The following is a 286,170-nucleotide window of genomic DNA, read 5'->3' as shown; positions in this document are numbered from 1 at the left end:
AGTTTTATTTATTAATTTGATTGTGTTGAACCACCCTTACATACCTAGAATGAAGCCAACTTGATCATGATGAATGATTTCTTTTATATGACGTTGATTTAGTTAACCAGTAATTTACTGAAAATTTTTATATCCAGGTTCATCAAGGAGGTTGGTGTATAATTTTCTTTCTGTGTGTGTCTTTGACTGGTTTTGATATCAGGGTAATACTGGATCTTGTTGGTGGTGGTGGATTTTTTTGTGGTTTTTCTGGATGGGGTTTCTCTCTGTGTGTGTCTTGGCTGTCCTGGAAACTTGCTTCATAGACAGGCCGGTCTCAAACTCACCAAGATCTGCCTGCCTCTGCCTCCTAAGCACTGGGATTAAAGGTGTGCACCACCACTGCCCAGCTAATGCTGGTTTTGTAAAAATGAGTCTGATACTGTTCTTCACTTTTATTTTTCATTTTGAAAAGCATTGGCATTGGCTCCTTAAAGTTCTGATAGAATTCAGCAGTCAGTCCATCTGGGCCTGGATTTTTATAGCCTGGAGAGTTTTATTATTAATCTTTTTCTGTACTTAACCCATGTTCCTTTGGGATAGCTCTTTAGGCATCTGTCAGAATATCATATCTCCTCTCTCCTACTCATTACCTTTCAAGGAGTCCTCATTCCTTTCTGACCTTCAATTTTTATGCTTTTAAAAAGCTTGGAGTTTCCCCCTGAGATTTTGGCACTAGCTAGAACCTTGCTACTAAATGTTAAAAATAGGAACCAGCAGCACCGACATTTCCTGGAAACTTTACTAGATGACCCAAAGCTACTGAATCAAAATTTGCAAGTCAACAAGCTTCCTGGATAACTTGGGAGTGTCTTCATGACTCTATGTCTTCTTTCTGCCAAGTATATTCTCATCTTTCTCCCAATATCCTGTCCTCTGTTTATGTGCATTGGAGTTTTGCCTGAAAACATGCTTGTGCACTATGTGTGCGTAGTTCCTGGGGGATTCAGAAGAGGGCACTGAATTTCCTGGAACTGGAGTAACAGTGTAAGCTACCAAGTGGGTGCTTAGCCCAGGTCTTCTGCAAGAACAGGAAGTGCTCTTAAACACTGAACCACCTTTTCAGCCCGTCTTTTCCTTTTGACCTCTTAGTTCCTGTCACCCTTCAGATCCTGTCTCAAATGTCACTGTCTCCCCATTCCTCCTGTGACTAAGGGTGCCACATTTGTGAACTCTACAGCACCATGGGATAAGAAATGCTTCACATTATTGAATGTCACTGTGTTCCTGACACCACGCTTTACATGATGTTTTACATGTATTGCTACCTCACAAGGCTGGTGTTAAGAACTGAATTTTATACCTCCCCATTCATATGCTGCTGCCATAACTTCTATCCCTCTAAATGTGATTACATTTGGGTATGACAATCTTTAAGAAGTAATCAATTAAAACATGACTCCTGTCCCCTACATTGATATCAGGAAATTAAATACTCTAAGGTAAACTACATTGGGGTTTCCAGTGTTTTTCCATGCTCTGCTTTGCACTAGAACACTATGTAAAGACAAGAATCAAATGGTCATCTATAAGCTAAAGAGAGATCTCAGAGAAAAATAATTCTGTAGATTCCCAATCTTGGACTTCTGGCCTCTAAAATTGTGATAATAATTAATTTTTGTTGTTTAGGCCATTTCTTTTTTGACAATTCTTCATGGAAGCCCTAGTAGCCACAGGACTATAACTGGCTGTTTTCATCTTTTCAAACAAGGAAACTGGTATTTTTCAAGCTGTCCAAATCCAGACACAAATAATCAAATGAAGATTCAATGATCTGCATGCTCCATTGCCACCCTATGAGTGCTGGGCTCCCTCTATCTACTCTCTGATTTTGCTATCTTACCAAAACTCACGGGAAAAGAACTGCCATGTGTCCATAGCTTCCCACAGGACAGTAAGTTCTCGGAGTGAAAGGACTATTTCTGGATCACAGTATGTGCAGTACCCAGCCTAGTGCCTGTATCAGGCAGTCAAGATGGAATTGTTAAATAGAGTTCCTATTGTTACTTACTATAGTAAGTTGAAAGAAAATGGCCCACAATGGGAGTTGATACTATTAGGGGGTGTAGCTTTGTTGAAGGAGGTACGACCTCTTTGGAAAAAGCTGTCACTGTGGAGGTGGACTTTGAGGTCTCATATAAGTTCAAGCCACTCCCATTGACTCCATTCACTTCCTGTTGCTTTTGGATCAAGATGTAGAATTCTCCAGTACCATGTCTGCCTGCACATTGCCATACTCCCAGACGCCATGCTCTCTGTCATGATGGTAATGGACTAAACCTCTGCAACTGTAAGCCACCATCTCAACTGAGTGTTTTCCTTCAAAAGAGTGACTGCAGCCAAGATGCCTTTTCACAGCAGCAGGAGACCTAACTGAGACACTTATCCTGGCCCACCCTGCTCTCTTCTCCCCCTCTGAGTGACTTTCGATGTCACTGCAGATAATGTTAGCCGTCCTTTGAAGAGGGGCGGGAAAGGTGGGGTTGTTCCACTCCCCATCGCTGGTGAGGAAGCTACAGCAGATGGGTAAGTTAATGACAGTGGCTCTCATAAGCGCCTGCAGTCACTCTTTGGGTTGCAGCTCGCGTATCTTCAAATGTACTCTCACACATAACTCTCGCTGGCATGGAGAAAGAAGGCATTGTTTCCAGCTGGTGAAGCTTGGAGGATGGTGCTGCCCTTCCCAAAGCAAATCCCAGCAATGTGGTACCCAGAGCACTTGAATCCAAACCCAAGCCCTCACCATCCCACTGGTGTCAATTAGATTTCTTTTGCACAGTCCTTGGTTGATACCCTGAGTGAAAATATCAGAAGGAGACAGCCTGGCCTAACTAAGCCTTGAGGGCTCACTGCCCCCAGGAATGGAAGAAAATTCTGGGGACAATGAGAGGATGGATGGGTCTGTGTTTCTTATGTCACATTCTCCTAGCCATATGCCTGTATCTGGTTCCTGTGTCTTAGCTTAGTTTGGGGGACCAAACCCAACAGGATGCTGGAGCCTGAGAGGAAGGTGGTGAAGTGGGAGGAATGGGGTCCCTGGTGCTGCTGGATGACAAATCATCCTGAGGTGAGTGTGGTGGCATACATCTCTAATCTCAGCACTAAGGAGGCCGAGGTGGGGCAGCTGCTGAAGTCGAGGCCAACGTGGCCATCATCGCGAGAGTATGCCTCAAAACTACTGAAAACGTGACTGTCTAAACCACGTTCCGCATCAGTGAGCGAATGGAGTTGGTGGGGTTGGCAGACTGACTCAGTACGTCCATTCCCTTTCTTACCCTCCTTCCTTTCCCCAGTGCTTTTTTCCCTCTCCTATCTTCCCTCTTCCTCTCCTCCTCTTCTTTTCTCCTATCCTCTTTCCTTCCCTCCCCTGCCTCGCCGGTGCTCTCTCCCTGTCATTCTGGTGTTAGCAGCCTCTGGACTGAACTCAGGGAAGATAAAGGCATTAAAAGTGAGCATTTCCTGAGCAAACTGGACAACCCATGCCTTTTATGACATAATTCAGACACCACATAATATCCCCCCCCCATGCTTTATAAAGTTCCAAAAGTCTTCCCGATGTCATGATGACATACATCACCTGTCCAAAGGAGCAGAGACTAAGAACATGTACTGCAGGGCCCCGTTACAAGTGGGAAACATGTCGTAAGCGTGAATAAATGCCACCTCCTCAGACACATTGGTATCTGAATAGGAGAGGGAGGGAAACATCAGGAGGGTTGAAACACCATGTTGGTGAAGTGTTTTTCTGCTTGTGGCCATGATGAAATGAACTAAGAATATGTAATTACATATAATTGGCTATAATTAAAATAAAGAGACGCATCTAAAATATAAGCCTAATTAAAAAGTAAGAAAATTGACTAGGTGGGAATATCAACAACGCTAATTCCACGATTAGTGCTGGGGTCATATATTCCCATTAAACTTGAATCAGGGTCAGGGTTCCGTCCTTAGTGAAGCCACATTGGTCTGTCCTTGACTCTGGCACAAGCCTCTGTACTCCACCTGCCTCCTTCCCCCATACTGTTTAATTAAGGCTCAACATACATGACACCCTTGCAGCCACTCTCCTTTGCCTGCTTTTCTATCCCTTCATCCTTTCCGTTCTCTGCCCTCTTCTTTTTCTCTGATGTGTCTATAAATACCATTCCATGGATGACTAAGATATTCTAAAGGAAAAGGAAACTTCAAATGGGGATATCTGATGATCCTTTCTACAGCCAAGTGATAACAGGATGAGCCTAGAATTTCCGGGCTCTTGATGTGACACACTGGCAAACCCTTTTCAGCCGGGTAGTACTGAACCAGAATCCATGTGTGAGGACTCCTTTGGGTACATCCACGAAGTGGAGTATTCTCCAGCAATCAGCTTAGACTCTCTGAACATTCAATAGCATGGAAAACAAAAGAAAAACAAAGGTCATAAGCCTTTGTTATGATTCACATCTGTAGTGCCAGAACCTGGGAAGCTGAGGCAGGGGTATTTCTTGAGGCTAGTCTGGGCAACATAGAAAGACACCATCTAAAAGTAAGTGAATCAAATACCTATAACTTGATTTGAAATGTTGCAAAAAGATCCAGATGTGGTGGCATATCCTGATTTTTGTTTTATTTATTTTTCTTTTCTGGTCAACCTAACATAGGCTAGAATCATCTGAGAAAAGGGAACTTCAATCGAGAAAAATGCTTTCATAAGATTGGCATGTAGGCAAGCATGTGGGGGCATTTTCATGATTGGTGATTGATGTAGAAGGGACCAGCCCACTGTAGGCAGTACCATCTCTGAATGAGTGGTCCTGGGGTAGATAAGAATGCAAACTGAAGTCATGTGGTAGTGGCACAACACTTTAATCTCAGCACTCAGTAGGCAGAGGCTGGTGGATCTCTGTGAGGCCAGCCTGGTCTACAAGAGCTAGTTCCAGGACAGCCATGGCTGTTAAATAGAGAAACCCTGTCTCAAATCCCCAATTCCTGCCCCCGCAAAAGAAAACAATCTGAGCAAGCAGGGAAGAACAAGCCAGGAAGCAACATTCCTACATGGCTTTTGCCTTCAGATTCAGTTCCTGCCTCCAGATTCCTGCCTTGATTCTCTGCACTGATTTCCTTCAATGATGGACTACGATACAGAAGAATAAGTCCAATGAACCCTTTCCTCCCCAAGGGGTTGCTGGTCATGGTGTTTTTATCATAGCAATAGAAACCATAATGAAGACACGTTACATATCTATAATCCCAGTACTTGAGAGGTGGCAGCAGGAGAAGCGTTTGAGAGGCCAGTGTGGGCTATAAAAGACCTTGTAGATAGATAGATGATGGACAGACAGACAGACAGACAGACAGAGTCATAGAAGAGACATTTTGGGGAAGTATAACCACAGATTGCATACCAACTGGTATTAATCTTGATTAATTAACTGAGTTAATCTTGATTTTCTTAGATTAAATTTAATGTGATTACTCAAAATACTGTCCTTTTTCTCCAGAGGTGCATGCTGGAAAAGTTAAAGATGAGCCATCTCAGGGTCTGTTGTTTGCTTCTAGTTTTTTAAAATGTATTTGCAAATATATATAATGTATGCATGTATGTATAAACAATTACACAGTAAAGGAGAGAGCAAACAAAAATTATTGGCAATTGTTTAGTCTGGGTGAAGGGCTTTAAATGTTTATTGTACTCCTTTTTCAACTCTTATGTGATAAGAAAGTTTTCCAGAATTTGTATTTTAAAAGTTTAAAGGAAACAGATGCATCAAAATTAGCATGCAGCCAGGAATGATAGTACACACTATCCTAGCACCCAGAAAGCTGTGAGTTCAAGGTCAGCCTGTGTTACATAGTGAGACCAGAAGCACCGATGCAAGCTGTGGCATTTGTTGGTTAGTCATTCAATAACAAACGTGGAAAGTTTGACTCCACATCACACGTGATCTGGAGCAGGCTGGTAGATCCATTTTGATGGGGTCTTGACCTAGGAAGGCATAACTGGCCAACCTTTCATAGATGGTTGGACTAGGCAATAGTCACTGTGGGTGTTGCCACCCCTGGGCTGATGGTCCTGAGTTCTATAAGAAAACAGGCTGAGCAAATCATGGGAAGCAAACCAGGAAGCAGCACCCCTCCATAGCTTCTGCTCCAGTTCCTGCGTCCAGGCTCCTGGCCCTGGCCTCCCTTGGCAACGAACTTGTAATCTGTATGGTGAAATAAACCCTTTTTTTTTCCCAAGATACTTTCGGTTATGGTGCTTTGTTACAGCAATAGGAACCTCAACTAAGATACTAGCTAAGTAAATTTAGCACAAATCCCCCATCCACCATGGACATCTGCCTGCTCCTAAGATCTGATTGAGTTCCTCACCCTCCACCATCCTCTGGTCGTATTGGACAGCACCACCCATCCTCAGCAAGAATCTATTGGTTGGTTCAGCTAGAATCCTATCACAGCTGATGTTCCCCTTTCTTTCCCATCCTCTGGTCCCCACCCTTTTCTTTGGCTATAAATTCTTACTTAGACTGTTTTTGAACTTGAACTTTCTTTTTCTTCCCTACCACAAGTGGAACAATTTCTTATCACCATGGTCCCAAGAAATGTTTTCCATACTCCACCTCAAGTGTGTCATTGAATACCTGTTTTCTGTAGCAGTCGATGAGGACTAGAGAAAGAATCAACTTGTCACGAATATCACCTGCTCACCTCACATGCGTGCCCGAAGGACTCACCTCTGCCCCCTGACTCCTACAATGTCTCATTCCAGCTCTCTGCTGGTAAATTAGGCAAGTTAGATGGCAAGACCAAATTCTTAGAAAGACATAAATTACCAAATATGGCCCAAGACAGTCTGGCTAGACGTGCAACAAGAGATTAAATTAATAATTCTTACTTACTACTGGCTTACTTAATCATTTTGGGCCAGGTAGATTCTTCTCAATCATAGCAAACATTTTTAGAAAGGATTAACACCAAATCTTCACAAACTACTTCAAAAAGTAGAAGGGACTGGGCTGATTTTCAGCTCTTTTATGCCAATATTACTATAATGCTAACACACTCAGTTTCTGGAGATCAAACCCAGGTCTCCGTGCAAGTTCAGCAAATAGTGTGCCAAATGATAGCACCCATCTCCTGATCTGGTCTGATGGAAACATTCTCACTGAAGAAACTCAAGACTTATGTATGTTCATGTACACAGAAAGGATGTTTAAGACAACAGGAAATATGGAATCAATGTGTGGCCTACCTAAGCTTGTTTTGTGTGGCCTTTATAGGCACATTTAATACAACCAAAATGATACTTTTTTTTTGATTTTTTGAGACAGGGTTTTTCTGTAGCTTTGGAGCCTGTCCTGGAAGGCTCTTGAATCTGGTTTGTTTGATTGTTTGTTGAACAGAACAAAATAAACATTTAATTTTACAAGTTATATGGATTTGCACAGAAGAAGACAGTTTATAATTTATAATTTATAAAAGTTGAATTGTGAGTTTGAGGCTCTTCGGATGTGGATTTTCCAACTTGATACCCTGAAGTATGCAGTGAGCAGTACCTTGCTTAACGGTCTTTGGGGCAGACTGGGCCTTGTATTTGTAGTATTAATGACAGGCAGCACCCTTCAACACATGGCTATCTGAGTCCTGAGTCAGAGTATTCAAAGCAAGATGTGTGTTTCTGGAAGACCTTGCTTTGCCAAGAGTTGCTGGCAGAGTGTTGCAGTTGACTGCAATCAAACTGTAGACTCTTTTAATGGTGAAAAAAAGGCACTCAATTTACGCTGTGAAAAGGTTCCTCTTCACAGTGAACCTTTTGCCGAGAAGACATTACAGCTTGAGCCCTCCTTGTTACTTGGCCTCTCTGAGCCTGTGGATTGCAGCGTGATTGTCCTTTACTTAACAGCTAATGTCCGCTTACAAATGAGAACATACATTTGTCTTTCTGGGTCTGGGTTACTTCCCTGATCTTTTCTAGTTCCATCAACACACAGTGTCCTCTGATTGCTTTACACTGTATGTGGAACTTCTGCCTCACCTACAACCACCCAGCCCCCACCCCAAGCTGTGAGGATGGAACCCCCACCCCCACCCCACATATAGTTACCAATAGAGACAGAAAGAGATATGGACCCAACCATGCCCTTTCTCAAGTCGCTCTCCTGCAGGTGGCCTCTTGACAAGCTCGTGTTCCCATCTGAAGCCCACCCTTAGTAGAGAACACATTGTGCAATCCATAAACCGCTGGTCATGAGGAGAGTCGAGAGCTATTTTTAAACTAATTAAGAACCCTTCAACTTAAAAAAAAAGTTTGTGTTCATTTGTGAAACCTCTAACCACAAGCCAACCCGTGTAATAGCAGATGTGGAGACTAATTACAGCCCTGGCAGAGCTGAGGCAATGGTCCAGAAAGGCTCAGAGAACAGACAGGCGATCTGGTCTCCCCCAGGGAATTAGCAAACACAGCCGGAGAGTCTTTCAAATTCAGCGCAGCTCCTGATTTGATGGTTTCTCGAAGTTACAATGAACATTAATGAATAAGACAAAGAATTCCAAAGACACCACAAGTACAGAGAAGACTTAAGAGATATGTGCCAAAACAGAATTCTCTAAGTGGTCGGCACCGCCTTACGAAAAGCTCCCCAGCTGGGAGAAATAAAAGGAGAATTTGTCTGAATGAGCCAAATTGCAAATTGTGATAGCATGATATCTGTCTGGGAATTTTAATTTGTGTTGGGATGGTGGGGAGCAAACCCAGAGCCTCGTGCATATTAAGCACGGCCCAGCTATACTCTCCGCCTCTGCACTGATATTTCAAATACTTACGGAACTGAGTCTTCTATACACTAAAATATCGGATCATTTTCTCCTTGGAGAAGGAGAATCTCAAATGAAAAGACTTTTGAAAATCTTACTTAGTATGAAGGTCTATAATATTATATACTTTTGTGTGATATTAACTCTGTGTGTGTGTGTGTGTGTGTGTGTGTGGTGGTGGGGTATTTCTGGTTTTATACAGTAAGCATATAAACCCATGATTTTACATGGTAAGCAAGCATTTTACCATTGGCCTATATCACCAATCTTTGGTTTGTGAGACAAGGTACCACAAACGGGCTTTGAACTATTTGCAGCCTAGGCTGACTTAGGTAGCCAAGAATGGCCCTGAACTCGATCTCCTGTCTCCAGGTCCCACATGCTGGAATCACAAGCCCAGCGTTATGTAGTGCTAGGGATTAAAGCCAGCACTTTGTACAAGCTTGCTTTTGGTTTTGTCATGAAACAGGGTTTGTTATGTGTGGTAGCTCACACCTTTAATTCCAGTACTTCAGAGGCAGAGGCTGGCAGATCTCTGTGATCGGGGCTAGCCTGGTCTACAGAGTGAGTTTCAAGATGGCTAGGACTACACAGTAAGACTCTGACTCAAAACCAAGCAAAACCAAACCAAAAAGAACAGGGTTTCTCTATGTGGCCCAGACTGTTTCCAAATCTGCAATTCTCTGTCTCTGGGTCCTAAGAGCTCAGATTACAAATGTCTGCCACCTGACCCCGCCTGATGAATATTACTGGGTTGCAATTATTTATACATCCTGGATATTAACCCCTTGTATGATATACAGTTTGAAAATATTTTCTCCCTGTGGATTGCTACTGTACTCTGCTGATAAGAATATTATTTTTGCATTTTTACACCATCTAACTTTTTATCTGTCTGCTTATTTGTTGGCTGGTTTTTGTGTGATAATCAATAAATCATTTCTATGCCATGTGCATGTTGTTTTCTTGTAAGAGTTCTATAGTCTTAGATAATATATTCAGGTTCCCGAGTCACTCTGAATTAAATTGGGGGTGTGGATCTGTCCAGTTTCATTCTTCACATGTGGATATCCAATTACCCCACACAATTGGCTGAAGATGAAGTCTTTTTCTTTTTCCTTTTTTTTTTTTTTTCCATTGAGCGGTTTTGGGACATTTGTGAAATCACCAACCAACACAGAGATATTTCTTTCTGGGCACTCCAGCCTCTTCTGTATTCACATTGTTTGGATAACTATCTTTGCAGTGACTGTTGATATCAGGCAAAGTGAAATCTTCAACTTGGTTATACGATTGTTTGTCTTTTTGGGTCCCTGAGATTCTCTATGGATTTGGGGGTGGGTTTTTTAATTTCTGAAACATGCGTTATTAGAGTTTTTTTTTTTTTGTAGAGATCTAAGTTAGTCTTTAGGTTTCTATGAGCAGTGTTGACATCTTACCAATAGGCTTCAGCCCCATAGAAACAGGCATTGCTTCACCCATGCGCATCTTCTGTATTTCTTTTAAGAATATGTCTTAGCAACACTGAGGACCCTAAGAGAGACATACATAGATCTAATCTACATAGGAAGTAGAAAAAGACAAGCTCTCCTGAGTAAATTGGGAGCATGGGGATCTTGGGAGAGGGTTGAAGGGGAGAGGAGAGGTAGGGAGGGGAGCAGAAAAAATGTAGAGCTCAGTAAAAACCAATTTAAAAAAGGGGGAAAAAAGAATACTTTTTAGTTTTCAGGGAGCAAGTTTGTGCCTCATTGGTTAGCTTCTCTCTTACTTTATTCTTTGTGATTCTGTTCTGAATGACACTTGATTTTTATCTCCTTTACAGATCATTCAATGCAATAATCTAAAGTTTGGGGTGTTGATCTTATATCCTGTGTAACTTTAGTGACTTATTGGTTCTAACACACCGCTTTTGTTGTTGCTGCTGTTAGGTTTTTAGGGTTTCCTAAATAGAATATCACAACATTTGTAAGCAGTAAGTTCTCTTCATGATCAGCCATCTCATCAAACCTCCTCATCTTTACCTTCAGCATGTTCTCACAGCTTATTTCTAACCTACTATTTAAATAAAAAAAATTAGAATCAGTTTGCTGAGGGAGCACACCCCAAGTGTAAAGCATTCCTGAACATGGGCTAGAAAGAAAACAGGCAGCCCTGAGTTCATGGAGTTGGATCCTCTCTTCTCAGCAACCAGGAGTTCCTGAAACATTTCCAGAGAGAACACAACTATTAACAGATTAAAAAAGTGCCAAACTGAAGTGTGTAAATCTGCTAAGCGCAAGTCTAAAATGCAGAAATCATTCGGAACTTTCAAGATCAGAAGACTTTTCACGAGCACGAGTTTGCCAGCATTATGTAGAAGAGCTCACACGTGTCAAATGTTATAAGCAGCCTCCATCAGCTGAATACCCAGTTTGGCACATTTGGCTGCCTGTTGTGGAAGGGGCAGAACCTGTAGCTCTGTCCTGTCCTCTCTCTCTGTCCTCTCTCTCTCTCTCTCTCTCTCTCTCTCTCTCCCTCTCCCTCTCCCTCTCCCTCTCCTTCTCCCTCTCCTCCTCCCCTTCCCTCTCCCTCTCCTTCCCCCCCTTCCTCTGCTTCAAAGCAATGGCCAACCCCACAAATGTATGCAGGCTGCACACACACCGGTAAGAATTCTGTTAGTATTTTAAAATTTCTTTTTCATTTGCACACATGTGTGTCTGTGTGTGCTGTTGTCTGTGTGCAGATGCCCATGAAGGGCAGAAGTAGGCATAGGATGCCCTAGAGCTGGGTTTACAGGTGATTGTGTGCCACACACCGCGCCCCCGTGTCTGCCTTTGGCGCGCTTTTACCCAGTTACCGAGCTTCAGGCAAGGGACAGGAGGTTAAAATACACAAACACATACAGACAGAGAGACAGCGACATGGGTCATCCTTGGATTCCCCACGAATGCCCCCTTTATTGTGTTCAGGGGCAGATTATATAGCAATAGCCATGCCCCAGCCAAACCCACCAGAAACCACTCTCGTGCCATCAGGAACTCCTGAAGGTCTCGTGCTCAGAACAGCTGTAGGCACTCAGATCAGGGGATTACAAGAAATTCAGGATCTGGGGTCTCAACAATTGTGAGCTTCTGGGAACAGACCTCTGGTCCTCTGGAAGAACAGTGCGAGCTCTTAAAACACCGAGCCATCTCTCCAATCCCAGGATTACTTTAATTGAAAGCCTTGAAGTTGGCTTGTTTGTTTGTTGTGGAATAGGATAAGGGTGAAGAAGCTGGAAATGGAAATCAGCCAGTTCCTCCATACACAAAGGTGTGCTTTAGGATTTTGACCTTGTGTTTTACAAACTGTGATTTCTAGAAAGCTCACGTTCCAGCCTGGTGTTTGTCGCCTTCTGGTGGGAAGTTTGAACATACGCAGCCTCAGATAACGGTCTAAATTAGTAATGATTTATTACATTATTTACTAAATACCAGGCATGGAACTAAATAAGACCTTTGTGTGGCATTTTCTCTTCTTTATAAACACCTGATGGCTAGATGTCGGATTCTAAAGTTACAGATCACAGAACTAGCACAGAGAGTAAATAAACCATAGCTACCCGACTGTCAAGTGATGAAGACTGAGAGATGTTCTCGTCCCCTCAGGTGCCCCCTTCCACTCACCAGGTCAGACTCTGGGGGCTTGAGGTACTCCTCCGCATCTGGTTTACTGTCTCTAGGAATTAACTGACCCTATGAAGGGCAGTCCTTCCAGAGTCAGTAGGTCCCCAGTTGTCAAAGCTCACACTTATGGAGTGTAGAAGACATAATTAACATACTGTCCAATAATTTACATATTCAAATACAGATTATTTGTTATAAAATACTTTCTCATATTTCCCATTTAAACCATGGGTAAGGCACGAGCACTTGTGGCTCTTCCACAAAGCCCAAGTTCAATTCCAAGCACCCACCTGGTAGCTTAAAACTCTCTGTAACTCCAGTCCTAAGGGATCCAATACTCTCTTCTGGCCTCCAAGGGCACCAGACATACACGCAGATAAAACACCCATACACATTTAAACAGATAAATTGAAATTAAAAAAAAAAAGAACCCATCGTGGTTAGGAATCATGCAGTCAGCAGCAGAAGTAGCAGGACTGGTGGCAGGCACAGGAAACTGAGAGCTCATACAAGCTCTCAGTACATGACAAGCAGGAAACAGGGGACTAATTAGAAATGCATGAGGCTTTTAGTCTCAATGCCTGCACAGTATTGAACTTCCTCTAGGAAGGCTGTACTACCCAAACCTCCCAAACACGACCACCAAATGGGGACCAAGTATTCAAATACCCTAGACTATGGGGGACATTTCTCACTCAGACCACTATAGCAAGCCACTCCCAGCAGGGACATCTTCTTACACTTGCATTTCTTTTGTGTCTAACACGTCCCAGCTAGGACACGGCAATGATCTTCAGGACCAGCCATAGTAGTCCGTTTGAAGAACACTGGTTAGATTCTTCATCAGTATGGCCCAGATGTTCGGAACCAGATTATCCGGGTTAGTGTTTTATTTACAGGGACATCTTGATACTCTTCAGAGGACATGTTGGTAGGATTGGGAGCTGGAGGACACCAGAACAGGTCACACACACAGGGACTGACCCAGGTTCTGAAGGCTGAGGCCAGCTGTGATGGGATTCTGGCCTCAGAGATGCTGCTTCGGTGGCTTCCTGTGCCACAATTAGCAACTGTTTTGACTTAAGGCCTGGATGGCCTGCAAGAACATCCAGCTTGCTTATTTCCTCTACAATCTATATTTCACGTTGGTATCTTACCTCTCCTCAGGTCCAAGGAGTTTCCTCTTTTCCCTGTTATGTAAATCATTGGGTTCTCTTAGTAAACACGAGGTTTTATCCCTTTGCCCAGCTGTTCCTCTGCTTCTTTAGTGCTGGTCTCTGTTTTAGACAGGGGTCTCTAGAGGAACAACAAGCAAACATCAAAACCCCTCAAAATCATCTGAAGTTTATAATTTTACAGCATTAAATGCTACTCTGGGCGAGGTCAGCCTGGCCTATAAGAGCTAGTTCCAGGATAGGCTCCAAATCTATGGAGAAAGCCTGTCTCAAAAAAACAAAAACAAAAACAAAAACAACAACAACAACAAAACTGCTCTGGGGTGAGCATGGCCCACCCACTCATCTCTTTAAAGGTTCCCCATTTTCCTGGCTCTTACTGGGGTTAAATTTTATCATGCAATTTGGAGAAGATAAACCATCCTAAACTGTAACCCCAGCAGGTTCCAAGTCAGTCTCACCACCATAGGGTAGCCTCAGAAAAACACCACGTCCAGCCCTTCCCAACCCACCCTCTCCTCATCTAACCTCCCAAAGCAGAGCCCCAGGATTGGACTTTCTAGAAGCAGGCCACATAACAATAGCAAACTGTCGAGCTGGCAGACTCAGGTCTCCAAAGCAGAGCCATCGTGACGCGTTTCACACTTCAGACGGATTCCGAAGACCATCCCCTCCCACAATTACAGGACCACAGCAGATGGAGACACAATCTAAACTAATCTTAGATCTTAGATGCTAGAATCTCCTTTCTGTGTGCTTTTATATCTCATAAGATGATCACAGGAGGTGCCAGAAACCCAACTTGAGACATTTTACTGAGACACGATTTAAACAACCAGGAATCTCACCTAAGGATTCACAAAATCTGTATCTGCATAATTATGAGTGTCCCATTTTCCCTGGATCTGTCTCTGCGTCTCAAGTCATCGCGGCTCTCAGCCCCAGGTAAGAAGTGACTGGTGCCGTCTCTTAGTCGGGGGTGGTGGCACAGGTCTGTGATCCCAGCACCAGGAAGCTAAGGAAGCAGGTTGGGAGCTCAAGATCAGCCTGGGTGGCTTGGAGAGAACCTGCCTACAGACAAGTAAACAAGAAAGCAGATGAATAGAAAGCTCTCTACCCCAGTTCCACAAATGTGGGGATTCAAAATGGGAGGGAAATCCTGAGCAGGAAGGCCTGTCTGAGCTACAGAAGCATTCATACGATCTCCAAAGAGCTCGGGGGAGAATAGTAGGACTGAGATGGTCACATGTGTGGTTCAACCAATGTCACCAAGAACCCTCTCTGCAGCCCAGATGGAAGGCCTCCAGTAGACCATCAGTGCTACTGAGCCAATCTTGGGAATACATCTCTGATGGGGGACAAGAGTTCCATGAAGCAAATTCTTCTTTCCTATGTTACATACCCCGAGTCCAGAGTGATACTGTGTCTTCGGGCATGCCGTAGGCCATTTTCTGTTGTTATAACCAAACACTGGAGGCTGGGAAGTTCATGAATCAGTCTTTCTTTCCTTCTGTCCTTCTTCCACCCCCCTCCCCCAGTGATGCAGGAGAGCAGAGGAGCCAGGAGGAAAATGTTCACAAGAAGTCACCTTCACACAGCTACTCCTTACGGTACTATGCTAATCCCTCTCAGGGAGTGAAGCGCTATGGTTTAACTGCCTTTTGAAGGTTTTACCACCTCCCAACACTCTGACACAGGGTGTAGCTCTCTGATACATAATTTTGGAAACACACTATATGCAAATGATAGGAATCTGTGTAGAGTGGGGTGCCTTTAGGTTCAACAGAGGTGTTCTCTTTTGTCTCCTGCTGAACTTAACTCAGGAGTTAGGATGTGGGCCACTCAGATGCACTTAAGACCTTCCTTCCGGAGCCAATAGCCTCTGCGTTCTTACCTCACAGATTCAAATGATGAAACTCATGAGCAACAGGAGGGTGTGCTTAGAAAGTTTTCTTGAAGGTTCGTCGATGGGAGAGTAAGAGAAGGAAGCCAGCGTCTTGTATTGCAAGAACAGGTTTCCAGGGATGGGACACCATGAGACATCTCTTCTCGGCTTTTAAAAGTTGTCCAGAAACTGGCTGGGGTGAGGTATGGGGAGAAGGATACAATGGCCAGTCCCACTGACCCAACTGTGGGGTGTCCATGTGCCTCCTCTCTGTTTCCATCATGTTCACCTGGGTAGAAAGAGCAGAAAGGTCCTGGGGGTTGGTAGATGGCTAATCTAGCCAAAATGGTGAGCTTGGGGTTCAGTGAGAGATCTTGCTAAAAAAAAAAAAATTAAGGTATAGAGGTAAATAAGACGAGACAGTGATTTTAGCCTTTGACCTCCAAACCTGCCCGTATGGGTGAGGACACCCACACCCAAACATCCATACACTGCAAGGGGGTGTAGGTGAGGGAACCCACACTAACGTGTCTATACACCACATGGGGAAAGAGAGAGAGAGAGAAAGAGAGAGAGAGAGAGAGAGAGAGAGAGAGAGAGAGAGAGAGAGAGAGAGAGAGAGAGAGAGAGGAAGAGAGAGAGGAGGGGAGGGAGGAAGGGAAGGAGGGAGGGAGAAAGAAAGAGAGAGAAAGAGAGACCCTTGACCCTAGTCTTGCTTGGAGGAGACAGTAGATATTGTCAGCAAGCCCCCAGTGCTGGTGAGCACAAGTCCCCAGGCAATCACCAACACAGGTTTCACACTTGAAGAGAGACGTCAGCAAGGCAAAAGTGCGAAGCCTCCATTGTCTTCCTGGGAATTTTCTCCACCATTCTAACAGAGACCGAGTGCATATGTGCTTTCAGAACACATGCAGGACTTTTGGTGCATCAGACGGACATCTGTTCAATGCTCTTAAGCACCTGCCAGCCAGGCAGCTTCAGAAGCATGCATTAGATAAGCAAGGATTTTTTCCCTCCTCATTGCAAATCACGTTGTTACAACAGTATAGCTCCTTGCTGGAGCTGGGATCTGCTGGCTGAGCTCCCCCGAAGGCTGCTCGCCCAGGCAAACATTCTGTTGGGGCCTTTTAGACAACAGATTCATGTGCTCATTGTTTCACACCCGTGTTTTTAAATTGTTCTCTTCAGTTGGAAATGAATTTTCACCTAAGGGATGGAGGTGTAGACTGGTTTCAGTACCCAAGTAACACTAACATATGTGCCATGTTTGAAGCCCACGCTCCACTCCTGGTCTCTCTTTTTTTTCTTCCTTCTTTTTCTTTTCACTTTCTACATCTTGTTTTTTTTTTTTTTTTTTTTTTTTTTTTTTTTTTTTTTTTTTTTGCTCCAAGGGGGGAAAATTGCAAAAGCAAACTTTATCTGCACAGTGTCCATGTAATGCCCTCCCTTCATCTGGGCTGCTTCAGATCCCTTTGCTAATTTTTTTTTTTTTGACTTTTCGAGACAGGGTTTCTCTGTAGCTTTGGAGCCTGTCCTGGAACTAGCTCTTGTAGACCAGGCTGGCCTCGAACTCACAGAGATCCGCCTGCCTCTGCCTCCCGAGTGCTGGGATTAAAGGCGTGCGCCACCGCCGCCCGGCTTGATAAATTATTCTTGATCTACAAGAGCATCCGGCTCATACCTGTGCCTGCCTGTCCTTCTCACTGCTTGCCTCACTCTGCCCCTCCCCTCTCCTGCCTGGGCCATCACAACAACAACACCTTCTCCAAGCTGCCTAGCAACCTCAGGACCTTTTAGCCCATTGTTCACTCCTCAACCACAAGCATCACTCTTCCTTCTCTGTGTGGCAAACTCCCAGCCTCTCCTTGAGATGCGGCTGAAGCATTGCTTACGTTGGCACCACCCCAGTCCCTCCCTCACTGAAGCTGGTCTCCTTATCCCAGGCTCACTCTCCTCCCTGAGGTGTGCTCCGACTGACTCTCAGACCTGCTGTCCTCCTTGCTTGGCAAGAACGTAATCACAAAGCATGTGTTGGTGCAAGACCAGCCTCTTGTCCTGCAGCATTATGCACATGAAAATTATCCACGTTGTTATGCATGGTTATACCTGCTCATTTTCCTTGCTCCGTAGTACAGCGGTTCTCAGCCTTCATAACGCTGTGACACTTGCTGTGACACTTGGACACAGTTCCTCATGTTGTGGTGACCCCAGCCATAAAATTAGCTCATTGCCACTTCATAGCCATAATTCAGCTACTGTTATGTATCAAAATGTAAATATCTGACAAGCAGGATATCTGATCTGCAACCCGGAAGGAGTCATGACCCACGGGTTGCGAACCACTGCTCTACTGGCTCCTGAAAGTACGTTTCCCTGTGTAGCCTCTTCTGGCTCTTGGGACAGTGCAGCTACAGACATTCTTACAAACAGCTTTTGGTGACTATGTGCATATTTTGAATGTGGGCTATACATGCAGTGTGGAAGTACTAGAGAATAGCACAGTGTCACGGTCACACACATTCTTACACCCGTGTATGAGAATTCTAGGTCTCAGTTCTTAATATTTCCTTTGTAATTTTAGCCACCATGATTGGCATGAGGCTGGACCCCATTTTGGCTTTCACTTGCATTTCCCTGCTGACCAAGGGATTTCACCACCTTCCCACGGGTTTGTTTTCTTTGGAATGTCCCTCTAAAAAGACGACACAGTCTTTTGTTTGTTTCCCTTTTAAACAAATGTCTTTTGAAAGCACAGGCTTGTAGGAATTATTCATGTATTCTTGATGAAAGACTTCTGGGATATTCATTTTCCAAATCACTTCCCTCATTCTACGGGTCATAAAGGATTCTTTCAAAAATTTTAGATTTGCTTATTTTGTGTATATGATTGTCTGCCTGCATGTATGTCTGTGCACCACGTGTGTGCCTGATGCCTGTGGAGGTCAGAAGAGGGTGGTGGATCCCTTGGAACTGGAATCATGGATGGCTGTGAACCACATCATGGATGCTAGGAACTGAACCTGGGTCCTCTACAAGAGCAGCCAGTGCTCCTAACTGCTGAGTCATCTTTCCCACCCCAACTTTTTTTATTCTTTTAATAATGTCACTTGATGGCATTATTAATTTTAGTGTATTATGTCCAACATTGATTATATTGAATGCAATGTATTAAAAAAACGTATCAATTTCTTGTGCATGTTGCACAATTGTTTTGTGGTTGCTGTTGTTTTAGTAATTGGAAAAAATTACTTTTCTCTATTTAAGGTCATAAAACTATACTGGTTTTTTTTTTTCTCTGCCGTCTTTGTTGTATTGCTTTTCATACTAGGAATGCAGTCCATCTGGCGTGACAGCCTTGTTCGCTGCGAGGTGGGGAATCATGGTTTCCTTTTTCCGATGTGATAATGTAGCTCTTCTAGCAACATCTCCACAAAAAAAGGACCCCTCCCCACAGCCTGTATGCTCAAGGCTTTGACTACCATATATCTGTCAATACAATTATGATTTTTAACCCTAATTCCAGAGGTGGTCCACACAAGTCTTTTTAAAGAAAAAAAGAAAAAGAAAGAAAAAGACAGCGATATACTTTGCACCTGTTCGGGACGCTCTTATCATCACTCCCACTTCACAGGAGAAAGATGCCAGGCGACGAGAGATGAAGGCACTTGCCCGGCTCACAGACAGCTCATCGCCGGGTGACTCAGACTGGACACTGGGAAGCCTCGCCTTGCAGCCTCTAAATTCTTCTTGTCCTTACAGTCTGCTGCTTCTCACTAGCACACTTCATGGGAGTGTTCATTTTGGTGATGTTCTGTAGGCTGGTTCGTGACTCTGGTGGGAGAAATACAGACAGGCACTAGTCAGGGAGCACCGGGCGTTGGGCTGTTAAAATAGAGCAACAGTGGTGGGAAGAAGATGTGGATTTGACCAGCATCGCTGAGCTGAGAGAGCAGACTTAGGGATAACACCCCAGGGAGAGTATCACTAAGCAAGCAAGGCATCAGCAGGAAGGGCAAGGAATATGCCACCTGGATAAAGCTCACATCTCACCTTCCCATTCCTTTCTTGCCCAGCCTTACCATCTATTTCTCTTCCTCTACCCTCTACTTTATCCCTTATTCACATTAAGTGGGTTTTTTTTTCCAGTGCACGGCTCCTCCAGTATCTCTCTCTAGCACCAAGAGACTCATGCAAAACAGTTTAGCTCCAAGAGGAATTCTGGTGCCCAGTGTCAGAAGTCTGTTTATCGCCCCCTCAAAGGACTTTAGGTCTTCCCGTGGCATCGAGTCTTATATTCAGCTGCAAAGTGTTCCCCTCCACCATGAAGCCTCCCCCTGATGTCCTCGGCTCTCGTCATGTGTTGACTACATTTTGGTTCATAAACTAAAACATGATGCAGCCCTTCCAACTACTAGCACGGGTCGGCTGCCCCTTGAGGAACCAGTAGCAAGGAGGGGTCCTACAGGTCTCTCTATAAAGATCCTTTAAATTGGCTTTCAGCGAGGCCAAGTCGTCTCCTTGGATGCCTTTCCATACTCAGCCTCTGCTCCAGATGGTTGGAAGAAAGTGGTTCTCCAGCCGTGCTGAGAAGTGATGTTGTCGTGGGTCTGGGGAATGCCACTGTCTGGTTCTCTCCTTCTGGGGCAGGGGCGCATCTCCAATCGATCGAGGCACCAGTTGATATAAGAACTTCACATTGTTGTCCATCCTCTCAGCAGTTCTGTGAGTCCCCATCGTCTCCGTTTTACAGGGAGGACCCTGCAACCCAGCACGATCCGTTTGCCAGTGCTCTGCCATTGACTCACTCCCTCATTTATGTTCCACCGTATGCTTGGCACTATTCTAGGCGCCAGTAGGCGGCAGAGCAAGGATATGAACTCAGAACACTGAGCTCATGCTCTCAGCCACGTGGGCATATGTCTTCCTAAAACCCATGGTGATAGCTTCATAGATGCCAGGGCTGAGTATGGCAGGGGCAGAGGAAATAGGAAGGCAGGAGGATCCCTGGCACTCTATCTCATCCTGTTTCTCTCCTGCATCACCTCCGGCTTTTTAATCTGTTTGCGCTCCCATCCCCAGAACTTTCTCTCTACACCGGACCACCAGAAAAGTTACGGCATTTCTGTTTAGCCCAGCACCGCGGACTTAAGCACTCATCACTCTCAATTTGATTTAGCCTCTTTGTCTTCTTTCCCCTTGACTAAATTCCTAGGGAAAGAGACCATGTTGTTAAACTCAGGGCCCAGAAGACTTGCCTTGCTGTGCTCAGTTTGTGTATCTGCCTGGGCTCTCCCTTTGCTGTTGTACAGCTAGCTCTCCCCAGGTCCCCAGAGCAGGCATTCTTGCCTTCATTTGTTTGTTCATGGTTCTGGGTGTTGATAACGTACACCTGTAAGTCCCCTCCTGAAGAACCTACTCTGGCCGCTTTGGGGATAACGTCACCATGAACCAACCATATCTCAGTGTCTACCTTAGTCTCTGTCCAGACTTGTGTCTGCTGACTCGCCTGCAGGACCCTTCTAGGGATGCAAGAGTAGATGACCAAGATTATGTCCCCTGACTTCTGATGTTCCTAACACACTCCTCGTGCCTCTCCCTCTCCTGTGTATGGTGTATGCGTGTGTACATGTTCCTGTGCATTCAGGTGAACATGCGCATGTGTGCATTTGTATGTGGGGGGCTTTCTAAGTTATTTTCTGAGACAGGGTCTCTCACTGGGCAGGAAGGTCACCAGTTCAGATAGGGTGGCCAGCCTTCCAAACAAGTTCTGTTGTTACCTCCCAAGCTCTGGGATTATAGTTATTTGCCACAGTGCCTGGCATATTCTGTGGGTGCTGGGAAATCTGAATTCAGGTCTTCTTCATGTGTATACAGCAAACTCCTTACTGATTGATTTCTCTAGGTCCTATAATTTATTTTTATTATTTGTAGTGTGTGTGTGTGTGTGTGTGTGTGTGTGTGTGTGTGTGTGTAGGGTGTGATTGCAATTGCAGATACCTGAGGTGTCTGGAGGCACTGGATCCCCCTGAACCTAGAGTTACAGACACCTGTGAGTTACCTAATGTGGGTACTGGGAACCGAACTCAGGTGCTCTGGAAGAGAAGTATCTGTTCTTCACTGCTAAGCCATCCCTCCAGCTCCCATCTCTTATTATTTTGATATAGGGTCTCACTGTGTAGCCAAGACTACCCTGGAATTTGCTGAGTGGCCCAGACTGGCCTCAGATTCCCGATCCTCCTGCCACAGCCTCCTGAGTGCTGGGATTACAGGTGTATGCAGCCGTGCCTGGCATGGAAGTACTATTTCAGAAAGCAAGTGCCTCTGCACCGAGCCATCAACAGCAGTCTGCTTAGCTCTCGGTGCACTAAGAATGGAAATCTTAGCCAAAGGGCGGCGGTAAACTGTATAAGTTGAGAAGGCAAAATTTCCCTTGGTCTTTTCAGCAGCACAATTGCAGCCGGCACTATTTTAAACTCTCTGATAATTTGGTCTTAATTATATGGTGTGCAGAGGCACTAATAAGTTTACCAATCTGCCAGCAACACTAAACACACATGTCTTAGAAAATGCTACCCTTCTTTCTGCTTATTACAGGACTGGGAACTTGGGTAATTGTGAATAATTAGGAGGGAGTGACCAAATGGTGATTCGCAGGAAGTCTCCAGAGATATCAACAGAAGCAGGGAACCTGCAGGGTGGGCAAGGAGCCTCTGAAGGCTGTGGGGGCTGAGACTGTAGGCATTCATCCTTCCGAGCTGAATGGGAAGCAGAAAAAGTACAACAGGATGGCCAAGAGATAGCTTCTTACCCATCAAGAAGTCCAGTGAAAGTTTTGACTGTCTCAGTACTCAAGGTATTGATTGTGATGGTGTGTGACTCTAATCTTAGTCAAGAGACTGAAGCAGGAAGATCTCAGGCAAGGCCAATCTAGGATGGATGGATAGAGAGATAGAGAGATAGAGAGATAGAGAGATAGATAGATAGATAGATAGATAGATAGGTGATAGATAGATCAAACAATAGGAGGCTTTTGTTCCCAGTGCCTATGCCACAGTGGTGTCGAATTACACGAGCCTTGGGATCCCACCTTCTGAACAGCTCACAGCATGGTTCTGCCATCTAACAGCTGAATGCCACCGTCAAGTTACTGTGGGTGTTCCTTAGCTTCTTTACTGCAGAATGTGGCAAATCCCTGCCTGGCAGGAGTCATACTTATATCCACAAGCATATGTGAAGTTCCAGAAGACATCTCCACACACAGTGGGGATGCAATTTCTGGTCTTTCATTGCTTTCCCTGCCTTTTTACTTGAAAAAAAATTTTGAATTTGTGTGTTCTGATCTTATCCGTCCCACCTCTCCCTCCAGCTCCCTTTGGACTCGCCTTCATCATGTCCTTCCAAGTACTTCTTATCACTTCTCCTCCTCCTCTTCCAGTAAGTCTAATGTGCACAGCCACATGTGCATAGATATGGCACCACCCTGAAGCCAGTGGACAATCTACCAGTGGCCATACACACTCAAGGAAAAATGACCCTCTCTCAGTAGCCATCCACTGTCAATGGTCTCTCAGTTGGTGTGGGGCCTTATGAATCCCATCTCCATCTGTGCTGGAGTTTTGACCAGGGAGCCATATCTGATACGAGTTCTCGAGTGCAACAGCCGAGCATGCCCAGAAGACAGACTTCACATCATCCCCTCGTCTTCTAACTCATATATTTTTCTGCCTCTTTTGTAATGTTTCCTGAGTGTGTGTGTGTGTGTGTGTGTGTGTGTGTGTGTGTGTGATATAGATGTCACATTTAGGGATGAGCTCACACACTCACACAATCTCAGTTTTCAGCACTTTGACCAGAAATGAATTTCTACATTAACTATGTCCCCTGCAAAAATAAACTCCTCTTACCAAAGTTGAGAACATCACTACTCTATAGCTAAAAAAAAGATATTTAGAAGGCAGTTTGATATTATGACCCTTCCTCGATAGAGCCTGTGACCTCCCAGTTATGAGTTTTTGACCAGGTTCACATTGCCAGGCACAAATTCCCTCTTGTGAAACAGGTTTCAGATCCAAGTTGAAAGTGGTTGGTTATCCCCAGAACCTTTATGCCACTACTCCACCAGTAGGCAGATCTTGCCTGGCATGTTGGCACTGCAGCATGCTGGGTAAAGCTATTGCTGTCTTTTCTCCCCCAGCAGAAGTTCCTATGAGAACTAGACAGCAGGGAGGGACCTGCCTCTTGTCTTTGTAAGTGGATAAGCTGTGTTTACTGAGGTCATGACTGGTACAGTTTCTGATTCTCAGAAGTGTCTTGATCAATATTTGCCAAAGGAAGGAACATATAAAATATTCTGTTTCCTACTTCATGAACAATTTTGAGAACAGAGAGGCTAAATAACTTGGCTAAAGCACCCAGCAAGTAGGAGGCAAGCTAGGCTTTAATCATGGCAGGGGCGGTGTAATGGCAGCACAGTCAAACTCAACATGACAGATCCAAGCTACAGTGTGGAGCTGGGCTCTGTGCCCTGATCTTTGTCCTGAAGTTTCAGTAATTAGCCAGCACATTTGTTTCAAGCAGGAAAAAAGAACACCCCGGCAGCTGAGGGAGCGCGAATGCCTGACTTCTGCCTAGCTTCTTTGGATAAAATAGAAACTTTGCTTCTCTGATATATGTGTTTAGGCAGATTAAATTCATGTTTGATTACAAACCCCAGGATAAAAGGAAAATAAATATGTTCATGCAGATGAGAGATTTCCAAAGGGAGGAGGGGGAAAACGTCCTCAGATAATCCAGTGGTAACTGCTGTCCATAGGGAAGGATACTGTGGGCTACCCAACCTGCCATGGCAGCCTGTACTGAGACCCTGCGTGAGGGACTCCAGGAAATCCAGGGAATGTCTACGGCTCCAGACATACCACCCACAACCCTTCCATGTTGTTAAAATCCCATAGATTTTTCTGGTCTTTTCCCTTGGCCCTTTATCTTACACATCAGCCTGTGTGCTGTATGTTCCCCTCCCGGAGCCTTTACTGCCTGAGACTCCAGTCTATTCCTTCTCAACCTACTGGGAAATAAAAATCAATTCAGAAGGCCCCGTTGAAACATAAATCTCCCTTTTAGTCTCTTTGTAGCTCCTTGGCAGGAAATGGCCATTTCCCTTGCAACCCCAAAACACTCGCTAGCTCTCTTGTTCTGTTCATCAAAATCCACCTTTTATTAAAATGACATTTATTTATGTGCATCGCTGAGTTCTCCTTAGAACCTGGAACCATATTCTTGGCCTCCCTGCTTCGGGACTCTGAGCACTGCACAAATGCGTGTGGGGAAAAAAAACAGTTGATGAGAAGCCATTTAAATGTCCAACACAGAAAGCCAATGTGAATCAGGTGTGACATGTTCTAAGGTGTGGTTTTGTGACATCATCATTAAAGAGACAGCATTCAGATCTCAAAGACAGAAAGAACTGTTTAGCAGGGTGTGACCGTGTACACTCCTGTAACCCCAACACTCAGGAGGTGGGAATAGGAAGACCATGAGTTTAAAACCCTGTTTGGCCATATAGTAAGTCCTTAGCCATCCTTGGCTGCATGAGATCCCATCTTGAAAAGCCAAAGCAACAAAGCCAAACCAAAAAATGGCTTAGCTTTCAACCTTCACACTTCTACTACCCTGGCAAGGCCACAGCTACCCACTAAAGTGTTCATCTGCTTTCATAAATTTCTCTGTCCTGTAGTGAAAGTGTGTGGGGCTGGTTGAGTCCAGTAGCCAGGAGGATTTTAGCATCAGCGATTCTGCTATGACAGAATCCCGTGAGCCTGCTGGTAACCTAGGGCTTCCTTTCTGTCTTGACGGAGACAGGCAGGGGATCCAAGCAATGCAGCTACGGAAGATCATCTAGAAGCCTTAGTGGCACTGTGGAGAAGAGGCATGACGGAAAGGGGACAACGGAACATCCCTCTCTTGAGCTCCTGGGGCTTTAGTGAGGGAAACACCAAGTGTGGATGTTAGCACCTCCTTTCTAAGTCACAATGCCAATCAAATGAATATCAGTGCTCATGTGTGGTGCTTAGCAGGGCGGGGCACCCAGCAAATAGCAGGCGCTTTACAAATGCTGGTTCCTGTCTTCCTTTCTATTTTCCCAGTGATGAATTTACATTGTCCATCAACAAGTTACACTACAAAGAAGAGCCCCAAAATGATAGAGAATTCAAAGCAGACCAACAAACCGGTGATGATGCTCTAAGGGTGGCTCTAGTGGGCTGTTGTGTCAGTGACTCCGAAAGACCAGCATGGACACAGAGACAGGGGAGCCGGGTTTGCTCCTGCAATGGGTGCTTAGAAGCTGCTTTTGCTAAAAAGAAAGCCAGTAGGTAACAAAAAGTCGGAGAAAATATGGACACCTCTGACTTCATTTTGTATGTGCTACTTTTACTTGGGGGGTATCTGCTTATCTCTGCACACGAGCCTTATCTGTCTAACCCCTCCTCGAGTCTGAAGACACAGGGCTAAGTCATAGGACTCAAGCTGCAGTCCAAGGGGATAGCAGAACCTCTCGGGAAAGATTTGGTCCATCATCCATCGTGGTGAGGCTGCCCCCTGGGGTGACTGTCTCCCGAGAGCCAGATTTATCCCCTCCCATGATGACAGGAAGAAGGATCTATTTAGAACTTCTTGGAGCACCAGAACTGAGACAGGGTCAACTAGAGCCACCACAACTTGGCCAGGACTGCTAATTATGTACACCACAAGCCCGGCCCCAGTTTTCCCTCTGTCTGAACCTAAACCCCATACCGGTGCCCCAAGTCAGACCTGGGGGGGGGGGGTCACTGGACTTCTTTATTCTTCTCTACAGGGTGGCCGCTTCAAGTAGCTCTCCTCTCTGCTATTGCTACCACTTTTCACTGTGATCAGTATTCTGGGCACCAGTGACCAAGCCTAGTAATCCGGGATTCCTGGAGCCTAGGCTTCTGCCATAAAAACCCCAGTTACACTCCTAACTTAGTAACTTGATATAGCGCAAGGGATGGCCCCCAGGGTCTCACTCCCACTAAGCAAGCGCTCATCACTGAGCTACAAGCCAGCCCTGTGGCTTTGGCTTCTGGCCTGTTCAGCCACTCTCTAACAATTATAACAATGGTTATAATCAATCTGTGCCCTTTTAGGGTAGAAGACACAGAGACACAGGGATTTGTGGACATCTGCCATGACACCAGGGCAGAGGTCTGGAGGGTTGTGTGGCAGGGCAAGAAGGTTGTAAAATGGGGTGAGATTTATAAGGCTGCAGAGAAGGGAAAGTGTCCCCTTTAATCCTATTTGTCCTATGGGAGTTTTCCAAGGCCAGACAAAGGAATTCCTGTCTAACCCCTGGTCTCACCCGCAGACTGTCCCAGGCAGTCTTTATGCTCCTTTTCTCTAGCTGCGCGCACTTGACTGCACAGATTTTAAAAAGGACAAAGGTTGCTTTAATGGTGTTAATGGGGGGTGATGAGCAAATCATAATCTTATAACCGAAATGGTTCACTCATTCGTGTGAGCTATTGAGAGCTAAATCTCTTCGGTAGGTGGAGAAGAAAAGGATTTGAAATTGCCTGCCACCCACCTCCTCCACAGGAGTCGGCTTGCATTAATGAGGGAACACACCGTGCGCGCGCTCTGCGCTCTCCGCCAAGAGGCTGCCTGGCTAATCGCAAACATTACTGTGACTCGTTTGGCTGGGCTGGAGAAACCGTGGGGGTGGGAGGCTGGCAGTTGCCTGCGGTGTTTTTCTTCTGGGGCTCCCAGTTGCCTCTGAAGCAAAACGTCTGCTGAGAAAGGACCCAAGAACAAAACAGTATTTCTGGAGTTTTGTTCTTGCAAGCTCTTGGTCAACATGTGGCGCCTTGTCGTGGCTCCGTGTGCCCCACTGCCCACTTCTGAGCTTATCTGAGGGCGAACACTTGAAGAATTTGTAAGTAAGTTAAAGCCTGTTGGGAAAGCAAAAGAAGTGGACGCCATAAGTATAGTAGGGCTTTAGGAATGGCTCAATGGGCTAAAGCCCTTATCCCTAAGGCTCACAACCTGAGTTCAATCCCCAGAACCCACAAGGTGGCAGGGGAGGAATGAGTCCTGCAAGTTATTCTCTGGCTTCCACCATATCCCCTCTAAATAAATAATAAATGTAATAAAATATAATCCAAATTTAAAACAACGCAATAAAGGACAGTATACAAACATAACATGGTCTTTGTATAGGAGCTTAAGAGGAGAAAGAACTGTATACAGAACTACTGCCCTTAATGGGGCAGGAAATGATCTTAGTAGTAAGTAACAAGAGGGTGGGAAATGGCCATCTATAGAATTCTTGCTGTGTAAGAAAGAGGGTGTGTGTGAGTTTGATCCCCAGAACTTATGTAAAAAAAGTTGAGTGTGGTAGCTTCAGCTTATAATATCCAGGTTGGGGAGACAGAGACAGGCAGGTCCCTGGGACCCACAGGCAGGCCAATCTATCCATCCCATTTGGCAAGTCCCAGACTATCTCAAAAAGTCAGGGTTGATGATGACCTGAGGAATGACACTGGAAGTGGACCGCTGACTTGCTCATGCATGTGTCCACACACGAGCAACCATAAGCACGCACGCATGCACGCTCGCACGCACGCTCGCACGCACACGTGTGTCATAGTAGCCTTGACTTTGTAAAGCAGGCTGGACCTCACAAAACACATTCCTCAGTCTCATCTCCTGAGATCCTGCAGGCTGAATGCAGGTGAACCAGTAAGCTGGTGGGTCAGCAAGTGAGCATGATTGCGCTTCACTCAGCTGCCCAGGAACGCAAGGCTCACCACCCTACAGGAATGGAGTGTAAGTGCTAGTTAAACATTATGCTTTCAAATCTACTTTCTTTGGTCCACCCAACAAATAAATAGAAATGTAGTAAAATTAAACAACAACAACAACAACAACAACAACAATACAGCCTGGCAGTGGTAGTTCATTTTCTTTCAAACCACCGCAGATACCAAGCTGGAAAGGTTCGCAGCCAAGGTACAACAGACGTCGTCATCATGTGACCCAGATATGTAGAAGGAGGTACCACTTAGGTTGGTGAGCACTCTGATGTTTGCATGATAAACTCACCCGGTGACACATTTCTCAGACTGTATCTCCTTCATTGAATGACATATGAATGTAATAATAAGTCAGTCTCCAGAGAGTGGCTGTATTCATAACCACAAAGCCCTTAATGACTGCCTCATTTTCACAACATTTTCGTTTCCATTGAATAAAGTGAAACATGGGCGGTCCTAATTTTCTCCCCAAGGATGGGGATGTCTCATCTCCTGTACTAACGATTAGGAAAACAAACACACTCAAAACTAAAATCCAAGGGGTAGAGAGATACTTCAGTCTATAAAATGTTTCCACGAAAGCATTAGCACATAAAGTAATGTCCAGCATCCCCATGAAAAGCCACCTTTGGTGACAGCCACTTGTAATCCCAATGTTGGAGAGATGGAGACAGGAGGATCCTTGGGGCTCTCTGACCAGGGAACCTTGCCTAAAAAAAATGATGATCCCAGGCCAGAGAGAAAAAACTATCTCAAAAACTAAAAAAGGACATGTCCTGAGGAATGGCGTACATATACACTTACACCTTCAGACATGTGTGGACACATGTATATAGCTTGCCTATACAGAGAAATGAATAAATAAATAAAAACAGTAAAACCTGCTAATTTCCAATTCTTTATAAGATTTTCAACAATGTAAACATGTATTTGAAATGCCAGCCTTACTCACTCATTCATTTCTTTACTTATTTTGCAGTGCTGGGACCAAACCAAAGCTTCATATCCTCTCATGCTCACCTACATCCCTAGCCCTGTTTGTTGGCATTGTCTCATAGTTGCCCATACTAGTCTCAAATGCCTGGGCTCAAGCGAGTCTCCCATCTCAGCCTGAGTAGTTGGGACCAAAGGTGTATGCCACCAAGCTCAAGAAGGCCGGCATGCTCAATAGTAGTTTTGGTAAACAATGGTAAATTATTATTATTGTTGTTATTATAATATATTTACTCTGTGCACACGCGCAATGGCGTATGTGGAAGCCAGAGGTCAGCTTTCAGGTGTCAGTTCTCACCAGCCCAGGACTCTTTTCCTTATTTGTACCAAGGCCAAGAGTATATCCAAAAAGAGCCAGCCACACTTTGATAGCTCAAGTCAAATCTTAGTGTGAAGTACTTCAATAACACATGGAGGAAACTGGTAATTCACATTAAAATAATAGAAATATCCATTATGTACAATTGTTTTGAGCTGTTAAGTTGGAAGAAACAATAAAACCTGTTGAAGTGGCTGTGTAAACGTGGGGAATCAGATATTGCCTCCTCTCTGATCTCTGCTAGAGAAGACTGAATGTTTAATAAAACACTAATACATTTTTAAACAAAACACTTCTTTTAAAGGAGTCTTAATAATCACTGTCTCTTAAAAAGTATTAACAGAGCCACAGACTGCTAAATTCCATAAGATTTAAGCTCATAAGGTCTTCAGTATGAACATGCACAATCCTGATGGTGATTTTTGCAATCTTAAAATTTTGAAGTGCCTGAGATTACAAGAAACTGAAAGCAGTATTTTATACCTTTTAAGAATTCTCTACATATCCCGAGAGTGTCTGAGGTGTCTGTGTGTGAATTCGTGCTTAACAGTCACAGAAGTAGAGGTGTGGGGTTAACAGCAAAACTCCTAGTAAAAATCGAATAGACGGGTTTTACTGGTTTCTGTGTTTTTTGCTTTCTTCATCTACACATTGTATGCCTCTTCCTGATAAGTGTGTGACTCCTGTAATGTTTTGTGTGTGTGTGTGTGTGTGTGTGTGTGTGTGTGTTTGAGCATATACACATGTGTGGCGACCAGAGGTTGACACTGGGGTCTTCCTCAGTCATTCTCCACCTCCATCTTGATACAGCATCTCTCACTCAACCTCTAACTCATCCATTCGGTAAGGCTGGTGGGCCAGCAAGCTCCAGGGATCCTCCTGCCTCACCTGCTCAGCTCTGAGATTATAGGCACATATATCTATAACCAAATTTTCCATAGGGGCTGGGGATCAAACTCCAGTCATCACGCTTGTGTGACAAGCACTTTACTGGTAAAGTTATCTTCCCAGCCCCAATTTTCTTAAATCTATCAAGATAGCTAAAGAATAATCCATTAGCTTACTACTTTCTATTTTCGAAGTTGAAGGTTATCCACAGTGGTTCTGGGGATTCCATTCTAGTTCTTACCCCAATCCTGGCAGAAGATCAGAAGTTCAAGACCTGCTTTGGTTATATATTGAATTCTAGACTAGCTTGAGCTAGATAAAACATTGTCTTAAATAAAACAAACAAACAAACAAATAAGTAAGTAAATAAAAAAAATATTGTTTTACCAGTTGGGTTTACCAATTTACCAATTGGATCTCCACCACATTATAAATGATAAATTGGTTTGTTCCAATTTATCCCCAATTATTTACTTGGGGATTCTTGACCTTCTCTTGGGAGCCCAACATTCTTGGTATCTACCATACAATGTTATAATTTCCAATACCCTCACCTATATCTCTCCTATAACTGATTGACCTGTGAGAGAGAAGCAGGTTGGGGCTAGGGTGAATGGCTCTCAGGAGTTTTGACCTCCTGGCCATAGAAACTGATTAGCATTTTTCCAGGGTCACAAACTATAAAGTGTGAAGCTTGAGTAGACAGGAGACATGCTTCCTCCATGAGGATGTTCCTCATGGAGCAAGAAGAGAGGGAGGACGGAGAGAGTCTGAGACGTCCCATGGACAGCACTAACTCCCAAGTCAACTTGTGATTCTGCAGAAGAGATATTTTCTCCCCAGCTAGGGACTGCTTTTCTTTGTTCAAGATAAAGCACTGTGCATGGGGGTGGGGGAGAGGGCTTTCAGAAAAAGAGGACCACTAAGTCGTCTCTATTGGGAAGGCCGCTCTGGAGGTAGCCACATTAATTCAATCTGGTCATCCCAGAATCTTGGCAATCATTTAAATGTCTGCCCACTACAACTTTTCTGTCCATGTCTCTTTCCCTTCAAGTAATTGGCTCATGGCACTGATCATGTAGTGTGTGTGTGTGTATGTGTGTGTGTGTGTGTGTGTGTGTGTGTGTGTTTGTATACATACACATGCTTATGTTTGTATAAGTGTGCTAGGCTATAGCGGCCAGAGGTCAACATTGGGTGTCCTCCTCTTTGCTTTCCACCTTGCTTTTTGAAATAGGGTCTTTTACCGAACTTGGGGATTGCCTTTCCTTCCTTCCTTCCTTCCTTCCTTCCTTCCTTCCTTCCTTCCTTCCTTCCTTCCTTCCTTCCTTCTTTCCTTCCTTTCTTTGTTTTTTTTGTTTGTTTTATTTGCCACACCAGTCAATCAGTAAGGCCTTGGGATCCACCTGTTTCCAGTACTGAGGTTACAGATACATCCTGGCTTGCTGTGCCATCCCACGCTGAGGATCAGACTGGGTCCTTACGCTTGCATGACAAACACTTTACCTACGGAACCATTATCCCCTCACCACCTAATCCTTCTTGCAGGCTTCCCATGTCCCAAAATGGGACATGTATCAACTCATTTAATATTCACCTGAATCTACATTGTGTGCTAGTTTGTTATTCTCATTTTATGCTCAAAGAAAATGTAGCCCAGAGAGGCTAAGGCATTTGTTCAAATTCACACAGCTAGTGTGGGAGTATATTCAGGTAGCTTGGCTCCAGGATTCTTGGTCCATACCCATGGAACAGGGATGTCTAGAGGCAGGATGTGGGTGCTTCACAGCAGTTCTTTCTGAACCTCGGGACCCCTCACCTCTCTACCTACCCAGTGTTCTAAGTTCCCCCATTCTGGAGGAAGAGGTAAGGTGTTTTCAAGCCTCTTGCTGCTACCTGCCCGCATTGGCTCAGGAGCTTAGCAATCTGCCCATCAACATTACCCGGGGCCTGAAGGAATAACCTAAGCCTGCTTCAAGGGGGAATTAACCAACCCCATGGTACAAAATTTTGCAGAATTCTGTCAGAACTTCTTTATACATGTGTTGTGATTTGAATGTGAAATGTTCTTTATAGGCTCATGTGTTTGAGCAATTTGTCCTCAGCTAGGGATATTACTTTGAGACCTTTGGGGCATGAGCCTAGCTGGCACACATAGGGCCATAGGGGAAGGGCTAGAGTGTGTGTCTATGTGTGAGCCTGTGTACGTGTGAATGCAGGTACCCACGGAGTCCAGAAGCGGGCGTCAGTTTTCTAGAGCTGGCGTTGAGGACAGCTGTGAGCTGCCTGACGTGGGTATGGGAAACTGTACGGGTTCTCTTAAAGAGCAGTGCATGTTCTTAGCCATCATTTCAGAGTTGTCTCTTTAGCCATGAATAGCAATCTTAAACCACAATTTTCTATTTTAGAAGGGGAAGGGGGCTGGAGTGGTGGGTCAGTGGTTAAGAGCATTGGTTGCTCTTCTAGAGGACTTGAGTTGAGTTCCCAGCACTCAGCACTCACATGACAGCCCACAGTCTTCTGTACTTCCAGTTCTGGAGGATCCAATGTTCTCTTCTGACCTCTGCAGGCACCAAGTACACACTTCCATGTATGCAGGCGAAACACTCACATGCATAAAGTAAAACAAAGATGTGACTTCCCAGCAGTCTCAATTACTCCTTTTCCCCTGCATTTTATGTCTCAGTTGAAGCAAGTGTTTGTTGCAGATAGGACACCAGAAGAATCTACCTCTAGGCATTTGTTTTGCTAACCTAATCCATTGAGGACTCTAGGGTCTGAGACAATGATTGTCTTCTCAAAACCAAGGTAGCAAATATCCCACTTGGATGACAAGTACTGAGACCTGGGGTGTTGAAAAACCAGATGCCTCTTTATTATGTTGGAGTTCAGGGTGGTGAAGGGAAGTCACACACCGTGTGTGGCAGGCTTAGGATGCAAGAGCATGATCACCAGAGGGCCCCTTGCTTTGTGCTCATGTCCTGATGTGGGCCCAGAGGAGTCTGAGCTCCTCTCACCTGAATAACACACTATCTGTGTGGGCAACTGACTTGACAAGCAGATGGAATTGTTCCAGTCTAGGGTGTTCTGGGCTGAATTAACGTCTCCCAGATTCCTGCATGTCAGTCCTACTCCTCAGCATTTCTGGTGACTCGGACTGGAGATGGGATTATTGAGGAGCTAATTAAGGTTACGTGGGGTCCTTAGGATAGGGGTCCTAATCCAATACAAATGGTGTTCCTGTAAGAAGAGATTATGATAGACTCATACAGAGGGAGGAACGTGGGATGGGTTCTTTAGTGCACAATTTTAATCTCGGCCTTTGGGAGGCAGAGGCAGTTGGATTTCTCGGAGTTCTTAGCAAGCAAGAAATACATAATGAGACCTTATCTCGAAGTACCAAACCAAACCAAGACCACCCCCCCAAAACAAAACAAAAACATAAAAAGACAAAACAGAGGGAAGACCATGTGAGCCCACAAGTTGAAGAAAAAAGCCACATGAGAAAGTAGCTCTGCTACAACCTTGATCTTGAACTTCCAGTTTCCAGAATAGGGGGTAAGGGATTTCTGTTGCTACTCCCCAAGTCTATACTATTTAATTCCTCACCCTGTAGGTTTTGGTGATCAAAGTCTTTTCACTTAGCTTGGTGGCAAATGCCTTTACCAGATGAGACATCTCAATGGCCCATTACCTAGTAGATTTGTAAGGATCTGTTCTAATTAATATTACCCTTTCTTTTTTTTAAAGTGCATCACTTTTAAAACTCATTATTTTATAACTTACTGTGGAGTTGTTTAAAAATCACCGAATGCATTTCTCACTTATTCCTATTATTATTATTACTATTATCAATATCCACATTTTTTTTCAAGAGAGGGTTTCTCTGTAGCTTTGGAGCCTGTCCTGGAATTAGCTCTTGTAGACCAGGCTGGCCTCGAACTCACAGAGATGCCCCTGCCTCTGCCTCCCGAGTGCTGGGATTAAAGGTGTGCACCACCAGCACCCATCTCCATCTCCATTTTTGAGACAGGGTCTTACTATGTTGCTCTGACTGACCTGAAAATCACTATGTAAACTAGGCTGACCTTTATATATTTTGGCGTTTTTGATACATGGTCTAGCTATGTAGCCCTGGCTGGCCTGGAACCGCTTATTCTTTCATGGAAGCTTAACTATATAGACATTGCCTTGCACCTTCAAAGCTCCTTTGTGCAGTTCCATATACATATTCTGTAGGAAACTTTTCCATATAAACTCCACTACAGAGCAAACTGAGAGGAGGAATTAGAAACCAAACCTCCTATTTTGTAACTGATTGAGCAGAGAGGAGGTAGAACAGACCACAAATACACAGCGAAAGCCATGGAAAAGGCTTTTTTGGATGTTTGCGATTTTATCAGCAGATGGCAAGTGTAATTTATTGTAGACAAACTAAGAATTAATTGCAGAGCAAGGAGGCCAGGCCTGTGATGTGTCTGGGCAGCAGATAATCCTCTAGCACACAGATCAAGAAAAAGATTTAGGGATTATTCCTGAAAAAGCATCAAAACTATCAATCTAGACTCAGGCTCTGGAAACAAAGGCAAGCAGTGTTAACAAAGAGGGCCACAGAAAACCGGAGTTAAAGCCTGCTAATTTGTGAGTGTGTTTTGGGGCTACCTGGCAGTGTTGTTAGTGACTCTTCAGCGAAAAGAAATATTGGAGGAATGATCAGAGCAAGAGCCAACTGTATTTGCTTATAGGGTCTTCGAGGGCCATGTGGGGTGATGGTGAACTCTCCTGGTAAAACTTTTGGGTATAGTGTGATCAGGTCTGCAAGTGTGCTCAACGGTTTTCACGTTCACACACACTTGCACGCATGTGCCCGCTATATAGGTCTGACGTTTGCCTGCCAATGCAGAGCTACACTGTCAAATGTTTTGCTTGGTGCCTCTCTTCTGTTTCTTGCCTGGTCAGAGAGTTCCTAGGAGGAAGAGCTGGATCTTACATACTGCTGCACTGCAGCACGTTATCTAGCAGTGACTGCCCTGGCCCTGCTGCTTGAGAATGCTAAAATAAAGAGCTGCTTAGCAATGACCCATGATGGCGATCCCTGACACTCAGTGCCACTACGTCTAACGTTTAAAAGACCTGGTGGGTGAGCCCATAATGTCAGTTCTGTGTGAACTCAGCCTTGCTGTGCCTACCTGTGTATGGGGGTTGTGAATTCTTTTTAAGTTTTATTTTCTGTACTGTGTGTGTATGTGTGTGAGTACAGGGGGTGGTCAGAGGAAACATTCCAGGCATCGGTGCTCTACAGCCACTTCGTGGGATCTGGGGCTCAGACTCGGGTAACCCCAGAGGTATACAAGTGCCTCTACCCTTTGCCAGCCCTAGAGTTTGTGAATTATTCTGTCTCTGTTTTGAATGAGACTGTATTTTCTCTCTGCTCTCTCCAGACACTGAGCCTTTCTTCTCCTCCCTTGTTTAGCTACTTTTCCCCCTGAAACATGGTCTCACATAGCCCAGGCTGGCCTCAAACACCTTATATATGCAAGGATGATTTTGAGTTTTTGACTGTCCTCCCCCCGCCCCCCTCCCCCCGCCGACCGCCCGCACCACTTTCCTCTCCTAAGTGCTTGATTTGCAGGCTTGCACGACCGACTCCTCCAGGCTCATGCAGTGCTAGATTGTTGGAGACTGAACCCATGACTTCATGAATTCTAGGCAATCTCTCTATCAACCGGTCTACACTCCCAGCTTCCTTGTTTAGTATTTAGACAAGAACTTTCTCAGCTGGCTTTGTCTGGCATCTCTCGTCCCAGTTTGCTCTCTGCTCTTGCCTTTTCCTCACTGGAACTGTTCTGCAAAAATAAGTAAATGAATGAACGCATGAATGAATGAATAAAACGAGTGCCCGAGTTTACAGAATTTGCTGTCGCATAGTTTGTGTACAACTGGTGGTCTACTTCAAATGGTAACTTTCTCTGGTAGGTAATAGTCCTAGAATACACAAATACTTAATAAGCACTTAAAAACCAACCAACCAAACAAGGGGTGAAGAGATGGCTCAGAAGTTTAAAAACATACAAAACACACACTGCTCTTGCACATGACCCCAGTTTAGTTCCCAGCACCCTCATCATCATCCAGGGGATCAGATATTCTCATCTGGCTTATGTGGGTATCCCAGCAACGTCACACACCCACACCCACACCCACATCCACACATCCACATGCAAACACACACACGGAATTTTTTTTAAAGCTATATTAGGCTGATCCTAAAGTTTATATATTACATTCTGTATCATTAGATCTATACAAAAGTATCTATATAATATTTATATATAGAAATTACATAACATACTACAGTAAGCATCTGTGAACCAATGTCTCAGGAGCAAGAGCGCTGGAAATACTGTTAAAATGCCTGCCTATCGGCCAGTGTTCCTTTGAGGCTCGTAAATCCTGCTCTAGGAACATCAACATGGACATCCATTGAGACTGTGCGATGCTGGGGGTATACAAAATGATGCATCTGTAAGAATAAGAAACAAGCCTCTGTGTTGCTTCTTGTGCCTGCCACCTGCCTGTTCTGCTTCCCAGCTGCCACAGCTTTTGCACAGACCACCCCCCCCAAGAAGCACACCTCAACATAACAATGACCCCTTGTTTTTTCTATCTCCTTTCTCACTCAGAGTCGAACTAGCAGTTGGAAGAGGTCGGCAGCTAGAGCAGCAAAAGAGGCGAGGAAGTGCTTAAATCAACTAGAAACATGGAGTAAATAAATGCAGCTATTGTGTGACACCAATGCATCTAACGGAAGATGGGAAGTTGCCTGAGACCGGCCCCTTCATATCCACCCTTTACACCCACTGTACATGAGCTGAGGAATCTTACCCAAAATACTTAGGACCAGAAGTGTTTGGATTTGGAGTTTAAGTTTTTTTTTTTTTTTTTTTTTTTTTTTTTTTTTTTTTTTTTTTTTTTAACAGTTTTCACAAGCTTTACTGGTTAAACATCCTTCATCTGAAAATATAAAATCGGAATAATCAGAGTGTGGTGGCACAAATCTACGACCCCAGCACTCAGGAGGTAGAGGTAGGACAGCAGGAGCTCAAAGTTCTCCTCAGGGATGTAGTGAGTTCAAGGCCAGCCTGGGACATGTTAGACCCTGTCTCAAAAAATCAAAGCAAACCAAACCAAAGGAACAAGGTCCCAAATCTGAAATGCTCCAAAATTCAAAACATTTGGAGCAAGGCACAAAACATTTCTGATTTAGTAACATTTTAAAGGATTTATTTGTATTAATTTAAAGTGTGTGTGTATATGTGTTTGTGTGCACATGTGTGCATTAGTGCACGTGCAAATAGGAAGGAACACATGTGGGTATGTGCACATGAGTGCAGGTGCCAGGAGAGGCCAGAGGTGTCAGATCCCCCGCAGCTGGAGTTATAGATGAAACTACAGACAGCTGTGAGCCTTCTGGTGTGGGTCTGGAAATTGAACCCTGGTCCTCTGGAAGAGCAGCAAGTGCTCTTAACTGCTGAACCATCTCTGTAGTCCCTGATTCGAAAGTATTTACAGTTGTTCCCTAATAGATTACTGCAAATCAAGAAAGTGAAAATAATGCACCTATTATTCTAGTTTCTGGGAGACAGCTCAGGCAGAGTGTGGCTGGGACCTCTGCCCAGTGACTCTCATGGCTATGATTAAAGTGCTGCCAGCCTTGTATAGGCTTTATCAGAGAAGACTTCACTACCATGGCAAAAGTCAGTTCCTTGTGACTCTGTTACTGCAGGTCCTAGGATTTTGTTTGCTGACTGAGGTTATTCTCCAGTAGGGACCTTCTCCTTAGGGCCTTCTCCCACATAGCCACTTACTACCTCAACTCCCGGGAAAGCCTTCAGTTTCATCAGACTTGTGCAATATCAATTACAGATTGATAACCCATCATCTTTGCCATAGTCTCTTGGCTAGAGTCTAGGCACAGGTCCTGGCTGTCCTCAAGGGGAAGGCATGAACACCAGCAGAGGAGGCATTGGGGTGGACTTATTACCATTTCATTACCTGTGCCTAAGTAGACAAGGCCTTGGTATAGGAAAACAACAACGAGAAAAAAAAAAGAAAACAAAAACTGTTCAGAAGACATATTTTGTCGGCATTTCTTTACAAAGATCACGTGTGACTACATTAGCGGAAACTTGGCATTCGCTGGCATTTCAGAACCAAATGGTGCATTGTATAATGCTGACTGTTTGGAAGGAGTGGCTTATTGCATTAGCTAACTTTCAAACTCTTTAATATGCTCCTGTAAAGGGGTTTGGTTTAGAAAAATCGTGAGCTAGAATTGATGAGAAATAAGGAACGATAGGAAAGCAGAAACTGTTCGAAAGTTTTAAGCTTTATTATTTGTGCATGCGCATATGTACACAAGTGTGCAGTGTGTGTGTGTGTGTGTGTGTGCACATCTATGAATGCATACAGAGAAGTCAGAGGTCAGCCTTGGGGATCTGTTCCTCAAGACCCATTTATTTTGTTCTGTGAAGCAAGGTCTCTCATTGCCTGGGGCTCACTGATGAGATTAGGCTGGTTGGTCAAGGAAATCCAGGGCTCCACCTGTCCCTGTCTTCCCAGCACTGGGACTGCAAGTATCACCACTGTGTGCAGCTTTCTCACATGGGTTCTGAGGATCCAGCACAGTCTTCACGCTCAGATACTTTTGTATCTCCTCAGCACTTACCCTGCTAATTTTAAAAATGACAACTGAATGACAATTAGGAAAAGCTAACCTGAATAGGATTCTTACTAAACTCAGACATATTTCTCCATTTCTACCAAATGAATATCAAATCCAATGCTGGTTTATTGGGACACTAGCTAATTAGTCAGTCCAAGGCACTTACTGTGAGTCTTTGCTCTCATGCCCACACTTTCATCAGAATAATTTGTCTGAACTACAAAGTTGAGGAGCTGGAGAAAGATGGCAATGGGGTACCAGTGGTTAAGATTACCTGATGCTCTTGCAGAGGAGCAGGTTCAGTTCCCAGCACTCATATGACTGACCACAACTGTCTATAACTCTGGACCCAAGGGGATCTGATGGTCTCTTCTGGCCTCCACAGGTACCAGACATGTATGTAGTGCACATGCATACATTCAGGCAAAAAGTCACACACATTTTTTTTGGCTTTTTTTTTTTTTTTTTTTTTTTTGTTTTTCGAGACAGGGTTTCCCTGTAGTTTCTGGAGCCTATCCTGGAACTAGCTCTTGTAGACCAGGCTGGCCTTGAACTCAGAGATCCACCTGCCTCTGCCTCCCGAGTGCTGGGATTAAAGGCGTGCGCCACCACCTCCCGGCCACACACATTGTTTTAAAAAAATTAATTTGTCTCTTTTTTGATAAAAGGCTATAGGATTAACTTTACAGTCTCATACTGATATCTATGAACCTTTCTGAACTTAGCACATGTGTTCATTTACCATTGTCCTCTCCTTTACATGCTCAGTACTATAAACAATCTGCATAGTTTCATGGTCCGCTGCTCTTTCATGTTCTTGCCTCTGTACACATTATGCCCTCTTACTGGTATATGTCTTTACTGTGTGTCTAGAGACTTTGCTTGTAGACCTCAAAGATATCACCTGGCTTGATCCACCACTGAAGTTGTCACAGGGCAAAAACACAGTAAGTGATTAAAAAATATTGCTTAGGGGCATACCTCAGAATCCACTTATTCAAAGAATTGGAGGAGCTAGTTCCTATATTCAATCTTAGCTGAAAGGGCAAGAGGCCACTGGGATGATGGCTTTCTTATGGTTGTGATTTAACAAAATAATCATTACATGAATTAAGAGTTAAGAATGTAAGAATGAACATGAGTAAATTAATGCGTAGAGGAAAAAAATCATACTAGACTAAAACAGGTGTTCTTGCTAAAGGAGGTGGAATTTAAAATACATATTGAAAGATGAGAAGGAATTTGAGCCTATGCTAGCATGACTTTTTTTTTTACAGTAGGCTTTCATTAAAAAATCCTTTTCTTGTATGTGCATGTATGTATGTATGTATACGCATGTACATGGACACATGTGTGTATATGGGTATACATGAGTGTGTGTAAGCCCAAGGTTGATGTTGGGTAGCCTCCTCAATTGTTTCTCATTTTATATATGAGACAGGGTTTCTCACTTGAACCCAGAGCTCAACAATATCGGTTATCCAGCTTTCCTAGGGATTGAGTTTTTGCCTGAGTAGTGTGAAATTCCGGGATGGTACCACATTCACCCAGTATTTACATAGGGTTCTTTAGTGGCAATTGCTTTATCTACTGATCTGTCTCTTTACCTCCCTTCATTGGAAATACTGGTTTGAATGAAAATAGTAGGTACAGTGGAAGGAGAAGACATTGCAAATGAATAAAAGGCAAGATCGAAAGTTCTAGTATGGGGAGACATAGAATATGTGTTCATAAGGAGGGCAGTCCCTTGCTTGGGGTGGGCACTGGCTAATGGTGGAAATTCATAACTGTAAGATGGAATGAGGTTATGGATGATCTGAAAACTAAGCATGCCATTTGTATTTGGTAAGGCAGGTAGCAGTGATTCATTACATCTTATCTGGTGATGGTAAATGAGCTGCTGGAGAAACAAAATATAAATAGGAAAGATTAGCTAGAAGGCCTCAACTTGGATAAAAAGTTCTTTATGTTATTATATTTCTTTATGATTTAGAAATCATCCAGTAAGTCTACCAGAAAATTTCTTACCACGGGACTTTTAATGTGTGTGTGTGTGTGTGTGTGTATGTGTGTGGTGTGTAGGGAGGGACAGAAAGTAATATTTTTAACATTCAGAGACTCAATCTGAATTAATCTAAGTCTTATTAACTGGCAAATCACATTCATCTAGAAAATGTTGGCACTGGAATTGAAACCTATCTGGTTAGTTAATATCCATTGTGGCTAATTTTATGTTATAGCTTGACTGGACTAAGAGATGCCAAGATATCTGAGGAAACACTATTTCTGGTTGTTTGGTGAAGATGTTTTTAGAAGAAATGAACACTTGAATTGGTGGATTACATAAACTCTATCTTCACCAAGGCAAAATCCCGCCCTCAGATAAAGAGTGCTGGAGGGTGACAGAGCGAGAAAGGAGATTTAGAGGTAGGAGTGAAGTGATTGCTGGCTTTGAGGACAAAAAAGGGAAATGACCAAGGCATGTTGACAGAATCAAAAATTCAGGAAAGGCATGGAAACACATTCTTTCTCACACCTCACAGGAGGAACATAGCCTGCGAACCCCAAAGGTTAACTCAGTGAAATGCCTTTTGTAGTTTGATCTTGGGAAGGGTAAAACAATATGTTTTGGGGACTGTAAGCAATTTAGCTTGTGGATTTCTGTGTAGCAGATTCAGGGAACAAACAGGGAAGTAACTAGGGAAAGAGGACCAATGCCTACTTAGCACATACTGTGTACCCTTACTGATCTTACAGCGAGCTTATGGAGGGCCCAATCTATTAGCCATTTTCACATACGAGGAAAATAAAACTGAGAGGTGAAGCATCCAAAATGCTATAGTGGGGTCAAATTAGGAAATTAAGGGACTGAGATTTGCTGTAAAACTGTCAAATTCCTCTCCCTAATCTCATATGCTCAATCTGGTGATATATATATCAATTGATTCTCAGAATTGCCTTTCTGATTTAATTTGTTAGTGCTCGTCTCTCTTTTTCCTTCAGTTGAGAGTAATTAATCCATTTCACAGAAGTTGTGTGTATGTGATGAAGTCGTAACACTCTTTGGGAGGTGGACTCAAGAAACCCATTATTCTTAGATAAATACAGATGAAAATGTAAGTAAGCCAATGCCAGACTTAGGGGTTCTTAGAGCCAAACAATGTTTTTGAAAACCCTCAAGGCTGTTATTATGGATAATGGCCTCTTAGGGCTGCCCCTGATGTGCTGTCCATCTTGGTGTGACACTGGAGGCATGCACACACCACTTGCCACCTTCGAACATCTTCCAACTTTATTATTTTTATATCCCAGTGCCTGTTCACACAATTTTGCCACACCTAAAACATGACTCTATGTGTAATTAATTGTTTTAATTATTTCTTGGGCAATTTCCCACAAGTTTCTTTATGTAGAAACAAGCAAACAGTAACAGATAATAAATGCACCTCTTTTATAGTCTTGCAGAAAATGGAGCATGCTCTACTGTATTGCAGAAAATGGAGCATGTTCTACAGTCTTACAGTAAATGGAGCATGTTCTACTGTATTGCACTTCGTTCAGCACAACATCATAAATCTCATTCTGCATAACCAAAAGGAATAACTGACATTTTCAACATCACCACATCATATTCTGTCACATAGATACACCATAATGTATCTAAAAGTTGCCCCCTTGAATTGACATTTGGGTCTTTTACCCCATTCATATTTTCATATGATTATAAACATGCTATATGTAGAACTGACTTATATGAATATACATATACTTTTCTGTTTTAGAAGTTTATTTTATGTGCATGGGTAAGTTTTGTCTACATGTATATATGTGCTATATTGTTGCAACAGTGGCATAAATGTTGTGGGACTAACCAACCACTTCATGAGATGGAATCCACATTTGACAATGTTAATGAAGCCAAGAATTTGAAACTAGATAGGTTATGTGTGCATTTTTGGTTATGGTTTGGTAGTTTCTTTTTTTGTCTTTTTTGTTTTTATTTTTATAATGAGAGAAAAAAATAAAGTTGGTGGGTAGAAAAGGGAGAAGGATCTAGGAGGACTTGGGGGAAGTGAAAGAATTATAAAAATACATTCTATGAAAAAACTTTAAAAATAAAAAATATAAAAATATTTTATGTACATGAGTGTTTTGTCTACATGTATATCTGTATAACATGTGTGAGCCTCATGACCTTAGATGTCATTAGTCCTTCTGGAACTGAACTTAGAAGCAGTTGTGAACCACCAGGTGGATGCTGGGAATTGAACCCAAGTTGTCTAGAAGAGCACCCAGTGCTCTTAACTGCTGAGTCATGTCTCCATCCCTATTTGTACTTAAGGACATGTGCATATTTATCTGTAGGATAAACTTTCATTAAAAAAGTTATTGTCTTAGAGGGTAATTGCAAATTTTGGCAGGTAGTGTCTAATTCTCTTCTGTATAATTTGTTCTATTTTATACCACCAGCAACGATGCTTCAGTTCTCTCTCTCTCTCTCCTTCTCTGCATGCGTGCACGTGTATGTGCATGTGTCTGTGTCACACTGGTGCAAGTGCCCATAGTCGCCAGAAGAGGGCACAAGACCTCATGGAACAAGAGTTACAGGTGGTTGTGACCTACCTGGTATGGGTGCTGGGAACCAAACCTGGATCTTCTGCAAGAGAAAGTGCTCTTAGCCATCGAGTCATTTCTCCAGCCTAAACTCCAATTCATAATATCAAAATAACAGGCTCTATGACTTTACTATGAGCCTCTAAAAGAAAGAAGCTCTATTTCTGTAGAAGCCACTAAAATAGAAGGCACAGAAATGATAATGGGGTGTGCACTTACTGTTAAAAGCTTACATAGGCTCAAAATGTGAAGAATGCATACAGGATCCCATTCAAGATGTTTTGCTGGGGTGGGGGCAAGATGGGGGTAAGGAAAGGATGGGGAGAGCTTGGGGGAATGGGACAGTTGGAATGGAGGAAGACTGGATATGGAATCAGGGAAGTATATATCTTAATTAAGGGAGCCATTTGAAGGTAGGCGAAGATTGGACTCTAGAGGGGTTCCCAGGTGTCCAAGAAGATGTCCCCAGCTTGTTTCTTGAGCAGCTGAGGAGAGGGGGCCTGAACTGGCCCTTTACTATAGCCACACTGATGATTATCTTGCATGTCACCATAGAACCTTCATCTGACATTGGATGGAGATAGAGAAAGAGACCCACATTGGAGCACTGGACTGAGCTCCCAAGGTTTAAATGAGGAGCAGAAGGAGGGAGAACATGAGCAAGGAAGTCAGGACCGTGAGGGGTGTGTCCATTCACCGAGACAATGGGACTGATCTAATGGGAGCTCACCAAGGCCAACGGGACTGGGACTGATGGAGCATGTGATCAAACCGGACTCTCCGAATGTGGCTGACGAGGAAGGCTGACTGAGAAGCCAAGGACAATGGCCCTGGGTTTTGATTCTACTGTATGTACTGGCTTTGTGGGAACCTGGTCTGTTTGGATCCTAACCTTCCTAGACCTGGATGGATCGGGGAGGAACTTGGACTTCACACAGGGCAGGGAACCCTGACTGCTCCTTGGACTGGAAAGGGAGGGGGACGGGGTGGGGTGAGGGGAAGGGAAATGGTAGGAGGTGAAAATTTGTAAAATTATATAATTTAATAAAAAAAAGATGTTTTGCTGAGGTCCATCCCCATATCGGAATTCAAGTATTCTGTCTCCTAGATGTGTGTCATAACTGCAACACAACAGGGTACTTCCTCTAACTAATACAGTGAGTCCTGTGATATCCTTTGTGGGTAGCACTAGCAAGTTGGACCAGAACAGTGGTAGGGCAGATGGTAAAGGGTCTGGCTCGGGAGAAGTCATTTAGCAGAATTGACTGTGATGGAGAAGGAACTCCTGAGCCTTTTGGGACTGCCTTAAGGTTTAAAAGGAACAATATTTAGAAGAGTATTTAATATATAATAGGCTTCAACACCAACTTTCTTCTTTGCCTTTCTGAAAATATCAAAGAATTAAGAAGGAAACCCCAAGCAAGGACTTCCAAGTAGGATTTATGTCACAACTTCCATACAGTAAAACTACCTTAGTATACTCATAAAAGCTCTTAGGATGTATTTAGAATTCATTTACATGTAATTGAAAAAATGCTGTGTTGTTTAGCTTTTCATTCTACATAGATAGTAGTAGAAACATAGGGTCAAATCATTAACTAATTGAATTACAGAAAGCAAAGGTTAAAAATTAAGATTAGGAAAAAGGCATATTAGCACTACAATAAAGGCGCTTAGTAGGCCTGAGTGGCCACCTTGCACCTCAAGTCAAGCTGTCAAGAAAAGGTTAATAGAAGAGAAAAGATTTACTAGGTGAAAGTGGGTGGTAAAGCATGTGCTTAGCATGTATGAGGCCTCGTGTTCAATTCTCAGTATCAAAATAGAAAATTAATAGACTTCAAATTAAAAGGTTAACTATCTCCCTGTATGTAGAAAGTAGGCCAATGAGGTACTTTTACTTACCCTTCTCTCTACAACTTAAATGGTTGAGATGTCTCTGTAACACATCAATGATTTTATGAAGATTTACATCATCAAATATAAAATATAATTTTGACCCTCAATTTTAAATCTTAGTTACCCATAAAATTGGTCATCCACTCTTTCATCTATTTAGCACCTAATGTGTTTAATACTGAGAACTGCTAAACATACACAGAACACTTAAGTGACTTAAAATTATAGGTTAAAAGTACCATTCATAGAATGGGCCAAATTCATATTACTCTTTCAGTAAGTCTCTGTGGTAGGTTTATTATCATTGTAACTGACTTTAATTTTAGAACCCTCTGGAATGGAGAATATATTTCCCCCCTTCCCCCCCCCCCAAAAAAAAGACAGAATATAAAATTGTTGAGTCAGCAATTACAAAGTTGAAATCACTTGAAAAAAAAATGGAATCTTGCATTTCTATTTGAAATTTCAATTGTGACACTTTTTGACTCATAGTCTCTCTTGTCAGCCTTAGCGAGGGTAATTTACTTAGCTAATTTCACTAGTAGATTCTGTTCTTTCAGGGCACAGAGAAATAAGAATCATAAATATGCTATTACTGACTGCTTTTGTATCTAATTTCATAGCCTCACAGTTTAAAAAAAGAAAATGTATTTAAAAGTACAAATTAATTGCACTCATTTCCTGGAAGTATTTCAACATGATTTTTTTTTTATTAGAGCCACCAAATCTATTTCATGGAGTTTACGTAGCTGTATGTTGGCATGATGTAGACGTAACAGTAACAATAATGTCAACAAAAACACAGGCAGTTACCATTTCTTTATTGATTAGTGCCTACATGGTATTATGTTGAGAGCTTTGAATAGATTATTACTGAGCACATTTTAAAAGAAGGAAGTATTATTATTCCCATTGTATAAAGTTGAAAAACGAGGTTTAAAGAGATTTTCTTGCTTATTCATGTTACCAATTTAATGGAGCTAGAATTCAACACATGCATTTAAGGTGTTTCAAATCCAGTAAAGAAACAATCTCTCATTTATATGCAGAAACAATTTATTTTACCTACTAGCTCTGTTTTATTACCCTAGCAAGTAAAAGGATTAAACTAGCAAGAAGCAAGTGATTCATTTATGTGGTTTCTTTTAAAAAGTAGATTTTAGAATCATTTTCTCTAATGTGTTTGTAATATCCTCTTCAATTAGTCTTTCAACCTGTATAGGGTTTATTTTGGTATATATACTCATGAAAACTGTATTCTACAATGGGGTATTCTCATCTTTCATGGTCACTCTCAAAAGTTGAGTAGCTCTTACAGTGTTAAATGTCATATACATCAAAATGACTACTAAAGCTGTCAAAGTAACTCTTTCTACAGAACCTCAATAAACATAGTACCTATTTGTCTTCTTAGAATTCCTGAAAAAGTTATTACCATTATTAAGCTTTATTGAAAGGAAAGTGGTTAAAAAATCTACAGAGGTTAATGAGAAAATACCAGTGTTTTCACCGTTTTCCTCTTCAAAATGCTTGTTTTAACTCATCAGTAACAACCAAGTAGTTTGCTGTATCTTCCACTGAAGGAGCATTGTGATTCAAATCCATTCAGTGCTGCCTCACTTGTGCAATTTGTTAGCCAAGATTACATAGTATACTCTGCACCTATTTTAATGATGTAGCACATTAACAACATTTCCACTCACTTAAAGCCATGTTTACGAACAGAGCCTTAGCACCTCCCAAAAAACCCTCAAAGACCAGTTTCACACATTCAAATTGTTTGAACAAGTAATTGATACGTACAGCATTAAGCTTTTTTTCAAATCAAGGTCTTTGCAGAGTTTTAGAATTATGTTTAAAAAAAAGGTTGGTAGAAGTATGTTTGATTGTGCAGAAAATACTCAAGGTCATAAGATGCCTATCCAATTTTTGCTATAACATGAAAGAGGTATCCAGGCTGATTTCTAGCTAGAGTTTTCTCTCTCTCTCTCTCTCTCTCTCTCTCTCTCTCTCTCTCTCTCTCTCTCTCTCTCTCTCTGAATTTTCTTGAGGGAACGTTGGAAACTTTATTACAAAAGATGGGAAAGTTATAAAGTGACAGGAAAATCAGGAGGTCAATAGAACTTAGAGATGCCTAAACATAAGTGAAAATCAGTAAGTTTCTGGAAACTATACTGACTTATGTAATTTTTTTAAAGCCCCTCAAGATAAGAAAACAACACGGATGTAAGAGAAAAAAAAAACAGCCCAAGAGGTGAGACAGTCATTTTGATGGGGGGGTGGGTGTCTAACTACACAATGAGGTCATCCTATCTCCCGGAAGTGACAAGTAATCACCTGCTTTGCACTAGCTCCGCCCCTTCCCTCAGAGGTCCCTCCCCTCCGCCAGAAGCCGGCCGGGTGTTAGGGGGCGTTTCTCCCAGAGCAAAGCTGAGAGCTGCAACGCAGAGGAAGGGGACCCCAAAACGTCTGGCACTGCCTCCTCCGGGGAACACTTTGGACCGCCTCACTCAGCCCAGCGGGATTCTGAAACGCCGAGGGGTCAACCTGATGGGTTTCGGGGTCAACGGAAGAGGGGAAGGGGAGCCCTGGCGGGGAGAACCCCCCGGTCCCCCGCCCAGCAGCTGAGGCACAGGAGGGCGGCCATCTTGGCCGGCAGGGTAGGGCCAGGAGGCTGCGGGCGCCGTGCGATTGGGGGGCTCGCCCGGAAGTGACGCCACCCGCCCGGAAGCGGAGGGGGTTCCCTGGCCCACTCCCCCCCGTTCGTCTGCTCCCCCGCTTCCTCCCCGCCCCCCTTCCTCTCCATTCGTTCCCCCCCTCCCCGGTCCCTGCCTTCTCCCCCCCCACCCGTCCCTCCCCCCCCAACCTCCGGAGCTGGGAAGAGAGTCAAGATGGCGGCGAAATCCGATGGCGGTGGCGTGGGGGTGGGCTTCGCCCAGCTGCACAACCTGGACGAGGCGGTGGGCAGCGGCGAGGAGGACGGGGAGCCCGGGGGAGGCGGCTGCGGCGGCGGCGACGGCAGCGAGCCCGGCGAGAGCAGCTCGCTGCACATCTGCCACTGCTGCAACACCTCCTCGTGCTACTGGGGCTGCCGCTCCGCCTGCCTGCGCTCGCTGCTGGGCAAGAAGCCGCGCCGCAGCGCCGCCGCCGCCGACGGGGGGGACCAGCCTCTGCAGCCGCCCGGGGCCGCCGGCCACCACCCCCCGACGCCCTCGGCCGGCCGACCGCAGCCCGCGTCGCCGCAGGTGGAGCGGCCGTGGCTCGACTGCCTGTGGATCGTGCTGGCGCTGCTGGTGTTCTTCGGGGACGTGGGTACCCACCTGTGGCTGGCCCTCGACTACTACCGCAAGGGGGACTACGGCTGCTTCGGGCTGACCCTGTTCTTCGTGCTGGTGCCGTCGCTGCTGGTGCAGAGCCTGAGCTTCCGCTGGTTCGTGCAGGACTACACGGGCGGCGGACTGGGCGCCGTGGAGGGGCTCAGCAGCCGGGGACCCCCAATGATGGGGGCCGGCTACGGCCACGGCGCGGCCCGCGGCGCCCCGGGTGCGGGGGGCTCGGCCACCCCGGGGGCGCAGCGTCTGTGCCGCCTCTCCGTGTGGATCTGGCAGTCGGTCATCCACCTGCTGCAGATGGGGCAGGTGTGGAGGTAAGAGCACTGCGGGGTGAAGGGGGGGGGGGCGCTGCGGCCGCGCGCGGGCCCCTCGGACGGGCCGGGCCAGGCCGGGCTGAGCGGGGTAGCCGCGCGCTGTCCTAGCATCTCGCGACGGTCAATAGGATGCCTGCTGGCCACGCCTTTTGGCCCGGGGGAGGCCCCTGGTCCCTCTGTTTGCCCATCTCCTTCCCCGGGTAGCACTTGGAGGGGACCCTGCCTCTGCCCTCCCTCTTCTCTGCAGACCTCCATCCCGGTTGCCCCTTAATGCCCCCGTGTCCCAAGGTAACCGGCGCTCGCTCTCTGCAGCCCGGCTCGCATCCTGGAGGGAACCTGGGTTCCTCCAGCCGGTTGCCCTCGGCCTTGCCCCCCCCCCCCCCCTTTCCCCGAGAGACATTTCCTTTTCCCCCCACCTCCCGTTTTCTCTCTGCAGTGGCCGGTGTCGGGCCTCTCCTTAAAGCACTCCTTCCTTTCACGCCCCTCCTCCTCCTGCAGCCCCAGCCCCTGCTAACGGCTCCACACCTCTGCCCTCCTTGAAGGAAAAATGACTTTTTTTTTTTTTTTCTGGAATAGATGCGCCCTTTTTGCAGTGACAGGGAGAAAGAAATGAAATGCTATCTAATGGCAGCAAACATTTGATGTTAACTCTCACCTCTGGAAAATCACTGAGCCACTTGGGCACCTATTCTGTTTTTAATGGCCAGGCCTATGTGCGATTTCTGTTTACATCCAAGATGCAAGCTTGGCCTCAAGGCCCTTTTCCTCTCTTCTGTAAAGTCCTGGTGCGTCAGGTGCATCTCTCGAAACCACTTGCCAAGGAACCTTAACTGTGTACCTCACCGACTGGCTATCCCACCGACTGCCTCATTAACTGTCTACCTTACCGTCCACCTCTCTGACTGATGGCTTCACTGTTTACATCACTGCCTCGCTGACTACTTTAACTCTTTACCTCGCTGACTTCCTCCTCACTGTCCACCCTCACTGACTGCCCCAGTGCCTGACTCCCTCACTGTTTACATCACTGCCTCACCGATGACCTCACTGTCTCACTCTCTGACGACCTCACTGACAGACCTACCTCACTGACAGACCTACCTCACTGACAGACCTACCTCACTGACAGACCTACCTCGCTGACAGACCTACCTCACTGACAGACCTACCTCACTGACAGACCTACCTCACTGACAGACCTACCTCACTGACAGGCTGCCTCGCTGACAGGTTACCTCGCTGACAGGCTGCCTCGCTGACAGGCTACCTCACTGACAGGTTACCTCGCTGACAGGTTACCTCGCTGACAGGCTGCCTCGCTGACAGGTTACCTCACTGACAGGCTACCCCACTGGCAGGCTACCCCACTGACAGGTTACCTCACTGAGAGGTTACCTCTCTGACAGGCTACCTTGCTGACAGGTTACCTCGCTGACAGGCTACCTCAGACAGGCTACCCCACTGACAGGCTACCTCACTGAGAGGTTACCTCACTGGCAGGCTACCTCACTGACAGGCTACCTCGCTGACAGGCTACATCACTGGCTACCCCACTATCTACCTTTTCTACTGCCTGTCTACCTCACTAGCTCAACCAGCTAGACTTCTTCACTGTCTCTGACCACCTCACTAACTGATTGCTTCACTGGTTGCATCGTTATCTCCCTCCCATCTGTTCACCTCGCTGTCTTCATTGCCTGCCTCACTGTCTACCTCATTGATTACCTTCACTGCTTGCCTGGCTGTGGCGTTGTTTGCCTCACCAGCTCACCGTCTGGTGACTGTCTCAGAGTCTGTCTGCCTTCTGAGTCCCTCACTACGACTGCCTTAGTACACCATTACCTTCACTGTCTGCTGACTAACTCACTGTCTACCTACCCACCTCACTGACTGCCATTGCTCTTCTCCCTGACCATCTCCCTGCCTACTTGAATGTCTGCTGATTATCTCACTGTCTACCGACTGCCTTGCTGTCTGCCTCGCTGCCTGACTGATGCCTTTCACCGCTTACCTCACTCGCTGACTACTGTCGCTGTCTACCTCACTGACCGGCTACCGTCAGTGTTTGCCTCACTGGCTACATCAGGAAACCATTGAAACCTTAGTCACCCTGTGCCCTCTGACTTAAATCAGCTTCAGTGTGTTCTGGAACCAGTGACTTTGTCAGTGACAGCATTTGCAAGGGGAACAGTTTTTCTAGTAAAGCCTACACAAGGATGAATGCTTTTGCTACATTTCCTCTGAGGAGACTGGTCTAGACTTCTATGGCAAGTAGATATCAGACCTCAGTACCTCAGCTGATAAAACTGTACTCGGGTTAGATGGAAGAAAGTTTGTGTTTTGAATGTTTTCTTCTGATCTCTTCTGACTCATCAGAACATCTCAGAAAGCATGAGACTGAATTAAAGCCTTGTCCTGCAGAGTTGACGTGCAGATTCATGGAAAAGCTCACTTTCATGAGACTGATCTTGGTTTTCCAGGTTAATCCCAGTGACTTTCTCTAGCTGCATTCGTCTGCAGATAATTTGTTTCTTGCTGATAAAAATTTACAAACAGGAGATTAAAATTTTTTGTTATGAGCATAGCTGGTCAAATAATATTTTCAAAATAAATCTTAAATTTAAAAATTTAACCCCTTCCCTAAATAATTGATGCTGAATCAAAGTGTGCTTGGCATTGGGGAGATAGTTGTTCAGTCTGTTGGAGACTGGTATGAACAGTGAGGGTCAAAAAGTATGGGTCTGAGAGCTATCTTGAACTGTTAGTAGGGATTTTTACAGCATGTATTTAATAACTAGACTTCTGTTTGAACAAACTGAAATTACTGTCTCTTGGTCTCGTGTAGTGTCATATTAATTTTTCTGGGAGAATTAATTCTAATCTGTTCTATTCCATTATTTGGAAGTAAACTTTTGGGACCAATGAAATTAGAGTTCAGTGTCAGTATTTTTTGTCAGGATAATCTCCCCCACCCCATGCCTCTTTTAGCCAAACTTAATTGTGTCTGTGAAAAGTTGAAGTCTCGATTATGGGACAAACCGAAAAGTTTTAGATTTAGGTTTTTGAATTTAAATGGGGTGCTGTATTTGCTCCCCCATCTTCATTTAACTTTTCAAAGTATTCACTGGAAAGAAATTATGAAAGATGCCTGTGCTTTTAGTATGTCAAACTTTCAGATTGGATTTTATTTTTACATAGCTCTTAGAGTTACAATATTAAAAGACAGGATAATTCAGCTAAGCTGTTTCATCTCTGTTGCTCCATTTCTAAAGCAGTATTTACTGGGGAAGGATTTTCATTTTTTATTTTTGGACTGATTTTGCTTGAAATGCTCCAAGAACAAGGTCTGCTCATTAATACCTGCTAGGCATGTTGTTTGCATTGAAATCATTCATGCGGAAGAGCTTGTGAGAAAGGTTTTCGCTCTTTTCCTTGTTTCTACCTCTTGACAAATGGTTGCTTGTCAACATATATAAGCACCCGTTGACTCAGTCCTTTACTGCAGGTCTTTGGGGTTCTATTTGTTTCCTTTATCACATTTGTGACCCAAATTGTGCTATTTCATGTGGTTACATGGGATCCTGGTTAGGAAATTTATCATTTGATTTGGGCCATGTTTCTAAGAAAAGTTAATCTGTTAAGTTGCACATTGTCAAAATCAATTCCATTAAACACTGAATACTTGTCTGTCCCCCTTTTAAACCATGTTTTAAAATGTAAAATTTCAGGAGTCTGCTTGGAGAGAATATGGTGCCTCTTTAAGCACTTGCTCCCCCTGATGTTGAGGAACATTCTTCTTTGTCTTTTGGGCCAAGATGGAACATGCCTGACATCTTTGTCATGCCAAGCCCAACTTGGAGCAAAGAAAAGTAGTGTGTCTTAGGGTTAGCATTGCTGGGATGAAATGTCATCACCAAAATGAACTTGGGGAGGAAAGGCTTACAAAGCCTGAATGATAGATCATTGAAGGGGAAGCCATGCCGGAAGCTCAAACTGGATGGGAACCTGGAGGTGGGCGCAAATGAAGAAGCCATGGAAGAGTACTGAGTACTGGCTTGCTCAGCCTGCTTTCTTACAGCATCCAGGAGCACAGCACAGGGATGACAACACCCACAACTGTCTGGGCCTTCCCACAATATTAATTAGGAAAGTGCCCTGCAGGCTTGCCCGTAGCCTCAGTTAGGGAGGCATTTTCTTATTTGAGGTTCCCTTCTCTCTCACGACTATAGCTTATGTCAAGTTAACATAAAACTAGCCAGCAAACACTGTGTTTGTAGTGATTTGCTGTGGTGAGCCTGCTTCTGTGGAGCATCAGAGTGTGACGGAGGTCTGTTTAGTGCAAGATTTCCTGGCACTAATTGGTGAACACGTCGCTTACTGTGTAGTGTTGTGTGCACCATTCTTCAGGTGCTTTTCCCAGGGATAATGGGGTGTGTGCACCAACCATAGTGACGATTCACTCCAGACTACTCTTTTGTACAGTGAGCCGTTATTAGAAAGTGAGACCATTTTCTAGGTGGCTCTTGCACCGAATTATGTGACTGAGTTTGCATGTCTGTGGCCGTGCTGGTCTTTCTGCAGCATTTTGGCCTTTGTATTTGGCTACACCTTTGGAAGGTGCCCAGTGAGGGTTGTCATAAAAAAAAAAAAAAAAAAAAAAAAAAGTTTAGGCTTCCTGTTAATTTTGGAGGGGCAAGTAAAGGTAGATAAGATAAAGCACGCCTTGCCCTGCTCCAGTTCCCGCTTAGGGTTGGAGAGGGTGTGTGTGGAGTACTTGCTGTCAGCTGGGGTGACACTTCCTAGAAGTAACTCTTGATACTATGGAATGGCAAAGAGAGTGGAAGAGAATTGAGAAATCACTAAGGAGTATGGGAAATGCATCAAGTTCTGTTTTATATATGAATCAACTAATTTACATTTTGCACTCATTCTACAGATGGAGTAGGGTCAGGGGTTTTGTAACCTTTGCCACTGGTCACTGGTGGAGGGAAGTTTTGACAGTCTCTCCATGACAAAACTGGTTCCACTTTTCTCCCTAATGGGATTCTTTTCCCTGAATGAAGGCCCGTCAGTGACTTTGCTTCCCTCTGAGAGTTTGCTCTTCGGATTAGTCAGAATCAAACTGCGGTACCCCTGGAGTCTGGGACACTTGATGATGAGCTGAGGTTCTCTGACACCTTGCTCTGTAGTCTAATGCATTAAGCCCCATTTGGCATTGGGGCAGAGTTTTAAGTCTTGTAGCTGATGATGACATCAGATGTGACACACAGCTGAGGACCACCAGTGAGCTTGACTTGAGAGCATTTTCAGCAATCAAACTCTTTCTCAGAGTAGATGGCTTGCATCCCTAAAAATCCACATTGCCCAGAGGATATGGCCAGGTTGACCCCTCTGGGCCACCATTCATACCTGTAGTTCCATCTACAAGCTGTCTCTATTTATTGTTCTGTGTTGATCTGTTGGAAATGCCTCAGGGTTACAAATGCATCCGGCTCACAGCTCACCTCAAAGCCAGATATTCAGATCCAACATGAGAGATTTTGGTCCATGAGTTCTGGAATTGGAATGACTCCAAGAATCTTAAATATTAGGGATGGGAGAGATGACCCAGCTCTTCAGAGTATTTTCTGCTTTTCAAGAGCAAGTTCAGTTTCAGAGTTCAGTTTCCAGAACCCATGTCTGGTGGCTCCCAACCTCTTGTAACATACATGCAAACAAAACACCCACACCCCATACATATAGAGTGATTTTCTTTCTTTTCTTTTCTTTTTTCTTTTCTTTTCCCTCCCTCTCTCCCTCCGTCCCTCCCTTCCTTTCTTTTTTGAGACAGGTCTTACTATGTAACCTTGGCTGGCCTGCAACTCACTGTGTAGACCAGGCTGGTCTCAAACTCAATGGAGAACCATCTCGCTCTGCTTTCTAAGTGATTGATTAAAAGCATGTGTCACCGTGCTTGGCAGAGACAAAAACAAACAAACAAACAAAACGGAAATCTTAAAAGAACCTAAGAATCCTGGAAGTGTAGGCTTCCCGTAAGTTCCCCAGCTGTTGTAGAGGGGAGTGTTGAGAACACAGTTGCATCATCTTGAATTCATACGGTATTTACAGGAGTACTTCTAAGGAGAAAGGATACATTCTAGATCATTTTGGGTTGTTTTGTAAACTTAATCTCTAGCCAGATTAGGTTTAGTGAGGTAAGAATGATGAAGGGTCTCTGGATGGTTTTAGCATATTTTACAAAGATTTATTTATTTATATTTCTTATGTGTGAATGTTTTCCCTACATGTATGCATATGCTTCTGCAGAGACCAGAAGAGGGCGCCAGGTCCCCTAGAACAGGAGTTAATGAATGGTTGTAATTCACCATGTAGTGCTGGGAACTGAACCTCAGGTCCTCAGCAAGAGCAGTCTGTGCTCTTTAGCGTTGAACCATCTCTCCAGCCTCTGTAGGTGATTTTAATAGAATTTAGGTATTTAGACAGTAGTTGGCTTAGGTTTTTTTAAAATCTGGAGTGGGGTTGATGAAAATGTAGATTATATAGTAATAAAATAATTGCTGTTGCCCTACAGTGTGCTTAAAATTCTGAGTGATGTTGTGGAAACATTCGACACTAAGTTGCAATGAAATACTCTGTTGGCTCAGAAGTTTTTTTTGAGTTTTAAAATAGGGTCATTATTTGAACACTATGATGATTCCCATTCTGGAAAACAACAAAATAAAAACATCAGGGCTATGGGGAAAAGAGCAAAGACACATTACCTAAAATTGTAACTTTGTAAGCAAACCAGTAATAAAAATCATGAAGCTCAGATACAGATACTAGCAGGCAAGGGTCACTTTGCAAAAGACCTTTCATTCAGCCATGTGTCTGGGTGATTCTGCTCTTCCTTGAGTCTCATCTGTAGACTCCTTTTTAAAAAATTAAAATGGTATTGTGTGTGCACACACGCACATGCATGGAGGTCAGAGGACAAATTGTGGAGTTGGTTCTCTTTTTCCATCATTTGAATTCTGGGGATTGAACACAGGTCACAAGGCTTGGTAGCCATCTTGCTGGCTCTAGAGGAAGGTATTTGATATGATTCTCAGCATAATTTTGGAGCAGCAGTCTTTCCCATTTTCTCATTTGTGAGAACATCTGTAGCTGCAGAACATGCTAAGAAGAATGGGCTTCAGACTAACGCCACTTCCCCGCATGCCTCTGTTCCCACTTCACTGTTGCACATGGAGAAGCCCGGGCTATACAAGTATGTACTGAGACATGTGTTTTGAATTGAGAGATGTTGAGATGCAGCCATTGAAATGTCAAGGTTCTGCTGTACTGGAAGTCTAGCTTGGGTGAGACTGCTCCAAGGTCAAGTGAAAATGATTGCTCTTTTCACGCTTAGGTGGTCCTTGCTTATAGCAAAGAAGCAAAGAGGGGCAGTTTTAACCCCTTTTAAGTGTCTACTTCTGTGACCTTGCCACTGGATGAGAAGTGATCCTCTTGAATAGTGTGCCTGGAGACTGAGTGGTTTGGGAATTTGCTTCATTTGTTATGTGGTTATAGCAAGGGTTTATATTAAAATTCTTCTGAGCACACAGTAAACAAAAAGAGCAACAGTAGCCAGTTGTCAGGGAAAAGACTGATGGGTAGAATAAACAGACTGCTTTCTGCGATATAAACAATCTGTTTTCATAGGTTTTTTTTCCTTTACTTTTTTTTTCGAAGGCTGAGTAGAACTTCCAAATCAAGAAGTTGCTTGAGTGGGAAGCTGCAGATCTGCCCGTACATTAATCACTGTTAGTTTCTGCAGTAACGAAAACAACCTCAGCTGCATGACACAGTGGGAATGCATGGCCTGTTGCGTGTCCTGCCTGCAGGTGGTATTGACTGGTGGTGGCCCTCACATTTCTCTGGCGCTTGGATTCCTCTACCTGCAGAACATCCGGCCATAGAGAGGAGAGGGTGGGCATGTTTCTTCAGGCTCTGGCTTGAGTGACACGTACCACTTCCACTTAGATGCCAGGGTTAGGGATGAACCTAGTGGCCAGGCCTAGGTCAAGAATGGCTACCACTTCGTGCCAGAAGGAGTTTACATTTTGGTGAAATGAAACCAAGAAAGAAGTAACTATGTAAACCATCTACTCTTCAGGTTACGGTGGCAAATACATGTATCGCGAGAGGGGGATAGATAAGGCCAGTAAGCATTGTGTGCACTTGTCAAAGGATTTATAGAAGTCCATTCACAATTATCATGCTAATGATTGTAGAGTATAAAAAGAAATTGCCTATTGTGGTTGTTTTTAAGTTTCTTTTTGGTTTCTGCATGTGTGGGTGCTCATGCACCATGATGTGCCTGTAGAGGTCCAAGAATAATTTCCGGGAGTAGGTTTTCTCTTTCACCATGGGATGCAGGGATTGACCTCAGGCCCCCAGGCTTACATGGCAGGCGCTGTTATCTGCTGAGCTGTCTCAACTATCAGTACTGTTTTCTGAGATAAAGTCTACTGTGCAACCCAACAGGCCTGGAACTCACTGCATAGGTCAGGCTGGCTTCTGATGTGTGAGTGATTTTCTTGCTTCTGTCCCCCCCCCCCCCACCACAAATGCTGTGAAATAGTCGTACCCCACCATACTTGGCTCCATAATTGCCTTTTAAAATTTTGATTCTTGCTTTAATTTAATTTAGATTAGCAAAGCTTCTCTAAAAAGAGATATTTCAGAACTTGGGGGTCCTGTGGGGCATCCATTGTACAGTTCCCTTTAAAAATGTATAACTGTCTTTGCCTGTAGGGTCTAGAAAATAGTTCATTATTTAATCTTTAAAACTAAGAGCAAAGTGTAATGATTTAAAGGCCGAGCCATACTAAGTACACCTAAATTAAAATGTGCAGGGGCACCCCTGGGTGCTGTTCCTCAGGCCCTCCTCATCTTGACATGTATGTATGTATGTATGTCTGTATGTATGTATGTAGTGCCTGGAACTCACCATGTAGGCAGCCTCCTATTTCTGTTTCTGCCCTGCTGGGATTACAAGTGTGCGCCACTGCACTTGGCTGTTTCTCATGTGGGCTCTGGAAATCCAACTCAGGTTCCCATGCCTGTTGTACACTTAGCTGACTAGGCTGTCTTTCCTGGTGATATTTTATTGAAAAATGTCTTTCACAAGGTATTGTGGCCCCATACCTACACTTGTCAGTGTTTCAAATTTTAAAACGTAGTTTATTTGGTTTAGAAAAGGCCAGTTTTTGATTTTTAACCACAGCTAACGTCCCTTTAAAGAAATTCTCTTCCTTCGTGGGACTTTTATTGAACCCAGGCTCTCCAAAATGACTTTATTTTTGTCTGCTAATTTTATAGACCACCAAATAATTTACCTAGTAAACTTCGCAAAGTTTTATACTTAAATTTGGAACTTATATACCAAAATATACTGGATTAGTATTTGATTTTTGTGTTAGTAACTCTTGGGGGTAAATTAAAATTATCTGAAAATTCTTTACAAAGGTGTTACTAATCTAAGTGTGATTTAAGTCTGAAACTAAACCTAGTGTGCTCTTGAGACAGGTCAGTATGTTCTTGACGTTCATAGTCAAGTCCAAAAGATACTTTAACAATAGGTGGCACCTACTATTCCAGAAAGGAAGTCCTTAACTGCTGTTTAAAAGTACGCTCTCTACTAATTCTCTACTAATAATAGGTTACATTTTCTGTGATTCTTAAATGGCCTTTAAAACTGGGTCACTGACACATGAAAATAATAACTATATATTTATTTAGCAGCTGTTTAATAATTAAGGTTCCTTTATGTAATATACCACCAATGAGCCCATGCAGAGCTCTAGATGAAAATTCTTCATTCTTTTAAGAAGTCAATTTGTGACTTGTGTGGGTAATAAGATCTTCTCAGACGTGAGCGTCAACTGCAAATTATACAACGAGGTAACAAATGTATATCAGAACTTTTGGCAGACCGTGGTAGTCTGCCAGGTTGGAAACATTCATTACAGGAATCGGGATCCTTGTAAAAGCATCTTACAAGGTCTTGGTGTGACATTCTTGGGGGAGTGTGTAGTGCAGAGCAGAGCACCTCATTCCTAGGGGTCAGAAGTTGACACCCATTCTCATGCTTTAAATGCAAATTAGGTAGAAGTTCTTGTCCTGTTTTATACGCTGTGCCATAAAAGAAAGATGGATCATAAGAAGGATCATAAGAAGGGCCGTGTATTCACATGGCTGCCACTGGCACACAGAAGGGTGATGTGTTTTGGAAGGGATTGGAAGGATGTGCTGAAGGCCCATTGATCTGGTAGGTGAAGAAAGTATAGTGCGTGGGGCTGAGGAGCCATGCATTACTTCCAGGGTGAAGTAGTAGATCATCAGAATTTTAAAAAGGGTTTTGAGCACTCACCAGATCTGATGTGTATATATTGTGGACAAATTTGTGTTCTTTTTCCTTGTCTTAGAGAAAAGAGAGGTTAAATCCCCTTGGATGTATGAGACCACTCTGCTCTCCACAAGGTGGATATGAGGTGTTTGAGAAGGTGATAGTACCCCATGGCTGTCTGCTTTCTTTTCTCCTCTGCTTGACTGGCGTCTGGGGAGTAGGATCATGAGAAGACCTGACGAACTTTGCTGGAGACCTGAGGGGACATCTATAATTGGAAGCACACTCAGGCCAGGATGTCTGCCTTGTGGATCAGTGTAACCTCCAAGACTATTAAAAAGCAACTAAAGGAAGACACTTTGTGTTCCTTGCAAGTTGCAGGCACTTTGTTCCTTGTATCAAAGAAAAGAACAGAATACCTAATTATAATAATCTTCTAATAATTACAATATTTTGCATTCATTTTCTTTTAAAAATCTATTTGAGTAAGTACGAGCCTTCAGAAGATGTTGGAAAATAGTGTTTAGGCAGCAGCTGGCAGCTCTAGTGCAGTATAGTGCCCTGCTGCATGAAGAGTTAGTTGGGCACACACTTTGGTTCCCTTACTGCTGCAGAAGTGTGCTCCTGAGAGACTGTTTCGGGAAGGGATGTGCAGTACAGACTCCTACACTTGTGAATGGGTGGAGTGCCGCTCGCCATCTGGAAGAGAGAAGAAGGAGTGCTGGACTTGCAAGAGTGCTGGTGCTGGAGACGGCACACTGTTCTGGTGCCAGGGTGCCATGGCCATCCCGTTATCTTTCTCTTGTGGGAGAGTAGCTGACAGCTGTTGTCATTTTGCTTCATCAGACGCTTAACAATCGGGCTACATGGGCAGGAGAGTTTATAGAAGGGGCCTTGTGCCGTTCTCAGCCATTGGTGTCTGAACTTTTAAGTGAGTGACTTTCCTAGGTATGTTAATTTTTACTTTACATGTCTGGCTGGTTGCCTGCGTGTGCATGTGTGTACAGTGTGCATGCCTTATGGCTTGTAGAGACTGGATGAGGGTGTTGCATCCCTGGAATTGGAGTTAACAGAAGTAGTGGAAACAAGGAACTGGTAGGGTGAGTCGAGAAGGAAAGCATAGAAGGCTCACAGCCCATATGTAATTGGGCTTACAGCTTTAAACTTAAGGTCTTCTGTGCAGGGCATAAAGTGCTTAATGCCTGTGTTACTCCATCCCCAGGTAAGCTGGTGGATAGGCCTAGTGACTATCACGACAAGGTTTTATAAGTGACTATCACGACAAGGTTTTATAAGATTGATGAAAGTCCAGAACAGCTGCACTGGCTGTGGGCTGTTTCTAGATTCAACCTTCTTTGGGAGCAGCCTGGTTATAGTAAATGTTTCCCCATCAGTCATGTGTAGGACTATATTCCTGAGGTCTTTCTTTGGGATTTGTGTGCTTTCTGACATTGCTCCTGCTGACAAACCAGAGACAGCCGTATAGAGGAATAGAAGAGCTTCACAGTTCAAAATGGATTTATGAGGGCACTTTTTTGTAGTTAAGAAAAAGCAACAGGAAGCAGCAAACATCAACAAAACCCCCACGTCTTCTGCATCACCTCTGTGGTAACAGTGGACCAAACTGATTTTATTTGGAGGCAGGCATGTGTTGGTGGAGAGTGCCCAGAACCACTGTGACAGCTTGATGACTTTGTGAGAAGCTTCTGTTCAGAAGTATGGAGGTGCTTTGTCCCATCTCGGTCATTCTGATTTGACAAGAGACCTTCTCTGTGGACCAGGGTGCACTTTTCCTGTGCTGTATTCAAGTACCTTTAATCAGAGCATCTGCCCATGTGTTTGGGGTAGTGTCCGCTGTGGCTGCTGGATCTAGTTGGTTGATGTGCCATACAAGGCTCTTGTTCATTATTTGTCTTCACTGAAGGTCCAACCACTCTGGAACATGGCTTCTTGAACTTCATATCTTTCCTTGAGTTCTGTTAATCCTTGCTCTGGTCAGGTGCTACTTTATTTCCTTTCTTATATTTTATGTCTTGTGTCTTTGATGAATGGACTCTCATTGATTGGTAATGCTCTCCATTTCACCTTCTATAGCATATTGATACTGAACTTATATTTTAGACGTTGCTTTAACATTTTCACATAGTAAAGATAGTGGCCTTCTTGGCTACTTTCCGGTATTTTGGAATGGACTTCAAACTTAACATGCCTTGTATTCTTTATGCTTGTGTCTGCTGGTATTTGTTTTTGTTGTTGAAAGCACACATATGTGAGGATTATGCTCTTTTTGTAAATCTGATTCCCTCAACCTTTTCCTCCAGGGTTTGCTTGTTTTTTGTTTTTTTGTTATCGAGGGCTATCACCTTTCCCTTACCCCCTTGTTTTTAAAATGTTTTTGTGGGGACGCAATTCCTTGTCCTATGTGGTGGTTTGGAAGTTTGTGATGTTATTGTTGTGTTGTTTTGAGTTTCAGTGTCAGGGATTGTACTGGCAGGTAAGAAGAAACCAGCATCACTGAGGTGAAATCTGGGATTTGTTTCCTGAGAGCAGAGAAGCTGTTTTTCATAAGTGGCTAAGGTTGTACCTTCTGCTGACAGCTGGACTTGGTAATGTGTAAGCATCACCCAGGTGGTACTGGTTTTGAAGGCAGGAATGGGTTGTGGAGAGCAGCTGAGGCCTGGCACTGTGAGAGACCAGAAGAGGCCACTGGTGACGGTGCAGCCTCAGTGGCAGTTGAAGGCCCAGGACTGAAGGGATCATGCAGAGAAGTTGAGGCTTGGCACTGTGAGGAGAGCCTAGGAGAGGCTGTTGGTGAAATTGCAGCCCAGCTGTAGCAGAAGATCCAGCATTTTGGAGATGCCAGCACCATGGGATGACCACCAAGAACAGTAGCAGCAGTGGAGTGGAGCCAGCCGGAGCCTAGCAGATGAGCTGTGTTTGCTGAGGAAGGCAGAGCCAGAGAAATGCCCCTAGTTGGAGGAGTCCAGAAGATCATGAGTGAATCCCAGAATTTGGACATTGAGTTATTTATACTGTTGAAGTTTGATTTTGTTTGATTTAGGTGTGACAGTGCTCTGGTTCTTGCCTCTTGAAGAAGGTATTTAATTTTGATTTTTAAAGGAGAAAGACTTGAACTTTTAAAGGAGATTGGATAAAGAGACTGCATTTTTAATGTGTTTGAATTTGTAAAGACTGTGGGACTTTTAAAATTATTTATAATTTTAATATGAGATCTTGGGTTGAATAAGAAAGGAAGGGTTATGGCTTAATAGTGATGTATTTGTGTGTCAAGTGGACAAGGGGTCTGTTGTACTGGCTGATTTTGTGTGTCAACTTGACACAAGCTAGAGCCATTAGAGAGGAAGGAGCCTCAGCTGAGAAAATGCCTCAGCGAGATCTAGCTGTAAGACATTTTCTCATTCAGTGATCAGTGGGGGAGGGCCCAGTCCATGGTGGGTGGTGCCATCCCTGGGCTGTTGATCTAGGGTTCTCTGAGAAGGTTTGCTGAACAAGCCATGCGAACCAAGCCAGTAAACAGCTCGCCTCTATGGCCTTCGCATCAGCTCCTGTCTCCAGGATCCTGCCCTATTTGAACTCGTCTTTGATTTCCTTCAGTGATGAACAGCAATGTGGGAATATAAGCTGAATAATCTCTTTCCTCCCAACTTGCTTTTTTTGGTGTGGTGTTTTGTTGCAGCAGTAGAAATCCTAACTAAGATAGAAATTGAACCTAGAGTCTTGATCATGATATGCAAGTGCTGTACTATTGGGCTATTCCTCCAACTTTTAAAAATGCTTTTTATTTTAGGGTCTCTCTAAGGTACCTACAGTGGCTTTAAGCTTGCTCTTTGGCTTAGGCTGGCCTTGAACTTTTGTTTCATTATCCTGAGTCATCAGAACTGGAAAAAACAAAACCAAGTAAGTAACAAGCTAGACCCCTCTAAGTCTTTGTCAGTTGACTCTTTGCTGGCTCCACATTGACCAGTTAGTCAGACTGATGTCTAGTACAAGTTCAACCTAAGGTGAAACCCCTTAGGATCTCCTCTTGCTGCTTTTGAGCCTATATCCTCTGAGCATGTGTGTGGTTTCTGAAATCCTCCCATGTGAAGGCTGCTTTTGATTGCTCTAATTCCCAAGGACACCTTTGTCTCCTCCTGTGAGGTCTCCTGGGTCCATCTTATGTCTCAGTTGTGATGCTTTTATCACAGGTAATTTTGAACAATGCCAGTCTTCCTTCCAGCGTGGGTGGGTTTTGGGCTGGGTATGCAGCAGGTTTTTGTGACAGACTAGAGCAGTTACTGTATAATGGGACAAGAAGGTGTGCTCTACTTCTATTGGAGCCTGGGATGAGTCCCAGTCTGGGAATGTGGGCTACAGTGCCAGGCAGGAAAGACAGATGAGAACGCTGTAAACTTGTTTGCTATTTTTAGTTGACGTTTCCTTGATTCCAGGTTCCATTGGTTGCTTAGCTTTTGACTGATTTGCAGAGCTCTGATAGACAACTGGCTCCTTTCTTCCTCATGTTTCACCTAGGGATGCTGTACGCTGGAGCTGCCTCCTCCGCCATCTCCCAGCCTCGCTCTGTCAGACTCCACAGGAATCCTTTCCAGAAAGCACAGAAGCATTTGCTTCATAGACAGGGATGCCCCATTGCCCTCTTAGACCCTCTCTTGTGACTGTGGGAATCACCCATTACTCTTTTTTCATTATACTTTTTACCTGAATGCTATTGTTGATATTTCCTGCCTTAAATATAGAAATATTAGGATAAAGAAGCTTTGATTCTTGGTTCATTCAGGGTACTACAACAAAATACTATATTAGGGGTTGCTTATGACCAAAAGATGTGATTTTTTTTTTAAATGGTTCCAGAGACTTGAGAAGTCCAGGTGAAGGTATTGGCAGACTTGGTTGGTGTCTGAGGATCTACTCTTGGTTTTTACTAATTACTCGGTTTCAGATCTTATTATAGCAACAGAAACAGATGAAGATGATCATCAGGAGTCGGAGATCCTTGGATGAAAGAACAGTGCATACTGTCCTTCTAGTGTTTCTTGGCTCCTTTGTTCTTGGTGCAGATTTTTTTTTTTGGGGGGGGGGGTTTCGAGACAGGGTTTCTTTGCAGCTTTAGAGCCTGTTTTGGAGCTAGCTCTTGTAGACCAGGCTGGTCTCGAACTCACAGAGATCCGCCTGCCTCTGCCTCCCGAGTGCTGGGATTAAAGGCATGCGCCACCACCGCCCGGCTTCTTGGTGCAGAATTTTGATGGACATTTGGTGTTATCATCATGTGGGAAGGACAACTTAGTTCCTTTTCTAAGGACACTGATCCCATTTATGAGGGTTCTGCTTCTTAAAAACCCTGCCCCTTAAGGCCATAGCCTTGAATTACTGCTTGAAAATTTTGATGAGATGTACATATTCAGACCACAGCCAATGTCAAGTTTTGTGGTGTTTTCTCTACTGTGAAAATACATTCCCTGACCCAAGGACAGGTCCAGTTTCATTGTGTACAACTTTATACTTAGGCTTTTATGGTAAAACTTATATGCAGCTTAAAGTATTTTGTCTGTTTGGTGGTTGATATTTGTAATTACTTTGCAGATTGAGAACGTTAGGCCTGTTGAACAGCACTAGTCACTATTGTGTGCAAGCTTCTGAGGACTTACTGTTCCAGTCGTGAGACAGTGTGAGGCTTTTTATTGATAAAAGACAGTGTGATATTTCATGTGAGAAATTACCATGCCATAGTTTCAGTGTCCCAAATGACTCATGTTAAGGTTTAATTGCCAGTGTGATGTGATTGGAGAGTGTTTAGTTCCTTTTCTCATGGTTGTGATATAATAACCTACAAAGGCAACCTAAAGAGGACGGGTTTATGGGGCCCATAGTTTGAGGATACAAACCATCATGGCGGGAACGTCTGCAGGCATGTGAGGCAGCTGGCCACATTGTGCCGTCAGGAAACAGAGGTGAATTCTGGTAGTCTGCTAACTTTCTCCCTTAATCATTTTGGAGACCTGAGCCCATGGAATAGGGCCACCTACATTCAGAGTGGGTTTTCCTCCTTAGTTTTTCTCTCTAGGAACCTCATCAGAGGTCTGTATCATTTTGGATAATCAAGTTGATAGTCAGGATTCACTGTGGGGAAGCAGAGGAAGCCCTGAGTGAATGCACATTGTTTGCGTGGTGGTATCTGTGTCAAAGACACCAGTGCCTCAGACTTATGGCAGTTTGCAAAGCCTTCCTCTGGCTTAGGCTCAGAGGGATGCAAAGCTTTCTTATTTTCTTTGGTCCAAATTCGAATGTTGGCAGTGTATATAAAAATACTAGCAACCACAGCCTTCTCCCTATGGGTTGACTGTAACTTGAGATGTTTCTCTACAGAGACCTCATACTGAGACTAGCTAACAGCATAAATGTGCTGAGGTTTCAGGGTTGTATGATGTTGATATGTCTCCATCAGATCTAGAACATCCATTTGATCCCAGCTTTTCTCTCTCTCTCTCTCTCTCTCTCTCTCTCTCTCTCTCTCTCTCTCTCTCTCTCTCTGTGTGTGTGTGTGTGTGTGTGTGTGTGTGTGCGCGCGCGCATGCGCGTGCTTTCTTTATGTTCTCAGAAGGCTCCAGTCAGATTTCCATGACCAAGCTGGGTAATTAACCATCCAAGGATGTGAGACTTGTTAGAAGCCCATGTGGATGTACTAGGGCCACTGTGGGAATGGGGCAGTTGTTTTGAGTGGGCTTGTTGTGAAAGCAATGACCCTTTTCTTAGTCTCTGTCTTTTGTGCCTTTCTGCCTGCCATGGGGTACAGCAGCAGATTTCTTGCCAGATGCCATAGCCATAGCCTCGGACTTCTCAGCTTTCAGTACTATGAGCCGTATCATTTTCTATTATTTATTAACTTCCCAGTCTCTGGTATTAGTCTGTTATGGCAATAGAAATAGACTAAAATAGACCATCTTAATGAAAATTTAAGGTCTTTGGATGAAAGAATAGTATATATTGTCTTCCTGGTGTCTCTTGACTACTTTTGTCCTTGATGAAGCATTTCATGTACTGCATTGGGATTCACCATTAATTTCCAGAAGCATAGTGTGTGAATTAACACGTATTTACATTGAAGACTGAGTTGGGGAGAGGGAAGAAAATGGGTTGCTAATAAGTTGTGACCTTAGTATGCTATTAGCCAGGAGTGAATACCCTTCTCAGATATCCTTTGACCCTGTCTCATTTGTCTAGGTAGATGTAAGCTGAGCTATAATTTGGCAAAATTCTCCCTAAAACTACAGGTGGTAGTTGACCTGGCTTTCCTGCTGAAGATAGTCCCAGGATAAGTACTTAGTACTAGCATGTTTCTTCAAAGGGGTTGCTTGTATCCAAAACTATCTTAACCTGTTGGTACCTCAAGTAGTTTGACATCCTAAAACACACCATCTCCTTGGAGCCTCCCACTACTGAGGTGAAGTGGGAGTGTAGGCAGGGTGGTGTTTACCCATAAGCTTCAGTGCCTTGTACCGTGAGGAAGTGGTGATGTTTGTATGGGGTAGGTCTCAAGTGTCCAAAGCTGATGCCTGTCTGCAGTGCCACATCTGACGAGTGTGTGACGGAGAGACAAATGTGGTAGATAATCTTATGATCTAAGGCACCGCAAAATACATGTCTGTTCGTGTGTCTTCCTTTGTATTTTGGCCATATGTTGTATATTTTATTTTCTGTGATGCTGGGAATTAATTCTAGGGCATCGTGTTTGGTAGGCCAGCACTTTTTCCCTGGGTCAAACCTAGCCAGTTCACCATGCCTTTTAAAATAGTAACTTAAAACAAGAACCTCTGAATTTTGGCTTCATTATTTCCCCACCCTCCACCACCTCTTCGTCTCTTTTGTTTGCCCCGCAGGAATTCATAGGAGAGAAGACTCAGAATAGCTTAACTGTGGGGCTTGTTTCATGGAGAGGAAAGGGCTAATGACAGCTCTGAGTGCATACTGGGAAGAGAGTCTGAACCCCAGGGGCAGAGAGGAGGAGAGAAAGTCTAGCAGGTACTCTCATAATTGACCTCATTCCTAGCATGGCTGGATGGTACTCAGTTGCAGAGTTTGAGACTGAAAAGGATCAGAGAACTGTGGGCTCTGCTTGAGGCACTTTCAAACCTCACTGCTTTCCCAGCATTGAAGCCAAAGCCTGTGGGATGACTTGACTTTCTGCCCCTGAATAGCAGACCCAGTAGGGAGTCAGGCAGGAGTAGTGCTGGCCTTGCCTGCTCTTGCTTTTCCAGTTGTAGACAGGAACATTGCAGGCACACACTTTAGCCTGTGAGTGAATTTATTAAGGTAGTGGGGCTGTTAGTGAAGGCTGTCCCTTTGAGATTTCTGTATAATTTTGTCCTGTCTGTATTTTTGGTTAGGGCTAGGGCAGGGACCAGAAAAATGCCATTCAGTTCTGTGCGCTTAGGTAAATTGCTGAGCTGTCTTACCCTCAGTTTCTCAGCTGTTAAGGGAGATAATTTTGACATATTCACCCCCAAAGGCAAAATGAGTATGTGTTTGGTGCTTAGCATAAACGAAGTAATATATAAATGTTGTTAGAAACCAAACAAAGGAGTGACAGCATGCACACAGCAAAATGATGGGTTCTGTTTTATCTAAGGGCCCCTAGCAAATCCAGTATGTGTTTTTGTATTATTAATTTTTATTATTTTGCCCTTACATTTTATTGTAGGACTTAATTCTATTACATGGGCATTTCTCTCCAGCAGATCTCAAGAAATATTTATGTATTAAAGACAGACTCAGGGGAGGCAGATTTAGGTAGATGTTTAACCCTAGATTAGTACCTGGGGCTTGACAGTAGTGATCAGACACAGTTTTGTGGGCCAGTTGTATTTTTTTCTGCAGCATCGTTCTAGAAAGAAGCCCATTTGGTAAGTGTGTTGCTTGGAGAGCAAAGGTTGAAAACACTCATGGTAAGATGTTGTCATGGACAATTTGAGTTGCTCAGTGCTTATGCTTTACAAAGAGCCTTTCCAAGTTTGAAAGAATGATGGTTAGTAGAAGCATCCCTCATGAGAATGGCTTCATGCTTTCTGACAATTTTCATATTAAATTTGTTGATTTATCACTATTTTAAATGGTTCTGAGTCCAGTAGAAAATAATTCTGGGTTATGATCACTGTTTTAGTGTAGAATCACGTTTAGCAAAAGGTTCGGGTTTCTCTGTTTTCATGAGCAGAGTGAACAGATTGGTAAAGTAGCTTGTTTTCTCTTAAAAAGGAGCTGTTTTCTTTTTCCTTACTTTTTTTTTTTTGTGGTCCATGGTATGTGATAAGCATGTAGTGATGTCTGTGAAGTTATGTTCTGGTGGGATTCGACTCTGTTTTCCCTACACTATAGGAAGAACACCCTTGCTTTCACCATGGTTTTTCATTCAGTATGTAAGCCTTTTTCAGATTGGAAACAGGGTACTAAGGATTGGAACCCAGGGCCATATGCCCGAAGCACTCTGCCATCTGAATTATTTGTCCATCCTGTACAAGCCATTCGTAGATAGCTCTTTGGGTTGTGACCGGCCTTCCTAGTTCTACCTAGAGCAAGTTCAGCTGCTCAGTTCCCAGATGCTTGGGCAGTCTAAGTGCTTCTTTCTGAGCTGTATTCCTTTCTGTGTCTTCAGTTTTCATGATATTGCTAGATCCACCACTGTTATTCTTTCCCATCCTTTGAATATTCTGCATCTTAATATCCAAAATGAAACAGAATAACCTTAAAAAAATCAATTATTCTTTAAAAAAAAATCAATTACTATTTTAACAGCAAAACCAGAAAACATCTATTCATCTGGCTTACTAAGAAAAAATATTTTTTGATTTTTTTTTTGAGATGTACATTTCTTCATATTTGGACACTCCTACAGTTGAAATACATGATACACTTTGTGTGTGTTTCATTAGGGCAGCAACATTTTTTCCATTGATGGTTTATAAAATAAAGATTCATTGTACCATTGATAAGTCTTTTATTTAGTGAAGAGAGATTTCAGATCTCAGAAGTTCTTCTGTGCAGGGTGGATCCATGCTGAGTTATTTTACCAGCTTGATTATGCCAAGACCCTGTGACGTGTCTTTGGCTCATCCTCCTGCACAAAGAGGTTGCTGAGATTCTAAGCATCAAGTCATCAGTGTGTAAGTGCATAGAGACTGGAGGAGAAAGAGAGGCCATTCTTTGTCTTCCCTCTATGGTCCACACTGGGCTTGAACTCATTGTGCAGCCAAGGAAGACCTTAAACTTCTAATCTTCTTGCCTCCATCTCCTGCGTGCTGAGATTACCGGCATATACTACCTCATTAGGTTTTACTTTGTGTTCTTGTGTGTGCAGTATGTGTGTGCACGTTTGCAGTGCGTGGGTATGTGTGTGCATGTGTATGTACATGCATGTGGAGGGCCAGAGGTTTACCTTGAGTGTCATTCTAAGTCACTCTCTACATTATGCATTAAGGTGGAGTCTCACTTGAACCGAGAGCTGGTTGATCTGGCTAGTCTCTTAGCCAGCTTGTCCTGGGAAATTGCCCTGGCTCCCAATCTGTAGAATTACAGGTAGCCACTGCCTGGCATTTATACGGGGCACCTGAACTCAGGCCCTTGTGCTTGCCCAGCAAATTCTGTACCCACTGAGCCACCTCCCCAGATCACCTGTGTTCATATTTAAGAGTAAGCAATTGTCCAGATTGTCCTTCTTGCTTATGACTTCCTGAGAACTACTCATTGACTCTCTGACTTGTGTGCCCTTGACTGTGAGCTTGTTAAAGCATAGAGTTCTGGACTATACTCCAGTATTCCTGATACAGTGAGGTTGGGTGGCTTGTGCATTCCTTCTAGTCTCCAGGCCAGGGTCACTGGCCCATTGTCCCTCAGAATGCATGCCTGACTGATCATGAAGCAAACCAGGGAGTGCAGAGGGCTGTCACAATCTAGGCCATTGTGGTTATGGTTATTTATTATGAGTTGTACAAAATGTTATTAGAAGTAATGATAATTATCAGTAATCATTCAGAATGGTTTGCTTAAATCACATCAAGTGGATTCAAGATGATGATTGTGACTAACGACATGCTTTCTTGAGGACTGCAGGAAAGTATGGTTATTCCACAGGAACTGAGAGAATGGACTGTAGTCAGACAGGGTGCATGTTAATGATACCTTACCTAAACACCAAACCAAGTCAATGAGACTAGTATTGCTAATAGCTGTTTACGTGACCCAGCACTCTCACGTTAGGCAGAAGTATAGTATAGTTAGAGCTGGTTGTGGGGATACACACTGTAACCCTTGTACTTGGGAGATGGAAACAGGAATATTATAAGTTCAAACTCAGCTGGGGCAACAGTAGCAAGACATTGTCTCAAAACAAAACCAACAGGAAGATGGTGCTGTGCTATTTGAATTGTGTATGACCAATACTCTCAAAACATCCTACTACTCCATTCAGGTCAGATCTGAGGCTCGTACTGTAGACTTGAGTTGTGTACAGAGGTTGGGATTTGTGCTCTGGAAATTATTCTTTCACTTTGTAGATCACCTCTGCCTACCTTTGTGGGGTTGATATATTTGGATATTATGTATAGAACTTAAACTATGCCAGCTCCATTTGTTAGAGCCTCTTGTCATTTCTCTGTTTCACTAGCTGGCCTTCCCTGTCCTTATACACATCTGGTGGGCAAATGAGTTTGAGAGCAGAGACTTGTGGCTAAATGTCAGTTGTTGATGAACACAAGGGGGTTTATTTAGGTGCCCCAGAATTTTCAGCAAAGCTAAAGCAATCTGAGGCCAAGGGTCATGCCCAGAGTTGACCGAGCCTCTACCTTCCTGTTTCTGGCCTTGTCCCGGCATTACGCTGATCTGTTGCCTTTATGCTGGGCACTGAGCTGCCTGCCTGCCCTGTCACTTGCTGTCCTGTGGTGTGATCCATTTGCCCCTCTTCTTAGCTGATGTTCCTTAGCTTTGAGGCCTCACTCTGATTTTTTATGCATCTTTTTATCCTAATTATGATGGTAGGTGCACTGCTTTGCCTTCCCTTTGATAGAGTTTCAGATGGCCACCAACTTGCCCTTCCCCCTGTCCCTGTGAGAGTGCTTTGCTTAGTGTGAGACTTGAAGGGAGTGCAGTGGATAGCTTAGATTTAAAGTCACCTGCTTCACACTGGACCAGAAATGATGCCCCTAGTTAGTTAATGTGTAAGTTACAATTCCTGTGTCTCCAATGGAATCTAAACTTTCTGCTTTGGCTTGAATAGATGCCTCTGTAACATGCCTAGTGTGACTGGAGCTGGATGACGGGCTTGCTCACCGATACCTCTTTGAATTATAGAAACTGAAAATGAGAGGTTGTATTTATATAAGAAGAGAATCTACAAACCACTGAAGTGGCATGCAGGTAAGGAGAGGGGTGTGTTGCCCACCCCCAGTGAAAGGCCTTACTTAAGGGAACAGGTAGCTGTGAGTGAGGCAGTAGAGGAGGCTGCCAAGGGCAGATGCCGCTGCATTCCGAACTTGAAGAATGGGAGCGTTAAATCAAGGTCTGAAACGGTCCTAGAGAGGTAGCTCAGAGGATATGAGTGCAAAGTTTGCATACTGTTCTCCCTGAGGACTTGAGTTGGTTCCCAGCACCCCAGTCAAGTGGCTGTCTCACAGTTGTCTGTAACTCTAGCTCCAAGGAAGCAATTGCATGTCTTTGGCCTCTGGGACATTTATGCTCACGTCTATGTACCCATACACAGACACATGGCCACAATTAAAATAAAGTGTTTCTGGGTCTTCTTAATAAAAAGGTCTGAAAAACATAGTAATTAAATAGAAGGACTCAAACTAGCAAATATGCAGTGTGTTTTGTGATGACTGAGGGTTGTGATCTCGCCACAGCTGTAGAGATGAACTGAGATGTGGGCTGGATGTTAGCTGGAGAGGGAGGAAAAGGTGTACAAGTTTCTCAGTTTATGAATTTTAGAATGTTTCAATGCCTTTTAATTCTGTACTCAAGTAATTTCTTGAGTCCTGTGGCTTGGTGGTTTACAGTGCGTGATGAGTAGGCAGAAAGAAATTCGGGCTGCATTGTGAGTAGGTGTGGCTGGGAAGGGCCTTGGGGCCAGAGCTCCATGTGGTCTTGGGGATCCAGAGAATTTTGCTTTATGTAGAAGTGGGAGAGTGATGTGTTGACTGAGACCAGAGAGCCAGCAGAGAAAGGAGGCAGGTGAGGGCAATCAGAATCCCAAGATGCCAAGAGCTGGCTGCTACAACCCAAGATGGACTCTCACTGCCTGAGGACAGCATGGGGACTGTATCTCGCCCGTGGTTCCTGGATGTGTGTCCCTGTTTCTCCCACCATGTACCCAGCAAGAAACAGCTTAAGGGAGGATAAGATCTTGTTATCCTAGACTGAATATGCCCCATCATGGTGGGGAAGATGGTGAGCAGGAAGTGGGGCCAGACTGTAAAATCTCAGGGTAGCCTACTTCCTCTAGCTAGGCTCCATCTCCTCAAAGTTCTTCAGCCTTTCCAGACAGTGCTGTCACCTGGGGACCAAGCCTTCAAACCCACATGCTTAAGGGAATGATTGACATTCAAACCTGCAGTAGCATCTAGAGCAACCAGACATCTAAAACCTATATTTTGAGTGTGGCTTCACTTGATCTTCCTGTTAGTGCAGTAACTATGCTTTTTACTCCCGCCATTGAGGTCTTTGCTAGGTTCTGGTGATAGAAGCATCAGAGGCCAGGCTCCTGATGAATTAGTTGAGGTAATTAAGGAACACCCATAGAAAGAATAAAAATATGTGTAACATGAGAAGTCATACTGCTTTCTCTGCTTTGGGCTGCAGGCTCTGGCCAGAGCACCCACCGTCTTCATGCTGCTGGGAAATAAAGCTGAGGTCTCTGATTTCCTCTTCCTAAGTAGCTCCTCCTTTAGAAGTGAGCACAGAAAGTTGGTGTCTCCTCACTTGCTTTTCCTTTTTCCTTATCTGTGGTCTGTAAAGAGGAGTGGCTTTTATGTTTATGGTGACTTCTCTCCTTTTAACTTAGGCAATGGTGCTGTTACTTTTTTTTTTTTTTCGAGACAGGGTTTCCCTGTAGTTTCTAGAGCCTGTCCTGGAACTAGCTCTTGTAGACCAGGCTGGCCTCGAACTCAGAGATCCACCTGCCTCTGCCTCCCGAGTGTTGGGATTAAAGGCGTGCGCCACCACCGCCCGGCTGTGCTGTTACTTTTTAATCCCATGAATGCTATTTGTAAATGAACTGAAAACCTTTGTGAGGGAAATGATTCCTAACTTAAAATTTAGTGAATTTGAGCATAAATTTGACTCCCTGCTCTACAAAAGGAGGTTTTTGGTCATGGTTGCAAAGCCTTTTGTGTGTTTTATTAACTGATACTGGAAATGAATTTTAAATGAAACTTCAATGGGTAGACATTGCTTTTGTGTTTCTGTTCTTGTTTTCCTTGTGACCTCTTTCTTGAAACCTCAGAAGCTACATGTGGAAGTTTTATTGTTTTTTTTTTTTTTTTTTTTTTTTTAAAAATCTGTCTAGTGTCACAAACAGCTGACTTTGGAGGAACTTTTCCCTTCTGTAATGAATTTTTACTAAGAAATGTTAGTTAAAGTCACAGGACTTTGAGCTCTGTGGAGAGGGTCCTGTTTTGTTTCTGGATTTAACTCAGCACATCTGTGCCAAAGCTCTGCAGTGGGGAGGGAAGAAAGTCAGGAGTCCACAGTCGGGTCCAGGCACTGGGCAGGAGTGGCTGGTTCTGAGACAGGGTTGTGTTTAGGACTAGGTGAGGGCTGCAGCCTGGAGCAGAGTGGAAAGAGACAGAGAGGGAGACATGCAGGCAGGAGAGCCAGTGCAGAGCAGGTGTGTGCTGGAGGGTTTGCCAGGATTTTGTCTCTGTCCTGAGCACACAAAAAGCCAGAGAGGCATTTTGAGCCACGTCACTCTCCCATGAGGTAGAGCAAAAACTAGGTTGAGATTGAGGTGAAGATAGGGAGGCCAGTGTGCTGCTCTCTAGAGAGTCTGCAGATCTGAGGGTGTGTCCTGTGAGCTTTCAGCTGCTCATCCCGAGAGACTGCTGTCCCAAGCTAGAGGTAGCTATGTGAGCACCTCTTTTTTGAAATGTAGTCTTTAATCTATGTTCATCTCTCCACTCCCATTTAAGGACTCTGGATTCCACTGGGCTCCTTGCCCTAAGAATGCCTCATGACTGTAGTGGAGGATTCTCATCCTGATGATGTTGTGTGGCCTTTCTGGCATGGCCAGCCTCCACCCTAATAATGTAGTATGACCAACCCTTCCTTAAGATCCAGTTTGTCACTCCTAACAAGGACACAGATCTGATCCGGATTACCTCCCAGAAATGAAGGGCAAGGAGCAAACCTTTGACTGAATGAGGCTGGCTTCTGCCCACATGCGGGCTGTGAAGGGATTGCCTTAAGTGTAGGTTTTTTTGTTTTTGTTTTGTTTGTTTTGTTTGTTTGTTTGTTTTTCATGGATCATGAATGCAAGGGTGGAAGGCAGAGAAACTGGTAAGAAGTGTTATCCACAGTCCAGAGGGATTGGTGACTTGTAAGGGTGATGCAACTAGCTCAAATCTGGAAATATTTTGAAGGGAAGGGATGGCAAGGGGTGTTGATGGGTAGATGTGTGCATGAGAGAAAGGGGAAGTCCAAGCTTCTTTAAGCTTTTTACTTGGGCTGTCTGAAGGATGCTAAGATATAGGACCAACAGTTGTTGGAAATGACTCCCATCCTCATCACCATGGAGAAGCGATCATGAAAAGCAGTCCTGTGCTGGCAGCTTCGTAAGAGCTCTGCGTCAGTGCTGTGAATGAACAAATACCCCGCAACCTGATACCTGAAGGTTCTAAAGTGCCAATGCTGCATAATCGTTTTTGGATCTAAAGTTATTTGACCCATTGAAAGTGGCCAGATCTTTATAAAGTCTTGCTCTGCATGTTGTGCACGCTACAGTGCCTGAGTGGCTTTGTGTTTCTTCATTTCTGTCTGTTGCCTTTGTTTTGTCATGGTCTCTATTGATCCTGTAAATTGGTTTATTTGGGTCAATTGAGAATAGTTACCTAAGGGACCTGTAAATATTGAGCTCAGTCATTCATGTTGCTTAACTAAGTGCTGGGAGTTAGTTACAATTCTCTGGATACTGTGTAATAATCTATCTGCAATTCAAAAATTAATTCTTCTCAATGGCAAGACTGCATCCCACAGTGTCAGTTTTCTGGTCACCGTGAGGTTACCGCTATGTAGGCATTGCTCTGTAATGCCACACACCTTGTCTTGTCATCTTTGACAGATCTGTCTGCGCATGTTTATGTTATGTTCAAGCCCCGGTGATCAGTGGTAATTTTGTTGAATTATGGGTAGTGAGACCAGTTTACTTAGGACTGCTTAGGAAAGTATCATTGTTCAGTTGCTGGTGACTATGCGTCCATTGCACGGTTGACAGGAGTAACCTCTACAGACTTGCTGCTCAAAGGCTGGTTGAGGAGCAGTTGGTCAGTTTCTGACCTCTGGTTACTGACTTAATTCTTTGTCCTGCTCTATGAAAGCAGTTAGGCTTTACTGAAGTTAAGTAAAATGGGAACGGGAAGCCTTGTTCAGAAGACACGTGCATTGAGCGAAGTTGAGGAACGTTCTCCTTGAAGAGAGCCTTATCCTGGCAGCAGCTCGTCCTTCTGGAGCACTGGGTGCATTCCCCACTATGCCCCAGCCTCCTGGGGCTAGCTGCATCCCAAATACAGTGTCTGCTTAGTTACAACCTTGAATAGATAGGTAAACTAGCGAAGTGCATGGTTATTGTTTGAAATCAGAGATGGGAGACCTGTCAGGATGTTTCAGGGTGGACCTTTGTCCTAACATTCCCTGAAGTACCTTAGCTGATAGCACCAATTTATTCCAATATTATATATTGGTAGAAATTTTTACCTAAGATCTTATGTGAATTCTGTATATTTTGGTAAACTTTTGTAATGCCCTTTTCATGTAAGGCGTGCTGGATGTAGTAGCACACATTTGTTTTCCCACCACCCAGGAGGCTGAAGCAGGACAGTGAGTTCAAGGTCAGCATGGGCTACATGGTGAGGTGTCACCTTAAATAAGAGGGCTGGGTATAGCTCAGAGGTGGAACCTGGCTGCACAAGACCCTGAGTTTGACCTATCTGTTGGAGTGTGTGTATGTAGTTTTGTTTTAAGAGTAACGTGTTAATATATTTGCTTACTAGTGTCCTTATTTTCTCCCTTTAATATTGACCTTTGATTATCTGTTACATTCACCCTTCAATTTAGTGTAGTTTGAACATGGTCTTCCCATCTTTGTGGCCACACTTGTAATGTTAAACCAGCCTTATTAATCGTTAATCATTCTTTTCTTGGCTGATGAGAGCTATCAGAAACTTTAAATGCTATCTTGTGTTTTTTTAAGGTGAGGAAACACGTGAAGCAGAAAGACGTAAGTAGAGTGTAGCAAGCTTAAACACAGAAATAAAACAAACTTCTTGCTGAGAGATTATCACCCAGCTCTCAGGTGGACAGCTTTGAAATGGGGATGTCTGATGACATTCACTCTGGCTACTCCATTGCCTTCAGTGTTTCCTGGTGTCGCCTGGGTTTTTAGGAAGCAGTGTGTTTACATGGTTGGGGTTAAATTAGATTGGTCTCTGAATGATTGTGTGCTAAGTTGAAATATTGCCACTCTTACATGACTAAACAGTAAGAAACCACAGAAAAGTATGTTCAAGTTCTCTTTTACACAGCTAATGTGCAGTCTTAGAAATACATTTCTAAAGTAAATGTAAATATTTTGAAATGTAGTGACTTTATATATACATACTCTTGTCAAAATATGGCATTGTGATTATATTTTTATTAGTATATACTAGTGTGGGTTAGAGTTTAATAAACATGGTTTAAATTGGGAAGTAATGGGCTGCCAATGAAGCTGAATTCTTTCATGTTGAAGGCTGGGTTCAATCATCGACACTTTTAACAAAATTACAGAAGAGAAATTGAATAGTGGATTTTTTTTCTCACTTTTGCTCCTAGCTTTTGAGTATTTTGGGGCAAAAGTTGTTGTTTTCCAAATACCCAATGAACAAATACATCATTGAGGAAGAAAGGTAATTGGGAAGAATATCCTGGGAAGGTTAAGGACTGTGCCTCTTTAAAGGAATATTCACAAATTAACTTTGTCTCTTTATTCCTTGGAGGAATTCTAGTGCCATGGGTGCCTTTAAATTGAGCAGAGCAGCATAAAACTGCATTTAATGTGTACAGTAAGCAAGGCATTTTTATCTGAATTGCAGTTTAATAGAAGGGGAAAACAACAGATTTCAAGGTTGGAAGATGTTGAGAAAAGTCCCTTTCCAGTCAGTATTCCAGAGAGGTGGAAAGTTACCAGAATGAACTCCCCACTCCGTGTCTTGGTGAAAACAGACACGTCTTACCTTGTGAATCTGTAAATGTAATCATAAGGAATTTCACAGGAGCTGAAGAGTTGTCTCCCCGTTAAGAGTATGTGCTGCTCTTGCAGAGGACCTGAATTTGGTTCCTAGTGCTCACATCTTGTGGCTCACTGTTGTCTGTCACTCTGGCTCTAGGGCATCTCACACCTCTGTCCGCTGCAGGCAACCATGCCCAGGTGCACACACCCACACACATGCACATAATAAAAAGCAAAGTCATTTTTAAAAGGATGATGCAGACCCTTGGTGTCCTAACATCTTTAGGTCAGTGTCGCTGTTGGCATTCTGCCACATTGTGGCATAAGCTGTTCTTTCCTATGTGTGTGGTGCTGCTGAGGACCATGGTGGAGGAATGCTGCTGGACCACCTGAGCCTGCTTCATGGCCACTTCCTTCTGTGTGCCCCAGAGGCAAAGCTGCTCTGCCAGCATCCCATCTGGACAGCTCTTCCATCCTCTTTGCTTTATACTGCTTCTGTTCCTGCTTCTTAATTTTCTTTACTATTTTCATTTGCTTCATTTCTTTTCTTTTTTTTTCTTTTTTTTTTGATTTTTCGAGACAGGGTTTCTCTGCAGCTTTTTTAGAGATTGTCCTGGAACTAGCTCTTGTAGACCAGGCTGGTCTCGAACTCACAGAGATCCGCCTGCCTCTGCCTCCCGAGTGCTGGGATTAAAGGCGTGTGCCACCACCCATTTCTTTTTTTCCTTCCTGAGTATTGTCTTGCAATCAGTTTAAGGTCAGTTTAAGGAGGTATTGGTAAATATTTTTTTTTCAAAGTAATTGTGTTCACTTCCCCTAGCAGATAGTTTTGTGTCATTACTAATACTTATTATTTATTTCCTTGTACTCTTGCTGTCAGGGATATAGTCCATGCCATATTATCATGCCTCTATTTGATTTTAAAGTTTTTAATTTCAGAATTTCATGGTCAGTCTTGTGTGAACAAGCAGAGTTCATCAGTGTGGACTTTAAGATAATTTTGAAGTTTACAAAATAAATACACTGGAGTTTTGCATTGAATTTGGTGAATTTACAGAGGTCAAAGTGACACTTGCTTTTCCAGTTGCTTTGATGTGTCTTTCTTGGCCCATAATTGAGGTAGGTGGCTGATGTAGAAATGTTCCATAATGAGTGGATTCCCTGTATTACACTTTTAACGTAGCTTCATTTTATTCTTTTCTTGCTTCTTCAATTTCAAGCTTATCTCTTCATTTTCACTTGTACTTAGTAGCAAAGGCATTTAAAAATTTAAACTTTCTTATGTTACCGATTTAGAAATTGCTTTTATTTTTGACGTTTCCACTTTAATTAAAATTTCCTAGATAATGTATAATGCTGTCTCGGATCTCTCCTTTGCCTAATCACCATTTGTAAGCAAGTGTTTTAAATTCTATGAGGTTAAGGGATTTTGTTGTTACAAATCTCCACTTTTGTTGCATGATGATCAAGATGCTAGAATGCTTTTGTAATCCATTAATAGCTTTTATTGCTCTAGTGTCTGTTGAAATTCTCTGTTGTGAATGTTGAATAGCGGCGCAGCTGTCTTTGTGCTGCAGTTAATGTGGTGATGTGCGTGTGTGTCCTGGCTGGTGTTCACTCCTAGCTTTTGCTTGCCTTATCTTTCAGGGCCTAAGAGATTTATGAAAATACTGTTTTTTTGATGTCAGTGTCTCTTTGACTATTACAGTTTTAAATATATAGTGTGTACATATATATACAATTTTAGCAGTTTTGTTGAAGACTAATCCATTAAAAAACTGCATGTCTAAAGTATAAAATTTGACATTTTTGAATGTGTGTGTGTGTGTGTGTGTGTGTGAGTGAGTGTTTGTATATTCATATCCATGAGGCTTAAAGTCACAGGAATCAACACATGCATTTATCACTCCTTGGCTTGGTCAGGTCTGGCTGTTAAATAACTACATCACAGGTATTCACCCAAATGTTTCTCAAGTTCTGGGTGTTGGCATGGTCAGATTCTTGGTGAAGACGTTCATGGTTCACAGACTGACAGGAAGGGGCAGAGCTCTCTGCTGTAGTGACATTGTTAGTCCCATCACCTTTCAAAGGCCCCACCTCCTAATTCCATCACATTGACCATTAGCATCTCAACATCTGGATTAGGGGAGTATATAAACTGTTAATTCTCCCATGTGCAGTGTCTCCTAGCCACCCTTCATGTCCAGGCAGCATGGATGTACTTTCTCTCTATCTAGGGCAAGGTGCTGCATCTGGACGTTTATAGTAGTAGCGTTTTACTCCGTCTTCCTGTTTGGTTTCTTTGACTTAGCGCAGTTATTTTCAAATTCATTCATTTTATGTGGGGTTTTTAGTGCATTCTTTTTAATGCTCAGAAGTGCTGCAATTGCATGAAAACACAAATCTGATAATGGACACTCCATGCAGCTGGGGACTGTTATGAATGGATAGGCTCTCAACATTTGGAAACAAGTCTGTGTAGATATATGCATTATTTCTTCTAGGTAAATACCCAGGAGTGAGATATCTGGATCATATGGCAGATGTATGTTCAAAGTTCTAAGAAAACCAAACCGTTTCCCAGAATGGTTGAGGCATTTTTCATTCCTCCCAGCGGTACAAGAATGGGTGCTTGCTTCACCTTTGCTGAAGGCTGCCATAACAACAAACCAATGAGACCATAGCCTTAGTGTCTGAAGTGATGGATTTGTTTCCTTTAGTTCATGAGTAGAGTAAGACCAAGACCAGGGTCCACAGGGTTGGTTTTCTTGGCTCCCATGGTTCCTTCTAGCTGCTTCTGGGTTCTTTCCTCTGCCTGCACACTTGTGGTGCTTTTGATCTGATCTCTGTCTTCGTTTTTACCTGAGAGACTTCATTTCCCTGTTCTAGACCTAACATCTCTCTCACCCTTTTCATTGTATCTTCATTTTCCTTTCAGTCTTCATTTCTAGTTTAATCACCCTATGTCTGATTTTTTTTTTAAATCTGACTTAAGTTCTTTCATATCTAGTATTTTTTTCAGTTTCCTTTTGGCTTTTTTTCTTTCTTCTTTCTTTTAAGTTGTGTATTTTTGGCGGCTTTGTTAATGAGGGTATTTATTCTGTAATGGCTTTTCTTTCTTAACTTGTGGAATCTGATTTAGCATTTTGTTTTGTTTTGTTTTGTAGACAAGGTTTTTCTGTGTAACCCCTAGCTATCCTGGAACTTGCTTTATAGACCAATAGAACAAGCCTGCCTTGAACTCACAGAGATCCACCTGCCTCTGCCTCTAGAGTGCTGGAATTAAAGGCGTGTGCCGCTGCCGCCACCACCCGGTCTGACTTAGTTTTTTTGATGCTCATTTTTATGTGAAGTTTTTTTCTCTTGGGAAGGATTTGTGAGTGAGTGTGTGTGTGTGTGTGTGTGTGTGTGTGTGTGTGTGTGTGTGTTTAGTCTTTTCACCCTCTAGGGTTCCTTAACAGTGTCATGGCACAGACATCTTCCTCTCTTATAATATCCTTTCCGTGTTTGCCTCACCCATTTCTTCTATTCCATTTCCTGTTGTAATACTTTAAAAAAAGTATTCGCTCTGCTGCCCTGAATGGCCTGAACTCATTATGTAGATCAGGCTGCCCCTAACACAGAAATCTGCCAGGCTCCTTTTGGAACCCTTGCTTATTAGCTTAATTACCTCTTGTCTTAGCTGAATTCTTGCTTAGCTTAATCACCTCTTGTCTCCTTCTTGGGTGCCTTGCTCTAGAAAGGGAAACCTTTGATTCTCTATATGAGTCAGTCCAGATCTGCGAGGTCTAGCCCTGCATGCCTGTGCTTCTAGCCTGTGTGGAGAGGGCTGAGCACCTTCACTGTGTTTCCCGTGAGCACCTGTCCTGTTGGACTTCTGTTCTGAGCTGGCAGACTTACCACGATTCCCTCTGCAGTGTCCTCTGCAGCCTGTGTTAGGGTGTGGCCTGTGGCTGGCGTTTCTTCCTATTTGCCGATGTCCACAGGATTCTTGTCATTGGGTGTGTCAGAAATGATGTGGGTGAGTGTTGGGTTTTGTTAACTAGTCTTTTTGTACCTTATTTGGTAAAAATATTTTTATTCAGAGAAATAAAGATAAGAATCTACTTTTATTTAAAATTAATAGCCCTGTCATGAGGCCAAGAGAGTAAAATTGTTAAAGCTTTACAATTTGCATTTAGTATTATTAAAGGTTAATTGTTTTATTTTGAAATTTGTAAGCATTGGAGAACTAATTGCTTTATTAGCCCCTAACAAGTAACTCAAAGTTATCTGGAACGCAACACACAACTGAATTTGTATTAGTACATTATTGAAAATCTCATCTCGAGGTCAGTCAGTTTTTATCATTGGTTAATGAACTGGTTCAGATACATCAGCATAAAAAGTGCTTCTGGCCCTGGAACATATGCTATTTGTTTTGTATATTTTTGCCTAGAGAATATAGAATACTTACTTGTAATAAAATTAGACATTGTGAATCCCGAGAACTAGAAACTCAGTTACCAGTCATAATCTCCTGTTTTCATCCACTTGAAAGACCCCCTTGGTCTGAGAGTGTTTTGAATAGAAGTATATATAGATTTTGTAAAACTTTTCAGTCATTGTATGTATGGCCCTGTATTGGGACTTAAAATTTCCCTTGTTTTCATCTTTTTCTGTTTTTAATTTATTGTAAAATAATTTGTTAAAATGTGCTTTTTATGTTATATGTTTACATGTATTCTTTTAAACACAAAGTTCATAGTTTCTTTTAACAGTGTAATAGAAATAAATACTTTTATATTATTAAATCACATTCAATCACAACAGTTTATGGTGTATAGTATTTCATTGTTTGTACTATAGTTTAATTTGCTGGTTTATCATTGGTCATTTAAGCCCCTTCTAAGTTTTGCTGTTATAAATAAAAGCATAGTAGACGAACAGTATATATTCAGAGTCATTTCCCTAGATAAATAACTTGCCTATTTGTTTTGGAGGTGGGGGGAATAAGAGATGCAGGATGAAGGTTGGGTGAGGGGTAGGAATATAGCTCAGCGGTGGAGTGCCTGCCTAGCCTAGCATGCCAGTTCTGGCCTTGCTCCTCATCAACCCCATCCCCAGTCAACACCGACAGAGAGATGAGAGATAGAGAAAGAAAATAAGATGAATTTACATTCCTACCCGCATCAAAGAGGATCATACAAATGAAAATGTCAGCTAACATCCTATACCACACAGCTGTGCAACAGTCAGTGGTGAATGCCCATTGTGGCTATGGAATAAATGCCAATATCAGGGCCATAGTGAATGCTGAGTTATTGAGCAATGCCCGAGGCTACCCATTCAGTATATGCTTACATTTAAGGTATCGGGATAGGAGACAGTCCAGATAGACAAGAAGTGGCATGTGTGGTCACTCTAAAAGAGAAGGAGATTGGGGACTCAGCGGAAGACATCAGGGGCAGTGGGGCAAGGAGAGTATCACAAAGGAGGGCGATGACTGTGGGGAATGTTGAGGAAGAGTTCTCCAGATGGACCAGGAGCCTAGTGAGGGGTGACACAAGATGCTTACAGAACATGTGTCAGTGCACAGGGCGGTGAGCATTATGGGTACTTCTGAGGAAATGGAAGGGATTTAAAGATGGGGCTTTTGGATAGAAAATCAGATTTAAAAGCAAGAGACCAATTTACAAATGGCCTCACAGGCAAAGTCATGGACTTAACATTTACTCCACAAGTTAGGGAAAGTCTTTGCTGGGTTTAAGTCAAGGAGTGGTACAATTGAAGACATGCATAAGCATACTTACGTTTGGTGTACAGAGTGTAAAGCCCAACACTTCCTTACATTTCTTAGAAGAAAGCAGGCTATTATGGACAAGGGGCAGTTTGGGGCATAGATTTTCAACAGCTTCTTTTTTTTTCCTAAAGAACGGAGTTAGCCCTGCCAGCTTGCTTTCCCAACATGAACTGATCATTTATTAAATGCCAGGCTCTTTGGTTAGCCTATGCTATATTAACATTTCCCATTCGTTCGCTCATTCATTTTGTGTATTTGTGCTTGTTTTATGTGTGCATGGCTGGACTGGTCCATGAGGGGTCTGTGGAGGCCAGTGATTGCTTGTGGGTGTTTTCTTTGGTCACTTTCCACTTGGGTTTTTGAGACAGGGTCTTTCTGAATCTGGAGCTCACCATTTTGGCTAGACTGTCTGGCTAGTGAGCCCCTGGGACCCCCACCTGTCCTTACCTCCACCCTTTCATTCCCCCCCCCCCCAGTGCTGAGGTTATAGACACCATCTGGCCTTGCTTTTAAGTGGGTGCTGGAAATCTGAACTCAGTCTCTCATACTTTGCAAACAGGCTCTACCCACTGAGCCGTCCTCCCAGCAGCCCCTATCACATAATCTTCCCTTTTCAGTCTCCCTGGAGAGTGTGTATTTTAGAGAAGCACCATTCCCTCTGCTCAGGGTCTCTTCTGAAAGGTCTCGCATATTCAGGAGGAATATTTTGCAGTCTTTGTAATTTGTGCCTGGAGATGAAAGATGGTGTTCACATACTAAGCCCAAGTTAGATCCAATGCGGACAGTAATGATGTACTGTCTCAGAGCACCTAAAACTTGCCCCCCTCAAAGTCATGCCCTGTGCTACCTGTTACGGTGTCTCCAGGTCTGCCAGAGTGGGATTCCAGCTGGTTACCAACGTAGCAGTGACAGTATTGTAGTTCTGATGCCTCCATGCAGTTCAGCTTTTAATAATGCATTTAAGTCTTTGGCCCTCATGCCCTTGGACTGTCAGCCAATCATGTTTAAGAAAAAAATAGATTGTTTAGAATTTTATTTATAAGAGTATTTGCCGATATGTGTGTGTATTACCACATGTATGCAGTGTCTATGGAGGCCAGAAGGGGGTGTCAGATCCCCTGAGAGTGGTGAGCATGTGGGTGCTGGGAATGGAGGAGCCAGGGCTTCTGGAAGATCAGGTGCTGCTCAGATAGCCCTCCCGCCTGTTTCACATCAAATGCTGTTGCGCTGGCCATTTTTACCCCTTGCTGTGACAAAATACTTGAGAAAGGAAATTTTACCGCTTCATAGTTTCAGTCCATGATCACTTGGCACTGTTTTGGGGTCCTAGTGAGGTAGAACATCATGGCAAGTAGTGCTTGACAGGGCGGGGCTTGCTCAGTCATTAAAAGTGAGGGGACAAAGCAACAAGCATGCCATTGGTAGCCTGCTTCCTCAATCTGGGCCCCACCTCTGAGTTTCTGCACCTCCTAGCCATGGCCACACATCGTGAGTCCAGCTGCGGATTCATTTGTTGACCAAGTCTGCTCACTCACCAAGAGCCCCACCTTAGCACTGTGTCAGGAACCACACCTTTTTAAACACACAAACATGGACACATGAAACCTTGGCATAATCACCGTATTGTGGTATTATTTGTTATTCTTTTATTACACCCAACTCATTGACTAAACTTTATCAGAGGTCTATGTGCATACAGAGAAAACATGGTATATGCTGATACCTTGCACTTGAGCCATTATTGGGGCTCTTGGTATGTTGTGCACATAAGTGAGCAGTGTGTACCGTATGTATAAAATAATGTGCACACCGTTCTGCTCCTGCAGGGGAGGAGACCCGGTGACCCGCAGACATGGGCGCAAAGATTTCACTCTGTCCTCTCACCCGGATTTTATGCTGTTACTTCATTCAAAAGTCATTTTAAAAATAAGCTATATTGGAATTATAACGTAACATTTCTAAGGAAAATTCCCATTCAGCATCATAAATTTAAAACAAGTCAGGAAACTATTTCGGCTACGCCCTCTACTTTAACAACCTTGCTTCCTGGTGTCTCTCACTTTTCTAGTAAACACTTACTCAGTCTTCCTCCTCCCCCCATACACACAGAAATATAAAGAGACGTCATCTAGACTGAAAAGGCGAACTTGCAGTTGAATTATTTGTACAACAAAGAGGAAGGCGGGAGCTGTGGAGCTGTAGATGTGAGAGACACTTGCTGAGATCCACCAGGCTGTGTAAATGCTGAATTCCATGCTGTGTTGGTTCTGGAATGTTTTCTTCATCAAGATTAGAGCAATGAGCAGGGATTACCACAGCGAGACAAGGCATTCCCTTGGGACACTCTCTAAAAGAGGGTGCTGAATTATGTACCCAGGTTTCCTGTGTGGTGTACCCAGGCTTGTAAGCTGTGTGTGACACCATGGCACCAATTCTTGCTCTTCTGCTCAGGACTCGGGTAGTGTGGGAATACGCTTGGCACCCCTGTGGTGTGTGTTAGCATTGCTACAGCCAGGTGGAATGTATGTGAAGGACAGATGCTGATGTTACAGAGGCTTATTTAGTGAATGTGTCCATGTGTGTGTTTTGAAAAGCCCCCCTGCCAGTCTTCCATGGCTCTTCTCATTAGGTTTTTATGGCTGGCCATGGAAGGCCCACATTTGGTACAGATCGTATTTCATGGGCACTTCTTAGTAACACCCGAAGGTATGCCCAAAACGGAGGTAGGCCATAGTGTGTCTGCAGTGGTCTTTGACAGATCTCATTGGATGGAAATAAGAAACCCATTACAGGTCAGACAGTGAGAGGGTTTGTTGCTTGTTTTGTTTTTAAAGTCAGAGACAGAAGGCCAGGCATCTGCCACAGTAAACAGTTCTCCCATCTTGTCCTGAGGAAGCCCAAGGACACCACAGCTCCCGGCTGTGGACTTTGCAATGTCAGCACACCTGCGCCAGCTCTGTGACACATGCCTACCTCTTGCCCTGATGCTGACAGTTTTGGGCCCCTGGGAGTGGGGTGCAGTGGAGGGCAAGTACTAGGAGGCGGGGATGAGGAAGACAGGATTTCCCTTTAAAAAAAGCCCGCATTGCTGTGTGTTGATACCTTGTAAAATACTTGTACTTTGGGGATGTAAAAACCGCAAACTCAGATGTGGCTGTATGTGAAAAGGAACTGAATTTTGTTAAAACCTTGTATCATTTTGGAAGTACTGAAAAATTAAACTAACATTTCTGATGGCAAATACCCCAGACAAACAGGTTGGCTGCCCGTCTACTGTCTTTTAAATGTGAAGGCTCTTCTAGACTACAAAGCACTTGCTTTGCTTGGCTTTCTAGAAGGTACATTTTGATTACATAACGAGGTAACTTTCCTTTGGCTTTGGAAAGTTACTTTTAGTAATTCAGACTGTTTATGTAAGAGTGTGCTAAGGATTTCCCCTTCAGTCTAGAATTGAGAATTTGGACCAAGAGTGTAGCTTTGTGCCTCAAACATTGCTACTCCTGATAAATGTCACTTCTGTGAAGGTTTTTTTTCATTTGTAGAGGGAGGAAATAGTTTATTTCACACAGTTTCATATAACCGTTCATCAGTTAAGGACATGAGTACAGGAAGGAACTCAAGCGTGCAGGGGCCATGGAGGAGGCCTGCTTACTGGCTTGACCATCATGGCTTGCTCAGCCTGCTTTTCTTCTTCTTCTTCTTCTTCTTCTTCTTCTTCTTCTTCTCGGCTGAGGCGGTTCAGTGCTGAAGGAGATGCGGGCTTCTTCCTCTTCGGAGGAGGTCGGCGTGCTTCAGTACGGCCTCAACTCCGTCCTCCTCCTCCTCCTCTTCCCTCCCTCCTCCTCCCTCCTCTTCCTCCTCCTCCTCATCTTTCGTCCCTCCTCCTCCTCCAAACAATCCTATTTTGCATACCAAGTCCCAGTTGCCCCTCCCCTCATCCACTCCTCAGAGAGGGTGAGGACTCCCATGAGGAGTCTACAAGCTCTGTACCACGTCAGGCTTTGAGACAAGGACCAATGGCCCTTCCTGGTGTAATCTAAGGTCGCCCTTCCATAGAGAATGGGTTCCAAAGAGCACTAGCGATAAATAATTGGTTTTACTGCTAGCGACCCCCAAAACTGCCCATGCCACACAACTGTCACCCTCATTTAGAGGACCGAGTTTGGTCTTATGCTGATTCCCCAGCTGTCAGTCCAGGGTCAGTGAGCTCTCACTAGCTCGAGTCAGCTGTTTTTGTTGATATCCCCATTATGGTCTTCATGCCTTTGTTCATAATATCGCTCCTTCCTCTCTTTGACTGGACTCCAGGAGTTTGGCCCAGTGTTTAGCTGTGGATCTCTGCATCTGCTTCCATCAGTTACTGGATGAAGGTTCTATGATAACAATTAAGGTAGTCATCAATCTGATTACAGGGGAAGGGTAGTTTAGGTACTCTCTCCACTATGGCTTAGATTCTTAGCTGGAGTCATCCTTGTGGTTCCCTGGGAGTTTCCCTGGTGTCTGGTTTCTCACTAACTCCACAGTGGCTCCCTCTTTCAAGGTATCTCTTTCCTTGCTCTCCTTCTCTGTCCTTTACCCAGTTCAATTGTCCTGATTCCTTATGTTCTTCTTCCTGCTCCCCTTTTCTCTTCCCCCTATCCTCCTCCCTACCCCCGTGCTGCCAGTTTACTGAGGAAATCTTGTCTTAAAGTAAATATTGAATTGTTCTTATACTTGGACTGGCAGAAAATGGAGAGGCTTTAGACTGCTGACTTGGCTGGAACTGTTTTCTTGTCCATCCCACACTAACTTAACAAATAGATACAAATGCAGAATCCCCCAGTCATAGGTTTAGGATGAATCAAAATTCAGAGACATCCAGGTATTATAATCTGCCTATGTAACATCTGACACTAAGTGTATGTAATTTTTTACAACATGTCTTTTTGACTGGGCCTGGTTGTTGGGCCTGTAATCAATACCAGCCATGTGGGAAGCTGAGGCAGGAGTTTACAAGCTCAAGGCTTGCCTGGAAAACTTAGTGACATCTTACCTCGCAATAAAAATAAAAAAAGGAGTGGGGGTGGAAGATGTAGCTCAGTGTAGGCACTTGTCCAGCGTACACGGGGTCCTCGGTTCAGTCCCCAGGATAACATACCAACTGTCCAAAAGAAGTATCTTCATAGTACGGTTACTGTGATTGTTCATAAGCTCTGGGTGTTCTCATTCAGTTTAGAACTAGTTATCAACCCAAGCTTGGACATCCATTCATCTCTGTCTGCTGATGTAGAGGAGAGCCGCTTAAGGTGTGTTTGACAGGAAGTTTTAAAAAGTATGCTTGACCAGTGAAACCGTGACTGGGTGCTAAACCTTCAGCCTCGCTGGCAAGTGGTAGCTCATGGAAGTCCAACATCTTTAAATGAAACTTGCACAGTACAAATGGTCCACTTTGTTATTTGTATTTATTTTTGTGTAGGGGTGTGTGTGTGTGTGTGTGTGTGTGTGTGTGTGTGTGTGTGTATGTGTGTGTGTACACTTGCATGTGAAGCGATTATTGGGTGTATTTCTAAACTAACCCATATTAAACAGACCTGTTCTGGGCGGGCCGTCAAGATGGCTCAGTGGGTGGAGGAGCTCGCCCCAGTCCTGATGGCCTGAGACCCACATGGCAGAAGGAGAGAACTTGCTACCACAAGTTGCCGTCTGACCCCTACAGCGCTTCATGGTATGTGCCTGCCTGTCCCCACACAGAACAAAGAAATGAACAAACGATATCTTTAAGATGAACTGTTTTGGGGGGCATTCAGTGCTTCTGTGGTGTTGAGCAGCCGCCTGACTAGTCATCTGGCGCCCATTGAAGAGTTGATCCTGTTTCTCCGCCTTTCAGCTGCCAGTTTACCTTCTGTCTATGTGTGTTTACCCACTCTAAATATTTTGTGTAAATATGATCTCTTATTTGATTTCTGTAATGGAGTGTAATATTTTCAGTGTTTATCTACCTGTGAGTGTGCGTCTAAACAACGGTTCACTGCATAGAGAGACCACATTTGGTTTCCAGTTGTCCACTCACGGGCATTTAGGCACTTTGGCCTTTATGGCTGTCCTGAACAAGGCTGCTGCTGCTGCTAGAAGCAGCCACATGGGTTTGCCCTGTGACACAGAAGATTTATTTTGGACGTTACCCAATGAGACTATTTCCCTGAAAAGGATGTCTATATTACAACAGCTTTATTCCTAAGATGCTGGCAGTGGAAGTGTTACGTCTTGAAAGGGGTCCTGTTTACATGAGGTATATACTCACTGAGTTGAAACCAGAGCTAATGTTTGATTTCACTGTTGGCAAATTTTAGCTCATTTTACAAGAGAGAATAGAGCAAACTGTGAATCCTAATTTTCAGCAACTCCAGCTGCTGTGCCAAACTAGGGGAACAAGAATAGAAGGAAACTAGTTAGCAATACGTAAATCCGGAGAGGCGACGGTAGCTTGGCTCCGGTGGCAGTCGTGGGGGTAGGTGGGAAGTGGTGTGATTATTGGCGAACTCGGAAGGTAGCACTGATTCGCTGTGTTGTCTGGTGTGCCTGTGGTTGGCTAGTGGACAAGGAAAGACAGTTGTGAAGGACGCTAAAGGATGGGGGTGGAGCTGCCATTTAATGAGCAGAGAGAGCCTGAGGGCAGGTGTGTAGGAAGGCTGGGAGTTTGAGTCTACCCAGAGAGTTGCCAGAGATTAGGAATCTGATTGGAACTAGAAATGTAAAATCCAGAAATATCAGCATGGAAGTCAGGCCAGGAGACAGATTCAGCACCAGCAGAGTGGGCTAAGCAAGCCTGAGTGTCTAGTCCCCTGAAACAGGTAGAGGAAAAGAAGCCAGCAGAGGGGGGTGGGGCAGAGACCTGGCCAGAGGGGGAAGCGCAAATTCAGAGTAGGGTGGCAAGCTCTGTGCCTGTCTCAAAGAAAAGCACAAGCGTTCAGATCTTTTGACTTCCTCCAATTTTCTTACTTAATTTGAACCATCCTGATTGGCACAGTCATAACTCTGAGTGCCCATGTGGAGGCTGTAGATGGGCACCAGGTGTGTTTCTTTATCACTCTGGAGCTCATTGATCATCTAGGATAGCTGACTGGTAAGCCCTAAGGGTCCTGACTCTGCCTCTCCCCTTGGGATTACAGATGAGTGTCACAGCATCTGGTTTTTATGTGGGCAGTGGAGATCTGGACTCAGGTTCTCACGCTCAGCATCTCTCCAGCAGTGGACCATCAGGAAGGCAGCGCGTTGAGGGATTTTAAAAGCGTTCTATCCTAGTATCAACCAGAGTACTCTGTTCAGGGACTGGCGCATGAGGTTAATTTACCCTGGGTTGTAAATGTATTTTAGGGAACTGCTTGCTCTGGGTTCTGTATGCAATAAAGGAGTGCTTGATGACTGCGTGGCTCCCTCTGTGGCTTGCTTGCATGGAATGGATGCATTGAACAAACGAATCAATTATCTGACTTCCTGTGATTGTATACCAGCCTCCAACAAGGTTTGTCTGCTGGGGAAAGTGATTGTCAGTGGTCACAGGATTCTGATGTTTCCTAGTCCCCTCTGATGTTATAACTCACTAAACACCGCCAAACCAGCATTCTGGTCGAATCCATAAGACGGGGTCCTGGGTCCGGAGGTAGCTCAAAGGGGCCGTTCTACGAAACCCACAAGGGCGTCAGTTTTCTTAGAACTTCAAGAAGCTACTGCAGTCCTCTCATGGGACAGAAAGTACTTTTTTTAAAAAATAGGAGACATAGCCCTGTTGTATAAGACTGATAGTAAACGTGTGTGAGGTTTTTCCCAGCTTGAATTTTTATTTTGACAACCAAGAAAATGGAAAATGAAATCATGAATGAAGTAGAATTTTATTCCTTCCCTTCCTTCTACTTCCCTTCCTCATTTCTATTCCCCACCCCCACCCCCACTTTTGAGACGAGACCAAGATATGTGGTCCTCTCTGGCATGGCGCTTGCTGTGTAGCACAGACTGGGTTTGATGGCAGTCCTTCTGTATCCGCCTTCTGAGTGCTAGGATTACAGGCAGGTGCCAGAATACCCGGAGCTTCCCTTCTCTCGCTCCCTCCTCTCCCCTTCCTTTGTCCTAAGTGTCAAGGTAAAGCTTATAGGAGGCCAGGCGTATCTGTTACTTGTTGGACATACAGAAAGGTTGCAGTTCCCAGCAGGTTGGTTGCAGGCCAGGTCATGTTGATAGGAGTGTTGTGTTCAGAACCCCAGAGGTTGTCAGTGTGATGGACCTGGCACTGGACATCATAGATGAGAGATTGACAACTGAAAGAGGGATCATATGGTAAAGCACAGAACTGTGCAGGGGAGCTGCGGATGGGAAAGGGGCACACAACAGTCTCTCCATGTGCAGCTTATGGTACAGCCAAGGGTCATGACTTCTCTCTGTAGCGCAAGAGGTCAGAGCCAGTATCAGTAGGTGGAAATGACTGGAAGACAAAACCTTCGGTTCCACGTACCCACTGAGAACACTGGGTAACCTTTAAATCCATCTGATACCTCCTTCCTGGTGGAAACTTGGATTTATATGTCCTCCCTGTACTCCTTTGTCTTTCAAGTGAGGCAGACCCTAGGGTGGGGAAGGAGATTGGGGGGGGGGGTGCATTTCAGACAGTCAGTCTGGAACCTTGCCCTGGCCAGTGATTGGCCAGAAACAGCTGTGGTCAGGCATTGTTTTTGGACCATTTGTGTTATAACAAAATACCAGAGGCTGTGTATTTTATTTTTCAACTTAAAAAATTCAGAAGATATTTATTTTTTATGTATGCCTCACGTGTGTGTGTTTCTCTCTCTCTCTCTCTCTCTCTGTGTGTGTGTGTGTGTGTGTGTGTGTGTGTGTGTGTGAGAGAGAGAGAGAGAGAGAGAGAGAGAGAGCATAACTATATGTGTATGGGTACCCACAGAGGCCAGAAGAGGTTATTGGACCCTGGAAGGAGCTGCAGTTGGAGGTGATCGTGAGTTGCTGGATGTGGGTAACTATAGTCCTCTGAAAAGCCTGCTGTAGCGCGAATAAGAAAATCCCAGAGACAGATACTTGGGTTCAAGCTGAAGATCAGAAAAGCAAAACAGCCAAGCCACTAGAAAAGTCTTCAAGTCTGGGAGACTGCAGACTGAACCCTGAGCTCTGTTTCCTCCTGTTTTATATTCCCCTTTAGTGCTGGAATTAAAGGCATGTGACTCGCTAGAATTAGATTAAAGGTGTAGGCGGCCACCACTTGGATCTGTTTCTGCATTGATCTTGTATAGCCCAGGGTGGCCTTGAACTCACAGAGATCCACCTGCCTCTGTCTCCTAAATCTTGGGATTAACGGTGTGTGACACTGCTGCCTGACCTCTAGTGGCTTAGTTTTACCCTCCGTCTTCATGAAAGCTTTATTTATTTATTAAAACCTAAATAGACTATCGCTATAGGCTGCAAGTTCTCTTAACCATTGAGCCATCTCTGCAACTCTGAGGCTGTGTATTTTAAAGGAGAAGATTTATTTAACCTGCATTTGTGAGGTCCAGGGGCACAGTTGTGGCATGTGCTCATCTGGTGAGTACCAGCCATGGTGTCACATGCTGTGGCAGGGGTACAGAAAGGAAATGAATGTCTGTGAAGAGCACAGGTGCCGAGTGCACAAAGGGCCAGACTGCTTTTCAGCCACGTACTCAATGCCCGATTCTGTTTCTTGACAGACATTAATCCCTTTCGTAAGTGTGGAGTCCCTCAGCCTCCCTTGTCCTACAGCACCATTATGGGGTTGGGGTGGTTTAAGCTTCCATGTGAGTCTCAGTGGAGACAAAATATTCAGAAGATGTGCTGGAGGTCTTGGGACACAAGGATTCTTCTTTTAAAAGAAGATTGAAAATGACAGAGAAATTCTTCTAATGGACATGACCAGCTGTGTACACTGGGCCTGGCGGGTTTGGGGGGTGGGGTCTCTGGAAACTAAATCCAATCCCAAGGGCCTATGCAGAGAGAACCTGGGTCCAGGAGGATCTAATACTTTACAGAGGCCGGACTTGGGGACTTAATGAATGTGAAGTGACTCCATGTGAAGTCATTAACATAACACAACGTGGTTGACTGACCAGTTTCTAACAGCTACTTAGAGTCCTTGAAGAGTGGCACTTGATGCCATGGAAGTCAACAGTGGGCAGAGTTTGGGCAGACTAGACTTTTCCTTTGCAACTAACTGGGAGGTTTGGGGTGTGCCATTCTGATGGCCCAGCAGCAGCCCTCTAAGGTTGAGTCTCAGGAGGGGAAGTGAACCGCAACTACAAAGCTCTGCTTCAGTTCAGGACTGGGTGTGGAGCATCGCCCTTTTCCCTCCTAGTTACCTGGCTTTCTGTTCTATGTACTTTAATCATTTCCAGAGAGGAGGCAGTGGGAAACAGTACTTTATAAAAATCCTTCATTGTGAGCATACACTGGTTTAGAAAGATGGGTGTCATGGAATCAGATGTGAAAGCTTTGTCTAATTGTAGTAACTTAAATTTATCCTTTCGGAAACTGGGCCATTTACTCAAGCTTTACTGGTAATGAATGTTTGGGGGATGCCATGAAACGATACACCTTTGGAAAGTGATAGCGGTGGTAGGCATTGATTTGGAACTTGCTGTGCGATTTGAATTGGGAGTACACTCCTTATGTTGAGGTCTAATGAGAAATTTCAGAAGCTGAGAAGAACACAAAGTAGGTAGGTGTGTCTGTCGGGGGTGTGTGAGTTGTCCACTCTACTGATTGTTACAAGGCCATTTTTCTGATCGTTATTCTTCATCTCTTACCTGTGTGTGTGTTTAAACCATGCCTGACCCTGAGCAGTTGGGGAATCGGGCACAGTTTGTCTTTGACACTTCCTGATTCTTGATGTAGCATTGCAGCTTTTTTTATGTACAGCGCTTTTGTCTTGTTCTCAGGAAGCCGTATTGATCTTTCCTGGGGAGCGACAGACTCCAGAGTGTGGTCATTATGACTCGGCAGTGAAGCTTATCAATTCTGTGTTTCCTGCCTCGGAAGCACCATCTGCTCCGCAGTGATTATGCTCATATGCAACCCTGGGATTGTGCTTTGGAGATCTTGTGTGGTACATTCCCCCGCCCCCTTATTTAAACACCATAACCATCACCATCCCCAGAAATGTCCCAAGACACAGTTGGCCTTGATAGGCCCTGAAAATGATTCCCTGCTGCCGTGCCTCTGCCAAGGCCTCCTCTGCTCAGATGGGTGGCTTGCTGCGTGCGCCCTCAGCTCCGTGCTGGTGTTGCTGCCTTGAGCTTGATGACAGTCGCTCAGAGTGCCTTGTATTTCATGGTGTGCCAGGCCCTAGGAGCAATGCAGCTGCCCTGCGGTGAGCTTCAGCCATCGCCTGCCGTCCTTTCCCTTCACTCCTGCTTCCTTCTGCTGTGCCTTGCAGTGATGCCCCTCCCTCTGGGTTTGTAATTCTTGTCTTTTAACTTTTGTTCGCCTCAGCCAGCCCTGAAGGGTTCTTGTATCTAGCATGTTCTGCTCAAAATAGGATAATAGAAATAGTTTTGCTATTGTATGGAACATGGACTTAAAATTTTTACTACATTCATTCATTTGTTTGTTTGTTTATTTATTGTGTGTAAGTGAATGTATGTGCCATGGCATGCATTTGGTGGCCAGGGGACAACTTGCAAAAGTCCATTCTTTCCTTCCACCATGTGAGTTCCAAGATCAAACTCAGGTGGCAGCACCTTCACCCACTGAGCCATCTTGCTAGCCCAATGTTTAAAATAAATCAAATATTATCAGATATGCTATTTTGATAATACGTTTTATACTTTGCTCATAATCATTCCCATTACCCTTTCTTGATCTCAAACACTCCCCTTTGATTTTTATGTTTTGTTTTGAATTCCACATATAGAATGTACATCTATTTTTCTGAATCAGGCTTATTTCATTTAACAGTGATTTATAGTTCCATCTCTTTTCTTTTATAATTCCGTTCTTCATTATGGTTGAATAAAATGCCATTGTGTGTGTATTTTTTGGTCATTTATCTGCTGGTTGGTACCTGGGCTGACTCTATAGCTTGGTTATTTTTGAATAATGCTGCAGTACCATGTATGTGTAGATATGGCAATGTAGGATGTGGGCCTAAAGTTTAAATTCCTAAATCTGTTTTTTTTTTGTTTTTATTTTATTTATTTGTTTGTTTTGTTTTGTTTTTTGAGACAGAGTTTCTCTGTAGCTTTGGAGCCTGTCCTGGAACTAGCTCTTATAGACCAGGTTGGCTTCGAACTCACAGAGATCCACCTGCCTCTGCCTCCCGAGTGCTGGGATTAAAGGCGTGTGCCACCACCACCCGGCAAATTCCTAAATCTTAATATGGCACTTGAGTTAGTTTGGTTATTTTATAGCTAGATTAAGAACATGCTTGCATGCTTATTTATCCTGCCTGATCTTCCTTGGTCTGCTAAACCTTATCAGTGCTGTATGTGGATCCAGACACTCGGTGCCTGTGATTCCAGGGGGTTTGGGAAGCTGCTTGCTGATGCAGACTGTGTCTCTTTAGTTCGTTAGAGTAGGATAGTGTTAAATGCTTTTCCGAAAATTTCATTTTAGATTTTGGATTCTGGCTGCTGTTGTTTGTTTGTGTTATTGGAAGTAGTTTGTATTTATTGTGTTTAGACCTGACCTGTTTACTAGTGACATAGCCGTGTTGTGAAGCCTGCTAGTAGAGATGCTGCCTGTCTGGGTTAGTCTCCTGGGAGCATCAGCTGTCATCTCCCTTTACACACGTTTTCATGTGTGTCTCATTAGGGGTTTTATTGCTGTGAAGAGATATTATGACCACCGTAACTTTTTTAAAAAAAAATTTTATTAATTTATTTTTTTAAAACAATCTTTTCTCATTTCACATACCAATGCCAGTTCTCCATCCACTTCTCCCTCTCCCCCCACCTTCCACCCACCCCACCGTCCATCCACTCCTCATAGACGGCAGGGTTTCCCATGGAGAGTCAACAAAGTCTGGCACATCACTATGAGGCAGGGCCAAGGCTCTCCCCCTGTATCTAGGCTGAGCAAGGCATCCATCCAAAGAGAATGGGTTCCAAAAAGTCAGTGTAAGCACTAGGGATAAATCCTGGTCCCACTGCCAGTGGCCCTGCAGACTGACCCAGTCACACAACTGTCACCCACATTCACAGGGCCTAGTTTGGGCCTGTGCAAACCACCGTAACTCTTAAAAAAAGGAAAACATTTAATTGGGGCTGGCTTACAGTTCAGAGGTTTAGTCCATTATCATCATAGCGGATGGCATGCAGGCCAGGCAGACATGGTGCTGCAGGAGCTGAGATTCTGCATCTTGATCTGTAGGCAGCAGAAGGAAACTGTCACACTGGGCAAAGCTTGAGCATAGGAGACTTCAAAGCCAGCTTCCACAGTGACGTTTCCTCCATCAAGGTCACACTTACTCCATCAAGGTCACGCCTCCTAATAGTGCCACTCCCTGTTGGTCAAGCATTCACACACACACACACACACACACACACACACACACACACACACACACACACACACACGAGTCTATGGAGGCCATTCCTATTCAAACCACCACAATGTGTGCCTTCTAAAAGTCCTACCTATTGGTGTATCTTATGAGTAGTTAACTACGTGTTTAATAGTTTTTTTTTTTTTTTTTTAACAGCTTCAGCTTCAGCTTCTGATTGGGAGAAAACATTCACACAGGCATATGGGAGATAGAAATAAACGTCCCAAGCACTCACCAACAGAGCAGGGCGCTCAGTGAGTCGACACATTTGTAGAACTGAATAGAATAACACACACACAAAAGCTGTTTGTAGACACCGTGCTTTTGTCAGGTGCTCACTGCCTCACAAATGATTGTTTATCATCCTGTGCACTGTTGGTGGGAACAGAGAGTGGTACGGCTGTTGTGGGGAACAGTATGGTTGCTCCTCAAACAAAGGAATGGAATTGCCATACAATCTAGAAATTTCACTTCTGGGTATACATACTGAAGAACGGGAAGCCAATACTTAAACAGATACTCAGGCAACTGCGTTCGCAGTAGCTCTTTAGTCATCGTTGCCTGGAGGTTCAGGCAGCTGCAGAGCCGCTGGATGAGTGAGTGGAATATAATCCAGCTTTGGAAAGGCAGTTCTCATGCACAGACACCCGATGAACCTTGAGGAGTCTCTCTGTCTCTGTCTCTGTCTCTGTCTCTGTCTCTCTCTCTCTCTCTCTCTCTCTCTCTCTCTCACACACACACACACACACACACCCCTACACATTGCATGTTTCTACTTGCGAGGCACCTGGAATAGGCAGCCATCAAGTCAGAAAAGAGGGCAGATGGATGGGAGATGTTAGCTGGAGGATGAGCTTGTGCTTTGCAAGGTGGAAACCTTGTTGGGGGTGGTCACGTAGCAGTGCACGTGCACTCAGTACCTCGGAACTGTGTGCCGTAGAGATGGTGAGCGTGGAAAGCCGAGCAGCAGCTCAGTTGCAGATTGGTCTTTGGGTGGGGAAGGTAAAAATTACCATGACATGGGGAGCTGAGGAATCTCTGGGGTAATAGGTGAGACAAAGGTGGCAGCGTTGTGGATAATTATTAAAACTGGATGGGGGTTGTCCATCAGGGTGCACTGTGCTGCTTTGCTAATTGTGTATATATTTGAACAGTTCTTGTTTGTCATTCAGTTTAAGAAGACCACTTGCCTTTTGCATGAGGAATGGGTGCTTCAAGAGAGAGATGTGAGCTGGTCTGGGATGGAGCCGGTCGGCTCTTAGTGCAGAAGGCTGAGGGGAGAGCAGCTGTGGAGGGAGAAGAGTTTTTTTGCAGGCAGATAGATAATTTTGTGACAGCCTGAGTGACTTGCAGAGAAGTACAGAATGTGGCATCCTCTGAATGTCTGATACATGGGCGTCAGAGCTCTACATTCTTACAGAAGTCTCTCCTGAAGGGCTCAGCTGCGTTGTATTTGTCTCTGCTTTGAGAGCCATAGTGTCTCAGTGAAGTTTATATGAGAAAGACCATAGCAAAATCCTACCCTTAGCTGAGGAACTCTTTGCACTACTTGAAAGTCACTGACTGTCCTTCAAGGAGCTACTAGTAAGGTGTCCGTGATCCAGGGAATATCCACATCCACCCATGCACATGCAGGCAACGCTGAGAAGTTAATGGGTTGAATAGATTTAAAAAAAAAAAATCGTGAAAGTAGGAGAGTGTGTTTGGAAGATGGGGTCAGAGGTCAGGGAGAGGGGTGGGATAAGAAAGGGCAGTGGAGGGTTAGTGTGATCAAATACATTATAAATAATAGTAAGTTGTCAAAAGTAAATGAATAATTTTTAAAAGAAAGGAAAAACACAATGGCATGCATTTCATGGAGCAAAGTTTTGAATACCACTTCCCACCAAAAAACCCCCAAAATCTGGGTTCTGTTTTGTGACTCCAAAGACAGGCAGTTTTTGCTTTTATCCTTATTAGACACTAACAATCTCTTGCAGTCAGCACAGTATCTTCCTGTGATCAGGACCCAAGTATCAAAATCTCCTCCATTTCCATCTTTACTACTGAGGCAGCCACATGCAGATAGAAACAGGCTGGTGTGTGCCTACGCTGAGCTCCACAATGTGCAACCTGTTCTCTTAAGATATTTTTAAAGACAAAACTTGTAGATAAACGGTTTTAAATTTTTTTCTCTACCAGTATTATTTAAATTTTATGGCATTCTTGCCTTTGGTTATAAAGTAATACGAGTGGAAGAGCAAGAGGAAGGCCATTTTGTTTGAGCTGTATAAAGATGTCTGTGTTTAACTAACGTGAGAGCTCATCCTGGGCACCGCTGTGACGAGCTGGTGGACTTTTAAAAGAAAGTCAGGGCCTGGTGATTTGGCTCATTGGGTAGAGGTGCTTGCTGCCAAGCCTGATGGCGTGAGTTGGCTCTCTGGTACTCACGTGGCATGGTGGAAGGAGAGAACCACTCCCTCAACTTGTCCTCTGGCTTCCACATGTGCGTAAGTATGTGCCCATACACTGACTAAAGGTGTTTTGTTTTGTTTTTAATTGGCAAAGAGGAGGCTGGAAAGATACCTCAACAGTTAAGAACAAGTATTACTCTTACAGAGGAGCCGAGGTTAGTTCCCACCACCCACATTGGGCAGCTCACAACCACCTGTAACTCCAGCTCTGTGAGGATCAGATACCTCTGGCCTCAATGGTGTCTGCACTCAAGTGCACACTACCCCCCCCCCCACACACACACACATAATTAAAAATAAAGCAACCTCCTAAAAGCTAGCAAAAAACTTATGTCAGCAGCTTGGTTTGTTAGTTAGTGAGATAATATTTTTTTAAAATAAGTAACTCTTGGGTTAGTGAGCTGGCTCAGCCATTAAAGGCTAGACTCACAACCAAAAATATAAAGTAAATAATTTGTGCATTTCTTTTTTAAATTTGTACCTATAATTCTAGTGAAATTTGAGCCTATCCTCTCCCCCATATCAAAATCAAGTGAGATGACTCGGTCCATCTTTTTACTTCATAGAATGTAGTTATCATAATTTCCCTGTATATATGATGTTGGCCAGTAACTTTTAGCATGTACTAAAATTTTCAAAATGAAAAGAAGAGAATATTCTATGAAGTTTAAAAATGATTCACATATGGCCCAAGGGAAGGGTGTGTCAGTGACTGGCAGGTGTGAAAGCTAGTAGCAGAGTGACATTAGTAGTGGTTGTTAACACTAGGGTGCATGACCGTATGACACATGCAGGGACTGGTCAGCACCAAGGACAACGACCTAAGGAGCAATAGCGTGGCTGGTGTGCTCCTGTTCCCTAGGGAACGTTACCACCCACACATGCAGGAACTGGTCAGCACCAAGGACAGCGACACAGCGCCAGTGTATCGATGGGGGTTTGTTTTAAAAGAGTTTCTTGTTGGAGTTCCTATGTGTTTTGGCAGAGCTGGAGGAAACACCACAACAAGGTTTCATTCTTGTGTTGCTACTTCTCGTCCATAGTTTCCTTCAGAGACAGGTCCATCCACTGTACAAATCCCGAACACTTCGTGTGTGTAGAATGCTGTGTAACTATTGAGAGACGCTGAGGGGCAAAGCCAGCAAGACCCTGTGTTTCAGGCTCAGATCAGGAGTCATTCCCAGAGTAAACAGGAGTTGTGACATCTGAGCAGCTCTTCTGTCTGGGAGTGCCCAGCTGGCCTTAGGGGATAAAAGGACACCAAGAGCAAGAGGTGAGGTGCATTGAGAGTGACAGCCCAAGCCTTCTCTGTTGCCTGTGGTTGTTACTTGGGTTAGAACTGACTTTCTTCAAAATTGTCCCCACATCATCCAGCGCAATGTCCCAAGATACCACATTGTTGTCTCAGGTCTCAAAGGTCCATGTCCCTCCCTGGGATGCTATTGTTCATACTCTCTGCTTAGCCACCTCCTATCCAGCCCTTAGGTCTCAACACAGACACAGTTCTTCCCAGTCCCCAGTCAGGACTGTGTGTGATCTGAGACCTACAAGAATGACTAGTCCCAGAGGGGCAGGGCAGAAGGGCAGTGGGGTCCAAATGAGGTCTTTCAGGAGTACCCTTCAGTCCTAGATACTTTTGCAGTCCCAGAGGGGCAGGGCAGAAGGGCAGTGGGGTCCAAATGAGGTCTTTCAGGAGTACCCTTCAGTCCTAGATACTTTTGCTTTGTGAAAAGTAACATTTCAAACCAGAGAATGTACCCGATGGTCTGTGCAATGACAGCAACAATCACTAGCAATCTCATTTTACCCACAAAGCCCTGGTGTATTGTCATTTTCCAATAAACACTTAATGAGTGATTAGATGCCATTGGAATATGTCCGTAACAAGTTGGTGATATACACAGGGGAGGAGATTGTGGGTTGTTCTGGGGTCTCGCAGTGTGCTTGTGCTTATGGGGTGGAAAGAAGATGGACACGGGAGGAAGGGGTGGAGTGGTGCATGGGATAAAGTCTACAGGAGAGGTGTCCAGAGAGCCTGAGAGAAGAACTGGCTTGTCTTGAGATGAAGGAGATCACTTTGAGTAGCAAGCTGTCATAAACATACATTGTCGCCCTGGGCGACCACTGGAATATGGGCACCTGTGGGGTTTTTCCCCTTCTTGCATGTACTTGTGGTCAAAAATGTTCTGATCTCAATAGAGCGGTTGTCCTTCTGCTATTCTCTGCTCAGGACTGTTTACTGCTGATGTGGGAGCAGCCATGAGGACTGTGAAGTCAACAAGGAGCTTTCTGCAGCATGTTTTTCTTGGCTTCCTCCCTGAGAGACAGTTTTTCTCCAGTGACATTTTACTGGGAGCTTTAGCTCCAGCCTTGTATTCCATTTGTAAGAGTAGGTGTCTCAGAACAAGGCAAGATGGAGCATACTGGCAGAGGTACTGGGTTAGAGTCTGCCATGTCTAAGAGGGCTACCAACTGCATGGGGTTCCTGGGTTGGTTGTGTCTCTGGGTGGAAGATCACTAAGTTTGTGGCACACACTGTGCTACTGAATAGCTTGTCAAGACCTTGGAAGTAAAAAACCAAGCCCTGTGGCATGTTGACATGCCCCGTGTGTACTGGAGCTTGTAGCATACGTTTACTTTGCCTGGGGTGTGTAGACTGAAGGATATTGGAGGAAGCGAGAAGTGGTCAAATTCAAGAAGCATGGTGCCTACGCCACATCAGCAGTTACCACCCTCCAATTCTTTGACACCTGAGCTGTGCATGATTCTCATGTTCACAGTGGCTCACAGTAGACCTGATGGAGAGCCAGCAGTTTCTATCCATTTTCAGAAACCCAATTTGTAGAATTTTGAAATGCTTAGTAAAGCACCCAGGGAAATACTTTGCTAGAAGAAGTAATAATTGTTCATGATACAGAAATTATACTCTAGAACCATGAAGTGGTAAGCGAAAAACTACTCTTCTGGGATAACAGCTTCTTTTTTTTTTTTTTTTTTGGTTTTTTTAGACAGGGTTTCTCTGTAGCTTTGGAGCCTGTCCTGGAACTAGCTCTTGTAGACCAGGCTGGTCTCGAACTCACAGAGATCCGCCTGCCTCTGCCTCCCGAGTGCTGGGATTAAAGGCGTGCGCCACCGCCGCCCGGCCTGGGATAACAGCTTCTTGGACAGCCATCCATCATGTGTTTCTTTCCTTACTAAAACCCTGCTTTGGATAAGCAAATGGCTTGTGTCTCTTTTTGGGCAGCAGCATTTGTGCACCTGCTGATGTGCCCAGGTCACGTCTCTATAGTAGCATAAGAAGAGGTAGCTTCAAACCTACTTCCTTGTGGACATTATGATTGTTTTCTTTGGCCATTTGCATTATAACAGTAATGCCACCTTATGCCTGTTTTATAAAGTCTCTGTAAGTATTTTCACTTATAGAAGAGAAGAAATCAGAAGGATCTAGTACTAGAACTCAGATTGTGGGGGTATAAACTGGTTTTTGTTGTGTACTACTCTTATTATGTTGAAATATGTTTCTTTTATCCCTATAGTCTCCAGGATTTTTTTAAATCATGAAGGCATGTTGAATTTTGTGGTTTTTTCTTTATATAAGGAGGCGCCATGTGCTTTGTGTCCCTGTGTCTATTTTTGTGGTGGATTACTTTACTGATGTTGAATTTATCCCTGCATGTCTGCGATAAAGCCCACTTGGTCATGGTGAATAATCTTTTTGATGTATTTCTGAGCTTTGTTTGCTCATATGTGGTTGATAATTTTTGCATCTATGTTCATCGGGGAGATTGACTTTAATTCCTTTTTCTTTCTTTTTTTTTTTTTTTTTTTTTTTTGGTTTTTCGAGACAGGGTTTCCCTGTAGTTTCTAGAGCCTGTCCTGGAGCTAGCTCTCGTAGACCAGGCTGGCCTCGAACTCAGAGATCCGCCTGCCTCTGCCTCCCGAGTGCTGGGATTAAAGGCGTGCGCCACCACCGCCCGGCTTTTAATTCCTTTTTCTGTTCATTTCTTTAGTACAGACCAACTTGAGTGAGGCGTATTTATTTAATTTATTTCATACAGACTAACTTGAGGAGTGTCGGTGTTAGTTCTTCAAGGCCTGGTAGAATTCTGGGCCCTTGCCTTTTTTGTTTGGGAGCATTTTAGTTACTGTTTCTATCTCATTGGTTGTCATGTTTAAGTTGTTTGCTTTCTCTTGATCGAAATTTAGTAGGTCATATATCTGGAAATCATGTTTCTTTTGCATTTTCTAGTTTAGTAGAATGTATCTTTTTAAAGTACATTCTTAGCAGCTCTTCAGCTGTCCTGGGTGTCTGTTGTAATGTCACTTTTAACCTTTCATTGTGTCTATTTGATTTTCTATCTCTTTCTCTTTGTGAATTTGGCTAAAGGTTTGTCTCTTTTCAAAGAACCAACTTTTCATTTAATAATAAATAATAATAATAAAACCAAATTTTATTAATTCTTCGTATTTTTTTCATTTCTATTTTGTTAATCAGCCCCAATTTTGGTTATCTCCCCTCATGTACTTTTTTTTCTGGATGTTGTTTGTTCTTGTTTTTCCAAGGAATGCAGTCATTAATTTGAGATCTCTCAAAAATTTTGATGGAGAGCCAGCACTGTAAACTTCCTGTTAGGAATCTCCTTTATTGTGCCCCATGGATTTTGGTATATTGTGTTTTCATTTTCACTGTTTTAGTAATTTTTAAATTTTCTTCTTGATTTCTTTTTCAGTGACCAATTATCATCCAATACCATACTTTTTAGTCTCTATGGGTTTATATACTTACTGTAGTTTTTTACTGGAGTTCTATAGGCCAGTTTTACCCAGATAGACATCTCTTTCTATTGGTTTGGGAAATTTTCTTCTTTGATTATTACTGAAAATATTCTCTACATCTTTATTATGCAATTTCTTCCCTTCTGTGACCATAATCTGAAGGTTGGGTCATTTTTAGAATTTTGATTCTATTTGTTGTTGAATTTTTCTAACTCACTAGAATTCCTTGGTCCCATCTTAATGGAAGCCATCGTGACATTCCTGACGAGGCAAATGGATTTTATGTTACTGTAATTTAAGACTAAGTGTAAACCAGGTGTAATAGCACACATCTTGTACTCAGGAGGTGGAAGCTGGGATGGGAGGCCAGGAGTCCAAGACCAGCCTTGTCTGTGAAGTTTGAGGTCAACTTTTCCCTCCAAACCAAAGAAAGCTAAAATGTGCCTTCAGGTGTCAAGATGGCTATCATCAAAGGCTGCAACCAGAGTCCATGTAGTGAAGTTACAGGATTGAAACACATGGGGTGGAGTCAGCCTATAGCTGTGACTGTGGCACAAAAATGGATAACCAACCTAAGGGGAGGTGTGGGCTCTGGGGAGGAGAATGGAGCTTCCCAGCTGCACTAATCTACCTGTCTGTCGCAAAGACTGGTAGGAAGGCGAGTTAGGAAGAGCTGTAGGCTGAATGATAGTTTCTCTGTTGATTCAGGACAAGTTTGGAAGTTTGAGGTAAACAAGGCTTAAGGCAGAAATGTGTACCTGTTATTTATCCCTCTGAATGTACTTCAGATAAGGGAGAGGGCCCCGTGACATGGGGTAGGGGGGGCTGCTTGCAACTAGTAGCTGCCAGATTTCCTTGAGTGGAGTTTGCATCAGCGTAGAGCCACATGAGCATGGGCCTGATCTGATTTGCTTAAGTCTTGCCCATGACCAGAATTTAGATGATCTCAATAGTTATTATAGATATTTAACCATAACTTATTGCTTTAAAGTGCAAGTCTGTGAACTTTCAAGTCAAGTCAATATAACTTACTAACATTTGTCTAGAGTTTAAATTTAGTTGGACCTCATATAAAGTTCTAGAAGATGAGCTGACTTAAATATGTGCTGCCTACTTCTGTTGCAAGATGAAGGTAGAACTTAAGTTGTATAACAGAATTAAAGCATGGCATTTGATACACACAGCAGACAGATGTGAAATACCCAACAGGAATGTTGATGCAGACTCTGCCTGCTGACTTAGGAGCTGTGTTTAACTTTGGTATTTATGAATGGAATTAAAACCTGTAAGCTACTTGTCTTAGTTATACCATAGGGAGAGCTGATTCCAATGTAACTAACTGCCAGCAAGATTTCTAAATTTTACATCATAGCTCCAGCTAACTGAAGTACTGTGTAAGTGGCTTTTGGTCATTTTGACCTTCAAAAATAATGCAAGACATGTTTGGGATCAGAGTACCCCTGTGTTCCAAGAGAGCAATGAATTTCAAGACTATTGTAGGATTTTGAATGCTTGGTCCTGAAGTTTAGAGGTTAGTGATTTAGAGCAGAAATATTTGGGGTTCTTGGTAGGGTTTGTTTGAGTCCCATGATCTCTTGCTGTCCCTTCATAGATTTTGCTGTCCTTTCTGGTGGAAGCAGCAGCCCTACTGCCCTGGGTTGGCTGGGACCCCATCTGTGTACTTGGCTTTGCCATCTAGGGCTCAGGCACATTCTGTATTGGTTGGATGAGCCAGTGCTTGCTTTCGCTGGAGAAGCCGGTCAGTTCCCCTATACTTCAGCACTGCTGTTGAAATCAGTTCTGAAAACTCTGTTTTTATTGTCAGACTGTTGTTCTGGCTGGCTCAACATTGTACTTTGCTTTCTTGCCCTGGTATGTATGTATGTACAAATATATGTGTATATATGTAATGAAATTAAATTGTTGTTTAACTTCATTTATGTCATTAGCTTAAGAATAAAAATTAATGTATCATAATTTCAGAAAATGAGCGAAATATTTCTATTTTGGCCTTGTGTATCAGACTTGGGGTTCAATGGTTGTTATTGTTCTAGCCTTTAAAAGGCTAGCAAGGGGAACCTTCCAGGGAGCCTGGAGCGCTGATGCTGTGTACAAATGTGTGTGCTTTCAGTTTTCGGACATAAAGTTGCCTTCTGATGCCATGTATTTTAGTGTCACGTTAGAGGTTTCATTTCATGATCATTTGTTCATTCACATGTATTTTTATTTTTAGCTCTAAGCAAAAGACATGAGAGGCCTCAGCTGAAATGAGGTGGTTTTGAGGTCATCCGATTTCTAGACGTGTGCGGTCACCTGGTCCTGAAAGTCCTCCACACAGAATGGTAATGGCAAAATCTAAGGGATGGAGAAGGGCCTCGTGTCCCCACCTGTCCCACCCCCACCCCAGTGCCTCCCCTTGTAAGATGTAAAAATCCTTAACTTAGCAATGTTCCTGCCCTAGACTGGGTCAGATGTTGCATAACAACAGCCCCAATAACATCAGAAAACCACAGGCAAATCCAATGTTTCAGGTGTGTGTGAACCAGTTTTTATTCTTGCTTAAGTAGCAATAAAATATATGCCAGATAAAAAGCCTCGAGCCCCTAGGAATTTGCATGCTGAAAACTAGTAGGATTTGCTCCCAAACACAAGGGAATCCAGGCTTCCCTAGTATCTTTGATGCAAAAGAAAGAATTCTTGCCAGAGAGTTCTCTCCTAAGATAAGAATTTTAATCTTATGTAACTCTGTGTGATTTATTTTCAAAAGATAAATCACCTTTTGAGAATAAGTGATTTTTTACTTAATGATTTTACATGTATCTTTCAGCTCTAATTTAATTGTTAATATTCAAAATTTTATTTAAATAGTTTATAGTGGAAGGGAGTATAACTAGTATATATATGTGTGTGTATATATATATATGCATATTTGTTAATAGTGCAACTTTCTTGGGAAGGTGTCATCTCTATGTTTGTTTTATAAACAGTGCTTAGGGAAAGGACTAGGCTTGATTCTGAGACAGACTAGGATTCTTTGCTCAAATTCAAAAGGTGTCTGAAGTTGTTAGTTCAGAGAAGGGGTTCCCGATGTCATTTCATATCCTGCCCTAGATACAGGTACCATTAGCTTCTGAAATAACTCCCAGGCTTGCTACATTTTAGCCTAAGTCGTGAAGTTGCTTCATCACTGAGCTCTAAGGAGGGGCAAATTTCCTCCCAGTCTAGCAGGTCACACGGAAGGCAAGTTCCAAATTGTTTGTTCCCCGGTGGACAGGTTCATTTTAGAGCAGCGCCATGTTGTTTTTCGCGTTTCCTTTCATGGGCGCTCATAGGCACTTCTGTGCATTGCTTCCTATTCGCTTGTAGTGTTTTCCCAGTCTGTAATCTTACAAATAGCAAGTAGCAAGATTCAGGGAAGACTTCCCTTCACATCTGTGACACTTTGTGACGAGAGAGAGTTGGTTACATGCACCAAGATAAAGCCTATCCTTGGAGTTCTGGCCCCAGCGGGCCATCCAGGAGAACTGCTCTCTTGTCTGTGTCTCCGTTTGTCCTCACTGGCCAGCCTTGTCCTGTTCTAGACAAAACCAGTGCGTTGTTCCTGTGTGCGGGGTTACACATCTCTTGGGAGGGAGAACTCTGAGCTCTTGTTTTCTATAGAATGATGCTCTGGCCTTAAGTGGCCTGGTGTCTAAACCACAGTCGAGTGGGTGATGGTTCACTCTTGTGTATTAACAGTGTCTTAGTAAGAAGGGGCAGAGCTGTATATTTCTGTAGTCGTAGTCCCAGCACTTTTGAGGCATCGTGGTGAGACTGCCCTAGGTGTGGGGTGTGGGAGAGGGCCTTACTAAGAAACAGTTCCTAGCATTGCTGATGCCTGTATGTTTAGACACTGTAATTTCTAGCTGGTCTTCGTGGCCCATGCCTGTTATCCCAGCACTCCAGAACAGAGACAGATCTCTGCTCTACATAGAGAATTCTAGACTGGCTAGGGCTACATAGTGTTTTTTTTTCCTCTCTCCCCCCCCACCCCCCACCCCTGATTTCTCATTGCCCAAACCAAAACAGGTTTTTTGGTTTTTTTGTTTTGTTTTTAAATTTAAAAAAAAGAAAGAAAGCAAAGCAAGCACACAGGATTATGCCAGCCCCCTTTTGAGGTTAGGAGAACTTGGTGTATTTTTAATGTTAAGTGTTAAAAGTTAGTGCACTGGAGGACAAACACCAGCCACTGTCACTCAGCTAAAAAAAAAAAGCCTCCAAACAAGTGAATAAAAAACCTGTAGCTTCATTCAATTCTCCTCAGTGTCTTGGCCACAGCAACTGCTTCCAAGAGAGAAGGACAGGACTAGTGAGTGCCAGTGAAAACTCAGAAATGTGTGAAGGTGATGACCCAGCAAATACTAAACAAGCAGGTGCCATATGAGTATTGTCGGATATTTACCTCACTGTATGGAAGCCGCTGTGTTTTGAAGGAAAGCCTAAGAGCACATGTAAGGCGAGGGAAGCACTGATGGTGAAATGCTTGGAAGTTTACAAAAGGAAATATTGACCTTTTTCTGGAAAAGTCTTTTCTTTTGCCCTTGTTTAATTTATTTTCCCTTTTTTGTTTTTTAGGTTTGCAATTTTTTTTGGTGATGGCATGTTCAGAATCTTGGATCCCTAAGTTGAATATTGGAAATATGTAGGAGCCTTGGAAATTATGTTGTTTTCATATTTTAATGTTTTGGTAGGTGAATCAGTAGATTTAATAAATGTATGTAAAAGAACTCTGTACTTGTAAGCTGACAGGTGTGTCTGAGGCGTGTCACCTGCGTGCTACGTTCTGGAGACAGTCTGCTTCCGAGGTTCTCTGTGGACCCCTCGTGGTCTGAGCAGTGGGCTTCCTCCTGTCATGTTTTGGTTGGCTGGGTTTCCTTTCTGCCCACCTTGCAATGTGAGCTCCTTAGATCACAGGCATCAGTGATCAGGGGTTAAGATGAGAAGAGAAAACATCGTAACAATCTTAAATGCAGTAATTACAGAATTTCCACCTGGAAATCACCTCACAAGATCTGTATTAGAAATACGCAGACTCTTTTATTTTTAAACAAATGTATGTATGGCCAAATGCTGCCAGTTCTTAAAATTAGACAGTATTGTAGGTCAGAGGTGCTCACACTGAGGGAGTAAGGCCGTTCACTTTCACCTCCTTCCTGTGTTCCGGAACTCTCGTCAGGTGGGTGAGCTAGTGGGAAGGGGCCGGTGGTCTGTGTAAAGGGAGAAACCCCGAGAAAAGGCCTCCATTTCCTGAAAGGATTAATTTCCCTAAACAACTACAATAGCAACAGATTTGACTCCCTTCCAAGAATGGGCTGCTGTCATGTAGAATGTGGGTGAGGGGGTGTTCAACCACCGACAGATGGATGCGTGGTACCGAGCGCAGATTACAGTGGCTGTAGTCGTTGGTGGTTGGCTGTCTTTTGCCTGCCTCCCCTGCACCTGCTGGAATTCAGAGACCTGAGGATGCTTACTTACTTCAGTAACTAACTCCAGAGCTTAGTTTTTCAGTGGTCAGTAGGCATGCTCTCCACCCTAACTGGGGAGTAGTGACTGTCAAGACCACAGTTAGAACAACTTGGAAGGATGAAGAAAATGCAGGAAAGTGGGGAGCCTGAGTTCTATTATTGGTGAGTTGTCCATTGTTCCTGGAGTCCTTACATGCCTGTAGCCACAGTAACCCTCAGATTTCTGTTAGAAGAGCTTCAGAAACTGAACTGACTGTACTACTGCCACTGGCTCCCTTTTAATTAAAATTTAATTACGTCATTTCCCCCCTTGCCTCCCCTCCCCCTGCTAGCCCTCTCCTCCCTTTTCAGTGGGCTGAATTAGATGATACTTATTTAATAGAAAGCACACTGAAAACACTCGGTAGACTTTTGTTTTAATTGTTACATACCAATCTCCACACGTGTTGTCTATTTAGCTGCTTTCTGATTACAATTGGCTTTTAAAAACTCTCTTTCTGTGGTATTTCTGTCAATAGAGGTTTCCTTTTAGCCAGTTCTAGCCACAGTATTGATTGGGCCTGGGTATCTGATACATCCAGAAGGAATTAGCCAGCCAGGAAAAAACTTTATTCCCTCCAGAATAAATATTTTAAAGACCTTCTTAGATTCTGAAAACCGTGAGTGCAAATGAAGGAGACTTAAAGAGAAAACTTTAGGATTCTGATGGTACAAAGTGAGGGTAGGCTGCACTTGGAACTCCACAGAGCAGGTCCAAGGGAACAGAGTGCATCTCCTAGCAGGGAAGAGGATGCTGGGATGTCTTGGACAGGAGACATTCCCTGTTGTCATGGGAAGCTTTCATGAACATGCATGGTATTTAAGAGTAGTCAGGCCAGTGTTTGGAAATACTAATGTATCGCCTAATGGTGAGTTTGAATTATTCTGGAATGTTCTAAATATGTTTGTGACTTAATGGTTAATTTAATTTCAAATAAATATTTTAAATATTAAAGAAAATGCATTATCAATAAAACTTTTGTTTCTGTTGTATAACTTTATAAAATAATATAGAGTATCATGTATAGTGGAAAACTGTGGGCATGGGTATGATCATAATGGCCACCTCCCAGAAACTTCTGGATAAAACATTAAGACTATACTCAATTTTGTCTTACTTGTAGTATTGATTAGAGAGCATTTTAGTGTCTCTCATAGGAAGTCTGTCCCTTCCTGGGTGACTGTGCTTCACGGCCTTGGTACATCATACTCCAAAAAGTAGCAGGTCTGTGAGCATTACATAGACTAACAGCAGGACCCAGAGAAGGAGAGTGGAGCAGCGGCCTGCTGTGGTGGGGACGTTGTAGAGAAACGCCAGCGGAAATCTGCTGGAAGCTGGGACGCCTTCATCAGCACAGCCACAAAAGCCGGACATAGCTGTGCCGTGTCTGCACAGGCAGGGACAGTGATGTGTGGGGTCCTTGTCACTCGCTCTGACTTTGATCTCCCTCCCCCCCAGTGATTCTCTGCTTCCAAAGGCTTGAAGGCTGTCCACTGCCTCTTCACACAGAGACCTGCAGCCACAAGATGGAAGCCACTCCTAGAGCGAGGGAGTAGATCCTGCAAAGGCCACTCCCTCCTGAGAACAAGTGGAGAATGTGGAGCCTCAGGCACAGGGCATGGTGGTGTCCTCTGCGGATGGATGTTTATTTCATAAGAGGTTGAGTAGCAATGCCCTTTAACATGAGCACACTTGCCCCCTAAATTATTAGAAAGGTCTTCTCAAGTGTGACCTTTTATTATGTCAGGATATTAGGCTCTTGGTGTCAGCTAGTTGTTAAATTCTGTAATAGTGACGAGAGCTTTGAGACTTGGTTGTGACTTGTAAGTCTGAAGCAGATTTTCAGGAAAACTGCCGACACTCCCAGTTGACTCGTTTGCATCCCTTTCGGCTTTTCCGGAGTGTGGTCCTTTCTGAGTTTGTCAGCTGGGAGGAGATGCCCCCTGCTCTCCGTTTCCCCTCGATGACTGACTCTGGCTTGCACCATTCGAAACCTAATTTGTCAGAAAGTCCATGTGAACAGCCTGCCTTTCTCCTTGGTGCAATCTCGAGTCACCTCCTTGTTCTGTCAGTTGCTGGGAGTTTCTTGTACGGTACAGCTTAACTCTGAAGGTGAAGTCAGAAGACCTGAAGAAACATTGCCCTTGTGTTTAAGTAGTCAGAAGGGAATCGCCAGACTGACACCAGCAGAGCATCCTGGGTGGCCTGCTGTTAACTGAGTTGAATTTGACTGTTATTTAAAAACTGAATGTATAGACATAAAGTAATCACAAAAGGTGTATTGTTCATGTAAGGCCTGTCACCTGAGGCGTTTCTGTCTGTGTGGTCTAGAGGTGATGACCCATTCTGCTGTAAAGGATCCAGGTCAGTTAATCTGACTGAAAGATAGATAACATTTACTGAGCTTCTGAGGCCTTTTCATGTCTCCTTTGAAAGTTTGCTACTTTGTACTTTCATGGTTTCACATCCACAGGAAGAGGATCCTGGAAGAAGAGTGTGACTCAACTACATCCTTTCTTTGGTGACAGTAAAAACAGCATACAAGGGGTTTAAGAGTCTTTTGGAGTTCTCCTGCATCTGTCCTGTTCATTCTTCCTCTGCAATTCCATCATGGTTCCTTCTAGCACTTCAAGATGGTGCTGTTTGGCTCTCAAACCCTGAGTCCACATAAAAGTATCAGCACACAGTTCAACCTTCTCTCCCATCGTCAGGTTGCATTCTGCTGGGAACAGGAGCTTCGTGATTCCTTTCCTGGTGTATCTCCATCTTCCTTCCTGAAGAGAAGCAGCTCTTCCAGACACAGGCACCTTGGCTGTCTAAGGGATGACCTGTAACAAGTTCACAGCACTGTATTCTCATTGTGCTGGTCACTGCTGTTGTGGTTTCCAAGGAAGACAACTCCAACTGCCATGCTATGAAGCTGGAAGGAGCCAAGCCTACCTCAGGCATGGGAAGACCCAAAGCTGACTTACGAGCATGGAAACTTGCTAGAACCTGAAGAGAGCTGGAAGATACTCCAGTGTTTCCTTTGGTGACTTAAAAACAAACAAGCAATACACACACACACACACACACACACACACACACACACACACACACACAGATCACACAGAGAAAGTGTCTGTGTCAGCAAGATTTGTCCAGACCATAAGCCAGCTTTTTCGGCCCACATAAACCCCACATTGAACCTACATTGACTGTCCAGGTGTGTCTTTGTAAGCCATCATGTAATTTTTGGAAAACCTTGTTACACTGATACTAAAAAAAAAAAAAAAAAATAAATAAGATTTCAAGTTTTTTCCATACACATTTCAAAAGCCATATAGATGTGTTTTGTGGATAGGCTATACTGCTGGTAATAAATTTCTGACTCTTTTTTTAAAAAAATTAAATGGCTTGAATATTTAAAACCTAACACTTCGAAATTATTTGTGGAGGGGGGGTGGTAAGTGCATGGCTGGTTTTACTTTTCCTGTAATATATGCATATTTTCTGTGGCTGCTGCATATAAATTATGTGGTCAGGGGTCACGTGTTTTCTCCAGAGTCCCTAAGCGCTCGGCTGTAGTCGCTAAGTGCTGAGGGTACTGGGAATGTATCTAAGGCTTTCTGGGTATGTGGAGAAGTTTGTCCAAGTACAGTGGCTTTGTACTCTGAAAGCGGTTTTAATAGGTAAGGCTGAGTGGGGTATGTGGTTCAGAGGAAAGGGAAAGACCCTCTGGAACGAGCAGTGGATTAGCTGTGTGCTGTGGCTCTGAACCCTGTCAGAGGGGCTCAAGGGTACCAGAACTCCTGCATGACTGACAGGGTTTCTGCCTGCAGAAGAATACAGGGAAAAGAAATGCAATGGCAAGCAAGCACTTAGGACAGTAAAAGATAAAAGACTTTAATTTGGGTGTCAGTCCTGGCACTCAAAAGGCTGAGGCAGTAGGAGTCCCCTGTTTTAAGAATAGTCAGGACTATAGTGTGACTTCCAGGCCAACAGCTCTCAAAAAACAAATTTTATACTCCTCTTTACCATATGTCAGGGTCATAAAATTAAAAGTTTATGCTGTTGAGTTCTAAAGGCATTTATACAATTTCTCATTGGTCTTTGAAGTCAAAATCCTGGGAGATTCCATTTCTTAGCAGTATAGGTTAATATTAGCTTGTTGACTGAGTTCTGCCTAATGAACTTGTTTAACTTGTCCCTTATTAGGGTTTCTGAGAACAGTCTGGGGAGGGGGAGGGGTTGACCATTATTTTAACATACTGTTTAGCAAGCATCTTTGTTTTTAAAACAAATCTGACTTTGTAATAGTGTCATCCTGTTTGAGCCAATACTTGGCCAAGAACCCTCTGGAAATCTCTCAAATTACTAATATGTTAAAATTCAACTGAAAACTCAAATGATGCAAAGACTCATGACAACACAAACTTTCAGGAAATGATTTATATCACACCGTGGAGTGTGTGTGTGTGTGTGTGTGTGTGTGTGTGTGCGCGCGCGCACGCCCCCATGCATGCATGCTACAGCTCGAATGTGGCAGTCGGGATAGTTACAGAAAGCAGAGCTCTCCTACCATGGCTTGCAGGGATTGTACATGGGCTGTCAGGTTTGTGGCAAGTGCTTTTACTCACTCAGCCATCTTTCTGGTACTGATTAATCGATTTTTAACATTTCTGTTTATCTATAATATCCAACCTAAGGCTGATTTTTGCATGCCATTGTCTTTAGCTAGATTGCTTTCATTAATAAGTTTTAAAGAACTTAACCAAAATACAGTGAAGCAAAAGACACTAATATGTCCATGTTGCCGTTGAGAGGTGTAGTCACCTTCACCTTCCCAGTGTAATGGCATTTTCTGGAAAAACTTAGTGCTGCAATGCCAGTTTCCATCCACTATCTACTTGAGGACCAACCCTTGTGCTAAGTGTGTCTAGGAGCCAATTTCTGGAGAAGACGTTTATTCCTTTGTCTTCTTCAAGAGTAGGGTAGGACCCTGACCAGCGGATCTCCCAGTACAACATTCATAGTTGGCTCCTTGACCTCTGACCTGGTGCACAGCACTTTACAGTTTCTTCCTAACTCCCTCCACCCAGGACTGTGCACAGTTCTCCCTGGGTTGCACACCAGAGGAAGTTTGTTCTACTGTGTTTTTCTTAGATTTTTTTTTCCCTGAAGAGATCCATCATTGAATTCTTAAGCCCTGGGCTGTAATTAGTGAGGGAGTCGCTTCCTCTATTCATTGGGACTTAAAAGCAAGAATGAAATTACCAAATACATGAACTTCACTGTAGGGGTGTCTTGAACTGTGTGTCTTCCTGTGGGGCTGCACAGCCATCATACTTCATGGAAGGTGTTACTTACCATTAAGGTTTTGAACTATTTTTAGTGTTCCGAAATTGAAGCAAAGATGCCTATTGAAACACGACATCCAGAACTTGGTAGATTTGTGATTTTTACTTTGAAGAGGAAGCACAAGTTTCTGACTGGATTTTTGATAGCAGTTTCAAGCAGGAGGCTTAACTGTTTCTCTGCCTTCTGAGTCATGTGCATTTGTGGTCAAACGATATCTCAGGTTTCCCTTAGAAATTGGAGTGGTGGGTTTTTGTTTGCCCCCCTCCCAGTCTTGGGTTTCCCCATAACCTCTGTAGAAATCCAAAATCCTGATCACAAAACAGGTTTTCATGCATTTTAAAAACCCTATTTGTGGAACCTTCAGAGCCTAACAAAATATTGAAGGCATTGTAGCATGGTTCCCCATCTGAAGGGAATGGGCAGTTACTGAACTCCCGGGCTGGGTGGCCTGTGCGCCACTTGTGGGTGCCACAGGGCTGCCCCCCCCCCAGTTTCCATTTTACTTGATTCAGCAGTTGAAGTTCTTGATTTTACCAAATTGAAGGCAGATGTTGGAGTGTTGTTTTACCTGTCTGCTAGCATAAGCAAAAAAAGTTTCAGCTCTCCAGAAAGCCACTGTAGCAAATTGTAGGGTTTTTTTTAGTTATAGATTTTAATTTTTAGACTTCTTCGTTAAAATTGAAATTGAGTCAGATTCATTCAGTATCTGCCATTTCCTTTAAAAGAATAAAATAAAAGGCTGACGTAGAAGCCCGTTTGGACATGCACTCTTTCTTGTGGTACACCGCTCTTGACATCTGAAGAAAGTCAACCTGCTCATTCAGACTCGATGGAGTAAAGTGTGTGTCTCAGGACCATTCCTTCCTCCGTAGACCCTGCTATGTGTTCCTTTTGCCTCACTGTTCTTTATGGAGGAAGCTGCAGACCATCTTGTGCATTTGGAATTAAGGGCACCAGGAGGAAGGAGGGGATGATGGGCAGCCAGGCAGCAATGATAGAGGCACCTTGGGGTATAGCCAGGATTAGTATTGGGGTATCTATAGCTGCCCCCATCTCTTAGGTTCTGCATCATCTTCTTGTTTGATGGGAACTTAGGTTTCCTTAGGCCACATTAGTGCTGCGGAGGCAGGAGCATTGTCATTAGGCAGGTCTCTGCTACCCCACAACCCACTGGATGGCTGAAGAGGACTATCTCTTACCAACTAAAGGCTCACACTTTGCATCATCTTTCTTCCCGCCCTTTTCAGTGAGCTATACCAAAAGCTTTCTTCCCAAGACTGTTGGAAGACTCTTTTCAGCTGGGCGTGCCTACTAAATCCTTTGATTCTGGCATTGATGGTGTTTGCTAGGTCTCAGGCACTGTTCTAGTCTCTTGGGAATCATTCATGAGCATAAGGTTTGTGTTTGGAAAGGGATAGACTTGTGAAATGTTTTCTTGTAGAGTTCGTGTTACATGTTTCGGACCTTGACTGATCACTGGCAACATGGAACAAAACCATGGCCCCAAAGCACTGTGTGCTCAGCATTCTGTGGGGAGACTGAGGCAGTACTTGGTGATGACTAGCAGTGTCAGGGTAGGTGTCCTCCAGAAAGTGTGACTTGACAAACGTTTGTAATTGTAACCCTTTTGCTCTTCCGCCCATTCCTTGGCCCACAGTAGATATGTTTGTCAGCTGTGGGCAGCCTCTTGTCTTTCTGTGCTTGCCTTGCCATTTCCCATGGCCCCGCTCAGGCACCAACTCCATGACATTTGGGGGCTGCGACTCAAATGCAGAGATTCTTCCAGAAGGGAGCCATGTTCTTTCGGGGTCTACAGCTCAGACCTGGGTCATGCAGCCAGACAGGAGAGAGGACTAGCTTAAAGAGAATTGGAATTAGGCAGTGGCAGACCCCACGTTCTGTGCTGCAGGGAAGATGTGCAGATCTGGACCCAGATGTATGCTGCTGTCTTCTGCAGCTTGCCCTGTGAGAGTTAGTTAATGCTAAGCAGAGCGAGGATTCCTTGGCTCCTGTGGACAGGTTGGTATTCCTGATGAGTGAGGGGCAGAAGGTGGGTAGTCAAATTTTTTCTTCCATCTCTGTGCCCGTTTTCTTCAAAATACACATAACTTGTTCTAAAATCTTTTTTTTTCTTTTTGTTTTCCGAGACAGGGTTTCACTGTGTAGCTCTGGCTGTCCTGGAGCTCGCTTTGTAGACCAGGCTGGCCTTGAACTCACAGAGATCCGCCTGCCTCTGCCTCCTGAGTTCTGGGATTAAAGGTGTGCACCACCACTGCCTGGCTTTAAAATCTTAACATAATTTGCAGACATTGCTTTCCAACAATCATCCTTGCCAACAACCCTTCTCCCTTCTTTTAGGTAGCACTGGGTTTGAACCTAGATGGCTTACGTGTTAGGCAGACCACTCCACTCCTTGCCTGTCCACAGCCCCACACTTCTTTGTACCAGCATTATGTAAGAACACATCGCTAAGATGGGTGTGTCCTTTTCAGTGTCTTTGTGCACAGAACCAACTCTCCGTCTCTGACAAAATAGCTGGCTGAAACAAGGAAGGTGTGACAGTAGGCCATGACACCAGTACCATGACCCCACCCATGAAGCAGAAAGCTCGGGCAGCTTGGTCATGGCCATAAGCACCACTACAGCTCCTGGTCAGCTGGCTACACCCCCATGCCCAAAGTTCTCCAGCATCTCAAAGTACTTCTAGTAGGGGCTCAGCTCTTCAAACACACGAGCCAAGATCACTTCATGTCCAAACCATAATGTCCCTACCATTGGAAGCTAAGTTCATAGTTCAGCTTCCTTCCAGCTTTTCTCTCCTACAAACTTAGTTCCAGAGACCATTCTCCTGCGTGATTTCTGCACTTTTCTCCATTACCTTGGTATAAGGCATTGACACATAAGTTTAGAAACTTGGGGTGTCTGCATCTGAGGTACACTGTGTCAGGATCCAGTGCTTCCAGATGGTCCCTCTGAATGGTGTGTGCGGTTTTTAGAACGACGAAGCTAGACATGTCTCTCGTTGGAACTGTGAGCCTATGCCAACTGTCGCAGTTGCTCATGACGTTTGTTCCCAGCCAGATTTTGCATCACTGACGCTAAAGCCTACAAAACTTCCTAGCCTGGTGTAAAGTTGAATATCTACGGCGAGTTCTGATGCATCTCCCCATCTAGTCTTTGCAGGGTGCCAGTCTGTTAACTTCACCCTCTCTGTCTTCAGGGAATGCACCTTGTTGGGTGTGGCCCAATTGCTGATTTGTGCCTAGGATTGACAGTGCTGGTCATCTTCCCATGCTGCCCTCTCAGGACATCATAACATCTCTAGATGTTGTCTAGATGAAACCATTGGGCACTAAATGCCATGAGTGGAGCCTTGGGGCCCCTGCCCGGTCAAATATCTGAACTTTATTGAAATCATTAGTTCTATTTTCTGTCAAGATGAGCTCTGTTTAGGAATTGTTACACTACCTCTCTCATCTCTCACCTTCATCATGCCTCCTCAGGAACTCAACAAGCTTGGTACCTGCTGTTGGGAGGTATCCACCGGAGAAAACCACTTAGACGTGGCTTCAAATCAATAGAAAGTCTTTATTAGCTGACTGGGATTCCAGTGCAGTCCTGAGCCTTTCCCAGTGAGCCTTTAAGCAGAGTGTGTGTGGGGGGCGGAGGTAGAAGGAGGGGGGAAATAGAGAAAAAACAGTCTGGGTGGATACATAGATACACCTCAGCAACAACAGTTAGCCAGAAGAATAATTGCAGAAGCCTAAAAGCAAGGTTAGCACATTTAGGGACTTTCCTAGAACTATGGGCTTTGATGGATTAGGTCTTTGTTCTCGTGTTGGCAGATGTTGCTGCCCATGTGTTGGGTTTTGAGGCCCGAATGGTAGTTTCATCAGGGTGTCTTGTGCTAAGATCTGGGGTCCATTAAGATCTGGGGGTCTGTTACATTCCCCACTGGTTCTGTGGGCATGAATCAAATTGTGGAGTCATCTGAGGGCAGGAGCTTATTTCATTTTCTTAGCCCTAGTGGCTTAGCAGAATTTAGTCTCTGTTTTAAGTAGCTAAGTAGGCAGTTGAGCAAGCAGTGTCCTATAGTGAGTGCTAGGAGCAAAAGGATTAATGGCCAAGGCATGGCCTAAAGAAGGGTGACCAGGAGAGCAAAGTGTGTTAGTAGTTGTTAGAGTCTTAATGTCTTTTTTTTTTCCCTGAAGGTTATTTCTGACCCTGGCTAAACTTTCTCTAATTACCCCTGACTGGTGGGTGTAGAAGCAACAAGTCTTACCCAGTGCCATAGAGAGACCTCCTTGTCTCATAAAGAGACATGAGCACTGAGTTCCTTAAGGTTTTTATAACTCATAACTAGGTCTGAGGTTCCCATTGCAGCGGAGCCCCCAGTGCCTGTCCCCACCAGTAGGGGAATGAAAATGAGAATGGCTTGCCATGCATGGGAAAGCCCAGAATCTAGATTTAGGTGGACCCTGCCGTCTTCTATTCTAGATGAACACCTGTGGTATAAAATGCATGAGGACAAGGGGTAGGGTCTCCTATGTAAACAATTTGGAACATGCACACTTGGTTAAGCTATTAGCGTAAGCAAGCCAGGTAGACTCTGGAGCCTGGAAATAGACTCCGTTGCCATTCCTGGAATTAGACTGCTGTGTATGGCTGCAGGATTCTGTATAGGGGAAATGATCTAGGGAGTATTATTGGGAACATTAAACAGGCACCCTTCCGCTGGAAGTACCCAAAGGTGGACTATTAAGGTTGGGAGTGGCCAGTCTATCCACTGTGACTCCACCCACCTTCCAGGTAACAATTCACAACCAGATGCAGGCCAGGACTGCTGATTACTCCAGATCCCCAAGTCTCCGTATTATGTTGACTCTAGTTTCCAGGTTGGAATTTTCTTGACCCATAAGGTCCCAAGGCTGGAACTTGGGGGCAGACTGAGACACAGGCAAGGGCACAGCCTCTGGAACATTCTAGTTCGAATACTAGTGAGTAGTCTTTGGGGTCTTTTGCAGGTTCTGTAAGGACATGAGAAGGGAATGGCTAGTCATTTTTGCCTCATGAATTTCGCAGTAGAGTGTGCATCTGGCCCTTGAGAGGGCAGAAGGTAAGAGACTGGCTCCATTTTTGCCTGTCTCAAGAATATAGTTTATGTGTCTTGAGCTTTGGTGGCCTCTAGCCACAATGCAGTTTTTCAGTCAACATTTAGGACCTTTGTCAGATTTAGGACATCTTTGGCCAGTCAAGGCCCGACCATGATCAGACCACAGAGAAGGGAACCCCAGACTTATTGTAATATTTGGTCCTGAGTAACTCAGCAGGTTTAGCTTCCCCCAGATGGGTGAGTTTGGTATCCATCTTTCTTCTGATAACCACAGGGAGTATGGGTCTTTCATCTGGCAAGAACCACCACCCATTTGCCTTCTGTTGGGCATGTTCCCTTTTGTCCACATGGTTTCTTTGTGCATAGGTTTGACTCAAGCAATTTAGGCTCAACCGGAGTGTCAAAAGGTAAGTTCGGGAGGAGGGTTTATTAGGCTTAGACTTCCGCATTGCTGTTCATCACTGAAGGAAGTCAGGACAGGAACTCAAACAAGGTAGGATCCTGGAGGCAGGAGCTGATGCAGAGGCCATGGAGGAGAGCCGCTTACTGACTTGTTTTCCATGGCTTGTTCAACCCACCTTCTTATAGAACCCTGGACCATCAGCCCAGGGATGGCACCACCCCCCATGAACTGGGTTCTGCCTCAGTGCTCACTAAATGAGAAAAACCTTACAGCTCGATCTCAAGGAGGTATTTTCTCAGCTGAGGCTCCTTTGATGACTCTAGCTTGTGTCAACATACAAAACCACCCAGTACACAGGGTAACCAGGATCTGCAGAGGCCCCTGTGATTCTAGGGCTGCCTTCTGGATGGCCAATTCTACTGCCCGATTCCCTTAGGCCTCTGGGATGCCCTTTGTGGTAGACAGTGGCTACCTCTCTTGGCACTCATATGGCCTCTAGTGAGGCCAGGATTTTGTTCTGATTTTGATTTCCTTTTTGGTTGAGGTGAGGAGCCCTGTCTCTCTCTGTAGCAGCACCCAAGGACATGAGCTATACTCTGTATATACAGTGATGGCATTGTCTATCCCAACAAAGTCACTGGGTTAAATGCCAGAAGCTCAGTCGACTGAGGGAGTGGGCCAACTCCATCTTGCCCACCTGGCCCCAGCATAACGGATTTCATCTTGAATAAAGCTTCTCTTGTCAGTGTTCGGTACCTCTTCTGCTGCTTGTAGCGGGAAAGTTGTTAGGTCAGGTCTGGTGGGTTGGATGACATCAGCCATTTTCAGGTGGCTAGGATCAGGAAGTATGGACAGAGTCTGGAGGCTCTCAGCCTGCTAGCCCCAGAGCAGATAGGAGTGAAGTGGGGGAGGGGGTGGAGCAGCTGAGGCCACAGGGAAACCAGCAGGTGGGACCAGGGCCCTGCCTGAGGTGGGAACCAAAGCTGCTGGAGTCCGACCTTCACCAAGGCTCTTTCCACATTGCCAACTCCCGCCTGAATGAGCTGGGTTATGCGTTCCTACTGGATGGAGAGGCCAGGGCATCCCCCTTCACCAGGCCAGTGCCGGGGGACCCTGTCTGCATCCACGGTCACGTTACAGAATCATGCCCTGCTGTGCCTTGCATCCTGTTGGTGAAGTCTGATGATCCTAACATGGCTGCTGTTTTGGAAAGGCTCTTTGGGTATTGTCTAGCAGTAGGCTGGCTAGGCTGATGACTGAAGTTTTACAGAACTGGATGCAGAACTGGCCTAGAAGTGCTTAGAAGTGCTTTATTTGGGCATTGTACATCCACCTTTCTGGGGTCTCCCTCAGAGGAGCCACTACAGAGTGTGGGGTAGTTAGGAACAGTTCCTGGCCCAAAGCCAGCTAATCAGCTTCTTTTACTAGCACAGCTGTGGCAGCAGCTGCCCGAAAACAAGCCAGAAACAGGATCTAGTCTAGGACAGATAGGCTGCTGGCCTCTTCCAGGATCCCAGTGCCTGGGCCGGGACCCTGTGTAGGATGGGGCATCCTTCTTCCCTTTCCCTTTCCTGCTGTCTCTGGCTTCCCCCTCTGGGATCAGTTATCTCATTGCTCCCCCCCCCCCCCCAGTCAGATTTGAGCAACCTCCATTAGGGCCTACTTACATTATCAAACCCTTCTCACTTCTGAAGTTTATTTTCTAGTATCTGGAGCCAACAGTGTAACAGAAGCAATATTTTCTAGCATCTATCTTTAATTCTTTTTTAAAAGGGCCTGGCCCCTCTCCCCCCCAAAAAAATTGTCTCAAGTCTCCTTACCTTGATCAGTGTTGGAGGCCCAGTCGGTTTGGGCAGGAGGGAAATGTCTACCCAGGCAGCACTGTTCAGGAGTGGTGAACTCCGCCCCCCGCGCCCCCCCCCCCCCACTGCCAGGCCTGGCTTTTCTATACTTTTCAGAGGATAGTGGGTTCCGAGTTTTTCAGTTATCTAGATCACTGGTTGAAAAGGAGACATAAATTTATGAAAGAGAAAGGAGTTGAGCTTCCTCTTCTCTTCTGACCTTGAGCAGGACAGCTGCCTACTCCTTCCCCAGCCCAGCCAGCTGCCCAGAGCAGGCAGGAGAGGGAGCAGGGAGGAGCTCTTGCTAGGGAACTATTTCCTCCCTTTGCATGCTCCTCTTAGATGGCAGAGGTTAGGGGTTGATAGACTGGGTCCCTCCCCACATCCACACAAGAACTAGAGCCAGGACCTCAGGACTCTGAGTGAGGTTGAGAGAATATGTGGAGGTTTGGGATTTCTCTGGGGTAACCTGGTCTAACCAAAATGATTCAGGTCACCATCAAGAGGCCACAGGTCATTATTATTATTATTATTATTATTAGTAGTAGTAGTAGTAGTAGTAGTAGTAGTATTGGTTTTTGAAGGCGGGGTTTCTCTGTAGCTTTGGAGCCTATCCTGAAACTAGCTCTTGTAGACCAGGCTGGCCTCAGACTCACAGAGATCCTCCTGCCTCTGCCTCCCGAGTGCTGGGACTAAAGATGTGCGCCACTGCCTGGCTCCGGGACGCAGGTCTTAAACTGGGGGCTGGGTGTTGTCTTCCCCCGTTATCTTTATAGCCACTGGTCAGTACAGGGAAATTGGTCTGGGTCTGGGTGGTAGGGATTTCATAGCCACTGTGTTCTAGGTGGCCTGAACCATCACTGGGCTACCCGACTCCAAAAGAAGGACAGTCCATTTCACAGAAGGTCCAGAGACTTGTGGGAGAAACACATCGTATCTGTTCTCGTCTGCAAACTTCCCCTTGGGCTGTGGCAGCCATCAGCCGCTATTATTGCTTGGAGCTGCCCCTGGTATCCTCATAGCAACAACAGCAACTGCCTCTGAAAAAATGGTGTCTCTCTCTGGTGGACGGCCTGACATCTGGCATGGCCCATAAGCCTTTGAGAATTTGATAGACATCATGGGAGCAAATGGAGGCTGTGGTCCCATAATGACTCCCCTTTCAATTTTAGATTTGTTTCTCCAACCGATAAAGTTGATAGAAACACCTACATCCACCCAGAGATACTGTGAAGACAGTCTTGGTGGTCACCACATATTTATACACCTGAACAGACCAGGGGCATCTGCTGAGGGCTCACATAGGGTTGGATCGGCAGCCACTTCTGGCCTCTCCCGTGTGTCCTAAACAGAAGACGCCTTAACGAGACTCATCTCCAGAGGTGACAGATGAGGCAGCTTTCATTTTTTTCCTTTTGGGATGAAGCCATTGGATTCCTTTGAGGCCATAGTCAGCGATTGTCAAAGGGGGTCCTCAGGCCCTGGAATGTCGCAGCTTGCACACCACTTAGGATTTTCCTGACCACTGCACTTTTCCCCAACTCTGAGGCAGCTCCACGACCCCTTGTGTCTCGAGGTCTGGTTTCTGGGGATTTCACCGGGGCCTCTAGAATTATGAGGTAGGCATCCACTAGAGAAGTTCATTCAGACGTGGTTCAAGTCAGTAGACGTCTTTATTAGCTATCCAGTAAGTACAATAGGTGTTTGGGACGCCAGTGCTTTTAAGTACAAAAACATATCCAGGTAACATTCCTCATCTAGCAAGAGCAGTTGGCCAGAAACAAAACTACAGAAGCCAAAAGCATTTAGGGACTTTCCAGGGAGAATGGGTTTTTTTTTTCTTGTTTTGGCTGGTGTTGCTGCCTATGTACTGGTTTTAAAGGCCTGAATGGTATTTCTTTCCATCATGGTGGCTTCCATTATGGAAAAGTACGGGGGTCTGTAACACTGCTCCAGCTGCTTGTGCTGATTCAGCCTCCCTAGAGAGTTCTGTTAGTATGTCCCAGTTTTTTTTTCCATCACAGTGACTACGACCTTAACTGTAACTTTGACACCTCCAAATAAATACAAACCCAGCCTGGGAAGTGTCTTTGTTCAGTTTATGACTTCTTTTTCAAGACCTAAGCAATCCTCAACATGTTAGACAAGAGTCCAAGGCCAGCCTGGTCTGCCTTTAGAAGTCAAGAACATGGAAGCAGTCCCAAGAGTGGGGTTTCCAAGCATGGCTGCCCAGTAGCACCATTCTAGCCCCACCCTTGGCTTGGGGGAGTACTGAGTATGATCACTTCAAAGCATTCCAGTGGCTTGATGCCATTCTGAGATGAGATACTGGGAAGCAGCCACGTGCCCACTTTGGTGCTGGATGCCAGTGTTGAAAGGTGCTTGACAAGTTTTCTGAGCATGTGACCTCGGTGGATACCTGATCAGCGTGGGCAAAGCATATCCACACAGCTGTGAGAATGGAGAGCAGTCACAGGCCTGGGTATTGATGGGAAGTGGTGGGCTTTGTGGTGCTGTTGCCATGGTACATGGCAGAAAACAGGAACCAGGATGCTTCTAATGGGCATCAGGGAAAGAGTCCTTGATACTCTCCCTTCCTTCTAGACCATATTAATAAGAGTCTTGTGAGTCCTCTTTTAAGTTATTAAGTTAGATGTTTATTGACTTGGTTCAGAGTGATATCTGTGGAGAATTTTTTTAGAAACTTCCAAGATCTAAAAAAAAATCTATTAATGTCACATTTAAAACACCCAAAGGGACTGCTAGATACCTTAGCAGATAAAGGGGCTTGCTGCCAAGCCGGACAGCCTGGGATCTAGACCCAGGGCCCACTTGGAAAGGCAGAAGCGACTCCTACAGATTTTATTGTACACACCCATGCCTTCTATGTAGCAAATGCAAACATGCACACATGTATGTTTGTTCCCTCCCTCCTGAGATTCAAAAGACAGCAACAAAGAAAATCCATTTTTTTTTCTAAGAATGTGAGTAGGCTAAAGTTCAAGTGAACAGAATGCCCCAGGTTTCTCACATGGTAATACATGAGCCCTTCAATAATAAGCTTCCGAGTGCTCTAAGGACCTCTGAACTTCCTCAGAAGAATGAGTATTTTAATTGAAAGCAAAAGCACCATGGAAATACACATGAACGTGCAGCCTGCCCTAGTTAGCTTTACGTATCATCAACTTGTTACACCTTAGAGTCAACTGAAAAACTGAGAGCTTGCCCATACCAGCTTGGCCAGTGGGCGTGCCTGCAGGGGGCTGTCTGAATTGTTAACTGATAAAACAGGATCCAGTCCACTGTAGGTGGCACGGGTTGTCTTGGGTTGTAGAAGAAACCTAGATAAGCGTAGACCCATGAGTGAGCCAGCAAGTGGTGTTTCACTTTGGGTTCTCCCAAGTTCCTATTCTGACTCACTTCAGTGTAGCCTGTGCACTGCAATAAACCCTTTGCTCCCCTGAGTTGCTTTGGTTCAGTGTTGTTATCACAGCAACAGAAAGAAACGAAATCGGCAGCTCGAAATTGTGGAGTCAGGCTTTCTGGAAATTTCTGGCACCTGACCAAAAGGGCCCTGGGCTCCAAAGGTTTTGTCACCATGTTTAAAATGCACAGATAAAACACACTTGAAGATGTAGGAGGCTCGGATTGGTGTTTAAACTCGGAAGAGGTGGCAGGACATGCGCAAAAGTCACATGACAACTTTCTGGACTTGGTTCTTTCCTTCCACTGTGTGGGTTCCAAGGATCAAACTCAGGTCATCAGACTTGGTGGCAACCACTCTTACCAAGAGAGTCGTCTCACTGGCCCTTAGATGTTCTTTTAAGTATTCAAGAAACTATCTTCCCAAACAAAATGATCCTGAAAGTTATTTTTAATTGTAGACTTAATTGGAAGACAATGGAATTGCTGGTTGGCAGCAAATATTTTGAGACAAATACTCTTCTTTATTAGGCCATTATTGGTTCTTAGACAGATTCGGGCACCAGACTCACCAGTCTGGTTTTTATTACTTAGCCATGCCTGAACTGCATCTCTGAGCCACTGAGTCAGTTCTGTGTAATACCCTGCACTTGCCTGCAGCCTCCGAAGAGCTGAGCCAGGTGTAGGCGGCTATTTTGGTTTGTCCCTTTTGCGGGCTTCGTTGTACACATTAGATTGTCTCAGGGTAGAAGATGTGTTTGGCCATGGCTAACCCCAAGTTAGCGACGAGTGTGGGTGCTTTCCTAGATTCTGTGCAGACAGGAGGAGACACGCAACACTGCATGGATGCTTTCATTGCCTGTGACGCTGACAGTTTCCAAGTTCTGTGGCTGTCTTACTGCCTACCTTGGGTGACACAGCACTTGAGTAACTTTTAAAGGTGGGCTGTACAAAGGATTTAGTAATGCTTTACATTCGTGGAATGATATGGGGCACAATCCATGGTTGTTTGCTCTACACTCTAATCACAATTGAAATGGATTTTCAAACTACAGATCCCTAACCAGGCTGGTGGTGTCCTAGCACTCAAGAGGCAGAGGCAGTAAGATCCCTACAAATTTGAGGTCTACTTAGCAAGGCCCTGTCTCAAAACCACCCAAACAAAACCAGAAACCAGAACCAAAAAGAACCTTACAGATTTATATCTGGGGAGAGAAAGTGAACTAATACATAGTCCAGCTTCTGTACAAAACGAAAGCACTTGTCTGCCTTCGTTGGGAGACATTCCTCTTTCTGTTCCAGAGTTGCAGAGTCATTCATTCATGATTGTACAAAGGCAGTTTGCCTGCAAATCAGCTGTTTTTGTCTTCTCTTGTGTCTGTCTGGTGAGGATTAATCTGTGAATGGGAAGCAGCCCATCTGCCTGCAGTGGATGAGGTACAGGCAGACTTTGGTTTTGGATGAGTTATCCCAGGAGTTGGTGCCGATGTTGGTGATGATAATGACAGTGTCACTGCCTTTGTGAGGATCAGTATTGTGGAAATGTGTGGAGGCTGCAATCCTGTCCCCGGGTGTTGGCTCCATGAGAGCATCGCCAGCTCCATGCCCCACAGCAGATGACGTGAAGCGTGTATTTGGGGGCAGTGGAGGGGAAACATAGAAAGGGCAGAGGAATTTGAGGAGAGGGATTTTTTTTCTGTGTTTGAGGTGATCTGGTTAGTGTGAATATATGGATGATATATGACCCAAGCCATATGCAGATAACATAAAGACCCTGAAGTATGAAGCTCTAAATTTTGTGTTAGTTAGCTTATTATATAAATGAAATTTAAAAATGGAGAGAACTTTGACCTGGAGTAGTTACTGCAGTTTTTATGCCATTTAGATCATGGATTTGAAACACTTAAGCCAGATTTAAACATATGTTAGGGCATGTTCAGAAGAAAAGGGTCATGCCACCCTCAGTATGTCTTTAAATTCCATTATTTAATAGGTACATGTGTGAGCACATGTAACATGCATGTGGAGGTCAGAGAAAAGTTTTCAGGAATCATTTCTCTCCTTCTATCATGTGTATCTTGGGGCATCAAACTCATGTCATGAAGCTTGGTGCCACTGAGCCACCTCCGTGCCCTGCCCCAAATCCCTTGTACTGTTGCTGAGACTCCAGTCTGTGATGGAGATGGAACACCATCTATGCGAGATGCAATTTGCTTTAAAATAATAATATATAATAATATATAATAATGTGAGATGCTTCCCTGGGAGCTGGAAAGCAGCAGGGCTTTGGACCCCAGGACTTGGCCTTAGCAGCTTTTTTACAAGAGTTCCCTTTGTGCGAGAGCAGAAAGCCGAGGGAGATGGTTTGACTGGAGCTGAGAGCTGGGCTGGATTTGTTGGAGTGAGGAAGCATACCTCAAGGTCAGCTGACCCCAAACCAGTGGTGGGCAATCTGGCAAGTGTTCACAAGGCCTGTCATGGAACTGTTATCAAACATGGCAGGTCACAACCTGGATCCCAAGTCAGGTTCAGCCACCCATTCTCAAGAAGCCAATAAAAGAGACAAATTAATAATAGTAGAAAGTGGAAAAAGATATTCAGCGTGGCCACATTGGGTAGATGCCTCTTGGGCATCATTACCTCATGCAAGAGGCTTTTGTGGGTTTTCCATCTCTGGCAGAATACATGGGAACGTGGACCAAAGGAGTCAGGCTTATTTTGGCTCATGGTTTCAGTTCATGTTCTCTCTGCTCTGTGGCTTCTTGGCCTGGAATGAGGCAGAGCATCCTGGCAGGGATCATGTGGTCAGGAAGCGGAGAGAGAACGGGGTGGGGAAGCTGAGACAAGATACACCCATCAACAGCCATTTTCTGCAGCTTTGCCTACCTCCTTCTCCAGCACCCTTCTCCGCCCAGCAGCCTGTTAAACTGAATCCATCAGTGGTTAGATGAGGCCAGAACCCTCATGACCCAGCCATTCCTGAGGCCTCATGTCTGAATCCTACTGCACCAGGGACCAAGCCTTTGACACAACCTTTAGGAAACGGGTCAGACCATAACTGGGCACAGCTGACTAGAATGTTTGTTGTTCAGGACCCTGGGCCCTGGCATTCTTTAATGAGAAAACTATTTATTGATTGTTGCAGGACAGAAAAGTCAAAAGAGGTTGAAAGGGGGGCTCAGCTCCTTTCTGGCTGAGGACCCTGGGCCCCACCCAGGAGGAAGCATATCCAAGCCCTTACCTCTCCGCCCCTTCCTGGGCTCCACTGGCAGCACCACGGACAGCTCCCACCAATCTAGTGCAGTAACACCTTTCCTTGATCCAAGGTAGCCTCACACTGTGGCCTCTAGAGGAGTCCGCTTTTCCAGCCAGAGTTCTTACCTGACCCCTCAAAACTCACAGGGATATCAGGTCAAAGTGTCATGTGAACTCTGATTGCAGTGCCATGAGCCACAAACAGAATTCTAGAGGTAAGGTAAATAGAATAAAACATAGAGTAGGAATTCTTGATTGGAATGTTCCATTTGTACATGTGTGCACATGTGTGTGAGTGCACGCTCAACGAGGTGTAGTGAAAATTTTATTAATCCTTTTTCTGACTCCTTAGTTGTAAACAGGAAGATTTCAGAGATACCTGGAAGTATTTTTAGGTGCGGCATAAAGTCTTGTGAAACCCGTAATTAAGGTTGGGCACAGGCAAGGAGAGCATTCTTACTTTCAACTGCGGTACAGATCATCCCTTTCACTCCAGTGGGTGTGTCACACCTGGTAACTTTTGGGTCCCAAAATCCTAACCCACAAGAGATTTTACATAAGAAGTTGTGCTGGTTAGTTTTATGTCAACTTGACACAAGCTATACTCAGTTGGAAAGAGGAAATAGTTGAGAAAATGCACCCTCCAGATAGGTCTGTGGGTAAGCCCATGATGTTTATTTTTTATTATTGGTAAGTGCCCAGATTTTTTTTTAATTATTGGGAGTACCCAGATCACTGTGGGCAGTGTCACCTCTGGGCAGGCGGTCTAGGTGCTATAAGAAAACAGGCTGAGCAAGCCCTGAGGAGCAAGCTGGTGAGCAGCATCCCTTCATGGCCTCCACCTCAGCTCCTCTCCACAGATTCCTCCTTGAGTTCCTGCCCTTATTTCCCTGGATGAAAGAGTAAATAAACCCCTTCCTCCCAAAGATGGTTTTGATCACAGTGCTTTATCACGGCCGTAGAAATCCTGAGGCAGAGGATGACTGCTCCCTGTGATCAAACTGTGGAGAGTGGGGTTCAGAAGGAAGGAGACCAGCTGTGAGGTGTTCAGGACTCAGCATTCCATAGTTAGGGTGGCTCTGAGCACTAGAATGGGGATTCTGTTTCACCTTGGTTAGCTTCTGCTGACTCATGGCTGCTCATGGCTGTAGGTCTTCCCAACCACAGTTCCAACTGCTCTGCAGGACTCATCAACCCCTTAGCTCAGAGCCCTGAAAAACAAACTTTTGCCTACTTCTCCTGTGTTCCTGTATCCCGGGTGGCACCACTGCCTCACACGCCTGCACATAGCCCCATCCTTGTTCTCCGTATTGCCACCTGGTCATTGGTTGTTGCCATCCCAGTACTACCTGTTATCCGGTCTCTTTTTACTTCATTCTCAGTACTACCTCCTACCTAAAGTTCATCATAAAGGACTGGACATAAGTGTTCTCTCTCTCTTCTCTCTCCTCTCTTCTCCTCTCTCTTCTCTCTCTTCTCTCTTTTCTCTCTCTCTTCTCTCTCTTCTCTCTTTTCTCTCTCTCTTCTCTCTCCTCTCTTTTCCTCTCTCTCTCTCTCTCTCTCTCTCTCTCTCTCTCTCTCTGTGTGTGTGTGTGTGTGTGTGTGTATGTGTGTGTAGTGTGTATTTGAGACAGGATCTCACTATGTAGCCATGATTGTCCTAGAACTTTCTTTGTAGACCAGGCTGGCCTCAAACTCAGAGATCCACCTGCCTCTGCCTCCCAAGTGCTGGGATTAAAGGCATGTGCCACCACCGCCCGGCCACAAGCTGTGTCTCTTACACATTCAATTTTCCATCTGTAAAGTAGAGTTGGTGATCAGTATTTTGTGGATTATAGTTACAAATAAAAATGGAAGCTAAGTGTGCTAGTGCACACTTTTAACCTCAGCAGTCAGGAGGCAGAGGCAGGAGGAGAACAGCAAATTTGAAGCCAGCTTGTCTAAAGAGATAGTTCTAGGTCAGCCATACAGTTAGATTCCACCCCAAAACACAAAGCGAGCAGAAATATATTCAGGGAACATGGGCACCAAAAGCCTTGTTAATCAGTGAGATGGGTGGGGAGCAATGTTTAAAGTGTGTGAAAGGAACAGAGAGTTTCATGTGTGCAAGTACACATGTGTGTTCATGTGTTTGGAGGCCAGAGGACAAGCTCAGCTGTTATTCCTTAGGTTTTGTCCTCTTGTTTGTTTTTAAAGACAACGTCTGTCATTGGTATGGAATTCACCAAAGAGTCTAGGCTGCTTGGTTCCAGGGATCCTCCTGTCTCTACTTCTACAGTGCTGGCTTTACAAGTGTGTGTCAACTTGCTTCCCTTTAAAAAGTGGGTCTGGGGCCCAAGCTCAGGTCCTCGTTCTTGCAAGGAAGGCACTTTGCTGGCTGAGCCATCTTCCTCAACCTTTAAATGGGATTTCCGAAGAGGAAATAAAAAGATCAGTAAGTACATTAAAAGGTGTTTGACCTCCTTGTAATCCAGCAATGCGAAGTAAAAGAATGCTACTCATGCCTGTCATGGAGCACAGGCTACAGGCAAGTGTGTCAGGCAGGAGTGCATGTATTCCTGGTGTATGTGTGAGTGGCTCCTCTTTAATAAACACTGAGGCTGTGTAAACACCTGTCATCCGACACAACAGCTAGGAGTATGTTTGAAACGGTTCAGTCCTAGAAAGTGCCTGGTCGTGAGTATGTAATACTATTCCTTTTTCTCATTCAGAAAGCTTTGAAGGTTTCCATTCACCTGGCTGGTAGAGTTTCAGTTCCTCCGTCTGGAATGCCAGGTTAGATAAGGTCTTAGCTCTCAGACATTAGCCTCTCGTACAGCACGTTCTTCAGCGGACTCGATATCCAGCCTTTCAGTGCCAGTTCATGTCTGTGTGTCTCCACTCCCATGCCACGGACTGTGTAGTTTTGTTAGCCTTAGTCTGCTTGCTCCGTTACTCTGTGACTTTACATATGACTCCCCTTTCAGGTCCTATTAAAATGTTGCCTCATTCTTCATCCGTCCTCCACCGTCCACCCATTGATGCCCAGCCCTTTTATCCACCTAGTCACCCGTCTATGTACTTCTGTCATCATGCATCCATTCACTGGATGATCTTCCCAGTCATCCAGCTTGTCCATCCATCCATCCACTCATCCCATCACCCACCATTCCAGTCAGCCATTCAGTTGTGTAGCCACTCGGACATTAATCCATGTACCCCCAATCCCATCCATCCACCCATGTACTCAACACCCTTTCATTCACCTGTCTAGTTATCCATCTACCCACTATCCATCTGCCCTTCTATCCATCCACCTATGCACGCATCCATCCATCCACCCATCAGCCATGTACCCACTATCCACCGCTTTGCCCTACACCCATCTATTGGCAAAGGGCAAAGAGATGGATAAGTGGGTAGATTGTATCTTCAGTCTACAAGTCATATATAACTTACCTTAATTTTCTCTAGCATGAGTCATCGTCCCTTCTGCAAGATCTCTTGCTTCATATCTGTAACATGAATTTTAGTCACATTAGCATTTATCTTCTTGGACTATTTATTTTTAAGACCTTATACTTTAGAAGCTCATTAAATATTGGTTGAAGGCATGAATTTGTCTCAGGTTGTCTTTCCGCAACACTGAGATCAATGTTAAGATGGTGTCTCCGTCCTCATCACTTGACTCTGAATTCTTAGTATCTTTAACTCATTGTTGCACGTTCTTCTTATGGATACCAGTCTCTCATATTTGTCATGAGAAGGAAAGGAAGGAGAGAGGGAGGGAGGGGGAGAGGGAGGGAGGGGGAGAGGGAGGGAGGGGGAGAGGGAGGGAGGAGGAGAGGGAGGGAGGAAAGGGGGTTAGGTAGGTATCAGATCTGTCTTTGGTCAGTCTGCTCTCATATTGACTGGGAATCCAGACTATGCACCAGGTGATCTTGCCTCTCTAGGGATTTTGCTTTTAGTCAGGGAGGGAAGGCAGTGCCATGAAAAATTAGCAACCTGACAGAGAAGAGTGAGGTGTGGGCCAAATGAATAATGTTGCCATCATGACCTGAGATGGCCCATAATGAAGCAACTTGTTTTATGCTTGGCTGTGTGAGACTAGTTTTGAGAGATTCGTTCTTTTGCAAGAGGATCTAGGTCAGAATTATCATTTTATGTCAGCTTGGGTTTCTGTAAATCTTTCTTTCGTGGCTCAGTGGATGTTTAACAACATCGCTATTAAGTGTAAGTCATGTACAGGTGTAGATTTGAAAATATCTTCTGATACTACAGTTTTACATGGTGTGAGCCTCAAATAGCTCTCTGACCTAACACCGAATGGGATTTTCTTCGCACTCTTTCAGACAGGTGTCTGTGAATTCTTCGACCTGCTAGCCTCCCTGGCAGCCCTTGCAGTGCTTTCTTGGAATACGGTTTCCCTCTGATAGCAGCTGGGTGTATGTCTCCACCCATCTGGCTCAGGTTACTTTACTTACTGGGTTTTTCCCTATCCAGGCAGGCTGCTGGAAGACTCTTGAAGATGGCAGGGGTCTTTGTGCAGGCTCCCCTCTTTATAGGACAGAGGTCCTTTCTCTACCTTCTGCCTTCAAACACTTCTGGTGATGGGAAGCATACTATTTCTCGGCCATGATGAACTTTATATGGAGGCCGGATGTCTTGGGTTGTCTGAACATAGGTGAGTCCATCTTGGTACATATGAACTTGGTAGGTGAGCTGGACTCTCTGCAGATATAGGACCCACGTAGGATTTCAGAAAACTCAGGCTCCCTCAGTAGGCTCAGGATCTGCTCATAGATCCCAGTCTTTTGCAATGGGAAGTTTGTCAAACCGTCTAGTGAACCATGACGTCACTGGAGCACTGGCCTCAGGATTAAGAACCTCGTAGGTGGCCTGTGTTACTTAGCATTTGGGGTGGTGAATAATAGAATTCAGTTCTGGCATTTGTGTGAAAGGGGGTAGGAAGTAAGAGTGTAAGGTACAGGACAAACATGGGGAAGGCATATGTAAATTAAAGGGGGTCCAGTTCTCTCTGCTGGAACAAGCCGCTGTGAGATCCAGGTGTGACATGGCTTTTCTGGTACCCACACAGTCAGCACCTCAAATTGGACCAGGTGGAACCTCCCAACCCTTCCCCCTTAGTTTTGTCCTGGTCAAAGGACAAAGGAGAGGGATGTCTATAGGGGGGGCAGCACTTTCACGATGGGGTAGAGCCCAACAGATGTGGCTGTCACCTGGACGGCCAAGAAAGCAGCAGAGATCACAGGCTTGAACAAGTCCTACAGTGTCTGTGTTCAGTGGTCCAACACTGCTCACCAAAGAAGAAACATTTGACTACTTCCCTACATTTTTTTTTTTTTGCTCCCTGCCTCATGCTCTGGCATGCATGTTTTGTTGGCCAGGGAGGTAAATGTGAGTTAGTAATGGAAGCAGAGCCCACACCTCAAAGTATCTAGTTATATTCCTTCCCCAATTTCTCCATCTGCCCACCTTGCTGCTGTACCCTTTGAGTATATATCCCTTTCTTTCGGGACCCTTCCCCAGGTATTTGTTCACCAGTTTGATGGGACAATTGGATCTTTATGTGGGGTAGGGTAGGGTGGCACCTTAGATTCTAGAGTTCATTTGCCTGGTCTTGGCTTTCTACGGAACATGAACATACGCAGTAACAGGTACTCTTTCTGCCAGCAATGTTTTTGAAAGGCCACACGTGTTAAGACAACTAGGCTTAAAAGCTTTGGAGAAGTGATGGCTTCACAGCTACCACAAGGGAAGGTATGGGCTGGTGGGCTGGATAATTGACACCCATGGTAGACTATGCATGGAGTAGTTGGAAAGACCTTAGAGGCAGGCAGGCTAGTGTACTGCTGAAGGACCCAGAAGACAAGACCCCTGCCAATCAGAACCTATGTCACCATGGGCTAGGGAGCTGGACTGTGATCTATTCCAGGGGTACTGAGGCCAGCCTGGCTGGCAGGAGTAGTGCCTGGAGTACTTGCCATTTGCCAGGCAGAAGAGTATCTGCCCAGCTTGCCATATGGATGCCGACAGCGACGCAGCCTGTATTTCTAGAGGTGCTTTTTAGGGATCGGATTGTTTAAACATAAGTTTAATTTGGTTTGTGTTTTCTGGTTGGGTGGGTGTTTCTATTGCCAGGCGTAGCAGTTTAGGATTTTTCTCTCTCATGCTGGCCTTAGTTGTCCAGCTCTAATTAGGAGTGGGGGAAAAGAGGGACTGTCCTTTGTATACCTCCCAAAGCCAACCTTCCTGAGAGGCAGGCCTGATGGCCCTTCTCCTGGGAGACGCGGAGGATGCTGTGGGATAGCCCAGTTCAGCGCCTCACTCTGGCTGCTCACTGCAGCACTATGGGAGGAAGATTGGCCTTACAGAAAGACACTGGGCTTTGAAATTCTGCTCAGCCACTTGTTGTCTGTATGGTTCCAGACAAGCTGACTCCTTGGAGTCCCCGTTGCCTCACCTGCCTCGCAGGATTGTGAGGATGGGTACATGGCGATGTCTGGGTTTCCTTCCCTGGCCAGCTGTGTACATTGCCCGTGATGCTGGGGGCTGAGGCTTAGAATTGTTGAGAAGATGCTTGGAGACCCAGGTAGCTGGCCATTCTGTTCAGGCTCCCAGCAAGACTGGCTGTGGCTTCCACCTCCCTCGTCCCCTCTGGAGACTCCATCCCAGCCTGTAAGTGTGATGGTTGGTGGACTTGGAGGATGACCAGCTAGGGTGCTCAGTCTTACAGATGAGCCCAATGTTCCTGATGAAGGTCTCCACACCAAAGCATTCATTTCATAAGGGACCACCCTAGTTTCAAAGCAAAACAAAAAGAATACAACAATAAGAAAACACCTGCTCTTTCCAGCAACGATCACCTTGTACAAAATGCAGGCTGGAATATGGAGAACCGAAGTATATACCTAGAAATACCTTAATGATGCAGTTACTAAGAGGCTTTTATGCCATAGCGAAGACATTGTCACCTCATATTTATGCCCTGCTTTATGAGGAGGGAGGAGCCACAGGTTGGTGTAACTGCATAGTCTCTGCTAATTCATAGAGGAGCTGTTGGCCTTCCGTCCAGGGCAGGCCTTTCAGGGACCTGGGAAATCAACACCTGAGCAGTTGTTCAAGGCCCTGTGTTCAGATCTGAAGAACATTTAGTTCATGCTGGGAATAGCCAGGTATCTTTATCTAATGTGGAAGAATGTGGAAGGCAGATGACACTGTCATTCCAGGGCCTCCTCTGCCCTAAGATGTACAGAAATGGGATTCTCTTGATAGACCCTGATCTGCCGTATAGATGGCTACTGACATTTGTATATCGAGCTGCTTATACAGTGGATGTCTCGTCATTTCTTGGCATTTAGGGTAGGTTGGACAGCCTTGTGCATCTTTCCCCTGGCTGATTCTAGAGGTAGAAAGGGTCTCTTCTGGGAGGTCTTTTCTGGATGCCATAGCCAGGGGAACACCTGCTCCTTCTCCACCACCATCAGCCAGTGTCTCCCACTGGTCAATAAGAGCAGTGACCAAAAATTACATGTCATTTCCCATTGTGTGTCTACAGAGCCCATGATCCAGCGAGCTCTACATTGGCAAAGTGTCTGCTGATGTGACAGAGAATCAGAAAGAGATGTCTCATGGAAACATGTCTCATGTTTGGCTGGGGTGGAGCTCAGATTTGTTTGTCTTCACAAAGTATCACCATGGTCCCCTGGACTGTGTGGATGCTGTCAAGGCTATGGTTGCCCATGCCCAGTGTTCTGATTCTCATTCCCTCCCTCCCTCCCTCCCTCCCTCCCTCCCTCCCTCCCTCCTTCCCTTCCTCTTCTGTCTCTCTGTTGCTCATCCCATCAGCATAGTCCCCTGTACACAGTAAACACTCTGGCCTTGGACCCTGGCTGCCCAGTCTTCCGCCAGTGTAGTCCCCCTGCACCCAGTACTCTGTCTGTGGTCTCAGCTACCCTTCCCCCTCCTTGGTCTTTTAGAGCCATCTTTCTAAGTACTCTCTGCACTGTTGTTCGCACCTCTCCTGGGTCTTCCATTTCTCCCTGGAAAGCAGCGTGCAGCACTGAAGGCTCCCATAATGTAAGTACAGTAACTGAACAAATGGGCCCCTAGACGCAGAATCCTGAACGAGACAAAGAAACAACCTGGGGGGGGGGGGCTTAGGTAGTTTCCTTTCTGGGAGGCAATTTTGTAGCTAGAGTTCGCATCACAGAGATCCTGGAGAACTGCCGGCTTCCCCAGAAAACAACACTTTCACTAATTTTCCCAAGGCCCTTTCACAGCCCCCCCCCCCCGCCCCGCCGAGCCTCCCACACTGCCCTGTGAACTTGGCGTGGTTTTTCTGTGTAAAGAGCTGGGATGATGGCCTTCCTGTGGGATGTGGCACATACACCGTTACGCGCGTTTGCCGTCGCTGGTTACAGATGGGGAAACAAAAGGTTGCAGAGGCATCGGCAGTAATGGACACCAGGACACACAGCTGAAAGGTGGCAGAGATGGGGTTTGAGTCTCAGTGACCAGTCTGTTCCATCTTCTACATAAAGGCTGTGCCTTACCTGGCACCAAATCCTCCTCGTCGTCGTCCTCAAGGGAGGCGGTGAAAGCCTTTTCCATTTGCCATCAGACCATTATTTTGGTCTAAATGTAGAAGGCAAGGAATTCAATCTACTTTCTATTCATCCAGGAAGTTGTAAAATGCTGAGCTTTGTGCTAAGGTATAATATACTGACCTAATGTGAGGTTTGGAAATTGGTTCTAGTAATAGTCTCTCATTAATTAGATGCTAAGACGGCATCGAGAAGGAAGATTGCCAATCATTTAGGTTAGTTTTTGACTACCAATACAGAAAATGCACTTCCTAGTCACCGGATAAGGAAAATGGATTATATCACTCAACAAGAAGTCACCAAAGTGACTCCAGAATGGGTTAATTTGGTAGCTCAAAGTTGACACCAAAAACCCAGGCTTCTTCCATCTTTTTGCTCTGACACCCCAGAACGTCAGACTGGCTCCCTTCCTGCGCCTTCTTGAGATGGGACAATGAGATGACAGAGGGGAGGATGACCAAGCTCAGGTTAAACTCTAATTTTCCTCCAACAATCTCAGAGGCCTCATTTCTCTTCCCAGGGGCTCATTCTAAACTCACAATGGGATTGAGTCTACCATGTCGCTCCCTCTCCCCTAGGGGAAGAAGGTCAAGCTATGAATTCTGAACAAGGAAGCAGGGTAGGAGGGGCAGTGGATGGTGGACTTGTGTGAGATCCCAAAGTGCTCTTCACTGAGACAGTCAACTGCGCCTCTTTAGGGATAGATTGAATGGGTTCCATGTCAAAGAGTCCACTAAGGTATTATGGCCCAGAGCATGAGGAGAGACAAGCTTCCAGGAAGACAAGACTTCCAGGAAGTGTATGCCACATCAGACCCTAGAGCAGAGTGTGGGGAGGGCCGGACAAATGAAAGTGAGTGAAGATGGAATTGGGGTATCTATGGGCTCTGCTTGCCCACACCCACCCCGAGAAAGAAAGCAGAGGTGTGCGGGTGGCAGGCCAACTTTCACGGAACTGGCAGTGAAGCCGTCCCCTGGAGATCTCCGAAAGAAGGGCGCGACTGATCCCTGCGGGGCAGCACCAGCCAGGTGACCTCCAGGGCCTCTCTTCTGTTAGCGCTGTTTCTGGCATTAAGTCTCTTCAGAGGATGCTGGCAGCAGACACAGCACTGCCGCCATTAGCAGCAGAGCAAGCGGCTGTGCTTACTTTTTATTTGAAGTTTCCTCTTTCACGAGAGAGCCAGCAGAATCTAGCAAAGAAATACAATCGGTGGGGTACCAGAGATCTGGGATTAGATTCCAGCCTCCACTGGGGAGTGGCTTTGTAGCCGAGGTAAGTCACTTAACCTCAGCCGTCTCGTTCTAGTGTACAGGACTCGACTTATTGTCATTTGAAGCTTTCTGTTCTCTCGGACATTTTAGACCTGCTGGCCCAGAATTACCCTCGTGCAGGCTGAGCAGGCTGTAATGCTACCCCATTGGGGTGCCTGGCCATGGCGCAATAATCAGTGACAAGGGACAGTTTGGATCAGCTGCTCACACTTAAAACCCACCACAGCCACAGGGTATTATTAATAGATAATGCAGCTATCATTTTTGAAAACCTAGTATGTGCTGGGTGCTTCTTCAGCCAGGGCTTCATGCTGGTTCTCAGTTTTGCCTTCAGCTTACCTGAGGTCACCTGTGTGCCCCTAGCCTGGTTTTTCTTTCTTAAACAATTATAAGTGAGAAGCCGCAGGTCACACATAAGTGACAAGCCACAGGCCACAGGGGCAGCACATTCACAAGAGAGGTCAGGAAGAGGAATTCATGGGTTTTTTTGTTTGTTTGTTTATAAAAAGCACCTTATCTAAACACGTATTGACTTTCAATCCTATTCTTCACATCATGGCATCTGGGTGGCTGTCAAAGCTGCGAGACAGCTTCTTCAGGACGCTGCGGCTGCTTACCAAAGAGCAGGCAGGTGCCCTTCCACTAGATGCTACAACCCTGGGCAGTGACTTTAGTGATCGTCTCTCTGTGAGATGAGGATGGTCTGTCGCTTGTGAACATGTGGGTTTCTGCCTTGCAGGCAGGCAGACTCCATAGGTTTAAGATGGGACTGGTGTGTGCATGTCAGTCAGTCCCCAAGTGGTGTGAAGTGGCAAACCTGTGAACACCCTGAAACGTGCTGGGCTCTGGCAAGCATAGAACTGCTGCCCGAGGAACAGTAGGGAGTCCTCTGACAGAAGCTGGGGAGCAGCACTGGGGGAGTAGACTCCAATAAACAGTGTTTTGGAAGCTATGGCTGTGAACTAAAATGTTCAGGAGGAGAGACTGGTAATACCGAGATCATCACTGCTCCCACTTCCACCCTGAGTGTCCACAGGCAAGACTTCAAGGCATGGGCTATACAGGGTCTCCCACACACCATCTTGTCACCATGGCCAGCCAAGGGCAGAAGGGAGACATTACTAGGAGCCCAACCTCTGTCAAGCATGTTTTTTTTTCTCCTTGAGACTTAGGACAGTGGTTTTCTACTGTGCCAACCCCATCATCTGCCACAACCCGCTTACCTCTCCCCAGTCCCTAACCTACTTCATTTACCTCTGAAAGGATTCTGTAACCCTATCTTTGAGATATGGAAAACCAGCTCTTCCTAGATTTATGAGCTGATGTAGGAGCAATTAGCCTCCCCCATTCCGCACCTTTGATCCCCAACAAGTGACAGCTTCCCTCTCCGCAGCTGGACTCCCTGCAGAGGGTTCTGGGTGCCTGGCAACTGCCACATAGAACAGGCACACATGATGAAAGAGAAACTGAACCTGGCCTGTCACCAGAAACAAACGAACCATGGCCCTTGCCCTTAGTAGCTCTTGACGGAGCTCAGGTGAACCCTGAGTGTCATGGGATGAAGCAGTTGCTGGCACCACTTGAGTTTGGTGTAGACTTGTCTGGGACAAAAGGAAGGGGACAGAAAGGGGGATAATGAAGTTATTAATTAGGGGGCCAGAGGAGGCCAGGGACAGGCCACCCAGGCAGAGTGATCAGTGATGAGCTAGAGACCGAGCAGGCCGCAACTGGGGGCAGGCAGCGATGGATGCTCTGAGATCTGGAGGATTAACTGTACCCCACAGAGAGATCCCACTATTCTGAAGTTTTTTGTCTGGAGGTGGCCAGCTACAAACGTGTGAAGGAGACACAGGATATTCAAGTCCCCCCCCACCCCCGAATGTGCAGAACTTCTCCTGTCCCTTCAGGCTGGCAGCAGGCCCAGCACCCACACAGAGAAGCTTCTTGGAGCCTCAGGAAAAGCTAGAATGTTGCTAGCAAGAGCCTCCTCCTAGCAGGGAGTAAAATAGATCCCACACGGTAATGCTGGGAACTAGTGAAGCCTGATGGCTGATTTCAGACTTGGATTGAATGAGGCACAGGCAGGCTGGTGGGCGGAGCTCTAAATATACACCTTAAGCTCATCATTAGGATGGGGAAGATGTTTCATTAACGTTAGGTGCTATGTAAATATGAGGCACTTTCTGAATAAATATTTGCCTTTTTTTCTCCCCTTCCAAAATTAGGATATGCTCTACGGAAAGTAGCGCAATTCTTAGACACAGGAGAGTTGTATTTTGAGAGTGTTATTTTAAAATTGGCAATGTAAATTATAGCTGAATTCTGGGATCCCACCCGAAAATAAGCCACTGACTTCCGTGTGCATAGGAAAGCCACGCGTGGTTGAGACTGTCCGTGAGACATCTGTTCTCACTCCTGAGAGGGTGTCCACACGTGGTGCTCAGATCAGATCTCAACTCCTTCGGTCTGAAAAACATTGATGATGGAGAGCGAAGTGTGGTGACGTCCACGAGTGCAGACTGTGGACGACAGGACTTCAGGAAGTCAGATCCGGAAGCCGTCTGGATGGAGGTCACTCTGAAATGCAGTGTGTTTGTGTGCTTGGAGGGGCATACCCAAGGCTGTGTGGTAGATGAGGCAGAGGCCGCATACAAGCTGAGAGAGACCCCACTGAGGAGCCATTCTCGCTGGGCTTCCTCTTTCTTTTCTCTTCCCTCCTCCCCTACCTCCCTTCCTCTCTCCTTTCCTCTCTCCCTTTCTCTTTCTCTTACATAGCCCAGGATGGCCTCAAACTCACTTTAGAGCCTAGAATGAACTTGTTTTCTGCTCCTCCTGCCTCTACCTCCTGGGTTCTGGTACTGTGCCTACTTTACAGAGTTCTGGGTATTGAGCTAAGCATCCACTGTACTCTATTGAGCTACCTCTCCAGCCTTACTGGTTTTCATTCAGTATTATTTATTACAACAATAGGACAATGTGATAGGAGTTTTTTAAAACAAACTTGTAATTTCCAGCTATTAAGAACTTTAGTTGATAATCTCTGCATTCTATTACAAATATTTTAATATTCGTTATTGTAACCATAATGAGCATAAAATCTGTGTTCCGGTCACTTTCTTACATGGTTGTGTGGTTTTCATAATCATTTGGGTGTTTTTGCTTAATTAATTGATTAAGACAGGGTCTAACTCTATACCTCAAGCTAACCTGGAACTCACTTTGTTTCCCATGCAGGCTATGAACTCTCAGAAATCCCCTGTCTCAGTTTTCTGGGTGTGGGGCTAATAGTTGTGACCCCTTCCCCTGGCTCCTAATCACTTCTGTGACAGCTTGCCAGAGCCCTCATTGTTGCTAAGTGATTGCGTCTTCCTGTCACACCTTTGGCTTTTTACACACATCTTCAGCCATTTGTGTTTTTCTTATTGTCCTTCTCACAAAATCATCTCCCTCTCCTGCACCCCCGGACCCAAGGGGAAACACAACCCAGGTGTGAGTTTTGCAGTCTAGTCCTGGGGTTTGGTAGGGAAACTTGTGACTGGGGCCAAGGAATAGATAGCCCAGTGGGGAGGGTAAACTTCACAGGGCGCATGCACACCACCAAGAAGCCATCGCGTTTCCTGCTAAGGCTGCTGGCATCTAGCTTCTACAATCCTGAAGCCTTCATGTGAAATGGGGAAATTATTGGGCAGAGCAGCTCACTAGAGACCATAGTGAGAAGGAAGGGTTTGCTCATTCCGGCAAGTGGTGTGCAGAACCAGCCCCCTCAGCATCTCCCAGCTTTGTTGTGTCCAAGAGGGTCCTTCATGCTCTGTCACTGCCCGCTGCAGCACCAAATGACTGCAAATACATTGTGCACCGCTTGCAGCTCGTCAAAGGAGTTTGCAGGCATGTCTTTCTAGCCCTTCTTCTCCAGGACTGCTCTGCCACATGCTCTCCCTCTCAGAGGATCAGAAGTCCAAGTTTGTTCTCAAGTACAAAGCGAGTTTGGGGCCAGCCTGGGCAATGTAGGCAGAAGAGAGGAAGAAAGAAAATGTCAGATGTCAGAACACAGGATGGGGAGTCACAGGTACAGGGGAGAATCTTGGCAGAAGAAAGGCCCCACCACAGGCTCGTCTGAACTTGCTGGCCTGGGAATTTCCTGAAAGGGTACAGTCCCAGGAGAGGAAGTGAGGCTGATACATTTAATTTCTCCGTTAAAGTGGCTTAAATGTTCACATTTTGATGTGTGATCAAATCATATCTGAAAGACACTGGGCCAAATCTATTCCTGATGAACCGCTGTACAGATAATGGAAATAATTTCAATAAAGGTCTTATCCGTGCTAAGACGTTAATCAAGGGATAACCTATTTGACACTGGATCACAGATGATGTGTAATTCTGCTCTGGCAGGAATAGATTTATTCCATTTGACTGATTAATACATGAGGAATTGGAGGTCAGGGCGAAGATAAAGTCTGCCTTTTGGATTTCTCTAACACCTTTTGGGTTTCAGTAGGAGAAGTTTTCTCATTGTGTTTTTAATGCTTTTTTTTTTCATAGTACTTTCTCCAAAGCATAGATTGCTTTTCATCAAAACTGCCATTTTGAGTTGGGTAACCCAGAGAGCCAGGAGCTGCCTCTCCGAGCCCCTGAGAAGGGCAGAATGCTGCTGGTGTGTGAAGGTCACGGTTTTGCCTTTACTAAGTATATTAGCTACTTTCCTTACTACTTTGACATAATACCTAACATAAGCAAAGCAAGGGGAGTTGTTTTGTTCATATCTTCAGAGGTCTCAGTCCCTCGTAGAGGGGAAGGCATGGCAGGTGGAGGCAGCTTTGCTCCTGGTAGTCAGAGCTTGGGCACAGCCTTGTTCACATTTTGAAGATAAGGAAGCAGAGAGAATGGAAACAGACATGGGGCTAGGCTGTAACTCTTCAAGGGCCCATTTTGAACAACCTGATCCTGCCAGCCAGGCCCTACAACCTCCCCAAGCAGCATCACCGACTGAGGACCAGGTGTTCTGATGCAACCATTGCACCCAGAGTTTTGCATCAGAGGGTCTTGTGCCAGATGGATATAGACTCCAGGTTTCACAATCACTTGTTCTTGGCATGCTTGGTACATGTGCCGTTTATCATACCTGTCTTAGTCTGTGGTCCTCTGTTTCCTTCTGTGTAAAACTGGAGTGCTTATAGTTCTACTCTCCTTTCCAAACCGATTGCTAGGCAGACAAGGAAACTGTGCCCAGCGAAGCCTGTGTGGAGTAAAAAGTTCAGTGGGACCCAGCAGTCCCAAGTCATCATGGTCTTCCTGGCTCTATTTCTAACCAGACTGGGCCATTTCCTACAGGCTGGGAGTTTCAGCTATTCCTCCAATTCACTTCCCCACACAAGACGGAACTTATGAGACTAACTGGACAGAAGCAGGCGTAACAGATGGTTCTGAAGACTAGCTTGGGGGTTACCATAACAACAAGCTAGTGACAGACTCAAAGCAGTGACAAGAGCTGACATCCTGAAGTTTTGAGGATTCTGTCCTGCTGTTTAGAGAATGAGAGGGATAGAGTAATTAAATTGCTAAAATGACCCCAACAATTATATCTGACCTCCCTTAATATGTGATAATTTTTTTCTCCTAAAATCAGGCCTTTTTTTTTTTTTTTTACAGAGAGTCAGGCCCCAGCCTGACACATGCTGTAATTTGGGACAAGCAGTGTAAGAAGAGATTCCCTCCTGGCAGTTGCATGATGGCTTCTCAGCCAGGAGAACACAAGTGACTGAAGAGGCTCAGAATTTCTAACCAAAGATAAAAAATAGGATTAAAGTCCTCACAAGGAGGCTTGGGGGGCTGGCTCAGTGGTTAAAGCATGAGGACTGGAGATCAGATCCCTAGAACCCACATACAATGCTGGGTGCGCTTGGTAGTTTTTCTGTAATTCCGGCCTCAGAAAGAGGAGATGGGATCCCCTGAGCAAGATGGCTAGTGAGAATAGCCATGCCAGTGGGCTCTGGGTCTGGCTCAAGAGACCTTGCCTCCATGCGTAAGGTAAAAGAGTGATTGAGGATTGTTCCCACCATCAACCTTGGGCCTCCACATGCACAGGCACACAAACGTGTGTGCAAACATTACAAACATGTACACACAACACGCATACAATATACACATGAAGATGGAAAAAAGATAAATGCTAAATTTAAATAGACTTTTCCCCATTGTACTGGAGAGGAGTATCTGCAGACAGTTTGAGGTATAGTCCACTCATACAGGGCCCCACTTTTAAACATGTGTTTTTCTCGTTCAGGGGGTTGGAGGACTTTTTGTAATTATTCTTCACCTTTTCTTCTCCGGTGATGGGGACTGAACCCAGAGCCTTGGGCTTACTAGGCAAGAACTCTTCCATGGAGCCAAATCTCCATCCCATCATGCTGTAAGGTTAACAGTGGGTTAGGCACCGGCCTACTCATTGCAATGCCATTGTTTCTTTCTTGCTGTAAGGTTACCTGACCTTGGCAACAAAATTTCAAGGCGTGTTCAACATAAACCAGTGCTCTCCCTTTTCTTACTCACCCCTCCTCCTGGATTCAACCACATCTCTCCTCCCAGAGGTGCCAGGAGTTGGTGCGGGGTAAATTTCCAAACTGTTGGACGTGAAGACCTCATCCCTTACACATAGATCCTATGTCCCTGAGGATAGGACCCTCGTGTATGTAGAGTTCTGCAACTGGCCTTACTTACTGGGGATTTCAGTCAGAAGCAGAGCTCTGCTTCCTTACTGTTAAAAGCCAAACTTTGGAGTTTATGTTTTGGCTAGCTGGATGTGCCCAGATGTGGTCATGTTGATTCTTACTTTTCTTCCCTCCAATGAATGTGCTCCTTTCAGCCATGTGTGCAAGCGAGCAGAACTGTGCTTGCTGGCATCTGTTTCACTGTGGTCCTTTCGCTTTCTTTGTTGTTTGCCTTTCTGCCTAGGAGGAGGGGGTGGCTGGAAACTGCTCTGTGTCTTGGTGTCCATTTCCTGCTCCTAAAGGAAAGGCGAGACTGTCACAATCTCCCAGAGCCCAGCATCCAGCTCTAACTGGCAACTCCATCAGAGAGAGGTCTTGGTGTATCCTATAAGCTCTTTGATTTGGCAATCGGATGGTGTGTTGGGCTGTCACCTGCCAGTGAGAATGAAGTGCTCAAGGCATCAGTTACCCTCACGAAGCTGTGTTTTGTTGAGGGTTGGCTGTCTACTCTGAGTTCTTAGGTCTGATGCTGTAGGTATGTATTGGCCAGCAGAGATTGCATCTTCCTGTCTTACTTCTTTGCATGTCAGGACCCTTCGTGTGAGCTCAACAAGACAGCAACCAGGTAGCACATGCAGACCAAACAGCTCTTGTCTTGTGCAGCCTCTCTTTAATGGGTCAGGACACCCAGGTCCTGGTGAAGGCTGCCTCATAGTGTCCTGATTGAGGTTCCCATGCTTCTATCTTTTCTCCCCTTAGAGGGCCATAGCTCATGGAGCCTTCCCTTTGATGGAGTTGGTTCTATTCTGGGATAGTGAGGAGTCAGGGGGGAAAGGGCAGGGTAGTTTGGACCACAGAACCAGCATTAAAAGTTCTGTGGCCTACGACAAGTCATTGGAAACCTCTGGGGTTCTTTTCCTTATGTGTAAAATGGTAACAATCACTCAGTCATTCATAGGTCCCCATGTGCTGATGATAGTCACTGGTGATATTGATGAAGAGAAGACTCAGAACTGAGAGTAAGACTTTCAGTGTATGTGTGTGTGTGTGTGTGTGTGTGTGTGTGTGTGTGTGTACGCGCGTGTGTGGATGTTCCTTTCCCTCTGGAGTTCCTTCCCTACATTATCCTTCCAAATAAAAATAGGTCTGCTTTCCCAATAGACTCAGTGAGAGCCAATATATCCTCATATAAGGCACCAGGAAGGATTGCAGTGTTCCCCAGAAGACTCTGCTGGCACACTGGCCTAAGGTGGTTTGGATCAAGCTTAAGGTCAACTTGAGGCTCTTCCATTGGAGGGTCATAGTTTCCTCGTACCTGACCACTTGGTCCCTTATTGGTCTCAGGTCCTATTTAGGCCACATAGGTGAGAACTGACTGGGGAGTGGGGAGGTGGAGGAAGCTGCTCCTAGATTCTCCTCCCTCTTTTATGTCTCCTGGGGTCCAAGTTCTGAGGAGCATGTGAAGGGGTCCCCCCTCCTACAGCTGCAGCAGCATCCTGCACGCATGCTGACACAGACTGGAGCGGTTGCCATGGGGACCAGAATCTGTGCCCAGATGCGTTCTCTGAGCGAAGAAGAAAGGATGGGGCTCCTGCCTGGAGAGATGGGGGGTTTGCTTTCTAGAGGGGAATGGAGGGAAAGAACCACAGGCCTCTGGCCTGGTTTTCCTGGCCTAATCTTGAGAGTCCCCTCCTCCAGGAGATCCGAGGCCTATGTCTGGGGCTCCTGCTTGGTGCATGCGCAGTATTATGCCCACGTATAGTCACCGTCTTCCTCATAGACCCTTCTCCTGTCGCCCTTCCTCCTGGATGCAGTGCAGATGGAGATTTACTGTTGATCCAGGACCATCCATTGCCCAGATGGATGGGGCCACATGTCAGGGAGAGAAACTTATTGATGACTCACCAGTACTAGGTCTTCTCCAAGTCCAAGACTCCATTTGATCCCTGTGGCAATCACCAGCAGGGGACCTGGACTTCTTGGGTAATGAGGAAAAACAAGAAGTGGCTTCTCAGAAGAAGAGGCCTAGCAAAACTCCGACCGAAGAGACTCACCCATAGGCATGCTGTGCTTCCCAGTAGCTGGGGACTGCTCCCTGTGCTGGGATAATGCTCGGCTTTCTCATCCTGGTGATTGGTATTCAAGGCTACAATAGTTGTCTTTCCATCTGCCCTACCATGCACAGATGGGCGATCCATACCAGGGTGCTAGGTACTGGCTAGATGTCCCTAGTCCTCCTCCTTATGTGTCTGTTGGCCTTTCCCAGTCTGTCTCCCCTGAACTAGGCATAGTAGGCTGAAACCAGGAGGCAAAGATCACATGACTCCTTGCTCACTATAATGGTGCAGCAGTCTGGTAGACTAGAAGGTACAGGTTCAAGTCACTTGAAAATTTAAAATTTAAGCCAAGTGGTGGTGGTGCACGCCTTTAATCCCAGAGCTTGGGATGCAGAGTCAGGTGGATCTCTGTGAGTTCGAGTCCAGCCTGGTCTACAAGGGCTAGTTCCAGAACAGTCCCCAAAGCTACAGGGAAACCCTATCTTGAAAAAAAATATTGAAAATTTAAATATTGTAAAACACATGTAGCATAGAATTTGCCATCTGCAATATCTGCAGTGTACAAGTCAATCGTCTCACATCCATACACGCTCTGCTGGCATCACCACCGTCCATCTCCTGAATTGGTAATCTCTTGAAACTCTGCTCCGATTAATCTGTGTTTGCCAACTGCTTGTTCTCCTCGCCCGTGGGAGCCCTGTTCTGCTTTCTATGACTTGACTGCCCTGGAGATCACAGTCAAGTGGGATCAGTCAGTGTTTGTTCTCACATGACTTGTTTATTTCTCTGTGTAGAATGCCGTTAGGGTTCCTCAGTGGGATACACACATATTAGACTATCCCCCTTCTTTAAGACTGGATAATATACCACTGTTTGATGACCTCATTCTGATTACTCATCCGTTGGTGGACAGTTGAGTTGTTTTGTGTTTTGGTTCTGTTGTGACTCATACATTAGTGAGCGTGGGTGTGTAAATGTCCGCTCTGCTCAAGGTCAAATCACTTTCTTTCTTTCTTCCTTTCTTTCTTTCTTTCTTTCTTTCTTTCTTTCTTTCTTTCTTTCTTTCTTTCTTTCTTTCTCTCTTTCTCTTTTTCTTTCTTTTTTTTCTTTCTCTCTCTCTCTCTCTCTCTCTCTCTCTCTCGTCTCTCTCTCTCTCTCTCTCTCTCTTTCTTTCTTTCTTTCTTTCTTTCTTTCTTCTTTCTTTCTTTCTTTCAAGACAGGGTTTCTCTGTAGCTTTGGAGCCTGTCCTGGAACTAACTCAGTAGATCAGCCAGGCTGGCCTTGAACTCACAGAGATCCACCTGTCTCTGCCTCCCAAGTGCTGGGATTAAAGGCGTGTGCCCCCACTGCCCGACTCTCAAATCACTTTTTAAAATGGATCACTTGAGAGCGACACCACTTGGCCGACCTTCTAGGATAGACGTGACCGTGAGAGGGAGTGCTTTGTGGAGGGCTGGATTCCAGGTGTCTCCACCATTAGCTTTGACTGGGAAGCCTCAACTTTCTACAAGAGGAGAAATCTTGGGATACCTTCCTCAATCCCATCCCTGGATGAAGCTTCACAAAATAGAGGTGACTAATTAAAACACTAGTAAGGGTGTCCAAGTGTGTTGTGAGGGAAGATCTTCTCACACCCTGCTTCTTTAAATATGAGCCCCTTCCAGAACATTCTCACAAACCCAGATTAAGGTAAACTACCAATCACTTGGCATCCCTCAGTCCACCTGAGATATAAACAATTAACCTTTACACCCAGCCTCTTTTCTTCTTTAACACAACTAATTAAGACAAATTGAACTCAAATTTCTAATCAGGGGATCTGTGGATTGTAGATGTGACCCACCCTTTCCTCATGAGTTCAGACTATAATAGGACTTCTCTGCCTTCAAATCCATGTCTTACAGGTCTCTGTTTCCCTCCCCACTTCCACTGTGCCTCAGCTTCCAGCAATGGTCCCACCAGCCAGGCCCTGTGCGCCCCTTAGAGACTCTTCCCAGGAACCCCAGGGTGGTTTAGATTGCCCCAGTACAGTTGTCCCCAGTACTCTGCCTCTGCCTCCTTCTTCCTGGACCTCCACACTGCAGCTTCTCATTCTGCCCCAGGCACAGCTGCCCCGGATGTTCTGGAAGCTGCTTCATTTGGCAGTTGTTCACAGTCTCCTCACTGGGCCTGTATGCATCTCTTCCTGATGCCCAGACCCCACAGCTCTGCTTCCCAACCCACTTGGCCATCAGTCTGTCTGCTCTGGACCAGGAGCTTCCTGGAGCAGGGACGGTGGTTTGGGCACATACCAAGTACTCACAGGATATTTGTTGGTGGAATGACAATCTCCTTACTAGATATGCTCTTGGGGGCAGGAATATGACTCAGCCACCATGTTTATTTCGTCTTCTCCTATCTGATGAAGCGTCTGGTGTGTGACAGGAACCCAGGAAATGATTGTTTAGATAAACGAGTTAATAATGACTGATAGGCCTGAGCCTCTGTGTGCTCTGGGCGGAGCTGGGTGGTTCTGTGAGTGGACACTGCTGACACATTAGCATCCTCACTAAATAGTTACCTTAGAGACCTCCATGGGTGTGGGGCTGTGGGGGAGCACTCCAGATGGGCGAGGCCTGGGGTTGGAGACGCAAAGGAGAGCTTGAGCAGAGCATGCAAAGCTCTGTGCACCCTGGCTCCTCTCTGTGTCCTCTGTAACTGAGCATGGCCTCCTTGCTGTGGTCATGAGCCTCAGAGAGAGGACATTTGAAACCATACCCTAGCTCCCCTTTCCCCAAGAATATCTTAGGCTGCCGCTTTAAAGAATCTTAACCTTCCTACCCAAAAGTCGTGAACACCCAAAAGCTTACAATTCCTAGCCTTCCATGACGTTCCCCAAACCTGTTTTTTCTATACCTTTCGCCCCCAATCTGTCTTTTCAGACAGCTATGTGCCTTCTTTGTCTCCTGGCAACATTTTGGAACCTACTGCCTGGTTCCCAGGCCCCTTTAGATGCAGCAGAGTTCAGGGCACCAGCCTTTGCCCACTAGCCCTACCTCCAGGGCTGTCACACTTCCCCGTGGAACTCCACATTCCACCTTGATTCCTGAGAGTTCATCAAAAGCTCCCCAGCTGCTTTCTAGCAATGCTTGAGACTTCTTAATGTTTTCTCACAACCTGTAACTGAACTGTATGCATTGCAGGTAACAGGACCTAATGCACCTTTTAATTCTCTATTATTGATGGAAATTTGGGGTCTGGGAAGCAAAAGTGCCTTTTGGGATTGATTTTCATCAGTTTAATTCATCTCTAGTATTGATCAGTGCGCATGGCACAGGGAAGACCAGGTTTGGACTGTTGTATGTGAACAATGAGTCTCATCATAGGTGAGTTTGAGGCTCATCCCAGGCACTATTGTAGCCTTAAAGCACATCCACGACTCTGCCTTTCGCCATAGTCTTTCATGTCTGAGACTCTCTTCAGGTTGGAATTTGAGACCTTCATGGATAGTATATGCCTCCAAAATAATGTATGTATTCCACAGAGCCAACCCCATGTATAGCATGGAAGTGGCTGTCAGCTGTCATGCTTAATGCATCTTTGGAGGTTATTGCAGCCCTGACTCTTCCAGGTAAGACCACACACACACACACACACACACACACACACAGAGAGAGAGAGAGAGAGAGAGAGAGAGAGAGAGAGAGAGAGAGAGAGAGAGAGAGAGAGAGAGAGAGAGAGAGAGAGAAATAAATACCATGGCACTATGGCTTGATGATCCTGGACACCAGCTAATGAACAGTTGTCCTCCCCAGTATCATATACTGTGCTGATCATACTTTACCACGTGGGACCAACTCTGGTAGGTGTGCTTTTGTCATGATTCAGATATTCTGACTACAACTGTCTAACCTTCTGACCATTATCATCTTCCCATCGTGACATGTGTGTTCTTGCCTGGTAGATGTGGCCTGTGTTTTCTTCACCCAGTGGGGGAGAGGGGCTCACGCATAGATTTTTCTTCCTCACTCGACTCAAAGTGAGACCTTGGGACTCTTGCAGTGCAGGATGCTTGGCTTTGGGTAAGTCCCAAATCTCTTTGGTAGCCGCCAGACCCCTTGTGAAGTGTGGCTGAGGGGAGAGCATGCCTTCTGTGTCTCTAGGGTCGCTAGAGCAGAGGAAGGGCGGACTATGAGGGAGCAATTCTGCCATGAGGTGGTTTATTATCATTGATGTCGCTTGACTGGGTGTCAGAGGGTTCGCTGGAGATGCAGCCACTACAGAACTTGTGGCCTCTGGGGAAATATGTTCTGGGCTCAAACACTTAACTCTCAAACTGGCTTATGGACAGAGTGGTTTTCAAAACCAAGCATTTCTCTGTATCTTGACAGCATGTTTCTAGCTTACTCTTCTACTAGATTTCAAGTTTGTTTGTTTATTTTTACAGGGGTGAATGCATGATTTGTTTAGTTTGATTTCTTGGAATAATGTGTATATTGAGTGGACATGGTGTTGGTAGAGGTGGCATGGATATTCTGTCATGTTAGCAAAGACTATGTGCACATGGGTCATTCCCCAGTTCGAGGCCCAGCCTGGCACCGGAACTTGTAATACTTTGCCAACTCTCCTCTACCAAACTCCACTGTCTGAAAGGTGTTACCAGCCTTCACTTATTTTCTCCTAGTTCTGGAGGCTGTAATTCGATGGCCAGGGTGTGCACAGGTTGATGTTATAGAGAATGGCTTCTTCCGTGCTCTCTCATGGCATTTGTGTGGGCGCCCCTACCCTAATCACTTCTTATAAGAACACAGGCAGATGGGGATTATGTTCCCTATAAGATTTCCTTTTGAGGGTAGACAGAAGGACTAGTAGACAAGAATACTTGCTTTTGAAGAGGACTGGAATTCAGTTACCGGCACCCATATCAGGCAGCTCAGGTGGTGTGTAACTCCAGGGAATCCGATGCCTTCTTCTGGAATCCATGGGTCCCTGCTCACACAGGTGCAAGTACAGACACATGCACACACATGCACACAAATAAAAAGTGACATAAGAATGTTCGTGTTGCAAAGGCTTGCCTTCTAGTGGAGGGGGGGGACAGCGCAGATACACTCCTTTAGAAACCCACAGTGCACATGTGTATATTGAAGGCTCCAGACAGTATAAAAGCTGCTCCCCTGACCCCAAATCTCAGAACTTGATCCACTCGTCTTCATTTCACTTGCTCATCGATTCTGTCTGGGATGCTCTTTCCAAAATGTTAGTGAGCTGGCATCACTTTGAGACATTCTTCGTGTTCAGAAACCGAGTTGGGGAAGGTGGGCATGAGTAGTGAGTGTGGCACACTAGCGACTCAGACTCAGCCCGAGGGTCACCAGAGGACATGGAGAAAGAAGGTAGAATGTGCAGCCACCATCCTGGCGTCTGCATGACCCTGAGGACTGACAGCATTGGCTCTGCCCAGGGATATGGGAGCACCTTGGATGAGACAGACTGCAGATGGATCTGGATAGGAGAGTAGCCCATCAGGAGGAGAAGGGATGGAGGCTGCTTCTGCTTCAGAGAAGCCCAGGGGCGGCATGAGACACTCCTGAATGGTGATTCTGGCAGGCAGTCTCTTGGCATGATTCAGGTATTCTGACTATAGCTGTCCAAACTGTGGACCACCAGCCCCTATCCAGCCTGATGTGTGTGTTCTCCACCTGGTCCTCTGTATATCAAAGGCAGGAAGGCCTCTACTCTCTATCCCACTGAGGAATGACCAGAAATCCATTATTCTTTGCTAATGTTACATACATGGTGGCAAAGACCATGGTGTGTGTTACCTTCAGTTGATGGGGTGGGGAGGAGACCAACATAGAAGGCCAGGCAATCATTTCATTGATTCAGTCAGGGTTAGAGACTCTGAATTTGTGCTTAAAATGGGACAACAAGAGAACTGCCCCCTGGCTAGGAGCAGCCTGGCGTGGGTGACAGATTGGAGGATGGAGATAGGCGAGCAGAATAGAGAGAGGAGTTAACTGCCTGGCAGATGCCTCTTTGAAAGGAAGAAATCAATTATTATCAGTGTGCTGGGCACCCGGGGATCTGTTGTGACTAACTGTGTTCCTTGCTATCCCTCGAGGCTGTGGAGGGAGGGTGGAGAGGGTGGTCCGGGCCCTACCTTCACTAGGGATGGACTGTTCGCTGGTGGGAGGCCACATGGACACCCTGTCAAAGCAGCCACCTGGGCCAGAGTCAGCAGCCCCAGCAGGGACCCACGTTCCCATGGGACTCCTCCCAGCCACCTGCTTGCCAGGCACAGGCAGTGTTTTATGAAGTCTTCCTCTCAGAGAAAGGCAGAAAGAACGTTTCAGCCTTTCAGTCTAGTGCAAAGGAAAGCCACCCTGTCCCTGATCCACACAAGCATATAGGTGTGAGGAACTCTGGCTTTTTGATCTCTCAAAGTTGCAGGGAGTAGCCTAGAGTCCCCACTGAGATCGAGGGAGGGAGAGAGGGAGGAAGGGAGGAGAGAGAGAGAGAGAGAGAGAGAGAGAGAGAGAGAGAGAGAGAGAGAGAGAGAGAGAGAGGTGTCATGTAGACAGGAGAAAGAAAGCTTTTAACAGATGGCAGGGTAACTGGGAAGCCCCACAGAAGGGTCAGCGCCCTGAGTGCTGACGCCAGCGCACCCATGGCCAAGCACTTCCTTTGTTGTAGGCTGTTGTTCTGTTGACAGAGGTCTGCTCTGATGCTGAGTGCCAGGAACGCTCATCACTGGTCATCAGGTCAGCGCAAACCACCCCGCCCCGTGCCTCTGGCTGAAGAAAGCCACAAGGCTGTTTATTTCTGACCTTCTATGATGGCAGAGCTAGAGGGCCCTTCGTTATAGAACAGCCCAGACCCTGGGGTGTGAGCTGCTGTATGTCAGGGGCCACAAGGAACAGATGGGCAAGGAAAGCAACGTTTTTCCAAACCAAGAAACGACTATTGAGTCAGGAACTGAAGAGACTCCAGAGACATAAGAATGGGGCTTGAAGGTGCTCATCTCCAGCTGGGGACAGTGCCATCAGCAGACTGATGTCTGAGTCACTGTTTCTACAGAAGAAAATGGCTCTGACTCTTCTAACAGGAACAAGGGCCAGAGCCTGGTATGGTGACAGGGGCTTCACATTGGACCCTCACCCAAGAATGGGCCTCTCATCCTTCTGTGTGTTCCCTCGGATCACCCAATGCTCACCTCGGTGACCTTGGCCCCTTCATGTCCTCTTTAAGTGTTGGTGTCCCCTTAAATCCTTGACTTCCCCTTGAGCACTAATTCCATGCCTTCACATGCATGAAGACTCGGGGCTATTAACTACACCTGACACAGATGGAGCATTTATTATTCTGCAGGAAAGAGCACGTGGTGGGAGATGCCTCCTTAAAGGGGGCTGGCAAGTCCCTCCTACACCTCCCACTCTGCCATTTCTCTTCTTGTACATCCCTATGACACCATCCTGTGTCACCCATGTAGTTGGATCTCTGGGGGGAAGGGAACAAGTCCCTATGTCCCACAGCATGGCAGGACAGCCTAGGCTCTGTGGTCTGGAAGGTGCCAACACCTTTGAGTCCCAGATTCCTCATCTAGAAAATGGCCTAAGGTTGTTCTTTGTTTTGTGGATTGGAGGGCGCTGTGTGGGCAAATGAATGGTAAACTATAAAGTGCCAAGCTCACGCTTTACAGGGAAGTTCTTCATGGCAACATGGCTTGCTTAGCTGTTAGTACTGAGGACAGAAGATGGGCATGTGTAAGTCTGACCTGATCACAGAGGTGTCCCCTGGAAACTGTGTAGCTGTGAAGTCCTGTTCCTGAAGAAGAAGGGACAAGAGAACAACGGATGAACTGCAGAGGAAAGTGGAGACTGGAAGCAGTGTCTGTAGGACAGACTGATCCTGGGGACAGTTGCAGCATGATCAAAGACAGAAGGCTGCTTGCGATGCCAGCTAAGGCCTGCTCCCATGAGCTAACATCAAGGATAGAGGGTTGTGTAGGCCCCCGAATGACTGCTGATGGCTAAAGAGCCCTTTAGGGGTGACTCGTAGTGGGAAACAGCAACAGCAGAAGCCAGGTTACAATGTAAGTGGAAGAGCCCACACAGATGGCCATGTGTCTGCTTAGATTTTTCTGAACTTGACATAGCTAGAGGCATCTGAGAAGAGGGAGCATCAATTCAGAAAATGCCTCTGTCTAGTTACTTTTCAGTCGCTGTAAGAAAACACCATGGCCAAAGTAACCATAAGCCCAATTAAATGCTTTCATCACAAGGTGTTTGCTGGAAATATATTCCATGTTTTGGTCACTAGGAACGTGAACTTCTGTTGTCTGTGAAAAGCTTCTGTGTTGTATGTTAGGCACACCCTGTGTGCTTTGGGGTGCATAGAGGATAGGCCAGGGTCAAAGTCAAGTTAACAGGAAAGGAAGCCTTAGGACTCAGGTGAATTTGGAGGGGGAGGGGGGTTCAGGTGAACATGAAGAAAGAGGAAGTCGTTCATGAGCCAGGAAGGAATGAAAAGACTCTTAGGAGCTACTCATTTACCAGTCCTTGAATTTCAGGGATTAAATAAAATTGAAATAAAAATGTTGATAGAGTAAGAGGGGCAGACAAGACTGCATGGCTTGTGGGGAAGTCTCCTGGCTGTGGCTCCCAAATGTCTGGAAAACACTCCCTTAAGAGGATAATGGGGGCTGGAGAGATGCTCAGAGGTTAAGAGCATTTGCCTCTTTTGCAGAGGACCCAGGTTCGGTTTCCAGCACTCATATGTGATTCAGAAACCATCTGTAATACCTGTTGTAGAAGATCCAATCCCTCTTCTTACCTCCAGGCACACACATGGTACACATACATACAAGCGACAAAACACTCATACACACACAGTAAAAGTAAGTGAGAAAGGGAAGACAAAAGGACCTAGAGCTGAGATAGAGGGAAGTTCTTTCTGAAGAATACAGAAACCAAGCCATGTGTGCATGCATGTGACCTCAGCATTAGGGGAGGCAGAGCTAGGAGGATATAGGAGATCCTATTTTTTTTTTTTAAAAAAAAGAAGAAGGTAGAAAATTGAAGCTGAGAAGATCTGGGAGAGAGCTAGTTATCATGGTTGGCAATGGGGAAGCATTCACTTCTGTGACAGTGGCCAGGGAGACTTGGATCTGTAATGTTTCCATCTTTGCCTTGGATAGTGGGCAGCTCAGAGCTAAATTTTATGCAACGATTTCATTCTCTCAAGTCCAGCCTTTTAAAAAGCTGCTCTAACTATCCCTCCCTCCACCCACATATCCATATTGTCTTTGTCTGTATTTGTATGATTTTCTTCTTTGATGCTGTGTCATATCTTTTAGCAAACAGGCAGTATTTTTTAAAGCATTTAAAATACTTTACTACAAGAGTGACAAAGATTATTGCTATATACACCATGCTTTCCAGGATTAACCATGGAGACCTTGTCTTTGGTTCTACCTTCTGTAGTAATTCCAAACTCAATTTTCTGCTCAGTGACAGTAAGTTACCTTCAGCCAGGATACATGCATGGGTCCACACATCCTCTCAGTTCCTTAATTGGTTTGTTTTTTTTCCATGTTGCAAGTTTTATTCTGTATGTCTCTTCTGTTGATCACAATCTTTTGCTGGGGGAGAACAAAATGTATTATAAACACTGGAGGGAAAAAGAAATAAAAGAATAAAAAATGGAAGTATTCGAAACATATCAAGAAACTTGACAGGGGCCTGGAGAGATGGCTCGGTGCTTAAGAGCACTGACTGCTCTTCTGTAGGACTTGGGTTCAATTCCCAGCACCCACATGGCAGCTCATAATCTTTTGTAACTCTAGTCCCAGGGGATCCACCATCCTCTATGTCCTCTGCAGGTACTGTACTCGACATGGTGCACAAACATACATGTAGGCGAAACACCTATACACATTAAATATAAGTAGATAAGTCTTCTTTAAAAGACTGAAAATTAACAGAAGGTAAATTATTAATTACTGAGATGATGGCAAGTGGCATGTTTAAAGAGGTAAAAGATTGGAAGAAGTAATTTTCACTTCTTGCAGTATACTTTTATATTCTTTTAAGTACATTTTATTTATTCATTTATTCACCTCCATGTTTGTGCACATGCCCCAGTGTGCACATAGATGTCATGTGGGATATATGTGCATATGGGACGTGACGTCATAGAGGACAACATGTGGGAGTCAGTTCTTTCTAGCATGTAAATTCCCGGGATTAAAATTAAGTCACCAGGCACCTTTATCCACTGAGGCATCTTTCTGGTCTGCATCCTAACCACTATGCTTTCTTTCTCATAAGGTATTGTGGACAGACTTTGCCCCTTAGCATGAGCGAGATTAGGACATCCATGGTCGGGAGATGGGCCACTCTACTGGGGTCTCGTACTCTTCTGTGAATGGCAGCAGACAACTTCTGTCTGTGTTTGCCATTCTCGTGGCTTGACTTCTCTAAGGAGGAGGTGGGCAGAATGGAGAGGAAGGCTTGCTCTCCTCTCTCCTGGCTGGATGATTGATAGGAGAGAGCGTGCCTCAGAGAGTTAAGTGGAGCCGTGGTTGGTGCTCTGGGGAAGGAGGAGGTGCATGGAAGATGAAGGAAACCATTTATTGGAAAAGAAATAGGAAGTGGGGCACAGCAGAGAGGAGCTGGAGGACTTGAAAAAGCAATGTAGGGAAGTGATGCGCCAAAGAGGAAGGACCGGAAGTGCAATGTAGAGGGATGGGTTGATGGACAGCACTATAAAGACCCTGAGAAGATGGCAGGAAATAGAGGGTTTGAAGCATTCCATAAGCTTATGTCACACCCACCAGTAAACTCAGAAGATTAAGGGAAATTCAGAGCTCGAGGACAAAGTTTGAAGAAAAAGAGACGGGTTCACTCAATTTCTAATTGAAAAAAAATCCTCGGGCCATCAGTTTCGTCTAAACGGTCATCAGAATAGCTATTACAAGAGGAGAGAGAAACGGCGATTCCAGCATCTGGGGCCAGGTCAAAATTGCAGACAAGGATAGGAATAGAGAGAAAGGGAGGCACCAAAATTTTTACCATGATCTCTGTACCAGGAGCTCTTACAACTCCTGCCTCCATCCGTAGCTGTCTCCCGAACCAGCCCTCCTCCTGTGCACTCAAATTGACCCTTATATGCACATGTCGCACCCATCCTGACTCGCCACATACTACTCACGTACTGTGTGCTTGTGTGAGGCTAATGCTGGGTGTCAGGTTGTAAACACCATTATTTTTGTGTTGGAGTGGATTAAAATGTATTTTCCATGCACACGGGAGTGCCACCAGTGTTCTGCCTGTGGGGATCCTAGAGCTTAGATTGCTCCATGCTCCATCCCCAGGGTTAATGAATTCATTCCCAGCCGGGACGCAGGAAAAGAGGATGGTGACTCATGGCTGCCATTACAGGTCTTTGAGAAGCCGAGGTAGGAGAATTGAAGCCAGCCAGGGTGACAGAGTGAACTCCTGTCTCAGAGAGGGAGTGTGGGAGGAAGAGGGAGATAGATAGAGCAGACACACTCTTGATCATGGGAGAATTTTAGGGCTAAGCCTAGTGGTAGGGGTTAACTCCCACTTCCCACCAGCTTTAATTCATTAGCACAAATGCTGATTGCTAAGGAGGCTGAGAAATAGGCTTTGGCTGGATTTTCAAGGAAAAGGAGCAGTGTTGATAGGTAGGTAGGTAGGTAGGTAGGTAGGTAGATAGATAGATAGATAGATAGATACATGTTAATAACAGTATTTTATAAAATTTGATCCATGAAATAAATGAAGCTCCAAGTGTAACATCATCATCTCAGAGGGCCATGTTTACTCCTGGATTCTTCACGCCTTTAAAAGATGTTCAAAAATGATTTAACTGTACTGAACTTGAAAAAAAAAATCTTTTTTTCTTGGGCCCGGGCATGATTGTTTTGAAGTAAGTTTCCCCCAACCCTGTGGAGCTCAAGGTTTGGAGTCTTCATATTTCCTGTGTAAAGGCTTCCTAAGGGTTGGGGTGAATGAAGACACATGTAAATAAGGTTAGAAGCCTAGAAGGAAGTCGGATGCCATTTGTACACACTTGGTTCAGAGATCCCAAGTCACATTTCCTCTGGTTTCCTTGAGAAGTCAGTGGCTCTCCCTGACCTCAACTTTGGCTGTGTAGACCCCTGTGGTGTGTTAATCTGCCTTGTTGTCTGGGGCCTGTTTTCCCTAGTGCCTGGGCAATGCTAGCCTATATCAGGACAGGCTCTGTGCTTACAGCATTTTCTCCTGCCTTGCTGGACTCCTGAACTAGGCTGACTTGGTTTCTGCTGTTGTGTCTAGTTTCCTTGGCCTGTCTGTTCTACAGAATTCTGTGAGTCCGGATCATTCTGCCCTGAACGTATTAGCCCACTGCTGTCCTGGTTTCACCCTGCACAATGTTTGCTTGCTTGCTTGCTCTTTAGAGGGCTGTGAGATAAGAGCAGCAGCAGCTCCTGCTGCGATGTCCTGGTCTGACCTACACACACACAGATCCCCTTGAAGGGCCCCGGCTGCAGACCTAGCGCTGTGGCTGCTGGCAGCTGCCTACCCTTCTCTCCTGTACACTCGGCCTCCCTCCTTCTCCATATTTGGACCAAGTAGGCTTAATGGTCCTGTCTGATTCTCGCCCCCTGCTCCAGAAGGATGGGAATGGATTGCTCATTCTCAGCCCTCTTCTGTTCTTTATTGGAACCTGAACAGAACACTTGGGGCTTCTGTGACACTCTACTCAGAACCAGGTCAGGAAACCTCAGCCCACTGGAAGACCCTCCCATTATATAATCAGTACCTTGGATGGATTTCTGGGGAAATAGCTTCAGTCCCTCATCAGGGCCCCGTTAAAATTCTGTGCTCAGGACAGAGGCTTGCAAGATGGCTTCAGAACCACGGACAGAGACCATTCCAATCGGGCGTTCAGTACCCGGGACAGCACCACCTCGTTGCCAAGTCCTGGCTAAGTTTTCAGATTTCTGGCCCAGTCGTGTGGGCCTGTGTTTTCATTGCCCTGACAAAAGGATGTTTAGTTCTCTATGGAGGCACAAATTTCCAGTGTTGACTCAACAAACCGACTTGTTCTGAGACTCACCCAACCCGTGGGTTGTCCTTCATGGGTCAGCACTGCTGTCAGCTAGAATGCCTTAGGTGATGACTTCTAGTCAGTCTGTTCTTTGTGTCTGTTTGTTTATAATTTTTTTTTGAGACAGGGTTGCTCTGTGTATCTCTGGCTGTCCTGAAACTCACTCTGTAGACCAGGCTGGCCTGGAAATTGGAGATCCACCTGCCTCTTCCTCCCAGGTGCTGGGATTAAAGGCGTGCACCACCATCGCCTAGTGTCTGTTTTCAGTTTTACTAATTTGGAAAATTCAAAACAGCTCTAAGTTGTTGCTCCAGCTGAGAATTGCTGCTGTCCCTGTGCTAAGGGGCCAGATTTCAGTGTGGTGCTGCAGCCCAGCTGTTTCAAGCTGAGCTAGGAGCAAGTCATTTCTCATCCATCTCCTATGCAGACACCACAACAAGATCAGAGACTTTAGACCTGGCTCCCAGTCCCATTGTGACCCGGGACACATTGTTTCTCTTTTCTGGATCATTTGTAAAATAAAGATATTGTTTACTACCCAGAGCTGTTACCCTGGTTAGTATCAGGATTAGCATATCCCTGTGGCACCTGAATTGCCTTTTTATCTTAGATTAGCTGTCTCCTTGCTTGCACTTGTGCTTTTTCCTCAAGATACAGTGCAGTAGAGGAGGGGTGTACTTGGGCTCTACATCAAAAGGCTTTCTCTATTGCTTTCTGCCTTATTTTTTGAGACAGGGTCTCTCACTAAGCTCATAGGTTAGGCTAGACTGGTTGCCAGTGAACTCCGGGGGTCTTCCTATCTCTGCCTTTATGCACAGGCTCAGCACACTGTTTTTTTTTTTCTGTGGGTGCTGGGCCTTGAAATCAGGTCCTCATGCTTGCATGGAAAGTACTGTACCCCACTGAGCCATCTCCCAGCCCCTATGATGCTTTTATTCTATTAGTAAATGTTTTTTATTGTTGTTGTTGTTTCACAGGTAAATTTTAATCTATACCATGCCATCCGTATCTTGCAACTGTCACAAAAGTGAATGTCCTATGTTATGGGAGAAATTGGACCGGAGTGACATAGAGTAGTGTCCCAGTAGTGTTCGTTCTTCACAGGCCCTTATATAGATACTGTTACCTTGGCCAGAGTTTCATATGGGCCCACTATGGACCCACATGCCTTTGCTGATGCAGGCCATGGAACAGTCAGTGACCAGGTGACAAGGACGCCTCTCTACCCACTGGTCTTGGTTCTTGGTCTGCCCACCACAGTCCCCACTGATCTCCCTTCCCACCTGGCACTGCACAGTGCCTGGAAGAGGTGCGATGTTTCTCCAGCAGCAGAGCCCAGTTTGTAAACAAACCCTGGAGCTGGCGCTGCCACCGCCCTCGCAGCAGATGGCTCTGCAGCTGCCCACTGGGTGGAGCCTCCCTGAGAACAGAACAGACAGGCAGGCTCTAGGCTCTGTGGTGAAGCAGAGGCACCCAGTAGGGGCCCGGGGGGAGAAGGCAAGGAGGCCTAGAAAGGGAGACACCTCCCTCCTTTCTTCCAGGGCATGCCTCCATGTCTTCTTCCCTCCCTGCTTGCCAGCCTCCCTCTATCCCTTGATTCTTTCCTTCTTCTCTCCTTATTTTCTTCCCTCCCTTCCTCCCATCTCCCTTCCTAATCCCCTCCTTTTTTTATTCCAGTGAGCTTTCCCTTTTTAGGACAGGAATTAACATTGCCCTCCACCGTGATGCAGTTCAGCTGGGTAGGGCTGTGCCAGGGTGCCCATACTAGGGAAGTAGTTGCTGTCGCTGTCAGGAGGGAAAGAATGTAGATATGCCAGGCATGTGTTAGCCTGAGGCAGCCTCTGACTGTGTGGATAGGAGGTTAGGTGGGCTGGTCAGATGGACAGGCCTGGGCGTGGCACTTAGCAAGCTGGGGCAGCACCTCCCTGCATGATCAGCTGTGCAAGAGTTCGGGGCTTCGAGACCATTTCCTGTCTGCTACGCAAGAGCTCCTGCCTGGGAAGGACAGTTGTAAAGACAGAAAGAATATGTGAGAAGTAACGTAGGGTTGCTTGTAATAACCTCTAGCGCATCCTCCACTGAAAGCACCCCAGAGAGAGGCAGGTATTGGTAGGGGCTGAATGGATGCTCTTCCTGACTAGGGGGGTGGGGGGAGATCCAGATTTCTGTAGAGGAGAGGACAGCACAGTGGGTGTTGAAGGCTGGGGAGGAGCCCACCAGGTGGACGTAGGAGGGCAAAGGAAGTGGCTAGTACAATACCAGAGAAGTTGGATCTTCCCTGGCTGTGTTGAACAGCAGCTCTGCGCCTGTTACTGACACCATAGCCAGGCAGATGTGTTGGGATGGTGCAGGTAATGAGGAGCAAACACGGGCATGGCTGGACAATTGCCGCTTCTCATTCATTCATTGCTTCATTTATCAAACATGTGGCTTCTGAGCTCCTACTATGTTCCAGGCCCTGCTAATATCTCAGTCAGCAACAAAGAACAGAAGTCTCTTCCATGTACAACTTCGAGGTGATAGTGAGGGGGACAGAGAGGGATCGAGAGGCGCCCATGACCGAGCAAGATGTGGGGTTCATGGAAAGCAGTTGGTTATCACTGCTCTGGGTTTAGAGTGGAGAGAAAGTAGGAAGAGCTTCCCATGCACAGCAGGGCTCTAAGGGTCAGAGCAGGCAAGTCACGCTTCAGGATGCTAAGGTAGCTGCTGATCTCAGGGGTGAAAGGGGCAGAGCCAGGAAAGGAGAGCACAAAGATCAAATGGGTAGACAAGACCTCAGACCCGAGTTGTGAGCCAGAGATGTCCTAGACAGGGAGAAAGTGAGCCGGGGTACATGAAGGGGGCCTGGTGAGGAACACAGAAAACTCACCCTCTCACCTCATCTCCTGCCTGGAGACTAATGAAGGGCAGTGAGAATTCCTGCCTGGGCCACTGTCTGTAAGGCAGGCGTGGGAAGTGGGTAGAGGAAAAGAAGAAATGAGTGCAAGGAGTTTTGAGTCATTGCCAAGGGTATTGTCGTATCAGTGCACACGTGAGTCTTTGGGATTTTTGTGGTCCATCAGACTCAAGTTCAGGGGTTCAAGCCTCCTGTCCTTCCCCAGAAGCTGGACCCCCGGGAGTCCCTTCCCCTTGGGTATCACCTCCGAGTGGCTGGGTATCTTTAACCAAGGGACAAGATGTATAGAGAAGCATGTGCCCACTCTCAACACGCTCCACATGACTGCACAGCACGTGTTTCCAGTGGCTCTCAGAAGAGCTTGTGAGCACGTGGCGTTCTTGAGCCGTTAGGGGTCCCAACAGTTCAGCCAGGTGGAGCACGGAGAGAAGATGAGGAAGCGGGGAACTTGTGAGACGTGTTATTCGATTGCAGCGATGTAGACAAGTGCTCCCTAGCAAATGTGTAAATAGAAATAAAAAGCATACGGCAATGCCCTGGGGATGGGAATTGGCCTGAGCTTGGCTCTGCCTCCCCAAGTTAGATGCATACTGCAAGCTGCCTCCTAAAGTTGGCCTTTGCCCTCCTGTCCAAGACTCCTCCTGTGAAGGTATCCGGCAGGGGAAGGTGATAAGAACGTGAAGAAGTGGAAGACAACAGGCCACATGTAGTGGGAATTCCTAGCAAGGTTGTTGCTCTCCTGTGTTTGGCTGGAACACTGCATGGAGAAACATATGAAAGAAATACCATGTTAACAGGACTCATATGTGTGATCCATAGTATCAGGGCTGGCAGGACAGAGGTCATCTTGTCCCTCAAGGCTTTGGTCACTCCCTGGACCATAGACTCGCAGTGCCACGATGCCACCCCCTGTCTGTAAGGCAGAATTGAGTCTTTAGGACGGTGCATCCAAGAGGTTTACGATATGCAGATGCCCTTTGGGGGCAGTGAAAGCTCTTCAGTGCACGGCATGGGGTCATCATGTGTCACATGGAGTACGGGTATCAGGTGGAGAAGCCATATGCATTCATCCCCACAAGACCCGAGTCTCATGTGCACTAGCTACCCTCTCCATAATCTTTAGGGCCTGGCTTTATCAGAGTGCACTTCTAGCAAAATTCCAGGACTCAGGATCTCATTAACAGTGCCCCACCCTTGATACCCAACCGGATTCATCACCTCTCCCCATATGGCTTCTCAGCCTGGCCTACCTACAGGAAGAGTCCTGGATCCAGCCCACAGGAACCCCCTCATCATCTCTGGCCATTTTTACTTGCCGGTCCCATCTGGATCCTTGACTCTGAATCCCTGCTTGCCCTGGTTCCATCAGGAAGGTTTCCAGTCTCTCCATCCCACTACAGTGCCTGCGTGCCTCACTCTCGCCCCCTTGGGTAGGTTTGTCTTACTGCTTTATCATTTGTCAGGAGTTGCTACACCTTAGTGCCTTCTCCCACAACCACCCAAGCACAACCTCTGGGTACTGTCATCCACCTTCCTGTGGCTCCCAGCCTGCCCCTGGGCACTCACCATCTGCAGTGAGGAAACAGCTTCCACCTGGTGCCCTAGGGCCTTTGCACGTATTAGAGATGGTGTTTGCCCTGGACTAAGCACCCATACTTGGGGCTCTTAGGACTCTATTGGGCAGAAGCCCTGGCTGTCCACACTCTGTCTTCCGACCACCAAGGACAGCATGTTGTATTACCCTGTGTCTTTTGCCCTTCTTCTCACCCACCTTTAAGGTAAGGCAGCAGTGAGACTGTCCCCTTCAGTGTCGGCAGATACGAGGCATCCTGAAGGACAGGCAGGGAATACAGGTGGTGACAGCCCATTCTGAGCATGACTGCCTATATACCAAGGAGTGTTCCACACAGGTTCATGGGGCAAGAAACCCCCTCCTGCAGTAGAAGGACTTGGCCTGGAAGCCTGGAATCCCTGTGCCAACCCACATGCTCTAGATGAGGTGAGTACATGCCTATAATGTTAGCCATAATGGGCAGTGCCCAGACTGAGGTAGCATACAGCCTGGACATTGGTCCATGAAGTGATCTCTTGTTCAGGGTAGTAGAGCCTGTCAGCTAAGCCAAGCTATTGGGGCTCATGGCTTCTTGCTGTCATAATTGGAGAGTTGAAGCCCGAGTCATTCTGAGCTGTTTGTCTCCTACTCTGGCCCCGCTCACCATCCACTTCTTGATGTGACTTGCGGGGGCACCTTGGGAAAGGCCAGAGGAGGGTAGGGCACACCTTCTCTCACGTACTGACTTCCTGTGACTAGGGGCTGCCCTCCTAACACCAACCCTGTCTATAGAGTTGGATCCCTTGACTCCCCGCATGGCATTCTCACCGCGCCTTGCTCGACATGAAACATTATTGTTGCAACTTTGGAAAGAATTACCAAAAAAAAAAGAGCAGGCAACTTAGCCTGCACATTTTGTGGCTCTACTGTTCCGAGGTCCAGCATTTTCTCTGCATCATCTGACACTCGTCCATGCACACACATGACTATGTGTGTTAGAAAACCCAGTGTGTATGCACTGTTGAGGTCACTGAATTCCAGTGAGCAGAGAGAATAGCTCCATATGGGCTGGTAAGGGGCTCAGTGTGCAAAGAAACTTGCCATCAAGCCTGATGGCCTGAGCTCCAACCTCGGGACTCAGAAAACTGACTCCCTGCCTCCAAGTTGAGTTCTGACCTTCATGTGCACTATGGCACGCGCATGGACACACACAAACACACACACACGCACACAGACACAGACACTATCCACCTAGTGGACTGCCTTGCTTCCATTCTCCCAGTATGGGGGTGGGTGTGGGTGTGAGGTGGTATTTACTGGAAGGAACCAAAGGGGGAAATGAAATTTGTGGACTGGGGGATGTTTTTATTTTTATCCACAGGGCTGTGTAAGTGGATCTTGGTCCCTGTGGGAATTCTCAGGACCAGAAGGCTAGAAACAGATTTGATCAATGAAAGTCATTTCCAGACAGAACAAGCCATTGATAAATTCTAGCCCTGCCCGGTCAATCAGGCTCATCTGTTTCTGGGAGACAAGGAGGGAAGGGAAAGGAAGAGGAAGAAGGGGAGGGTGAGCGGGAGGGAGTGGGGCAGGAAGGATGGCGCCTACTGGGAGGAGGCTCCTGAGCTGGGCCTCCCTAGAGTCTCCGCAGGCTGCCCCCCTCCTGCCCATGAATCTTTTATTTCCATGTCTGGGAAGGAGGAAGGGATGCAGATTTCTTTCTAATTAGTGTGAGAGGATCCGGGATTGATCTGAGCTGTGATTGATGGATTCATCCCAGCTGCCAGCGGGGTAGTGGGCGACCCCAGGGAGGATGAAGTGGATAGCTGGCTTCCCTTGCATGGTGGAGACTTTGGAAAGAAAATGAACCCTCTCCCCACAACCTTAGCCCCCTTTTATAAGACCAAGGCATGTGAGAAGAAGAACGAGAAACATGGTATTGCCAGGACGACGTCCTAGACACACAGTCCCCCAGGCAGTGACAGACCCTGCCAGAGTAGGACAAGGGCATGCTGGATTCTGGCTTGTGGATGGCTGTTTGACCAGCTCCAAGCCCTTCGTCCTCTCACAGCAGCGCCTGGGCCCTGTGACCTGGAAGTTCCTCGAGTGAGCGCTAGTGTGGCCGGGGGAGTTCGCTCAAGCCTGTCCTTTCACAGTTCTTCCTAGCGTTCTGGGCTGTCCCACTCAGAGTCTCTTAGACTTTGCTTCCTGCTCCTCCCAGGACTTTACAGAGATGGGGAGAACTGGCCTCGGGGACAGGTGACAAGATGAGGACATGGTGGCCCACGGTGAACCACGTACTTGAACTCCATTGTGGTGTTCCGGTTCCCTCTGCACCTGGTGTGCTCCCAGTCACTCAGACCCGCTTGGTGCATTGTAGCCAGGACTGCCTGATGTCAGGCTAGTGCTCCGGAGGCTGGAGAACCCTGGGGAAGTTCCTTCACCAAGACTGACATCCTGCAGGTGACACCCTGCAGGATGTGTAAGCAGACCAAGGTTTGAGCTGGCAGAAAGGTCATGTCTTGATGGCAAAGCAGTACAATTTCTGAAAAGGGTAAACTGAGGCACATAGACAAGCAAATGTTCTTTCAGCTACTCTCAGTGGGTGTTGACCTTGTGCCCGGGCCTTGTGCCTGCTGTGCTTGCCTCCTGATTCCAGGTGGGCTTTTAAACCTAACATAGGGAGGTCAGCCTGAAGAATGGGGTAGCTTTTTGGGGAGTTTCGGGGCAGGGTTTCTCTGTAAATTTGGGGTCTGTCCTGGAACTCACTCTGCAGACCAAGCTAGTCTCGGACTCACAGAGATCTGCCTGTCTCTGTTCCCGAGTATTGGGATTAAAGGTGTACACCACCACACCCTGGGCTAGTTGGGTAGCATTTTTGCTTTTTCTGTTTCTCACCCATTTTTAGATACCCTTTGGGTCTAGTGGACCCATGTGCTCACTGACAGCACTAGTATTTCCCTCTCAGGGGGTGAAGTCCCAAACCTTGACCTTCTGACCCCAGAGGGCTTTTACTAAATGCCACTCTGTTTCATTGTTAATTTTGTTGTGTTAGGTTTTTGTTTTTTTGGTTGGTTGGTTTTTGTTGTTTGTTTTGGTCTCTGACTTCCAGGAAAGACTTCATAGGTCAGTCTACTAGAATCAGTTTTGTGAGACTGGGGCCCTCAACACTTCAGCCCCTTTTGGTTTTGGGGTCTTCAGCTTCTTAAGACTAGGGTCTTCAGCCTTTCAGCACCTTAAGACTTGGGTTCTTCAGCATCTTAAGATTGGGATTTTTGACTCTTCCCCTTCTCAGGATGGGGCCACCCCTGGACAATCCTGACACTGCCACCCATATCAGCAGGTACCATGTCCCCCTACTTGGGCTATGTACTCAGACTTGAGTTTCTGCTCACGAGAAGACTTTAATGAAAAGACTCCACCAGGCAGCTAGTTCGGGACTTTGCGTGGATCCAACCCTGACACAGTTTAGGCTTCTCCCCAAGCCAGAATAAACAGGGGTGATTCTAGAAGGTTCCAGGTTTTCCACAGGTCTTCCCAGCCACCAGATCTTCAGGTGAGGTTTTTTCAAGAATGGGACACCCTGATGATACAGCACCTGGCCCAAGGAGGCCTCCTAGGTACCACAAAGCCAGACTTCCCTCATAGATGTTTCTACCACTGAGGCTGACCACATCTGCCTGCTTGGTGACTCTACACACTTGTCAAGGGGACACACACAGGACTTATCTTGACCCTGCCCTAATGGACGCCTTGTGTTCTCATTGATGTGAGCTGCAGCTTGTGGCCACAAGGCATCTGAGAATAGTCAGTCATCTGAGCCAGCTGCTCTACTGGCAAGGACTATATTGGAGGCCAGTGAGGGATTGGACAGTAGATGCAGGCCATGAGGAAATGAAGCACAGTCCCAGGGCTGGCCCTGGATGGACAGTCAAAAATATACCATTTTAGGGCTGACCCAAGCTAAATAAGACTCCACTAGGGTATGGAGCCCATATGCAAAAGTTTATGGGCCTCGTAGAGAGTCCAGGATGACCCAGAAAGTCAAGACCCTTTGCCTGCTGTTGCCTGTGACCTGCATCCAGAATGTCAGACACTCAGTAGCTATCCCCTCCAACCTATTTCTAATGCTTCCTCAGGTCCATGCAGCCTACACATAGCCCCGAGGAACCTCCACAAAGGGCATTACTGTCTCCCAGGAGCAGAATAAAAGCCATTCCAGAAGATCACATGACTCCATGGCTACCCCCAGGGACTGCACTGCATGCTGAACTTATGGGCGCCTTGCATTGGGTTCACCAGGTCTCTGAAGCAGTTTTCAGGGGATAAGGGACAGACTACCGAGATGTGGGGGGAAGTTGGGTTCAGTCTCGGCTCACGCTGTCACACCACCTGGTGCTCATTCAAGAACAGAGGTTGTCGACTTCAGAATTTTCTTACTGCTTCCACCCACGACCGCGATTTGCGTGTTCCGAGAGGTGGAGCCAGGTCTGCCACGCTTCCTGCTGTCTGTCTGACACCCCGAATCCAGCTGGCTTGCCTCTGTGCTTGCTTCCTGCTTTCTTGCGGATGAGTCACAGGGATACAGGTGGCTTTCGGGAACACTTTGAAAGTCACCAGGTTTTCAGAGATGCTTCTGACCCTCCCTGTTCCTTTTCCCCTCTAGCCCTTCTGCGGCTAGAGCAGGAAGGTGTGATTGGGATCGTCGATCATCCCAACTAGCAGCAATTCCTAACGGTGATGCAGAACACAGAAATGTCTGGAACAAACAGTCATCATTCAGCTGCTACCACCACCCCCCTCCCTCCCCAGTTTTTACCGGCTGTAGTCAGAAAACGACTTGTCCTTTCTGGGCTGCATGATGAGATACTACTGTGGACTCTTTGGAAGGTAGGGCCTCTAAGAGGAGAGAAGGTTCTTAGGAGAGGTCAATGCCTTCCTCGCAGTACTGGCCTCATTCTCCCTGGACTGACAGGTTACCTCAGGCGTGGGTTGTTTTAAAAGGGGAGCTGATCTGGCGTCCTGCCCCTCTGGTATACCTGCCTGTGGTTCTTCTGCTTCACATGGCTAATTAGATCATCTCCCCAAATATCTCTCTCTCCTCTATAAATGACTCGGCCTCGGGATACTCTGTTCTAACAACAGAGCGTGAACTAAGACAATACTTTTGTTCTTTAACACCGCAGTACATATTAAGAGGCCTCAGCATGAGATTTTGTCAATCTTTAATTTTATCAAAGGGGCACAGGGATGCTGATGAGGCAGGGGAGAGGGAAAAGCTTTCGCAGAGTGGAGCAAGAATCGAACTTCCGCTCTAGGGTTTTGTGCCTTAACCAATCTGTTTCTTTAGCACTGTAGGCAAGTAGTTAAGACATAGGGCAGGCTGCCTCTTGCCAAAGGTACGAAAGGTAACATGACCAGCAGGGAAGTACAGGGCTCAGCCCCACAGGCCACAGGGGACCAAGCCAACCACACTGGAATCTTCCTAACTCAGCGTTGCTACTGTCTGGGAGCTGCTGCTCGGCTCGGGGCATGAGGGCAACAGAGGGTAGCGTGGGCTCTTTCTGGTTGCGGAGAGTGGCCTTTGCAGTGCAGCCAGCAGGAGGGCAGCTCTGAGGTGTAACAGGACTGCCTTTGAGAGCCTCATCAGCAGGGTTGCGGGCACCTTTAAGCCTAGTGTTTTCCTCTGTGAGATTGGGTCCTTCGGCATCACCGGAAAGCCTCTAAAGGTGAGAAGCACGGTTCCTGCCTGTGTGTCCCTGGGGTTGTGTTGTTAGAGCCATTGATCCTACAGCTGCCGTAATTATGGCTGTTTCTTTAATCTTTGACAGCGTCATACATATATAAATACGTAATGGACTTTGATCACATTTCTCTATTGTCTTGTCCTATCCTCTCCTTATTCCAGTGAATCCATTCTTCCCAACTAGTCTCTTTCTTGTGTGTGTGTGTGTGTGTGTATACACGATGCTATATTTAGTCAGGTTACTTGCATGCGCATTGGTGTGCAAAGTCACTGGAGCACACGCAGTCGACCCATGGCTACCGTCCCCTTCCTTCCTCCTCCAGCAGCCGCCAACTGCATGGGACTCTTCAGGGAGAAGTGGGGGCCTCATGACCTTCCTCCCCATCCATGTTGGAATGCTGATGGACCTAGTCTTGTGTGAGTGGCCACAGCTGCTGTGAGTTCGTGAGCACACTGGGCCTGGCAAGTCCAGAAGACTGCCTGGCATGGCACTCGTCCCCATCCCCCAGCCCTTGCGGTCTTTCTGTCCACTGAACCTTGAATGGCTTGATAATAGGTGTTCTGTTCAAAGTTCATTATTCAGTGGCCATCTAGTCTCAGCACTTGGTCCAGTTTTCTGTCTCTGCATTAACCGTTGTCCTCTTCAAAAAGGAACTTCTCTGACCCAGGCTGAGAACAGCACTAATATAAGGGTGAAAACATGAATATTTAGATTTATTTTTAATCATGTGTATGTGTTGGTGTCTGCACCTGTGTCTGTGTATGTGTATTTGCATGTGTGTATAGTGCCTATAGAGGCCAGAAGAGGACCCTGGATCCCCCCGAACTGGAGTTATAGGCAGTCTTGAACCACCATGTGGGTACTGGGAATTGAAACTGGATCCTCAGCAAGAACAGCAAGTGCCTGTAACTGTTGACCCTCTCTCCAGCCCCCCAACACGAACACTTAGAAAACAGTTTGATACCATGACTGTTTAGCAAACCAGTGTGGTAAAATAAACATAAAATAAATGGTCTTAGCCATTTTAAGTGTACATACAACTTAATGTCATTAAGTCCTCATTACCATATGAATGTCTTTACTTTGTAGATCCGAAACTGGACATGCGACATCTGAGCTCCTGTTTCCCCCATTCTCCTTTCAGTTGCTATGAGTTTAGCCATCCAAGGATAATTTAAAAAAGGAAAATTAGCTAGATATGGTGACATATCCTCAAACTCGACAGGCAGAGGCAGATGGATCTCTGTGAGTTCAAGACCTGGCCTCGTTAGTGAGTTCCAGGCCAACCAGAATCACATAGTAGGACTTTATCTTTTCTAAAATAAGGGAAATCACGAGCCCTAGAGATGACTCTGTGGGCAGTGGATCTTGTCGTGCAAGCCTGGCAACTTAAATTCAATCCTCGGACCTACATAAAGGTAGAAGGAAGAGAACCCAGCTCCACAAAGTACTTTTTGACTTGCTTAGGTAAAGCGTGAAATGTCCAAGCCCCCTCCACACACAAATAATAAATGCAAAATATATTGAAATGGAAAACTGGCCAGCCATGATGCATTTTAAATTTCAGTCTATATTTTCTCTTAGGCAATATAAAAATGTTCTTCCTGGTGGAATCAAAACTCTGCTCCAGGAAACACACAAGGTCACATGCATCCATGACTCAACACCCAAAAGCCAAAGCCTGTAGCCGTAGGCTCCTTGGAGTCTTCTGCATCCTTTTCCCCCAGCCATGGACAAAAACTGTGTGTTTAAGGTGTACAACAGGGGGTTTGGATATAAACATACATTGTGAACTGATTACCATAATCAAGCTAATTAGCATCCCTATCACCTCCCAGGCTTAATTTTTTTTCTCAGGAGACCATTTTGAAATATATCTAAATGGGACTAGGGAGATAACCCAGTCAATGAAATACTTTGCCGTCCAAACCTAAGGGGCCAAATTGAGATCCCCAGCACCCACAGCTTGGTGTGGTGGGGTGTGCCTGTAACCTGACTGCTGAGGAATACAATTGGCACTCACCAGCAGCCAGTCTACCAGAAGTGGTGAGCTCAGGTTCAGGAAGAGACTTCATCTCAAAAACTAAAGGGGAGAGCGTTTGAGGAAGAAACCAGATCACTGACTTCTGGCCTCTGCACAGGTGTACACACACACACACACACACACACACACACACACACACACACACCCCTTAGCACGTTTCAAGCCTACAGTACATTGCTCTTACCTGGCATCATCTTGCTGTACCACTTATTTCCAGAATTCATTCCTCCTGTCTTAATGGAACTTTGTGCCTTTTGAACTTCCTCTCTGATACCCACCATCCAGCCCCCTGGTAACCACCCTAGACCCCCACTCCTTAAGTCCATGATGCTGTACTGTGTTTGTCTTTCTGCATATGCTTTTTCCCTTGCTTAGCATGATACTGGTTGAGTCTTATGGCTTCATGAAACATCCACATCTTCTCTCTAGAACGAGAGGGTTGGCTTGAGATAACAGCTTCTCGCTAGTTAAAAAACGGAAGTGGATTGACGAGATGGCTCAGTGGGCACCACGCTTGCCAACAGATCTCAGTCTCCAGGACCCATGTAAATTTGGAAGGAGAGAACCTACTCGTAAAAGTTGTCCTCTGACCAACACACGCATGCACACACACACGCACAGACACACGCATATGCACACATGTACTCTAAATAATACCTTTAATTAAAACAGTAAAAGCAGAAGTATCATTCTAAAGTGAATGCCACAGAAAGTCTCCATACAAAACAGATTAGTAACAGATTTCATATAAAGGAGCCCAGAAGTTAAAATCTACAGTGTTCACTGTCGTGTTGCTAAGTGAGGAAAATGGGCCCACCTGACAGCATACGCTGGGAATCATGGGCTCTGGTGAATAGTTTGCTTGTTCGTCAGTCTTGGCATGTGGTCACTTCTTCATGGACAGAACATAGAGTTTTCATGACGCTAGCCAACTCCAGTGCACTGTAGTCAGTGACAGTTGCTGACAGGTCAAGTCATGACTGGAGAGCTCTTCACTCTTGGGTGAAAACAGATGTAGATGCTGGGCAGGACAGTCACTTTTGTCGCTGTGTGAGTGAGGTCATAATGAATAGCAGATCTGCAGGGCACTGTTACTTGTTGGGTGGCAGCGTCTCCAACAGAAGCAAATCCATGCCCACTTTTACTGAGTGGAGCCTGACAGGCAGGCCCCACGCTGATCTTTGACCTCACAAAAGTTGCTACATGGCTTCTACCATCACAGCTGGCCCTTGATGGTCACGAAGGCATCAAAATTATGTACTTAGTTTTGAGGGTGAAATTGTGGCTTGAAAACTTAGCTATATCAACCTGATGGAATTTGCCTCGAACTTCTATTGAACCCCCTCCAAAGAATCTTCTTCCCCATAAACCTGGGGAGAAATATTCCTCAGGTTTAGCATCAGATTTAGTGTGGTAAAATTTCAAAATTCAGTCAGCTTTCTCCAGAAGGATTTGTAGAAACCCAGATGCCTGGATCCCATCCATAGAGATGTGGCCTTAGTAGGTCTGAGGCAGGGGGAGGCCTGAGAGTTCTGTTTAGACAAGCTTCCAGAAGTTTTTCTGGCAAGAGTCAAGTTCAGCAGTTTGAAGACTTCTTCACCAGAGCTCTCTTGGGACCCTCCTTACTTTAAACACATGTGACCATGGGTTCCCTCTGGTCTGTCATCCTCTCTTCTAAGGTTCGGCAGACCAGACTCCAGAAACTTAACCAGGATGCTTGAAGCTTGGAGATGCTTTTCCTTCTCTGCTGGTCTGGTTTATCACATTTATATAGTTAGACCTAGTCTGGGTGAGATCTGTTTCTGTCTTTGTGGATCTGTGGCATTTCAGAGAAACCATTTAGCTCCCATCCCCAGTTTCCTGTCTGCAGCCTCGAGTCACGCATGTAATTCCTACCATGCCCACAAAGATGATAGGTTTGAAGACGGCGTGTGATTCGCCGACTGCCTGTAACATGTAAGGAGAGATCACCATTTGTGAGCTCTCAGATTCGGACCCATCCTAAATGAGGACTGTGACAGTGTGAGTCCTTGAAATCATTCAAGGTAATTCTGGGGCTGGAGAGATGGCTCTGAAGTTAAGAGTACTGGCTGCTCTTCCAGAGGTCATGAGTTCAATTCCCAGCAGCCACATGGTGGCTCACAACCATCTGTAATGAGATCTGGCACTGTCTCCTGGACAGTGTATATATAATAAATATATAAATTTTAAAAATGTTTAAAAATTATTAAAAAGATAATTCTGGATAGATAGGGCATTTTGGGAGGAGCTTCAAGTGTTCTGGTTCCTAGAAGATTTGCTACAGAATGGAACTGTCACTTTGGCCTATAGCTCCCAGCCCAGTCCGCCTAGGAATCTCCTCCCTATTTATGGGGATTCACTGAGCCCCCTGCTTACTCCACCTACATCCTTGTCCCCTTGGGTCCTGTCTTTCCTGGAGTCACCATTTGCATTTTGGTCTGGAGCTCTGCATGGCTGCTGAGGGTGCCAAGCTGATGCACTGCAAGAGGAAAGCTCCATGATGCTGCTGATGCTGGCGGTGATGCCGATGGTGCGAGCTGAAAATGGGCTGCTACGTCATCGTCGTCATCGTTATCATCATCATCAGCACAGCCATCAGATCGCTGGCACCCATGCTGGGTTGGCTGTTGGCCATAACTTGTCTCTTGAACTTATGACAGCCTGTTGAGGTAAGTATTAGCAGCCGTGCCCATGTTACAAATGGGGAAACAGTGGCTCAGAGAGAATCAGTCACTGGTGAGTATTAGCCTTCCCTTACCATAACACAATTGCTAAGGTGAGCTACTGCTGGGGAAAAGGGGGCATATTTAGCTCATCATGTTGGAGGCTAACAGTCCAGAAGCATGGCATGGGCTCTGGTGAGGTTACAAGGCAGGTAGCTGGGAGAGGTGTGATCACATTGCCAAACAGGAAGTAAGAAGACTGTGGGAGGGGTTGACCTCAAGTTTCATTGTGGTCCTCTTGTGGGAATTAGCAGAAGTCCACAGAGAAACAGCTTCATTCCTCTCAAGAGTGCATTCCCAGTTGACCTGAGGGCTCCTATTAAACCTCTTCCCTTAAAGGCTCCATGGCATCTCCCCCAGGTGCCTCCCTAGGTACCTGGATTCCAACACAAAAACCGGTGGGGTAGAGGAACATCATAGGATGGCCCAAAAATACCCCAACACTATGTCTGTATGTGAAACACAGGGCCTTTGGGGCACCAATAGGAAGTGTCACTGCCTCCACCTGCCGTGTGTGGCCTCTCAGGATTGGATCCATTTCAAGTGACAATTCATAGAATCACTGTTGCTAGGAAGTAGGTGGGGCTGGCAGAACATAGAGATTCTTGGGCTTGCTGAGGTGGGATGAAGCCCAGAGAAGCCTAACCGTGGTGGGCATCACACTCCCACTTCTGCCCATCCCCTCCATGTGGTGAGAGGCAGGGGGAGCTTAGAGAAGTTGGCAACTGTCCCACTGGGGACTTGAGGACTTAATCTTGGGGACAAAGATGTTACTATTTCCATCCAGTTGTAGACTGTTATCTAGCTGTGCTTCCTAAATTCCATATCCTTCCCTTCCTGGAAAGCCCTCCCCTGCTACACACACACACAACACTGCTGCCTGGAAGGGAAACACAAACTCCCCAGATCACCATCAGGAAACCGCTCACTGGCTCCTCATTTGAGCCTCATGGGGCCCATTTCACCGGAGGCTCCAAACAAATGCAGCTTCTTCCTGTTTCCGGGAAATGTCCAGCGCTCCCTGCCTTGTGCCCTGCCTCCTGATGGTGTTGCTTCCCTCTTACTGGCTGACCAGGTGTGGCTCATTCAAAGTTCTAGCTTGGGTCTGGCTTCCTCAGGCTGTCTTCTTGGGTCTTTGAGATTTTCCTCAACTTGAGGTTCCTCACGCATGCAGCATTTCCCACTGAGTGCCGCCCCAAGCCATCAGCACCAGCACTGTCATCTTTATCTTCATGATCATCCTCCTCGCAGTTACCATCATCTTCCTCACCCTCCTCCTAAGGTCATCTTAACCATTAGAACTACCAGGAGGATTAGCATCACCACCATCCTGATCACCATCGTTACCAGTATGGTTGTTTTTCAACATTATTATTCATCACCTGTATCGTTACCATGTTCATCATCTTCACCATGTCTGTCATCTCCGTCATCACCTTATGACCAGCATCAATGTCAATATTATCCTCATGACTTCATCGTTAGAGCAATTAACATCACCACAATTACTGTCATCAATGTCACCACCAATGCCATAAACTCCTTAATCACCATTGCCATCTCTCCCATCAGCAGGGACACCACTGCTCAGTGCTCACTAGGGATCTCTTGTGTTCCCATCTTTATGGTCATTGCCTCCTTCAGTCTTCTCAAGGAGGGGGACATCATGAGTTAATGTCTAAGCCGGGCTGGGTGTGGTGGCTCGTTCCTGTGCTCCCATAACTCGGAAAGACAGGCAGGAGGATTGCTGTGAGTTTAAGGGCAATTTGGGTTACATAGTAAATTTCAAATCAGTCTGGAGTAGAGTGAGAAGCTGCCTGAAGGACTTTTTATTCCTAGAGGCTTGGGTTCCAGTCTGCAGTGCCTCCCACTGCTGAGCCATCTGCTGCAGGAGTAACCTGCGACTTTGGGAGGGGACACACAGGGCACTGCCTTCTGCCTTCCTACTTTGCTTTCTACCCCAGGCCTGCTTCCTGCCGGGCCCTGCTTTGAATTCAGTCCAGACCACATTTCTTTTCTATGTTCGTAAAGTAAAGATTTCATTTTCCTTTTTCTCTCCAAACCGCTTTCTGCCCACTCGAAACTCCTGTGAAAATAGCATTCGTAGCCACGCCTCAGGCCGATCTGTGTCCTCGTGCTCGATGCACATGCTCTCTCGTTCACACCACAAACGCCTTTGCTCGGGGAAAAAAATATGTTTTCTCTCTGCAAAACTGCCATTTTTAGGCAGCACATAGAAGGCAAGAGAGACGACTTCACTTTTCCTTCCCCTGGAAAACCCCACCAAGATGTTGTTTTCCTTTGCTTTCTCTGGAGGGGAGATATTTTTTGACAGCTTTCATCGCTATTCTGGCTCTTGGCTTCACAACTAGTGCCAACTTGTGAAAGGGAGCAGAAGAAACCTTCGATGAGCGAAGACAAGATTCTTCCAGAGGGGTACAGCACCCCAGAACTCAGCACTCTTAGGGCCCCTGTGGCAAGGCCAGCCTCCCACCCACAGGGACTACCCTCTTCACTAAGGGGCCTGAATGGAGACACACGCTGGCTTTTGTAAGGCGCTGGTGGCCGAGGGACTGGCCACTTACTGAGGTCCAGATAGCCCTCTTCAGCACGCTTCCTCCAGGACTTTCATGAAGTAGGATGGAGACAGGTAATGTGTTAGGGGTTGCAAAACCCTAATCAGATCCTGATTCTGCCTTAGCCCAGCCCAGCACTGGGAGGAGCTGAGTGGAATCAGCATCATGCTGAGTGTGGTATTCCTGGGGAGATGTGGGCAAAGTCCTGGTTCACAGATAAGGTTCATTTAGCCAGAGAAGTTTGGAACAGGTGGAGACAGAGGTAATGCTTGAGCTGACTAGTAAGTTTCCTCTTTTAGGACACATGCCTCATCTGAAACTACTGAAGCCTACTGCCCCCTCTCATCTCCTCTCCCTGTGCTGGGCCAGAGCACCCATTTCTGTGGCCTGGAAGACAGAGCTGGCGGCGGCTTCTGATGGGCCTGCTTTTCTAGGCTTATTTCTGATACCCTCCCAGCCTTGACGCTCCATTTGCATGGCTGGGGCTCCTCCACTGCTGCTTGGCACTGTGGGCCTAGTGGGCCAGAGCCGGGACAGCATCATTGCCTTGCCGCTCCACACTGTCATCCTGCCTGCATCAGACCTTCCTGCCTAGCCTCCTCCTAGATGTGCAGGATGCCATTGCTCTAGCCCAAGAAAGGGTTGTTCAAGGAGATGCCCCTTGAGAGCGCAAGTGGGCCTTTGGGCCCCCTGGGTCAGGTGGTAGCACTTCAAAGATCCCAGGCCCTTCTTTCTTTTGTTATCTCTCTGGGTGGTTTCCGTCTTGGTACCAGATTCTAGTTGACTTGTCTTGGGTCAGGTGTTTTTATGATGAGGGGGCAGGAGTCAAAGAGGGGGCCTCTGATTGGCTTGGCTTCTGTCAGGAGCACTCAACAGCAGTCAGTGAGCAGGTGGGGTCATGACATATGAGGCTATCAGGACCCACCCCTTCAGAATCTGGAGAGAAGTCCGGGAAAGAGGCCACTGTGGGCTGAGAAAGAGTGCTCGGGTGCCCCCGTGCCCTCCATGCCTCTGTGTCTTCAGTTCACGGTCCTTCTTCTCTGAGCCCCAGGTCCCACAGCTTTAAAATAGCAAAAAAAAAAAAAAAAAAAAAAAAACACCTCGCTTCTCAGCCTTTTTAGCCAAGACCAAGCCCAGAGTGACAGCGAGACTGCTGTGTCACTGAGATTATTATGATTATGAAAAAACACATATAGTAAGTGACAGGGACCTGGATGCCCCATGGTGGCCCTTAGGGCCTTTCCTCCACTGTTCCCCATTTGAGGGCTTTCAAGTGAGGGCATGAGAGAGGAAGGCTGTTGCCTGCTGCCGAGACTGAAGATGGTAGGACGCATCCTCTGGCAGGAAATGCTGTCGGTTCACAAGAGACACCAGCTGCCTGCCCAGTGGCTCTGGACAGGAGCACCGGAGGCTCTGGGTATTCTGAAAGGATTGACAGGTCCTATGACTTGAATTGGGACTGTTCTGGAAAGTAGATTGCCACCTCATATGGAAATGGAAGAGGGGAGTAAATACTTTTTGGGTCTGGGGCAGAAGGCTGAGCTATTTGGAGGTGACAGTGAGTTCATTTTGGGCAAATAGTACAGAAAGCCAGAGACAGTTCTATGCAGTATGAGTGGGGCAGGCATGGTTGGAGCCCAGAGTTCTGCAGACTGATCCTCGGATGAAGAGTGGATGCCCACAGTGTACACTGTGGAATGCTGCATGTGGTCTGCTGATTTATTGCAGGGGGGGGGTGGGAAAGGGAGCCTGGTAGCATGGAGGTCATATAAACTATTACTGTTCTGTTGTGGGTGGAAAGTGGCCAGAACCAGTGTTGCTGACATCAGTGGAGGAAGGCTAACCCAGGGGAAAGTTTGAAGAAGGGAAATCTGAATATAAGAGGAGTTGGAGGTCCAGGCTTCTGGCAGTGAAAGATCTAGGATCTGAAGAAGCACATTGGGGAATTAGTGGACACAGACAGTATCCAGAGACACAGAAGGTTGGGGTCTCTGCATGAGGCCAAATGTTTGCTGTTGGATTCTAAGGGCCTCAGTCCCAAAGGAAAATTGTAGCTGAGTAGGTGGCCAGGTCTGGAAGGAAGGGTACAGAAGGATGGTGGAGGATTTGGTGGGATTTCTGGAGATAGCACACGTGAGAGGAAAGGACAGGTTCATCCCCCAGGACTGGTCTGGGTCAACCTCACTGGGCTCTTCTAGCTACCGGACAGGGATGATTCCAGGGGAAAAAGAGGGGCTGTTTCGTGTTCCTTATGGAGCTCACAGCTGAAGAAAGTGGGAGACTTGTCCCAGAGGCGGTTCAAGGATCACCTGTAGTAGGGCCCGGGGCCATCTCTGCTACTCACAAGGACTGTCCCTTTGGACCAGCCATTCCTGTTTCCACACGTCCATTGGGATGATGGTGCAGAGAAGGGAGCAGCACATGAAAGACTTTTGTCCAGTTCCTGCCATGTTTATTTAGAGATGTGGTTAGTTGTAACTGTTACCAAGGAGACAGGTATACATCCCAAATGCTCAGTGCTGAGGGCAGGACTCCTGTGATGGCTGGCTGGCTCAGCGCAGAGACGGAACATTTATAAACTACAGTAGCATGTGATGAGCTTGCCCAGGACACTGTGGTCCGCTCATTGCTGGGGAAAGCTTAACTTGTGAGCTTGCTACAAAGCACATGGCCAGCAGCTACCATGCTAGGGAGCACCACCGTCTAAATACACAAGCACGTTCTCTCCCCCACTCTCCAAGGGGACTGACAGCAGCACCCCAGAGTTTCACCTGTCACTCATCCGCATCACTCACTACCTGGTATCGAGTGTGTGATTAGATCAAGGACATCATCTCAGTGTGAATTCAGAAATTCAAACCCATGAACTCATAGACTCGCAGTCACAGGTCCATGCTAACCTGGGAATCAGCCTTTTGTTTCACCGGCGATTTGCGTTCAGCTCACTTCCCATACTTGCCAAGCCTGGTGTGCATTTGGTTGTGTGAATATTCCACTCGAAACCTCTGGAAAGGAAGGATTTGCCCCTAGTCACCTCTCTGCCTTGCCATCTCTCCCTACGATCCACGTGTTGAGTTCTCAGCTGCCCTTGGTGGGCCTTCAATTGTATTTGCTGAATAGACCCCATGAGCCAAAGGCACCAGCTCCCAGTGGGAAGGAGACATTGGGCGGAACAGGCTCTGAAGTCGGAGCATGTAAAAACGGGTTGAAAGGCAGAAAGGACATCAAAGGTAACCACAGAATTGAAGTTTTGATTCACTCAGACACAAGCCTGGGCGAGGTGAGTACAGGGTGCTGGCAGACTGGTGTGGCTGGAGCGAGATGTCTGGAAATCTGTCCCGGGCATCAGAACTTTGGTGAAATTCATTCTGCCCCCAAACCCATATGATGTATTCCAATTACGAGTAGAAGAGAGCTGCTGGTTCCCTGATTCCCTCAGGCCCCCATGCTTGGAAAGAGGGCTGCCTGCCCCTCCTCTTGTGGGTTTTGGTTCCTGGAGGCTGTGGGAAGGGAATCTCAGAATTGTGTCTATGGAGACAGGGTAGACACCAGAAGCCAAATGTCAGTCCACTGTGGCTGTTCTGAAGAGTGTGTGCAGAGTATCTAGTGGGCAAAACTAAGCAGCAGCTTGTTGGGGAGTAGGGACCGAACAGTCCGCATTCAGAGTGTGAGAGTCTTTGAGATCCCAGATCTACCTTGACAGAGCTGCAGGTTGCTCAGCAATGGTGAAAACCATGATCAGCAGGGGGGCAGGGTAGGCTTTTGTGTATGCAAATTCCAAGCAGGCATCCATAGAAGGGACAGGAAAACCTTTATGCTTCAGCTCCCTTCATCCCAAACTGACCTGAGCAGCTTCCCAGATGGAGGTGGAAAGCAAGTCCTTGGGTAAAAAGTAATCCTTAACCCAGGCCTGTCCTTAGCTGCTAAACTGAGACCCGCCTCTGCCCCTGTGGAGTGAGTCATGGCGTCCCAGATCACAGATCATGGGTATCAGATGACATGGGGCCCATGAGGCACCCAGTCTGTTCCAAGGCAGTGTGGGATTAGGGAGCTTTAGGTTTCTAGCACACATTCTGCAAGCTCTTCCTCCGGGCAGGAGTGGGAGGCAGGATGCTGGGGCTGTACCTCCTGGGAATTGGGAATTGGGGGCTCCGCAAAGGCTCAGTCATCCTCCCACCCCGTCGCTTCTCACTGCCACCCCAGTAATTGAGAGAGTTCCTGTCTCCCGTTTTTTTTTTTTTTTTTTTTTTTTTTTTTTTTGTTCATCACATCAGAGGCAGCGGCTGGGCCTTCGGTTAGGTGGCTGAGCAAATTGGAGCTGAAATTGTCTCAACGGGTAAGGGAGCTCTCACTGCCAGCTAGTCTCTGTGGATGAGCAGGGAGGAAAGCGCCTTTCTCTGCCACTTGATGCTGTCCCCTCCACACCCCACCCGGGAGCCCAGACCTGCCCTTTGCATTAGAGCCCTAGCTCTGCCCCCAACACCCACCGGGGCTGTGACACATGTCCAGAAAGAGCTGATTCATTAGCTGCTGGTGACAAATAGCCATGTGGAAATGGTCTCTCCACTTCTGTAGGCTGCCTGGCATAGCTGGAAAAGCCTGTGTTTTGGAAATAGCCACTTAGTGCTTGCAGGACTTTGGGCAAGAGAGCCTTTCTCAGCCTCAGGCTCCTAACTGTGAAAAGGCTTGTGTGGAGGACAGGCAGAGAGTGCTCAGTGGATAAAGCGCTTGCCTCTCAAGAATGAGGACCAGATTTTGGAACTCTATGCAAAGTTGGGCAAGCATGGAGGCCTACCTGCAATCCTGGAGTTTGGGAGATGGGATTCCAAGAGCAAGCAGGCTAGTTAACTATTCAAAACCAGGAGCTCCTGGTTCAGCCAGAGACTGCACCCCAGGAAACAGTAGAAAGTGGCGGAGGAAGACCCCAGTGTCAAACTCTGACCTTCTCATGCACATGTGCACACTCACCTGCACATATGGGTGCCCATACTCATTCAAATATGCATGAACTCTCTAGAGGCCTTGGACACACGGGGGCCACTTGGCTACTCCCACACTTTTAAAATTAATTTCTTCAACTCGCATACAAGGTAATTAGCTTTTCTGTGGCACTTCCATGCATGTATCATTATGCCCTGTTTTTGTTCATTCCCCTCCCTCACTGCCCTCCCGCATACCCTGTGCAACCTTCTTGCTGGGCAGCTTCCTCAGTATAGACAGTCCTACCTCCTGTTTTCGTGTTGTGTAGAGTTCCTTCCTTTTCTCTCTCCTTAGAATCTCCTCTTCCTCATTCCTAGCCCCCTTTTCTAGTTTTATCACACACACACACACACACACACACACACACACGCGCGCGCGCGCGCTCTTCTGACCAGAGAGAGTTTTGTTCTTGGCAGACAGAGTAGGAGTTTGTGTATCCATGTTCAAAGCTGCTGTTCTTGCTAGTGGTAACCATACTAACCCAGCAGGCTTGGTGGTGACCCATAGCCCTTTCGCCGGTGTGCTCATGGGTTCACTACTCTATGGCTTCTTTTCCTGGATCATGTATTATTAGCCCTTGCTGCCTTTCACATATTATATTACCATGAGTAAGACGGATTGGACTGTGTGTGTGCTTCTCTGTGTAGACATCTGCAAGTGTGTATGTATGTGTGTGCACATATGTGGGGGGGCATATATTGATGCATGGTGTCTTCTTGGTCCCTCTCCATGCACACCAGCCTCCTGCCTTTGAATTACTTGAACTTGGGCCAAGAGCACCAGCCCAGACACTGCCAACCTCCCAAGCCTGACTCTTACAGCCTTGATTTGAGGATCGTTCATCTTGTACTTGCCATTAGTTTCCTTTTCCAGATATCAAGGCAAATACAAGTTCTACTAAGACAAGGAAGTGGGCATGACTTGGTTAGGGAGAAAAGCCCTGGTGCAAGAATGAGTTCCAATGAGCTCAGCTTTCCATGGACAGACATGGCCCACCTGCCTGGCATAGCAGGACATTCTCCCAGCTCTCCATTGTTTTTGCAGTGGCTACTCACCTTTTATATAACCTTCCCTGCTGGGCAGTGGTGGCACATGCCTCTAATCCCAGTACTTGGGAAGGAGAGGCAGGTGAATCTCTGTGAGTTCGGGACCAACCTGGACTACAAGAGCTAGATCCAGGACAGGGTCCAAAGCAACAGAAAAACCCTATCTTGAAAAGCCAAATACACACACACACACACACACACACACACACACACACACACGTGTATATGTGTATGTACATATATATGAGTGTGTGTATATATATACACACACTCATATATATGTATATGTATATAAAACCTTACCTTTCTGCTTTGTTTGAGCCCAGCTGGGAAGCCAGTGCCATCATCTTAGATCAGACTTCTCTTTCCTGGGTTCTCATGTATTGTGGAAGTGAAGCATTCTCAGAGATCGACATCTGAGCTCCCAAGGATGTCCAATCAATGCCCCACTCTTTGTGGAAGCTGGAAACAATTAACTGTGTTAGCTTCTGCTTCCAAGAGCTGTGCCTCCTCCTGCCTTGCCTTCCTTGTGCAAATCAGGGCCCAGTAGCTTCTGCTAGCTGCATCACCTCCTTCTTCTCCTTCAGGCACAAAGGTTAGTCTCTGGGCCTGGGATAACTCTAGCATGGCTAGGGGGAGAGTCACCCAGACTCTGGAAACCTCATCCTTAATCTTGGCTCCTTTGCCCAGTGCCTAGGAACTGTTCTTCCATCTTGAAGGGGAAGAGGTAGCAATCCACCTCTGCCTTTGCCTAGGTGCTTCTCCGAAAGGCAGAATGCAAGAATACAGTCTAGAGGGGGCAAAGGAATCAGTCCCCATCTGTATCTCAGGGGTCAAGGGCTCTGTTGAATGCGGAATGACTCATTGTCTCCTCATTTGCCCTCAGTGAAGGTCTTCACATCAACCTGCCCTTCACACTGACTTTGGCTGCTGGTACACTCAAACTATAGGAACATCAACATGGAGATGGCCAGGGGCTTGCCTTTGAGGTTTATACACCACATGGGTGCCAGGCACTCTATAGTCTATGACTTAGCATAGACTATCCTCACAGGGCTCTCTAAAATGCAACCAGGAAAGGGGATCTAAACTTTACCTGGAATTGGAAAGTGATGGGAGAGCCGGAGGATAGTGTCCAAGCCTTTGTGGGTCATGCTCAAGGGCACGAGCAGGCAGGAGGTCAGCTCTGGGCAAGTGCTGGGAGAGTCACCTTTGGTGGAGTCTCAGCGCTAGGGAGGGGTTCTTGGGAAGCAGCCTGGAGGTAACTGAGCAGAACATGAGCAAGCTGTAGAAAGAAGGCCAAAGCCATGGCAAGAGTTTGGCTTTGTTGCTGTTGGTCTTGGCAGTGGGGAGCTATTGATGGTGCAAGGCAGGAGATAATTGACCACATTTCAGGAAGACTGTTTTGGTTATTACTGTAGTCTGGAACATCATCCAAAGACCTGCATGTTAAAGGTTTAGTTCTGAGCTTGGTGCTGTTTGAAGGTGGTGTGATCTTTAAGAGGTGGGGCCTGATAGGAGGTCTTAGGTCATTTGGGATGCCTCCTTCTCGAGTGGATTGTGGGAGGCATTCTCCGCCTCTTTCTTTTGTACCCAGCCATAAGTGAAACTCTTTCCGTCACGTGTCCTCAGTATGATCCACTCTTCTGCCATAGGCCCCTCTTTCATGGGCAAAAAACTTTAAAACTTCAAGCCAAAATAAAACCTCTTCTTTTCCAAAAGCTGATCATAGTAGGCGTGCACTGAAGTGATAAAAGCCAACAGACATAATGGTGGTCAAAAATAGCTTTTGACAAATGATCATGTATCCCTCTCAAGCGTATTCTTGGATACACGGCGTCACCTGGAATGGTGGAAACTTCTAGCGTCACCTGTGGTTTCTCTCTGGACCTCTGGCAGCTCTGGCCCTTCCTCCTTATGCCCTGTGCTGCAGTTCCGTTCTGGAATGTCTCCGCAAAGCCTGTGTGTTGAAGATGTTCCCAGCATCCTGCTAGCGGGAGGTGGTGTGGACTTAAAGAGATGGAGCCCAGTGGGAGGTCTCTGGGTCACTGGGGAGTGTCTTCTTTTCACTTCCTGACTGGGACAGTTGCATTTCTCATTGCTGGAACCAAGTTGTCTGACAGGAGCAACTTAAGGGAAGAAGGATCCATCACAGTGGGGAAGGCATGGCGGAGTTCATGGCAGAGGCTTGTTCTCGTGGCCGCAAACAGGAAGCAGAAGAAATAGGTCAGAGCCAGGATCCTTCAAAATCTCACCTCCTCAAAGTCTCCACAGCCTTTAAAGAGACACCATGAACCGGGGACTAAGGTCTCAAACTATAGCAGATGTGCTCAACTCAAAACGCTGCCAAGTGTGAAGTCAGTGTATAAGCAGGCTTGCTTGCCACACGCTGCCATAATATGTAGTCTGGAGGCTCCGAAAAAGAGAGCCAGTGCTTTCTTCTTTAGCAGGGCATGGTGGAGCACATCTGTAATCACAGCACGTGGGGAGCACAGGCAGGGGCATTACCCAAAGTGCAAGGCCAGCTTGGTCTACATAGCAAGTTCAGAGGTAGGCATGTCTCACAGAAACAACCAAATCAAGATCTCGTCCTTTTAACAGCTGGTTATCGCGGGTACTTGTTACAGCCACAGGAAGCTGTCTAGCACACCTCCAATACGAAGCCATGACATTTAGAAAGAAATACTGGCCTAGGAGCCTGGTGGTGGAAGCATCTGTCCTCCAGCCTCCCTTCTCCACGACTGCTCTCTTTCTAAACTCTCACAGATGAGGAAGCCCCACCTCGGTGCCACCTGCTAAATATCTCCGCAGGCCGAGAACAGTATTCAATCCTGGAGTGATTCTGAAAGCTAGGTCTTATCAGGAAAGGTAGGTAGGAACCTGGTTTCTCGAGGTCACCATGGTAACCAGCTGGAGGCAGGAAGGAGCTGGGAGTGGAGCAGGGCTGAGTCACACTGAGGAGGAGGCTGGCTGAGGGGACTCAGGGCAGACAGGGGGAGAACCGCTTGCTGCACTGTGAACCTTTGAGCTCCATAATTGTTCCTGTGGAGATCTTACATGTTCATGGAGGACCGAGGGTCTACCCTGCGGCAGGTGCCTGGGAATAAGGGTAGCAGAAGAGACCGGAATGGAATGTTAGACCAACTTTCAAAGCCATTCCTGACTTGGCCTTAGCTGACTATCTGTTTCTTCTTTCTGTTACACTGATAGAATATCCTGACAAAAGCAACCTAAAGGGGAGAAGGTTGGTTTGAATTCACGGTTCAAGGGCACAGTCCATTGTGACAGGGAAATCAAAGCAGCGGGAGCTTGAAGCAGCTAGTTACACGCCATCCACAGTCAACAAAGCTGAGAACAGTGAATGCTAGTGTTTAGCTTCCTTATTTTATCTGGTCCAGGCAGTGTGGCATCCACTGTTAAGGTGCGTCTTCCTGCATCAATTAACCTAATCATAGTAACCCCTCCCAGGCATGCCCAGAGGCTAACCTCACCTGTGTAATCTTTCGTGGGTGTGCCTGGAGGCATCTCCTGTGATTCCAGATCCTGTCAAGTTGAGAGTTCATACTAACCATCATACCAACCCTCATTGTCTCAGGGCATTCTTTGTGTCCCTGACCCCACTGCCACCTGAGGGTTCCACTATCCAGCACAGCTGCCTTTCTCAGGAGAGACCTGGACCTCAGCTTGATTTGTCTTTCCTCTGGGGACGCCCCCCACACCATTTCATCCTTAAGCCTCAGGGGCAGATACCTCTCCATCATGGTGTCTCATAATCTTATAATCTTTCCTCCTCTCCCTCCTTCCCTCTGTCATTTTATTTTATTTTATTTTTCTTATGTTTTGAGACAGGGTATTGCCACAACCCCAACTGTCCTTAAATTCACAGCAATCCTGCCTCAGTCTTCTGAGTGCTTGGATTATAGGCTTGAGCCACTGCACCTGACTGAAATCTTCTATTAATAACCTCTAACGGGGTGACTGCCACGTGGATCCAGTTTGGTACAGAGTGGGTATTCACTAGTGGGTGGGCATGTGTCCACCTGGTCTCTGGGTAAGACAGCCCAGAAATGTTCATCCGCACGGAGCTCTGCAGACACTCTTTGAGGGAGGTATGAATGGGTAAATCCATGAATGAGGCTGCTGTTGCTACCAGCCGAGCCCAGAACACTTGAGCTCTGCTTGGGCCATCCACACTGGGCCTTTGAGCCCGGAAGCTAAGCTGCTGCCGTGGTTAGTCACAAAGGGACTCAGAGCACTTTATAGGTTGTACCGCTTAACTGCATTTTGGAGTGAGCAAAACTCGCTCACTGTCCTGGCCAGACCAGTTCCTGGATTGTCCCATGAGAACATACATGCATGTTCTTCTGTCCATCCATGCATCTGTGTGCTGTCTGTGTCTTATCTGTTTATAAATACAGATATGTTTACATCCATCTCAGGCATTTGCATGCACCTATAATCTATGGAAATGTGTAATGTATAGTAATCAATCTTTCGTATCCAACCAACCATCTCTCCTCGATCATATCTGTCCATCTTTCCACCTGTGATCTATTGTCTGCATAGCTTTGCCATCTACATTTAAGTGTATTTTTCTGTCTACCTAAAGAAAGGCGACTTGCTCAGAATTTGGGTGGCCTAGGTATGAGAATCAGGAAACTGGGAAGGAGCTGCGGCAAAGAGAGAAGCGGGGCAGGGTGCCTAGTAGCTCTTGGGCCTGGGAGGAGTGGTACTGGCACAGATGAGACAGTAGTGGAGGGACAGACACGCTGGCTTAGAGCAGGGCACTGCAGAGTGAGGGACTAGGAGCAGGCTGGGGATGTGTTACAGCTCAGATGCAAGCTGCATGCGCGCAGGGTGGAAGGGGGCCTCTAGGAGAATGGTGTCATTCACAGCAAAGACAAGGAGGGCCATTCTCAACACCCCCGCTGAGGACTCCTAGCCTCATGTTCTCAGCCAGAGTGTGGGAGGGAGATTGAAGATCTCCAGACATGGACCAGGACATCCTGGTGACAGCCCCAGGACAGGGGATGGAAAAGAGAAGGCAGAGCAGAGACATTGAAGGATCTCAGGCTTCAGTGTAGAGGGGGCCCCTGACACCTCCGTGCGCTCCGTGTTGTGAGCCTCTAGTTGGCCAGACCTAGAGGGCTAGGTCACCCTTCTTTGTCTGCGGGGATGACTTGATGCCTGCAGAGTGATGGGTACACCAAGGCCTGGGAATGGCCTAGCTGCGTCAGGACAGGGCAGAGGTAGAGAAGGAGGTCACCCTTGGATAGTTTCTGGAGCTGGCTGCTCTTCACCTGGGGACTGCCCAGAAGAGCAATCCCCCAGGAAGGCAGACTCCGGGTTGTGGTTAGGGGTGTGCCGGTCAGTGCAGGTCTTCAGAGATAGTCGCCTTGTCTAAGTTCAGATGCCATGTCTTATAGTGATGTAGGTGGGTCTTCTACAACCTTTTCTCTTTGGTGAGCCAGTCAGTGTTGGGGGCGGAGTCAGAGTATACCAGGAGAGGGTTTGCTGGAAGGAAGGAGAGAATATAAAATACCACCAGCGAACCTCTGTGACATCACAGTGTTTCCCTGACTGAGTGCATTCTGGCTAACGGCAGTGCTTTGTGTGTCCACCCCCAGGGTGAGCCCAGCCCTGATGTCACATGTGGACACGCCTGTTCCAGTTCCACACATTCTGTTCCCTTTCCTGGCCTCTTTGGTTCCGCATTCCATTGGTTTGGGTCATGAGTTCCGCATGTGTTTGCAGATGGTTTCACATTTTGCCTTTGAAACAAGGCACAATTCCTTTGTATGACAGCTGAGGCCTACAGCGAGGCTCTTTCTTGTTACTGGATTCCTCTCTCTGTGTCCAGGAACTTCCATTTGGTAACCAGGCGTTTTCTCATTGGACAGCAGCTTTCCCCAGACCTATATTGACTGAACCCCAATCGTGACACCTGAACTTAGCTTAGTAACTTACTCTACGTTTCTTCATGGAAGATGGAGCTGAGAACAAACCTTGAAAAAAATGCAGGGCTAAACAGCCAGTAAAGCTGCTTGTATCCTTCAGGGCCTCCTGAAGAGAAAGCAAGGCAAGCGGAGGGCTGCCATCTGGGTAGCAGTGTGGGCAGAAAGGTAGCTCCTATAATGAGTGTCCCCTGTGAGGCCTCTGGGGGGATTTTCTAGCCTTCCAGGAAAGAATATTTGTAGGCCAACATGGGTTATCACCTTCCCTTTAGATATTTGCCTTTTGTGCTTAGTTCCCTGCCTGCTTTTGAACATATAACCATTTTCAAAACTAGAATCGATTTTCCCAGAAGGAGAGCAAAAGCCCCCCTGCATTCATGGAGTGCCTTTCCTTTTCCACCTGTAACGAACATCGAGCTTCGGTGGGAATGGTAAACGCTTCGGGGCTCTGGAAATATGGATTATGTAGATGAGCTATTTAAGGACCTTTGAAAATGCTGACCGGGTCTGGCGTATTTACTGGCTCTTAGAGGTGTGGATTGTCTAATGGGCATTCGGGGACCTTTAAACACTGTGATCATGACGGATCTGGAGAAGTACCAAATCCCTCCTGGCCTCTTAGGCCTGTCTTCTGGTGAGGAAAGGCTTGCTTGGGCAAAGCAGTGTTTACATGGTGCCTGGGGTTCGTGGTGCTAGTGGCCTGACAGAGAAGGGGAGAGATTTAAAGAAGGTGGTGGCCTCACAGAGGCCCCTTCCAAGTGGCTTGGGTCAAACAGGCTAGGAAGCAGAGCTGTAGACGAGCTGAGTCCTGAGGGCCATGTTAAGATCCCTGCTGTTTAAAGATGCCCTCTGAAGGAGGTTTTGATATTTTGTTCAACTCATTTTTCAAAGTGTGGGTAGAGAATTGGTAGAAATATGAGGGCGCTGGCTTTACCTCTCCCCCCAGTTCTAGGCCCCTTAGACTCGGGGATGGAGGGGTGATCTGAGCAACCAAGCTCTGGGTCAGAGTACCAGGTTGCCATTAGAGGCAAGGGAAGAGGTATTCAGCTTCTGAAGTACTGATCGTGCCAACAAGTTGTGAAGAGTCTGGGCAGGCAATCTCAGGCCTCACTGGCTCAGCCTGCAAGAGCACCCAGGACACAGAGTTCCAGTTCCCAGCACACAGCCCTCCCGACACGGCCTCTGGAGCCTTTGGGAACCATTGTCCTTGACCCTGCTTTGCAAACAGTGGAGGCTAAGGCATCTCTCCCCTCCCCTCTTTTTGGCCTCCTCCACGGAGCCTGCTGGTAAATGCCATGACTGTGAAGGTCAGCCTCCCTGACCTCTGCCGGAGACCATGGGCGAGTCTTTCATCTCTCGAGCCATAACGCCCTTCTCTGTAGACACAGGTGGTGCTGGTGCCTCTTATGATTGCCAGGAGGATTATGTGTGTGCCCTCAGACTTCATAGCTGTGTGCTTGGAAACCCAGACTCCCACGTTATCTTCATGCCTGACTTGCTGTGTGACCTTGGATGATTTACTTCACTCTCCGGTCCTCATTTTGACTCCAGACTGGGGCATCAGGGTGGCCCGCTGATGAACTTGGGTGCCTACATCTGCCCTACAGGAACACTGTCCTGCCTCTTCCTCGGGGGACCAGCATTGGATGGAAGATGTCCCAAACGTACAATAGAAGGCCGTCACACTGGAATTGCATGTAGTATAGATGCTGAGGAAAAGTGGTCTTAGTGAGGTGCAACAGACCCATTTGTGACGGTTACTGATCTCCAGGGAGGGGTGGGTTGCAGATAGAAGGGCGCAGGTTAGAGGACATATATTGGAGTAGGGGCGGAAAGACAGGGGAGATGAGACTTGCATATCTTAAAGTTTCTGCTTCTGAGGTCTTCTCCAGACCCTGCATGAAAGGTGATGGACACGGTCAGATGTGGGGATGTCGGGGACACTCATAACCTGCAGTCTTTCCTTGAAGTTGAGTGCCGTAATTATTCTCAGTTCACAGTGGAGGCCATGGGCAGGAGGAGAATGGAGAAGCTTACCAGATGAAATTGGTTCATCTGCACAGGAGCCCCTAGCAGCTGAGACCCCAAGGGGGCTTGGGGTTGTATGGCCTTCCCTAGTGCTCTCCAGTCCAAGCTGGGTATATAGTCTGTTAGCCCAGAGTGCTGGTCAGGGTTGCTTCTACAGCACTGGTCTAGGCTCAGGGGAAATGGATGGGCTCCTCCCTTTGTGTTTTGTTGGACTTCAAGGCCTGGCCTTTTGTATCTCAGGTTCTCCTCCTCTGGGTCTACAGTGGGTCTGAGCATGACTAGGGGGATCTGTCACTGACCCCTGCCTACTGGCCTCCTCATTGTCCTTCTCTGTTCATCCCCATGCTTGCAGAAAGGTACGCAGTGGGTGGATACCTGGCCCCTCTACACAGCTCTCATACTGCCCTCCCAATGTGCTGGGAGCAGCTCCCGGATGATGTGTTCTAACCCTCCCTAGTGGTGTTGCTGGGAAAGGTTTCAGAACCCTTAATAGGTAAAACCTTGGGGGAGAGAGTAGGCCACTGGGGTTGGGCCTTGAGGATTTGTAATCTTGCTGCATTTCCTGTTTACTCTGCTTCCTGGTTGCCTACACAATGTGACCAGCCTCTTCAAGCTTCTGCAGCTATGAAGGCTCTGCCATGATGGATGTATCCCCTGGGACTGTGTAAGCCAGAGTAGACCCTTCCTTCCTTACATTGCTTCCTGTTACGTGTTCCATCAGAGCCATGAGAAAAGCAACTTGTAGATTGCACCAGCACAGGGACCTGAGTTCAGATCCCTAGGACTCAAGTAAGAAGTTAAGTGTCGTGGTGTGCACATTAATCTCAGCTCCGTGGGAAGGGGCAGTGGAGACGAGCAGGTCCCATTGGTATGCTGGCCACCAAGCCTAGACACTTGGCAAGTTCTAGATGTAGAAACACTGCCTCAAAACCAACAACAGCAAGACAACAGAGGAAGGCACCTGGTGTTAACCTCTGGCTTCCACACACACGCACAGGCATGCACACACTCCAGACACATGCCACACATGTATACAATACACATACACACACATACTGCAAACACATGCCACACATATATACAATACACACTCCACACATATATACAATACATACACACAACACACACACGCACACACACATACTGCAAACACATGCCACACATATATAATACACACTCCACACATATATACAATACACACTCCACACATATATATAATACACACTCCACACATATATATAATACACACTCCACACATGTATGCAGTACACACACATACTGCAAACACATGCCACACATATATACAATACACACTCCACACACATATACAATACATACACACAACACACACACATGCACGTGCACACGTGCCCCTTTGCCACACCTTCCCCCCACTCACGCTTTTCATTCTAGAAATAAAAAGGTATACATGCATACATACATAGAAAATTCTCTCTAGTGAGCTCTCTACCTACAAACCATCTGTCAACATTTCATCTAATTTCATCTTAGCGTTTTCATTCCCATCAATGAGAACATATTGTAAATATAATCCGTTTCCAAGATTCTCTCTTCGTGTCTTATTGTGACTGTTCCCTCAGCCAGTCAGTACGATCAGATCTGAATGCCCCACACTGTTTACTGTTTCCCTAGAAGAGGTGGTCATAGCAGTTGTGCCCCCAATGTTTGACATTAACTCTGCGCTGGTTCTGCAGTGGTGCGGAAGAATCTCTTCCCCAACACATTGACCCCTGGTGACGGCAGTGGCCTTTCTGGAGATCACAGCTCACTTGTTGGCATTCAAAGGCTATGGCCACTGGGCACTGGAAGGAGGAAAATGAAGGGCACTTGTCAGAGTTTCTTCCGTCTCCTAGTGTGAAGTGTCTGGTCCTGGACACTTTTTGTGTGTTCCTGGAGCCACTGAATGTGGGCTAGAAATCGAGGCTTATGAGTATTTAGCCATAAATACGCATGGTCAGAGGCCATGTCCAGCTGTGGAGTTGGCTTCTCCCCTGTTCATATGCTTCAAGAAGCTAGAGTGTCAGACTCTAGGTGTGTGTCTATGGAGGGTCTGGGAAAAGGAGCCTGCCCTGGGGACATGGGGGAAATGAGCAATGCATCCAGAGAGCTGGACCTCCAAGTCTCAGGTTGGGCGTCTTGCAGCTTCCTGGCCTGCCTCCCGGAGATGGGTTTTTGGCCTGTGGCCTTATCCTTGTCCACCACTTCACTCTACCCTCCTAATAAGTTTGAATCAAATTTTTTGGCTTTATATTCATAAATTTGAAGTGGAGTTCTTAACAAGCCTGTCAATAAGATGGAGAAGAGCGGGTGAGAAGGAGAGGTGAATTCGAGGAACTGGGGCTATTTTTAAACACATCCTCATTATTCCAGAGTTTGCAGGTCACCAGTGCCAGAGAAGAATTCCACAGACGTGACAGCTGGTGCTAAAACAATTAGGCTCAAAATGACAACCCAGGGCTGCGTGTGCATGGGTGTGCGAGCATGGGCATGTGTGTGGCCAATCCTCTTCTTCCTTTTCCTTGGATTGCGAGGATGATTTCCTGGAAATGTCAGGTGCAGGGCCAGCTGTGTTAGTGGGACCTGGGACAGGGGCACTGAGTATGTCAGAGCTGGACCATCACTCCCTGCTGTGCACACAGGCCTCACCGCTACCTAGCCATCCTTCTCAGCTGCTAAATATGGGTGGGAGCAGGGCCTCTGTAGGAGCCTCTTCGTCTCTGGAAGGCATCGTGGGTCCAGCACTCCAAGCACTTTGATGCAGCCGTTTTATAGTAACCTTGAAGCCCCATCGCATCATTTCTTTCCAGTCTCAATCCTGTCCGAGTATCCTCTCGAGTTCACGGTGTGGCTGCTTATTAGTGGGGAAGGGATGCTTCATCTAGCTTCTTTCCTTCATGATCCCCGGGACAGACCTGCCTTTTCATTTCCACTGCCCAGTTCCCCTGCCCAGTGTTCTTCATCCCTCTTGCTTCCAGTGCCCTCACAGATGTTTGTACCAGTTGGCCACTACCCATGCCCATCCTTCAGGCAGAATGGCCTGAGAAAAGACATATGAGGACACTGAGTATCTTCCTGGAGAGAAACCACATACAGTTAGTAGGGCTATAGGGTATATATATATGTCTGTCTGTCTCTGTTTCTGTCTGTCTGTCTCATTATTAGGGAATAAGTAGTAAAGTTAAAAGTAGGCTCTGGCTATGGTTTCTACTTGTCCTAAGGAGAGTCCCTTATTAAAAATAAATTGTGTGTGTGTGTGTTTGTGTGCACATGCGTGTGTGTGTGTGATGCATATATGTGTGATGCATGTGTGTGTAGGTATGCTTCTCCGTGTGTGCACCTGTGGATGTAGAAGTCCATGTCAATATGCCTTCTTTTCCTATCTCTTTGTTTTAGATGGGTTATCCCATGGAGCCTGGAGGTCCTTGGCTAGGCTGGCTGACCTGCAACTCCCCAAGATCCCCCTGCCTCAATTTCCCTGAGCAGCATGAGGCACACTGATGTGTATCATCATGTCTGGCTTTGAAATGGGCATTGGGTATCCACATCAGACCTTTATGACTCTGTAGCACCAAATCTACCCACCGAACCATTTCCCTAGCTCCAGGCCAATCCTTTTCTGTGGACCAGGAGAGGGTTTGCACGACAGCACAGTAAGACACACACATTCGAATTTATACTGTCTCTAGATGCAGGAGACAGGAAGCTAAGGAGGGCTGTGCTTCTTTCTTCTCTTCACAGAAGAAATTTGCCAAGAAACCTCTTGGCTAAGTTTCCCCTGTGATTGGAGATTCATTTCATATTCTGCCTCTTCTTTCTCACCTAGCTCCAGCTCCATGTGAAGGGTGAAAGTCCACAGCAGGGAATGTGGGAAAGGACCTCAGAGCTACTGCTCAGGTTAGCTGGGTACTAAGATAATGTTATCACTTGACGTTGGAGCCAAGTGCCCGCCGAGGCCAGTGACACCGGTAAGAGGCAGCTGGGGGTGACTGTGGCCCATTTCCCCTGCGAGTGTCCCTTATTAGAAACTAATAACAGAAAGAGCCACAGAGAAATATTTTAGTCAATATCTATAAAAGATGCTGTATTGATTTGAGAAGATGATAACGGAAAATGATTACAGAAGAAAAGCGATTTTCTAGTCATTGCTTTCTTTAAATTTTTCTCTCTCCAAATGTGTAGATTGGTAGGCTAGAATTCCAAAACTTTAGTTGTTAAAGGGGGTTGGAAGGTGTGGTGGTTTGGCTTTAGTTATCAACTTAATATAGCATCGAATCACTCCAGAAGAGTTTATCAATGAAGGGTTGTCTCCATTGGGTTGGTCTGTAGACTTCTCTGTGCCGAGTTGTCATAATTAGCTGATGTGAGAACATCTATCCCCCTGGGCACGGATGGCACCATTCCATAGGCAGAGAGGGCCCTGAACTATGTAGAGTGGCGAGATCTAGCTAAATACAAAATGATCTCTCTGCTCTTGACTGTGGATGCATGTTAGTGGCTGTGTCTGCAGCCTTGACTTCCCTGCTATGTTAGACTGTAACCTGGAGTTGGGAGCTAAAAAGAACCCTTTCTCCCAAAACCGATTTCTGTCAGGGTATTTTATCACAGAGGCAGAAATGAACATAGAACACAGAGGCTATGTCTTGGCCCCCCTTTTATCATGCCCGCTGGTTAACTGAGACCCTAGAGGAGGTGACCAATGAGAACACAAGGACCACTGGGTTCCATCTCTCTTACTGCATCTGCAACCCAGCCAGACAGCATTCACTGGAGCAGAGATGTTTCCAGAGGGTTTCCAAATCTGGCAGCAGAAGCATCTAAAGGAGAAGGTGTGAGATTTGTAAGCGATTCCTGAGTAGTGTGTAATAAAATACCACAGGCAGATTGGTGTAGAAATGCCAGACATTTCCTTCTCGTCGTTTTGGAACCTGAGAAGTGCAAGGTCAAGGCCCTGGCAGATGCGGTGTCTGGTGAGGGCCGGCTTCCTGGCTTCGAGACAGACACGGTTTTGTTTCAACCTCACAGGGCAGAGGGGCAAAGGAGCTCCCTGGGGCATTCTGCAAGGGCACGAACCCTACCTGTAAGGGTCCAATTACTACCTAAAGTCTTCACTTCTGATACCGTTGTCTTGTGGGTGAGGGTTTCACACGTGGATTTTGGAAGGATACGTGTGATGCTTGTGGACCTGAAACCTGCAGAAGTTCCATCAACTATCAGACCACACTGGCAATCTCGTGAGTGAGTCCCAGTGGTCCATCTGGGCCATCCTTCCTACTCCCGGTGCCCAGCCTGCCCTGTTGCATTTGGCTCAATCACTTATCAGTACCTAGGCTTGGATAAAAGTCATTTTTATGAGCATCTCAGACCCATATGAGGCTTGAGGAGGGTATAAAAAGAGGTACTCCTGGCCCTCCTTGATGTGGTCCCGGTGGTGGAAACAGGTATCTTTTCGCTACTACTGATATTCCCATGCAGCTTCCCGAATACCAGCGCTCTCCAGAGGCAGAAGCCAGGGGAGGGCTAGGACCCACTCAGGAGAGGGCCACTCATTCAAGCATGGAATGTAGATGTTAGGTGGAGGGTTGGACTAGATGATGTTGCAGTCTTGGCTTCTTTCCTGAGACTTCAAGATATGAGCAACTCGGGGAGGCTGAGATGTTTCCATTGGTAAAATACTTGTCGCACAAGAATGAAGACTTGAGTCTGGCCCCCAGAACTCATGTACATAAAACAAAGATGGGGTGTGGTCGTGTGCACTTGTAATCCTGGTGCTTGGGAGGTAGAGGTAAATTGATCCCTGGGGGTTACTAGTCAGCTAGCCCAGTGTTACCAGCAAGCCTGGGGTTCCAGTGAGAGACCATGTCTCGAAAACAAGGTTAACCGAGGCTGACCTTTAGTCTCTGTGTATGCATCCTACGTGTGAGGAGCATTAGCTAGGAGATGTCTTTTATGTATTTATACTCTGTTTCAGCTGTCGAGACTTTTTCCTGGGCTAAAAGCAGAAGGAGTCAGAAACTTGGGAATCAAGCAAGTCTTTATTTGTGTTCTTGTGTTTATTGGGTGAACCGAGGCTCCTCATTTGTAGATGGGGTGGTTTCCCTTCTGGGGACATTCAGAAGGAGCCCTCCAGGTATGAGTGAAGGCCGGACACTTGATGACCACCAGCTTCTTGACCCTCAGCATAGTCAGGCAAAAGTGGCATGAACGGCACTCAGAGGTCCCGATCATAGAGTCAGTTCCTGTTGTCATTCATGGGGCAGATGTGACCTGGTGCAGGTCAGGCATGATCACAGTCACCAGATAGAGCCTCTTCTGTCATTGCTCTGGCCAGACATTTTCCTGCAGTTACCTCACTACCTCTGAGTTCTTAAATGGACAGACCCCGCTGACATCGAGCCCAAATCCTCCTGAGTCATACGACAGTGTCAGATTGCAGAGGACACGACTGGCAACTGAGTCATTCTGCAGGAGAGGAAGCCAGAGCAGACTGGGGACTGGCTCTGCAGGGGCTGTCCCTGTGGGTGATATGCCAACTCAAACTGACAGTGTCTGAATCAGGATTGATTTAAATTGGAGTTGATTTCCCCAGGGGTTTGGGTCTTAGTGCCCACCCCCGTCCTATGACCATGTGGCACTGATGTGGGCGTGTTGCATGTAAACATGAGTGAGGCCTTGGAAATATATACCCATGGGCCAACAGGGCGATCAGGTCGTAGCCAAGGGGGTGTGGTTTCCAGTCATCTCCGGGGGATGAAATATGGAGTCATTTCTAGAACCTGTGAAATGGATGACTGAGACATTGCTGGGGTGGGCTCAGCAGCTGCAGGATTCACTCTGGGAATCGCCATCAGTGACTGAGGCTGCACCCAAGGGAGGCAAGGAGCCCTAGACCCCTCTGAGAAAACTGGGCTGCGGGATCATTGAAACTCATAGAGCAATATTCTAGACGAGTGTATGGTGGTATGAATAGGTCAGGAGTCCAGTTTGCTTGGGGCTCGGGTTGCTGAATGACAAGAATGGGGTAGGGCTGAAGCAAGAGAGCAGGAACAGAGCAGAGAGGGGCCTCAGAAGGCAGCCACTGTTTTTTTACCCCGTTACACTCACCCTGTGTTCCCTGCACCAGTAGCATTAGGTATAGGATTCCTGATGTTGGCATCATGAAGCATGTCATTTTGATCTCTCTAAAGATGCACACCCTATGCCAGCTCACCAGTCAACCAGTCACCTGATCCTGAGCATCCTGCAGGTGGAGAAGGTGCCCAGGAGTGTAGTATGGCTGGCCTTCTGCCTTCCCCTCCCCTCCTTGCCAGCTTGCTCTCCCCCACCCATCTTTCTTTCCTCCCTTCCATGACGTCACCTCTCGCCACTGCCCTCACATCCTCATCCCCTGGCTTCCTGGTTGCCAGGCTGCTGCTGCAAGTGGTAGGTGCTGATTGAGACGGATGGATTGGTAAGAAGCATTGGATGTGACTTGAATAAAAAGCAGCACAGCTTTGCCTGGCTGCAAGGGCACACGGCCAGTAAACGGCGTCACTCGGGAGATGACTTTACTACTGGAGCTTGTCCTTAAAATAGCAAGCATCCCCCATTCCATTTCAACTGCTATTTATATAAATGTAGACACACACATGTATGTTGAAAAATAACAGTGCCTCTGTTTCCCAGCTTCTCCTTCCTTTTCCTTGTTATTTCTAGCAGAGATCAGATGCTTATTTCCCCAAGACATGCAGAGAACCTTTAGTCCCTGGAAAACACTGTCATTCTGTGACCTTCCAAGGTGGTTTGTCACCTCGGGTTGGCATTGCGGATGGTTTGCTACATCAGAAACTTAATAAAAATCATGAGGGTATATTGGATAATGTCCTTCTGTGTCTTGGGGGTACCTGGAGGACCATCTCCTTCCCCCATCTCCTGTGTCACAGATGCAGTGGCAAGAGTTCCCTCGGAGACTTTCACTCCAGATACAGAACTGGCTTGGTACAGTCACTTCATGGTAGCAGGATGGAGGAGGTCAAGAGATTTGTTCAAGGTTAATGGCAAATGGGGATATCTAGATCCAGATCCATTCTCTTGGTGTTTACTCATGTCTCTCTCTGTGATGGAACAGGAGGTACTACAATGCCTTTGACATATTAGGTTCACTTAAAGCCCACAGGCTGTTGTTGGTTCAAGGTCAAACCCAGATTTTCTCTTGGTACAGTTTTATCTTGCTTACAGACACCTCAGGTATTATTTCAAAGGATTCATATGTCCCTCTGCATGGGCAACATGTTAAGGAATTGCTAAAGATAAGGGTCTTGGCTGAGTCATGGGGTAGATTTTTAGAACTGTGGATTTTCAGACCCATGGATTTTTCCATCCTAACAATTAGCCTCTCAAATTTATTGGCACTAAATCTCTCTCTCTCTCTCTCTCTCTCTCTCTCTCTCTCTCTCTCTCTCTCTCTCTCTCTCTCTGTGTGTGTGTGTGTGTATGAGAGAGAGAGAGAGAGAGAGAGAGAGAGAGAGAGCATCACACAGGAATGGACAAACAGAAAGATAGAGTACAAATGAGTTTATTGTTAAATTGTGCTATAGATTTTACCACATCTATTAATTTTTATACCCTCTGTTAAAAATAATTGACAGCTGAACAGCAACAGGCTGGAAGATGGTGATGTCATCTCTGCTATTTATAGAGCTCCATCCCCTGCAGTGTGCAGATCTTGATATTTAGACCGTGAAGGCCTGTGGGTAGGATTCATGCCCAGTTCTGCGTTTCCTGCTGTACCTGTCACATGGCTATCTTATGACATCCGTTGTTAACCACCTGTTTATAGACAGGAAATTAAAATCGGATCCAGGGCCTCAGTAGAGATGGGAGTTGTCCAGTTCTATTTTCTTAGTTTATTTTTTCTACTAAGCCAACTTTTGTATATTTGGAAACAAAACTGGAGAAGCAGTGTTTGAACTAGTTCCAAACTAGATGCATGGTTAGAAGCAAACAAGAAATAAAATGCTGTCTTGCCCAGAATAGGGAAAGATAGCTGAAAGGAAGTCCAAAATAGAATATGAAGACAAATTACTGAAGGCAGACTGTGCAATTCCACCTTTAATGAAATTTATATTAGAAATAATGGTTCCAGACTTGTTTATGTCTGAGGTGCTCTTGACTGCCCACTCAAGTGCACAAGGAACCCTGCGTGAACTTGAGCCATTCTTCGTGTAGAGTGTTTCCTGAAGTGGTGTGCTTATGCTGACTTTAGTTGTTCCAGTACAGATTTAAACTCTGGACAATTCTGAGGACCCCGAAAACATAAGCACAGCTTGTTTAGACCTTAACATTCAAATCAACATTGATCCAGCACCGGCTTCACTGAATTGCCTTTGAATCGTAATGGTCATCAGGCCAGTCCATTAGAGAGGTGATCAAAGAAGTACTAACTAGATTTTCAAAGGCAAAGAGGAAGTGATCTCACCCAGAGCAAAGATTTTAACACTGATGACAGACAGTCTGAGCCAAGTCCACGAGGCCATAGAAAGCTATTGTGTGGACCAACCAGAGCAGGACTTCAGAATCCTGGTCAGCACCTCTTCACTGCAGAGACTCTATGGGGCTAGTGGGACAGAATTTCAGGACCATGGCTAGTACCTCGGGCGGTCCTGGGTGGGGCAGAGCCTGGTGTCAGAACAGATTAGGGAAGCAGGGCACCAATTACTCTGCAGAAACTTTCTCAAACCCCTTGCAGTTCCCTCATGCTGGAGTGTTTCCTTGCAACCTCTGCATTGGAGACCCCCCTCAAAAGCATAACCACCAGACATCCAAATACTCACACAGTGTTTCTGTTTATTGTAACATAATAGATTTATTGTTTCTGCAAGCTCTTTATGTAGTGGGGGTGGGTATCATGATCTCAGAGATCGACAAGGAATGTGGCTGTCTGGAAAGCATGGTCACCTCCTGTAGGTCTCATGCTGAGGTGTTGACATGACCAGACCACAAAGGTGTAGCTCTGCTCTGCAGAGTTCTGGTCACCCGAATGCTGACAAGTCAAATCTGCTCACAGGCAGTCAATGGAATTATTAGGAAAGGGTTAGCCCATGTACAACTTGCCAGCATTGGGCAGCATCTCATTGCTCTTTTCCCGCAGTTCAAGCAATGAATATGAAATTCATTCCTGTTATATTACTGGCATTCCAAGTAGCTGAGATCACCTGGATGCCATGCCTTCCAGGCATTACTCAGTTTCCACTGTCACCTCCAGGGCACCTTACCTGGCTGAAGACACAGCCCCACTGTACATCTCCTGGTACCCAGCCATCACCATAGAGGAGAGGTAAATCTATACCAGGTAGTTCTGACTGGTGTCAGGACTGAGTCTCACAGTTCGTGTTAACTAGTCCTCTGTGTGTCCAGCCAGGGTGCTGTCTTTTGCCTTGTGCTGAGAGCCATCTGGAATGCTGTGCCTCATTCCATGTGCCACTTGATAGAAGGACAAATCTGTCCCTTCACTCTGCAGGAAGTATAGCACAAATCCCAGTCACTGGGTCTTCATTTTCTGAAGATAATGCTCTGTAGGGAAGAGTGGGACCAGCAACACTCTTTGCTCTCTTTCCATTCTTTGGTGCCTAAGTTGGCGTCGATTTCTGCAGTTGTGGTACAACTTATCCCCCTTGGTTATGGGATGCTAGCACACAGAAAGCAGGCCTGGGGTTGTCCCATCTGTGAATGGAACATCATGGAGCATCTACAGGCTTGCTCCTCACAGCTGTCGTTTCTGCGTCTAACCAGGAGTTTTCATCCTCAGTTATACTGATGCCCCAGGTCTCTCAGCAATATCTGTGCCTAAGGACTACAATGTCTGCCGAGAATTTCTAGAGAACAAGAAGGAAAAGGCTATAGAGAAGACTAGAATTCACCAGACAAAATGATGGAGCATCTTGGGAAGGGCTGCTGAGTTTGTTCACTTACTTGTTTGTATAACAAAGATTCATCGAGTACCTGCTTTGTGCCCATTGTTGGACAGGGAAAGAAGACAGTTGCAAGCAAAACAGATCCCAGTGCTGTGTACAGGAGGATCATGATAGGGGAACAATCAAGAAAACGTATCAGGAAGAAAGGTTGGAGATGTGAGAGGCTATTATGGGTGGGGGCTGAGTGTAAAGTTTTGCTTGAGATGGCCAAGGAGAGCTAGGGTATGGACATAAGAGAAACATGGGTTTCTCATTCATACTACTGCTAATGATGTCATCCTGACTGAAAAGGCAGCAGAGAGACTGAGTAGATTGATCTATTAACAATATCATCACTTTAGAGGTTACTGGACTCAAGCTAAGCATGAGTTTCATACCAGCCAGGATCACATAGTGATACCCTGACTTAAAAGCAAAAAACAAGCAATGTAACCAACCAACCAAACAAACAAAACCCACTCCAGTCCCGACACAGGACTCAAGAGACAGCTCAGTCAGTAAAGTGCTAGGACCTGAATTCAGCTCCAGAATCCAAGTCAAAAGCCAAGTGTGGTGTGCACTTGGGTTTCAGCAATGAGAAGGCAGAGACAGGGGACCTTGGTGCTTCACTGCTGGCTAGCCTAACCTCCTTGGCAAGTTCCAGGCCATCAAGAGACCCTGTCTCAAAAAACATGAGGGTCTGTAGAGATAGCTATGTGGTTAAAGGTATTTAGCAGGGGACAGGCGTGTGAATCCTGGAACCTACATGGGATGAGTCACAAATGCCTGCAATTAAAGATCCAAAGGATCTGATGCTCCTTCTGGTCTCCATTGGCATACATGCATTTACACACACACACGCACACACACACACACACACACACACACACACACACAAATGAAACATAATAAAATTCACCTTTGTAGGTCCATTCTTTCTAGATATAGCATTGTATTAGGAAAGGCATAATACAAGTGTGAGAACATTCCCCCATGGCTTTTCTCATGGTGGGCTAATTTCATTTCATGTTTAAATATTTTATGCATCTGAGATTTACTTTGCATGTATTACAAAGGAGGCATCTACTCTTCATTTCTCCTAATGCCAGGTGATCTCTGCTATTATCACAATCAAATCGCCCATCGCTCTGTCCACCTTTGTCATGTACTGAGTTTGTGTTTGCTTTGCAGTCTAATTCTGCCCTTTCCAGTCTAGCCAGGACATCTACCTAAACCTTATGCATTAATTCTACACTGTTTCGTCATTCTGTAGGCTTGTAGCTGTTTATCACCTGATAGCAATCTCCCTTTATTACTCTTATTTGTTCTAGAAACTTCCTAAATATTCTTATTTTTCTCCATGAATGTGAGGATTATCCTATGTATTTCAACAAAATGTCATTAGCTTTTATTTGGTGGGGTTCATGATAAATTTGTGAATTAAATCAGAAAGAGTTTATCTCTTTACAGTCCTGGGATTTCTTAGCTAGGACCATGAGGCATGTTTCTGTTGTTTAAATCTGTTAGTCTGAGGCTACAGTTATACTGCTTCTCACTTACACATTGCTGACTGAGTATATTTCTGTGTATTTGATTTTTTTATGTTACTTTATATGTAACCATATTTTCTGAGGAATGATCTCTCACTGACCTAGAGCGCCCCAATTCATCTAGACTGTCTGGCCAGCAGGCCCCAGGGATGCTCTCGTCTCTGACTTCCTGTGTGCTGGGATGGTAGACGTGTGTCACTTCATCCACTTTTCCACCCGGGGGACTGAATTCAGGCTCTAAGGCTTGTGGAAAATCTCTTTTGACTGACAAAATCTCTTTTGACTGACGGAGCTCTCTCCCCCCTCACTTTTGTTGCTTTTTAGTGGCTGCTTTCATTTGAAATGTCAGGTATCATGTGCATCAGGTATTTACAATTCACAACAGTAGCAAATTACAGCTATGAAGTAGCAATGGCATGGTTTTATGGTTGGGGGTCAGCACAGCGTGAGGAACAGTATTAAAGGGTCACAGCATTAGGAAGCTTGAGAGCCACGGCTTTACTGCTGTAATCATCTATTAGCCAATTCTCTGGAGTTTCCAACTGAAAATTTGCCCGGTTTCTCCACCTCTCCAATTTGTATACCTTCCCTTGGTGAGTCGATTAGTACCGTCAGATCTGTACTGAAAGTCTGTCTTGGTAAAACATATATTGGGATATATCTAGTGTTTCCCAAATAGACATGTTGTTGTGGCCTTACAAGTTGGCAGGTGTTTGTGTGGGCATATGAGATTCTGCATCTAAGAATCTTACTATGACCCAGGTGGTGGTGGTAGGCATGCCTGTAATCCTAGCACTCTGGAGGCAGAGGCAAGTGGATCTCTGTGAAGTCGAGGCCAACCTGGTCTACAGAGTGAGTTCAAGGACAGCCAGAACTGTTACATAGAGAAACTTTGTCTTGGGGGAAGAAAAAGAGAATCTTATTGTGTTTTAAAATGAAAACAATAGTTTTCTCTTGATGGGGAATGGGTGTCACATCTCATACGATGCCTTTCTGGTGTCTGTGGCAGTGATGGTGTGATCTCTCTCCGAGGGTCCATTAGTACGGAAAGTTATGGTGATGATTCCTCATGCATCTGTGTGTTTGTGGGACTCGTGACTCATTGTCTGACCTGTGTCATTCTCTCACTGTACTGCTGGGTTCTGTTTGCTAATGTTTGACTTAAGCTTCTCGCGATAATATTCCCGAGATGGGCCTTGACTTTCATTTGTGTTTCACTGCTGTGGGTTTTGCTGTCAGTGTTATGCTAATTTTACAGAAGGGCTCTGCGAGTGTTCCCTTGCTTCCCCATACTCTGGAACATTCTAAGTGGATTTTTTTAGTCATCTGTTTTTTAATGATGAGCTACAAGTTTTTTGTAAAAACCAGTTGACCAGGCTGAGGAGATGACTCATTCAAGTGCTTGCCACAGGAACATGAGGATCTGAGTTTGGTCTCTAGAACCACGGGAAAAGGTCTGGTGTGATGGCTTGGGCTTAAAATGCCAGCCCTGGGGAGGCAGAGACAAGGACCCTCAGGCTCCCTGACCAGTCAGGCTGGCAAATCAGTGAACTTAAGTATTGACCAAGGTTTCTGTCACGCCCAGTCCTGCAGCCATTCGGTCCCAAAGAAACACACAGAGGTCTACATTAAGCATAAACTGGTTGGTTTATTAGCTCGGGCTTCTTATTAACTCATTCTTACGTCTTAAATTAACCCATTATTCTGGTCTATATTAGCCACGTGGCTTGATACCTTCTCGTCTTGCTTCCTCTGCAGCAGGGTCACGACTGTAGACTGACTCTTTCTTCTTCCCAGAATTCTCCTGTTCTCATTGCCCCACTTCTACTTCCTGCCTGATTGCCCCACCTATACTTCCTGCCTGGCTACTGACCAATCAGTGTTTTATTAAAATAATACAATATAAGTGACAGGGTAGAAGACCATTGTCCCACAGCACTTAAGGCCCATAAGACCCTCTCTCAATAAACTAGGTGGCTGATTCCTGAGAAGTGGCCCCTGCGGCTAGCCTCTAGGTTCACACATACATGTGTGCACACATGCAACCATGTATACACAAAGAAATAATAATTTTTAAAACCTGACCTAGTTTTTGCAGCAAGGTTAGCTCTGAGACGATTTCCTCTATAATTGTTCTCTTTACTTCTTCTGTCTTTCCAGAGATTGGCTCTGGGAATCCATAATTTTCTATGTTTCAGTTCAATTAGGGTCACTGAATTAGCCACATAGACTGAAGCAAATAACTCTCACAGGATTCTTTTAGTGATGCCTTCTGTGTCTGTCATTGTCTTCCTTCCCCTTCCTTCCCTCTCCCTCTCTTGCTCTGTTGCTCTTCCTCTGCTTCTTCCCTCCTCTCCTTCACAGGGTCTTGCTACACAATCCAGCTGGCCTTGAGCTTGAGATAATAGGCAGGCATGTGACCCTATACTTGGCCTGCTCTTCTTGTGTGTGTGCACTCAAGTGCACACACATGCACACACACACACACACACACACACACACACATTATGCCTTTTTTCTCCTTTTCATGGATTTATCTAACAATTTATTTTATTTTTCCCCAAGAACAGAAATCTTGAATTTATTGATCAAATCTTTGTTTTAAGTTTTTTGACCCATTAATTTTTTATCAGTATCATTTCTGCCCTTTTGATTTCTCTACATTTATTTTACTTCATTATTCTTATTCCCAGAGCCACTCTAGCACTTACAACGGTAGAACACTTTTCTGGGGACTCACAAGCATGATCCTGTGCATGCTAGGCAGGTTTTCTGCCCCTGACCAACACTGCCAGCTCATGTGGACCACCATCAGTCGGGGGTCATTTTTCCGTATATCTTTCATGAAATACAACCATGTAAACTGGGTGGTAGGGACCTTGTGAGGTTTTGAATAAGAATGTCTGCTGTTTGTCTGAATACTTGCTCCCCAGTTGGTAGAACTGTTTGGGAAGGATTAGGAGGCATGTCCTTGCTGAGGAAGGTATGTCACTGGGGACAGGCTTGAGGTCTCTAAGGATTTTTGTCATTCTCAATGTCCTCCTGGCTGTGCGATGTGAGCTCTCAATAGCTGCTCCAGCTGCCTGTCACCATGACTTCACCCTGCGTCATGGACGCCAACCCTCTGAACTGTAAGGCAAATTAAATTCTTTCTTTTCTAAGTTGCTTTGGTCATAGTGTCTTATCACAGCAATAGAAAAGTAACTCAGACATACCTTTATGGAACAGATAAACTCCACACAGCCAGGAAAGAGCAGAAACAGGGTTCCCCTGGGACCAACAGCACCCCCACTTGAGTGCAACCTGCTAGACTGGCAGCCAGGCCTCCCCTGAGTGTTCTTCATCATGCTAGTCCCTGTCTACCTTTGGCTGCCTTGTCAGCAAGGATGCAACAGGCTTGGACCACCACATGTGAAGTCTGAGATGTGTCAGGGCCAAATTCTGGGTATAGTCAGCTTTTGATCCTTTTCTGGACTTGAGTTCAAATAATTCCTTCATGAAACAAACTGGCTCCAGCAAAATGTCCCCGACACCATGGCTTTTGCTCCAGTTTTCATAATCAGGACGTCTGTTTATTTTCCCTCAGCCACAACAGGGCCACTAACGTGCCTGTTCAGCTTTGGGAAGACTGATCATAAACCTAAGGACCACGTGTGGATTTGGGGAGGAGCACAGGGGTGTGACAGAGTGGGGGCAGTGGCTTTCAATTAGGGCTGCTCTTTCTCCTTTTTTGCAAAGGTGACACCTAAAGTCCCCAAAAATTAATGTGCCTGTCACTGTGGGCTCTTTTATATTATTATATCTTAGATGAGAAAATTAGGGCACAGGAAATTGCCCCAGATTTCCTTCTTTCTTAGGAAACTAAGCAGTTCCTTTGCTTTCTTGGAAATGGTTTTTGGCTTGGGAGATCAGAGCACAGCCTGGCCGGAGCTTACATTTAGTGTTACTTTTCTGTCCAGCCACTGGCCTTCCAAGCAGAACCCATGGGAGGAGCCCCATCCAGGGGTTGAGGAGGCTTGGGGAGATGCTCTGGTTGAAGCCCTTGCCCTGAGAGTAGCCTCCCGTTGGATAAGCCACTTGGGGTTTAGCAGTGGCTTCAGCCCTCTGTTTAGATGTCACGTGCCTCGCTGTAGGAGCCAGTAGCCTGGAGAATGCTTGGCAGCCTTAAAATGTTCGCTGTGTTTCTAACTGTGGTGTGGATTGGTGGTACCACATCTCTAATATTGACACATTAGTGACACACAGTGACACTTGCACTGGAGAAAGAATAAAAATCAAAGAAAGATGCAAATCAGAGTGTGCAGTTACCTTAGTTACAAGGAAGAAGTTGCAGCAACAGTGTGGTCAGCCACTAGAGCAAGCTGTGCAGGGAAGATGAATGCCACTGCTTGCTTACCCATGGAGGGAATTCTGTTTAGTTTTATGGTGTGGCAAGTGCAGTGGCTAAATTCCAGGGTTCATGCTAGTTCTGTGGACCTTTTCTCTTCCTATTACTATTTGGATTTGGGTGGTTTGGAGATTTACAGATAGGGGATAGCTTTTTCAAACTGCTTCCCTCCAATCCCACTGTCAATGAGGCCCCCCAAAACTTCCTGGAAACCCCCCCAATCCTTTCCTACATCTCATTGTCTCTGCCCTCCGAGTCTGTCACTGCCACACCTGTCAACCTCATGTTGGAAATGTTTCCTCTGCTGTGATCTGTTCCTCTGGTTCAGGTCGCCGTGGGCCTTACCTGGAACATGGAAGGCCTAACCCACCTGACCTATTGGTATACTAGCCATGCTGTAGGCGCTGCTGCTTGCTAGCTTCATTCTCAGAAAATCTAGCAGTTCCCTGGCCATGCACTCACAGCCACAATCGTGGTGTGCACATGCCAGTGGGAGTTGGCACACTTCTCAACCTCTGAGTTTCCAAGTAAGGTGGCTGACCCTTGCTCTTCTTCACTTGTCAAATCATCCGGACCCAGCTGACAGTGGGTGAGAGAAAGCAGATAACAAAGACTCGGAATAGCATAGGAATTTGAAAATGAAGGCCATCTGTATTTGCCTAACAATCTGCCCCTTTCATTTAGGAAGGGACAACAGTGGGCGCTTTCCCCTCTTTCCTATTGCACCGCAGCCTCTCGTATAGCCAATGGACGTGCCATAGAGTCGTTGTCCCTCGTCACTCCAACCTCTGGGTCATTACTCAAGACCTATACAACCTACGTAGGATCATAGATGTGTATCCTCACCCAAAGTCACAATTCGGATGACACGGGTCAGTATCTTAATCTGTCATGCCTGATCCCTGGGACACAGATAGACAGGTGATGCATATAATCCATCATCCTAATCCATACACCAGTGGATGATGTAATCCACCAGTCATCTGTTTAACACCATACCGAGCACTTGTTACATGCTAGGCACAGTCCTGGTGCTGAGTTGACAGAAATGGACACAGAGGGTGGGACTCCCTGTCCTCATGAACTGACAGGCTTGAGGAGCCTTTCCCATATGTCAAGCAGAGCTCAGCCGTCTGGTTAACATCCACTCATAGCTCCCTCAGTCATCCCTGACACCTGTGAAGACATCTTTATCTTGAATCTGGTCGCCTCTGCCATCAGATGCTTTGCTACCTCATCTCTGACCCTTCTCCCTCCCCCAGGCTCCTAAGTACCCTCATTGCTGTGGCCACTCCGGTGCCTAGAAGCCTTCTGAATGGGGCTGTGGCCTCATGCTCATCACCTGCCTCAAACATTTCTAAAAGTTCTGCAGAGGCTGTTCCCTCTGAGTTTCTCTCCTTGCAAGCCCCTTGCATGTGGTCTCAGGTATGGAATCTCCTGGGTCAGAGACATCTGTCTGGTACCCGGTAAGATCCAGGATGGGTGGTGGCAGACCTCAGCAGCAGGCTTAGGTGGGTGGATGAGCCTAGCAGAGCTCCCTGGATATCACTGCAGTGATCATACTAAACTCCAAGGAAACTGAGAGGAATAATGTCTCCAGCCCTTGGAAAGTTCTTGGTCTGAGCCGCAGCTGGAGCTACCAGCTCTACACCTCCCTTCAAGGGGTACAGAGTACATGTTCAAAGTCAACCTGCAAGAGACTGAAGCAGCTAGCTGAAAGTCCCAGTCCTTGGTCCTGGGTAGCCCACTGAGTTCTGCAAGCAGCATTTCATATAGGCCCCAGATGAAGAAGGAGGCAGGGTGCTCAGTTCCCTTTCCCAGAAGGAAGTGTCTCAGACAGGTGATGCCTTCCCTGCCTCTCTTGGTTGCCAGTGTGACAAGAAGTGGTGTTTCAAAGGGTCCCTGGCTAAAGGGACTGCTCCAAGCTGAGGGATGGGCTGCCTTTTAGCCTCTTGGGATTGACCAGGGCTTCAGGTATTCTCCACCTACCTCTGGGGTAAGTAGACAGAAGGCCATGGGGGCGGGGAGCTTGCATCTGTGTTGCAAGACACCAGTGATGGCCAGCCAAGACAAAGAAGCCCAAATTCTTTTAGCATATATGCATATATGCATAGAGCTTCAGGAGACACTGCAAGAATGCAAGCCCAAGGGGTGGAGAGTGGGGTGGAGCAGGCTGGACCCTGAGACCCCAGGAGACCCATAGGCAAGGTGAGGTTTTTTCCAGTGGGAGAGCAGAGGAGGGCACAGAAGAGGTGGCGATGAAGTGGGGCTGGGCCCTAAGTCAAGCAGGACTTTTACAGGAAAAGTTGGACTATCGGGGAAATGGGGATGGGAGGCCAGCTAGGGATGTGACATTGGAGTGAATCACTTGTGAAGCCCGTATGATTGTGCCTGGCTGCGGCTGAGAAGGGAGAAGGCGATGGGTGCTTGAGAAAGACACCTAGCAAGGCTGTCTTTAGCCAGCATGGGAGTGAGTGCGCTCTCTCTCTCTCTCTCTCTCTCTCTCTCTCTCTCTCTCCCTCTCTCCCTCTCTCCCTCTCTCCCTCTCTCCCTCCCTCCTTCCCTCCCTCCCTCCTAACTTTCATCTCCCTCCCCCTCATCCCCCGATTTGGAGGAGAGTACTTTCAGAGACTCTGAGAAACCCAAGTGAGGGACTGGAGAGGTGGCTCTGTGTAAGAGTGCTTTTTTTTGCAAGCATGACTTGACCCAAGTTTGAATCCCAGCAGCCACATAAAAGATGAGCCCAGCCACATGTGCCCACAATCCCAACATTGTGGAGTAGGCAGAGATAGGTGGATCTTGGGAGAACCCCAACTGAGATGGCAGCTTCAGGTTCAGTGAGAGACGCTGTCTCAGGGAATAAGGAGGAGAATGCAGGAGGAGGAGACCTAACGTTCTTCTCTGTGCTCCACATGCTAGAATGTGGATGTACTTGCCTACATACCACATGTGACTACACCATACACTTTTTAAAAAGAGATTATACCTAGAATACACCTATTTACATTAACTCAGGCTTCAACAAATTATTCCCCTCCCCCATAGCACATGTATTATTCAATTTGTTTAAATGGAGTACTTGTTCCAAGATGTAGAAATCCACGGGAATTTATTAAGTCTTGACAAGAGTTATTGAATGTCCTATTAAGTTTTCCAAATTGGCCAGTGTTGGATGGCTTAAAAATTATTCATTAAGGCATAACATTAAATACCAATAAATTGCATGGTATATTTATGAACTATCTTCGAAAGTCATTAAATATTCATATCAGGCAATAAATCCATTCTCTCCTGTAAGTCTCTTCTGAATGGTGGGAATTGAGGGTTTAGGTAATAGTCATGGGGCGAGCTAGCTTGCTGTTGGGTGTCACTAGGACCTCAAGGGATACACAGGTGCTAGAGCCAGACCCTTTCTGGACATCATCCCTGCTTATGGGATGAAAGGGATAGACCATTTTGATTTTTATTTTGATTATTTGATTATTATTTTGATTTGTGATAGCTATCAAAGGGTGAAAATTCAAAGGTTGGAGAACCATGTTATGGAGCAATATATTGTGTTCTGCAATCTCTGCCTATATTGCTACCACTGACAGCAAAAAAAAAATACAAAAAATACAAAAAACCCCAAAACAACAACAACAACAACAACAACAAACTACCTGCCATTCACCCAAAATTAACCATCTGATTATGGGAGGCAAGTGCTCTTAGCCACAGTCAGCACAGCTCAGTAATTCTCTCATGTGATGGGCTTTGCTTCTGTATGGCCAACACTGTCTTCAGACTAGAATTGGCCTCAGTTACTGCCCCTGAGGATGAGGGACATTGGCACTCCCACACCCAGTGAGTGTGGTGGCAAAACCCCACTCAGCCAACCACGCAGGGCTCAGCTATAGGTTGTTGGAGACTTCTAGCCAATCTGCTGGTACAGGGGCAATGTCAGCTGTCACCCATCCTGAGTCACACCAAGGTTGTAATTTCGTCTCATCCCAGATTGTCCAGTAATGGAAAACGCAGCCCCTCCATGGCCTGCTGTCAGGCTGGTTACATTCCTGGATGGATGGCTGTCTAGGAGTTAAGAGAATCCCAAGCTGTCCTCCACAGATGTTCTCCAGCTGTCCACAATAGTGCAGAGTGGTCCTGGGGTTCCCAAGGCTGCCATGGCTTCTAGACATTGCTACTGAGTGATTTTTTTGGGGTTCTCTGATTGTGAAATGGTGTGTTTGGTTGAGCAATTGTGGCCTGCTAGTCAGCGCAATGGGTGTGGCTCCTACTCCGTAGAGAGTTAGAGCCAGGTGGAAGCTCCTGAGGATGAAAAGGCCCATCTTTGATATCAAACACCTCATTATGAAGGTGCAAGTCACAAAACAATCCCACACCAGTTTGGAATTATGATTAATAAAATTGTTATTTATTTAAGAGGAAAAAACTTACAAATCACCGTCCCAGACAACAGCTCTCTGTGCTATCAGGAAAGTAGTCTAGTATCCAGAAGTGGAGCTGGAAGACTGCTTTTTAAAACAAAAGAGACCACGCCCAAGTGGGCTGGTATTTTAAAGGTTATTGGCTGAAGGAGCAGAAGTAGCTCCCGCAGCAACATTAGTTCTCTGATCTGGGGTATGATTGATCCTTTGGGAAACAAAGATTAATGGCTATGCCATTTTTTATGGGGCATTAGAGTGATTGAATAAAATCAGTGGGGACAGAATGGCCACCTCTGTGGAGTGAGGCCCTGTTGCACCCATATTGCTTGGGCCACCTCACCCCTCTGCTGTATGGGGGGGGGGACCCATGCCTTCCATTCTCAAGCAGACCACATCAGTTTTGGAGAAATAATAATAATTTTAAAGCATTTATTATTAAATAATAGAAATATATTATCAAATAATAAAAAGTGTAAAAAGTAATATATGTCATACATATAATATATGTTTATTATAATTATATATGTCAACAAACTCTTGACAGTGGCAGTCCTCACACCAGACCTGAAGCATCTGGGCCTGTGAATTGTTCTGTTCAGGTATCTGGTCTGAGTGTTGCATTAAAAAAAGCATTATTAAATAATGAGTACTTATTATTTAATAACAACTAATTATCATTTAATAATTAATTGTTATTAAATAAGTGTTTAATGTTTAATAATAATAAATATTTAAGTTAACGCTATTGTTGTCATGTGTGTATGTGGCGTGTGCAGGTATTGTATGTTCATCTGAGTGAGGATATATGTGGAACAACCTCAGTGTCTTCATACTATGTCTCTCACTGCTTGGGACTCACCATTTTGGCTAGGCTGGCTGGCCAGCATGCCCTGAATTTGCCTGTCTCCACCTTCCCAGCATTGGGAGTACAAGAGAATGCCTCAATGCCCAGCTTTGATGTGGGTGCAGAGGACCCAGCTTAGGTCTTCATGCTTGTACAGTAAGCACTTTGCCAACAGAGCTGGTCCCCCAGTCCTACTTCAGTTTAGAGACAAAATCAAACCTCTTCTTAGTCTGAACACACAGAGAGGCAAAGAGTAGGAAAATGGGCAAAGATCTGGCTTCGAAATAAGGAAGCCACCAAGCCACTTCGGTGAAATTGAGTTCTGGCGTTCTGGCACCGTGTGGCCTATTCTCCCACAGGAGAGCTAGTGACTTCACTTCCTCCTTCATATAAGGTTTTGCTGGGATGAATGTTTCCCTCTTGTTCCACCCCACAAGCAGTTCTGGTCCATGTGTGGGCTGAGTGAAGCTGGCATTTCCCTCCTCTCAACACACAGCATAGGCCAGGGGTGGGGGAGCCTCACCTGGTCACTGGAGGATCAAGGTGGGAATACATTTCTCAGCTTGGTTCACTCAAACCTGCCTTCCTCAAGCACTGCAGCTCTGCCAGACATCTGGACAGGAGTCCACTGGTGTAACTACACATGCTTAGCACCTGGGGAGCCAAGCTATGTTCTCAGTCTCCATGGTTGAAGACTATCTCAGCATCCTGAGTGCTCCCCCAGGGGACTCCAAGAGGTGTTAAGGCTTTCTCTAGTGAGGTGTGTACCAGAATATCCTAGAGTGCTCACAGAAACCAGCGTCCTTTGATCCCACCCCACAGAGTTGGTTCTTGAGGGCTGAGAGTAGAGCCTCAGAACTGCTATCTAATTCATCTTCTAGGTGGTACTGATGCAGCTGGCACCAATACAAGGCACAGAGTGGTGAGGCTTTAGCAGGGGTTCCGTGAGTATCATTTGGGAGCTCATGTTAAATGCAAAAATCATGGGCTTCACCACAGACACACCGAATCAGACACTCCAGGAGTGGAGCCTAGCCATCTCTTTTGCAACCCTTCTTGCACCTTAGTGACTTAGATGTACCCGAAGTTTGACAAGATCCCATAAGTTCCCCCAACCAGGGCTGGGAGTGAGTTGGGAACCAACAGGAGCTTGGAACCTGGGGATGCTGAAGACCTTTGTCTGTCTCCTGGGGAACCTGGTGTCCCAAGCTTGTGTGAGGCAGAAACAGTGAGGAAATTGGAAGTACTTTGCCTCCCAGTTGCGTCCCAGCATCTTTTGGTGGTGACGGAAGCAGGGACATCTGCTCAAGAGTTCTCACCTTTGCATTCAGTGCAGAGGAAGAGTTAAGAGTAAAGCTGTCAGACAGCCGTCTGTTGCCCTGGTAACACCCTGCAGCTGCCAGAAGAAGGAAACCTGAGTTTCCAGGCACCATGCCCCATTCCCTAAGTCTCAAGTGAGGTGTTTGTCATCTACCTTTTCCTCCTGGAAAGAGGGATGGAGAGCTGATTCCATAGGCCTCGCTTGCCCGAACTTACAGTGTAGGATGACCAAAACCAGCCTGGTCCCTGTCTGAGGTTCAACATGGCTATGTGTGTGCCCAACACTGTGATAGGCATCCGTGGCCACAGCAAAATGGCCGCCCCCAGGCTGGGTAGTCTGTGACCTCTACAGCTCCAGCCTCTCTACAGGTGCAGACTTGACAGTATGCAAAACCTAGAGCCACACTCAACAGGCTGGCACCCTTGTCAGAACACGGGGAACACCCTGGGCTTCCCAGAACTGAGAAAGGAGGCTTAAAATGGATGTTCTGGTTTCATCTCTGTTGCTGTGATAAAATGCTCTGATGAATAACAACTTACAGAAGAAAGGACCTGTTTTAGCTCAGAATCCCAGGTATTGTCTCTATCACTGTTGGGGGGAATCACGGCAGCAGGGCTTGAGACAGCTAGTCACACCAATCCAAGTCGAGCAGAGAGAAACGAATGTGTGAGTGTTCACTTCCTTTCCTCAGCTTGATCTCTCCACTGTCACACAGTTCAAAACTGCCCAGGGAATGGTGCCACCCACTAAGTCTTCCCGTGTCAATTCACCTAAGACACCCCCACACCCGTACAGAGAGACACACCACGGATCAACCCAATGTAGACAATCCCTGATTCTTCTCGAGTAATTCTAGGTTGTGTCAAGTTGACGGAGAGCCATTACAATGGGCATCTGTCCACAGGATCCAGAGATCTGCCACCTGCTTGGCGTAGAGCTTCCTGGCTAATGAATGGGTCCTCAGAGCCTTGACCATGTGTCTTCCTGAGTGGACAGCCAAGAACTCTGTGGGTATCCTCACTGGGCTCCCCAGCTTGTCAGTAGCTCTTGGTAATCCCTCCAAGAAACAGGAAAGGGAAGAAGAGGCGAAGAGCAGACCAAGTCGGTGCACTTGTTGAGGATTCTGGGTGAGACACAGTTTCCTGTGTCTGCATGACTGACAGCACTCCCATCAACTTCCGGTACCTTCCGATGTCTTAGCCCTCACAGCTACAGAAATGTTGGAGGGTGTGGCTGCAACCAGAGGGCGTGACTGAAGCGAGAGGACTTAGGATGCTGGTGTCTGCTGGTTGTGGACTCTGTGCTGACAACCTCCATTCAGCCTCTACTCTCTGATGGAGACTCGACACCCATGTTACAGAAATGGAGATCAAGGGGCATGACCAAGAGTTTCATTTCAGATCCAGGATCTCAACATTCATACTGTGTGTGCTTCACCCACTTGGGAAGTAATTCCTTGGGGGACTCAATGCTGCACTCCATTGTAGACACTGGATTCAGATAAGAAATCCCATCCCACATGGTTTGGCCATCCCAGCGAGGGCTAACAAACCACACCTTGAAATCCCCAGCTAACTGAATCTGCAGGTACAGCTGGAAACCTGTCTATAGACACAAAGAATGTGGACCAGGGACAAGGAGCTCTCAGAAGGGTGCCCAGGCAAGGTGGCATTTCAACAGGATCCTGAAGGGGAAAGCCACATATGTGTGTCTGGGGACAGTACTATCTGCGGAGGGGAAAGCTAATGCATTGGTCCCAGGGCTGCTCAAATGGTGGGAGTCAGGTGAAGGCGGGGGTGTCACGAGGAAAAGGGAGGAAGGAGCGTTTTCAGCCTATTGTAAGGGGCTAGGGTGACTTAGGGGACCCAGTAAAAAGCCCAGGTTCAGAGGACAGTCATATCCTGGGAATGCAGGCAAGATTCAAAGTTGAGACTGTGTAGCTCCCAAAATAGAAGAATTGGAAGCTCCATGTGAAAACAGAGCCAAGAAGGAACGAGAAAGCAAAGGGAACCTGAGGCCTCCTTCCCTGTGAAACCCCATTGCCAGCACTACAAACTGTATGGAAGTGTACTGGCATCTCCAGTTGGGGGCTCTCCTTGGGGGCTCATGGTAGCTACTATTCCTACATAGTGACTCTGCCTCCCAGTTAGGGGGAGGGGGAAAGGCAGCACAAAGCTGATTATGGAACAACTTGTAGTATGTGACTTAATAACCTCTCTATTGTATAATATTATGCTTCAGAAAAAAAGCCTTTAAGCCTGCTTAGTGCCTACATTTGCTTCTCTAAAAAGGCGGAAAATCAGGCCCCTCCGTGTGCTCCAGGGGAGCTGCCTCCTCCCAACTCCCGCACCTCCCCAAAGCCATGATTAGGCCAAGGGTCTGGCATTGTGCTTCAGAGAACTGCACGGGATAGGATGGGCGTTCCGAGTGCTCAAGGTGGAAACACCCTCGCCCAAACCAGGGACGGCACTGATGCTGAAAAATACAGGGTACAATTAGGCACTCATTTGTGCCAAGTGCATATAGAATGCCCCATTTTGCTGTCAGGGAATGATGTTTCCTCAGGGGTCTTCAGTGTGATTAAAGGCCCTGGCCTCACTGCCTGGCCTCTCTTTGAGCTGGCAACAGCAACCAAGGAAGCCAGGGTTGCTGCTGCCCGGGAGAAAAGCAAAGAGGTTGTAGGTAAATGCAGTCCTGCACTCTATGAGGAAGACTATAAAGGAACACAACAGAGGGCCTGTGCTGTCTTCTCCATGCCCTGGGCTGTGGCTGACTCCCTTTAGACCCAGGCAAAATTTGACGAAGAGGAGGCTGGTGGTTTGCTGAGCCTGTCGGGTAGGTTCTGTGTATAAGGGTCTGAGAGGGTAGTCGTGAAAACATTTAGTATTGTTTTGTATTTGCGCGTATAGTACATAAATGTGCTCATGTAGGTTTGTATGAGCATGCATGGTGGCGGACATCCGTGCATGTGTGTGCATGTACACCAGAGGTTGGTGTCAGTTGTCTGTTTCTCAGTCACTCATTACCTTCCCCTTAGAAACAGGGCCTTTGACTCAACCTGGAATTCAGCCATTCTGCTAGGCTGGCTGGCCAATGGGCTTGAGGGATCCTCTTGTCTCTGCCTCCTCCTAGTGCTGATGTTATAGATAGATGTAAGGCATAGCCCCTGGCTTTTATACAAGCTCTGGGGTTCTGAAATCAGGTCTTCATTCTTGTGTGGTATCCACTTTAACTGAGTCACCTCCATGGTCACCATTACCTTGTGTTTAGGGGTCTTTATCATCGCTGAGTATTTGCTGGGCATTCCCTTCCCATCCTAAGGCCGCATCCAGCTCTGGCTTCCAAGCCCATGGCTACTCCTACTTCCTCCACTAGTCACAGCTAGTGGGTCTGCTAGTCACACCCCAGCTCTGTGAAGAAGGCAGCTTGTGTTCTAAAGTTTTTAAACCAGCTTGAGGTTCTCATAATGCCTCATTCAAGTTCCCAGTACCCCATGCTTGGAATGTTGCCAGTAGCCAATTGCCTACCACATGGCCACCAGATTCCCAGCTGGTCGACACACCAATGCCACAGTGATCTTCTTAATTGGTCAATTGGCTCTTGCTGCTTCACTGTGGAAATCTTATCAGTGGCTTTCCCTTTGTGCTTAGAAAAAGCCTGACTTCTTAGGCTGGGTTCTGTCTACTCACTCTGCGTTCGCTGAGACTTTAGACAGTGACATATGCTGTCCCTGCTCATCCATGGCTTCTGCCTGGAGTTCTTGTTCTATCCCAGACCCAGCATCCCTCACCTTGAAGGAAGGAACGTTTGAGGAGATAAGGGAAGGAGAGAATGTCTGGATTTGAGGCGACTGGTCTTGGGTGTTAGACAAGGAACAGGTCCTCTGTGACCTTGAGCATATATCATTTAACACCCTGGGATCTTTGCTCCTTATCTGTAACTTGAGAATTACATCCCCCCTTCACTGGAGTGTGCTCAGGATCAAACGAGTTGGTTGTGCAAAAGTGACAGTCAGCTTAACACCTAGTGGGAATTCCAAAGGTTTCCCTTTTTACCCTCTGTGGAGATGAGCTGGCTCCTTGACTAGAGGGAAGGCCTGGTGCTCATTACCTCAATTCCCTGCTCTCTACCCTCCCCTATCTGTGGGAAACTCTGCCTGATGCCCTTAGACACTAAGCAAGTCCTCTGCCAAGGGGAAAGCCAACAGGATGCCCACTAAATGTTGGTTGGCAGACTTGAGGTTTCCTTGAAGATAAATCTGCTTCTGCCTGTGGCCCCTGGAGTGACCCATGGGGGCCCTGTGGGGGGTTGAGGCAATCTGAAGAGAGTCAGGAAAAGTCAGGCGTAGAATGAGGTAAGCAGGATTCCATGTATCTATTTTAAGATGCTCATTTTCAGATATGTATATACACAGCCATATACAACAGTGAGTGCCACCTTAACTATTGCACCCTGGATATCTTTATCAGTCCTGATCACAGAAACTTGTGTTTGGAAAGTCATTGATGGCCTCCTCTGCTTATTCTTGGATTCCTTTCAGGATATTCCTGCCATGGGAACAGTCTTATTCACTGTTCTATTGCTGTGAAGAGACACCATGGCCACGGTGACTCTTACAGAGGGAAGTGTTTAACAGAGGCTGGCTTACAGTTTCAGGGTTTAGTCCATTATCATCAGGGTGGGAAGTGTGGTGACGTGCAGGTGGACAGGGTGCTGGAGAAAGAGCTGCAAGTTCCATATCCAGGTCCATAGGCAGCAGGAAGGAGGAGAAACAGGCCTGGGTTGGGCTTTTGAAACCTCAAAGCCCACCCCCAATGACACACTTCCTCCAACAAGGCCACACCCCCTAATCTGTCTCAGGAGTACCACTCCCTGATGATTAAGCATTCAGATACTTGAGCCTATGGGACCCATTCTTCCCCCCCATCCCCCCCCACAGGAACGCAGAGGAATAGGCCCAAAGGCATGGCTGTCCTGCACATGGGTCTTCCTGCCTTCCCGCTGATGCCCAGTCACAGAATACTCCGCGCTGGAGGCGGTGAGGCTCAGATGAGGTCATGAGGATGGAGCCCATGATGGCATCAGCATCCTTACAAAAGAGTGCAAGATGGAGAGATTTTTTTTTCTGACCCTGCATACAAGGGCACAGCAAGGAGGTATTCATCTACAGGCAGGAAATGGCCACCTATAGGAACACCAGCTGACAGAAAGTGGTGTTCACCGGGAGCTAAATCTGCCAGCACCTTTAATCTTGGGTCCTCTTACCCTAGTGGTGAGAACCGAATGTCTTGTTCAAGATGCTGCCACAGTGGTATTTAGTTGTGGCAACCCATGCTGATCCAGGAGTCCCCCTAGGATGTTCTTACCTCCTCCACTTGGGCCACAGAGGACAGTGGACCTCTGTGCACAAGCCTGTTAATCCTGGACTTCTCCCTTTGCTGAGTGGGACCAGGAGAGGCAGCGAGGGACCTTGCAGTCAGGGGAGCTGCATGAACTGTCATTGTCTCTGTGAAATCTCCCATCTGGGGACCACAGGGCAGTTGGGGCTCATGGCAATCCACAAACAGAGACACGGTACAGGGCGTAGAGAACCCTGTCTTGTTACTAGCAGCCTGAAGTGTTGACTCAGTCCATAAGAGGAACGAGGCTCTGCACTCAGCTTAAGGCAGAAATGTAGAGGTGACTTTGCACCAAAGTGGAGACCTTTGTCTACTGGCCTAACTACATCTTTGTCCCCGTCCCAGGGAGGGCACCCCCTAACTGCATTCTCCAGAGCCCTCCGGCTACACACCGTTTCTTGTCAAAGAACTGGATTATCCCCACTTTGGGCTGGAAAGGAGGAAGAACCAAGATGAGAAATGTAGGCACACTGGAACACTACTTGTGACTCTGGTGGCCACCCTGAGGCTCAGCCAACAGCCTGAGTCTGTCCCAAGCAAAGGAGACTCTGGTTCAAGGGACATCACTAGCATTCAGCCCCCACTGCCTGAACCACAACCTTGATGGTTGCCAGGTTCCCGCTTCCTCCAGCCATTTATTTGTACTCAGCTGTGGATGTCCATGCTTCAAGATGACCCTGCCCAGAGAAACCTAGCTCTAGTCTCCTGGGGGAAATGCTGCCCCATGGGGTTCATCTTCCTGTTTGATGTAACCAAAGATAACTCTGCACCAAGCAGCCAGTAGGACACTTCCAATCTCCTAATTGTATTAGTTTAGTGCCTATGCCAGAGGGCCAGATTCAAATCTGAATCCCAGGCTTCAGACCTCTGTTCCCCCAAGGCTGCTCACAGATGGCTCAGACAGAACATTCCTTTTCCAGATGACTTGTCCTGGGCATCATCCAAATGGGACTGCCATGTCATGAAATGGCCTGCAGAGTCTGACTCGGGCTATTTTGAGACTAGAAGGTGAGGTAAACAGCACCACAGGCTCTTTGGATGCTTCAGCCTGACTCAGGGAGAGCAAGCGACTTCTCCAGAGCACACAGCACACAGCGAGGCCCACACACATTCCAAATCTCCACACGGTTCTTCTTCTTGCTTTAGTAAATATCAGAGTTTAATCACTGTTCTCTTTTTCATAATGCTTTGGTTCAGGTTTTTAAAAACTTTAATAACACAAGTGGCCATTTTAGCTTTGACGTATTTGTTGGCTCAAGTTCTTGGGGCATAAATGTTTCTAATCCGTGTGAACATTCCTGGCCACTAGTCTGGTGTGACCTATGGGTAGAGGGACACCAGAGCCATACTAAATGCTTCCCCCACTGTGATAATCGATGGCCAAGAGCATTGGAACCAACTGTGCTTCTGGGAGACAGGGAGGGTGGCATACCTCACAGCAGGTGTCCTCTCCATCTGTCCTGCCAACCATATACATTCCTTCCTGTTGGGAGCAAAGCCGTCAACATCCTAGAGTTGCGTGTCTGTCCTCAAAGGCTGCGAGAGCTTGGTAGGTGGACTTCCCGAGCCACCTGGAGCCTTCCATAGTGGGGAAGGGATACCATGTACTGAGTGACTCCTCAGGGCTCCCTCAAACTCTGAAATTCCAAGAGTAGGGAGGATTCAGATCCTTCTGTATCAAGATGTAGCCTAAGGATCTTGCTTAGGCTTTGTTGTACTGATTATGGAGGATGAAGGGTTAGACAGGCTGATGGAGTCCGGGACAGATATATTAAGGGGTGACTTCCCTGTGAGCTGGATGACCCCAATAACAATGAGTGAAGCAGAGCAGGGAGCAGGTAGGATCAGGGGACAAGGCCACCTGGCAGAGGGTGGCCTTGGACATTCCAGGACAGCCATCTGGTTGCTGCATAGGATCTCAGCATGCACTTGATCCTACTCAGCCTCGGGGTCATTTGTAGACTGTCTCCAAAAAAATATAAAAGCAGGAGACAATCTTGGGAAAGAATACCAAAGCTAAAGGAATTGTGTGTCCCTTTTGCATACACCAACAGAGCAAAAGTCAGAAGTAAACTTTGTCTGTGTGTCTTATATGTGTATGTTGTGTATGTTTGTGTTGTCTAGGTATGTTGTGTGAGAATGTGTGTGCGTTGTGGTATGCATTGCTTGTGTGTATGGAATGGTGTGTTGTATTGTGTGTGGTAGTGTATGTTTTATGTGTGTATTGTGTGTGTATGAGTGTGTTCTATGTGTGCTTCACGTGCTGTGTGCATGCACATGGACTAGAGGAGGACATAGGTTCCTTATTATAGTACTGTCTGCCTTACTGCTCTGAGACAGTGTTGGGTTGAATAATCATGGCCCCCAAGGGAGTAGTACCATTTGAGGATTAGGGGGTGGCCTTGTTGGAGGAGGTGTTCACTGGGGGTGGGCTTTGAGGTTTCAAAAGCTCATGCAGGCCCAGTCAGTCAGTCAGTCAGTCAGTCAGTCTGTCTGTCTGTCTGTCTGTCAGTCTGTCTGTCTGTCTGTCTGTCTGTCTGTCTGTCTATCTATCTATCTATCTATCTATCTATCTATCTATCATCTATCATCTATCTATCTACCATCTGTCTGTCTGTCCATACATCTTTCTGTGCATTGGGCTAAGCTCTTAACTACTTCTCCAGAACCATGTGTGCCAGCACGTTTCCCCTCCTTGATAATAATGGACTAAACCTGTGGAACAGTAAGCAAGACCCCCATTAAATGTTTTCTTTTATAAGAGTTGCCTTGGTCATGGTGTCCCTGCACAACAGAACAGTGACTAAGACACAGAGTCGCTCACTGAACCAGCCAGCCCCAGTGATCCTTCTGTCTCCACCTTTTACTGCCTTGGGGCTACAGGCCTAGCTAATTACATGGGTGCCAGGGCCCACCCTAGGGCCCACCCAAACGCAGGCTCTTGTTCTTGCACAGCAAGCATGCCCATCTACTGAGCCCTCTCCGGACTCCAGAAGTAAATTCTGCAGCATGCCTGGGCAATAGATGTTTGACAAAGGTGCCAAGACTATTAAACTGGGGAAAACCACTTTTTGAACGAACGTTGCTAAAACCACTGGATATCCAAATGCAACAACAACAACAACAACAACACACATACACACACACACAATCTCATAGTGGATATAGACACAGATGCAAAAGTGAAAATTATAAGACTTGAAGGAGAAAATCTTCATGACCTTAAGTCAGGCAAAATCTTAGGCATGACAACAAAGCACAGATGTCAATGGGATCGCTTTGGGGTTCTCTCCATTTAGTTTGATGTTGGCTGTTGGCTTGCTGTAGTTTGCCTTTATTATGTTTAGGTGTGTTCCTTGTATCCCTGCTCTCTCCAAGACCTTTATCATGAAGGGATGTTGTATTTTGTTGAAGGCTTCTTCAGTATCTAATGAGATGATCATGTGGGTTTTTTTTCTCAGTTTATTTATATGGTGGATTACATTGACAGATTTTCATATGTTGAGCCATCCATTCATCTTTGGGATGAAGCTGACTTGATCATGGTGGATGATTTTTCTGATGTGTTCTTGGATTTGGTTTGCCAGTATTTTGTTGAGTATTTTTGCATCAATGTTCATGAGTGAGATTGGTCTGTAATTCCCTTTTTTAGTAATGTCTTTGTGTTGTTTGGTAATTGTAGCCTCATAAAAAGAGTTTGATAATGTTCCTTTTGTTTCTATTGTGTGAAACAATTTGAGGAGTATTGGTATTTGTTCTTCTGTAAGACTCTTATAGAATTCTGAGCTGAAACCATCTGGCCCTGAGTTTTTTTTTGGGGGGGGGGGTAGGGAGACTTTTGATGACTGTACAGAACAGAGAATGTTTTTAAATGGGTGGACTCAGTACTTCTCTTCAGGATCTACTTATTATTTTATGTTTGAGTGTTTTGCCTGTGTGTGTGTGTGTGTGTGTGTGTGTGTGTGTGTGTGTGTGTACCACAAAAGGGCATCATATTCCCCTGGAATTGGTATGTGCCACACTGGAAACTGAACCCAGGTCCTCTGCTGAGCAGTCAGTGCTCTTAACTGCTGAGCCATCTCTCCAGCCCTCAAAAACTCTTAATAACAGAGAAAATATCTACTTTACAAGTGAACAAACGACTCCAATAAACCTTTCTTCAGATACGTATTTCTCTGGGACATACTAACAGTCAGTGAGCAAGAGAAAAGAGGCTGAACATCACTGGGAATTAGAAAAGGATGTGTGGAGGCTGTGGTGAGGTATCACAACAGCAGTAGTAGAGCCGAAATGAGATCAAAACACCATCTTAGCAACTTGGGCGAAGATGGGGAGAATTGGAATCTGCACACATTGTTGACGGTGTTTAAAATGATGGGATGAATGTAAAGATGCCTAGAAGCTCCTCTGACAGTTAAACCTAGAGTTAACCTATGACCCAGCAATCCCAGTTAGAGAAATACCCAAGAGAGGCAAAAACATACACCTGCAAAGAAGTCTGTACATGGCATATGACGCATGTAGGTTTGTGTTTCCTCACAGCATCCATCGGATTGTTGAGCTAACTGTTACAAACCCACAGTGTGAAATGACTCAGGGATAGAAAGGAGTGTGGCTGATACCCGCTGTCCAACAGTGGACTGTGCAGACACCGGGCTGTGCCCTGTTTCCCATGAGTCCTTTGTATGATGCATCTCGGATATGCTGACCAAAACACATTGGTGAGTGGGGAGCTAACGGGTGCAGGATTTTGGGTGTGTGCTGAGGTTTTGGAAGGAGGCTATGGTGACGATGCAGGACTCTGAGAACATACCGAAGCTGCCGCGTGGCACACCCGGAGCTCCCGTGAATGAGGCTGTGTGTGAGGTGGAGGAGTGAGTCAGGCCATCCAGTGTTTCCACCACCCCTTTACAAGATACACAAAAGTGCACAAGGTTGTGGGAGCCTCGCCGCCATCATGATGGAGTGATGGCGTAGACTGGCAGGCACATGCCCCAAACAAGAGTTCTGGTATTTCTTTCCTGGGGACTTGTTGCTGGGTATAGTGTGCATGACCATGTGTGCTAGACTATAAATATACAGGCCCTGGCTACCCTACCAAAGAATGTCCTCGGTGGGCCCTCCAGGTGAGTTCAGGTCCCTCCCTTCTGTATGGGGGTGGGCTGAAATATATGGAGGACTCTGGGAAGAGGGGTGTAGGGGAGGCCATGTGGCAGAACTTGGACTGCACCTAGGGGACTAGACCCCTGTGCTGAGGGTCCTTCTCCTTCTTGCCCCCCCTCACCTGGCCCAGAATTACCTTTAGATACCACCTTCCCCTAGTTCCTTGAAGGAAGGGTAGGGAAATAAATCTCCTGCTCCCCACCCCACCGCCATACCCTTCTTTCCTGATGTCAAGAGCCTGACCAGGCACAGATTCCCCATGCCCAGCTCAGACCAGGCAAGAAGAAAACATTACTCCTCCAACCCACCAGGGACACCATGTGAGGGGTTCCCTGGATGAACCCTGTGTGGTCCCGTTGCTGGTTTGCGACTGGAAAGAAGGGGTCATAGAGGTGGGGCCTAGTGAGCAGAGGAGCAGGGGACTCTGGGAATCATTATCCCTCCTGCTTAAGGGGCAGATTAGTTCTAGTCCCACATGTCCATCATCAGCATTGAGGTGGGATGTGGGGAGAGACCATAAGGCCGTGTAAAGCAGTCTTTCCGTTTGACTGGGAGAGCACTGAGGCTCGGAAGTTGGGGACTCCTACAAGAGAGTGGGGTCACTTGGGAGTAAAAGCTAAGGGAGCCATCTGGGTGCTGCATGCCGGGGCTGTGACTGTTACTGGAGATGAATTCTTCCATGCTGCGTCTGCCCAGAGTTGCTCTAGCTGTCCCTCCAGCTGTCTGCTTCTCTGAACTGTGAGCTGGCTGTCCCCCTGGGCAGAGCGCAGCAACTCGCTCCAGGGGCTCTGTGTCCCATGTCACCTCTGTCCCCAGTTCCTCTCCCTTTCCCATCCTGGCATGACGTCTTATCACTATTTACTCCTTTGCTTGCTGTGTACTCCAGGTGGAAGCTGACTTCCACGGGTGAGGACTTGGGAAGCCGTGTGCTCCAGACTACAGGTAGCTGGGTCAGGACTAGCTCAGGAAGGCAGATGTGACTCTGTGTAATTCATAGAGGACAAGAGGACAGTGAACCTCAGCACACACACACACACCCCGACACCCACCCAGCTGTGCGACTTTGGACGAGTGACTCACCATCTCTGTGCATCTGCTTTCTCCTGTGCAGAATGGGTAGACAAGAGAAATGGCCTGGTGGGGTAGATGTGAGTGTCAGACAGGAAGGAGTGTGTAAAATGTCTAGCAAGCTAGCTGCCTCAGGAAGTGCTCCGCAATTGCTCCTGGGTGACCTTGGGAGGAAAGAGCCTGGCCAAAGAGCAGAGGGGTCCTTGGCGCTTGCCAGCAGTATCATATGTGGTTGCTGGCTTGGGTTATTTCCCAATGTGCTGAAGGGCAAATTGGTGAATTATTCATATCTCTGTCTGAGGAAGAGCCTGACTCTCCTGTCCTGAGCCTGGCACAAAGTTTAGACTTGGACCATGGTAGGACTGTGTCAGTCAGTCCTGCTAGGAAATCCTGGAGCCTCGCAGCCCCACTCACATCAGAGGTGACTGAGGCCCAAGGTGGGGATGACAGAGAAGGCAGGTGCATGGTCTTCACATAGCCAACTCCTCTACCTGGGGCTGCAGGCTCAGGAGGGACTCTCAGCTTCTGATGGCTCCCAGAAGGAATGGGTGCTGCCATCTGCATGGGGTCCCTGGAGAGAGGGGGGATCCCTGCACCTGGTCTGGAAGAAAGGAGCCCTACCACAATACCTTTGGGGGGACTTTTGGGCAGCCTGTGGATTCACAGTTCTGGGGAACCCCTGTGTGACCCATTGGCCAGGCTTAAGATAATCTAGAAGTGAGGTCTGAGGGCGGGCAGTGGGGAGATTCCACCTCTGGTCCCCGCCCATCTGCCCAGTCCTGCATTGTACCCTAGAGACGGAAGCGGCAGGAATAGGATGCAGTGGAGCCTCAGGCAGGGACAAGGCAGAGGTCTGAGCCCCTGCTGGGCTCTACCTCCTCCTAGCATCTTCCCTACTCCCAGAAGCTGCCGCTTGCAGACAGCACAATCTATGCGTTCTGGCCTGTGCACTTGGATGAGCTGAGAACATTTGCTTTTATTCCTTGCATTTGTAAAATGGGGACAGCTGTGGATGTGCTACAGGGAGGACAGTCATCCTGTTGAAGATCACCAGTATCTCCTGCTGACTTTAACTCCTTTATGACTGGGCAAGCTCTGACTCCACACATGGCATATGGAGGCCCTGACTGCCCTCCATTTAGGGAGTGTCCATGAGCAGTTTTGTCCCTCTGGATGTAGAGACAGGTGGCTGGATCTGTGGAGAGGAGCCTAGGCTACAGCCCACAGTCTGTTGCTGGGGCTCTCCTTCCCTTTTGTAGGAGAGAGTCAAATACTATGGATAGTGGGGATCTGGAGAAGGTGGGGAGAACACCTCTACGTGGGGATGTTCCAGGAAAGCCAGAGGAGAGAAGCACACCCGGAAAATGGAAATTGCTGAGCAGGCACATTTTCTCGTTTTGTTTTCTCACTTTATTTCATGCCAAAATCGACTCCCCAAACCCAGATCGAGTGGACTCTCACCATAGGAAGGTGAGCATTTGAGTTGAGCTAGATCCCTTTGCTCAGACTCCTATGTTGATTGGACCCACTCCAGCCCTCGTGGCTCCACAGTGTTGATGAGGTTGCCCAGAGGCGGCCAAGGGGAGAGGCCTCATCTGCTGAGCAGTGGGTGCTCTTGGCAGATGAGGGGTGCAGAAACGGAGGACTCAGAGGGAATGCAGTCTTTCCTGGAGTCCAGGAGACCATGGGCATGTTTACTGCAGTTGCCTGTTTCCAGAGGTTGCACGAGGCTCTTCTCCACCCTTGCCCCGAGCCACTGGGAGGAGCGCCATCTCATGCCTGCTCTCTGGTTTGTTCTCTCTAAGCCCCCCTACTAGAGCTCAGCTGATATCGGGACTGGGAGAAAAGGGCTAAAAATAGCTCTGGTTTGATGCATTGCACACAGGGGCTGAGCTGGCAGCTGGCCCCTCCACCTTTCTCCATGTCAACAGCTTCTCAGCTGGCATGTGTGTGTGTGTGTGTGTGTGTGTGTGTGTGTGTATGTGTGTTAAAGGGAGGGAGGGAGAGAGAGAGAGAGAGAGAGAGAGAGAGAGAGAGAGGTGTACTCTAGTCTGCCTATTAAAGGTTCTAGAATCCACCTCATACTCAGGAGAGAGCCTGTGGCCCCTGAGTCCTGTGGCCTTCATGGGTCTGTGTTGGTGACTCCTCCTGGCAGCACCCTGGACCCATCCAGTCTTTGGCGTGGTTTTGAGGGGGTTGAGAGGTGAGACTTGTGCATGGTTCTTCTGAGCACATGATAAGCACTAGAGCTTGGAGAGCTCTGGAGGTCAGCAGCTGCAGCCCTGCCCTTGGAGCTGAAGGATCTGGACGCGCTCCCGCTCCCGCTCCCTTACACTGCCCTCCTGGCTCCAGTTGCTAAGTGCTTCCTGGTGCTCACCCCATATCTGCTGGCTCTGACTCAGCTCCGGGCCCACTCCAGCTGTCCATCTCTGGAAACACAGGCCGCCTGCGCTCAAATCCAAGATTGCTGGCATCTGATGGCCAAAGCAGCTTTCCACCAGAACAGACGCAAGGGTCGCCCTAGCACACTGACTACACTAAACCCCGAGCTTCTAGATGCCATCTCGAGGGTTAAAATGTGCCAGGGGTAGCATCTGCGTGTACAAGTGACTCCAGCACGGGGTGAGTGGGCAATGAAGGGAAGGAGAGCTGTGACCACGTGGAGAGAGGCTTGCGTGGTGGGCAGGGACATGCCGCACAACCATGCAGAGAGAGGCTTGGATCTGGCTGTATGGCACGGCCAGGTCATTCTACTCTCTGAACTTACATCTCTTCACTTTGGAGCTAATAGGTCATCTAAGTCGTAGCATTGTTCCAAAGAGTAAATGAGGTAGGGAAGGTCAGAGAGGCAGAGACATCCAGGTCAGTCTGCAGTGTACATCCTGCTGTGTCCTCTTGCCCTGGCTTCTTCTTCCTAAAGCATCCAGGAAAGCATGTGTGTTAGGACAGGCACTCAAGATGGAGGAAACTCATTTCCTCCAGTGAAAGGAAGCTGTTATCACCGTGAGGCCCCCACGCTCGAGGCCCCTGTCCTATTAAGATGTGAAGACAAGGGACAAGAAATAACCTTGGCATGGGATTAAGTCATCTAGAGGGAGCCCAGTCTGCCCTGCGAGGATCGTGGGCAGAGGGTAATTGTTGTGTGAGGCCTCTTGTTTGTTTCCCAGCCACCCAGACTCCCGAAATAATCACACCAAAACCATATTATTTGCAGTACTGTTTGGCCAATAGCTTAAGCACATTGTTAGCTAGCTCTTACATCTAGAATTAACCCATTTCCATTATTTTATATTTTACAACAAGGGGTGGCCTACCGACAAGGTTTTAGCTGATAGCTCACATCTTTCGCCTCTGGTGGCTACATGGCTTCTCTTTGACTCCTCCTCCTCTTTCTCTATAGATCTCTTCCAGCCTGGCTATATTCTGTTAAGCCATTGACCTAAAGCAGCTTCTTTATTCATTAACCAGTAAAAGCAGCAACACATTTAGAAAAGGATCTCCCACACCAGGTAATGACTGAACCTGACCACCATGATGAGCCTATGGGTGGAGAGCCATCAGGTGAGAGGCGCATGCAGGTATGCGTCACTCATGGGATGTAACTCCTAAAGACATAGGGACGGGCACTTGGGTGACAACATCTACACTGGCCTCTGTCTTCTCTGTAAAATGGAAGTGATGAAGAGCCCTAGACAAACAGAAGACCTACACAAGACAGGCAGCCACTGTCTCCACACTGCTATCCCCTCCGCTGGGTACTTTATTCCACAGCTGCCACATAAGCCACTGACTCTGGTCCTTTGATCTTGAGATGTGCCCAGAAACAGACAGGACCCACAGGAAGGAGATTCCACACCCTTTCCACTTCGAAGAGGCAGATCTGAGAACATCACACTTCCAAGTCTCTGTGATAGGTCAGGCTCCCCAAATCAGCCTGATGTGGAAGTACAGTGGGGTGGACCCGGCCGGCTGGAGGCAAGACCTGGCAAGTCAGGCCCCCTGGTGAGCTCAAGTGGTTTGGCAACCATTAGCCCAGCTGTTTTCAAGAATGTAGATGTTGGTCAGGCATGGGAGTACACGGCTTTAATCCCAGCATTTGAAAGGCAGAAGCAGGTGGATCTCTGAGTTCAAGGCCAGCCTGATCTAAAAAAGAACGAGGACAGGGTATCATGTAATTTAGGGACCCTTTCTCCTTCTTTCTCACTTGACTCCTAAATAAGGAGCTCCTTATCTCTGTGAGATGGTCCAGTTTCTTGGAGGGGCCCCATAGCTCAGCATGGTTTGGCTTTTCTCTGAGTCTGTACCTTTCCTTCTGGAGGCCATGATGGCAATGAATAACCAAGAGAAGGTGCTTTGCAGGGCAGCAGAGCCAGGCAGACCTCCCCTCCCCCTCAGCAATCCAGATGGGTTGTGGATATAAAGCTGTGTCTGCATGACAGCGTCTGTGTAAATCGGACTCGAGTGTGTGTTGCGTGGCGTGTGTTGGGGTGTGTGTACACATGTGCACACTCTGTAGACAGTCCATGTAGCGTGTGAGGTGGGGACGTGTGCATTTGGAACAGAGCAGCATATATGTGGCATGTATGGGTACTGTGAACACCGTGTGCCGTGTGTCTTGTGAGGAGTGGGCAGGTTCAGCTGTGCATATGTGTGCGAGGGAATATGATATGTTCATAGCAACCACATGGGACAAGGGCAGAGCTGCCTCGGGTAGCCCCACAGGCGCGACGGCATGTGTCCAGATGGAACACAGCACAAAGGTATTTTCAAAGCAGCAAGGAGTCCTGCAGGTGGCTGCTTATTAACTTCAGAGAAAAAGTCATGTTCTACCTTTGAGGTTGTCTTGCTAGGTCTTTCCAGAAAGAGACTAAACAGCTCTTAGCCATGAAAAGGTCAGCCCGCTGTCCCACAGGTTGTTCATATGTGTGCTGCTGCTAGTGGAGACCTTGGACAGACCACCTGGGTCCTGCACATTACTGTAGCCTTGAAGACTTCCTTCCGGGATTCAAGGGGTAGTAAGTAGGTCATAGGTCATGCTATGCCTACTGGCCTGATGATATCAGACTTTCAGTCAAAGCAGAGGCTCTCATAGAAAGCCCCAGAATCTTGGATCCCTGTGACTTGAAGCTCTTCACAGCCTCTTAAGTTCCCAGTAGCCCAAGGAGCACACAGACAACAGGGCCATGCAGACTGAAGGCTCTACAGATAGGAGGCCTGGCCCTGCCATCTCTATCAGTTGGTGACATCCAACAGGGTCTTCCTGTTGTTGGATATTCCTGTGTGCTGAATAGTGGGGACTGAGGATCCATGGGGTGCATCTCAGGACTGGGTCCTGCCCTTGGGTCTTTGGACCCCACGGGGAAATCAGATCTTAATCTTAGATAACTTGGATCTTCAGCAATGTCCACGTTCATGAGTCACTGATATTATCTGAGTAACCTCTTCTGGTCCTTAACTCAGCTTCTTCATCTCCGAAAGGTCATGATGCTGGACTTGGGGAAGTAATGCATACAGAACAGGGGCCTGCCATGTGCTACACCCTCCTAACTGGTGGTGCCAACCTTCATGATTCTGTATACCAGGTCCCTGTTATTGTCACCAAGCCCAACCTACAGCTAGTTCTGCATCTCTGGCAGGAATACGTAGGAAGGATGTTTAGAATAGCCTGAAGCAAGAGGAGAGGTCTACCCTCTGTCTCCTAAAGCTGAGTATTGTTCCAGGAACCATCAGTTCTTTCTTGGTGTGTGAGAGGCCTGGTCTGTGTGGCCCAGCCAATATAGCACTAGGGATCATGATTGTCACCTCACCTGACTTCAGTTCTGATATACCACCCTTCAGGAGTAGATTGCATGGTGATCCAGACTCCAAGGGAACAGCCAGAACTGGTGGCATGGAGTGGATTCTCTGATTCCCTCCTTTTGCCTTGAAGCTGGGGCAACGGCTTGTTTCTGTGACGCCAGCCAGCAAGGGATGATGTGGCTTGCTGGTGAAGTGCCTATTGCAAAAGGAAAGTGGTTGGCATCTAAGTTCACAGTCACTATGTGCAAGACACCTGTGTCCTGGGCAGGTGGTTCTGCAAGTTGGCAAGAGGTGTCCCAGGGTCTGGTAAAACCTTAGAGCCCCTTGATGAGCATTTGGCCTTGTGCTCACTCTGCTTCCAGAATAGCTGTCTGCAGATGCTCTGAGGAGAAAAGGGGCCTCAGTCTGCACCCAGGTGGCCTACTCTGCCACTTTGGGTCACAGGTAAAATTCAGGGCTTTCTGTAGTCTCCACTCAGTCTTTCAGCAGATTTCCAGTGTCTTTCAGGGGCCCCATGGCCCCCTGATTGACCTGCGGTCTCTAGAAGAAAAGTCACGGTAAGCACGTGGGGTTGGAGTCGGGAGACCGGCATGCATGCCCTTGTTGGCAGAGGAGAGAGGCAGACCTGGGGGGGGGGGCTTCAGCTCTCTCCTCCCCTCTCCTGTGCTCCCTTCCTCTCTTCCCTCCCTGTCTCTGTCTCAGCCTCCCCGCCCGTGCTCTATTTCTCCCACTCTCCTTTCTTCCCTCCTCCCCTCTCCATTTCCTCTCCGCTACAGCGTGACATCGCGACAGCTCAGATCGCAGTGCTTTAGCGCTGCAGCGGAGCTGTGGAAAATCATTCCACACACACAACCGTAGATGGAACTTTGAGTTTGGTCTCTTCCCTGGGCTGGCCAAGTCTAGTTCCACCCGCTCTCTCCATGCTGGGCAGCGGGCAGTGAGCCACCACACCCAGTCAGCCATAGACACCAGAGGAAACAACCCACACCCCATAATGCACCGTGTGGCTAGGCTGCAACTTCCAGAGGCCAGGTGTAACGTTTTTTTGGCTTATGTGTTCAGAGACAGAGAGATTGACTAGCGTTGTTACTTCGTAATGTGTATCTGCTATGGCACCAGCGTCTGCCAGGCACCAGGACTCTGGTCCCTACCGGGCCAGGCCTTCCTGAACAAGATGCACATGGAAGCACACATTTCCCTGAACTTCTAGCTGTAAGTTAAGCTCACTAGGAGTTACACACATGTTCCAAATCTTCCTTGGTGTAGCTAGATATAGGGGTGCACCTAGCCGGGGACTCCCTGCTTGGCCTCTGAAGTCCAGAAAAAAAGGAAGCGTCAAGCAGTGAGGGCCAACTGTATGACTTCCAGGCAGGGTGGAGCCCCAATCCCAGGCAAAAAGGAGATGTTATCCAAAGACCTTTCTGGTCTCCAGAGCCAGGAAGAGAAAGCTGGCCAAGCCCTGGATTGGAGTAGGAACCTGGATTGAGACCCTGAGGACTTAGAGGAGACTGAAGGACTAAGGCCAGGCTGGGGTCTCAGGCTCCCTCAGAATGAGCAGATGGGACCCAAGAGGTGGGTGGGCTCCTGAGAAAAGCCATTGCTAGGTGAATGGTTGCTAAGGTCACTCAGTTCACATCACTGTCCACACAGATAGCTCTCCAGAGCTGGTTTGGTCCAAAGGGACATGCCTTTTAGAACGAGGTCATTGGGCTAGTTCATGATGCCCCAATAGTCCCTACCCAGAGGCCCAGAGGTGTCAGTATACCCATAGTAACCTTGCTCTAAGCCATGTGAAGTCATCTTCCAGGCTGGTGTCCAGGATTAGGCCCAAAGATTTTGTTCAAGAGTGAGTGGAGCAAGGGCCGGATAGAGGCGGTAAATATCACTTGCACGACCCTTCCTAATATCTCCTTGCCTGTTGGGCCCTTTGATGTCCCTAGGCATGGCCTTCTGAGTTCTCAGGCTGTAGGTCTGTGCTGTAGGCAGGAAACTGGGGACTTGCTCCTGGGGAAGGTAGGATGCTTCCAACTCACTGGCACTTGGGGACAGACCATGTCTTGTCACTAAAACACGAGTTTTACGTCCTTACTCCAAGAGATCCCTTCTTCATTTTATATTCATAATTTGAATTTTTATTGAGAAATGGGTCTCTCTGTGTTGCCTGGGTTCACCCTGGACTCCTGGGCTTAAGAAATCCTGCCTCAGCTTCCCAAGTAGCTAGGTCTTCTTGGGAGCCCATGCCAAGATTCTGCCTCCAGGATTAACCAACAGTTAAAAACCTAAGGCAGTGGGTGTGCGGAAGTCGGTCAAACACCTCTTCAGTTCCAGCCTTATGGATCCCAGTTGACTTCTATGAAGCTAGAATGGCCACCCCGAGGCCATGGGGCTTCGCTTAGGGTTTTTGACTTTCTCCATCAATTATATCTTTTATTTACTTGCCCGCCATGAAAAAAAGGCAAATTATGGCAGAGCTGAAACTAAACAGGAGTTTTATATCCTTTTTCAGGACTCACGTGTCCCTCTGCCTACATCCCGCCCTTCCCCATGACCTGCTATTGTCCTCTCTCGGTCTCCTTTCTAAATGTTTTACCAAGCCCACGCTTAGGCCTGCTTACACCTACGTGTGTTTGTATTGTCTGCTTACGTCTATGTGTGTATGTATTGTAGTCTAGGTCTGCGTGGAAAGGGGAGTGAGGACTTGTGGGTTTCCCCTGAGTTTAGGTCACCTCACATAGTTTTATGCTTCCCAAGCACACTCATTTTCCTGCATCCTTTCCTACAGCTGAATCCCATTCCAGTTCATGCGTGGACCACATTTTCATTATCCATTCACTTCTTGATGCACATCTAGGTTGGTTCCGTTTCATTGCTCTCTTATACGGAGCAGCAACAAACAAGGATGTTCATGCAAAAGAAACCATTAGCAGAGTCCATAGACAGTCCACAGAGTGTGAGAAGAGATCACTGACTGCTACACTTCAGATGGGGCTAATGTCTAAATTTCACAAAGAATCCCAGAAATTAAACCCTGAGGGAAAAACTGCAAAGCTATGAATGGGCTAATAAGATGAACCGTTTTCAAAAGATGAAACACAAATGGCCAATAACTATTTTTAAAGTGTTTTACATCACTGGTCATTGGGAAATTACTCTGAGACCCCCATCAGAAGGGCTGTCACCAACTCTGACACAAATGGAGAGGCTATGGGGAAAAAATAACCCCTTCACACTGTGGGTGTGCAAATTAACACACTCATTATGGAAATCCATTAGGAGATTCCTCAAAAAGTTCAAAACAGTGCTACCCTATGGCCCATACATTCCTCTACTGGGAACATACTCAGAGAACTCCATATCTTACTAAAAGAGATATTTGTGCATCTTTTTTTAAAAAAAAAACATTCTCTTTAACTTTTAAGTGAATTTTGTTACATTTTAAGAAAATGACATTTGACACCCTCTCTGTTACCCTCTCTCCACTGGCTAAACCTCTTCCTGATGAGTCTCCTCTCACTTTCATGGCTTTGGTGCTGGTGTGTGTGTGTGTGTGTGTGTGTGTATGTGTGTGTGTGTGTGTGTGTGTGTGTGTGTGTGTGTGTGTGCGTGTGTGTATGAAATAGCGTTGCTTGTGTGAGTGTGGGTCTGTGGTCCCTTCCTAGAACAAGGGTAACTTGCCAGTGGTTACAACACTGAAGAAAACGTGGGCTCGACTTCTCTGTCAGCTATGGGACTTAGGGATGTTTTATCCCGTCTATAGCTTGCCTCTCATTCCCTTAATGCCACGCACAGAACAAGTTTGAAGTGTTGAAGCTTACTGGGTTGATTCCTGTGGGCCTGTAGAACTCCTCAATTAATGCAGACTGTCTTTTCTATAAAGGTTTCCTAGTTTTATATTGCAGCCCGTGATACGTTTTTAAGTCAGTTGTCCCGTGTGATCAACCCGTCATCCCCACATCATTGGGGAAGAATTCCATTTTGCTATTAAGTTCTCCGTACTCCTTCCTAGGCAACCAGCCGGCTTCGTTCATGTGGTTCTGTTTTGAGACTCTGGCCAATGTCTTTCTTGTTGCCACCACTGTCTCAATTATTGTATCTTTAAGTCCTAGAAATCAGATATTGTGAGTGCTTCAAGTTGGTTCCAAAGTTGGTTCCGCGATTTTGGTTCCTTTGTCTTCCATATGCGCTTTAGGATACGCTGATCTAGGCTCACCTGCACAGACAAAAGCTGCCCGGATCTTTCTTAGAATTACATTCAACCTAGTTTGCAGAGGTGGCAAGGGGTGAGAGCACTTGCCACCCTTGTGGAGGACCGCTGTTTAAATCCCAAGTTGGGTCACTCACAACAGCATGTACCAAGGGGATCTGATACCCTCTTCTGGTCTCCATAGTTACCCTCCATGTGCACATACCCACGATATCCACACACACACACACACACACACATTTAAAAAAATAAACCTTTAAAAATTACTTTAAGCTTTCAAATCAGGGGTGTGGGCAGTTGCCATCTAAATTATATCCATGAAAATGGTCTGTCTTTGACGTCTAACGTGATTTGCCCTCATTATACACACCTTTCATGCCTTCTTGACTTATACCTAAGAATTTCATTTTTGGAATATTTAAATGGAATGTTTTAAAATTTCAATTTCAGCCGTCTATAAGTAGTCTACAGAAACAGTTGGCTGTGTCTCCCTTTGTTCTGTGGGATAGTTCCTCGTAGGTCCCAGGAATGCGTTTGCACAAGCACATTAGCGCTTCTGCCTAAGCCTCTAACAGACAGAACTGGGATCACTGCCTCTGCAGCCTGCTTGTATCATCTGTACATGATTCTTTATAATGAGCCAATGAACCGGCTGCTCTTTCCAGCACGAGACTGAATGAGGGTAAGGGTAGAACTCCTTGCTTTGTGCCCAGTCTTCAGACAAAAGCGTTCAGCCTGTGTGTGTAATGTGTGAAGTTAACCGTGTGGGTTCACTGGTATCCTGCATCTTCATAAGATTCTGGGGAGTTCTGTTCTAGGCTTTGCTTGTTGAGTGTTTTCATTAAGAATAGTTGTTGAATTCTGTCAGAGACATTTCCTGCCTGGGTTGATGTGCTGTGTGGGTTTTGCTAATGAAGGAGTCTGCAGTCATTGAATTTGGAAACTTGAACCAGTCTTCCGTGCTCAAGATAAACCCCATCTGGCTTTGTTGCACCATTTTTTTTTCTACGTATGATTGGATTTGACGTGCATGCTAGTCTCATCTGTGCTGGTGTGATAAACCAAAGCCAGACTGCCCAGAGGTGAGGCTCTGCTTAGCTCTGTACACAGCTGGGTAAACTGAGGACCAGGTCTTTGCCTCAGAGCTTCAGTCGGCCATCTGTGAAGTGAGGTGATGCTGCGGGTTCCTTGTAAACGGTCATGAGGATTACGCCAGTTAATGCTCTCAGCTCATTAACTCAACACAATTGCTCAGAACCATGCCTTGCACTCAAATGCAGATTACTGTGTGTAAAGTGTGTGCCGCAATTTTGTACACTGTGAAGCCACGCACTTGAATGGGGATGATGGAAAATGCTGGCAGAAGTCCAGTGTGCCTCAGACTGCCCTTCTCTGGTGGGTAAAACTGGGGTCGGGGGATGGGTGGGGGGAGGGGTTAGGGGGGAGGCTGCAACCTGGGGAGGGGGGTCACACGGCCCTGCAGTGTGCAGCCGACAGGCAACCTCCTGGCTCTTATACTGATCACTGCAAGATCTGGTGCTCGTAAAGGAGAGACAGTGTGACAGGATGTAACAGGAGATGATGAGGTAGTCAACCCAGGAGCAGCAGGGTGGGTGAGCTCTCCCCTCGACTGCCTTCCTGTTCGAGGCAGCTTTCTAGAACCTTCAGAGGAAGGGGAGACCTTGGCACCTACCATACCTTTAGTTGGGACCCTGGTGCATACTGACCAACATGTACCGCCGCTCGCAGGTGGCCCCTGCATCAAGCACTGTCGCATAGGAGGGCGCCAGCCCTAAGGTATGAGATCACCAGTGTGGCACCTCCTTTTTGCGAAACTTAGGATCTGGTGCCACCGTGTGGCCACAGGAGGAAGCAGCCCACATAGAAGCTAGGCCGTCCAATGAGCTGCAGGGCCTGGACCTGCTCTAAGGGCTCAGGAAAGAAATGTGGTGTCCCATCACCCCCAGCTCATTCCCTTATTTCAGTGCGCTTCCCTTCTCAAGCCCTTCCCTGATTCCTTGATGGCATACATCTACAGAAGAACCTAGATCTTCTGTACCCAGAGCAGCAATATGCAGGAAGCACAAGCTCATGATAGAGCCAGAGTTTGGTGCTCAGCCTCAGTTTCCCTACTTTTGAAATGGTGATCATCAGGCCTGCTCACAAGGCAGCTGAGACACACCTGGATGAGGATGCCTGGCACCTCATCCAGGTGCCTGAATATTCCCCCATCCCTCCCTAAAAGAGTCCTTTGCAGTGTGGCCTTAACTCTTTTAAGCCATTGTGTATATGGTTCCGCGGTTGATCCTGACAGACAAAACTGTCTGTTCACAGCAGAGATGAAGAAACAGGTGATTACCCCTACTTCCCCAGTGGGGATCTGTTCAAGGCAGTCACCTGGGCCTCTCAGCTGGAGCTCACTTTGGCTCCTAGAGCCTTAGCCCCGTGTGGCATATCTCACAGGCGATTGGGCTTCCATCCTTCCGGGTTGAGCACACAACTGCTGTTCTGGAGTGCGCCCCCCCCCCCCCATTTTGCAACTAGAGATTGCAGCACTTTACAGTTTTAAACTGTGATGCAACTATGTGCTTTCCAGTCTGGACTTTGAGCATGGTTTCCCACCTGTGCAGTCTTGGGGTGATGCCCCTACGCTGCTGTGAGGACAGCCTTTCTCTTGTCAGCCACCTGCCTCTTGTGCCTCTGTCTCCAGCATGCTTAGGGTCTGCCATGAGGATGTTGTGAGATTCTGGTCCTGCTCGGAGTCCCCAGCCCCAGAGAAGAGGCATTCCCAGCATGCACTTGCTTCTTCTGTGGGTGCCATGCTAGGCAGTGAGATCAGGGTCCCTACTCATGCAGGGCTTCTGCACTCGGGGGGGGGGAAGACAGATAAGAGAGAGAGGTCTGAGGGAGCAGGGGAGGAGAGCTGGTGAGATGTTGGAGGTGAGGTGAGGCCTTAAGCCCCCTGGAGGGAAGCCAGGTGGTAGAGGGGTCTCCCTGCCTGCACTCCAGAACCTTCTGAGAGCACTCTGGGTGCCTTGTGGAGAGGGATTCTTATGGAGCAGGAGTGGACAGCACAGGCCCGTGAAGAGGTGCCGGTGTCAGTGCATGGAGAGGGCAGAGAAGGCTATCCAGCAGGCTCAAGTGGGTCGTGCACGAGGGCCAGCGAGCCTGAAGGGGGCTGTCAACCCTGTGCACCATTCATATGGTTTCAGCTGAGGAATGTGTCTCTGTGTGTATGGTTCCATTCTTGAACTATTCAAAAGCTCTACTTTTGACCTTTGTGTTTGGACAGGACCCCACCCAGACAGGTCTACCATATCCTGGGCTCTTCCTCCGTCCTGGCCCCCACCCATAGACTGACTATAGCTTGCCTCCCAGGCTGAGGGCTGGGCTGTGTAGAGGCACCAAATCCTTAGAGACAAAGCTCCAGAAAGATCTGGTGATGGTGAGGCTAACACAGGAAGGGGGCCCTCCATACACGGGCTCGCTACCCACTCTGTGAAGCATCCTCACTGACAAGGAGGGCCTGGCACATGAACTGGAGGCACTGTTTCAATGTGGCACAGTTCTCAGTGATGACCTGCAGGCCCAGGCTCTCCAGCTAGACCTGCTTCCTAGAGCTTTTGCAGCTCCTCACAGTCTGAGAGGGGTCAGTGGATTTGTGACTGCCCAGACCCGGAGACTCCCTACAGGCCTTGGGGGCCAATAACCTTGGGCCAACTTCTGCTTGAGCCTCCATTCAGCCATCTGAGCCCATGCGGGGTGGGAGGTGTAACCTTTCAGAGGTCCAGCCGGTCCCTATGGGGGTGTACCCACCTCCTCCCCATGTGGGTATGGCCAGCCAGAGAGTAGCCCTTAGGAGCATCACAAGTTAGTTCTTTTCCTGTCTGGAGTAACAAAAATGCCAACCCTACTGGAATGTTTCCCACCTCCACCCTGATCCTGTACCCCAAGAAACTCATCTACCTCTGAGCTCATCTGAAATGCTCAGCTGATGGGCCTGGGACATCATTTGGTCAATGCTTCCATGTCCTGCATGTATTAAGTGGAGACCAGGATGGAGAGGCCTGGCCTGGGGTCCCTCGCTGGGCCAGCTCCCCCCCGATGACTGGACCCCACGCCTCACCTCTTTATCCTTTTGAAACTGAATCCCGCTCCAGCTCCTGGGGACCTCGGCAGGAAGTCGGGGAATGCCACTACAGGCGGGTCGCTGTCCTTCTGCAAGCCCCACCCACACGTGTGCTCTGTCCCATGTCTCCCCACAGGTATATCCGCACCATGTACCTGGGGATTCAGAGCCAGCGGCAGAAGGAACACCAGCGACGCTTCTACTGGGCTATGATGTACGAATATGCAGATGTCAACATGCTGCGCCTCCTGGAGACCTTTCTGGAGAGCGCCCCCCAACTGGTGCTACAGCTCTGCATAATGATCCAGAAGAATAGCGCAGAGACGCTGCCCTGTGAGTGCCCGCCGGCCACTCCCCCGCACCACCGCCATCACCTCCCCTACCTTCTCCCCCGCCCCTCCGCTGCAACGGCCTTTTCCTCTGCACCCCTGTTTCCCAAGGCACTTTGTTCAGAAGAGCAGAGTTTCCATGTGCTTCTGAACTGCAGAGCCAGCCTGCCCCCACCCCCAGCAGTTCAGGAGCCTGGTGATATAATCCGGTGTGGGGCCCCTTTGGTTTTGCATGGCCCTGGGCCCTAGTATTTCCACATCTGTGGAATGGGGGTAACCAGGCCTAATGACAGCACGTGCCAGTCACACTGAGGCACGGCAGGTCTTGACAATGCAAACATCAGGATCTTGCTTCCGATGCATGTCGATGCCTCAGCTCATATTTGTAGCAACAGACAGTGGTGGGTGCTCCGGTGAGCACACAAAGGGATCCTGTGATCCCCACTGTGGCATCAAAGTTGTCTCCATGGGGCCCTCAGAAGCCACAGTGCATTGTCCACACATGCAAGCTCTGGGGTAGGAAGGCTTTTGGCTGTTAGGGATGCCAAGGTTAGACTGCACACTGGCCTTATTTATAGCTGATGGCTAGCCTAGTCTACAGTGTTGCAGATCACATACCAGGGAGTCAGGGATGCGCCCGAACAAGCTCTAGGTTGAGAAGGGACCTGACGTGGCACACGGAGAGAGAAATGGGATGTTTAGCAGAGGGGGACTTGGGATGTGTGAATCCTAACGTTTGGAGGAATGGGGAAGAAGAAATGCCATAGATGCCACAGTAAACTCTGGGGGAACTGTTCTACCTTCAGTGGGTAGGAAATGAGAAACCTTCCATCCCGCCATGGGAAGACTCTCTCTAGAGGTAGTGAGTGCCATGTTGCTAGTTGTATTCAAGCAGAGACACCGCTGAAAGAACCAGACCCAGAGGCCCTGACTGCTGAGGCTTGCAAGAGTATCCATGGTCTGGGATAGAAGGACAGCTGGGGGAGAGGGCCCACCCTACTTGCCTTCTCTCTTTCTCCCTCTGGCCAGGGGGCCTCTGGTCTCCTGGGCTGTCGTGATACCTTCAGACCCTGCAGTCCGTAAGCTGTGCCTTGGCGTTTGACTGTTTCCACTGTAGATCCCCTTGCTGATGGAGCTCCTGAGCCCTGACTGGTTGGCTATGTAATAGCTCCTCCCCTCTCTGTGCCATTCATGCCAAGGGTATTTAGGCATACGCTAAGGCTGCTACCATCTCCTCGCTGGTTCAGGTTCCTGCCATCTTGGCAGGCGTGCTGGCTTAAGGCAGGCTTGGAAAGCAGCCTGGGCTACTGGGGAAGGCAGAGAGCCGCATACAACTTGAGCTCAGCCATGGAGACTTAGGATGTGGGGCGCTTCCTTTCCAGCTGTGTTTCTTTATCTGTAAGATAGAAATAAGAGTTGCTTTGGGGCTGCACACACACACACACACACACACACACACACACACACACACACACACAGAGCACATAGCCCAGCATCGCATACTGGCATGATTCTGGAAGAAGTTTGTCACGTGTAAACACATTGCTGAGGCCTGAACTAGCTATGAGAATGGAGGGAGCCTCTTAGAGGCAGGAGTCAGAGAAAGCCTTTAGTGTGTGTGGGGGCTCTCATTTAGGCTGGGTGTCCACAACAAAGAGAGAGGCACCGAATGGCCTTCCGTGCATTGGGAATGGCATGCCCAAAGGCCCTGAGGTAGGAAAAACCTTCCCCTGTGGAAGACCACGGTGGCGCTGACCTGCAAGTGAAACACTCGGAGTGGCTAGAACTTGGCAGTGGAGTGGGGTGGTGGGGTGGAAGGCAGCCTTCAGAGGAAGAGCCTAGCAGGCCCCACAGAAATTCACAGATGTTATGCGCCAGAAGCCGTGATTGCAGCAGTTACATAGCTGAGCATTTCCAGGCAGAGATGAAGAAGATGGACCCATCCTAGGAGTCCCACCAATTAGTGAGGAGTGAGTGGGCTGCTGCCCGTGTCCAGTGTGGTGCAAATCCCTTGGGTCTGAGCTGTGTGCCCTTCTACTCTGTCCGTCAGTTAGTGGGGCAAGAACAGATGTCCCTGGGTGGGGTGGGTGCTTGAAATGGAGTCAGTACCTGAAGGTTGAATGACCTATGACCCCAGAATGGGACTAGATAGAATGCCATGGACCAGCTGTGCTCAGGGAGCACCTCAGAGGCACGTGTCTTCCCAGGAATCTTCCGAGGTAACTTGGGCAGACAGCTGTTGTTTATTTGCGTTTTGTTGAGACAGGGTCTCTTTGTAGCACTGGCTGACCTGAAACTCACTAGCTAGTTCAGTCTGACCTTGAGCTTGTCGCCATTCTCCTGTTTCTACTCTGCCTCAGTTCTGGGACAACAGGCATGTGACAGCATGCTCAGTAGACTGTAGTAGGAGGCTGCTTGTTCGTTTCCCGTCCACCCAGACTCCCGAAACAATCACACAGAAATCTGTGTTCATTGCAATCAATACTGCTTGGCCAATAGCTTAAGCATATTTCTAGCTAGCTCTTACATCTTAAATTAACCCATTTCTATTAATCTGTTTATTGCCACATGGCTGTGGCTTACTGGTTAAAGATTTGTCTGGCGTCTGTCTCCTCTGGCCGCTACATGGCATCCATCTCAGTGGCTCTGCCTTCTTTCTTCCAGCATTCAGTTCAGTTTTCCCGCCCAGCTCTATTCTGCTGAGCCACTGGCCGAAACAGCTTTATTCATTAACCAATTAAAGCAACTCATATACAGAAGGACCTCCCACACCATTACTTTGTTAGCTTAAGTGCCATGCTATAACACTTAGCGGGAGTGCTGGGGGCTCTACACCCTGTAGATGGGTGGGAGATGCCAGCCACAGAAGCCATGGGGGCCAGGCCCCTTGTTTTTCACACAGGAAGATGAAGCACAGGAAAGGAAGCTGCCCAAGGTCACAGCAACCAGCATGCACACAAAGGACTTTTATGTTTCTTGCTGCCGAGACAACAGTAGTGGCACACAGAAACCTCCACACACCATGCCTTGCCCGTGGAGTTTCCACCCTCACCTCCCGATTCCACATTTTGTGCCAGGGAAGATGTTTCAGCGGGTGAAGGTGCTCAATGTGCAAGCCTGGTGACCCGAGTTCAATCCTCCAGACCCACCTAAAGGGACTCCACACATTGTCCTTTGTTCTACATAAGTGTGCTGTGGAAATCATGTGCCCCCCGCCACCCACACAAATAAATAAACATGGAGATAACTCCAGACCAATGTATGACAGAATGAGTTAAGAAAAATAAAAGAAACTAAGAAGTAGGAGACGTGCTGAAGCATGGATTTCCTTTAAACAAACATTTAGTCTCAGATACAGTTTGATGCCTTTCTATCTCAACTGTCAAAACTCCCTGCTAGCTTCTTCCTCCAGTCTCCCTCAGTTGTGGGCTCTGCTCAAATCCAGCCCTGGGGAGATGGCACAGTGGGTTACAGGGCTTGCTGGGCAGGCACAAGGACCTTAATTCCATCTCTAGTACACAAGTAAAAAGCTGGGCATGCCACATGCGCTGGTGACATCGGTGCCCTGTGGGGTGGGCACAAGAGGATCACTGAGCTTAGTGGCCTCCAGCCTAGCTCCAGGTGAATGAGAGACTCTGTCTCAAGTGAATGAAAGGGACAGTGATGAACAGTGATGAAGCCTAGCATCCTCTGGTTGTTCACACAGCAGAGTGACCTCCTCTGGTCTCTCTGCACACATCGCACATGAATGCACACTTCAGACACTTGAACCTTTGCTTCACCTTGGCTTAACATATAGCGAACATCTGAACCACCCAGAAAGGCAAGTGCCCATCCCTTCCTGCTGTCCCACTGAGATAAAATGCCCAGCCTTTCTCTCCAGCTGTAAGCCCGGTGAGTGAGCCTTTCTTCCTCTGGTGGGGACAAAGAGTGCCACACAAGAAAACTCAGTTTCCCCTTCTCTGACTTCCCAGGCAAACTTCTCCTCATAGAGGTTGAAGCTCCCTGTACTGGTCTACAGGGGGAGAAAGGCTGGGGCCTTGCTCCTGGCTGCTACATCCATGGAACACTTCAGTTCCTTCCTCCTGGAGTTCTTTCTTCCTAGGGAAGAAAATGCTTCTAGACTCTTTCTCATCTGGTTCATATAGGTGCTAGCTCAAATCCTTTTTAGGTTCAGGACAAAAAATATGTGTTGCTATAACAAAACACCTGAGGCTGGAAATTTACAATAAAGATTTCTATCTATCTATCTATCTATCTATCTATCTATCTATCTATCTATCTATCTATCTATCATCTATCTATCTATCATCTATTAAATTTTTCATTTATTTTATATATCAGTTGAAGTGTCTTCTCCCTCCCTTCCTCCCATTCCCTCCCCCACCTCTCCTTTGTCCCTTCCTCCACTCCTCCTCTGTTTCTGTTCAGAAAGGGCCAGGCCTCCCATGAGTGTCAGCAAAGCATGACATATCAAGTTTGGGTAGGAATAAGCTCCTCCCTTTGTATTAAGGCTGGGCAAGGCCACCCAGAATGAGGAATAGGTTCCCAAAAGCCAGCTCAAGCTTTAGGGGAAGGTTCTGATCCCATTGCGAGGAGTCCTACAGATAGGCCAAGCTACACACTTGTCACACATATGTAGAAGGCCTAGGCTGATCTCATGCAGGCTCCCTGGTTGTTGTTCCAGAGTCTGTGAGCCCCTATGAACCCAGGTTAGTTGTTTCTGCAGGTTCCTTTGACCCCACTGGCTCTTGCAATCATTCCTCTCTGTCTTTAACAGGATTACCGGAGCTTGGCCCAGTACTGGGCTGTGGATCTCTGTTCCATTGAAAGAAGTCTCTCTGATGACAATTATGGTAGTCACCAATCTGGTTATAGGAGAGTGACAGTTCCGGCACCCTATCCACTAATGCTAGGAGACTTAGCTGGGGTCATCCTTGTGGATTCCTGGGAATTTCCCTAGCACCAGGTTTCTCCATAACCCCCCAAATGCCCCCTCCATCAAGACATCTCTTTCATTACTTAGTGGAGGTCTTCTTATGACATCATATTACAACACAGGATAGCTTGGCTCTCTCCTCTTTATAAATCCACTCATTCTGTCATGGGGGCTCCAGCCTCATGACCTCATCCAACCCCAAAGGCTCCGCTTCCCAATGCTATTAATATATACATTTAAGATTAACTTTCCAATATGAATTTTCTATATTCAACCATTTGCCCATCCCCCTTGGTTAACGTAGAGTAAAGCTGGAAAGTAACCCTGACTTGAAGGTCACAGGTCTGTGCTATAGACCAGCTCTCTGAGCTTCCTGCTTTGGCTGCTCGGGAACAATAAGTAAAATCTGTTACTGCAGCAACCATCTCATTGCACCCAACAGGCGAACCATCACTCTCCATGCTGAGCCATGGTTGTTCCTGTGCTAGTGCTGACGGGCGGGCCTCCGGTGGAAGGAAACCCTCCTCTGAGCTCATCAGCCCTGGTCCACCATTCCCGGGAAATTCTGGGATCATAGACAGTGTCACACAGGTCTTCCATGGAGAATCTTAATGCCCTGACTGCCTATTGAGTCCTGTCTTGGTTTCTGCTAAAGAAAGAGATGTAAGGTTCTCTTGACCCCTCTGGCCACCTCTTAATATATCACTAGGATGGAGAAGCACAGCAAAGGGATGCCTCTAGCCAGACATGGCCACTGTTGTGTCCCCAGGAGGGCCTCTCTCCAACTCCTTTCCCGGTCTCTTTTTGAGGCCGTGACATGAAGATTCCGCTTGGTGTCTACACACAGGATCTGCTGGCCCTGAAGCTCCAGCTCTCCACACTTCTAGCTCCAAACACCTTGTTGTCTAAAGTCACAATGAAGTAGGTCTTTGTGCTTTTAGACGGAACGTGTAGCCATTTGACAGAGATCTCCTGTGTCCCCCGCCTCGAGGTCGCTCTTTCACCTCTGGTTACTCTTGACAGCTGAAGAGAGGGGAGAGACTTAAAGAAAAATCACAAGAAAAGCAAACTAAATTTATCTTGCTGATCAGCGCAGATAAAAAGGTCTTTGGCCATTTCGGTGTGTTTTTGTGTCAGACACTGGGATGGAGTCTCACTGTCCTAGCTTCCCTGATCCAGGTCAGGAGCCAAGGTGGATTCTGGGAGAAAGTGCAGAGGGCAGCAAGTTCAGAAACCTGAGTGGCAACTGCAACTGGAATTTCATGACTTTCTTTGGGGGGCAGTTACTAACCACCTACTGTATGCCTGGCATAGTGGGGACAGATGCGTTAAGAATCAGAACAGATTCACTCCCCCCTCCCATTCCTTCATGAAGCCAGAGGGTCGTGTAAACGAGTGATAAATATTTTATTTTCTCTTAGGGAGTGATAAGAGGCCGAAAGAGAGCAACAAAGCCAGGAAGAAAGCTGGGAAAGGCAGCAGAGCTTCATGCGGCTTTTAGTGGGGGTGGGGAGGTCACCATGAGGTCACCAGGTCACCTTGCAGCCGAGAAGTGCAAGAGACAGAGCTTCAGTAAACATGGGGAAAATGTGTTGAGGAATTTAGGAGGATCCAGGGGTCAAGGCTCAAGGTCAAGGGGGCTTCCAGTATGTGAAATAAAATTGAGGGCAGCGGGGTTTCCCAGAGTGTCCCTGTACTCTGGCCATCTCTTATGCTGAGGAGGAGGAAGGGGGGAAGGTCTTCAAGATGGGGACTGTGGTGCTCCTCACCTGTGAGGCCAGATAGATGCACACACCAGAAGCAGGAATCCTGAGCCTCGTGACACAGTCCAGGAAACTGCAGCACAGTGAGCCTCTGCAGAGTCATCCCACCCTGAAGATTCCACAGAAGCACTGCCGTGCCCTGGGGCAAGGGCTTCCCTACTTGCTCCCTGGGTGGTCTGGAGACTGTCACCTAGAGAAAGGTGCTGTCCCTGTGAGCATCAAGCATTGACCTTGGTTCGCACCTGTCCTTGTAGAGCTGTGTCCTTCAGGGGGTCCTTCTATCACTCCCTCTCAGTGATCCTTTGCAAACTGCAGTGACCCCTTCTATCCCCGGCTCTACTCTTGATACCAAAGAAGCACCCAATGCAATGGCTGATGTCGGTTCTAGGCCATCAAAGGCACACCTGGTTCTTCCGAGGCCGTTGGTGTCAAGGATGTAAGACCCAGAGCAAAAAATGGTTCTCAGCACGCAGCCTCCTTCTAAGCCATGTTCCTGCCTTTCTGTATCAGGAGTAATGTTCTCTGCAGGCACTTGCAGAGGACACCCAGGGAATTAAGAATTCTCAGTACTGGGCTCAGGGTACTGTGGTGGGCAAAGCAGAGGTCTCTACTCTCTAAGGGCTCACATTCTATTGGAGACAGGCAAAAATAAATAGGTACATGAATATAACTTCAAGAACATATGGAAGATATATATATATACACATATGAAGACAACATATGCTTGTACTCTTCATAAGCATTCTACATATATTTGGCTCATGTATTTATGTATGCTATATATACATGTGCGTGTGTATGTATATAGAAATAGTATGTGTATATATACTCACAGTTATATAAAAGGAAAGAGTCATATTCAAAGTCTGTATTTTTACCCCTGGCTCGCAGAAGATAAATTAAGTCTTAGTTGCTTCATTGCCCAAGGTATAGGCTATACCCACGCTAGATACCTTGTGGCAGAACCCATGTTCCTTCCTGGACATCTCTCAGATGCCATTCAAATGCCATCATGTTTGGTAGCCACGGGAGACTGGGTGTGGTCTAGTTGTTCTTTGCCCAGCGAGAAGGGGTTTGCTAGACTCCTCAGGGACGGCTTAAGAAGAGGGCCTACTTCCTGAGTTCCAGCCAAGCAGATCCAGGCTCCCACAAGCCCTGACCGTGCAGCTGAGTAGCTGACATTTGTTCTAGAGTCCCCAAGGCTCGCCCTCATCCGCTGGCTGTGGAGACGGTATTTTGATATTTCTGACAATGTCTTAGGAGGGAGAGCCCAGGGAAACATAAGGTGCAGCTAGCTCTTCCGCTGGATGCTTCAAAGGCTGTTATTTGACCTTCAAGCTCCTTGAGAGGAGAGCTGCTCCCTCCCTGGGCTGTACCATGCTCCCAGGGTGGACCCTCGGGACAACTCAGTGAGCCCCAGTGGCCAGAAGAGCTTCATGGGGGTTTCCCACCTCCTCTGGTTTAGCCATAGAAGAAATGCAATGGAGGATCCGTGCCTGAGACAGGGTGATGGCTCTTTCCTAGTTGTCAGCCTGTTTGCTGTGAGAAAATACCTGACGAAGGCAGCTTGAGGAAGGAAGGGATTACTCCGTCTCTCAGTGTGAGGGTAGAGTCCATCATGGTGGGAAAGGCAGGGTGGCAGAGGTGTTGAGTCATTGCATCTGCTGCCAGGTTCAGAGAGTGGAATACTGATGTTTAACCCATTTTCCCCTTCTCATTCAGTCTGGGACCCCAGCCTATAACACACTGCTGCTTACTGAGGATGGGCCTTCCCATTTCAATTAGCTGCATCTAGAAACTCTCTTACAGACACGCACAGTGACCTGCTTCAGTGCTGATTTTAAGCCCCATCAAGTTGGTAACCAATATTACTATCAAAGGGAAAAAAGAAAAATCACTAGACATGGTGGTGCACGCCTTTAATCCCAGCACTGGGGAGGCAGAGGCAGGTGGATCTCTCAGTTCAAAGCCAGTCTGGTCTACATAATGAGTTCCAGGACAGCCAGCGCTACATAGAGAAACCCTGTCTCAAAAATCAAAACAAAACCAAATTACCCTCAGAGGAGTCTGCGTTCTTTATCAGCACCGAGACGATCTGTAATGTCCTGGTGTTCCTGTGTCCATAGTCATGGACCTTTTACAGGGTGATACCCATCTCTGGTGTCAGGGGCCATGAAAGGAGGTGGGACCTCAGTGTGATTAGATCTAGGAGCACACGATTCTTTGTCGCAGTTGCTTTCTTCACTGCAGGGTGTTTGGCAGCCTCCCCAGCCTCCATCTATCTGTATCCTGAGTTATAAGAACCAAAAGTATCGTCCCAGACATTATCTGACACAGTATGGGGCAAAACCACCCCACTGGCTATTACAGGGTGATGCTAAATGCTGGCTGCGTATTATGTACCACGGGGTCTGCCGCCTAACCTTGAACCTAGAGCTGTCACATTTCATGCAGAATGGGCTTTGCTGATTCCACGAAGAGCTCTGAACTGAAAAGATGAATCCGATTGCCCCGTTGTACCTGATAGGAGGAAGGCAGACCAGCAGGACAGAGGGTAATGTGTCTGTGAAATGTGAAAGTCTCGAAGACGACGCTGGAGACAGAGAAAGAAGCCGCCAGCCAAGAGATATGGGCAGCTCCGGAAGTTGAGAGGCAAGGAAGCCGATTCTCCCTGGAGCCTCCAGCTGGCACTCAGCCCTGCCAATGCTTCAGAAATCAGACCCTGACCCCCAGAACTGCGCCGAGAGAAATGTGCCTGTTTTCTGCCAGTACACATGTGGCCCTTTGTTCTAGTCACAGGAAACTGAAATCAAGGGGAAGGTAGATTTAGATGAGCAATAAAGACAACTGTGCCCACTGGCCTGGGAGAACTCCAGGTGCCCGTTCACAGCATCGCTTTGGCTAGGGAATCGGTGGCTTTGTTATCAGAACTTGCATTTCTGGCATCGCTTACGGAACAGCATGTGTGAGGCGTTTGCTCAAGAATCGTGTTGGGCAAGTACTCTGCTGACACAGAGTCTGTAGGAGTAGAGAAGATAGCTTTTCTCCACTCCAAAGTGAAATTTAGGGGCTTGGGAGATGGCTCAGCGGTTAAGAACACTGATTACTCTTCCAGAGGACCCAGGTTCAATCCCTAGCATCCACATGGCAGCTCACAACTGTCTGTAACTCCAGTTCCAGGGGATCTGACACCCATGGCAAAACACTAATTCACCTAGCAAGTCATATTTGAGCTCTAGAACCTATATTTTTTTTAAAAAAAAAAATTCCAGGCACAGTAGTACCTGCCTGTAACCGCAGCGCTGGGGAGGCAGAAATGGGAAGATCCCTGGAGCTCACTGGCCAGCTGGTCTGGCTGAATAAAGAGCTCTAGGCTCAGTGATAGATCCTGTGTTAAAAACCAAGGTGGAAAGTGACTGAAAATGATGCTCAAGTTTCAACGACAAACTGCCACATGCATATCTATACACCCATGCATATGTATCCATATATGTATACATGCACACATGACCATGTACACACACACACACACACACACACACACACACACAAGCACATGGAGATCATACGTCAGTTCTTTCAGAAGGGAAATCACAGTTCAGGGATGGACTGGGGCCGACAGTCTGCAGAAAGTGCTTTTGAAGTAGAAGCAATGAAGGAGCAAATGTTTGGAGTGCTGTGGCAAGGCCAGAGGTGTTTCCCACTGTGCATCTCAGGGTACGTGTAGGGTGTTCAAGGAGGAAGCAATGCCCGGGCTGAGCTCTTAGAATAAGCGGGAGGTGGGCAAGCAAAGAAAGCAGGGAAGAATCTATCTAGGCCGGGGCAGCAGCGAGACCTCAAGACAGAATGGCACATACATGCAGCTTATGTGTCTGTTTGAATACACTCATGGGCATCCAGCCCTGTGCTGGCTGCTAAGCCCAGCCCTGTTACTGCTGCTTTCCTTCCACTCTTAAAGCAGTGCCCTCAAGGAGAGCTGTCAGTCACCATGGACTTCTCACAGGTGAGGGGGTGGGCATGAGCCCAGCATCTCTTTGGAGAGTAGGGGCAGCTCTTGGCTGACTCTGAGGCTCATGTCAGAAGCATGCTGCCTTCCTGCCTCAGAGAGCAGCTTGGCTCACCAAGTTCTGATCACAGCCCATTGGGGATGAAAACTACTGAATGTTCTTTGGATTGTAGCCCAAAGGCAACTGGGAGTTAAGTGTCCCAGACTTGCATCCTCCTACCCAATAGCTTACTAGTCTAGCTGTCTGACCGACTGATAGGTGAAATATCTTAAGGGATCTATTTTATTATGATCCAAATATGACATCAGGAGAGTACGGCAACTGAAAACCGTTACTGGGGCTGAGGAGCTGGCTCAGCAGGTAAAATGACTGTCCCGCAAGCTTGAGGGCTTGAGTTTACCTGGCACTCACGGTCAAAGTCTCACATGGTGGCTCATGCCTGTGCTCCCAGCACTAAGGAAACAGATGGGACAATCCCCCAGGGCTTGCTTGTCAGCCAGCCTCACCAATCGGTATGCTCCGGGCTGAATGAGAGATTAAAAAAAAAAAAGAAAAACAACAATAAATAAGCGATTGAGGAAGACACCTGAAAGGAACCTCTGGTGTCCACACACATATGGACCCCTACACATATGGACCCCCATACACATGGGCCCCCACCACATGGACCCACACACACATGGACCCCCACACATAAGGACCCACACACATATGGACCCACACACATGTACATTCATGAACACACATACACATATGGACCCCCACCACATGGACCCCACACACATGGTCACCCACACATAAGGACCCACACACATGTACACTTATGAACACACATAATCACAACAAAAGGGTTTGTAATTCCAAGTTCCAGAAAGAGAAACTCACTGTACCCTGGGGCTTGTAGTACAGGGAGCCTTGTGCCGAACAGGAGGCAGAGACTGAGGGAGGCAGGAAGGGAGAAAGTTGTCAAGGTTGTTCTGTGGCTTCCACAGGAACAGCAGGCAGGTAGGCAGGCAGAACAGTTCAGGCTGCTGTGAACCATGGGAATCATGTGTGCTCCCCTAGCCAGAGGGCGATGTTTATCCCTGGCCTGGGGTGATGAGAGCAGGTAGCAGAGGGACCAGAGGGTGGGGGCTCCTGGGAGAGGCAGGCTTTTATGCTGAGATCTGAAAGCATTGCTCATAGGCAAAGTCTGCTGCTCTCTCTAGGAATTACCCTGACTTCTCCAGGGGCAGCAAGACCACGGATGTCAAAGCATCAGATCAAAGGCCCCTGCCGAGCCCAGAAACCATGAGCAGTTCCTTTACCTCTCTGAGCATGAGATATTCTGTGAAATGGAGACACTAATAGGCAGTTAGGGATTATTGTTCAGAATGGGTGAAATAACGCAGGGTTTGGCATAGCACGCTCGGGAAGCCTTCACTATCGGTGGTACCCTTACGCTTTCTTGTTTCCAAGCCATTCTTCCTGAAATACAAAGACACAGGTTGGGGCTACCTGGGAGCATCCCTTCCCTCAGTTAAGACAAGGAGGAGATTGTGAAGACTGAGTGGATAAAACTCTTTTTCCAGGGCACATACTACAGAATCTGAAGCTAGCTGAGGACCCTTGTATGTAAAAAAGCACCCAGGCAGATTTTGTGCATAATTCTAGAGAAATCTCTCAAGGTTCGGCCCTGCCCTTGGGAACTAACCTTTACCCCAAAACCAAGCAGCAAAGGAGATTCAGCATCTGTGTAGGGCAGGATAGAGAATAAATGGGAAAAGAGGAAGACATGGGGGGGGCAGTGAAGGTTGCGTTCTGAATGCAGTGATTGGTGGCTAAGAAGCTGATCTCTGATAAAGGTCTCAGTGAGGTGAATTTGGCTACACATGTGTGAATACTGGCGAGGAGAACTTCAACCGGAGACAATGCCCTGGGGTGAAGTGATCCTGGAGGGGCTGGCATGGGTGGACTCCTGAGAGGACAGAGGGGCTTACGGAGGCTTCCCTACCATCGGGACCTCTATCTGAGCCTTCTGGAGATGGACCACTAAGAGGTGCAGGCAGGGGGCTGGCAGGTGCACGTGTAACTCTTGAGGCAGCCTAGATTGAGTGGAGCCTTGAAGGTCCATCTAAGGACGACAGCTGTGCTGGAGGGATGTGGCCCATCAATCATAGCAGCATCTAAGGACCACAGCTGTACTGGAGGGATGTGGCCCATCAGTCATGGCAGCATCTAAGGGTCACAGCTGTACTGGAGGGATGTGGCCCATCAGTCATAACAGCATCTAAGGGTCACAGCTGTACTGGAGGGATGTGGCCCATCAGTCATAACAGCATCTAAGGGCCACAGCTGTACTGGAGGGTTGTGGCCCATCAGTCACAGCAGCATCCAAGGACCACATCTGTACTGGAGGGTTGTGGCCCATCAGTCACAGCAGCATCTAAGGACCACAGCTGTACTGGAGGGTTGTGGCCCATCAGTCACAGCAGCATCTAAGGACCACAGCTGTACTGGAGGGTTGTGGCCCATCAGTAATGGCAGCATCTAAGGACCACAGCTGTACTAGAGGGATGTGGCCTATCAGTCAGAGCAGCATCTAAGGACCACAGCTGTACTAGAGGGATGTGGCCTATCAGTCAGAGCAGCATCTAAGGATCACAGCTGTACTGGAGGGATGTGGCCCATCAGACACAGCAGGCTAACCATGTAGTGGTTTGGAAGCCTAAGCAATTCCATGGCTTCAAGGACCTGTGATTAATTTCTCCTTGCTGCCTGTGGGCCGTAGGTCTCCAGGGAGTGGCCACTGGCTGTTCTGGAATGTCTGTGGGGACAAATTCCATGTGGGCCACAAGTTTACTTCCTGCTCTGCACCAGGCCAGCGAGTGAGCCATGACGCTCATTGCTGGGAACTTGTCATAGCTAAGCACGAAGCATTTGACAGTCTCTGGCCTGATCTTTGGCATACACCAAGTGGCCAAGCTCTGATTGAGTTGAAACCTTGGCTATTCCCAGGTCTAGCTAGGCAGTTTCCTGGGGGCCTCAAGACTCTCCTGTGAGCTTGTGTTGCCCAGGGAAACATTGATCTTTGGGTTGACCTCAGGGATGGAGATCTTCCCAGGGAGCCGCTGCAGGGCAGTGAGCCTGTACTTCATAACAGAGCACACTGTAGCCTCGGACTAATCACCTGGTGGGATAGTGACCACAAGGATTCTGCGAGGGTCACTGCTGTCTTTGTGGTCTGGGTATTAGTCCCCTGAGGAAGGATGAAGGAGCTTTAAGAGCCTCCCATTTGGTTCCTACAGAGCCTGCATCTTCTCCTACTCCAGCAAGATTCAAATCTCCATGCCCACGTTTCCCCCACTCATTCAGCCCTCATGAAGACCAGCAGTGTCCTGGAGCTTTAAGGCATGGGTCACTTTCAAGGTCTAATCCTGTGTCTAGGCTCCTGTGAGGTACATGATTTGGAAGATTTTTCTTAAATTTCTTTATTTAAAAAAATAAATTAAGCCGGGCAGTGGTGGCACACGCCTTTAATCCCAGCACTCGGGAGGCAGAGGCAGGCAGATCTCTGAGTTCGAGGCCAGCCTGGTCTATAAGAGATAGTTCCAGGACAGGCTCTAGAAACTACAGGGAAGCCCTGTCTTGAAAAAACCAAAAAAAAAAAAAAAATGAATTAAGGGGCTGGAGATACTGTTCAGTGATTACAGCACTGGTTACTCTTGGAGAGGACCTGGGTTGGGTCCCCGGAACCCATACTACCCATAACTACATTATAAGGGTTCTAGTGCCCCCTTCCGGCCTCCCCAGGTATCTGCACACACATGGTACACACAGACAAGTAAGCAGGCACACACACACACACACACACACACACAAATTAAAGATGAATGTTGAAAAAAGTGAATTAAATAAAAAACCACACTGGTTTACTAGAGTCACCATCATGGAGTGCCACAGGCTGAACAGCATAGCAAAAATGGCCTCCTCATGATTCAAGAGACTGGAATTCTGGATCAAGATGTCAATGGATGCCTTCTCTTGAGGCCTTTCTCTTTAGATTACAGGCAGTACCTCTGCCAGGTCCTCATGTGGTTCTTCTCTGTCTGTGTGTCCCTAGTATCTCTCTGTGTCCTCCTCTTCTATGAGGACGCTAGTCAGGCTGAATTAGGGACACCTCTATCATCTCGCTTGGCCTTAAACTGCTCTGTAAAACCCCTCTCAGTTGGTCTGGACAGGGTGGCAAATGTCTGGAATCCCAGCACTCGAGGGCCTGAAATAGGACGGCTATGAGTTTGAGGCCAACCTGGGTGGCAGGATGAGGCCCTGTCTGAGAAACAACAACGAAAACCCATCTCCACATCCTAGGTGCTAGGGCTGAGGACTTCAACACAAAGACCTAGGGAAGACCCAGTTCAGCCCACGACCAGCACAGCCTCCACATGGTCCTCCTAATAAAACTGTGACCTGAATGTTGGTGTTCGGAGGGTCCTGCCTGTGTTCTCCCAGACAGCTGGGCATTGGCCAGGAGTATTATAGCACAGGGGAAGCCCCTCTTCTGTCCTGGCTCGTCATCCCCATCTGTGTCCCCTACATCTAACCCCTCCGGCAGGGTCAGCTATTCAGGGTCCTCTGAAGGGGCGCTAACCTGCAAGACATGGGCTGAAGAAGAGGAAGGAGACCAAACAAGATTCTATTGTCAAGGTCTCTGTTTATTGGGGTGAAAGTTACAGCTTATATACCCTTGAATGGGGTGGAGGTAGGGGTAGGCAGGAACTCTGCTGGGGTAAGTGAAGGTCATCAGCCAGCACCTGGTGTAAGCCGAAGCATGTGATTCATTAACATTGGAGTAAGGGGTGGGTTCCCTTAACAGATGTGATCCATTAGCATTGGAGTAAGGGGTGGGTTCCGTTAACGGATAGCTCTCAAGATAGTGGGATGAGGGGTGGGTTCTCTGTAAACATCCTTAGGGCAATGACCTCTGCTATCCCTGTAAGGACAATGGTCCCTGACAAATCTATCCTTTAGGAAAATGGTCCCTGACATACATCATCTGTCTGCTGTCAGCTAATGGCTCGCCAGCAAGCAGTTGAACTAATGATTCCATGAATTGGAGAGGCCACAAGCTTTATCCAAAGAAAAGATGCAGGCGTGGCCCGGCCAAGCCAGGAACATTTACTCCATCAACTGACAATGATATATCCAGTGTTGCAACTGAGTTTCTGTGAGTTCCTTGGGGGAAAGGTTGAAAATAGGTCTATCTGATACCTGTACCATTGGCTCTTAAGCCCATGGAGGATAAAGGTCACGTCTGGTGAACATCCAGAGAGAGAAACCCATTTCCTACATGGAGTCTCATGAGCCTGGCTTTTCTCAGATCTTCAGTGAGATGGACTAAGGCCTTTAGCCACCACCAACTTTGGATGAAAGATGTGCTGGAGCCTTGAGTAGAGTGGGGGGGCGGATATGGTAATGTGCTGAACTAGAAAGTGGTGGGAATGAGGGTTTGGACACCTCCAGGCCACCTTCCTCCCTCTACAGTCCCTGCTCTGTGTGGGTATGAGGCCATCTTCACACCCTATACCTGCCACTCCCACTCCCAGGCTCTGGCATGCCTTTTGATTTAGGGGTCCATTTGTACTTCCAAAGACAAACTTGTCATTCCAGGCCCCCAAGGAATCCATGGCTAGGAAGTAGGACAAGTTCTGCCATTGAAACAGGCCAATGACCTTCATTACAAATCACCTTGGGAATGTAAAAGACCCCAGCTGTTGGAAGGACAAGATGGAGAAGACACAGCATCACCTAGCAGCCGCAGATAGCAGGAGGAACGCTATCCTAGGCTGCATGGTCACTGGTCCTCAGGGTAAGCTTGGGCAAGGCTTGCTGGGGGATGAGCAGGTTGAGAAGCGTGTATGAAGAACTTTCTTCCATAAGCCATGTGGCAATTCCAGACTTCACCAAGTGAGAACTAGCTGCGGTTGTGAGAGGAGACCATGACTGCCTGCCATTGTTCAGCCCTCCCTGTGGGCTTTGCTTCTCTGTCCCCCATGACCGTTTCCCGAGCCTTCGTCATAAGCGAGTGATAATGCCATGTGATGTCTTAAGAACATCTGCACCATTCTTTGTGGGGAAAACCCAGAAGCCCCATTGCAGAACCAGCAACTTTAGTGCCACAAAGGGTGAGACAAGAACAAAGCCTCAGGGCGAGACAGTGGTGGCATATGCTTTGATCCCCAGCACTTGAGAGGCAGAGACGAAGGTGTTAAAGCCCGTGTGGCTCCAACACAGAAAATTATCTTCCCTAACTGGACTGGTACGGAGCCACAAGGAATAATCAGACACAACTTACACACTCACCATGGAAGGGCATCTCAGGGTCTTTTCTCCTGACGATCTCCCCACGTTTATTCTCCAACCAACTTGTATACCAACACATAAACTGAGCGGGAAAATACATTAGGCTGTCTCCTAGGTAACCAGGTGAAATGGCCTTTTGTCACGTCCGCATCTACCTGTCTGCTGTGTATGCTAGCTGTCACGTAGGCCTGAATTAGCATCTCTATAAGGTATCCTCCAAATTACAAAGGAAGGAGCACCAAGCATCCTGATCTTTGTTAGGCAGAGACAGCTTGTCTGCAGAGCTACGTGACCCCCTCGGATGGGGCCTATGGCTTTGGCGCCTGGGTGCCACACCATACAGAAATATGGGCCTACACAGAGGCAGAATCTCCAAGTGCCGACTACAGAGGAATGAGTTCCAGGACAGCCAGTGTCAAACAGAGAAACACCTGTCTTGAAAAGAGAAGTGAAGAAAGCCTCAGAACCACAGCGGTGGAGCAGGAGGAGGCATGGCTAAGCAGGAGGCAAGGAGGCGGAGCACGGTGTTGGGCTGTGGCTGCTGAGCAGAGCACACGGAAAGCCCTGTACTCAGAAGGCAGACAGTGTCACCACACACAGAATGGTAAAACCAGAACTGTGAAGGCCAAAGGCTGTCCTGCTCTGGTACCCCAGCTCCGTTCAAATCAGGCTTAGAATGGAAGCGAATTGAGGCCATGCTCTGGCAAAAGCTGAGCTGGAGTTTCCTGCTCCACAGGCTCAGCACTCTTGCTCTCCTGAGAGGAAAATAACAGGGCAGTGATGGTTCCCATTGTGTTAGCAGGAACCAGATCAAGCCTCCCTCCTACTTCACTTTCATAAAACTCCTTTCTGACAGCCAAGTCAGGACAATTCCCAGTAGGTGCTTAAAGATTAGCACCAAGAAATGAATTCCAGCTAGGTGGTGGTGGTACACCCCTTTAATCCCAGCACTCAGGAGGCAGAATCAGGCGGATCTCTGTGAGTTCGAGGCCAGCCTGGTCTACAGAGCAAGTTCCAGGACAGCTAGGAAACACAGAGAAACCCTGGAGAGAGAGAGAGAGAGAGAGAGAGAGAGAGAGAGAGAGAGAGAGAGAGAGAGAGAGACAGACAGACAGAGACAGACAGAGAGAGAGACAGAGAGACAGAGACGGAGAGGAGAAAGCATTCAAAGCTGGGCATGGTGACACATTTCTTTAATCTCAGCATTTAGGAGACAGAAGCAGGTGGATCTCTATGAGTTTGAGGCCAGACTGGTCTACAAAACAAGAACAAGTTCAAGGACAGCCAGGACTGTTACACAAGAAATTCTGTCTTGAAAAGCCAAACAAACAAACAAAAAGAAAGGAAGGGAGGGAGGAGAGAGAGAGAGAGAGAGAGAGAGAGAGAGAGAGAGAGAGAGAGAGAGAGAGAGAGAGAGAGAGAGAGAGAGAGTTGGAGCTGGGAAGATGGTTCAGCCAATCAAGTGTTTATGGTGCAAGCATAAGGACATTAATTTGATCCTCAGCATCACATAAAAAGTCCTGTAATTCCGGTATTGGGGTGTAGAGACAAGGGCATCCCTGAAGGTCACTAACTAGCCAGCCTAGCCTTCTAGGTAACCTCAGGTCCCAATGAGAGGCCCTGTCTCAAAACATAAAGTTTACAGCTCTTAAGAAATGTCACCCGACATTGACTTCTGGTCTTTACATGATTGTGCATATGTCTATGCATGCCTGTACACAGAGAGACATGAATACATGCACACACACACACACACACACACACCTGTGTATGCACACAGACAAAAATGAATTCAGTTGTTAGAACTCTGGAGATTGCGGCAGGATGATTTGGAGTTCGAGGCTAACCTGTGCTACAGTAGTGAGTTTGAGACTAACCTAGGCTACTTAGAAACACCCCAATTCAAGGGGAAAAAGGAAGGAAGGAGCGAAGGAAGAAAGGAAGGAAGACTGGCCAGTCAGGTGGCAGTGGAGTCACAAGAATGTTTGAAAGGAATTTCCTGAGAGTGTCCCAGGGACTAAGTCTGACACACGATACCATGGTGTGACTGCCTGTTCTCTTCCCTCTGGACACTCACGCCCAAGTCAAGTGAATCCTATGAGGACCTGCCATCCCTACTTCAACCTAGTAGCCAGAACACAGCCTGTCTCTAAATGTTTGTACCACAAACCATGCATGGTGTCTGGGATGCAGACCAGATAGATGCCCTGCGTGTAGGACAAGCGGGCAGGCCATTCAAGTATCCGTTATAGAACTTTCCAGAGAGGTTGGATGAAAATCCACCGTCACTGCTCTAAAGATATTTTTTCGTTTGGTTTGTGTCTCATCCCTCCTGTTCGTTTTGTGTCTTCGTTGATATGAGCAGCGCGCATGCTCCCGGTGGCAAACATCTAGATGTTCAATGCTCTGTGTGCTGCCCACGTGCTGGGTGTGCTATGGTTCCTGACACACTATTTTACAGTCTGAGACCCAGAGAGGAGGGGAGGAGGGAGATTTGTGAGCCGGGCAGGATCATAATTCTGGAACCGGCAAGCAGAAGGACTTTGTTTCCTCCTTGAAATCCAAATCCTTATGAGGTAGTGTGCAGGGACCCAAGCGAGGCTCTGAGGTGTCTTTCTTGGTCCCTTGGGTACCTGAATCTGATTTTAACACTAGTGGGTAGCATAGAGCTGATTTTGGCTTGGAAGACAGAAACAGGAGAGCCGTGCTTGTGAGAATAGACTGTTAAGGAGACCATCAATGAGATGGTAGCCGGGCCTCCAGTTGCATTTAGTTCTGAATTTTAGGAAGGATTACACAAGGGGGTGCTAGACACTCGCTTGGACTACACGTGAGGAATTCAGGGTTGATGGAGGAATCCTGGATGAGAGGACATCATGCAGCCATACTTGGTGAATGACTACTTGTTCTTGGGTGGATTGGATCATAACCAGTGGCATTTATTGCCATTTCATTTGATTTGTTCACAAACATCAATTAAGCAAAGTCAGAAAGAAAACTGATTTGGAGAAATTGGCGTGGTTCCAGGGCTCCGAGACATCCAAGCTCCTAGAGTCTTTGAGTGTTGGAGAATTTTCTGGGGGAATGAACCACAGAGGCCCCCAGAAAGCATCACCAAACCCACAAGGGGAAGGAACGCTTCCGAATCAGGGGGTAGTGATTCTAACCTGGGAGACCAGAGGAGAGAGGACAATGGCGAGGGAAGACCTCAAGGGGGCTGCTGGGAGAGCAAGAAGAGTGTGTGCAGAGGTCAGAACAGTGCCACAGGTGCCAGCGGAGGGGACGGACATCCCACTGCGGCTTTAGAGGGCTGGTTAAGGAGAAGGCTGAGTGGGAAAAGGTCCAGAAAATGGCATTTGGGACCTTGAGCGAGCCACCTAACACTCTCACGGAAAAGGATGATTGAGGGAGGAGCTTGAGTTAGGGTGGGCCTCCGCAAACCCAAGATGACTTCAGCAACAAGGACCCTTAAGGTAGACAGCGAGTGGGCCCCACTCATCACAGATGTTCCGTATTTCCCAGCTCCAGGCGGAGCAGGGCCTCTCCACTCTGCTCCTGAGCCTCGAGGCTCTCAAATTGCAACGGGGTTTCTGAAACCCACTCCAGACACCCACAGTTCTCGGTGTGGGAAACAACCGGGACTCTGGTTTTGTTGCCTGATTTTGTTTCTCTCTCCTTCCTCCTCTAGATTGTGTGTGGGCGTCTCCTCAGCCAGGAGTTCCATCCACCACATCCACAGTAGATATCCAAGGTGTTAACTGTGTGGGTTTGTGTCTTTTTGGCAGGTGTCTCCTCTGTGACTTCCCTGATGTCCCTGGCTTGGGTGCTAGCCTCCTATCACAAGCTGCTGCGGGACTCCAGGGACGACAAGAAGAGCATGAGTTACAGAGGGGCCCTCATCCACCTCTTCTGGCGCCTCTTCACCATCTCATCCCGAGTTATCTCTTTCGCCCTATTTGCTTCCATCTTCCAGCTGTATTTCGGGATCTTCGTGGTGGTGCATTGGTGCGCCATGGCCTTCTGGATCATCCATGGAGGGACAGACTTCTGCATGTCCAAGTGGGAGGAGATCCTCTTCAACATGGTGGTAGGGATCGTGTACATTTTCTGCTGGTTTAACGTCAAGGAAGGGCGGACTCGATACCGAATGTTCGCATACTATACGATAGTCTTGACCGAGAATGCTGCCTTGACGTTCCTTTGGTATTTTTACAGAAACCCGGAGAGCACTGACTCCTATGCCGTGCCAGCACTGTGTTGTGTCTTCGTTAGCTTTGTGGCTGGGATCGCGCTCATGCTCTTATACTATGGCGTGTTGCATCCAATGGGGCCGCGGGCTAAGGTCTTTGCCAGCTCCTGTTGTGCCGAGCTGCTCTGGGGCATCCCTTTGCCCCCCGATGTTGAGCCCATGGCACCTCAGACCCCTGGGTACCGGGGGACCCAGGTCACTCCCACCAGAGCCGTGACGGAACAGCAGGAGGACCTCACGGCTGATACTTGCCTGCCTGTATTCCAAGTGAGACCCATGGGGCCCTCCACCCCATCAGGGCGTCCTTACCACCCAGAAGGGCCCCTGATTAAGATTGACATGCCAAGAAAGAGGTACCCGGCCTGGGATGCGCACTTTGTAGACAGGAGGCTGCGGAGGACTATTAACATCCTGCAGTACGTCACCCCCACCGCAGTGGGCATTCGCTACCGAGATGGGCCTCTGCTCTATGAGCTGCTGCAGTATGAGTCTTCACTCTAGAACACCTTGACCCAGATTGAGAAGGGGACCTTAAGTTTGGTTGCGGTCAATGCCGCCTGCAAGAAATATAACCCTCCCTTCCCCCAATACACAGAACCACCACTACCACCACCGCCACCACCACCACCACCACCACCACCGCCACCACCAACACTACAAAAAGATCAATGAGTCACATCCCCTTCAGATAAGCTTTCTTTCCAGTCACTATATGTATACAAAGATATTCTCTATGTTTTGTAAGTAAAAACAAAAAGAAAAGCTTTCTTTTGTTTTTTACACATAAGAAACAGTATTGAAAAAAAATTAATCCCACACTACAGTTCCTAGGGTGGAGAAGGAGGAGCTCTCTCCTCTCCAAAAGAAACAAAAAATTTTTCTACTTTCCACCAAGTGTAGATCATTGATGGGATTGGTGCTGATTGAGAGAACTAAACAAAACTAAACTAAACTAAACAAACAAACAAACAGAAACCTTCAACTGCCTTATGCCCTTAGGTGCTGAGTTTCTTTAGGTACTGTCAGTTTTCTCACACAAAACTCTCTGGTGACTTTCACACCAGGAGAGAAAAAAAATTAAATAATCAAATGAAACAAAAATCTATCAACAAAACAAACAAATTAAAACAACAGATACCATACCAAAACAATCCTTCCTATCTGATGATTTGTATTGAAAAACAAACAAACAACAAACAAACAAACAAACTGACCAAAAGCAAAGGCATAGAAACCCCTCTCTTTATTCAGTTTCTCTTGCCCCCTCCCCATTTTGCAAAGCCTTCTAGAAGCTAAAGGGCTATTTGGATCTCCACTGGCCGGAAAAGCTACTGGAAGGCTGACTATGTGCCATTTTAACATTTGCCTAGCAAGAATTGCATTGTTTTTCCCGTGCAAAAAAAAAAAAAAAAAGAAAAAGAAAAACAAAAAAAGGCAAAATAAAAACAAGAATGAAACCCCCAAACACCCAATTTGGTAAATTCTAAAAGCAGATCAAAGGAAATGTCCATAAACACCATCAAAGAGAATCAGTAATGATACAACTCAGCATGGTAGCAAAAAGGATGACATCAATTTAAAGGCACAATACTTAGTCCCTGACTGGTGACAATGATCTCTTCCGTCATTTTAAGGCTGAGAAGGGCGTGTGTGTGTCACGTGTGACAGTGTGGAAGGCCTCTTCTCTTTCCATTTGGTAGGGAGCCTTAAACTGATCCGGAAAGAGGTTTTTTTTTTTCATTTTTTCATTTGTGCTTTTGAAAAATAACATAAAGAGGAACACTAGAATATCTATCTCTATATCAAAAAGTCAAATCGTATTAACCAACCCATTTCACAGACTGGTGCTTCTGTCAATGTGGTTGGCTGAGACTCATTCAGCCTGGTGCATTTGGGGTGAGTGGACTGTGTGTGTGTGAGTGTGTGTGTGTGGTGTGTACACCTGCTGTAAGGTCTTGCCAGAAATACACAAAATTGAAATGAGGCAGATACTGTGGTAGCTGGGAAAGGGACATGTAAGGGGCTGGATGGAAAGGTGGACCAAGTGGCATCTGAGTGTGGCCATCCACCTGGAGAGCAAGTCCCCACCCAGCAGCAGAAACTGCTCCTCCAGGCCCTGTGGCTTTGGTGAGGATTTGAGACAACTGTTTATTTTTCTCACTGTACCAAGGTGAATTTCTGGAGGTGTCACAAGTATGTTTGACCATTTGTAAAATTTTTTAATTTGTTTTTGGAAGGTACTGTTCCTTTAAGAGTATTTCTGTTTTAGGGTATTATTTTGATACCATTCTATCTCACTTGGGCACACATTAAAAAATGAAAGATAAGAAAAAAAGAAAATTAATCATAAAAAGAAAAATATCTCCGCAAAAGATATATATGTGTAAATATATATATATATCTATATATACATGCACAGTATTTTAAATACATACTGTTAGTCTTTATTGTCTGTGGTTGTGATTGTTTTTTTAATTCTGGATGTAACTGTTCAGGGTGCAAGACCTCACACTGAGCTATACTTAAGAGAAGTTCAAAAACTGAGGAAATTTTTTTATGTTTGATGAATTTTTTATATTTTATTTTAAATAGCTATTCAAAAAAGACCCTCCTTGTCACTCCTTCATGGTTACCTAAATCTCTTTTTTTTTTTCTTCCTTAAACCTTAAAACATGTATTAGTTGTGAAACCAACTGCTCCCTCCTTTGTCCCACCCACCCCCGTATCTCATGCGTTACTGCAACTTTGCAGGACCCCTAAGATGGGGTCTCAGAGGGTCCTACCTGGTCCCTGCTCTGGGAAGCAGGATACAAGCGAGCACACTTCGGCTGAGGTGAAGACCAGCTGGGCTGCCTCTGCCGGGCAGGAGCAAGCGGGGGAGAAAGGGACGGCTTGGATCTCTGTGTGAAAGCAGTGAACAGAGGGAGAGCCCACAAGACTTGTTCAGTCCTGCTGGGGCTCTGTCCCCAAGCTCCAGTCCATGCTCTGCTCAGACTAGGGAACAGAAGAGTTCATTTGTGGGGTGGCTGGGCATTCCTCTGGCCAGCTCTGATCCCAACTCTTGCTCTTCCCAGGTTTGGGGCTCTGTGTGGCACTAGAATAGCTTCAATGCCGCATGTGCCCTCTGGACCCCTTACTTGTCTAGCCTTAGGCACGCTTCCATTCTATCTCTTGCTCTTTGACCCCGTCATTGGCTTTAGCCTGCCCCCTCTGCGTGACTGCTTTATCTCTAGTGCACATGCACAAGCACACGTGTTCATGTTTACACAAAGCTTAGAAATTGTGGGTGTTGACTGGGAGCATCCAACGTTGGAAAAACAGGTTCTAGCCTAGGGAAGACTTAGCCAGGGGAAGTGCGGGAGGAGGAGGTCATGGTGTCTCGCCAGCCCAATGCTGTAGCCTTGGTGACTTTGGGCTCTTTTCCTTCTTTAGTAGCATTCCTGTCCCTCGCTCTAGACTCCTCCATCATGCCTTACCTTTCCCAAATAATGCAGTAGAAAATGTACATCTTTGGGCGGTAGCCCGGAAGACTACAGAGACAAGAAGAGGGGTGAAAAGTGAGCCAAGAAGCAGAGAGCAAAGCAGAAGGGAACAAAGACTGAACGATCTGTTTTCTCGGGCGGCATGGCCCCCATCCTCATACAGAGCCCCATTTCCTGTCTCCTTTGTTCTTAGGCATTGCTTCCCATGAAATCTTCTAGTGTCCTTCTCCTTCAGAGGCTATCGGTGGCTGGCTGATTCCCAGGTGTCGCCAGTGGACTTCACACATCCTCAGTGTCTTCCTCCCAGATGACCTTGGCACTCCACAGCTGGACCACTGCATCGAGGCAGAGTGTCTGGGCCCCCCAACAACTTTTCCTTTCACAAGTTAACAAACCCATCTAAGTTTTCCCCAGCTGCAACCTATAGTGCTTGCAAAAGAAATCTCTGTACCTGTTTCTTTCCCTGGACCTCTTGATGGCAAACAACCAGCTCCAAGTATTTAGCTTTGGTAGGTAAGCCTGTTGGTACCTCGTTCTTTCTTTTGATTTTGCCCCCCCAAACATAGATTATGTCAATAGACCTCTGTATTTCATTTCTCTAAGCACATACAGAACAGTTGTCTTTTTCATATTTCTAAGAAATATGGTTCGATCAGTGGAGCAAGAACTGGGTTTTTTTTTTGTTTGTTTGTTTTTTGTTTTGTTTTTGTTTTTCGAGACAGGGTTTCTCTGCAGCTTTTTTTAGAGCCTGTCCTGGAACTAGCTCTTGTAGACCAGGCTGGCCTCGAACTCACAGAGATCCGCCTGCCTCTGCTTTCCAAGTGCTGGGATTAAAGGCCTGCGCCACCACCGCCCGGCTGCAAGAACTGGTTTTGCTGGCATTATTTCTGCAAGCCTCCCCTCCACCCCTCAAACTTGGATGGCTCTGCCTTGGGACTCTTCAGGTCCCTTAAGGACATAATGGGGGAAGTTAAGGGGATCTAAGTCCATCAAATCTGCTCCCATTGACTCCATTTGCCCCAGAATTTCTGATTTCCAAAACACAGTCTGTCTCTATAAAGTGTTTCTCTGCTCCTTAAGGTCAGACTTGTCCCATAACTGGAACCAGGGATGTCAGGACGAATCCACAAAGCCCAAGTAGATTGGGAGCTGGGAGACAGCAGGCTCCGTCTTCCCAACTGCCCAAATCACCCAATTCTTTGTCGCCCTTGTGGCCTCTCAACAGCAATGACTCCTAGGGTCCCATGGTGGCTAAATGAGGGCAGATCCTCTCTGCTCCTAAGGACAACTGTCCTGGTCATGTGACCTTTCATGCTACTGGCTTCTGACCCAGTACAAACTCAATTCTCAGAAAAACAATGGTATTATTTTTTAAAAACACCAAATCATATTACTTTCTCCATTCCTCCTGCAGCCTGACCTGTTGTCACTGCCAGATGTTTGTCTCCCTCTGAGCAGCTCTGGGAAGGTCAGGTGCCCCTTCTTCACTTGAACCTGAGCTCCCTTTGCAATGCATCATGTCCCCCCAAAAGAACTCATGATTTCCTTTCCCCTTGTCTATTCCATGCCTCACTGATTCGGTCTCTCAAGAGCCCTAAGTCTTGATGCTTCTGGACCTGTGAAAATGTCTCTACCTTGAAGCAGAGCAATATGGCTGCCATGTGCAGGTTTGGGCCCCTGGTGTAGAGAAGGAGTCTAGGTGAGAATAAGGTTAGCGTGTATCCAATAGCCTGCAGTGCTAAGACGTCTTGATCCGGGTGGTTGTGTATCGTCATCTTACATCTACTTGCGCAGCAATTGGCAAATACTAAAATAACCGCACCAGATCTGGTTTAAGGCGTGGGATACAAATTTGACATGAAAAGGGAAGAGAGGTCAGTGTAAATCCAAGGACCCAAGTGGCACTTGAAAAACTGCCAGGGACATTGGAGCATGCTCCGGGAGTCCTGGGAAAGACAATACAGAGGAGAAGGAGAGGACTCTGAGGAGTCAGGCTCCTCCAGTACCCAGCCAGTCTCCCAGGGAGCAGTTCTGGGCACTGTATATCAAACACCCACCGATTCCTGGGCTCCGCTCTTCTCAAGACACAAAATCCCTTCCTGCAGGAAGGAAGCTAGGCTTAGCCTTTGGTTTTTTCATCAAGGACATGAGGGGGCATTATGGTTCAAGTATGTCTTTCCACTGTCTCCTCTCCTCAAACAGCTCTGTCCCAGTTTGGGCAGCTTTCCTTCCTCATCTACATCCCAGCCTCTGGAATGTGGCATTGGTGATGGTTATCCAGCTGCAGGCTACAGCCCTATTAGCTCTTAAGAGCATCCTAAGTCAACATGTGCCTGTCTCAACTTTGAAAAGTATAACAATGTAAAAGGCAAGTCTGTTTTCTTATGGGTTTTCTCTAAGCCTTTCTTTGAGGGAAAGGAAGAGGCAGTGACAAAGTCAGCCTCACCCTTCCCATCTCTGGATAATCTAAAGGTTCCTGGTTCATCCTCCAAATGCTGTAGCTGTTGCTACTGGCTGAATGCCAGAAGATACTGACTTGACCTAGTCCTGGCTTTCTCCTCTGCTTACCCGGCTCTTTCTGCCTTGTTCAGCTCCCAGGCATCATCTTCTTTCTCTCGGTACCTTTCTTTGCGGTGACTGGCAGGACACAGCAGGAGTGTTCTGGAGCCAAAGGTCACGAGTGCTATTAATGATGGCTCCAGAGCAGTAGACAGACTGCCTCTGCAGGAGATGCTCCTTCTCTAGGCCAGCACCTGTGCCAGGGGCTAAGAATAGACCACAGGGACGGGAGCAGGTGGGACCTAGGGACACCTGCCCTGGGCTGCCCGTTGCATGAAGAAAAATGTGACTGCCCAAGTAGGAGATGCTGTCCTGTGCTGGTCCCCAGCAGGAATCCCTCACCCCCTCCTCACACTGAGGAAGTCAGTCAGCCATCAGTGTTCCAGCTTTCAGGGAGGCTAGCTTCTGGAACAACACCCTCCAAGCCAAAGGAGAAAGGGTATTTATGACTTCTCCCTTAGTACAGTGCTGGCTGGTAACTGGGAGAGCACCTGTCTCTAAGTAACCTTTGGCCATCTGTCACTGTGGATACAGACGAGCAGTCCATCCTCGATGTAGCCCTGGGGCCCTCAGGCTTAGACACTCACTTTAGCTTCCCACTTCCTAGGTGCCCTGCCTAAGGCAGAAAGACCAAGAAGGGCTGCAGGCCGATTCAGGGCTCTGCTGCGGTCATGAGTAACTCACTTCGCCTCTTGGTGCCTTGGTTTCTCCATCAGTAAAATGGATGAAGAGCAGGTCAGGCCACCTCTGTTTTTCCGCCTGCTCAGGGATGCTCTGATGATTCAGTCAGTGCTGCCTGTAGTGAAAGCATCTCATAGGAAGAAGGGTGACCCTGCTTCTTGGGAACTCGAAGTATAGAAAAAGAGGAGGTTTCAGGTACACTTGGCACCCAGAAGCCCAGGAGGTGAGCAAGAAGGACATGTGAGCAGGAAGAGAGCCCTGGAGTAGTCAGCTACATGGCAGCCTTGCTAACTCTGGTACAGTAGCACCTGGCCAGGGACATCGGGTCCCCTGACTTCTGCTACGCATCTGTCAATCCTTACATTCCCATGATGTTAGTTTTTCCTGAAAGACCAAGGAAGACACAGGGGAGTCTGCTCCTGGAAATGGATGTTCACTGAGGACCTGACAGACAGGAGGTGGGATGAGCAGAGAGGATCTGGAGATGGTGGTGGGGGGTGGCCAGAAGCTCTTTGGGAAGTATCTCTTGCCTTTGTTCAAAGCCTTGAGGTTTCCCTTCTGAAATGGACTCATTCCCCTCCAGCTCCCCTGCAGAGGACGTTAAGCTCAGCTGTGCTTTTCCAACACCTGTCTTGCCAGCTACTAATGCTTGTGCACATGGTGGGTCTTCACCGCTCCCCGGTGTGCTGTGCTTGGAGCCTGCAGGCAGAACTTCAGAGAGATATGGGGGGCTGGAGAGGAGCATGCAGTTGGTATTGCCTTTATCTTTTTCTAAATTGGGATTTTTTCCCCCATCACAATTGGAATTGAAAAAGTTAAATTCAATTTCTTTTCCCGTCCCCTCCCCCCATGTTTTTTTTTTTTTTGTGCTACTATGGTTTGACTGTTATTGTTTCAAATACCAAGATATGCTTGGAACAAGTAAACAGACCCATCCTAAGAACCTAACTGTTCTTAGGACCTAACCCAGAATGAGAGCAGGTGGGAGCCATGGAGGATGTTAGCACTCAGGGGTGCTGCCATGATACTAATTCTAAATTGGTTCCCAAAACTGTCTTGTAAAACAAAGCTATAGAAGGTCCAGTTCCCATGGATCAGTCCAACTGGTCCTGGCCGGGTGTATTCTGCTATAGAAATGCTCACCAAAAATTACAAAAAGCAAGAAAAGTCACTTTCTGAGACGGCCCGAGAGGAACAGAGTGCTCTCAAGGGCAGGTCTTGGGTACCGCTGCCAAATTCTTCTGCCCCTGACCATGGAGCCCTGGTCTGACTCCATTCCCACCTGCTCTGAGTCTGGTCTGCAAGGTTAATGCTATATTCGATGCAAAGGATAAACCAGCCCCACTCTGAAAGTCAGTAATAGTTTGTCTGATTGTGTGTAGCAAGGCCAACCCTGCTGGCCTTATTCCCACAAGGTATTTCAGATGGCGACGAAAAGGAAGGAACACAGAGGACCCTCCCCCCCGCTGTGCCTATGAGCTCCCCCATGCTCATTCTGACTCATGAAAGGATCCTGCGGCGTTTGTGATCAGCAACTCAAAGATGGATGCTTGGAGCCTTGGAGAGCCTCAGTGGATGGTAGGCGAGAGATAAGGGAGAGGCAGGATTCCAGAAGTAAATAGAAGGAAATTGTGTCCAGCTGGTCAGTGCTTCCAATTCCCTAGGGCAGAAACAGCATTAAGTGTATTCTTTCCAAACACAGGAAATTGATGTTACAGAGTGACATCTTTAAGCATTTTCCTTCCATTTAACAAAAGGGTCAGAGAAAGCATTTAAATAAAAGCATGGTGCTTTCTCATGGACAGATTGTGCCGTTGGTGATGAGACCTGCAGGACTCTGCCCTTTTGCCAGTGTACCCAAGTCAAGTCACTCTGGGGCCAATTTCTCTTTCTGTGCCATGAGAATATTGCTTACCTACCTCACAGGGGTGTTGTGAGGATAAAGCAGTTTCAGGTTTGGTAGAGCACTTTGAGGATAACAGTGTTATGGTTACCAAGTTTGCTTTCTGTTTAATGCCTTTGCTCAGCACTAATGGAGCACTGACTGGGTACAAGGTGCCATGCTCTATGTAGGGGAAAAAAAAGACTCATGGGCTAGTTCCTTATTCACTCCCATTTAAGTATATTTTAAATCAATAACGGAATAGAATGATGGAGTTGTCTCAGTGTGGGGCTATATTATCATTCTGCTCCCAGAAAAGCCACTCTCCCTTCAGAGGATTTGAAAAGTGGTGCTTTCTGCCCTCTGGCTTCGGTCAGAGAAGGTGTTCCTGAGATGCTTCCTCCGTTTGTAGGGAGAGGAAGGCAGATATGAGCTCATGCACCCTGGGACCAGCACTTACTGCTTGGGTTCTGTTACTTCAATGATTCCTCCTGGGCTCAGTGTGGCAGCAGGCCCTCCTCTCTCTTTAGACACAGAGAGTGAGTCCCCTTGGCCATCCTGGAACAGCTTGGTACTTTTTGGTTTGTTCATTTCCCCGGAAAGTCTGGTACTCTGTTTGCTGGAAAATCTTGGCTTCCAAAGACGAGGGTCTTTGCCAGAAAACAAAATGTGCAACTGTCTTGTTCGCATTTGCATTTTAGTGGTGGGGGGGAGGAGATTTTGAAATCTGGTATAAAAGACCTTGCATAGGACAAAGCCTGTTTAAACTTCTCATTTGTTTTTCCATGTGCATTGAGCTCTTCCCTTCCCAACACACGCTAAGGGCCAAGTGTGTCTTCTAATAAATAGCACATCTAAGCTGAGCAGGGAGTACCATGCCACAGGTTCACTTGTTTCTGAAGAGAACCAACTCTTCTTGAGCTGAGCAAGTAAAGGTTCCAGCCGCAAATCCAGGATTCCTGGAAATACTTCCTGGCCTATTAGTTAGGGGACTCCCAGTGTCTGCAGGGCTTTGTCCTTGAGTCCCCAGAAACTCTCTTGCCACCACAGAACCTCCTTAGAACCTGGTGGGAACATCCTCTTTGTCTTAGACCCAGAATGAAACCACTCATTATTTTTTAAAATTGTCCTATGATGCCAGTCTTTGGAGAAAGGAAAGGGTTGCTGTTTTCCTTGGAGAGGGGAGAAGTGACAGAGAAAGGGAAGGTTATTTGTCTTGGATGAGGACTGGAGAGGTCTGGAGTGAGCTCCTCTCGGCATCTGAGGAGTGCTAGATGACATGTCCTTGTGCTTATAATCCAGGGCCCTTGGCAGGGGTTGCTTCTGTTTTGAGCCTTCTGAACTCCCAGATGCTTTGCTGTCCTTTCTCATTGTGGACAAACAAAAGACCTTCTTCCTGTGCTGCCAGTCCTTATGTGTGCCTCCTTCTAGCCAATCTCTCCTCCTTCCCCTCACCCCCGCTGTCCTTCATAACCCCAGAATCACACAGGACTTATTACATCCAAGTATAGTCTATCTTCAGGCCCTGGAAAAATTGGTGGAACTTCTATGGCCAAACCCAACTATGAGTAATATTTCCATTATCTCTCCCCATCCACAGAGTGTTTTCTGGAAAAACAAACTTCCAAGAAAACCACTTTCTTGTTAGTATTTTAAAAAAAATAATAACTGTGGCTTCGGGCGTGAGGAAAGCAGTTTGGAGGTGAGTTGTGACAGATGAGAGCTCAGCACTGGAGAGGCAGCCACAACCACTCTTACCACTCAGCCCGGGCTTCCTACTGTTAAGAAAATGATAGCCTCGTTGCAAAAAAAAAAAAAACATGTTAAGAAAAGGAAGGAAAGAAAGAGGGAAGGAAAGACAGATGGGGGAGAGAGAGAGAGAGAGAGAGAGACCGAGGGATAGAGAGAGGGAGGAACAGGAAATTACGCTGCTGAGGTCTCCCTGTCATCTTTTGGGGTCATCATGTTGTCACAATGTTGCTGGTTTGTTTGTTTTTGTTGTTGTTCAAAGCAAATGCATATCCCACCCCTACCTCCAAGTTATAGGATTTTCTGGCTGGGTGTCTTCCTGATAGCGAGCTCTGGTGCAGGCTTCCTGCCTCACTAACCTACCCTGCTATGCTCTAGCTTTGCTTGAGCCTTCTGAACTCAACCCTCCATCAGATGAGAATCTGGTTTCCTCAGAATGGTGGAAAGCTGGGGTCATCTTTTCATTCTTGAGCAAGCTTTCCTTTTGGAGGCTCTTCTACTAGCTGCCCTCAGTTCACCCCAGTAATGCTCTGGGCACTGCTGTCTAGCTCTTCACAGAGCAAAAGAAGTCGAGCTTCTTGGATAGTTTGGAGCCTTGAGTGTACACCATCTGTAATTTTCATGAAGGTCTCACCTCAATGTGTCCTTCCACACTGACCTCATGTCCCCTCTGGACGCTATTAGTTTGAGAAATGGGTTATAGTCATGGTCTTGAGTTTCAATAAAGCAAAGTTATAGTTTATCTTGAGATTCCAGGGGTTTACCCCATGGACCAATAAGCAGGTATCTTCTGTCCATGAAGATGAGGACCTTCAACTTGATGGTCCTACCTGCTGATGGTGCCTTGGCCCATCCCTTCCTGATTACACAAGGCCAGAGACTTCCCCCAGGCACAGACACCCCATATGCCTACAGGGACTCTTTGCTACCCCTGTTCTTCCCTATCCCTGATGGTCACGGTCAGTTCTTCCCTCAGCAGAAGGGCAGAGTGAGTGGACTGTAGTGCCCCAAGCTCAGTACATAACCCCCCCCCCTTACCCTTGACTGTGCCAACATGAACCACAATCTCCAGTGAGCAGAGCACATGAGCTGAGCTTTCCAAATACACACCTACCACTAACCAAATCCTGCACCTGAGACAGTGTCAGAGAACCAGTGTCGAGCCCCCATTTCTTTGAAACACATCTATGAATTAGTAGCTTAGCCTAGGCATCATGAAGGGCTTAGCAGTAGTAGCTTTGCCTTTGGTCACACGGGCCCTGCACAGATGCTTCTCATGTGCACCCTGAGAGGTGGGGAGAAGCACATCCAGGGGACATGCATTAGGGAATTAATGCATCCCCTTTGGAGGGACACTAAAGAAGCCTTTATTTTATACATGCTAGTATATGCCAAACAAAGCCCTGGCATATGGTTAAAGCAGGGGAGAGGGGAGATATCAAATGATAACCCAGGCCTAGAGGCTGGAAAGGCGTTTCAACCTGTGACCATAGGCTAACATACAGACTCCCAATGGGAAATCATTCAATATGAGCTCTATGACCTTGGGTGAGTTCTTTAGCCTTCCTACTTATTAATTTTTCTGGCTTCCAAAAAGGCTTGTTTCAGTTTTAAAATACTCAAGATGCCTGATTCGGAAACTGAACACCCAGTAGAGCAAGGTAGAATTGGGCAGTTACACAGATGCATGGGTAGACTCTGGCCAATTGCACAATTGCACAGAAGGAGAACATGACCTTGGAGATGAGGGTAGATTTGGAGAAGGCAGCTTTCCAGCGGAGCCTTCCACGGGCTTCCATCACAGTGCCACAGCCTACAGTCCCTCTGTGCCAAGGATTCCACCTTTCATCCAGTGGTAGGAGACAGTAATGATGATGAGGTTGGATTCCTCTTTCTCACTGCCATCTCCAGTGGCCAGCAGCAGCAGCAGCAGCAGCAGCAGCAGCAGCAGCAGGGGCAGTGCAGGGATGAGTTTTCAGACACCTGTACTCAGGAGCAGCTGGAGCCATAAGGCAGAAGAAATTCAAGGGGAGTGTGTGTTCTTAAGGTTGGTTTACAACCAGAAAGAAGTCCTAGAAACCCTAGGAAGGAATAAAAGGGAGCAGAGATCATGCCCCTCCACCAATGGCAGACAGACAGACTTCCAGACAGCCAAGGCTACAATGGAGAGGGCAAAAGATATGAGAGGAGGCCCAGGCACAGAGTGGGCAAGTGGCTTTTTTTTTTGTGTGTCTCAGGAGGCTACTGGAGGTTCCCCTTGTAAATGGAGGCCCTTTCTGCAGGAGCCTGTTGCTTGTCCCTTGCTACTCATGCCTGAGGTAGAAATGGATATATAATTGGTAATACAGAAAGTGGTAGCAAGCTTGGTCTTCAGAGCTAGTTCCAGGATAGGCGCCAAAGCTACAGAGAAACCCTGTCTCGAAAACACACACACACACACACACACACACACACACACACACACACACACTAGTGGTAACAACCATTTACTTACCACCTTAAGAAATGAAGTACCACTGGAATTTAGAAACCATGAAGGCTAAACCTGAGGCTTGAGGAAGCAGAAGGAAAGTCAAGAACCCCATTTACACCGTAAATTACAGATGTGGGTCACCATGCCACACTGCCACCAGCCAGCTGAGAGATCCCTGTGCAGACAGCCATCATAATTTCGGTCCCTGGTCTCTCTATCTTATCATGATGGGCTCAGACAGTGGATATAAAGACCTAGAGCCAGCAGGACCCACCAGCATGGCCAGTGTGCTCTTCTTTTCCAACATCGCCTCAGAGCCAGGCAAAGACAGTCATGACTGAGGGCTCTGCACTCTGTCCCACATCCACTTTCCTGCCGCATTGTAAGTAACCATGCCGACCAGGAGTGTAGCTTCCAGCTGGAGTCAGAATCAGAAAGGATTTTCAGGGCCAGCAAGTATGCTGAGGTCAATTAAAGGTCACTGTCTGGTCAGCAACACCTTCCTGGTGTTCCAGTGGCCTATGGAATTCTTAGTGTTTCAGATGACCAGTAACTTCCATTATTATTTATTTATTTTTTTTAGCCAGACTCTCAGAATGGAATGATGTGGATTCTAAGTCAATGTGTGTGGTCCTTAGTTGTGTGGGCACATGTGGACATCTATCTGGCTTCAGTAATCTCCATTTGGTGCTATTTGTGGCTAACTGGACGTGGATGTAATAGGTTCTCCCTCCTTCCCTACTCCTTCTCTCTTCCTTCCTTCCTTTCCCCCTCCTACCTTTTTCTTTCTTAATTCACCAAAACCAAGTAATCATAACACAAAGGTTTCCATACCCCATTTTAAACGGGGCATGTCTTCCAGTATCTGAGACCTTTCCATTTTTATTTCAGAATTAGGAATGTTTTTCCTTTTCTATTAGTTATCAAAAAGGACAATGCCAGGCTCTTAGCTCCTCTGTCAGGTTGAGTTGGGACTGACAGATGCACATGGGATGAGATGTTTGCGCTCAAAGGCTTTAAGGTCCGTGCTAAAACTGGACAACCTGTCTGCATCCCCCCCGTGGCAAGGTCAGGGCCATAACCACACACGATTTAACTTCTGAAACCCGTGGTGCCTTTTCTCGTGGTGCTCTTCTGTCGTGTGACTCCACTCAAGGTGGCCGCTTGCAGCAAACAGCAGTGCCAGGGCTTTACCCGGGTCTTCCGTTCCAGTGTGATCAGAAACATGAGTGTCGGTCACCATGGATATTGATGTACCACTGTGGTTCTGTAATCATATTATTGAGGTTCTGATAGAGCTTTGGTGGAAATTGATCATTCCTCTACAAAGATAACCTGCTCAGCTAGACCCACTGGCTCTCTGGAGAGTAATGACCTTGGGGGAAGGACACTGACAGATGATCTGAGCTGTCCTCCTATCCTTGGGATGAGCTCTCTTCTTCTTCTTCTTCTTTTTTGTGAAAGTTGCTGTCTCCACAACACAGAATGTTTGATAAAGGAACACAAGGCAGCTTCTTTTAAACTTCCTTTGGTGCTGATATTTAAAAAAAAAATCTTTGTTCATTTTGCTTCCTTGCTCATGGCCAGAAGCTGCTTTTCCGAAAAAAGAAAAAAGAAAAAAAGAAAAATCTCAACTCAACAATCGCAGTGGACAAAGATGGTTTGAGAGTGAAAGGTCAGGCATTCTTGATTTGTGTCCAAACTCAAGAGGATTTCCTCTGTAACCTGCTTAGGTCTCTCAGACTCAATTTCCCCATATAAAATGGTTCCCATATTATTTCCGTACCTCATGGGGAAGGGTTACTCATAGGATTGGAGCTTGGGGCACAGTCAATAAATGAATAATTTGGAGACAGCAGCTTGACCTAATTTCGAGATTCTGTGTGTGTGTCACTGCAACTTTACCCTGAGGTTTGCTTTGCTCCCTCTCTGCCTCCGCCATCACCGCTTCATCTCCTCCCTCCAGCAACACCTTTGGATGTTGTGTGACCGACGGGGAATCTAAGGCGTTAGGGAGTACTAATTTCTCCCAAGGAAACATCACCAGTGCTGTTTAAGGTGCTAGAATCAAACCTCATTTTATACACTTTGGTTCTTAGAGAAAAACATGCAGAATTCTTTCTGTGAGGCCTTATAATAGATTGTTGTAGCCGGTTGTTCATCCAAAAAGCAAGAGAAACTAGAAAACACAAATAAGCTGTAGAGATTCTGCATAAACCATAACTAAAAGATCTTTGTTATCTCCTATACTAATGTAAAGTTCATATATGTATACACATGTGTGTGCACATATATCTCTATATGCTGAAGGCATACAGCAAGAGTGGAAATGTGTACGGTATTCTAAACTCTACTTTCAGTTTTTCCCTTGGTTTGTGACTTTTGGTACATATGTGTGCAAGAAAGTTCAGTGAGGATTGAATGCCAGGTGCTGAGTGTGAAACAGGAACTCCTTCATCTTTTGTTCTGCTCCATACCTTACAGAAGGCAGGCTGAGTGAGAGATGTAACCCAAGCTGTAAATACGCTTTCTCGTGCTCTTCCCATGGATATTACCCCTGAGTGTTCTTTCTTCCCCATGTGAAGACTTACTGATGGCTGGCTGCCTAAAGTGTTCACACATACGGTTTACCTCAAGAAAGCTTAAAAAAAAAAGACTTTTTTTTTTCTCTCTCTCTCTCATCTCTTAAAAAGTAGTGACTCTCCCCTAACCAAATTTGGGGCATTGCCACAGAAAGATCAATAAGAGAACCAAACCATGTCTGGTGCTTTTTGTCATGCCTTGTCCCCCATCTCCCCTTGTAACTGCTACTCTAAGCAAGAATCTGAGGTGTTTGGTGTGGGGATGCAGGAACAGTGTACTGGTGAATCCAGACTTTACCGGAATAGGCGGCAAGGGGTCTTTCAAAGGTTGGGGTTGCCTTGCATGGTTTTGGTGTTAATGTTGGTGTGTATGTGTCTCTGTGTGTGTGTGTGTGTATGTGTGTGCGTGTGTGTACACTGTATATATGTTTCCGTGTATGACATGTCTGATGGACAGAGAACAAAATACTGCAAACAGAAATGAACAGAAAAACAAACCACTCTATCAGATGCTATTTCTCAGATGATGTACTCGTTCACCTTGGTGAGAAGCCACTGTCTCACAGCTATGCAATCTTCCAGTTCCCCCCACCCCCCTTCACCTCAGATTCCGAGCTCTTCTCCATATCCCTCACAGATTGTTTTTTTTTTTTTTTTTGTTTCCTTTATCCAAGAACCACAACGACCAATCTCTGGTTCAAGGTGAGCATGCTACAGTGATTCTTTGCCTAAATTTAAGAGCTAACGACCATGACAAAAGTTTCCTTTGCTTTCATGCAAAATGATTCAATGATGTACTAATCCCGTTTGGTTCTGTGAGTAATCTGACGTGCATTGTGCGTTTTTGTGTTTCCAATTTGTTTTCATCCTCTTTTTGGCTCAGAATATTTATTTCCTTTAGAGATTCGACTTTTCATGGTATATGTTTTGGGGATGTGTTGACTTAATGCAAGAACAAAATTTGGCTTAAGTGGAGCAATGAGCCTGTGATCTCTGAGGCTGGGGGTGGGCTGGGGGAAAGCATGCACCTGTTGCTATTACTGTAGCACTTCCAACCTGCTCCTGAATTGGACTGTAGCTGTGACTCTGTGTGCTCTTGGGAGCATGTTTCTTTCTTTATCTGTGGTCATCTCTATGGAGTAACCTGTCCCAAGAGGGCCAAGTGAAACCTTCCACCTTAGCTTTTGGCCAGTTTCACCTTTCCCAACTAGTCCCTTGTCTACACTTACTTACTACCCAGTGACAAACCTCACTTTTTCTATCCTTTCAAATACCCCTCCCTCTGCCAGCATGGACATCAACTTGGTCTGACTAGGGCCAGTGCCTCTATTTTCTTTTGGAAGCTACTGTAAATACAAGCGGGACTCTTCCAGGGCCAGAAGGCGTAATTGCTCAGGAAGCCAGCCCTTTACCCGCACGCTGTGTGTGGTGCGTGGTTCAGGGTGGAGTAACATTATGAGTGTGGCAGCTTCCAACTCATTGACAGTGGCCTGTGAGGCTAATTCAGGGGAACTGGCACAGCCTCACAAGATCTTGAAAAGTAGTCGTGGGGAAGAAGAGAGGTCCCGGGGGTCTACAAAGCACAACCTAGGCAGGGAAATCCCTGCAGGCAGAAGGCAGCTCCTCCCCTTTGTAGGCTGAGAATGCACAAGTCTGAGTTCTGTTCATGGTTTACAAATCTAGCACAAGGTGGCTGAGCCATCCAAGACAGTTTTTAACAGACAAATTCAGACACTGCCTAACTGCTCTAGCACAAGCTGCTCCTTCTCCCTGGTTGGTAGGAGCATAGTTCCTTTTAGCTGAAGAAGGAGAGCACTGCTCCGTGAGAGCAGCATAGTCTTTAGCACCAATCCCACCTCCCCATCTCCCTGTTCTCTTAGCTATCAGGGGATAATTGAGACCTATCCCAGGAACTTCCTCCTCTTTCTTTTTCCTAAAAGAGGGCCCCCCTTTGGAGGTTGTTTTCTGGAGACTTTGAGGCCCAATTATACAAGCACCCCCTCCCAGAAATCCTCCCCAGAAACTAAGCCATCTGCAAGGTTCAGAAAATTCCAGTTGCAGCAGTTCTAAAACACACAAAATTCCCCAACACCTGGTTCTTGCTAAGTGGTTAAGGAGCTGACGCCCTGTCTGTGACCCCGTCTGTGACCCCGTCCTCTCTGGCCAGTGCTATCCAGGTTCAGGCCCAGAGATGGCCCCAGATCCAGGGCTTCCAGGGCTTCCAACAGACACAGGTTTGGGGAAAAAAAAAGAGGAGCCCACGGGGAGAAGTATGCTGACCCTTTGCTCTTTATGGCAAATCAGACTTCTCAGACTTCTTTGGGGCAGTGTCAGCCTGTGACTCTGGGAAGGAACACACACACCTCTGAGGTCTGTGATGGCAGTGATTCTCAGGGACTGTGGACGGCAACTGTTCATGACTAGCCCTGTGCTGAGGGACTGTCTGTCGGAGTGGGCATGCCCTGCTGTAGCACGGGAGCTGACACTTGGTAGAAGTCCCTCCTATTAGCTGCCGCTTGAGACCCTGCAGCACGTGTGCATGCCAAGAGTACCCAGGCTGGGGGAGCCTGGGAGGCCCAGTGTTCCCTGGATGGCTACTCAGAGGATGGGAGATGATCAGGGGACAGCCAAGTTCTCAAGATCTCTGTGGGCCCAGGAATGACACTGTTGGAGTAAGTCCCACAAAGACCTTCTGATAGCGTCAGCCAGTTGTAGCAGGGCCCTTTTAGAAGGACAGGGAACTCCTATCTATGGGACGCTGACTTGACTAAGAACAAGCAAAGCAGGAACTCGTGCTAGCCTCTCACCCAGCTTGCCCTATCAAAATCTCACTCCATTTTATAGGACAAGAAACAAAGGCTCATAATGCCTTGAACAGGGTGCTGTAGTCAGCTGAGGGTACAGCGGATGTGGCCTAGATCAGTCATTTTGGTCTGCCTCTGGGGTTCACTCCTTTTCAGGGTCTCTCCATCTCATTTCTTCTTTCCAAAGCTTACAATGATCAGGTGTCTCACAGAGCCTGGCAGAGACTGTTTGAGATGGACACCAAGAAACCTGGCATTTTCTTTCCATCCAATAAATTCAGCAGGAGGGACCTAGCCAAGAATCTGTGAAGGCGGCAGCCCGAAGTGGGGATGAGCATAGGACTAGGAACCTTGTCTGCTCCCGTCCCTACATTCCTAGGCAGAGTATTGGCCTCCTGTGAGCCTCTCCCCCCACCTCTAAAATGCAGGGGTGAGGCTGCAACCTCTGAGCCATGCCACCAGGAAACATTAGACAGCAAGATGAACAAGTGCAGTGGTGTAGAGTCAAATAATGGTCAGGTGTGTTCAGACCTGGGAAGGCCATGCTTCAAACATAAACCAGGGACTGGAAAGTGCTACAGCAGGGTGGGGAGCGTAAGTGAGAGTCACAGCCTCCAGCACTGGAGGCAGGAGGAAGCAGTGAAGGAAAGCACAGGGAGCAGAGAGGGAGCAAGAGAGATGGGCATGTGGGGTAGATGAGGGGCTTAAAGGGTGTGAAAGAGAAGACCGATGTACTCTGCTGACCCTATCGGTCCCTTCCTTCCTGTGTTTGCAACAGCAGCTCTCCCAGGGTACTGTTTACTAGCACTCGGGCTCAGTGCACCTGCATGAACACACAGGACTAACTCTGCACGGATCACAAAAGCTGTCCATCATGAAAGCCCTCCCATCCCATGCACAGAGCTGGGTATCATTGGACGGGGCACAATAGGATCTCAGGGTGTGAAGAAGACATCATCATCTCATCTCTCCTTTGTTCTCTACCCACCCCCCCCCAGTACCATGAAATCAGACAGTCCTCTTTCAGGACTGTCCCAACGTTGCCTACTATAGTCCTGCTGCTTTCCCTTGATTTGAGTCTCCCAGGGGACAGAGACCGAGTATTTGGGACCCTTCGAAGTGTCCTTGCTCCTGCCTGATCTAGGCACTCCTGAAGACAAGATTGGTAACCACAAACTCACCTGGCCATATTCTCTGAGAATCAATCAAGCGCTCTGATAAGTAGTCCCATACCCTCAGCCAGGCTGCAGAAATTGTCTGGCTTCATGGTATCTTCCTTTTACACATGAATTGGTTTCATTACCTATCCCAATGTTTGATGCTCAAAGTTCAAAGGCAAGTCTTCCCTGGTATGGGCCCAGAAGAACAGGAGGAGGCCCTGGGTCCCACCTAGACAGAGATAATTGGCCATAGCATCTCCAAAGCTTTGAGGACGTTGAGATCTTCCCTTATGCCTCAAACCAATCCTCTTGATACACTTTCTAAAGACACAGCTCAGCCTGGTTTATGTTGTCCACAGACCAGGTGTTGTACTCAGGAGACCCACTGTCTCCTGGGATGCTTACAATCCCCAGGGCAATGAAGCACAAACAAGAGTCAACCCAGTCCCACTCTGGCCTCTCACCCTCACACGTCCCCAAGGTCCCCCCCGAACATATCAGGTAGCCTTCCATCCCTCTTCCATTGTCCCCCAAATAACTAGGTGTTCCACCAGAGCCTCTCAGCCACTGCCCTGGCCTGTAGCTTTCTCCAGAGCAGGACCTAGCCACAAGTAGAGACATGAATTAAAACATCCACTGAAGTCTGGCTCAATGGGAGCCCCAGAGATAGTATGGAGCCCCACTCTGTCTGCACCACTTGCTCTAAGTCTGTAGAGCTTTCTGGTCACATACAACATGGCTAACAGTTTGTTTGCCGTCTGCATAGGTCTGAACTGACCTTCCAGGGTGAGTTATTCTTATGGTTCACCCAGCCTGGGGTCCTCCTCTCCTGCTCCTTCCTCCTGCCCATGTTCTATCATTTAGGACACAGACATGAGGACACAGAGGAGCTGTTCGTCTGTATTGTCAAAGCAAGCATACAGTCAGGGCTAAAGATGGCTATCAGGGTAGCCCATCACCATCCCCATCGGAAGGGTTGTTAGTTGAAATAATAAGAGAAAAGGGAGGTCTTGAGATGCCAACAGGCAGGTACCTCTTGCTTCTGAGACCAGTTGATTCCAGAAAGAAGCTGGGTTCAGTACAGCTAATGTACTAAGGGTCCTAAAAGCCTGCAGTCCTCTTCTCGGGGGCTACCACTGTGCAGATGCTCCAGGGAATTAAAGCCCCCTGACATGCTAACCATAAACTCCTAACTGGTGAGCTCCTGGGACCCTCAGGTCCCTCCCACATGGCAAGACTACCCAGAAAAACCCTACAGGACAGGTTACTCCTCATTAGATATGTTAAAACTCTTTCCAGGGTGAAGGCAGAGAGCACAAAAGCAAAATAACAAACAAACAAACAAAAATAACCCACATTTCTTAATCTTATCAGGGTTTGCAATTGAACACATCTGATACCCTGACTTTTAAAAAAAATGACTTTTCATTTTGAAGCAGGTGTTTTTTACTGGGACTTATTTTAGGGTCAGAGATCACTGGGCTTCTGCTGGCCTGGTGAAAAGGCAGACATTGGTGGCCACAGTATTAAGCCAAATTTAAAATCTTTAGTCGCCTCCATCTGTAAGTGTTCTGTATCTACCTCATTATGATTCTTTTGGTTTTCTGTGCTTTCGTGTTGTGTACAATGTCAGAGGTGAAATGTAGATAAAAATATATATATATAAAAAATATATATTTTTGCTTTGCAATAAAGTTCAAAGCTATAACACAGAATATTCATGAAATGTCATAGCCTTTTCTTGTACTCTATGCTCTTAGTTGTGAACTGTCCTCGGGAGCCCTTTTGCCTATTCGCTAGAGTCAATATTGTTACGTTGGCCATTTGATAAGTTACCCTACTTATTTTCACTGTACTTTTTTTTTTTTGACACATTGAATAAGACACTAGGATTCTTGAACAATTCTTGGTTTCAAAGGTGCTTTATTTCTGTGGATGCCAGTGACCAAATGGAAATATCTCTACAGACTGGATCTTCTAGATAATAGGATTCATCTTGATGCCATTGTTCTTTGGGTTTAGAACTAAAGTTTGTGCATAGAGGTGGGGAAAAGGAAACGTTGGTTTGGCTTTGTTTCTGTTTTTTTGTGTTTGGTTTTGAAACCTTTTCTGTTTACTTATGTCCAGCAGAGTTTCCTTTTGTAGGCTCCACTCTGTGGCATGGAGTACGGTGCGCGCTGACTCCTTGGCTTTGCTGTCTGACCGGACTGCCTACCTTGCTGGCGCGGCCACTTTCTCTAGGTTGATGTCATGTTGTACCCAGCCTCCGCCTCTTCTCTAAACCTTCTGGAACTCTCTTCCATACCAATGTGTTATGAGGAATGGTGCTTTGGAAGCGTTCACAGTGTACAAGCCAGCGGTACCTAAAAACACACGTTTCCCAAGAGAGTCCAGATGGATAACAGGACAGGTTCATGGGATCCTGATAGAAGGTGAACTCTCTTCAGTATATCCTGTTTATCCACGTGTTTGGACAAAATTACCTTCATTTCACTAAGCACGTCTATGTAGCAAGCCCTGTATAATTTGTACACTCAATGATCCTTGTTTTTTCCTGTGTCTTGGGTCAAAATATATATTTTTTCTCAAAGTAATTCAATGTGCTTTAAATGGAATGAAGAAAGGTTTCAAAATTAGGGTAAAATATCCTTATAAGTAACACTTCTGCAAAATTCTAGACTTAGTATCCCCCAGCTCTGAGGAGCTAGGGAAAAGGAATAGTTATGGGGGGTGACCCCCTTATAAATACATACAATGCTACAAGGAAATGAAAACATCTATGACTCAATTTTATAATATGTTGGGTTTCTTTCTCTTTGTTCTTCTAATGATCATAAAGAATTGTTTGGCGTGTGTCAA

General features: G+C 46.5%; 1 protein-coding gene across 2 annotated transcripts; it reads left to right on the top strand.

Annotated features, from left to right (window-relative positions):
* Nucleotides 1–48,692: 48,692 nt before the first annotated feature.
* On the top strand, nt 48,693–264,440 carry Xkr6 (XK related 6). 2 transcript variants are annotated; one of them, XM_038310689.1, is made up of 3 exons: nt 48,693–49,447; nt 242,447–242,643; nt 263,476–264,440. In XM_038310689.1, exons 1-3 carry the CDS (start codon nt 48,693–48,695, stop codon nt 264,438–264,440), a joined length of 1,917 nt encoding a protein of 638 aa, XP_038166617.1. The 2 variants fall into 2 exon arrangements, 1 of the variants encoding a protein (XP_038166617.1); XR_005283030.1 differs by lacking the exons at nt 242,447–242,643; nt 263,476–264,440 and adding exons at nt 107,079–107,187; nt 109,460–113,464 and having other exon boundaries at nt 49,334–49,447.
* Nucleotides 264,441–286,170: the final 21,730 nt, after the last annotated feature.

The sequence above is a fragment of the Arvicola amphibius genome, chromosome 13 (genome assembly GCF_903992535.2).
Source record: "Arvicola amphibius chromosome 13, mArvAmp1.2, whole genome shotgun sequence".
NCBI classification, from domain to species: Eukaryota; Metazoa; Chordata; class Mammalia; order Rodentia; family Cricetidae; genus Arvicola; species Arvicola amphibius.
This window is presented reverse-complemented; position numbering and strand designations above follow the sequence as displayed.

Excerpts from the sequence above, each read along its gene's own strand:
- Xkr6 (XM_038310689.1), top strand. The coding sequence starts at position 48,693 with ATGGCGGCGAAATCCGATGGCGGTGGCGTGGGGGTGGGCTTCGCCCAG. Across the intron at positions 49,448-242,446 it reads CAGATGGGGCAGGTGTGGAG|GTATATCCGCACCATGTACC; the intron begins GTAAGAGCACTG and ends GTCTCCCCACAG. Across the intron at positions 242,644-263,475 it reads TAGCGCAGAGACGCTGCCCT|GTGTCTCCTCTGTGACTTCC; the intron begins GTGAGTGCCCGC and ends TCTTTTTGGCAG.